The 288,358-nt window shown below is 35.7% G+C and overlaps 4 protein-coding genes, 1 long non-coding RNA gene and 1 pseudogene across 7 annotated transcripts; 2 read left to right on the forward strand and 4 right to left on the reverse strand.

Annotated features, from left to right (window-relative positions):
• Positions 1 to 54,712: 54,712 nt before the first annotated feature.
• On the forward strand, positions 54,713 to 81,586 carry LOC149773063 (uncharacterized protein C22orf15-like). The gene is made up of 6 exons (XM_089946861.1): positions 54,713 to 54,800; positions 55,463 to 55,549; positions 62,780 to 62,899; positions 69,118 to 69,192; positions 77,875 to 77,937; positions 81,141 to 81,586. Exons 1-6 carry the CDS (start codon positions 54,767 to 54,769, stop codon positions 81,320 to 81,322), a joined length of 561 nt encoding a protein of 186 aa, XP_089802987.1. The 5' UTR covers positions 54,713 to 54,766; the 3' UTR covers positions 81,323 to 81,586.
• Positions 81,587 to 91,098: 9,512 nt separating this feature from the next.
• LOC149773064 (nucleolar pre-ribosomal-associated protein 1-like) lies at positions 91,099 to 194,594 on the reverse strand. Its single transcript, XM_089946857.1, has 34 exons — positions 194,373 to 194,594; positions 191,993 to 192,132; positions 190,336 to 190,623; positions 188,818 to 188,914; positions 182,495 to 182,577; positions 179,825 to 179,977; positions 178,852 to 178,982; positions 175,509 to 175,704; positions 172,485 to 172,622; positions 164,589 to 164,768; positions 160,308 to 160,404; positions 159,702 to 159,952; positions 158,844 to 158,948; positions 154,170 to 154,431; positions 152,441 to 152,531; positions 147,732 to 147,799; positions 140,020 to 140,168; positions 133,164 to 133,367; positions 131,600 to 132,539; positions 127,008 to 127,145; positions 123,323 to 123,636; positions 121,705 to 121,784; positions 119,602 to 119,771; positions 116,941 to 117,051; positions 111,288 to 111,351; positions 108,386 to 108,548; positions 106,235 to 106,331; positions 103,700 to 103,972; positions 99,649 to 99,755; positions 97,942 to 98,085; positions 97,280 to 97,389; positions 96,329 to 96,508; positions 94,441 to 95,348; positions 91,099 to 92,300 (listed from the first exon to the last, which is right to left on the reverse strand). The coding sequence occupies exons 1-34, from the start codon at positions 194,572 to 194,574 to the stop codon at positions 92,107 to 92,109; spliced, it is 6,828 nt and encodes a 2,275-aa protein (XP_089802983.1). The 5' UTR covers positions 194,575 to 194,594; the 3' UTR covers positions 91,099 to 92,106.
• Positions 194,595 to 194,605: 11 nt separating this feature from the next.
• On the forward strand, positions 194,606 to 208,541 carry LOC149773065 (charged multivesicular body protein 1b-like). Its single transcript, XM_089946858.1, has 7 exons — positions 194,606 to 194,785; positions 196,258 to 196,355; positions 197,138 to 197,284; positions 198,078 to 198,146; positions 200,816 to 200,967; positions 203,268 to 203,346; positions 206,090 to 208,541. Exons 1-7 carry the CDS (start codon positions 194,779 to 194,781, stop codon positions 206,129 to 206,131), a joined length of 594 nt encoding a protein of 197 aa, XP_089802984.1. The 5' UTR covers positions 194,606 to 194,778; the 3' UTR covers positions 206,132 to 208,541.
• Positions 208,542 to 219,965: 11,424 nt separating this feature from the next.
• Positions 219,966 to 235,231, reverse strand: LOC149773066 (heat shock 70 kDa protein 12B-like). 3 transcript variants are annotated; one of them, XM_089946928.1, is made up of 6 exons: positions 235,079 to 235,231; positions 231,619 to 231,737; positions 227,710 to 227,884; positions 226,759 to 226,977; positions 225,329 to 225,446; positions 219,966 to 223,475 (listed from the first exon to the last, which is right to left on the reverse strand). In XM_089946928.1, exons 2-6 carry the CDS (start codon positions 231,720 to 231,722, stop codon positions 222,463 to 222,465), a joined length of 1,629 nt encoding a protein of 542 aa, XP_089803054.1. In that variant the 5' UTR covers positions 231,723 to 231,737; positions 235,079 to 235,231; the 3' UTR covers positions 219,966 to 222,462. The 3 variants fall into 3 exon arrangements, with proteins under 3 accessions (XP_089803054.1, XP_089803053.1, XP_089803055.1); XM_089946927.1 differs by lacking the exon at positions 235,079 to 235,231 and adding an exon at positions 232,045 to 234,994; XM_089946929.1 differs by lacking the exon at positions 231,619 to 231,737.
• Positions 235,232 to 250,130: 14,899 nt separating this feature from the next.
• Positions 250,131 to 285,118, reverse strand: LOC149773067 (uncharacterized). Its single transcript, XR_016417486.1, has 2 exons — positions 284,574 to 285,118; positions 250,131 to 250,349 (listed from the first exon to the last, which is right to left on the reverse strand). It is a non-coding gene; the product is annotated as an uncharacterized LOC149773067 (long non-coding RNA).
• On the reverse strand, positions 251,828 to 274,308 carry LOC149773068 (uncharacterized; annotated as a pseudogene).
• Positions 285,119 to 288,358: the final 3,240 nt, after the last annotated feature.

A 288,358-nucleotide genomic window follows, 5' to 3' on the forward strand; every position in this document is an offset into this window, starting at 1 on the left:
CGTTTGGTATGATATTTTATCCACAGTGATCATTGTGCAAAACTGCAATTTACATTGGAGAAAAAAGTCAGCAATTCTTTACTTGCTATAGTGGAATAAAAGGCTGGCGATATTATAATGTATCACGCAGCTGACGTTACAATATGTCGACGACGCCACAGTGAAATTACTCTGAGCCGCCAAACACAGACTGGATATTTTCCCCTTAGCTTTTTAATTATTTTTATATATTTTAATCTGTGATATTAAATAACAGTTTTAATGGTCCTGGGGTCAACCAGACCTCTAGCGGCGATATAGTATAAAGTAGACAAGCTGTGTGCATGCCTTTATATGACCTCTCAAGATAATATTATATTAACACAATTAATAATCGACTAATGATTGATATTCGAAAAAGAAACGGACGACCTAGTCGAATATCAAAGAGCGAATTAATTAAATAATTGGCGATCAATTTACAGTTTAACGGTAATTAGAAAAATTAGTAGATAATTTATACTCAAGCAATTTCATAATCAAGAGTGATGAGTTTTAAAATATTAAAAGGGGTGGAACGGAAACGCAAATATTTAGACATTTGTAATTCAAGATACAAAATCAATTTATTGTTATAAACATAAAATCAAATTAAGACCATGTGTTACGCCTAGTTTAACGACGAATACATATCGATTTTAAAATCAATTCTGAATGTGAGAGACAATTATATATTTAACATAAACATCAATATACGCTTTATATTGAAAATTTCTAAACCTTTAGTACATTTATAATTCCATCATGAATGTAGATTGCTTTTATAATGCCATAAAATGTCAACTGTATACGCGTTTCTATGATTTAAGCTTGAATTTTAAATAAGTTAGATGTTTTACAAGAAATCTATTCATGTTTGTGTATTTTTAAAATTTAAAATTATAGAAGTGATTAAATAAAATAATGATATGAAAATGTAATACATAAAATGTTACACACACACACACACACACACACACACGCACACACATATAACTTTGCTGACTTATTAGTTATTATTCCCAAACGTAATGGAAGGTTAAAGACATATGCACTCAACATTGAAATTTGGTACTAGGTCAGACTTACGGATAAAGAAAGCGATTGAAATCGAGAAAAATCCCAGTTACAGTCTAATAGTTCTTTGATGCCGAGATTCATCTCACCACTCGTGGTCTTAAAAAGAGAGAAGTGGACAGTACTTAAGTATTAATATACAACAGGAAACATTTTTATTTTGAAAAATGTAGTTGACATATATCCATTCCTGACTAAAATATGTACAAGCAAATAAAAAAGAATAAATAATTGAAATTATTATTTTCAAAGTAACAGTGCATAGTTTTGGATAAGAATATCATTTTTTATTTATACCTGAAATCTTCTGCGTCTTCTTTATTGGACAGGAATTTAGTATCTTTAGCAAGAAGGGGGATTTAATGTATTAAGCGGACAGAGTGATTTAGTATCTTCTGTAATGCAATCTATTCTCGTGGACGTGACATTCGACCACATACAATGAAAATAAGCAAGATATTTACGGTGAGTTACATATTCCTTGATCAATCATCCTCTTGTCATGCCACGTATCAGATGTAAAATCAGCATCTTTGCATTGACTCAAATCGAGTAACAGCCTTTATTATACCGTGAATTAATTTTACCAGACAATACATTTAAGCGATTTTTTTACTACCAAGCAAAACATCAGTAAGGAAATAAAGCCGTATAGTGTCATCATAGTTCAGTGCTACGTAAGCATATTGAGACCAGTTTCTGTTAGGTTGCAATATCAAGTTGCTCATGCAAATCCTTAGTGACACATTCAAGTTCTCAACGTATGTAGTAGCCTAATTATAAAATATGTGGGAAGGTGATAAAGAAACCTTTATTACGCGCATTTTTTAAAACAACGAATCAACCATCCTACTTAAGTATAAGCAATTTGAGTCTGGGCTGAAGTTTATAAACATTTTCATACTTTGAATCAGACTCAGTTTAACATGCTGATATCTGATTGGCTAATGTTTAAGAACTGACCAATCTGATCTCAGAATTTTTGATGTATTCGGACTTTTAACAAGACACTGTTTTTATAGCCTCCATGTCTTGGGCGTGTTGTTTTTTTGCTGTTATGACAGGAATACATGCCACTGAGATCATTGGTTGGCCCTATTGGTGACATTTATTTTAGTGCAGTGATATAATTGTTCCAATCAAATTCTTCACTTGCAACGAAAGGGTACATTTGATTCGAATGACGCAAGATCATAATTAGTTGGGTTTCCGTATTAAGTTCCACATCATGAATGAAAACAATATGGCAGACAGAAGGTCGCCATTTTTCTTCTTACTTTGTCTAATTTGGTTTAATAACACCGTATGTTTGGATGACTAACTCTTGGTTTTAACAAACACATTGAGTTTCAACTTCAGAAACATATCCTCTTCACTTGGGAAAACACGTCGAGTTACAGGTACAGAAACGCATCCTCTTTACTTGGGGAAAAACACATTGGAGCTCCAGAAACACCTCTGGGAAAACAGTTGAAAACAGTTTGGGATATAACTCCAGAAAAAACATCTTTACTCGGGAATCTTGAGTTTCAACTCGGGAAAACAGTATAACTTCTTGATAGCATAATGGACTTTACCATTATATTACGAGTCCAAAAGGCAAGGGTGATTGCTTGGTACATCATCGCGACATTTTAAGGCTGTCTGCTATTCAAATCCACATGGAAATACTTGCTAAGGAGAGCTCCGTAATGACCGTGATACAATTTACAACATACACTTCGGCACAAAACTGTAGACATACCTGCTTTCCTAGAGTCATGCGAGCTGCAGTTGTTTTGAACCAGTTCATTTACGAAACTTTTCTTGATTATTTGTCGCTTGATCTTATTGGTAATATAGTCCAAGTGTCTTTGAATTGGTACAATGTCTCTGTCAATTATAAATATAGGTTCATAGATGATCTTGCAATGCAAGGCCTTGTGGTATGCAGAAATTGCAATCTCCCAGAAGATTTGGTCACATAATATACAAGTAGAATTCTCTCGATATAATTGAAGAATGTTGGGTGTCGTAAATGGAAGGACCAATATGCAACCAGCTTTGTTGATATGTGTGTATGAGTGTGTGTGTGTCTGTCTGTATGCACCAATTGACACGCTAGTTACCAGTTTATTCTAACACATCCGTCTTGGAAACAAACCACAATCAGAGTAGACTAATTTGTGTTCAGACTTTTGAACATTTGAAAAAATTCTTTATATAAAATTCTTGTTTTTAGTGTGCTATATTTTGTAACTTAATTTAAAAACCTTCGTCATTTTCTTGCCTTTAATCCTGGTTCGGCCTTCGTTAAAATTTTCAACTCGAGCACCTGCTTAAATCGAATATTTCTCCTGAAAAATTCTTCATTGTCAATATTTTATGTAAATTTCTTGACAAAATCTTAAAAATAATGCAAAAAACATAGTTTCCAAATAATCTGCACGTAAAGTGAGGCGATTAAGCAGTCAAAAGTTGAGACATTGTTTTAAAAAAATCGACTCTTGGCTACATTATAATAATTTCAGATTATAATGCTAACCTCAGATTACCTAACATCAAATGAATTACTAATAAAACCTCAGAATACTGCATTGAGAATTTTTGTAGATACTGTGTACATCATAGGGCAATGCTACGGTAAGTAGCAGCAAGAATCACGGAATCGCCTACGCTGTGCAGACCTGAATGAATCGTACTTTGTCGGATTCCCTATTAAGCTCTGTGGGACAAGTGGAGTATTAAAGATTCTTCTCTTCCAAGGAAAACATCAATACTACTATGCATATAGATAGGATCACATGATGACTTTTGAAATAGCATATTTTGCCTTGCAACTATTCTGTATATCAACTACAGTTTCAGCCTGTTCAAGATCTAGATGTGGGAAAGATGTCTTTCCGACTTCCATGTTTGGATTTGGTGCCATTTTGAGCTTTGACGTATTCCTTTCCTTGGTTAGCTCTTCAAACGCAGATCCATAATCCTACAATAACGTCACTCGCTATTTAAATTCAGCGGGGCATTTGATTAGGCTATTTAAAAGTGTGTATCCTTTATTGTCTTTCAGTTAAACGACTAATACAATTAGTTTCTCATATTTTCTTGTACACGTAAACAAAATGAAATATCGTTAACAGCATATAAACATTTATTTAAGCTTTTTTTTAAAAAAAAAACTTGTTAATTTTTGTGCTAAAAGTAGACGAAACTTGCCATTATAAAGAAAGACATGAAATAAATTGCTCCAAGGTTTTCACTCAGACAACAAAAATTCTAGCACAAATTTAAAACCACAAATATGGCATATATGGCATATATACTATTAGCATTTTCATTGCAACACTGGACTTGCGCGAAACGGGATGTCTTAACTCACAAAGTAACTTTTGGGAAAGGAGAACAAAACCATTGTTACAAAAGGTTGCAAAAAATAAATTTTGTGATGCGTCTGTCAAAGACAGATCTCTGATTTTGAAAACCTATTAAATGGATTTATTGTTTTAATGCAGAATGTTTAATGCCATTTTCCTGTCTTTTTGAAGGTAAACTATTAAAAAATAACTTTCTTGGCCATGGTCCCTTGTAAACAAACCATATAAAGTAATGACTTTTTTTTGAAATCGACAACCTTTTTCAAAAATATCATCAAAAGTAGAGAATGTTTTTTATTTTACCTAGGTGTGGTTGGAAATTTATAAAATTCAAGTACAACTCTAAAAGAAAAGTTGGAATTAGAGATAAGACAGGTTCAGTTTCAGATAGAAAAATGCAAATGGAAAGAGTGATGGAAGTAAGACGAATGGAGTTACAAAAAGAGTGAGGAAAGAGAAAGACAAATGCAGGTACAAAAGTAAGAGAAAGAGAGAAAGACAAATGCAATTACAAAAGGAAAAAATATAGTTACAGAAAGAGATGGAAGTAATGCAAATGCAAAGAGAGAAGAATGAAAGGGAATTTCAAATTCGGTTAAAGGAATTAGAGTTAGCAAGGGGAAAAACACTCCCCCACTACTAATGTGTTAAGAAATATAAAGTTAGTACCGCCTTTTCTGAAAGAAGAAGTGGACAAATATTTTTTTTTCGTTTTGAAAGAGTTGTTGAGAGTTTTACGTGGCCAAGAGACTACTTGACTCTGTTATTGCAATGTGACCTCAGTGGTGGTGCTCATGATATATACATTTAACTGTCACTAGAACAGAGTGCTGACTATGATGTAGTTAAGGACTATATCTTGATGGGTTATGAGTTAGTCCCTGAGGCTTATCGGCAAAAATTCCGACAATTTGGATGGGAATAAGAACGAAAATTTGATAGGTGGTGCTTTTCTAGAAAGGTAAATAAAGATTACGAAACTGTCAGACAACTCATATTGGTTGAAGAGCTTAAGAACTGTGTCCATAGTGACATTTGGGTTTACCTTGACGAGCATAAGATCGAAACCTTGCAAAATGCTACTCGTGCCGCTGACAATACTGACAATTATGCTTTAGCTCATAAAGTTTCTTTTGTACATACGACTTCTACTCAACAGTCTTCTGGCAGAAAAAGTATTTCAGCCTATTCAAGCCCTTCTAAAACTCAGACTGGCACAACTCCTAAAGATCAAACTTCAGAGAAGCTTGATTCAATATCCTATTGCAAGAAGAAAATGGCAAGTTATTTCTTATTGCTACAAATTGAAAAATATGCATCAGAATCAATACAGACATATTCTAAATGCTCTTATTTCTAAGAGATCAAGGTCACGGTCATGTATTGAAAGCAATACATTTTTTTGGTCTAATAAACCCAAGCCTGATTTATTATGGAGAATTGTGAACCAGTCATATCAAAAGGTTCTATATCACTCTTGTGTGATTCGGCCAATCTTATCCCTATTAATATTTTAAGAGACACAGGAGCTTCTCAGAATCTTTTATTGTCAGGTATTTTGCTTTTTATGAAAAGTCTTCTTCTAATGAGAGTATTCTTATTCAGAGAGTAGAGTGCAGCTTTGTTAATGTTTCTCTCCATTGTTTAATTTTGTCATCAGAGTTAGTCTTAGGACTCGTTACAGTCGTAACAGTCTCGGTTTTACCCATTGAGGGCATTCATTTATTACTAGGCAACTACCTAGATGGAGACAAGGTTGTGGTTAATCCACTTGTAACTGACAAGCCTTGCTTGGATGAGAAAGTCGATCCTATTGAAAAGGAATTCCCTGATTTATTCCCAGCTTGTGCAGTTACCATATGGCAAAGAAAGCTCTTGAGAATGATGTTGATAAGGAAGGTATTCCTTTAGCTGACACAGCTGTATTGGTCAAGATTTTCTTGAGGTCAATTTCACTCCTTGTTTGGATCAATCAGAATATATTGATCACATTGATCCTCTTTTAACTACATATTCTCTTTATTCTAAACAGGGTGATAAACGACAATCACTTGTCGTCGAACAGGGACAAAATATTGAGATCTGCTGTTTGTTTCAAAGGGCCGTTAGTGAAACTAAGTACTGAAGTTCATGTTGGTTATTTCATCAAAAATGAAATTCGTATGGGAAAATGGAGACCTCGCGAGGTACCTGCTGCTGATCAATGGTTAGTGAACTATCAAATTGTAGTTCCGAAAGCTTACAGACAGGAAATACTTAGTCTGGCCCATGAAACTCCACTGGCTAGTCATATAGGGATTAATACAACTTATTACAAGATCTTGACTCACTTCTACTGGCCGAAAATCAAAAGTGATGTTGTTAAACCGTAGATCTTGTCATACCTGTCAAATGGTAGGAAAACAATACTTAAGGCTCATCTACAACATATCCCTGCCTTTGACAAACCATTTAGTATCATTATGGTAGACTGTGTTGGTCCATAAACTAAGACCAAGTCAGTTAACCAATACCCGTCGATCATTATGTGTGCGTCAACAAGGTTTCCAGAGGCAATTCCTTTGAGGAAAGAAGCTTTGAGAGTCTTTTACTCAATTTGGCCTTCCCAAATCTGTCCAATTGGGTCAAGGTCAGCTTTTATGTCTGGAACTTGTCAGCCTATTATGCTTTAATTTGGTATTCAGCAATTCAAGTCAAAAGTGAAATTATGGTTTGACAGAACTATAATGGAAAGAACTTTTGAGTCTGGTAATAATGGGGTTCTGTCTATCTTGCTCATTCATCACATTTTTCTTCAGATTAGATATTACGACCCTTACAAAGTTAAGAAGATAATGAATGAGTTAAATTATAATATTAGTGCTTCTTTGATATAAATAATTATAGGAATGCCAGTATATTGAAAGACATATCCAGGTTAAACATGCAATTAATTTCGTTTTAACTGTTCCACTCTGTGAAGATTTAAGTGAAAGAATATCATCGGATTCTACTGATATTGGAGTGACAATCTTCGGAATTCAGACATTATGAAAGATCTGGACCAGAAACTTTCACATTTGCGAGAGAGCAAGAGAGAAATGAACTTATACAGATTTTTTTGTGTGAATATGAGCACTTATTTCCAGACGTTCCTACAAGGACCAAAAAACCAAATTGTCCAAGACGTTCAAATTGTAAATTCAAAACCCATGAAACAGCTCCCGTACAGGATGAACCCTCTCAGACAGGAATATATAAAAAAAATTCAATATTTGCTAGAGAATGATTTTATAGAGCACAGTAAAGGTGACTGGAGTTCACCATGCATACTTGTTCCAAAACCAGATAAAACTTTCCGTATGTGTACTGATTATATGAAGGTGAATAGTGTGACAAAAACAGATGAATTCCCATTACCAAGAATCAATATCTGTATTGACAAGAGCAGGAATGCCAAGTATGTACCCACATCTGACCTTCTGAAAGGATTTTGGAAAATTCCACTAACGGAGAGAGCAAAGGAAATATCGGCATTCGTGATTCCAGATGGACTTTACCAATATAAAGTAATGCCGTTTGGCATGAAAGGGTCTCCAAGTACATTTCAGCGTCTCGTGAGTATGATTACCTCTGGTCTACACAGTTGTGATGCTTACATCGATGATCTCATCATCACAAAGACATCTGGAAAGAACCTCTAGCAACAATTCGGAAATTTTTAGAGACTGACTCACAGATCTATGTTTGACACTTAATTTTTCTAAAAGTGAGTTCTGCCGCGCTAGTGTAACGTTTCTAGGACATATCGTGAGACATGGACAAGTTAAAGAAGTTAAGCCAATAGATGCTAAGGTCAATTTCCTGTGCCTGTTAATAAAAAGCAACTGATGCGATTTTTAGGTATGGCCGGATACTATAAAAAATTTTGTTCCAATTTTTCTATAATTGCTGAACCCTTGACAAATTTATTGAGTAAGAAAAACAAGTTCCTTCGGACTGAAGACTGTCAGGAGGCTTTTGACAAGTTAAAACTTAAAAGTGCGTCAGTTCTTACAGCTCCAAATTTCAGCGAGTCGTTTAAATTGTCTGTTGATGCAAGTGATGTTGGGGTTGGTGCAGTTTTTATTCAAGAAGATAAAAATGGTATTGGTCATCCAGTGAGCTATTTTTCTAAGACATTAAATACGTCCGAAAGAAATTAGTCATTAATTGAGAAGAAATATTTAGCTTTGATATTGGCAAATCAACCTGTAACAAGATAACCGGGTGGGATATTTCGGATTAACAACAGAACACGTTTTGACGACACAGATATATGGTTTAATGTGGCGATTTATATGAGTAGTGGATTATGAAGATGTGTGCGTATTTATAATCCAAATATTGGATCTATTTAACAAAAAAACGCAGTTTCAAAGATGGAAAAAATATACAAATAAATTTAGTTCAGTAACCCTAAAATACAGGATAAATGATTTCACAAATGATTCAATAATGGAAAGATGAATATAGTTCACTCAAATAGTAAAGGATGTAAGTCTTTACACATAGTAAAAAATGTTTTCCCTCAGGTAGCGAAATTATATCACTAAACAAGGACCGATATACAATCTATCCTTCCAGTCCTGAATAATACACTGGGTCTTACTAACCCAAAATTAGCATACAGCTAAAAATACATGTGTGGAGATGCACTCCGTCACCCGTGCACCATATCCGCTCCACAGCTCCTCCGAATCAATTTCACAACCAATATAGACTCCGGACCCTCGGAATACTATGATCACTTGAAACATTAGACCCTCCGGACACTTGAAATATTAGACCCTCCGGACCCCTTGGTCCTTTGACGGCTCTACAGCTGGGTCACCTTAGTCACTCTTGACATTCCGGACGCTAGACATTAGACGCTCCGGCACCTTAAACGCTCCGGACACACGGACGTTTCTACCCTCTGACAACACCGGACACCCCGGATATTCCTACCATCAAAAACTCGGCTGAAAATATACCCGATACAGTGTACAAAACTTGTTACAGACATAACGTAAGGACGTTATACATGGTAAGTTATAAAAATTATATTATTATGGCAATTACAAAACAGAGGTTCAATAGTAAACCTAACCCTGCTCGATAAGACAATAGTAAACAACTTTTTTAAAAAAAATGTAACTTTACATTACCAATACAAATCCTGCACTACGTCGCAACAAGAATAAAAAATGCACGCATTATGGTATGTAAAGAAAACTATAACAAACATGCAAAGGTAAATATGGTACTACACTAGTTATCACTTAAAACCCAAAAATTACCTACCCCTACAGCTGGAGTTGTGCGAATCCTTTAAGCAGGCCGCTTGCTGACAAAACCATTAGTATTGTAACGGTCCTTTACATGTAGTAACGTATTTATACCTTTAGAATTTTCGTTATTCTTTATCAAAGGCACCTTGCACGTGTGGCACAGGACGAATCGTACTCACGATTTCGAAATACATAGACCATATTATAATCACCCTCGGGTATCGTTGTACAGAGAAAAAGAAACGAAACCCGAGTACATGTATTTAATTAACAACATTTACAACATTCCGTGACACAACCTTAGTTAGCTCCTTCTTCGATTATTGTGTTTAGTGACCACAACCCCCTTACTTTCATTGGCAAGATGAAAAATGAAAATCAAAGACTATTTAGGTTGAGTTTGTTGTTACAGGAATATAAACTTGACATCAGGAACATCAAGGGAAAATATAATTTAATAGCAGACGCACTTTCCCGTGTATAACAATGTATTATTTCATGTACACTGTGTAATTTATATGAGTTCTTTTTAACCCTATGTAAAATTAGTCTGTGATAAAAAGAAAGTTTTATCATATAAATTTTTCTTTTCTTTGGGGAAGTGTTATATATATTTGATTTAATTATATCTGATTTAATATTATTTTAATTTAATCGATTCTTTGTCAGTTTTAATTTTTTCTTTTTCAAAACATGTTATTGTAATGTAAATTGATTCACTGGAGATGATATTTTTCCAGAAAATCAGTTGACCTGAATCATTCTTTCATAAACACCAAATGTTGACCTAGATCCTGACCCTGATTCAAAATTAGTAGCAGCCACGTAAAAAAGTTCTATTTTTATTTTAGAATGATTGATTGTTGTCGAGGTCATGATGGGACGACGGGATTTAAGATGCAATTTTTTTTTTTGTTTTAATTTCCTTCGGTAAAATGAATGGTGTTCGTCAGGGTAATGTTAGGCGTACGTGATCTAAACAATGATTAATTCTTTTTCCTGGAGATATACGTTTGCTCATACGAAATTCTTGAACAAAGACAGCTCTTATAAACATTTATTCAGATTTCCAAAAGCGGAGTGATATTACTTTTCTTTTTTTCTACAAGGAACTTCAGACTTCAACACACTTCAGGTTAAAGAATACGTAATCGTTTTCCATCTTGGATTCTTCGTCGGGACTCGTACTTGAGATCCTTTGAACATTTTATTATTAGGACTTCTAAAATTTTATTCGCCGTAAATTTATATTTTTTTCTTCATTTTTACAGACTTTTTCCATGGAAATAAATTATTATATTTTTCAAAGCTTGTTGTTTTCACTCTTTCTTGTGTTACTGTTTATTCGAGCCTAATCACATGACATAAGTTATGATAGCGATATTCATCCGCTAGTTCTGGAGACAGCCTCATTTATCATTTCTTATTATTAATCTGATCGTAATTTAGAATATAATTATTCTATCGAGAAATTCAAACAAATGATTGTTCTTATTTTTCATTCTGCAACATATTTATCAATATGGGTTCTGTTATAAAGTAATTGGATTTTCATCCTGTCTATTTGCGAAGCTTGCTTGGATTGATATGAATTATTTGTAATGGCAGTCTACAGAGAAAGGAAGATCATGAATTGAATATGAGTGATATTTCTAGATGACATATGACTCGTGAAAGTTTCCAAGTGCGTGGGGTTATATTTATTAATTAATATCGAAAATTTGATATTTTGAAAATAGGGTAGACTTCTCTAGGTGAAACGGTGGAGGACAGAAGTATTTATCAAATATACTGCCCTAATTTGTATGTATGTGTGTGTGTGTTTGTGTGTGTGTGTGTGTGTGTGTGTTTGTGTAAGTGTGTGTAGAGAGAGAGAGAGAGAGAGAGAGAGAGAGAGAGAGAGAGAGTATAATGTCTGAGGTATTTTAAGCCAATTAACTTTCTAAGTGTTTTCTCGGTCAGATCGGGACGGCACAATGAAATGTTCAGAACGGGTGATGACTTATATATCAATTTATCTCAAAACTCGGTATGGATAAAATTTTAACAATAACACTGACAGGCAGGACATTATATATATATATATATATATATATATATATATATATATATATATATATATATATATATATATATATATATATATATATATATATATATATATATATATATATATATATATATATATATATATATACATATTACATTTGTATTGATACCCTGATTTCCTTCCTGGTAACTTTATTGTTTATTACAGTAATATTACAATATTAAGTAGTGATGGGTTGTCATTTTGTAAAACATGTTTTTAAAGCTAAATTACTTTGAAAATTTGGGAGATAGTCATATAAATGTATTTGAACGAGAGGAATTGTTTTAAAAAATAAAATCCCAATGTACATAATTCAGTGCCCTTTGAATACATTTTCTTACATAATTCATGGCGTTTGTTAAAAAGAAAAGATTGTCACCTATATATGATTTTATTTTGAAATTAAAAGAAATTACAAAATAATGCACATACATTTGACAATCTTTAATTCCTCTCAGACATGAACCTTACATGAAACCAAGGGACATTATTAAAACAAATCCCTTACACAATAGTAATATGACAAGGTCAATGTAGTCGTCTCAAACTGAGTAGGCTGCTTCAGGTTCTATCATCACCACGTTGTCAAATGGATGATACCGTTCAGCTAGTCTAAACACTTCTTCCATGTTAGGCTTACATCTGACAACTATTTATCTGAAAGCCATTGACTGATCTGTATAATTTTAAATCTGTCAAATTTTCCTTGTTCACAGCTAACTCAGCATACAGATTTAATTGCGAGTGAGAGAAAGAAAGAAACAAAGAAAGAATGAAGAAATTTGACTGTACCGATACATTCATGTGGCATAAATGACTACAAATTCAACCAGAAAACAGGTATATAAACCGGGTTGACTAACACATTAATGTATTCATCTTTTACTCTAGAAAGGGTATATATATGTCGTAAACATGTGTGCAATGAGACCTTGACATAGTTCGTGATATTTCACTTACAAACCTACAAAATGTCCAATAACCACATGTTCCCTCACATATAATAATCGATCTTTTGTTCCGAGTTCCGAGTAGGTCAGTGTTGATTCAGAAATGTATTTGCATTTGCATGTGAAAATAATTCAAACTTACTCGAGAGCGCAATGAAAATGATAAATTACTGTATTTGTCCAAATATTCTAACAAAAGTATTTTTGATACCTTTCAACTTTTTTTTCTCAAGAGAACAATTAAGTTGCATTGTTAATTTGAACACATAATATGGACTACAGAACAAATGCGAATACTTTAAAAGAACGAGGGCACAAATAGAGACTGAACAAAGCATTCAATCAGTTTAGATCTCGTTTTTATATTATGTAATATAGACAAAGCTAAACAGATCTTTCATATCTTTATCCAGGTATCGTTTGCTATGTGTCCTTGGATGCGGGAAGTTGCGGTTTCGAAACCCGACCGAGTCATACCAAACACTTTATAAATGGTACTAGCAGCGGCCTCGCTTGGCGTTCCGCATGAACAGGTTAGTGTTACGACTGGTCGACTTGATGTCAGCATAATGTGACTGGATTCGTGTCTACGGGATGATGCCCCAGTGCTAGACATCATTATAAACTGCAACACTGCAGACATGACTAAAATTGTTAAAGCTACCTTACAAATCAAAATCACACACACACACACACACACACACAAACACACATTCTAAAATGCCACTAAAGTTTATTCAGAACTTTAATCTTGAGACTTGTTTGAAGTTCTTTGGGATTGATTTGGCAATGCCGTAAGTTCTTTTTATAATTTTCACTGTGTATTCTAGGGAAATAAATTATTTGCCGAAACGTGTTGGTTCTCACTCTTTTCTATAACATTTTTATAGAGTCATAATTTTCTATTACTTATTATTATATATAGTCGTAAACCATTATAGATGGTAAAATCTGGAAATTTGAAAGAGATTTTTGTCGCACCAATGAGCATCACTTTAATTAGATAGAGTCTATATGGTGTTGCAATACCGAAATTTATTTTGCCCTTTCCGTGAGTGTTGTTTGCCAATCCCCTGTCAAAATGTCAAACTTGGTGACATATTTTGCTTTTTCAATTTTGTCAATATAATCATCTATCATTGGTATTAGAAATAAATCAGTTTTGGTGACACTATTCAATTTTCTATAAAACACTTTTCATACGAAAAGCATTCTTTGGTTTCGGCACACGAATACATGGTGAAAAACAGTTACTTTCATTTGGTTCAATAAAATCATTCTCCAGCAAATACTGAATTTCTGTTTTCAACGTTATGGTAGATTTTATTTGTTCGTGTTGGAACATTTGGAAATACGTGCTCACATTCACACAATAGTGTTTTTAGTTCACTATTTGCTTGTGGTTGCAAATGCCATAGTTTTGGCTTCAGTTTGTTCAATTTGTCTGAATTTCGAAGATTGGTTAAACCAAATTCGCTACAGTGTGATTGCATGTCATCGTTCAAATCCTCAACACATGGGACAGGTACAAATAATTTGACTGGATGATTGACAGGGCTATCTCTATCAACATATTCCTTTAACATATGTATTGTTTCTGTTTCAGCTTTCCTGGCTGTTAATAATGTAATTTACGTCTAACTTCTTTTCAATTGTATAAGGACCACACTATTTAGTCTGAAGAGGATTTTGAGCTATGGGCAATAGATCCAGGACACTATCACCTGGCTGAAAACTTCTCTCTTTTGTTTTTCTTTGATACTTTGAGTTAATACCTAACTAGAGTGAGCATTAGTTCCTGTTACTTCACGAGTCCTTGATAATGTATATTAGAGAAATACTCATTAAGTTTATTTTCTGAATCTTCCATAAAAGAGTTCGAAAGAACTAAAGCATAATGATTCTTTAACTGACTCCCTAACATCACACATCAGCAAATGAACACCATCAAAGCAATATGTTCGGGTCACATTCTTCAATATCTGATGAAATCTTCCTAAGGCCCCTTGACGTTCAGGGTGATACAAAGAAGATTTCAACCGATGAACGCCTAATTGCCTAATTCATGCATAACTTGCTGTAAAATACCAGAAATAATATTTAATCCTTGATCGGACTGGACTGATTTGGGAACTCCAAATAATGTAAAAATAAATCTTTATCAAAACGTTTACTACAGTTTTAGTTTTAATATTCCTCTAAGGAATTGCCTTTGGAAATCTCGTGGACGCACACATTATGGTCAACAAGTATTGGTTGCCTGATTTGGTCTTAGATAAGGGGCCGATATAGTCTACCATTTTCCTGCTAAATGATTCGTCAAATGCAGGAATCATTCAGATGAGCCTTATGAATCTTCCGATTGGGATTTCCTTCCATTTGATAAGTGTGACAGGATCTATAGCATTTACAAACATCGGTTTTAATTTTTGACCAATAAAAATTTCTCAAGATCTTGTGATAAGTCTAATTGATCCCTATATATCCAGCCAAAGGAGCTTCATGGGCTGGGCTAAGAATTCCCTGTCTAAACGACTTTGGAACTACAATTTAATAGCTAACGGACCACTCTCACAAGCAAGTACCTCAGGTAGTCTAATGTTTCTCATTATGACCCCATTTGAACGAAATAACAAACAGGTACTTCATTAATAGCTCTCTGAAACAAACAGGAAATCTCAGGATCTTGTTCGAGTTCTACGACAAATGATTGATTAGAATAAAGGTAATGAGTGGTAAAAGGACGATCACTGTCATCAATACCGTTTTTGTTGATCCATACCAGGAGCAAACGTGACCTAATCAAAGCATGACCAATAAATATATCAATTAAAGGTATAATTTCTGATCAACATCATTCTCAAGAGCGTTCATTGACACAGCCGTAGTAACTGCACAAGCTGGGTATCAGTCAAGGATTACGTTTCAAATAGGACCGACTTTCTGATCCAAACATGGCTCGTCTGTTACAGGTAGATTAATCACAAGATTATCAACAGCTAGGTTATTTTCTAGTAATAAATGAATACCCTAAATGGGTAAAGACCACACTGTTCCGATTGTCACGGGTCCTGAGACCAAGTCTGATGAAATTACCAAAACCGCACTCTACTCCAAGAATAAGAACACGTTCATTAGAAGAAGACATCCGAAAAGGCAATGTACATGACAATAAAAGACTCTTAGAAGCTCATGTGTCCCTTACAACTTTAATAGGGATATGATTGGCAAAATCTCCCATGAGTGTTATCGAAACTTTCGCCATGAATGGTTCATAATTCTCAACAATAAAATCAGACTGGGGTTTATTGGACCTAACAAATATATTGCTTTTAAAAAATGACCGTGACTTTGACCTCTTAAAATAAGAGCATTTGGAATAGGTCTGTGTTGATTTTGTTGCTTATTTTTCAATTTGAAGCAATCGGCAATAACGCGCCTTTTCTTCTTGCAATGAGGAAGATATGAGGTTTTCTGATAAATCTTATCATAAACTTGATTTCTGAAATATGTCCGAGATTGAGTTTTCGAAGTGCTTGCATTAGACTCAAACAGTTTGATTTTTTCCCCTGAAGACGGTTGAGTGGAAGACTCACTGCCAAAATAAGCTTTATGATCAAAAATGTACCTAGAAACATAATCGTTTCATTTTCGGTGAATAATAATGATTGAAGATCTAAATATGTCTTATTTGCTCCTAAATGACCAGCCGATGGAATTTCCTGTCGATATTATTAGTAATAACTATTTGACAGCGCACCAACCACTCGTCATCTGCGGGTAGCATTTCTCCTAAGGACCCCATTTTTCTCTCAAAATAACAGACTACCATTTATGTGGCTTCATTTTCGCTAATAGCCCTCTGAAATAAGTAGGAGATTTCAGGATCTTCGTTCTTTTTCGACAACAGGTGATTGCCTTTTGTCATCCTGATTAGAATAGAGAGAATGAATAGCAAAATAAAGATCACTGTGATCAATATATATTGATTGAGCAACAGTGACTTCATCAAAAGACTGACCAATAAATGTGTCGGCTGAAGTAATGATTTTTCTTTATCAACATTACTTTGAGGAACTCTTTTTTGTGGCCATATCTCTAATAACTGGACAAGAACGTTATAAATCTGGGAATTGATTATCAACAGGACCACCTTTATGATCCAAAGAAGGCTAAGATCTTGTCTAGTAATAAATGAATACCATCAATGGGTAAAGAATACACTGCTCCAACAGTCCTGAGCCCTGAGACTAAGTCTGATGCTAAATTGACAGAATGGGGTGGAACATTAACAAAGCCGCATTCTACACCTGAATAAGAACACTTTCACTTTAAGAAGTCTTCTTAATTAATAGCAAAATAACTGATAATAAAGGACTCTGAGATACTTCGACATGAGTTTGTCTTCTTTCTGTACAGTTCCCAAACCTTTGACCATATGCCGCAGGTACCAACTCATAACCCTTGGAGATTCTTTCCTTAACTCCAAAATCAGCATGTTGTTGTACCGACAATGAGTCCAATGCTAACTTTACCAAATTTTCAGCATTTTTTTCAAAACGAGGAAAATATTGATATACTTCTTTTTCTTTTAAACGGAAATCCTAATATTTCTGGTAACATCTAAACTGATGTGTAAAAGAGAGGAGTGCTTTCCGCCTGCTAGTTCTAATTCTTTTTATTTTAATTGCGTTTCACTTTCTTCTCTCTGCATTTGCACTTCTGCTTCTTCTTTCTGCATTTCCATTTGAATTTGTATCCCCCCGCTTTCTTCGCTATGATTTTGAATTACCATCATTTCTGTTTAAATTTGCAGATTTCCTAGCTTTACTTCCATCTGGCTTTTAAACTGCAATTCTTTTAATTCTTATTAGAGCCAGATGTGAGCTTACTAATTAAACCCAGAGCACTTTCATAACAAAATTAATTTCCAGCAAATACTAGAAGAAAATACTTTTTATTTCTTGTTTAATCAGAGATGATTTTACTCCCCAAATAGAATAATGTCTGGCCACCTTAATGCAGCTTGTCTTTGTTCAAGGACTCTAACTCTTCCTGTATAGGATTTAAAAACAAGTTCTCCATTTTAGATGACATTGTAAGTGCACGCTGGTTTCACGAAAGATTTCTCAAATATGTCAAATTAAAATAGCATTCAGTATGCAAATTCTGAAACCAAGTGAAGTTGAATTATTGAAAACACAAATTTAATTCCTCTGAAATATAATAAAGAAATTCGTATCCCGCATGAATCTCCAATTTCATGTTACGACTCTATTGTCCTAAACTAAATAACAGAAGAAAAAAAATCCAGTAAGTTTTGAAAACTTAACGAATAACTTAATTCTTTAAGTTATCCAATGAAAATTTAGGTGAACTTACAGTATTGTGAATTATATCGAAAATAATCCTAAAGGTTTTATCACAAGTCCAAATAATAGGGTGTTCTGAATGAATTCCAGGTCTTGAATGTGTCAATGTACCAATAGCTTTGAATGTGCTGACATACTAACAGTTTTGGTGTGTCACAATGACATTTTACGAAATACCTTTGAATGAATTCCCAATAATCCCAAAATAGTTTATTTCAAACAGTCATATGAGCACGTTGTAATTTAAATAAATGATTCGTTTCAAATTAATCCTAAACACATCAACAGAAAAGTCTGCAGACTGAGAATAAAATAAGAACAGTCACATTAACAGGAATATGAATAATTGTTTACTTCTATCAATTTATATGCATCTCCATGACTCTGTTACGACTATATGTCGTAATACATTACCACGTGTCATATGTCGCAACACATCCAAACATTACATTCGTCGCAATACATCCCACCTGACCTAAGTTCATAATCGAGGTTTTATCTAGAACAGAACCAAATTAAGCAAACTATTTATAAGATCAGTATCTTAGAATGTAAACTACGAACATGGCGAAAAACCAAAAAATGATCAATGTAATATGTTGTATACAAAATAAACATCACACACAGACACACAGATATATATATATATATATATATATATATATATATATATATATATATATATATATATATATATATATATATATATATATATATATATAAAGAACGCATGCATATTTGTCTTGATCGATTGAAAGTAACAACTATATTTTAAAATAAACACTATTTCCTTTTCTATTCAATTTTCTCTCTTCTTTTTGCTACTTTTCTTTCATTTTACAGTGACGCAAAATAATTGTTTTGATAGGTTATAACTGTACAAATTTCTGTTACGAATAGATTTTTTTAAAATTTTGATTTATGGAAGAACACATGACCATCAATGGAGTCATATAAAGGTACGGTCTCTTGATATAAAGGTATTCTTTTAATAAAAGTGGAATCCTTTATAGGTTCTGTCGTCTTATATTTAATTATTCTATTAATAAAGTGGACTCCTTTTATAGATGATGTCGCCTTATATGAAGGTAGTCTATTGATAAAAGTGGACTCCTTTAAAACTTCTGCTACCTTATATTGAGGTATTCTGCTAATAAAAGTGGATTCTTTCATAAGTGACGTAGCCTTATATGAAGGTATTCTATCAATAAAAGTGGATTCCTTCATAAGTGCTGTCGCCTTATATGAAGGTATTCTATTAATAAAAGTGGACTCCTTTATAGGTACTGTCACCTCACATTGAGGTATTCTATTAATAAAAGTGGACTCCTTTATAGGTGATGTCACCTCACATTGAGGTATTCTATTAATAAAAGTGGGCTCCATTATAAGTGCGGTCTCCTTATATGGAAGTATTCTATTTATTTTATAAGTTTTAAATGTTTGATTTATGGAAGAATACATGACCATTTCCGCCTCTAGTATTCATGGCACCCCGTCAAGTTCAAGGTCTTGGCAGGTATTTAATTAATAATATAAACCCACGAATTAAAAACGAAATGGCACTGTTGACCTGTTTTGGGATATGCATCCATCCCAAGTCCACTTATTAACTTATAACTGTGGCCGGCTGATTTGTGCTGATGCAACGGATTCCTGACGGCTGCGGTTTTGAATGATCCGTCGGCAAATAAATTGATATTGGATTGGCGGACTGGCGTTAATTTCGGTCGTGTTGTACTGCTGCCAAGACAGGTTAAATTGCTGTTATGTACAATCGTATTAAGTTTAAATAACTCCACAGACTTCACAAAAATTGAACCTACATTGTGCAATGGTGTAATTTTGACAGTTTTGACTTTATACAGAGCTTTAATACTATAGCATAAGTCAAGCAAAACTAGGAACATCAATTCACAACAAGATATCACAGGAATTGTTCGTGTACGAACAAGTTGCTTTACCTAACTGCCTATAGTTTGTGATATGACAATACAATGTGTGTGTGTGTGTGTGTGTGTGTATGTGTGTGTGTGTGTGTGTGTGCATGCGCGCCAATAGATTCACACGTGTATCTTGAAAGCCCTTTCCGTTTCGATTACGTGATTGTTTATGATTCTTCCAATTTAAGTCCACAACTGATGTGCATGCAAGATAGAGGCTGTACGATAACTCACTGTTTAATCGATTGATTGGTACTCTGCATATTTGTGTATCTTTTGCATTACAGGAACACATCATGTGATATCCTGTAATATCTTGCAGGCATCTTGTATCTTGTAGTAAATTTAAAGCATACACAGACACAGCTTGTGGTCATCCTTTGGTATCACGTGGTCTCTTGTAGTAATAAAAGCATACACAATCGCATCTTGTGTTCTCTTGTCATATCTTGTAATCATCCAGTGGTATCCTGTAGTCATCGGTTATTAAATAAAAGGATGTACAAACACACACTGTGTTCTCATTTTATCTTGTAGTCATCTTGTAGTTTCATGTAGTCATAATTTATTAAATAACATCTTGTGGTATCTTGCCATATCTTGTAGTCAACTTGTTGTATTTTGTGGTCATCTTTTATTTAATAAAATCATACACAGACACATCTTCTGCACATCTTGCGGTATGGTCGTATCTTGTGATGAATTGATGATCCCAGCAAAGTTTGTAGTTTTATTTCAAAATGGGGACAGTGTCAAACAGACACGAAGTATTATGAAATTGGAAATTTAATGTAATTATTTCTTTGGTTTTTGGTGGCATTGTGAGTAACAATATATGAGAGAAGAATGCAAGTCTTCAACAGTTATTGTCTCCGAAAGTTATTGACATGAAAGTTTGCGCATTATATCGAGCGTGTGTAGTTAGGCTGGATTTGACGTTGAAGAGTTCAGATCATTAGTAGAGCTAACGTGTTCATGAAAATGCTTTGCACACACACACACACACACACACACACACACACTGATCATTTAGCCTATAACATTTTCTCAGGTCGATATCCTCCATTCCCAAGTCAAATCAATCCAATTTTCCTTACTAACTTATATAAAAACATATAATCCCATTCATGTCAAATTTCGCTTAGCATATTTCATCCAGAAATATAAACCCTATTCAAAAATCAGCATATGGACTTTTCTACCGCCTGTCATTACAATTATTTCATATCAATCCAGCCAGTGTTCGGAAATTGACGGCATGCTAATGAAGTTATTTTACTATGGTGATGAAAGAATCCGTATTGATAAATCTGTTGCAAAATGAGAATGATTACATCTATTTTGTTTGAATTTCTTTGTAGAACAATTCAAAATTTACGATGGAATTGACAAAATATTATGATTAAAAAAACACGTTCCCTGGTATTTAACAAATGTTTCTGAGATTCAAGTGTATATTTGGGATTGAATAACCACATCACCCCCCAAAAACGCCGAAAATGAATTCTGGATTTTTGTTAAATATAGAACTTGATATTGGTATTTATATTTAATTTGTATTATTTGTTGGCTTTTTTGAATGATTATATGTTAGATACATTTGTATTTTGAACTTGACCTTGTCCAAAATCAAGTTCACTGTAAACCTGACTAGGGAAATTTATTTTGCGAACAACATAATACATAGCTAAAAATTTTCTGTGAATATTGATTAAATATTTGGATCATTATTGGAATTCCCCAAGTGAAAACCTGGTGCACCTGATTTTTGCCATGTTCTCTTTTATAATTTTAGTAAAAGACATTATCTTGTTGACAACTTAGAATGTTTATAGCTTTTTATATAATGTTGTTTGCTTGAGAAATTACTTGCTCTCGCCTTAACAGCAGAGTCAATCTTATTGTTGTGTTCAATTTTTCATTTGGGTGGAATTATTTTTCACTGGACATGCAAAGTGCTCATTAATATTATTCTCAGAGGAACATTAATTTGGGATAATAGTGAATTCAGACAAGGACATTTATTATTGTGATACATCGTAAGACTCTTAACACGTTACCACAATCCAGACCACTGTCACATTAGCATATTCGAGACTACAGTCACATCATTATTGGAACTTATTTGGAAAAACACTATAATTCAGATGAAATTTTTATACATTTTGACTTGTGATAAAACTTTTAGGACTATTTATGATTTAATTCACAATATTGTAATTTTTAATTAAAAAAATTCACTTTCAAAGGAAATAAAATATTTGTTGATTTAAAAAAAAACGTGTTGGTTTTCGTTCCTTTTTGGTACTTAGCTTAGGACCATATTTTATTACAGGTTGATAGAAATGTACATATGCCAAGTTTGCTCTGTCTAGGAATCGTTTTTCTGAATTTTAATTTGGCTTTTTTTGCTCCATTTCCAAGATAGGGGATGATGTACATAACTCGTGTGCGAAAAAAATAAAATTTTCCTTTGTTTTTATAGCTGGTGCTTTCAAGTACTTGCCTTCAATTAAGAAAGCCTAATCATTATCTTCACTTTCAGACAGATATCGTTCCAATACAGCATGCATTTTCTTTTAATAATTTGCCTTGTTTTAGTCAACTATCTTATCGGTCTTCCGAGTTCCGCACATTTTTAACTCTCGTGCACTCCCTTTCAACTGCAAAAGTTAAGTCGTATTTGGTAACTTTTCTCGCTGCTCTGAGTACACATAAGGTACTCCCATAACCATTCGTTTGAACTGAGCTGGTTTCGAAATTATGCCGCTTAAGTGCTTGAAATTAATATATTCCGTCATTTTGATTTAAGTAAACAGCCTTATAAAATTGATTCGTTATCCAAGCATTGTTCCAGAATTTAATACAAGTTTCACTCCTTGCAACATTTCGCTTCTTGCATATCATTATAGACTACTTGTGTATTTCCTTCACGTTGACAGGTATTACACCTCTAGTTCACCCTGAAACAGTACCATTTGTTTTATAAATAAAAGGAAAGCAAACTCATTTTCGCTATAATGTTTCTTTATTTGTTTCTGGTTCTTAGCAAATGGAAAGTATTCTTAGCAAATGGAAAGTATTAGTTTGAATTATTCCACGCAGCCAAGGTAGCTCAGTTGGTAAAGTGCCAGATTCGTAATCTTTGGTTCGCAAGTAGCGTACATAGCCCAGGTCAGCCATTGTCGCCTGTCTGTGTATATTTAAAGGACACAAGGCTCCCATATCTTTAGAGTGATATAACCAATGAAATGCTCAAGACACTGTTGAAAAGCATTCAGAACACCTAAGTCAAGAGCATCCAGACAGACATTTAACTAATCATACCAGAGATTATTATGGACGATGGTTAAATTTATAATAAAATTTGGTTTTTACCAAAGACATAATGGAAATAACTGCATTGAATCGGAATAATTTGATAACACACGTGTCAGTGATTAGATTGTTGTATAATTATTTGCTACCGTATGATTAATCAACACCTAGTGTACCCATAAGAACGGGCACCCAAAACAAACCAACACAAATGCTGAATGTCTTTCAAGCTAAGCGATGTTTTTTCAATGTGAATTCAATTCAATTTAACAGTTTATTATCATAAACATTTACATGCTTATATAATACATATAAAAATATTAAAATAATGTATAGTTATCAAGCAATATATGTGCAGCTTTAAACATAAACTCAACACGGTAAATTGTCAAAATCTGAAAAGGAGAGGATGGACAAATATGCACAAATTTTGTAATAAATTACTTTAGAAATAATGATCTATTTCTTAATTTAAACGCTTCGTAAACACTCTTCGATTGTGAGCATATTGCTTTCTTATTTTTAGAACTTGGAGCAATTTAAAGATTCAGTAAACACCTGAATGGGCCGATCCTCTGGAATCTCGTACCATATTTACAGGTCTGAAGCGCACGAATGTGTTTATTGTGTTAATTGGGTCGAGATATCAATCAGTGTACCGGTTTATTAAGGAATATATTCCATTACCTGATATACACAGGGCCGGCCCAATCACAATGGGTGCCAAATTAGAAAAGAAGTGAATTTATTTTCTTCGTGTGTGTGTGTGTGTATGTGTGTGTGTGTGGCAAAGTCATTGTTCTCCTCGGGCGCCAAAAATCTCTTGGGACAGAACTGGATATATAGAATACGAAAATGGGAAATCCTAACAGTGAGAGTAGTGTGTTGCACGTGTTTTTCGTTCTGATTACAAATTCAACACCAAATTAATCTAGTGATTTATACAGTTTATGGGTTTATCCAAGTACCGGGTCTAGACATGTTTCCTGGTTTAAAAAAGTACAATAATTTTGAAAGTTTAAAAGAATTGACATAGTTATATAGATATATCATATTTTCAGATTTGATTTATGCACCATCCACTGAAAGTATTTTTATTATATACCTATACATTTTGTTCCCAATAGCCACAATTTACAGTCATTTACCAGAAGTAGGGAAATAATACTTTCGTTTTTGATTGAGGATTACCATACTCTTAAATGAGGATAGAACTATTCTTTCCTCGAATATTTCAGGCTACAATTGAACAAGCGTCACCAACAATGCATTGCCCTTCATACAAAAATTCGGACTCAATAGCATTCTCTGTAACAAACTGTATCTTCAAGAAGCACCAATTTGTTCAGTCCTGCTGTACAGGTAACTATTATAAAAGTGTCATTTCCATGCAACGTCCCCATCGGAACCTCTCACAAGTCTCGCCAGAATGAGTTCAAACGCTATCAAACTGGCATCTGGTGGAAACTTTCTTAGTTATTCAGCAGGTGAGATCTTCCGTGATGCAAAATTCGAAAAATGCACAGTTACTGTAGATAACATATATGGGCCTGCATCCCCCATGTGTCGTCGAACTCGTGTTATTGACAATAATGGTAGTGAAAATTACTTACTTTTGTTGCTTTCAGATCACACAAAAATTTGAAATGAATATATTTGTATACAAATTCAGACAAATATATTCAATAATGTTACATGTACTGGCTTATAACGCGAGTCCAACTGCACACTGCACAGACCCAGATCTGATGTCACATAATTCGCCGGCAGATCTGGTTCAATACTATTACTTAGGAGTACTTAGCAGAACAAACAACGTAGACACTGAGGAGGGGGGTAAACCTGAAGCATGGAATCCATCCTATATATATAAGCGTGGTTTAAATGTTAACATACAAAAGAAATATACTCACCTCTGTTCACGGAAGAACGTGGAGATAAACCGGTCTCCAAACTGACAGAAGTTTATCCAACCACTGGATATTTACGCGGTAAATATGTGAGATGCCATTCCGACTTAAAATGAAATTTGTTTACATATTCTGTAGTCTGCTGTTCCAAGTCAAATACTGCAAATATCTGTTCACAAATACATTACAGTAAATATGGCAATTTCTGCATCCAGGAAACCTTCTTTCAAATTAATATTACAACAATGTAATGTTTAGTTGTGAAAATGACATGTTAGGTTACGTAAACATGACCGTTTACTGCATCCTAACCGGTACTGCATCAAACAATGTGCAATCACGAGCATTGGACATTCTGTTGAAAAGGATTTTGTCTGTGTAAAATGTTCTGTTTATTCGGAAGGACGCTTGTTCTTTGACTTACAGATTGTAAGAAAAGTGTAATCTACTTTTAAACGTTCAAAGTAGTTCAACTTTGTTTGGGGCTATTTTTTACGCACAACAAATGAAAGATGCAACGTCTGTCATTTTAAATAATTAAAATAATTTCCACTGAAATAAAAACTGTGATAAAAAGAATCTCGAATGGGTAATGATTTAATATTAAATTTACGAAACTCGTTGAATAACGTCCAGCATGATATGGTACACTTCATATTGTATTAAGCCATGCCTTGCCATGCTATGCTATGATATGCTATGCTACGATACGATACGATACGATACGATACGATACGATACGATATGATATGATATGATATGACATGACATCGCATAGCAATTTGATAACTTTCTTGTTGTATTTTATATTGTTTCTTCCACAGAGTCATAGTCAGTGAAGTAATTTGGTAAATTTATCCTTCAAAAAGTAGACATGAAAATGACATAGAAACAGACTGTAGTAAGAAAGTAATCCCCTTATTACCTTGGTAAACTGAGTACACCTTCCTTGGTGGCGGCGTCACAAAAAGTCTATTTTTGCAAAATTTTATAACAGATGTTTTGTAGTTCTATCTCATACTATGCTTTCTCAAAATAAGAAATCCCGTTTTGGGGTAACTCATTTATTACAAGAAGAATGCCAAAAATCTATAACCCATATTCATGGCATAACTATTGGGCTAGAAACTTTCTTTGGGTACATAAAAGCGACTGGGTAACTTGGTTCTTGTCATTCATTTTAATGGGCATTTTAATAATGCTTAAAACATAATAATCACTTACTTACTCTTTAAAAATAGTGTAAATAAACGTTTAGATGCTGTTCAAGATAACTAATTTTGTTTATTTACACCAAAGCTATTGTAAAATGTATATCATTAATGACACACCTTTAAAAACATCGTGGATAAACACTGATTAAATCGCCTCATCAAATGCACCACTGTATTCAAATATCTTGTACTCAGTGGACTGAATGCAAATGACGTTATTGTTGAATTATGGATTTGCAGTAATAACGCATTTAGTATTTGAAGACCAAACCACAAGAGGAGAATGATAAATTGTAGTGGCTCAGAAAGCACCGATGCCATGTATGAAGTTTCCAAGAAAGAAAATAATTTTTCCCCACATCTAGATCTTGGACAGGCAGAAACTGTAATTGATATACAGAATAGTTGCAAGGCAAAATATGCTATTTCAAAAGTCATCATGTGATCCTATCTATATGCATAGTAGTATTGATGTTTTCCTTGGAAGAGAAGAATCTTTAATCCCCCACTTGTCCCACAGAGCTTTAGAGGGATTCCAGCAATGTATGATCCATTCACGTCTGCAAGGCGTAGGCGGTTCCATGATTCTTGTTCCTTCTTACCGTAGCATTGCACCTACTACCTAGACATTAAATGTATATATAACATTTACCATTACGGTCTCTGATGTTTGACTGGTAAATGATATGTTTTTGACGTTAGTCAATCAGACGATATCATTTTGAGTTCACTTCCTCGGCTCACGTTTTATGATTTGAATATATTGGAAATTGTGATAGGGGATCGTTGCTGAAACTTATTTCAAAACTCGTTGGTTAGTTTTAGCGTTTATCTTCAAATTGACTTTGTAAAGTTTGTTACCCGGTGAAAAGTTTGAATTGAGCACGTGCACAAGTTGAAACGTTTTATGAAAGTCGAAATTGAGCACACAGCTTAAAGTCAAGCTCAAACCATCCCGACTCTGATAAAGCACTTTAATTCAATCCATGTCATGTGGATACCGCATGCAGTAGACGCGTCAAACGCTTATACAATACTAACGGTTTTTTGAATCCATCATTGTTTCTGAATTAGTTATAAATATTTTAAAAATTTCATCATATGTAGACATATTTCTAATTTTGTAATAAAATCCAGAATTCAAAATAATTTTTTTTTCAAGACTCATGCATTTGCTGTGCGACAGAAACTAAAACATACGAGTGTTAGTGGGACATTGACCCCAAGGTGGTGATGGAAAAAATCACACAGACGCACACAACAACCATAGCTGGATACATATTGACCTTTCCAATGACGATAGCTGACATGTTTGTTAAAAATCATCTATGCATGACTTTAGTCTTTGTACAATGTAGGTATTCAAACCTTACTGGTTTGTAAAACATCTGGTTTACTCGGCACTATATATTGATCATATACTAAAGTTTAAAATGATATATACAGCAAATTAATTTTAATGAACAAATAAGAATTTCGAATTTACTTCTTTATTTCGATAATTCATTATATCCATATTATTGTGATGACAAAACCCTTCATTCGGAATGCGAGTTAACTTCGTACTAACCGTCAACTCGCAATAGACAGTGTCGAACTAAACTTCGTACTAACCGTAAACTCGCAATAGACAGTGTCGAACTAAACTTCGTACTAACCGTCAACTCGCTATAGACAGTTTCGAACTAAACTTCGTACTAACCGTCAACTCGCAATAGACAGTGTCGAACTAAACTTCGTATTAACCGTCAGCTCGCTATAGACAGTGTCGAACTAAACTTCATACTAACCGTCAACTCGCTATAGACAGTGTCGAACTAAACTTCGTACTAACCGTCAACTCGCTATAGACAGTGTCGAACTAAACTTCGTACTAACCGTCAACTCGCTATAGACAGTGTCGAACTAAACGAGGTTTACTGTATCACCATATAAAATCTCAAAATTTATTTGTGAAACTATTTGAGATGAATATTTAAAAGCACGTAAAATGACAATATCACTGTTGTTAGATTGCATTCGTCGTGTTAGAGTCGAAGTATCTAAATATACAATCACATTTTCTGAAATACTAATAATTTTATCTAGCAGTTGGAAACATCAGAAATACGATATTATTCTGAAAGAAAAACAATGTTACCGCATCAATTGTGACATTATTTAATTGTTCAAGTTTTTCTTCATACAAATTGTAATATCTAACCTCTATCTCGAATATTTACTAACTCCAGGTTAGAAATAGATTACCTAGCTTTACTTTTGCAAAGCGATTGACAATAATAAGGAGTTCGGAATATTGCAGATGTCTCTGTAAGATTTCATTGTCCGTTCTGTTAAATATCAAATTGTTTGGAATTATTTATATTTCTATGTTAAGTGATCAAATATTATGTGAGATTACAGTATCTGCACAAAGTCTACTATTTTTTTTTACGACTTTGTGGCCTTAAACTATATAACAGAAAGAAACACCCCCACCCCAATGTCCCTCAATGTGAGGAATTCAGCAAGCCTTTATTTCCCTTGAATACAAAGTTACAATTTAAAAAGAACTTACACTATTCTGAATTAAATCTCAAATAACCCCATATGTTCTAAAATATTCAGAATAAATTCTAATAGTCTTGAATGTGCTGATGTAACAACAGTGTTGAATGAATTGATGTACCAGAATGCATTTTAACGAGTCCTCAATAATCGCAAAGTAGTATTTTAGTCCAAATCATCAATGGGTAATTTGTAATTTTAATGAATTACTTTAAAACAACAATTCCTCTGAAATTATATCTGAACACAATTAAAAATGATTCCACAGACTGAACCTAAAATAGGTATTAATAACTGTTAATATGGTCTTCATTATCTACAGTGTGTCACCTGACCCATGACACAACAAAATGCCATATGTGTGAGTCATTTTCAATGGAAAATTCCATCACATGTTGTTAACAAGTTCTCACACAGAATATAAGGTCGTAATCAAGGCTAGGTCCTGAACTAGAAGTCAGATAAACAACTTTAAAAAATGACCATGGTAATGTAGACCAGAACCCGTCCCTCAATAACTGATGAAGTTCAAGCACAACATGTATATAAAAAATAAGGCCTTGTGGTTAGAGCGTCCGCCTCGGATGCGGAAGGTCGCGGATTCGATCCCTGATAGAGTCATGCCAAAGACTTATAAAAATGGAACTTAACAGTTGCCCGGCTAGGCGTTCGGCTTTAAGAGGCCAGTGTTAGGACTGGTCGGCCTGGTGTCAGAATAATGTGACTGGGTTGGACATAATGCTACATGTCTGCGGCATGATGTCACAATCCTCGACATCACCACAAACTGCCACACTGCAGACATCGTAGCGATATGACCGAAAAAGTGTAACAGCTACGTTAAAAATCCAAATCACACACACACACACACACACACACAATTAGGCATAACTCATTGCGAAAAATCTTCATTCAATGTACATATATAACCGTTTGAAGAGGTTGTCCCAGTTTGAAGACATATGGACTATATTAGTTTTTTGAGGAAATAACGCCATCAGAGAAAAAAAGTAATATAGTAAAGGTTCAGTGAATTATCTGGTTCAAACCAGCTGCACTTCCAACGGTTTCAGCAGAGTAAATGGCTCCGTTCTACAGTTTCGTAATTTGCATAGGGTTTGATTTTTAAGGAAACAATGTCTCAGATTCCTCCCTATTAAAAACAAAACAACATATAAACAAACAAAAAACAAAAGAAACAAAAAGAAAACACAGACAAAACAAAAACTATCTTACTAAAAAAAACTGTTTTTTATTGTATGATTATTGGATGTGATTTGGTTTAGAGAGTACCTCTATACGGCCTGACATTACTTATAAAAATAAACTGCTAGCTCTGTTTGGTCACTTCAATTTCATGGACTTCAAAGGTAAATGGGATGTACCCCACCCCCAATCACAAACGACCCGTTAACTCTTTTAGTTCGGATATATTTATGATTCATTTCTTGAGCATATGGGAGCAGCCATTTTGATCAGCTGTCTGATTTCGATAGTTAGGGTCGGCCATAGGCCGATTAGACCGATTTGACCCCCAGCGTTAGTAATATATATATATATATATATATATATATATATATATATATATATATATATATATATATATATATATATATATATATATATATAGAGAGAGAGAGAGAGAGAGAGAGAGAGAGAGAGAGAGAGTTTAAAAGTTTAATTCCAAATGCCGTGCTCAGAGGGAGCCCCGTCAGATTGATCCAAATCGGTCTCCGCGTTTGCTAGAGCCGTTTCTGTAGATGGTATATGATTTCCATAATTACCACATATAAAGAAAATGTCAGCCACAGCACATAAAGCTAGCATATATGTATGCCATCATTCTTTCAACTGTGCAATCAACTTCACCTTATACGTGTCCCTTTTTCAGAAGTACGTAAGAAGCTGTAGAGCGGAACCTATATATATATATATCACCAGACAGATCGGAAAGTGTATGATTTCCGTTCTGTCTGGTGTATATTTATAATTCTTTATAATTAATTCCATATTCCTTGATTTATTTCATAGGAATCAGGAATGACTGTGTAGATACATTAATTATTAGGTCGTCATGCGAGTGTGTCTGCTACACACGAGTGCCTATAACACCGATTGAGTAACATCATTTTTTAGTGATGTGTGCTTAGTCGTGAGGGAATATGGGGCTCGTGTGTTATATAGTTTGTACTACTAACCGAAGGTTGTTTGTTCTGAGTAAAAGCGGGTTGGACTTGTAATCCAAAGTGTTTTATATCGAATAAGAGGTGTGTGTGTGTGCGTGTGTGTGTGTGTGTGTGTGTGTGTGTGGTAACTGGAGGGATTCGTCCCAACCAAGATTGAGTCAACTACTAATATAGTCTAGAAATAGTCAACCATGAATAAGTCAGGAATTACTCAACCATGAATACAGCCTAGTTCAAAAGATAATGTCAGTGCAAGAAGATATATGGTGACCTTCTGCGCTCCATCTTACTTCAATTATTATACTGTGCTTAAAATGACATGTTCATCATCATGCATTTTTGGAATCGAAGGTGTCCTTTTGTTGAGACTGGAGCATGGCAGTTAGAAAAAATTGTCATATTTACACTCTGATTAAATTAAAAGTTCGGAGATCTGATTGGTCAGTGCTTGGACATTAACCAATCAGACATCAGCATGCTTAGTTGGGCCTGAGTCTGAGTCGGAAAATATGTGTACAACCTCCATGACAGACTCAGCAAGCAATACTAAAATGCCTATCATGGATAATGTATATTTGAACCATGGATGCTACCTCACTGCATATTATTTTGTAATGGAAATGTATCAGATTGTCTTTTATAACGGAGATGGATCGCTTGCAAGACCCGCCAACCACATCAGATTGTGAAAACCATCAAGGCTGAGGAACAATTGACGCACAGCTGCACATGTATCATTATAATAAGCAAATAAATCAGACTACCATTGGAAGCATACTTTATTAAAAACAAGAAGACAAAAAGAAGGAAAAAAGAAGAAAACAATTTTTTTTTAAATGAATATCCGAAGAACATGTTGATTAGTTAGCGCAGTGTTATTCAGAAGAAAATAAGTTAACTTTCGAAGCTCAGATTATCTCATTATGACCATAATTTTTTATTATAGATGCCATAGCTGATGTTAGCCATGATATTCACTTCCAGTCTCTCCCTTCATACCGGATGCGTTCAGTAATGAACGCAAACCCTTAGAAAGAAGTTTTATTCAATGTCAAAGAAATGTGTTAAATAAAAGCACGTCACTTTATCCCTTAATCACATTTCGTCCAATTCAACTGCTAATTACATTGAGAAATGTCATGTGTAAATAAGGATTACGCTGGACTAAACTGTCCTTCCGACCAACCAGAAACTGGGCTCAAACCTGTATCCCAAACTTATGGACATAGGAATATGCCATACATAGTACTGAACTATGACGAAACTCAAACGTTTTATGACATTACGATCCATACATACGGTAATAGCTTATGGGTGTAAAAGCGATGGCATTACCCGTCATCGCTGACAGGAGAGCTCAAGATCGTGATCAACCAATGAATGTGAAGCCGTCCTTAGACCTCTCCTACAAACAATTGGTGTAGTTCTATTACGCGTCGTCAAATGTCACGTCCGCCAGAATATATCGCGATAATGAAGACACTAAATCCTTCTGTCTCCTAAAGTAGACGCAAGAGATTTCAGACGTAGATGGATATTTATATTTATTTCTTAAGGAGTGATCTGGGTTATTTTGTAACATTATTATTGTCTCCGCGCAATGCTATAATAACCGGGAACGGATTTGAATCAATTATTTCTTTCAAAGCAAATATATGAATCAATTACTTATTTCAAAGCAAAAAATTATTTTCGTATGTAATTAAGTACCGTATATCATTTTTATTTTAAGATCACAAACCGTCCTCTCAATTGAAAATAAGTCGAGTTCAATCTAAACGTGAAACATTTTGACAGTTTGTTTCTGTGCAGAAAATATAGTAACAACCGTAATACTATAGTGCTGTGTTCAACTTCATTTGTTTCCCTTGTTCATGTAACACTTGATAATACAAAATTTCAGCGTTGGAATAACTGTTTTAAGTTTGAAAAATACTGAATTTTAATGTTAAAATGTTTTAATTTTGTAAACGTGTACTAAACGTTTTGAAATGAATAATTCACGTGTCAGGACGATCCTCCCGTAATATATTAAGTTTCTATATTTCTTATTTAACCTAAACTGTAACATTCACAATTTATAAATAAAATTAAAAATTAAAATTAAAATTTCTTATAAATAATTTGGCTATTTTCATTTTCCAGTGTGAAACATCAAAATCAGTAGATAAATAGCATTCAAAGCAAGCTAATTCTTGAATAATCTAGATTTTTATTGGAATTATAAATGTACGGTCTTTGTAGTGGAAATTTTAAACACAACTGTAAATTTATCCTTTATTCGGCATCACTGAATGCAATTGAAGCTCATATTAAAACATCAAACTATTTTAATTTTCTTTTAGAAAATGCCATAGATCGGCATGAAATGAGTTTTGATAATTGAAATATAAATGTCTAGTGCAATTGTTTGACTATAAAATGTCTAGTATAATTGTTTGACTGTAAATATTTAGTGTAATTGTTTGACTATAAAATGTCTAGTGTACTTGTCTGCCTATAACTGTATGTTGTAGTTGTCTAACTATAGATGATCTACTCCTTTTTTTAATTACCATTAATTTATCAAGTCGTATGACGTATACTATTTACATAAATCAATCGTTACCATTCTAATATGAAAGACTTTTTCGTCTTCTGCCTGGTTTTGAAAAGCACTTATATGGCGAGTATACATTCTATTATTTCATGTCTATGATTCCGACTTTTGACTGGAAGCCAGAATGTCACGTGACATATGATCTTTATTATATGCCATCTTGACGTATCAGTCACTAACCCTCCACCTTTATCTGCTACTAAGAGAAACCTCCGTATGATAAATAGAACCAAACTAATGCACGACATCCAAGCAAACCTAACAACTTGCTTACCTCCTACAGCAGAACAACCCGATAACTGCCTGCGTTCATTGCTCGACAAACATGTCCCAGCTACCAAGTGCAGAATATCAATTCAAAAGTGTTCTCCGTGGTATAGCAGTGTTAAGGACCAGCTTCGCACTGCTAAAAGAGACCGCCATAAAGCTGAGACGCTTTGGCTTTCCACCAGACTCACTATTCATAAGCAAATATATGAAGCCGCCAAGGAGAATATCACAAATATAGTCCATGCCGCGAAATCAGCCCACTACACTACTAAGATCATGGAAAGTTCCAGCTGCAAAGAGCTCTTCGAGATTACTAACAAGCTAATATCAAGGAACAAATCTATACCACTTGTCTCTAGTCGACCTTCTGGACATGTTTGCAAATTTCTTCCGTGACAAAGTACAAACCATTAGAGATAAGCTTAACACCACATTTTCAATTGACCCGTCGTCACCATACAGTTGGGATACAGAATTTGAGCGGCAGCCATTAGCAGCATTTTAACCTGTCTCTGGATTTCGTACGTACAATCCTGATGAAGAGTGCACCAAAGTCATGTGAACGTGATCCAATTCCAACATCACTGCTGCTTGAGTGATTAGATCCAGTATTGCCTTCACTAACTGATGTTATTAATACCTCTCTCTCATCGGGGGAATTCCCATCATTTTTCAAAACTGCCATTGTAAAGCCTCTGCTGAAGAAACCAACACTAGACCATAACGATTTAAAGAACTACCGCCCAGTTTCTAATCTCACATTCATTTCAAAAATCTTAGAAAAGGCTGTTCTATCCCAGCTTGTATCTCATCTGAATTCAAACAGTCTTATTAGCAATGTAAAATCTACATATCGCTCTTGCCACAGTACTGAAACTACTCTTCTAAAAGTAGTTAATGACATTCTCTCTGCGTTGGATAGCGGAAAGAGTACAGTCCTCACCCTCCTTGATTTGTCTGCAGCATTTGAAACAATAGACCATGATATATTACTTCACCGTCTCCAGCATGTATTTGACATTCATGATACAGCCTTACCGTGGTTCAAGTCCTACTTGGTCAACAGGACACAAATTGTATCTGCAAATGGAATACACTCCAGCCCAGTTGATCTATGTTGTGGTGTTCCACAGGGGTCTGTTCTTGGACATGTTCTCTTCATTCTATACACTCAGTCGCTCTCAAGTGTCATATATCATCATCCAGTGTCTCACCAATTGTACGCTGATGACACCCAAATATACATATCTAGCCACCCAACTGAAGTTGATGCTACCATCCAAGGTGTAGAGAGGTGCATTTCTGATGTGAAATCATGAATGACATGTAACAAGCTGCAGATGAATGATGATAAAACTGAGGCCATTCTGATCACAACACAAAGACTTTCTCATTCACATCCTTTACCTCAAACAATAAATATCAGCAACACCAACATTAAATTCACACAATCAGTACGAAACCTAGGTGTTACTCTGGACAGTACTCTCACATTGCACCAACATGTCATGAACATAGAGTGGCGTCACTCGGGTTGGTGTCACCCAGTGCGGTAGCTCATGGTGTCACCCCCATGGTCCTCCTTCCGTAACAGACCATATAGAATCCTTAGTAATGTCATTTTGGTGTCACCCCCTCTGATGGTGTCACCCGGTGCAGTCCGCACCCCCCGCATCCCCCTAGCGACGCCACTGCTGTGCCTGCTAGTCATGTATTTAACTATGATCGGTTATCCGCTTATGAAATCCGACTAGACCGAGCAGTGTGTGCTCTGTAAAATTTGCAATTTTTCATTTTGGTGTCATTCCTCTGAGATGGTGTCACCCGGTGCGGTCCGCACCCCCCGCACCCCCCTAGCGACGCCACTGTGAACATATGCAAGGCTGCATATCTTTAGCTGAGACGCATCAGCTCAATTCGCAAATATCTTTCAGTTGGTGCCACTAAAACACTTGTGTGTTCATTAGTACTTTCAAGACTGGACTATTGTAACTCAATTCTGTCTGGTTCATCTCAATATCTACTCCAGAAACTTCAAAAAGTTCAAAACACAGCTGCTCGGTTCATACTTAGAGTACCACGATCAGAGCACACCTCCCCGCTGCTCTGCACCCTACACTGGCTATCCATTCGATCCAGAATCAAACACAAAATTTGTTCTCTGTGCTACGTTTCACTGTCGGACTCTAGTCCAACATACCTATCCGACCTCACCCATATGTACATACCAGCAAGATACTTACGCTCCTCTTCTGACAATCGTATACTCATTATTCCCACTATGAAAACAAAGTCATATAGACAGCGTTCTTTTGCATACCAGGGCCCAGCAACGTGGAATGAATTGCCCACTGAACTTAGACACAAAGACACAGTGATCCCATTCAAGAGTGCTCTCAAAACTCACTTATTTCAACTGCAAGAACAAACTTAAAAACCTAATAATGTTTCCTACTTTAAATATTCTCAGCATATATTTTTTATGTTTTCTAATTTCATGTGTTTGTTTTTGTAATAATATCATTATATGTTTTTTTTATCTTTTAGGTGTTCTCTAATGTTGTAAAGCGCTTAGAGCTTCTAAAGATTAGGCGCTATACAAAGTCCTCATTATTATTATTATTATTATTATTCACATCACACGATCATAATGTCATTTACATGACGTCATAACATTAGGTCCCTGAACAGTTAGAATTTCATTGCATTTTCAAGACGCTAAGAGATAAATTTAACTCTGAAAGAAACTCGGAGGTAATCGCAGCGATACTTTCCTGATGTTTTATTTCAACCGACTACATGTGTAAAGAACCTATCATCGTATAAAGATAGATGTTGAAGATAACACTCGACAAAGTTTCAAACATCAGTCAAATATCTTGACTTTGAACTTTTATTGCCATTTCTGTTGGTTCTTAATGAAAGAAAAATATACAGAGGATCTCAAATGGGTAACGATTTAATATTGAATTTATTCAACGAGTTGAATAATGTCCAGCTTTTGCGAGCCTGGACATTATTCAACGAGTTTCATAAATTTAATATTAAATCATTACCCATCGAGATTCTTATTATCAGATAGATTTTATTTCAGTGGAAATTATTTAGATAGAAAGAAGAACGAATATTTTCGTTCATTCTGGCAGACGGTGAACCTTTCATTTGTTGTGCATAAAATATAGCCCCAAACAAAGTTGAACTAGTAAAAGTAGATTGTACATTTTTGCAAATTATAAATCAAAGAAAAAGCTTCCATCCGAATAAACAGAACATTTTATAACGATAAAATCATTTTTCAAAACAGAATGATTAATGCGATGTGATGCCACATTGATACGGTAAACAATATGACTAGAGTACGTTTACCCTAAAATGTCACATGCAGAACTAAACGTTACATTGTTGAGATTTTTATTTTTTACACTATATGACTGGAACAATAGACTGTACAGAAGACGTAAACAAATTTCATTTTGAGTCGGATTTGCATCTCATATATACTGCGTAAAGATGATGTGGCTGGATAAAGTTCTGTCAGTTAGGAGACCCATTTATGTCCAAATTCTTCTGTGAACAGAGTTTATTTACTTCTGTAAGTTAACATTTAAACCCCGCTTGTATATACGGTGGATTCTATATCTATGTTACAGATGTACCGTTCCCTCTCTCCACCCCGCCATCAAATAAGCAATACCCTTGGTTTTACTTCTTGTTGTTTTTGTCTTGTAGTTTTAGGCCATGTTTCTCATTATGATAGTGTTATACATGACATAACAAACCCCTGTGGGGGTAACATATCCATATTCAGACAGCGGAGGTAATTTTTCCTCAATTTCCTTTCGCGAGTCGAGTTCATAAATGACCGCCAAAAATGTTTATTTAAAACCAAACATTCAAGAAGGCGGGGTTAAAAACGTTTTCCCACGATCCCAGCCAATCAGTAAAGAGGATACAGCGCAATAATTTATGGCCTTATTTGGACCAATCAGAATCACAGAATGTGATATTTTAACATATGGTAATATCAAAAATATGTAACTGCACATACTATAGGAAAACTATACCTACTAAGTAATAAAATTGTATAAGTAATCACAAAGTTTTAATTACGTTACTATTAGTGATGAAGCGCCGCTGTAACGTCATGAAGGTATTATGACGCAATAACAACCACGGGCTAAATAGCCAATATTTATATCCGAGGTATTTTTATACCATGCCGTGAAAACAGCAGAGGTACTTCCGAACCGATTAACATATCGTATTGATCTCCGCTACCCGTCTACACCTTATTTGAATGAATGGGTGTGTGAAGTTATAGACAAGTAGTATTGACAACAAAATACATAAAAGTGTTTTATTTCTCTAGAATACAAATAAAGAGCAGACATGCAAAGTAATATATTTTATTGCAACTGAGTACAGTTAAACAATATAAGTGCAAAATCGCGTAAATCAAAAGCATTAGTATAGATAATTCGACGAAAAAACCAGTTTTCTCCAGGATGGGATCCTCGTTAAAAATGTATTATGAAAATATGAAGATATTATGAATCATAAAGAATACATGACATACAGTCCTGAAAGTTTATAACTGTGCTTACATATAGTAATTGTAACCATCTTATACTCGCATGACATTCTAAGGCTTTGTTACAAACTTGTTAGCTGAAGATATTCCGAATATTGCTTGTAAAAAAACGCTCTGACTATTAGGTTGTGCTAAATTAGAAAAAATATTGACGACACTTCGATTCTTTTTAGTTTAAATTACACAGCATGCAAGCATATCGTTTTTATTGAAACAGCTAACCTTTCGGTAACATTTTCATATGTAAGATTTGAGAAAAATGTATGACGCTAAAATATTGTATAGTATACCATCCCCTGTTTTAATTTTGATGGGTACAAATTTTCTTTTATATTATTTTCATGTAAAATTTAAGCTTCGTTGAAGCCTATATTCTTTTACATCTAGCAATATACAAAGAACAGAAGAAAGAACGGTATTAAAACATACGTACAACGTCAATTAATATGTATGCCAGTTATTGGTGATATCTGTTCTTTTCAAGTCTCCATTGACAACAGTACCCACAGTGTGCTGCACAAAATAGAAATGCCGCCTGATTTCATTGAGAGGGATAATTATTCCATCTTTTCCGTAGTAATGCTACATTGACGACGTACAGCTGATTTCATTATCATCTCATTAAGCAGAGAGTATAAATACATCCTACGATTGGTCCATTTTCTTATTATCTTAACTTCTGGTGTCAGTTCAATTAGCAAGCATGGGAACACTCGAACAGGTACTTCACTTTTGCACGATATTTGGAAATATTAGACCAATCAAACCCCACAAAAACAATCAGAAATATACACCGGTGTCTCCACTTGAATAAATTATAAAATGGTACTCAAAGACAAATAAATTGCTAAACTTACATGTGCTTAAGGGAAAGGAAGTTTTAGGAAAAAAACCTATTAAGATAAAAAGTTATTTTCTCGAAATACCGTTCAAATCAATCCGAGTTGGAAAAAAGCCGAGAAACAAGTTTAGAAATCGTTTCTTCGAAGAAAAAGAAAATATTAAATTTATTTTATTTTTGTTATAACATTTACAGACTTGACAAAGCATTCAGCAGTGGTGGTGGGAACTGCGTGGAATCTTATAAGCACCTCTTACACGACCATTCTCACTCAAGGGTCACAATGAACAGCACTCAAAACCGGGGTGCGCACAAAGTCAGTGACGGTAAAAAAAAAAGGGAATACAGCAGCAGGGAATGGTTTCGGATGAAGACACGATGTAATAGCATCAAATTAGTTTCACAAGATGACGTGGACTAATTAGAGGTAATATTAAATTTCCGGTCATTTTTTAAATTTAAATTGGCCTGCAATTCCCAAATGATGTTAATGACCTGTATTTTTCAAATGATGTTAGTGAATCATTGTACACGATGGATTAAAACCTCTGATAATATTTGTAGACATAGCATTTCTGATTTTGCTTGAAAAGTGCAAAATGTAAGCTCCTTTTTTATTCTCGATAATCTATCAAACTATATACTGTCTAAAGAATGCATAATACGACCTGGTACGAATTAAGTTAACAAAATTTCGAATAATATATGCATTTTCTTTTCTTTTGAGTAACTGATTAGATACGTTTACTTCATTTGCATTAAAAGATTAACAATTATTATTTCAGATTTATCTCTAACTTGAATAATTGCTTCAAGGAAAGTAATGGTCAGATTTCACCTGTATTTTATATAAGTAGTATTGAGAGTTCCCATGGGCACAAATGGGCTTTCATGGAGACAAGGTGCATTGCCATCTACATATCGAAGGTATGACCTCGGAGTTCCAATCGAACTGTGCTAACAAGGGTAACTACGATTACGGCCGCCATCTTGAAAATATGTACGTATGCTGGCAAGGAGAATGTAACATTGATTCATAGCTTTAACATTACAATGACTTTAAGCGGACAAAGGGAACTGAACATTAGTCATTAGTCTGAACAGGGAGGAATGGCCTGGCAGAGAAAGTGAAAGACAATGCGAGAAATACTGACACCGACTAACTAAAGCAATGTCTTACTAACTTTCAATTCTACTGATTAACAAACTGTCATTCTGATCAAAACCCCACACGTAATAACCAACACACCGTCATATTAATCGACACTCCACACCTAATGACCAGCACATTCTTACAGACTAGCATTTCTTCTCATAAAGTCGGTGGTATCATCTTTCTTAGGAGGTAATCTCAAAATATGCCACGCTATGGTCGTTGGAAAAGTTGACTTCCACTCAGTTGACACATGGTGGAACACACTTGTCTGTGAGGATGACATAAGATGGAACGTTTTTAGGTTTACGATGAACTTTAATTTTAGCACAAACCACTGGAGTCCAGGGTTGTGTACGGACTGTGTCCAAGGAGGTAATGAAGTTCCCAGGCAATCGTTTAATTTCTCACAGTTACTGTTTTGATTTCACGCATATCTTTTTATAAGAAGTCTATCATGTGAGTACAGAAAGTGAAACATCTGTACTCTGCTTCGAGAGTGCTTAAATGCGTTTCCTCTCCAAAGGATTAATGGAGATTTCAAATGGCCTATTATATCTTTATACCCCTGTTGATAATTTTATATTCTGGGAGGAGTGTCCATGTTTCTTCCACATAATCTTCTAACTTATCTTCTTGGCTCATCATTAAAATATTTTGTCGTGTTGTACTTGACTAGGTTTTCTGATGTGACAACCTAACAATATTTTCTGGTCAGCAGAGTGATCCGTTCAGCCAGTTAGTGGGAAAAAATGAATATATAAGTGCTGTTTTTGTTCCAGCTGTCATGACACTAATGTTTCTTCGTTATCTCTGCTACCATCCTTTGGATGATGTGTCTTTGACTTCTGTTGTTCGTGTGTTTGATCATCTTAGCCTATGCTTTTTAATAACCTAAGACCAAATATTTGCAGTTGTTGATTCCAAGGGTATTATCGAATTTTTCATACGTTCACTGTGCTCTCGACTGATGTTCCACACGGAGTGGGCATGATTTAAGAGGGTGGAGATGTCCCTCGCCACTGTATTGGTCTTGAGTAAAGTCAAATCACCACAGACAATATCCTGCTCTATATGAATGAAGGACCATGAGAACTGTGGTCCCTAACTGTCATGTCAAAAATAGTCAAGTGAAATATTTAGCAATTCTTTGAGAAATTTATATTCGAAAGGTCACATACACAACTTCTGGCTGTCTCTGAGATTTCTATCATGAAAATTTGAGGTGCTGGACCTGGAAATGGTTTCGGTCACTAATTCCATTGCAGGCTGCATGGTTCCGATGTCGACGAAGACACTGAGCGGCTGACCTTGGAAGATATGAGCTTCGATCTGGGATCGGGAAAAAGGAAATGGTGAAGGTTTTGACTCCCATTTATCGCACTGGGTACGTAGCCGTGCTTCTCTTCGTAACCTGCCAGATGTCGTTCAAATTTTAGGCAATACGTCCGCAAGGAGTACGCAGAGTATGGCTTGTACTAGTGAATATTAGGCATCAAATGAAACAGTGTGCTACTTGTCAAACGTAGATCCACACCATTCAACAAATACTTGTCTTGCAACCACAGGTCTAAGTGCAAAATGTCATTTCCAAATTACGTCTTTATTTGAATTTCTTATATCGCTCTTTAATTCATACATTATTAAGTTTGCCAACATATGTCAAATCTGTTTCATTGAACGCATCCAATCTGTCGGGATTTCACAACATACAGGCATAGCGGTGTGTGTTCTTGCCTTCTTTTAAGTGAACATGGTGTTGCTGAAGAGTTTTGTTGTTCATGTAAAAATCCCGTTCGCTGAACAAAGGATGCATGAAATTGTTAATAAGAGTCTGTCTAGCATCGGCGGCTTGATTGGTGTTGTCGGTTTTGATGACCTTCACTTTCAGGTATAAGTAAGTGTTTTTGAGATCAGTATAATCTTCGGTTTGCCGTTTGGCCTCAAACTCGACGGGAAGGAATTCTACCCACTGGTATTCTTGCATCTTCATCATCGTAGGATGGTATCATGGCAAACATATATAATTCTGTCTTGGAACATTTCGCGCGAATCTCTGTGCATGATTTTTAATAATAAAAAACGTCCACAGTCTGACCATTCGTAGCTTTGCATTCTTTTTCTTGTCGTATCTATGAGGCCTTAATGGTTTTCAGCGTCTCTTTCTGCCTTGTCCTTGCTGTTCCGTGTAGTATGAATAAATTATCTTAGACAGGAAGTGAATCTATGGTTGTTTCTTGGGTTTCAAGAGGTCTTTCCTATCCGGATCAGCACATTTCTCCCTGCATTGAATATAACATGTTTAGAACTTTATGTCGATACGTTTCGAAGAAATTTTATTTCTTATGCCATTGGTTTCAAAACGGGTGCCACCGTACGAAAGAGCAATAAGAACACGTTCCACAAATCATGTTCTCATTGCCAGCTTCTTCTCAGTAAACGAGACACGTACGTTTGAATCTCAGTGGAGAATCGTTCTCGACAATGTAGTTTCACGGTGACTTTATCCTTTGGAGAAAATAATGTTTTATCCCTGATACCAATTTTCAGAATGTCAAGATCCGATTTACTGACAGAAAGATGATGGTATACACATTCTCGATGAAGGTGATACGTGTTTTCTCTTTCTTGACCAATGCCACTGGTAGTAGCAGAATCAACTCTAAAGGAAAGACTCTCAACAACAGAGCAACAGTGCTTCCCATCACGTTATGCTCGACTACATCAACGTATACAATCATCAAATTATGTCCTTCGGTCAGTTTTTGGGGTGTCGAAACTAATTGAAAAATATATTGTTTCTGTTGTTGTTGTCAATGGGGGAAACGAGGTCTTAGTTTCCACTCAGAATAGCAAACAAACCGGGAGAAAATGTGATAGGGATAGTTTTGCTGTCGAGAAAATGTAAAATGTTTGACGATGAGAATGGAGATGGTATTCGACCTGTACACGTTCGTTGGTTTTGTCGAGTGCTTTACTGAACTGCTCGTTGGAAATAGTTTAAATCGTATCGACGAGATGTCGAGCAATAAAATAAGGATTCTGCAAGAATCCTCATACCACACATTGAATGGGGCATTTGATGGCGCTGATAATTTTGTTTTTGTTTCTTTCTTTGTTCAAATGACACAATACAACACGACGATCTTAAAGAAAATGACGGTTTTATTTTGATATGCACATTCTCAACACTATCCCGACTGTTATTGCTGCTGTAAGTTTGATGTGTGTGTGTGTGTGTGTGTGTGTGTGTGTGTGTGTGTGATATTTGTAGTGTGGCAGTTTATTGTGATGTACAAACAAATGTTGGATCATCGCACTTTTTTAGACAATCACAGGTACTTGGCAGTTAGTTGGTTTGAATAAAGTGCTCAATATATATGATATATGAAATACAGAAAATGTAGCATAGAAAAAATAATGTCACTTTTTCATATTGAAAAATACCGTGTCGGTCGAGTGTGTGTGTGACTTGGACTTTTAACATAGCTTTAATATTTTTCAGCTATATCGCTACGATGTCTAGTAGGCCTATTGGGGCATCGTGCCGCAGACATGCAGCATGATGTTCCACCTAGTCGCATTATCCTGACTGACCTGTCCTAACATTAACCTCTTAATGCTGGGAGCCAAGCGAATAAGCTGCTAGTATCGCTTTTTAATTCTTTGATATGACTCGGTCGGAGTTCAAACACGCGACCTCCAGCATCCGAGGCGTTCGCTCTAACCACTGAGATCACTGGAGCGATAGTTTGCTTTTTGCAGTTCTTGTAATGATGATGTATGAGAAAGGGACGCAGTACTCAGTGGCATGTTCCTGACTTCTTATTCTTTTTATAGTAAATAACTTGCCACAATGCACTCCAAGAAAGGAAAATGGGTGGATATCCTCTCCAATGGACTCTGACTTTATGGATGCCACATTTTCCCTCCTGATGATTCTTTGTTGGAGAATGCTTTTAACTTGGATTGTACGAAACCAGGTGAGACACATCTACTGAATCGGCTCCCAGTTACGTCCCTGCCGTTATGAATCTTTCCTTTCTGAAAAAAAAAAACAAAACTGTTCTATCCATCACACTACTGCAGCTCTTGTTGTAAAGTGTGTCATCTCAATGAGATTAGAATTGGAAGGTAAGTAATGTATCCTTTGTTCGTACCATCAGTATAAAAGTACAGCAAAACCTCACGCCGAACACTTGTGAGAGCGTTTTAACACAGTGTTACCCTTTGTTCTATAAGCTGGGCACTACAGCAGTTCACGGGGCTTAAACACGAAATGTGAATATAATGTATCATACATTGTTTCCACCTTGATGTTGTTTTGAATCTAACTACACTTCAAGTTAACCTAAATCCATGATTATTAATTCATTCATTGTTAGATTGAACACTATACCTAAATTCGAACTTGCTGAATCGGACAGCGTAAGTATGAGTGTCTATTGTCGTTCGAAGAATTCTTGATGTTAACTTGCTGGCAGGTTAATTATGAAAATAATCCTCGGGTTCTTCAGCGCGTTTTTCATTACTGCCTCTCTCTCTTATTTCATTACTGCCTCTCTCTCTCTCTCTCTCTCTCTCTCTTGTACGACTTTAAGTGTTTTAATGACATAAGAAATTTATTTGCTCGGACATTCTATTCTTTAAAGATAGAAACTCTCCAGTACATTTGTGATAAAAAGAAGATTCCAAATGTCTTGCTCTGTCGATAAATCGTAGCAAAACAAAGCATTTTGTGTTTTCTGTTTTCTAAAACAAAATCTGAAAATGGAACAATGTGTGTTGTAACAACCTTAAAGTAAGCGAAAACGTTATCTTACGCCAAATTTTGACCTTGTTTGATAGTGTGGAAATATCTTACTTTCTTTGCAAGGACAGCATTATGTAACATTTCACTGAGTGTATGAAATCTAGGGCGACAAAAGCAAAAACCGTACATATGTAACAAGGTAAAGAATCAAATATTCTCCATGCAGCATTGACATTGGATATTTTGAAACATTTTCTATCAGTGTTTGTGGAAGCGACAATAAGTAGCAGGTCATTGAGTATTAAATATAGGATGAAAAAACGAAAAGAGTATGTTTGTATACGGGTGAAGAACCAAACTTGCCCGATAAAGCATTGGCATTGGACAGTGTACAACAAACCTGAAAATAAAAACTGCATTCTTCAGGGTTCACAAATCTAACAACATGAGCTGGATTGTAAAAGTATGCCAATAAATGTCATTAGCATTGTTTTCATTCTTCTCTCCATCTGTTCAGTGTATACAGAAGGCTTTAGTAACCTACCACGTTTTATTCCGATAAGTATGATCGCCAGTATATGTAGGTACTGATAAGTAAGACTGCCGGTAAATAGATGGAGGTACTTGTCAGTAGTACTATCTGTTAGTTAGTGAAGATGTGTTCTGCTCAGTATGTGTGGGTGCCAGTAAGTGCTGGTCATTTGGTAAGGGTATTTGTTCGTCTGGATATAAAATGATCAAACCTGATTTGCTCAATAGCCATTTCCATACAGACCCACGTTGTTAATCATATGGACGGTTTTAACATTCCACTTCCTGTTTCCACCAGTAGATATGGGTGTCTCTCACTAAGACTGTGCTGGTCAGTAGGTATGGGCATTTGTCATTAGGTGTATGGTGCTGGTCATCATGTGTGGTTTTTCGTCAGCAAGACGATGTATTGGTCATTAGACGTGTGTGCTTGCCAATGAGATGGTGTACTGGTCAATCAATGTAAAGTCAGTGTTAGATTCCCCTTGTTAATAAAACTGTCAAACATACTTCCTCAAATTCACACTTTCAATCATGTTTCACACAGGAATTTCGACAATAGTGAAAATTCTACGGCGGTATCTTTTGTTCTTACAGGACGTTATTAAGATTCTTTCAACTTAAATAAATTATTACAAGTTTCTCAGGAATGAAATACGTAAAGACTTGAACTTTGCTGTCAATAATTCGTTTTAACTTTAATGCAAACGTCATTTCCAGAGCCATACAAACCAGACAGGTATAGAAGAAGTTCAATATGTATAAGGTATGTTGATGCCTGCAGAGGGCTGTGTCGATATTACCCTTTGCGACCAAACTCTTTGTACTATTTATTAGTAACCAGTCTGGTATTTTTCCAAAGTTTAAGTTTCACGCCATGATCAAGAAACGTGGTAATGGGAGGCTTCACAGTGAGGACTTTTAGTTTGGTTGGGTCCTTTACAGCACAGCTGCACAAGTTGGTTGTAAAGTACCTTGCCCACTGCCACACCACGTTGGCTGACCCAGCTGGGTAGGATTCGATCCCACACCGTCTCGGTTGTGAATCCGTCGGTTGTAACCACTGAGCCACCGCGGCTCCCTCACAGTGAGGTTAGTACCCCTTTCCTCTTGTTAGGTTACTGTGATACATATTTTATGCATGAATTGTAGCCATAATGATACATATTGATCAATCTGTTCTTAGTATGTCAGCGGAGATTGTATCAATGGTTACATTTCGCAGTTTTGATCATGAGCTTGATTGGTGGATTTTATTTCACAATAATTTGATCAACCCGCAAAAATTCAAAAGCATATAGTATGAATAATGGAAACTTATTGCTCAAATTATAAATAACCCAAATACAAACTGAGGCAAGATTTTTCTCAATTAATGTATAAACGATTCTTCATAGAAAGAAAGAATAACTCTCTCCGCAATTTCTAAAAAGCAAGGAAATTTTGTACTGAGTCTTTGCTGAAGGGATCAATAGAAAGTTTAGATACATCGTTCTGTGTCCTATTTACATGCAAATAGTGAGACTAGACGGGGATTGGCTTGTAACACTCCCTCTTCACGCACAAACCATGGAGGACGAAATTAGTAATGGCGATCTATTGTAGTCAAAGAATCAAAGATTTATGTATCAATGAAACTGATAACTCATTAAGAAACGTGTGAATCAAAACGTCTAGCGGGATTATTAAAATGTGGCATTTATAAAACACAGGGAAGAAGAATAGTTCTGTGGGTGGGTGTGCGCACACGTGTCTGTTTTAAATAGAGAATGATTGGCGGAAAATACAAACAAACAAAAAATTCGCCAATAGCTATGTGTTCGGGAACGTTCATTTGCTACCTCGTGGACGTAGGAATTAAGGACAGAATTATGTGTTTTTAAAATAAAAATGGAAATAGCAAAAGATTGCGAACCGATATTAGTTTTACCGAAATTTTCGGTAAAACCGATTACAGTAAGCTTTCTAACTTTACCCTGCTGTAGGACTTATTTTGATCTATATGGAATAGATGAAATTGTAGTTTGTGCACTACTGCTCGAATTATTAATTACAATTTCAGCAATCTATCGCAATAATACGGTGATCGACGAATTCATTCTTAGATGGCGCTGTTCCTTTGTTCATAGCAAGACTGTCCTTATAAACATTTTTATGGAATAATTTTGCAGATATAATGACTACTTTTTTGTATTGTTCAATGCATGTGTGGGGTGGGTGGGTGAGAAGCGGGGTACTTAGGACAGGGTGGCCGAATAGATTTACCAATACACCCTGAAAACAGTCGTTATATGTGTATATTTATTATATTAGTATATCTATATTATTTTTATACCTGTGTATAGTTTATTTAAACACATGCAAGTTTATCCATGGCAATCAGGCCTCACCCCATGACGGGGTGGGGGGTGGGGGTGTGGGCGAGGTAAGTGCAGGGAGGTCACTTCAGCTTTTTTTTGGTGGGGGGGCAAAATGTGATGGGCGGGGGGGGGAAACCTGACGGGCTTGTTAATTTTCGTATATTAGCTACAGCAATTTTACAGCACATGCAAATTCGGGGGTGGGTGGGTGGTAGTGGGTATGGGTAGATACCTCCTGTGTCCATCCCACTCATAATCCGGTCATGTTTACATGTATCAGACCCTGGTCACAGAAGAATATTGCTTTGGTTTGTAAACAAATTATAATATGTAATCATATATAACGAAAACCTGTTTGTTGGACGCTCTTTGCATTGATACTATATAAGCAAAACTTGAGTCATTATGGACATGGAGTTATTTCCATATAGAAGAGATATATTTACGAATAGCTTGTAATAAATATGAAAACAAATGACCTTACTTGCGTATATTTGCTCGTAACTTTCTTTTGAATCATCTAGCCTTAGACATGCTGCGCATACTTTGCATTAAAGGTACAATGGTTCAGTGATATTTGCATAATCTCAGTTTTGACTAATAGTAGTAGAAGTAGTAGTAACTCGAGTATGGTGTGCAGGGGTCGTATATTGCTTTATAAAACCAGTAACCTAGCTGATCTGACATTACCATTATTTGCTACACCATTAACAATACAAAGAATACCGGTACATGGCATTTCTCTGAATCATCATCATTGGCGGATCAGTCTCGAGAGACCATGCGAATAGCGCCCTTGGAGTGTCGTCTGTCTCTGGGGTGTTGGCATCGTCTGCTGTGACTGTGCAGGCGTATGCGCGAGTGACAGTTCCTGTTGCAGTTGGTGCAGACAAAACTGAGAAGTCTGAATTACTGGGGTTGCTGCAGCGCTCTTCTTTCTCTCACGTTTCTCTGCCGCTAACTGGCCTCTCCTCGCATCACCGACTGCTATGCCCTTGCTTAACGTCAGTCTCCAGGTGCCTCGGTCCACGCCCAGCACTTCCCAGCCGTTGGGTGAAATGTCGCATGCCTTCACGTCCCTCTTGCACACATCCTTGAAACGGAGTGAGGGAAAGCCGACTCTTCTGGTGCCAGTTGCCAGCTGTTCATATAGGATTTGGCAGCCTCCCATCCTCCATGCGTTAGACGTGTCACAGCCATCGAAGGCGGCGTCTGCTCAGCAGGGAGTACATGCTGAGGGTACTTGCACGCTGCAGGATCTCGCTGTGTGGGACGCAGTCTTGCCAGCGGATTTTCAAGATGCGTTTTTGGCACGTATAAGGGTTCTAAGAACTTAGGCCTGGTAGACTTGGATCTTGGTGTGCTCCGTCAGCGCGTTGTTTTTCCACACCCTCTTTGATAGTTGTGCCATGATGGTGTTTGCCTTTCCAAGCCTTATGTCCATTTCCACATCAAGTGAGAGAGTATTGCTGATGGTTTATCCCAGGTAAGTAAAGTTGTTGACTGTTTCCTGTGTGACGCTGTCAATTTTGCTGGAAGGAGCAATGGTAGTATCTTGCACGCTGACTTTCGTATTTTCCAGGCTGACGGTGAGTCCAGACTCATGCAGGCATCAGCGAAACGGTCTACAAGTCTCTGGAGTGCGTCCACGGTGTGGGTCAAAAAGATACAATTCAAGACATTTTAGTTTTTTGACTAGAACAAATGAAAAATATATATATATATATATTGGGGCTAGGCTCTAAATTCTTTCTCTATCAGATAAATTGTGTAGCTAATTTGCATGGCATAAATAGCAATATCAAACAGCATGTACACTTTACATATAGTATGTGCAGTTTCTTATTTTTGATATGACTGGATGTTAAAACATCACGTTATACAATTCATAATGGGTCCAAATAAGCTCATGAAATTCTTGCTCAGTATCCTCTTTACCTATTGGCTGAGACCGTGTGAACACTTTCATTACACCGCCTTCTGCAACGTTTTATTTTTACTATTACTATCAAACTTTTTGGCGGCCATTTTTCAAACAGACTGACCATAATTTAATAGGGGAAAAAGGCCATTTCTGTCTGAATATGGTCACTTTATCGCAGAAGAATGTCTTCAAGCCATGAACATCCTATCCAAAAAATGGAATTCACCCTATTTACAAAAATAGTTTAAATGTTAACTTACAGGGGTAAATAAACGCACTTCTGTCAAACATATCCGTAACCAAAATAAAACAATGTGACATCATACTGAACTTGCAATGTCATTCTACTTGAAATATTATGTTGAGTCAAATATTATATTTATTCGGAAGGACAGTTGCTTTTTTAATTATAAAGGTAAAATAATAACTAATACATTTTTACTCGTAATAGAACTGCACAAAAATTTCAAGGACTTTTTTTTTACGCGCAACAAATGAAAAGACTATCATCTGAATCAGAATGACCGAAATTATTCCTTCTTCTTTCCCAACTAAAGAATTTCTAATAAAATAAAACTACGTGATAAGCAGAATCGCAGGTAGGTAATTATTTAATATTAAATTTATGAAACTCTTTGAATAATATTAAGATTTTGCTCGCAAAGGCTTGCAAACGCTGGACATTATTCAACTCATTTCATAAATTCAACATTAAATCGTAACCCATTTGAGATCCTCTGTATACTACTAACAATATTATTTGCATTACACAATATTTTCAAATGTTCAATTGATGTATATTCTTCTTAATTCATTTTCAGTTTTGGATACTAATCAACTGGTTTAAATATATAAATCAATGGAACATATTTTGAATTTATTTCGAAACCTGCATACAAAAATATGTCCAAAAGACGTTTGCGTGTTTCTCCGCTTCTTCTCCATGAACCACGTTGAAGTTATATAGCGTTGTGTCTAAGCGATATCAAGGCTCTCAAAATGGTCTGCTTGATGATTACTGATAAAGCGGATGGGCATTACCAAATGTTTAGCTGATTTATTCGTAAGCGTATCCAGCTGCTATTAAAGGGCAATGTAGCTGAATAAGGGCATCCCAAATGAAGGAGCTCACGCGATTGTTAGTGTATCCTTTTATTTTCTATTCGCCAAACCGTTAGATTGATTTAAAGAATTACTTTATGTTCGGATACCATAAGAACATAGAATGTTTCTATGACTACGATTATACCGTACAGACTTCTTGTTAGTCTGAAACTGTATTTGATCTTTCCTGCTATTTCCATAACGTTTTAGCATTAGGCGGTTCACATCGCTTTCGGTGCTGATCATTAATCGGTATTTCCGTAACAAAAATCTAAAAGTGAAATATTTTAGGTGTCTTTACACTTGTTTTCGCATCTAATTTCTTAAATGTACCAAATCGAACTTTTATAAAACCCAGCTTGTCTGGGATTTCTTATATATTCTACAAGAACATATGTTGCGATAGAAATGGGATAAAATCCCAGCCTTGTATAATATGTGCGCTTTGTAAATTTCATCAGGATTTGCCGAATCAGGATTGCACATCAAGTTCATCTGGATAAAGGAAAACCGATGTTGTTGTCTTCTATTTGCGGAACCAGGTTGGACGTCTGTCAGATGTCTTGAAAATATTCGATATAAGCTCCGTCTCTAAAGATATTTGGAAAAAATCAATCAATTCATCAAATATTGGCTGTAAGAAGGAGAACCAATCATGTGATATGTACATTTAAGAATAAAGGTGAATGTCAAAGCAAGCCTTTCTTTTCTCGCTATATTATCTGTTTCGAACTTAAAGACCTAATAATGTTTCCTACCTTAAATATTCTCAGCATGTTTTTTTAATGTTTTCTAATTTCATGGTGTTTGTTTTTGTAATCATGTCCTTATATGTTTTTTTTAATATCTTATAGGTGTTGTCTAATGTTGTAAAGCGCTTAGAGCTAATAAAGATTAGGTGCTATACAAAGTCATTATTATTATTATTATTATTATCAATGGAAGGGTGATATATGCGGACTGTACATTGCAATAAAGACTATTTTGAATTCAGATAAGATACAAGATGGAATAGAAAAACTTTTTCTAAGATTTTTGACATGAATGGACTGTTAAAAACAGGACGGAAGTTTTTTAAATCGTTATGGTCAATCGTCAGTTTCTTCAAGAGATGCAATACTATGGCAGTATGATGGGAATTCACCGGATGAGACAGAAGTATTGATACCATTGGTTAGTGAAGGCAGTATTGAATCTAAGCACTCCAGTAGCGGTGATGTCGGAATATGATCGAGTTCACGTGACTTTGTAGCGCGCTTCAACACAATTGGGTGCACCAAATCCAGAGAGACAGGTTCAAATGCTGTTAAAGTTTGCCGTTGATATTCTGTATCACAACTGTATCGTGAATATCAGTCAACTGAAACTGTGTTGACAAGCTTATGTCTCATGCATATTACAATGTCACGGAAGAAATTTACAAACAGGTCCAAAGGTTGACGGGAGAGATAGTTGTTGGATGTGGTGTGCATGTATTCTTTGACATCAACTTGTTCATACTCTCGAAGAACTCTTTGCAGCTGGAACTTTCAGTGATCATGGTACTGTAGTTGGCTGATTTTACTGCATAATCATACTGTAATTAGTACAAGAAAAACTAAAAAACGACATCATAACAGCATTATGATGTCTACCAAAAATCGGCCGCTCGAATCTGTCTATTGAGGTTGAGTGAGTGATACAAACATTCGTTGTAAATTTGTACAGTATATGTTATGAAAACTCTAGCATAATATCAAGCACGGGAAATGTATTTGACAGAGATGAATATTTCTAGTGTCCCAAGAACTATGTTTAGATTTACATCATCACCTACACACGGCAAGTGTACAGCATCAAGGTGTAAAAAAGGATAGATCCGAATGGCTTTTGTCAATATGATGAATAAAAGACCCAGCGACATTCCATGGTGGGCGTATGGTACCAGATACTCGTGCATCACCAAAACCAGTAATTGCTATATTTATAATCCAACAAGCTGAAAATTTTGGAAAATATTGATCCTTGCTCTATCCCATAACCAAAGAGGATGGGAATGGCAAATGGTATTTCAGCCTATGTGGGTATGTGAGAAAGTTAGCCAGTAGCTTCTCGTGGGTCGGTGGTTCTTTCCGGTGTTTTCCCGGGTTCTTCCTCCACCATTAATACTGGCCGCCATGTATAGCCTATCGTGTGTTGAAAAATGGCGTTAAACCCCACAACAATAACAACAAGCAAATGGTATTTGCATTGATGTAGATAAAATCGATTTTTTTAACTGCGTCAGGCATCTTGCAAGTTTATACGGAGTTGTCTCCCTTACTTCAGTTCGCAATTTTTTTTTAAAAACTAAAATAATTCAGTAAGATAAATTAAATTGTTGTTATTAGGCTCAATTAAAAAAGTAGCAGCAAGCAAAGGAAGAAAAAAAAGGATAGCTTACTTTAGCTAAAAACAAAATTGTAACTATGGAAGTAAGTTTTTGAACTTTAATGACTTTTTGATATAGATAACAAATGAAGGAGGTTGGTAGATACAATAACTGTCATGCATTAGATTTCTACTCTATCTCTTTTTATTTTGAATTTGTTTGTTTTCTCATTCTCATTAATATGACAGATTTAGAGATATAAGTTTTGATGTTAAGAAATGATTGTGAGCATTCTTTCTAATATGTGATGTTTAACCGGGCACCTGAGGACGGGACAGTCAATCCATTTTAACTTAATTGTAGGAGTTGTTTCCCTTGCCGTATTCATCGTGCTCGGATAATGTCCTAAGTAAAATGTATCAATGTCTAATCCTACGGTATTGACCTCTAAAAAGGCACCAGCATCGAAAGGCACGTCTAAAAGTTCCACATAAAATGCTGATAATTGTACAGAAGCATAAGATAGGAAAGAAACCGCAAGTTACCAGAAGCTTTCCTTTCAGTGGCGATTTTCCCCGGATCAGGACATAGAAGAGAAAGAAGCAGAAAAGAAATTTCAACATGAAGCGTTGTATCAAACGAATGAAGTTGTTATTGTTGCTGTGGGGTTTAACGCCATTTTTCAGCACATGGCAGCCAGTATTAATGGTGGAGGAAGAACCCGGGAAAACCCCGGGAAGAACCACCGACCTACGAGAAGCTACTGGCAAGCTTTCTCACATACATACACTGGCCGAATCCTAGACTCGAACCTACGTAGAAAGAGGTGAGATGGCAGTGATCCGTAACGGAGAGCGCTTTAGACCACTCGGCCACTCGGGGCCCCGCAAACGAATGAAGTAATTCGACAGTGGACATCAAACTAAAAGTACAGTATACGTCATAAACGTCTGACGTTACTTCTCCGATATGCATAGTTACGCGTTTTCTCCAGAGATCCATGTCCAAATTGTTTGATGATGGCACATTTCACTGTAATCGTCTACGGTGGTAAGATTTTAAAAAATATAATTATTCTTCATCGTTGCAGTAAATGTTTATTTTTCAGCATACGCAAGTCATTAGTTACCCTCATCTAGTTTTGTGAGATGGGTTTTATATACATGCAATCATCCAGATATAAAATAGCTTTTTCAGAGCTTAACAAAACATTAATCATTAAAGGTTATAGTACCGAAGCAATTGGAGAGTATTTAAGACCTTTCCTCAGAGCCACACTACGATAGACACTATCCACTTTTACGTGAGACTATCGGCTTTGAAACCTTTCAGTATTAAAGAAAGAAAGTTTTAACCGTGATTCTATCATCAGGCGCATTGTTTACTTGATATGTCAAGTAACTGAAAACATTTGAACTATTTTTTGGCAACCCAAACGCTTAATTATGGTAAATACTATTACATCACATTTTGTTTTCTTCTTTTGACATAATAAATAAATAAATAAATAAATAAATAAATAAATAAATAAATAATTCGTTTGGTTAATTTAGCCTTTTCCCCTTCAAAATCGATACCAATCATGTATATATATATATATATATATATATATATATATATATATATATATATATATATATATATATATATATATATATATATATATATATATATATATTTACTTTGATGCTTCGACGATAATTAATTTACAGAATCTGAGAGCTTTCTTATCAACCCGAACTGCATGTGTGTCCTATTCATGCAGTACCTACGAAAGAAGTGCCAGTATGACAAGCAAGGTAAGTACTGTATTATTTCTTCATTATTTATTCGTCCTTGTCGTCGTCATCATTATTGACATCACCGTCATCACCATCATATTTTTATCATCATCCTAACAGTTGATTATGCATTCTGATTTATGCCAATTTGAAAAACACCCCTCTCTCTCTCTCTCTCTTTCTGTCATTAATTTTTATTTACTACAAAATGTAGGTATAATGATCTTAATTACCTATTAGTCTGAGATCATAAAAGTACCCATTATGATCAGACTTTATTCAATGAAAGGTGTTTTCCTTGCCTCAATAATTCGTATAGTTTATCTTTTTCATGTAAATGCCCCCAACTTTGTTTAGATATGTCTTTCACTTTGGCAAGCAAACGCTGATGATGTGGCTATTTAGTACATGACAACTGCCAAGATTCAAATCGCTAATATTGTATGCCACATTATTAAGTGGTGACTGTTTGAAATTAGAATTATTTAGTTAATAAATATGCACACACACACACACACACACACACACACACACACATGCTCACTCACTTTCAATACAAACAACCGGTATGGTTTAATGCATGACGGCTTACACTGGCTGTCCCAGGCAATCAGTTGAATTGAATCATATGCAAATTTGACATATTTATCTTCTCTAGCACAACATTTATTACATTTATTACACAAAGATTAGCAACATTCCGGCAGCTTTTGTACTTTCGTGTCGCAGACTTTTCCTATGCAAATGATGGTGCCAACAAGACGTGTTACCCTGTTAATACTTTTGCATCGTCGCAGGCCTCATACGACAGTCTTATACGTTTATTTAAAATCCGTGACTGTTTGTTCTGAGATTGTTCTGTTTTTTTTTTTTCCAGAGTACCAATGAACAAAAGATATAATTAACCATACAATGTAACATTATCCTACACATCCATGAAAGCGATGGGAACATCGCTCAGCCATTTCCGTAATTTCATCAAAAAGCCTCGAAACTAGATGTAGGAATACACATCAGTTTGATGTGTTTGGTGATTCGCCTCTGGCAGAGTACACTTATATGTTACGAAGGCAAAGTCTGAGTTTAGGTCTCACTGGACAGTTTATCTGGTGAATTTTCATCCGACAATGACCTATTGCAGAAAAATGAGAATAATTGTACACTGAAGATACAAATAAAAACAAACTAATGATTTTTGTAGAAAGCATACATGTGAGATTTTTACTGCGGCAATCAGGTTAATTCCTAATGCAACTGGTGGCTTTTATACTGAACCAACACTGACACCAACACCTCTTTCTACATTTATTTTTGACAGGAAAGAGCTATTTTTAATATTTTCCTTTGACAAGGCAGCTAAAAGAATCAGTATGTGCCTTATGCATGAATAAAGTTCACTAGTACTATAACAAATTAGCATACTTTTCATCACTCCTCAACCATCCAGATTTCTTACAAATTTACCTCTGTAGCAGACACATGTAAATACGCAAGCCAAGTCGGCTGCTCATTTGCAGCCCAAGTTACGCATTTGATCTCCAATATTCGTCTAACTGTGACAGGCAGTCACCAACAAGCCAACTCATTTCCAAGCCTAACTCAAAGTAAATCTCAACCACATTACAGATTTAGCTTCTGTGAAAATGTATAAATGCTAGGCTTGTGATTATTAAGTTCATACATTCTACCTTAAAAATTTTGTGTCAAAATACGAAACTATCCATTGAGACCTTATACGAGTGTGACTCTGTCTCCTTCCGCTGACATATTGTTCCAGTTGAACAAAAGTAGTTGAAAATAAGTAACAGAGTCTAGTCGTCAGTTGTTTATGGTGTTATTAAAGAAAGTCATCGAAGCTACGCACTAACACATGGTATACCAAAATTAAAGTCATTGCTCCTGGTGACGAATGGTGATAATCGCTACTTTTAACAAATATGTGGTTCACGAAAGATAAACAGTCCTCATTTAAAAAATTAGAAAGTTGGTTATGAGCATGTTCTAGTCTTAATTGTTTCGCTATATCCTCCACTTTTAGCATTCCCACACTTTCATGTTAATACTGTCTAATGCTTGTTACGTACAAATATGACAGCTTTACATTGTGCTACTTTGAGTTTATTTTTTAAAACCGATTCCAGCATACTGCAAAGAACATAAGTAGTAAAATTAGATTGTAGTATGCAGAGAATAATGCCCTTCATAGTTTTCAGTGCTAAATATTCACCGTTTCTTAAGAGAAACTTTAACTTGACATTTACTTTTGTTTTAGTACATTATTGGCTACTCATTCATTTGAGAGTAATTTATGTATATGGAGACGGAAGTATTTAATCCACTTCTGAGAACCGATTGGCAGGGCGTTACAGATTAGTTTGCATTCTCTACATTCTTTTTACTTGTCTTTTCGAGGCAATTAACATGCATTCTTCCTTACCGAAAACGATAGTACGTGGTTAGTGAACCAATAACTGCGGGTTCTAGTTTAGAATCATGTGAAAATATGATAGCACTTTCATCTGCATATAATAAAAGCTTATAATCATAGTCTATGCTACTTACTATATCATTTATAAAACACAAAAAGAAGCAGTCCTACAAAAACTACCCTGAGGTACGCAACATGATATTTTCAGAAGGTTCGGATTTTATATTGTTATAGCTGACAATGTATTGTCTATTTCTTAGGTACGACACAAAAATTGAATGCACGTAACTCCTAATCCTAACAATTTCTTTACACAATATGAAACGTGTAATTGAGCCATACGTTTTTAGTAAGACGAGCATGACTATTCCAGTGTAGGAACTCTTTTACTGCTAAACCTAAATTTAAAAACAGGTATCAATCTTATATCAGTGTAGTACATTCTCCTAAAACCTGACTGATGTTCATAAAGTAAATTATTCTTAGTCAAACATTTTTAAAGTTGACCACAGATTGATCATTCTATGTATTTTATCTTATAGATGTTGTCTAATTTTGTAAAGCGCTTAGAGCTTCTAAAGATTAGGCGCTATACAAAGTCCTCATTATAATTATTATTATTATTATTATTCTTGGACACTGTACTGAGTATAGTACAAACCTGTAATTGTCTTCATCAGCCCTACAGTCCATTTGTAAATAGGTACGAATTATCAATTCCTGATATACAATATAACTTGACGTAGACCAGTTAACGAAACAATCAATTGGAATTATCAAATACATTTATGTACAAACTTTTACAAACCTTGCTGTGATATTGTTATGGCCTGCACCTTTACATGGATTAAGGTTAGTCAGTTTAAAACAAAATCATCACTTACAGGTTGAAGTTGTAGTGTGTTATCGTCAGCATCCTAACCCTGAAGCATTTTAGAAAACATTGCTCCTCTTGCATTTATTTTCGAAGATTGCTGTATTTTTTTAATTTAAGTAGACGCTACATTAATGAAAATGTTAGGAAAATGATTTTCAATATCCCACAGACTAAGACGGTTGATATAATCTGTAGCCAATATGATAGTAACCGTTTCTTTTGGTTTAGACCTGCAACCATGCGACTTCAGCTCTTGTCGCATTTTCTTTTGGTGTTTTATTCTCTTCAACTTTGTTATAAAAATAATTGGACTATGCCTTTCTTACGTATCTCGGCTCATGAATTCTAAATTTAGCAAAAACTATATACACGGCAGTTTTACTTTTATTGTTCCTACATATGCTCAATAACTGATCGATATATTTATTTCTAAATCTGAAGTGCTCATTCGTAATTCTGTTCTTTGTCTTAATCTAATTTTTTTAATTGGAGCTGTCTTATCGGGAATTGTTCAAAGACTTATCTAAAAATCTGAATCATGCAGATTAACATCCCCACAGCTAAAGATATACTGCCAATGAATCTGGACCAATTTTGCAATAAATCCTTCATTGTTTTATTTTTTACTGTGTCGTGTTTCCATATTTGCCCTTTAACAACTTTCCTAGTACAGAAGGTAACAAAATAATCACTAATGGAAATAAGGATTTCCAAGATTGATAAAGAATGTCTGGGTTATTACAATAATTATGATCTAACATTGACGACGTCAGTATGGTAACTCTGTAAAGTTCGTAAAAATTCGACTTAATCCAAATACATTTAATAAGTTGACATATTTTGCATATTGCTGATATTTCATTAATGTACATATATTGAAGACACTAAAAAGAATTCACACTCTGATTTTATTTGTACTAAAGTTCCTTCAAACGTGTCATGAAAATTATTTTGTTTTGGTGGTCTATAACCATTACAGTAACCAGGTTTATACTTGGGCAATAACAAGTCTAACCAAACAGCTTCTAAATTAGCCAAATGTAAATCTGGTCTGGTAGAAAACAAACGTGGCATTTTGTTATGCTTGCATAAATACTGCCATCACATCTGTTCCTATCTTTTCTAATAACACAATAGTTTTCAGTTCTAATTTCATTATCGGCGACAGTCACCAATCCATTTTTTAGTTATGTTTAGAACAGCGGTGTTAGATTTTACAGCAAGAGTTCTTCATATCGATAGCCTAGGCAGACGTTATTTAGCACTGATACTAAAGCTCTATATTTGAAACAATGAATATTTTCTGAAACTACCAAACGATGCTTTATTTGATTACTATTGTAGATCATTGTAAACCAATAACCTGAGAACAGCTATCAGTTACTCTTTGTGTGTGTGTGTGTGTGTGTGTGAGAGAGAGAGAGAGAGAGAGAGAGAGAGAGAGAGAGATTTCGAACTGTAATGAAGTGCACCCCATCTTATAGTTTTTCTGTAACAGTCAAATAATGCTTTATTTATTTTATCTAATAGTAATTAAACATATGAAGTGTGTGTGTGTGTGTGTGTGTGTGTGTGTGTGTGTGATTTGGATTTTTAACGTAGCTTTGACAATTTCATATGATTTATAAAAATCTAGAAGCTCACGTGAATTTGAAAATAAATCAACTTGGGTTTTAAAACGTGTTTTCAGATTATGACTTTAAATTTTGTGCCTCATTTTGTCATTAAAACTGTGTCAAAATGGATGAAACTAGAAAATGGTGCAATGTGCAGAAAATACATTAATCCTTACCCCCACCCCCAATTAAACTCGACTAATCAGTGATTAGGATTCCAGTATAATGAATTAGAACAATACAAAATATTTAATTAGTGATAGTTACATAGTACATGCTATTTCAAAAGTGGCTTTTCACGGTTCAATTTTCCTTTGGTTAATAAATCTTATTATTTTTAAATAGTCACGCAGTTCAAATACAATTTATTCGGCTTTTAAATGGTGCCAAATAAGATTTTAATTTAAACAAGCACAAGTTAACTGCATAAATCAGAGCAATGTGTACTTATTTGACAGCTGCAACAGAAAATAAGTTTAAGTTATTCCAAAGATGGAATCATATGCTCACGTTTACAACCTAAAAGGGGGGCGGGGGAGCCGAGGGGCCTAGTGGTCTAAAGTGCTCACCATTACCGATCACTGCCATCTCATTTCTGTCTCCGTGGCTTCGAGTTTTGAGATCAGCCAATGTGGGAATGTAAGAAGGTTTGCCAGTAGCTTCTCGTGCGTCGGTGGTTCTTTCCGGGGTTTTACCGGGTTCTTCCTCCACCATTTATACTGGCTGCCATGCATAGCATATCTTGTGCTGAAAAATGGCGTTAAACCCTACAATAAAAACAACCTAAATGCGGCCCTTAAAATTACAATTAACCTTCTAAATGTGTGTGCGGTGGAAATAAAATTTAGCTAGCTATTACATGTAAGTTGCTTTAAAAGAGTCTGATTTGGTAAGAATTTTACTGTTGTGCTTCTGTTATTTAAAAGATATAATTGAACGCTTATGTTAAGATCGTAAATATTTCCAGGCGATTTAAGTGTTTCCAAAAGTTGTGGATCCCATAGAAACGGTATTTAGCTTTAACATTTTATTCTATATAACTCGATTTAATAGAACACGAAAAAGAAGCATGCACCCCCCCCCCCCAAGCAATTGTTACATAATTTAAATTACAACAGAAAGGCGGTTCACGTTATTTTAAACACAAAGACAGAATGGTATGCTTTTGTTTAGACCCACGTTACGGCCTTTTACAACTTATATTTATCTTTCAAAACTGGCGTGCAGTCTAACTTTAATAGACGGATGGATTTATACTTCTATAGACTTGTGAGAGTATTTCTACATCTACTCACAATGCAAACATTCTTAACCTTTACACTGTTTAAAACATCTCAGTTATATATATATATATATATATATATATATATATATATATATATATATATATATATATATATATATATATATATATATATATATATGATGATAATGAACATAAATCAAAGGAGAACCGGCCAGAAGCATCCAAACTATATTTCATAGTCACTTTTTATACATTTTATGACGTTTTATATAGTACAGTTAACATATTTCGTCTTTTGATAATACAATCTTACACATGGGCTGATTTCAAGTAAACTTTATGCAACTTGTTTAACGATTTAAAATTGGAAGTCATATAGTACAATATTGCAAGCTCGAGATATCAACATTAAATAATACAGATTTGAAAAAGATGTGAAATATTAAACATTTTCGTGTTCATCATTAAATAATATATACAAGGAGTTACTGTTTGTACGACATGATTTCATAAATTGTTCACTCATCTGATGTTGATGCAGATTGCTCAGTTGATTATCGTTGGTTTGAGTTATTATTATTCGAAACCTTGCCATCACTTTGATCTAATCGGAAATATATGACAAGCGAATAAGCTCGCAGATAAGAGAGGTCTTTGGTTTTCTGTATCTAACAGTTTTATTTAATATTTTGTTTTAAAGAAGAAGAAAAAAAGCTGGAGGGCAACACAGACGACTCTATAAAAACAAAATAGGTAGATTTAGCAGTACAGTTCTATAATTCCATGGAAAATGAGATTTAAAGCGGTATTTCTTTTCGTGATTCTTGATAAAAGTCAATCTTTGGTGACAACAGCGTTTCGAACGTCATCCGGAATCAGTTTGTTAATTCTGATTTTGTCAAAACACATCAGACAACAAGTCTGTATACCTTGTTAGCATGTCCCGAGTGCTGTAGGTGATTTACAATCTGTGGTAATGGAATAGTGTATAGAAAAAGACGAGTCCCAAGGGAATATCCATCAAGACAAAACAGTATTTTTCTATCGCTAAAACATATTGTATCTCATTTATATTCTGCAGCTTTGATCGACCTTCTGGATGAAAATGGCAACCTGACATATATCCACACCAAAGAACCGATTGAAAATGTTCGTGACTTATTTCAAGATCGCTGTGTGTATATTCCAGTGCAGCTTGAAAGTAAGTTCCAACATTTGAATGAGAAATGTATAGAAACTTACATAGTAAAGTATACATGATATAATCATTTATCCCTACATACATTGATGATCCGGGTATAGACACTTTCTTCTCGATTTGGTCCTCAGGTTAGTAATTAGTTAATTAACATTTAATTATTATAATTTCAAGTACATACACTGTATTCACATATATAATCAAAATGAACAATTATGAGACCAGCAAGACAACAATGATGAGTCATGGTCGAAGATGGACAACAAAAGAATGGTATCACGTTGAAAAGATAAGTAAAGTGGACATGAGGGTGTTTTGAAAGTTATTTTAATAAAAATGAACCAGTCAGACTATGAAGACACCTGAAGACAATTAGCGAAAACTAATATTCCCCCATTTCGGTGGTATTATATATACTGTCATAACACTACAGTGTACTAAACTCAACATTTTTCAGAAAGGTGATATATTTCACGAATATAACATGAAAGCCATAATGTCGGTTTCAAGAGATAATGTACATTTTGTTTACAAGTTTGTATAGAACAAAACTGGTAAATACTTGTGTTGTGTTACACAACAACATGGAAGAGAATATATTTGTTGATTTCAAATACCAAATAAGATATCCCTCAGTGTTTTAGAAAATATGCCGTTTTTCATAATATATTTAAGCATCATCAGCCATGATAATGGGATGGTTAAAACTTCATTATGAGGAATGAATCAATTATGTATGTGATGTGAGTAAATGCACAAGTCTGTAAATCACGTAAACTTTACAATGTCTATCTACAACAATTCAGACAAAACAGAGCTAGAATTTATAACGAACAAAGATACAAATAACCGAGGTTGATTCTTTATATGAAGTGTGTGAGTGAGCGAGTGAGTAATGTGTGATATGATCCCCCACCCACCTGTTATGATGCTTTGGTTATCGTTATCCAGTGTCAACTCGAGCGAACAATACAATAAAATATAAAACTAATTGATGGAATAACATATCTGAGCAAAGATATATAATAGAACAACACGAGCCCCCCCCCCCCCCGTATGTAAAATATAACAATTTAATCAATCACATAAACAAAATTAAATTGAAATATAATAAAAATTAATGCGAAATGCGATCAGCCGTTCTGTTATACCGATAAGACGAATTTCATCTTATAATCGAGTGAATGATCAAACTCAAATTGCCGGCATGTCAACGTAACCTGGTTGCTTCGGGTCCTTTTCAAATCAATGCTGGTGACATGTCACCGTTGCCGTATTTCTTTTTCTTCTTTCTCTCTATAATTTCCTCTACGGGTCATGAACTGTAAATTGGCTATCTGCTGTGTTTTTACACTACGTGGTGCACATATGGAGGATTTTTTCCCCTTCAAATAAATAAAACGCAACCTAAATATTTGTCAGGTTTTTCTTTTCTGGTGTCCAACAATATTCACACTCTTGTTATGTCAGATATCGTCTTATCGTAATTCAACCGATTAAAGCGCTGGTCAGTTCATAATCTTATACACACATACCATCGTATTAACGTGAAATTAATGTCTTGTTCGTAACTGCTACTCGCATTCCTAACTGGAACCATGAGATAACTAGACCTCTTAGATACAGGATTACACCCCATCGTGGGCTGTACATTACTAGTTCAACGATGTTGGTCAATACACGCCAATTTTCCTCGGTTACGATAATTCACAACTTAATTAAATAAATGAATTAATGGGTTTCACGTCTTATCTACATTACTTGCTAACAAGCGATTCAATGAAAAAGACACAGTAAAATCAATTCTTAGCATACATGATACATATCATTTAAGACAGATAAAATAATTCTCATAATTTGTATCAGAGTAATGCATTACATTCAAACAATACATGATTTCTATTATCTACAAACCACTAAATCAAAACAAATTCATATGAACAAAAATATTTTATGACATTCTTACAATACTCGAATCGTATAAAATTCAAGACAATGAATGCACGATTAACTTCTGAAACTCAATGAAAAATGGAAGTATGGATTTAAAATGAAGAAATTTAACACATAATTTCAAACTTGCGTCAATGAACATGTTATATGATTTAGGAATGGCAAAATCTCACATTAAATCATAAGTCATTCGTACGTTTGAAAGGACTAATTAATACGTTGCAAATTGATGAGAACAGAAGTGCATGATGTTGACTGGTGTCTTGTAATTACCCCGTAAAAACACCACATCGAGCACAAAGTATTCTATGGATGTTTTTATTTCGTTTGAAATATCTGACACTGGAGAATGTTCGGAGCAAGTCAAATAATAGGAATAAAGACAACCATGCTGCCATCCTGACAGTCCTGATGTATGTACAAATATAAATCAATTGTGCAAACAAACTATTTCTTGCTGGCATTTAATAGACAAAACGTACCAGATGTAGTTTATTTGTTTACAAATTTCATGTCTATTTCCAGGCAAAAACATGTTTGTGAATAAAAAATAATTTTATGTAATCGTGATACATTCAAATAAATTAATAACAACATGAACATTAAACAAAATAGCTAGATCTGCAGCAATGTCACCACATCACTCACTTTGGTGCACATTATCTCAGGCACGTTAGCTCATGGTGGATTCAAAATATCAAGCCATACATTTTTATCATGAACAAACCCCAACCCAATCATATATATTTTGTTCTAATGCTAAATGATATCTGAATTCCGATTTCCTTGAAATGTGAATTGTCTTACCATACAGGCTTATAACATCATAGTGTTACACTTGTCTTATTTTTTCCTGTCAAAAATAGTTTCTCCAAACTGTATGGTATTCATAATTCATGTCAAGGCCTTTCTGTTTGCCCTTTTTTAACAAGTTGAGAACATGGCGTGAATATGTTGAATTGCCAGTTGATGCGAAATCATAAAAATGTCTGATAGTTCGCTCTGTAAAAGCCATTAGCAAGATTTGCAGTAAATTCTATTTGAAATTGTGTACCTATATCATCGGCTTCATTTAACAATCATCACCACCCTCATTCGTTGTTCAAATAGGAAATCAACAACCGGGAAAAAAACTTTGAAACTTATTTAATTGTGTAGATCTATCTTTGACGTCTTAAGTCAATAACGCTACAAAAATTACTCGATGACTTACTGCGTTTACCAGAGTCAATATCTATTAAAGATGTTAAAGACTTTTTCACTGTGACTTTGTTTCAAGGAATGTTAATGATAATTGACAACAATTAAAACGAGGCATCATATATTTAATAACAAGTTCAAAGACTAATATGGAAATGTGATAGACGTTTACGGCATGACAGTTACATATGCTTTCCATGTTGGATAAAGTAATGTAGTGATGACACACATTACGGTATTATAAGAGGCCTTCAAACATTGATACAAACTCAGAGAAAGACGTCAGACGGGGTCAAGCTGTTAACACTGATTTAAACAACTCCAAACACCGTTTGACAAATGTACTAGTTTTGCAAGCTTACCTAACGCATAATGTAATACCGGACTATAATTTGTTCCTCTTTTAAAGTTATTGGTTTTTATCTCTTGTGTGTTGATTTGATATACAAACAAAGCCCTGATGGAATATGCTTAGATGACTTTTATTTGTCTTGTACATTTTGCATCCGCCTGACTGTACCAGATGCTCAATATCCATCTTTGTTGTTGCACCCTTGGGACAATTCAGCCCAGTAACATTGTGCTATCAAAACCATACAAATAGCCTATACAACTTTTGTAAACGGTGTTCGTGGCAACAATTAAAAACAACTTTATGATGCAATATATCTCTTGAATAATATAACTTTAGACAGTTTTCTCTGTTCAGTTAACTGAAAATATTTTATTCACAAACAAGCTATATATATATATATATATATATATATATATATATATATATATATATATATATATATATATATATATATATATATATATATATATATATATGATTACAAATATACATCAGTCAGAGTGGACTTTGCTATCGATGGCTTGTCATGGAGAATGCATGATATTACTTACAGAACTGATTGATGATAACAATTTTGATATATTTTCTATTCCATCATAAAGGTATTTGAACTCTTTGCAGTTATTTGGTTTACCAATTAAAACGCTATCTAAATTGCATATTGATGATCTTTGTACACAATCATTTACTTTATTCAACACAGATTTCAAGCATTAAGTCATATCGTCTATAATTTTCGCGTTTATACAAGCTGTTGTGTTCTCAAGACATTCAGGCTAATGATCCATGTAAGAACTTCCGCTGACTGGGTCAGATATATATGCGTTATTAATATCCAATGTTGCAGGACACCATTTTGTATTTTTGCTTGTGTCCAAGTTTGGTATGAAAAATGTCCACAAAAAAAAAAACACATTGACTCTATCACCTCTGTTGAATATATTTGGAGGCTTTGTTTCGTAGTAAAGAAAAGTACATACTCGACTTGTGATTGTTTCCCAAGTCTGCTAGTTAAATCTAATGGATCACTCACAAAGTTTATTTGCCGAATATTGTACTAATCATCTTATGACTTTGAATATTTCATATTTCCTTTAATTGTATACTTTAATACATACTGAATAATTTCGCATGCATAATTAGCTAAATAACATTTTATCATTATCGAAATGCCCATGTCACTGTCGGAAAACTCTGTCTCAGAGGGTGATTTTATTGGAACCGTATCATTTACCTCTTTCTGGAGGAGGGAGTAAATTTTTTATAGCACAACAAATTAAGAAGTTCTCAAATTTTATTTTTGTTGTTATTGTATCCTTTTGCTCTTAATGTCTAAGCCAAATACAAGACCATCTACCACTTCGAGACGTTCTGGCTTTCAATGCATTCTAATACTTCCACAAGCTAAGCTTGGTTTAGTTGCTTCATTATATTATTTTATTTTTTCATTGATTATACTCTTGTGTGTAAATTGCGGCTAACATGGAAGACCAACTCTGCTTAAGAGTCTCTCTGATTACCTCGGCTGCTTCACGTGTTCACATGGCAATTTGTTTTTCTAATAGAAGAGCTTGTATTTACTTTTGATCCTGGGGTGTATTTGATCTGCTTTTATTGTCAGTAAATTACTTTAGGTATTGAGGTGGTTTTCAATCATAGATAAATAATTTCATCATTAGCAAGAACCGAAACGTTGAACTCTCGTTTTGAAATCCAACCCTACACGCCTATACCAACGGGTTTCATTTACCAACACTGAAACTGCATACTAACATACACTATCGCACTAGCGGGGATCCAGAGCACTGTCTGTTAAATGAAAACAACTTTATTATGCTTATTTTAGCCAGTTTTGAAATCGCACAGAACAAATTTCTGACGCAGTATATCCTGAACAAGTGGAAATAAAGATAAACATGAAATACCAAGGTATATTTTGTGTATTCAATCACCAAAAATACACCGCTAAAATTTTGTTGCAGAACTCCAATGAATAAAATAAAATGCAGACTCGAAGATCAAATATTAATGTTGTTACATTTCGAATCAATAATATGTTGCTTGTTAAGTTATACGAAGAAAATGATCTCGCTGGACGCGAGACCAGATAGTCTGGAGAGGAGTCACAACCTACATGAAATATAAAATATCTTTTCTGTAAAACTCATAGAAGACAAGGTTACATTATTTAACTTCAGCATGACTTCACTAGTAATTTGTGATTATTTTCAACACATTCCCATGTCTGCTTTCTGTTTTCCCCTTCAGGTACCACGTAGTGCCTTCGGCACGTGTAGTTCATCACGATTCTGGTTATTGGGCCCTGATGTCTTGTGCTCTAGTAATTTTTAAGTTTGATTTTGAACGTTCTTTTATCTCTGTGCGAGATGTAAAAGAAAACAATGGGGAAAATAGTGGTCTAGCAAACGCCCATCTACATTACCTATGATAAAATTAAAATAAAATGTAAGCATTCAAATTGGAAAGCATATGCGATCTTTGTAACCGTATGTATATTTTCTTTTCGTACATGCGCGTATGCTATGGTGCTTGTGCGTATGTGCGTGCATGTTTGGTTAAGATTAGTATACTTTTTTATAGAGCCTAACTTCCAGTAAAAATTCTGATGCAGCGTGTGTGACAGTCTACTTCTGCAAGTAGACTTTTATAACCCTGACTCTTTCTACTACAAAAATATATTTACAAATTACAGAAGATGAAATAGGCGGCTTGAAGAAGGTGAAACCACTTCTGACGGACTGGGAAAAGAGATTCCCAAACCTGGAGAGTATGTATTTAGTTTTGAATAATAATAATAATAATAATAATAATATAAACTCGTATTTAAGCACACACAAAAGAAAAAAAATATTTAAAAAAAAGAAGAAAGAAAAAAAGAAAAAAAGAAGGAAAAAAAAAAAACTGTGTGGTGGATTGTATCCAGCAGAGACATAAGGGGTTCTGTGCTTCATGTAGCTGTATGCAGAGAACATGATGAATAGACCGATGCATTCCGATTTTGATGTGACAACTGATGTGAAGCTGTTCCAAAACTTTGGATGTCAAGTGTAACTATATTTTAGACAAAATATTCTATAGCCGTGTACAGAGATTTACATGCTCCACGCATTACCAAAATCAAACCATTTTTTTAAAGAAAAGAAACCGTAAATGGTTTGCCACATCATATGCTTGGTAGATCACGCGACGAGGACTTGAAGTCTCTTCGACTTATTCCTTAAATTCCAAAATTTCTTTCTCATTCTGAGAAACGTTTAAACTTGGCAAAACCATGCATGTTTCTTATATTCTGATGCATTAAAACCAGTTTTCGTGATTAGACGCATGTAATTTTATGCTTTAGTGAGTTTTCGTGATTAGACGCATGTAATTTTATGCTTAAGTGAGTTTTTGTGATTAGACGCATGTCATTTTACGCTTTACTGAGTTTTTGTGATTAGACGCATGTAATTTTATGCTTTAGTGAGTTTTCGTGATTAGACGCATGTAATTTTATTTTTAAGTGAGTTTTTGTGATTAGACGCATGTAATTTTATACTTTAGTGAGTTTTTGTGATTAGACGCATGTAATTTTGTTTTAGTGAGTTTTTGTGATTAGACGCAAGTAATTTTATGCTTAAGTGAGTTTTTGTGATTAGACGCATGTAATTTTACGCTTTAGTGAGTTTTTGTGATTAGACGCATATAATTTTATGCTTTAGTGAGTTTTTGTAATTGGACGCATGTAATTTTATGTTTTAGTGAGTTTTTGTGATTAGACGCATGTAATTTTATGCTTTAGTGAGTTTTCGTGATTAGACGCATGTAATTTTATGCTTTAGTGAGTTTTTGTGATTAGACGCATGTAACTTTATGCTTTAGTGAGTTTTTAAACGTTTAACTTGCACGTGCCAACTGAGTAAGACGATAGTACAGGGATCACAAAGTTAAAACTTCTGTCACAACACTTGGAAAAGAAGATAAATGTCTAGACTTTGCCTTGCTGGCTATTTTTTTATTTTTTTTTTTAAAAAAACCTTTGCCTCTAACAACCCTTGTGTTCTTCCGTCCGTCCTTCATGCACAAATTGTCGTGAAAGCAATTACCTATTAGTCCCTTGAATTGTGATATAATGCCACGAAACTTGGAAAATGGTACTGTCACCAGTTTAAGAAGCACACAGCAGCAAATTCTGTAAATTTTGTAAAAACTATTGCCCTTTTTGTTGTGTAGCTTTATGCAGTACATAATATACATTTCGTTAGCTCAACTAGTCCTATCATTTTTGTTTTAGATAGACAGGAAACTTCATGCAATAGTGTACTCATTAAGAGAGGATGTGCATATCGACAAATTATACGTAACCCTGCAATTTTTAAAAGAGTTAACGCCCTTTTTTGATTTGCAGCTAATTCAGTACAGGTGAAACTCGTGTGAACTAAAGTTATCTCGCATTTATGTTAATAGTTATGATCATCATTTTTCAGGTTCCACTCTAGTGGATATTAAAATTTCGCACAGTTGTCAATTTTTAAACAAAAAGTGAATCCTCACATTTGAACAGCAGGTTGACAAGCAGCCCATAAATGCTTACACAGGCGTTGGGTCAATGTCCGATTTTTCTTAAATCTGCTCCAGGGAAAGGCAGATTTAGGTACTTAATTACCAATGTTTTTTTGAAAAGTACTTGGTCAGAACAGAGACAGCGGGAAAATACCGAATGTAAGTAATTTTGAAGCAATTTTGCTATTTCAAAAGCTGGATTTAAACGGTGAGGTGCAATTTTAATTTTAAAAAAGATACAATCATAAGCGAAACAAACATTAATTTGAATCCTAAGAGATGGAAAAAAGGACCCCAATACTGATCAGTTTTCCAATCTAAGACTGAACCTGGAGATACGTGCGAGTAAGTGAAATGTTCATGAAAATGTGTATCGGAACCTTAACATACATATATCGACACATCATTTTGCTTACGCAAATTTTGTTTGATTTATTTCCCTTCGTATCATGTAGCTTAATGCAGTGTTTAAAAATAATCTCGTTTGCGCAAATGTTACATTTTCGCAGTTTTCAATGACTGCAATGAAGCGATGAAACTTGTTACATGTTAAGGCCAACACCTGACCATGCGCATACCTACAGACTTACTGAGCCCCAAACATTTTGATAAGTGTGATTGCCCTTTCTGACTCGAGGCTCGCAGTGGATGATGGCCTGTGTGAACGCAAGTTCCGTAGTTTTGATTACTGTTTAACTTAACATATATTTTGGACATAATTTGAAGACGCGGATATCGACAAATCACTCTGCTCCATTTTTGCGTCCTTCTACAGTTTCGTATTTTACATAGGGTTAGATTTTTTAAGGAAAATAATTTGCCTGGTTTTTCTCATTGGTTATGCTATTTAAAAAAGACCTCGTGTATCTTAGGTATCATTAAAAGAACTTTTAATTCTCTTTATTTTGGTGTATGATTGATTGGAGTAGTATGGATTACAGAGTATACAGCTTGGCCTTACTTCAGATGTACACTTATCAAAGAGCTGCTAGCTTCGCTAGGTCATTTTCGCTTGAAGGACTTCGGCAGTTAATTGTAAAAGAAAAGTGCCAATACATTTTACATTTGGTAATTCATTCAATGCATTTTCAGAAGCTAGAATTTTTGCAACAGTCTCTGTCTCCTGGTCTAGCATAGCGAAAGCTTTGATCGATTGCATCAAATAGTCCCCTATCATAACGACGTGTTTATTTCCATAACTTGACACAGGAAAAGGTCCCAAAATGTCTAAGGCAATTCGTTCCATCGGCGCGCCAACATTGCAGAGTTTCATGGGAGCTCTGTTAACTTGATATGGCCTCTTCCGCGCGGAACACTGATCACGACTAAGACACAAGTCCTTCACATTTCCTCCGACACCAGGCCATTAGAATCACTCGCGCATTATCGATAGAGTTCTATTGCCTCCAAGGTAACCAGCCGTTACGATATCATGCAAATTCGCAAGAGCATCCTCTCGGAAAACCGCTGAGACCACTAGCTGCCAGGAAATACGTTTGCCAGTCTCATTTTCCCAGTTACAGTACAAAATCCAAATCGGAGTTAAAACCTGTCCCACTGACTCAATAATGCCTTAACTGCCGTTTTCTCCATTGAGATTTCATGCCATTATCATGCTCTTCAGATTTTTTCATGCAGCTAATTGTATATCTTATGCCCTTATCCTTCTCTGAATCTTCCTCAGTTATGCTGTTAAAATTCCTATAATCCACGAGGACTCTTCCTTGCGTCCATCCATCTTCGGTACCATCTCTCAGAACCTCAGAGTGAGGGGTTTTGCATTATTTACTGGAGTTTTGGAACACACTCCGAACTTTAATTTCAACATTTTGACAATGTCAACAGCTCAAACAAGGCCTACGTGACAGGCTGTGCGCGATTTGGGTGTTTCGTACCGCCGCGGTAAACAATTTAATAATCATATGTTCCCAAAGTGTCTACCAGCCTGCGAGTTGGCCTTCGAAGTCTTTGAATTTAGCAACCATCTTAATGAACTCATGGTCGGTACGAATGATGAATTTCCTCCCTAACAAAAAACAGTAAAAGTACTTGATAGCACAAGGAGTTCCTTACGCGTGATGCAATACCCCCTCTCTGCTTTGCCCAGTGCCTGGCTGTAGTACGTTATAACTTTCTCTGGTCCATCTTGATTCTGGTGAAGTATTGCACCAATTGAAAGGTTACTTGCATCAGTATCCAAAATGAAGTTAGAACCAGATAGGTCGGAGTTGCCCATAATAGGGCTTGAAGACAACATGGATTTCAGAGTTCGGAATTCCCCCTCACATGCATCAATCCATTCAAACTGAAAAGTTTCTGTCAATACCGTCAAAGGTCTTGCAACCTCAGCAAACACTCGTATAAAGTTTATGTAGTGCGAACACAGATCAGTGAAGCTCCTCGCCTCCTTGATGTTAATGGTAGTAGGCCATTTCAGTACGGCTTTGATGTTATCAGTATCTGTTTAGACGCCATGTTGAGACTAATGTACCCCAGATATGAAACACTGCTCTGTAGATCTATTTTGGGGGTTGACTGCCTCCTGCCAATGTCCACTTTGTGAATCTAGACTCTAAAACCATTTCGACTCTTCAAGAGCATCCAGTTTGTCGCCAATCCTGGACACGGGGATTACCATAATCAACACAAAGCCTCGTTGAACCATCTTTCTGTCGAACAAGACGAATAAGTGGTACCCACGGACCATCGGATTTCTCAATCACCTCCTGTTTCAACATTTTCTGAACATGGTCTTCTACTTTTACAAGTTATGCAATACGTAAGCATTGAGGGCGTTGGCGAATGGGTGTTACGTTCTTGGTGATGATTAAGTGTTTTATGTATGTATGTTCTCGCCAAGTCGATCTTATCTTGGGAAAACACATGGTTAAATTGGAAAAGAACATTAGCCAACTCATTTCTCTGGGAGTAATTCAGATACTTCGATGACCTTTCAAGTAAGTCTGCAAGATGCTGATACGCCATGTTAGTCTGAGAATATGGGAACCTTGTGGTTTCGTTCTTAACCACCATAGCCTCGCAAGTCGTTGAACCGATTTCTCATACATCTTAATTTATTTTCTGGGGGACTGAACACACGATTTGGAACACAGTCGTTTTCTCCGCTAACCAATGACTTCGCCATCTATAAATACTACTTCTGGGTGAATTTCTCGGTGGGTAATATCATTACAAAAGAGGGCGCAGTTCTTATGTCTAGTACTTTCCCTGAAATGATTCTTTCCACTCAAGGAGGTGTGATACTTTTTTTTTGTCCACTACCATGCGGCAACACCCGGCGCTCTTCAGTTTCACAGTGGCACATTTCACTGGACGACCTTTCAACTTAAATGTATTATCACAGCATCTGTGACACATTGGCGTGTTTGGAGAAGGTTAAACCAATTATTCCATCAATATCTTTGTCTATTTCCGCCACACATCCACACTGCGTGCTTAACTTTCGAATCACTTATCATAATATCCACACCCCCACACACCTCTTGCATGAATACACTTTCGATCAACCATTTTCATTTGTTGACCGACCGGTTTCAAATCATGGTTTCTGCAGACCAGACATTTGTTCATAGATTTGATCGTTAATTGTGGTAACAGCTGCACCTGTATCGATGAGGAACTTCGTTTTCATTCCTTGCACTTTGTATTGTATATAGATTCATGAAACATCGTTGGAAAGTCGAGTGGTACAGGGTTGAGTTCTGCTTTGATGACAGTGTTTGTTCTAATTGCTTTTACTTTTGGACAGTCTTTCTTTAAAAGTTCCGTACTGTTACGCATATATGATATAATTTATATTTGATTTAATTTAATTGTTTGTAAGTTTTAAAATCTTGTATTTTTAATTTCATTACATGTCAAAATTATGTAGTTTTGTTTACTAGGAACTCGATATTTTTCAGAAAATAGTTTGACCTCGACTCTTTAGTCTTAAACACCTAAAGCTGACCTAGTTCCAGAATTTTTTCTAGAAATCAGTGAGAGAAGTAAACAACTTTTCATTTTCATCCTATTCTTAGAGTAAAATGATTGGTTTTTGTCAAGGTCATACTGGGACTATGTGCTTTTATACGTAAATACTTCTCGAAGGTTCTGGAAAGTTGACCCCCATATGGGAATTTGTTTTGCGTTGCGAGTTACTGTATAATCATTGTTTACAGACATTTTTCTCAGTCGGTCTTAAAAACACTGGGACGTAAAGGTGTTCTTTTGTTGTGTCAGGTTGGAGTTATTTTTAATGTTTATTCGAATTATTTGGATTCAAAACACTAATTCTTTTTCTTGGAAATATTTGAGTGTTCATACAGAATTCTGGGACAAATACATCATTAAATTATATTAGGAAATTTAAACATCGGATTATTGTTTGTGAATAACACAGAACTGTAGACACAACATCACAATAATGGCTGCATTATACATCATCGCCTTCCATCTTGGATTCTTCGTCGGGACTCGAATTTGAATTCATTAGAACATTTCATTTTTAGGAAATCTAAAATTTAATTCGTAGAATATTCTTGGATTATTTTTGGATTTGATTCTTAAAACAGTACGTTCTTATTTATTTCATTTTTACAGAGTTTTTCCAGGGAAATAAATTATTTGTTCAATTTTTCAAACCTCATTGTTTTCACTCTTTCTTGTGTTACTGTTTAGTCGAGCCTAAACAAGTAACATAAGACTTACTGCCACAAATCAAGCACTTCTTTGAATTCTGCCGATTGAAGGATCATTCAGTGTAGTTTTTCTTTAACGAATCGAGTCCAACCATAATGCCTCTTATTTCACTGGATATTTTATTATGCAGGCCTGGATGTCATCTAGGCCGGATGCTGCACATTCTATATCATCAACACTGTTTTTAAAGTTGCACCCTGAACAGCATTGTTTTCTTTTTTGATTTTCTGAGCCAAAGATCCTGCTTCAGAACGTTGGACAATTCCCGCTACATTCTCTTTTCCGAAGATTCTAAATCAGTCAATACCGCCTGTACACTTCCTCGTATATTTGATTCAAGAAACAATGCTTTTTTGATCCACAGTCCAGTTGTTAATTTCAGTAACAAGTTCAAAATGAACCCTGTCTTCTGACGGTTCCGAACCATCGTATGTTGCTGACCTCACTAATGGCTTTTAAAAGTTTCTATTCCCACTGGTGTTCGTGACATTCCCTAAACTTATAAAGTATTCCTGAATTTGGCTTCCCATCGCCTCACGTTCCCGTTCTAACATCTCTATTTCTACCAGCTGCAACCTACTTGTACATTAAAGGTAGGGGTTGAGGTTTGCAACATTGTACCCAAACTAGTGTCTGGATTGCTCCTGATTCCCAAAGTAACTGTTCGGGTATCTAGCGCTTCTTCCGCCATTTGTCCATGATGAATAAGAATTGTCTGAATCTGACTAAATCCAAGACGTTGTCCTCACTATCATATCGATTTTAAATTCAGGAAACAAATTTAAGAGAGTCACTCCCCATAAATACTGTAAAAGCCGAAATAAATTATGTTGCTACCAAAATATACCTTCCCCCCAAAAATCAGAAAAAAACCCTCACCCCCAAATTACAAAGCATATATCTAATCAGCAATCCCAACTGCAAGAGAACACCACTAACAGAATAATCCACTATGAGTGAGTATCCCACCGCTGCCACCAAAATTTGTAACATGAAAGGTTCAGCAAGGCCATAAAACATATCTCCTATTTATATGGTTTTTTTTTTACAAGTAACACTATATACACTCCAATAACCTTGTGTCGCATTACACAAGACAAATTCCTCATTTTCCCCAAGAATTACAACCTAATCATCCACTGGAATAGAGGGAGAAAATTCAATTAATCCTTTCGCAAAAAAGCTAAAATCTTCTCTTCCCATTCAAGTCTATGTCTAATTAAAAACCTCTTTCCCAGCCCATAATTCAGTCCATTGACACCTGATGCATGACATAAAAACAGACAAGTCTTTTCACTCGCTATGATCACTACCCTCAGCCAGATGCAACCATAATCATTGACAAATCTAATTATTCAAATCATCTGCTATAGCAAAAACACAACTGCCCCTATCATTAAGCATCACACTCCCTAGTTATCTAATTTCATTAAAATATGCTGTATCTTTTGGAGGGTGAATAAATATAGCAGGAAAATACTGCTTCGGAAATTAGACGAACATCATCTTCACTAGTCATGAGGTGTCGATCCTCTTCATTCCATGCCTACCCTTGGATTATAAGCTAGCTGCAATTATTTCTAATGGGTGCTTGCCAGTGGACAAGAGTGCCTGCCTTACCAAGAGAAATTAATTATCTAATGAGACCTTGTTACATGACCTGTCTGATACTCAATAGGGTGATTTCCACGATGTCCATACATACTGACTCAGCATTAAGAAATGCTTAAAATGTTTAAAGTGAAGAAACGTACATGCAACACGTGCCGTTATGTACTTAAGCCACTATGACTATTCCTAACGATCTCTAAATTTAAATGTAATAAAGGATCTGATTGGATTGGTTTATTTCAGTTGCATCTAATCAGATTGCAAAACAGTATTTGTTGTTTTAGCGAGCTAGACATGCCGAAGGTTGGTGTGTAACAAAGTGAATTGACAACCCCTGGCTAGCGAAGATGGATGAACAATGACAAATCCACCAAGACAACTTGATTTGAAACTGACTGACAGGTGGAAACATCGCAAACTAGCTATGAAAGAAGCAGATTAGCAGGATATTGCATATAATTGAGTTGGTGATTAAAATGTGTAATCTTATTGAGAATGAAATTATGTATATACACAGCAGTCATCGTAAGGCTCTGCTATTCGGAATTTACTTATAATATTTTTACAGTGATATTATTCTTCTGATTTTTTACAGAGAGAATAAAAGTCTTGACAGGAGAAATTAAACGCAAGAAAAGTACACATCTAGGATTCAAATGTAAGTATACAACTTACGGACTGCTGAAAACATCAGTTAATTCTCAGTTAGAGGAACTCCAAATGATACAAAGTTATAATGTTAAGCACTAGAAGTTAATCTTGAAGCCCCCACATGATTAAATATCACAATGCGAAGCAATGAAACTCACACAAACACAGTAACACACTTATGGTATTTACGTTTCTTTTTAAAGTGTTGATATATTTTAGTGATTACTAGTTCTGTTATTCTAACATTTTTCAACCTTAGTAACTGTCCAATTACTAGGTACATACTACTCCGACATGACAAATTGCAAATCTCTAACATCGCAAAACAACTCACATGATCTAACCCACCCAATAAGAAATAACTTAATTCTTCTAAGAACCCACCTTACCAATGGGAAACAGCATGACACTTGTCAACATATTTACTACTAATATTATTATTAGTAACTGTCAACACATAAGTAAGCATCTATTGATAGATTCTATGCAATTTTACATTCCTAATATCTATTGATAATCGCTACAATGTATTCATGAATACAAATTTAAATAAAACAAATAATACTAACATACAGATTAGTCAATTTTTAATTCATACAGATATATGTGCAGTCAAACCTGTCTACAGCAGCCACCAAAAGGAAAAGACTAAAGTTGCATTTGTAGATAGGTGGCCTTCAAAGGCAGGTCTAGCTCTCGAACTTGGTACATGACATATTTATGTAAAATGACCAAACAACATTGTGGGGCCCTGAGTGGCTGAGTGGTTTAAAGCACTCACCATTATGGATCACTGCCATCTAACCTCTGTCTATGTGGGTTCAAGTCTTGGGCTCAGCCAATGTGGGTATGTGAGAAAGCTTGCCAGTAGTTTCTTGATGGTTGGTGGTTCTTTCCAGGGTTTTCCCAGGTTCTTCCTTCAACATTTATACTGGCTGCCATGTATAGCCTTTCTTGTGCTGAAAAGTGGCATTAAACCCTACAACATCAACCACCAAACAACATTAGCATTATTACTAGTGTTATCATTATTATTATTTCACATTATTATTAGCAGTAGTAAGATGTTACAAAGATATATGCATTTAGTTTCACTATTTAGCATAAAGAAAAATACAAAAAATTATTAGAATACGTTCCAGTAAAGGATTTTGTATCCTCACTTGGATTTTTTAAACTTGTTACATTGAGTCATAGCTGCATGAAATCAATAGGACAATGATTTATTTTCTGAGAAATGGTGAGTATTATAATTGCTATGTATTTAATCTGCTGACATTTCTGATGAAACTTGAACTGGTACTCACCATCTGTATTTCTAGTCTCATGACTACATAAATCTCACAACCAACACATCAATGACATATGAAGTCTAATAGTCACATGATATGAATGATGAAACCCCATTCCAATGTCGTCATACAAAAATATTAAATTAAAGTCACATATTGTTTGTAAGAGAATGAAACAACACACAAATTACCAACATATTATTTGGAGAACAATGACCAGAAACCTGGAGTCAGATTCATCAGGAACAGAACATAATCAACGATGGTTTTATTGTATAACATGACTACCATGTTGACATGTGCTTTCTGCTTGATGTACTTAGCTTTGACAGAAACCTCCGAGTTGCACTGGACTAGGTAAGTACAATCAAAATATGAAATGTTTAAACATCGATTCAGGTAATATACCTTTATATATATATATATATATATATATATATATATATATATATATATATATATATATATATATATATATATATATATATATACCATGCATTGCTCGTCAAGCAAAATAAGTTTATTTTGCATATTTGGAATGGTCACTGCTTACCTGCTCTACTGACCACAGAAAGCAGGGTGAAACCATTGCTTGGTTAAGAAATACCTTACTGATGGTTGTGGAAGACAGGTGACCACTGATGACATGGCATTTATGTAGGATATTTGTTGGGGGGAAATTAGAATGGCCATTGTGATCAGGTAACAGATGAACTCAGGTGAAATGTGGGACTGGTATGACTGTGTATATATATCTGTATATATATATTTTTTAATGAATCTTTTCAAGTACAAGTGTCTAGGAACTGGAGATAGAAACAATTGTCTGTTTGGTATTTGTTGGTACATGGTAAAAAAAACCCAGACCAATGGTTCATGCATACATACTACTAACAATGCGAAAAGAAAATGGTGCTGATTTAAAGTCCTTACTTTCATTAGAGGAAATTTATTTTTAATGTAAGTGCCATTTATGGAACCCATCAGAGACAAAGACCAATGTCTTCTAGTCCACGGAAATATAACAACCTCAAGATTAACTCATGCAGTGTTGACATTCATCTTTTTTGTAGCTCACAATATTTGCTCCATTTAGATGTGACTTGTACACAAGCTGCTTTTAGCCGATGTTTCCTATTTACAATACAATAGGATAGTTTCTGCATATAGGTATTCTGAGATAATCCTTCATTTTATTGAGGTGATAATTTGTTAATGTTGCACTCATGTTAAAACTAAAATCATAGAACCCATAACCACAATGCATCATTTAGTAGCCTGTCTCAATGTATTGACAAAACATCTCATTTAGTAACCTGTCTCAATGTATTGACAAAACATCTCATTTAGTAACCTGTCTCAATGTATTGACAACACATCTTATTTGTTGACATTATGCTTGAAATATGTTACATGTCACACTGGTTTTAAACATGTCAACAAAGTGAACAGTTTAAAAAGTAAAGTATCTTCTTTCTTGAAAACTGGTAAAGGAAAAGATTGAGCCTTTAATCCACTGAACATTGTGGCAAAAACTGAATTTTGTCACAAGAAACATCCACATTGTTGTACCTATCATTAGAATGAATTTTCAATATAATGCATTCAAAGTGCCATTTCATAGTGAGGCAGTTACATATAATAGTTATACTGTTACAAATCAACCCTCTTAGCTCGCAACTTTATGTAGACTGTGTTCCTTTATATGCACTCATACACAAATGATAATTGTATGCTATACAGTAATAGAAAATGAGCAATATTTATAGAGAAAACAAAAATGAATTATGCCTCAAGTTAGAAGAATGACAACAAAAAGAATTAGAGAATAACATGCATGTATCACGTAGCTTCACAAACAGTAAAAAAGGTTTTTAGGTGGTTAATTAATATATCTAAACAAATTTCTCTTTCTCAGCATTGGAGTTGCCTGGCCGAGGTAAGCCAACTGAGGGAAAGCGTTCCAAGGAAAATTCGGCTGACAAGACAATGTCAATGAGCCGCCAATCCACAAGTGGATTGAACAGGGTCCCTTTGCCTACCACTCTCAGCAAAACTCACTCACCAAGCAGGATTAAAACCCATAAAATGAAACTTTAAATTGCTCGACACCAACATTCTTTTCAATTCTCATTGTACACTAATTTATGACCAATAAATACATCAGTAAAATATCTATTAATTTCCTCAATCCATATTTTTCTATTTGAGGACTGCATAAACTAAGTCATCTTGTCAAAATGTTTATATTTATTGAGTTATATATATATATATATATATATATATATATATATATATATATATATACACACACACACACTCACATACATAAATTGCAAATTGAATGGTAAGCATGCATAATGTTACTGTGACACAAGTGTGCTTTGCAACAGGCCAATTAAACACTGAATGCAGGTAATGTAATCATCTGTGCATATTTCCTTTAAAATGAGAACACTCCCTATAAATGTGTACAGCTAAATATGAAATGAAAGCAGGGATTGGAGTTTGACGTTTGTTGTTTTTGATGGCCAGAGGTTCAACGTATGAAATCAGACTGATAATAATGTACAAGTTTTGCAATAAAAAAATCTAAATCTGAAAAAGATCTCAAGATTTGTCGCATGTAAACTGACATCTGCATGTGTTTCACTTATTCAATAGTCATCAAGTCTTGTTTTGTGGAATAAATGATCTTTGGACACTTTAAAAGTATTTTAGTGAGAATAACAATGTTTGTTTGCAAACCAGAAACCATTTTTTCTGTATTCTTATGTATGCTTACACTCTGAATATTATACAAGGAGACCTAGGGTTTCAGTGAACCATTAAAGGGCTCTGCTAATTCATGACAAATTTGTTTTTTAAATGGCCCCTATACAACACATGCACTTTTTTATGTAAGTCAACAGAGACATTATGAATAATCAAAATGGGTTGCTGTGAAGCATATTTAAAAATAACTCACGAAAGTGGAGCACCATTCTTGCACCCAGAAGGCAAAGCTAATTTTGGCCTGCCTGATCCCCCCCCCCCAAAAAAAACAACTAATCATGGGCATATTACAGCCAGTGGCCCAATCTCCAAGTATTAAGCACTGGTCCAATACCCTTCCCGACCAGTTCCTTTTCTAGACAGGTACTCTGCTAATTGTTAAGAATTAGCCTGATCCCCAGCCCGTGTACAGCAATCACACTTTCTTCATCCAAAAATAAGAAAGGGTACCAGTCTAATTAATAATTAGTTGTCCAAGTTTTGAACTGATATATTCATTGACTTGCAAAATACTTCAACATGAAGTCTTTATGCTGATGTCACCATTGCTGACAGAAAAGTACCTATGTTTCACCACCATGATGTAGCATGTGTGGTAATGATTAACTGGTTTTCTGTACAATGGTCAAATCTATAATTCACATCTAAAATATTTACCGATTATGTACAAAAATGCAAGCAATGACTACTCACTGTATCTACAGGTCAGTTAGGTCTGGTTTTCAAAACTCCCTCATAAAAGTGCACATATATTGGTGGTTAAACAGTCAAAAGTTTCATTCTAAACCAATAAAATACTGAGAAACAGTGTAGTGACAACTCCATGTCAATGTCACCATTCATGCAAGAGTAGTGGTAACATGATTTCAAAGATGTCAACTATTGTGTTTTGCAGGAGATCAGATGTGCATCCTTTTCATTCAGTACCGGTGTTTTAATGAAAATCATGTGTCAAAAAAGAAGTAGTCATCTAAAGATGATAACAATGGTCAAAAAGGTACACGAGGATAAGTTAGCACCATTTTAACATGGAATTACGCTGCAAGGAGGAATATTTTAAAAACAATCTGATATGGTCGTCCAATTAAGACAGGTATATGTTACAATATTGTTTAAATTTTGACAGGTTAAATTAACACAAATTTCATCTAAAACCAACATACATAAATTGAGAAATGTTTTAATCAAAAGCTCATGTTGATTTGACCACCCCTTCAAAATAAAACTGATAATAAAGTTTTCAAGATGACAACCAATGATTGCCATCCATTTAATTTAGGCTCAACAAGATATCATACATTTTTATTCTCAGTTAAAATCCCATATCTATCAGATGATCTATTTGGCAGAAGTAGCCATAGCAAAGTTTTTAATATGGTTACCATGGCAGCCATATTATAGGTGCGATCAGCATTTTTAATTTAGAACTAGCTAAATATCATAAGAAGTCTTTTATTAAAAACTGTTTTTTGCTACAACAATAAAAGATGGTCAACATGGCCACAAAACTCGAAGTCTGATTAGCACCATTTTCATTTAGGACCAACTTGTCACTACAAAAAGTCATACTGGATGTGAAAGGGGTAACATTTACACTAGGACTAACTTGTCATTACAAAAAGTCATATTGGATGTGAAAGGGGTAACATTTTCATTAGGACCAACAAGTCATTACAAAAAGTCATACTGGATGTGAAAGGGGTAACATTTTCATTTAGGACCAATGAGTCATCACACAAAGTCATACTGGATGTGAAAGGGGTAACATTTTCATTTAGGACCAACAAGTCATTACAAAAGGTCATACTGGATGTGAAAAAGGTAACATTTTCAATCAGGACCAACTAGTCATTACAAAAAGTCATACTGTATGTGAAAGGGGTAACATTTTCATTTAGGACCAACTAGTCATTACAAAAAGTCATACTGTATGTGAAAGGGGTAACATTTACACTAGGACCAACTAGTCATTACAAAAAGTCATACTGGATGTGAAAGGGGTAACACTTTCATTTAGGACCAACTAGTCATTACAAAAGGTCACACTGGATGTGAAAGGGGTAACATTTTCATAAGGACCAACTAGTCACTAAAAAAGTCATACTGGATGTGAAAGGGGTAACATTTTCACTAGGACCAACTAGTCATTACAAAAAGTCATACTGGATGTGAAAGGGGTAACACTTTCATTTAGGACCAACTAGTCATTACAAATGGTCATACTGGATGTGAAAGGGGTAACATTTTCATTTAGAACCAACTAGTCATTACAAAAGATCATACTGGATGTGAAAGGGGTAACACTTTCATTTAGGACCAACTAGTCATTACAAAAGGTCATACTGGAAGTGAAAGGGGTAACACTTTCATTTAGGACCAACTAGTCATTCCAAAAAGTCATACTGGATGTGAAAGGGGTAACATCTTCAATCAGGACCTACTAGTCATTACAAAAAGTCATACTGTATGTGAAAGGGGTAACATTTTCATTTAGGACCAACTAGTCATTACAAAAAGTCATACTGGATGAGAAAGGGGTAACATTTACACTAGGACCAACTAGTCATTACAAAAAGTCATACTGGATGTGAAAGGGGTAACATTTTCGTTAGGACCAACTAGTCACTACAAAAAGTCATACTGGATGTGAAAGGGGTAACATTTTCATTAGGACCAACTAGTCACTACAAAAAGTCATACTGGATGTGAAAGGGGTAACATTTACACTAGGACCAACTAGTCATTACAAAAAGTCATACTGGATGTGAAAGGGGTAACATTTTCATTTAGGACCAACTAGTCATTACAAAAAGTCATACTGGATGAGAAAGGAGTAACATTTACACTAGGACCAACTAGTTGTTACAAAGTCATACTGGATGTGAAAGGGGTAACATTTTCATTTAGGACCAACTAGTCATTACAAAAAGTCATACTGGATGAGAAAGGGGTAACATTTACACTAGGACCAACTAGTCATTACAAAAAGTCATACTGGATGTGAAAGGGGTAACATTTTCGTTAGGACCAACTAGTCACTACAAAAAGTCATACTGGATGTGAAAGGGGTAACATTTTCATTAGGACCAACTAGTCACTACAAAAAGTCATACTGGATGTGAAAGGGGTAACATTTACACTAGGACCAACTAGTCATTACAAAAAGTCATACTGGATGTGAAAGGGGTAACATTTTCATTTAGGACCAACTAGTCATTACAAAAAGTCATACTGGATGAGAAAGGAGTAACATTTACACTAGGACCAACTAGTTGTTACAAAGTCATACTGGATGTGAAAGGGGTAACATTTTCATTTAGGACCAACTAGTCATTACAAAAAGTCATACTGGATGTGAAAGGGGTAACATTTTCATTAGGACCAACTAGTCACTACAAAAAGTCATACTGGATGTGAAAGGGGTAACATTTTCAATAGGGCCAACTAGTCATTACAAAAAGTCATACTGGATGTGAAAGGGGTAACACTTTCATTTAGGACCAACTAGTCATTACAAAAGGTCATACTGGATGTGAAAGGGGTAATATTTTCATTTAGAACCAACTAGTCATTACAAAAGGTCATACTGGATGTGAAAGGGGTAACACTTTCATTTAAGACCAACTAGTCATTACAAAAGGTCATACTGGATGTGAAAGGGGTAGCACTTTCATTTAGGACCAACAAGTCATTACAAAAGGTCGTACTGGATGTGAAAGGGGTAACATTTTCATTCAGAACCAACTAGTCATTACAAAGTCATACTGGACGTGAAAGGGGTAACATTTTCATTTAGAACCAACTAGTCATTATAAAAAGTAATACTGGATGTGAAAGGGGTAACATTTTCATTTAGGACCAACTAGTCATTACAAAAAAGTCATGATGTGAAAGGGGTAACACTTTCATTTAGAACCAACTAGTCACTACAAAAAGTCATACTGGATGTGAAAGGGGTAACATTTACACTAGGACCAACTAGTCATTACAAAATTATACTGGATGTGAAAAGGGGTAACATTTTTATTAGGACCAACTAGTCATTATAAAGTCATACTGTATGTGAAAAGGGTAACATTTTCATTTAGGACTAACTAGTCATTACAAAGTCATACTGGATGTGAAAAGGGGTAACATTTTCATTAGGACCAACTAGTCATTACAAAAAGTCATACTGGATGTGAAAGGGGTAACATTTACACTAGGACCAACTAGTCATTACAAAGTCATAATGGATGTGTAAGGGGTAACACTTTCATTAGGACCAACTAGTCATTACAAAAGGTCATACTGGATGTGAAAGGGGTAACATTTTCATTTAGGACCAACTAGTCATTACAAAAGGTCATACTGGATGTGAAAGGGGTAACACTTTCATTAGGACCAACTAGTCATTACAAAAGGTCATACTGGATGTGAAAGGGGTAACATTTTCATTTAGGACCAACTAGTCATTACAAAAGGTCATACTGGATGTGAAAGGGGTAACACTTTCATTAGGACCAACTAGTCATTACAAAAAGCCATACTGGATGTGAAAGGGGTAACATTTTCATTTAGGACCAACGAGTCATTACAAAAGGTCATACTGGATGTGTAAGGGGTAACACTTTCATTAGGACCAACTAGTCATTACAAAAAGTCATACTGGATGTGAAAAGGGTAACATTTTCATTAGGACCAACTAGTCATTACAAAAAGTCATACTGGATGTGAAAGGGGTAACATTTTCATTTAGACCAGCTATTTATCATATTGTCTTTTCATTAACACATCATGTAGATAGGATATCCATTAAGAGGTAGTGATAACATTTTCATGATGGCTGCCACCAATCACTAGAAGTCTAAAGCTACTGTATGGAAATTAAACGTCAGTTTTTATCGGTACACATTTTAAGCCGTAAGGAGGCTATAACACTCCCCCAGTATATTTTCTAACACTCTGGAGGCTATAACATTCCCTCAATATTTCTTCTATCACTCTCTGTTCAGAATCCAATCATGTTTCATTCATTTTTTTTATCAAGTTACCAAGTTGAAAAGGAAAATGAGATCATGTATATATAACCAGAAGGAACCTATGTATACGGTGTGTATGGCCAGATGGACAGACAGACATATGTACACTGTGTGTATGACCAGATGGACAGACAGACATATGTACACTGTGTGTATGACCAGATGGACAGACAGACATATGTACACTGTGTGTATGATCAGATGGACAGACAGGCATATGTACACTGTGTGTATGACCAGATGGACAGACAGGCATATGTACACTGTGTGTATGACCAGATGGACAGACAGGCATATGTACACTGTGTGTGTATGACCAGATGGACAGACATACGTACAATGTGTGTGTGTATGACCAGATGGACAGACATATATACACTGTGTATGACCAGATGGACAGACATATGTACACTGTGTGTGTATGACCAGATGGACAGACATATGAACACTGTGTGTATGACCAGATGGACAGACAGGCATATGTACACTGTGTGTGTATGACCAGATGGACAGACATGTACACTGTGTGTGTATGACCAGATGGACAGACATATGTACACTGTATGTGTATGACCGGATGGACAGACAGGCATATGTACACTGTGTGTATGACCAGATGGACAGACAGGCATATGTACACTGTGTGTATGACCAGATGGACAGACATGTACACTGTGTGTGTATGACCAGATGGACAAACATATGTACACTGTGTGTGTATGACCAGATGGACAGACATGTACACTGTGTGTATATGACCAGATGAACAAACATATGTACACTGTATGTGTATGACCAGATGGACAGACAGACATATGTACACTGTGTGTATGACCAGATGGACAGACAGGCATATGTACACTGTGTGTGTATGACCAGATGGACAGACAGGCATATGTATACTGTGTGTATGGCCAGACAGACATATGTACACTGTGTGTGTATGGCCAGAAGGACAGACAGAGATATGTATACTGTGTGTATAGCCAGATGGACAGACAGAGATATGTACACTGTGTGTGTATGGCTAGATGGACAGACATATGTACACCATTCCCTTGATGACTTGCGATCCTGCTTATAATGCGGGGTTAGGCATGGATCCAATTTTATAAACCAGAAAATACCAAATATTTGATCTCTAGTTGTTGAACTTGAAGAAAATCGTGATAAAAATTGGTAATGGAAATTTCAATATATTGCTCGTTTTATTGTCGAAAATGGTAGATAGGACCTGGAAATTGTAATCAACATTAGGAAATATCATCTTTAAAGTTTTTCTACATTTTCTTTCCAAGGGACATTCTTAGTACACCATAATTAACAATATTCAAGGAAATTTTGATCAAAGAAAATGTCATTTACGCCTAGTGGAGGCAGTACTTTAATAAATAAATACCAATTAAATAAAAAAATTTATCAAGTGATATTTTTGTTCTATTTGTTTTTTTAGTTCCTGTTAAGTGTAATCATCATAAATGCAATGCGTCCTCTTGTAATTAAATGTAAAATGTGTCAATCTACCATATCAGCTATGTCTGCAAGTGTTTCTCCGAAAACCTAATAAAGTGTCGACCGTGTTTTTATATTGGACTAGCGGAAGCATTTGTTGTATAGTTGCACTAAATAAAAAGCAGGCCTCCTTTTCTATTATCATGTAAATTACATCTTTTGAATCAAATAAAAGAGGTGGAATAAATAAAAAATTTAAAAGGCATACAAATCCTACATGCTCAAGAACCAGCATCCCTGGTTGTATGTCAGGTAAGTCATTATAAATGTTACTGTGATGTAATCTAATTAAACTAACTTAAATTAACCTTCTCAATCATAACTAATTAAACATTGCAAGTCAACCAAGCGAAATGAGTAATTCGTAAAATAAAGAGCTTTGTTTCACAGATATGAACCATTGTGGGGAAAACGAGTATCAGAGAATTCCTGAATTCACACGTAGAGATATCCTCAAGGATGATAAGATGTTTCAAAGTTTCTTGGAATGAAATCATAGCTTCACTATTTTACTAATTGAACAAATGAAAAATTGAGTTTTAACGTAATGATTGTCAAATGAATTGTAGCGGGAGATTTTGTTGATAAAAAGGAATCTTGTTTGGTAGTGTATCAACAGCTAGTCTGGTTCCGTGCTTTGTCGACTCCTTGTTTCACAAAATACTCTAAGCACCAATCTGGGAACCAGATTAGTCAACAACACAAAAAGCCATGATGTAATGCGCAAATGTTTTCACATACCCATGTTGGTTGTTGAAATCAGTTTTGGAATAATGTTATCGCTCATTCAGATGTTGGACATTTTGAAAATAAATGTAATTTATACAGAACAACGAATAACTTTATCAGAAAAAGCGCTTTACTGACAATTATTTTCGATGCGATTATAAAACAAAGATCCAGTTATTAAACAGCCCAGTCCCCTGGATTCTCTGGATGTTTAGCATATTATTTGGAGGTCCCTCAGTAACTCGTGCCCTTGCTTATAGTATGGTCTATGTTTTTGGACCTCGATGTCTGCGAGTTATCGAGGGAGAGGTGAACACTGTGTGCATGACCAGATGGACAGACAAACAAGTGTACACTGTGTGTATGACCAGATGGACAGACAGACATGTACACTGTGTGTATGACCATATGGACAGACAGACATATGTACACTGTGTATGGCCAGATGGACAGACAGACATATGTACACTGTGTGTATAGCTAGATGGACAGACATACATATGTACATTGTGTGTATGGCTAGATGGACAGACAGACATATGTACACTGTGTGTATGGCCAGATGGACAGACAGGCATATGTACACTGTGTGTATGACCAGATGGACAGACAGATATGTACACTGTGTGTATGACCAGATGGACAGACAGACATATGTACACTGTGTATGGCCAGATGGACAGACAGACATATGTACACTGTGTGTATGGCTAGATGGACAGACAGACATATGTACATTGTGTGTATGGCTAGATGGACAGACAGACATATGTACACTGTGTGTATGGCCAGATGGACAGACAGGCATATGTACACTGTGTGTATGACCAGATGGACAGACAGACATGTACACTGTGTGCATGACCAGATGGACAGACAGACATATGTACACTGTGTATGGCCAGATGGACAGACAGACATATGTACACTGTGTGTATGGCTAGATGGACAGACAGACATATGTACACTGTGTGTATGGCTAGATGGACAGACAGGCATATGTACACGGTGTGTATGACCTGATGGACAGACAGGCATATGTACACGGTGTGTATGGCTAGATGGACAGACAGACATATGTACACTGTGTGTATGGCTAGATGGACAGACAGACACATGTACACTGTGTGTATGACCAGATAGACAGACAGGCATATGTACACGGTGTGTATGACCAGATGGACAGACAGGCATATGTACACTGTGTGTATGATCAGATGGACAGACAGACATTAGTACACTGTGTGTATGACCAGACAGACAGAGAAACATATTTACACTGTATGACCAGACAGACATATGTACACTGTATGACCAGATGGACAGACAGGCATATGTACACTGTGTATGGCCAGATGGACAGACAGACATATATACACTGTGTGTATGGCTAGATGGACAGACAGACATATGTACACTGTGTGTATGGCCAGATGGACAGACATATATACACTGTGTGTATGGCCAGATGGACAGACATATGTACACTGTGTGTATGGCCAGATGGACAGACAGGCATATGTACACTGTGTGTATGACCAGAGAGACAAAGAGACATATGTACACTGTATGACCAGACAGACAGACATATGTACACTGTGTGTATGACCAGACAGACATACAGACAGACATATGTACACTGTGTGTATGGCCAGATGGACAGAAAGGCATATGTACACTGTATGACCAGATGGACAGATGGCATATGTACACTGTATGTATGACCAGATGGACAGACAGACATATAGACATGGGTAATGCTTTATGCATTCTCCAAACAATAGAGTTGGGGTTATATTAAGTCCAAAGGCATGCATTAATTTAATAAATGAAAACATATATACTTCTTTTTGTAATTCATCAAATGTCGTTCATTTCACAAAGAAAATCTGCCAGAAGTAATTCATATTGTAATAGCACCATATCAAGTGAAAACATTTGTATAGAAAGAATTCAAACAGAAGAATTATGAATACATTGTCATTCCTATATTACTGATTCTAATTCATTTGCATCAGCTATCACGACCCCCAATAACTTTTATGTATAAAGGTGTCCTATTATGAAGTATGCTACAGCATGGTTATTATCTGGTAGTCTCAATCGTTGTAATTATCAGGTACACTAAATCATTTATGGTCTTATCATTCAGACACCCTTTGTTTTGTTTTTTTAAATTTCAAATTCTATCAAACTAACAAGATTTTTCCATAAATTGTAATGAATGACAACATACATACATGATAATTTTCAAACACAAAAATGTTTCTGTATGAAGATTTTCATAAAAAAAGGAGCTCAAAGGACCTAAGTGAGTTAAAAATCATTAGATAACCCCTTCCATTGTGTAACTATAACGCTGATTTCCTTTTGGTTGATTACAAGCAAGGACATGATGATTGTCACTACTCCGAGTTCGTCATAGAACAGTAATGTTGATTTTCATTGCGTTGATTACAAGCAAGGACACGATGATAGTCAGTATCCTGACTTATAGTGAAATGAAGTTTTACCTATTTAATAAAAGCACTCGGAGTTTAAATGTCTTTTCGGTTTCAGACTGACCTAAAGTTCTGGCTTGTATTGCAGGATTTCCCACCTGTTAATGAAAGTACACAGCTACATCTTCACCATTCTGTATGACCTTTCTACTTCTAAATTCACTTTGTGTGGCTTAACAGACTTTGTGTACATATTTGATTTCTATAAATGGTCTTCTCACTCCTTCTTCATAGGTTTGGCAATGTCTTCTTGTCTCTGAGGTTTTCCCCTTGGGCTGGAGATGTCATCTTTTACTTTTGATTTATCTAGCTGATTTCCTTGCTGTATGTTCAAACTCTCAGTACTTTATTTCTGTCTTGGAGATTTATTCTTTGGGCTAGATTTAGCTTTATTTCTTTTGATATTCTCTGATAGAGTAGGGTTTTTTCTCTCTTTTCTCTCACCAGAAGATTTTATTCCAGTTTTCAGGAAATCTGATGGTTGTGAGTGACCCAGATGTAGCTGGCATAGAAGTAATGCCTTTTTCTCTGAAGACGCTACTGTAAAAGAGTAAATGAAGTATATAAAAAGTCTTTGTGCAGCCCGGGTATACACAATAACAGTAGATAAGTTTCACCTAATTAATGAATTACTATAACTGCTATAAGTGGCTGAGTATGTTGATGAGATCAAATGATCATGGAACTGGCAGGATTGGGATGTGTTGGCATATTTCAAACCATGTGAGTTTGCCACTTGGTGTTTGTTAGTTATTATGTAGAAGACATGTAGGTGTTGTCCATAGTTTCTTTTTTGTAATGACATAATTAAATGCATGATCCTGTTATGTCTATCTCAGATGAATTCTCAGTGAGAAGATTAAAGTAATTTGTATAGCATAAGTATCATTTTGTATTGATATGGAAAAAAGTATAAATTCATCAATGTATCAGCCAATCATTTCACCCGTAGGTTTCTCTACATGAAAGATGCATAAATTACTGAAAAGCATCACTGTAAATGCAAACACTATTAAAAAATCAAGGACTAAGCGCGAAACAGCCATATAACATGTTTATCATATTTACCTATTTTAATATCAGGTACCTGCATTAAAAAAATGAAGTAGTTTTCTTTGCAACATGTTCTAGAGTGATTAGGCATAAATTATTTCTACCTGAAATCCACCAAATATTAAGTAATGTTGAACTTACGCGTTTGGTAAGGGTAGAAGATACACTCATATTTATTTCAAGGTGCAATTCTGCATTTACTCAGGCCGGGGATGTAAATAGTAATGTTGTATATGACCCAGTCAATTTTTACCTAGTCAGGGCAAGTGGATGAGTGCTTTTCCTGAGTTATGAGCTATTATTGTTTCTACAGAATAATTCTGAAAGGGATCAAATAGCTTCCACAGAATAATTTTGAAAGGGGTCATATTGTTTCCACACAATAATGGTGAAAAGGGTCATATTGTGCCCACAGAATAATGGGGAAGGAGTCATCGTTTCATGGAATAATGGGGAAGGGGGTGATTTTTTTTCACATGATAATAGTGAACGGGCCATACTGTTCTCACAAAATAATTGGGTAGGGGTCATATTGTTTCCATAGAATAATAGGGAAGGGGTCCAATTTTTTCCAGTGAATAATGGGGAAATGGTCATATTGTTGCACAGAATAATGGGAATTGGGTCATATTGTTCCCACAGTAATAGTTTGGGAAGGGGTCATATTCTTTCCATGGTATAATGGGAAAGGGTTCATATTGTTTCCACAGAATAATGGGGAAGGGAAGGGGCCATATTGTTCCCAAACAATGATGGGGTAATAATGTTCCAAGAGAATAATAATGAAGGGTTATATTGTTCCCACAGATTAATGGGGAAAAGTTGGTTGAAGGGTTATATTGTTCCCACAGATTAATGGGGAAAAGTTGGTTCCATGGAATAATGATTATTTGTCTGGCATTTTAATTAATGGTTTGTAGCAACCAAAACATTTACTAAAAAACTGGTACCCCATGAAAAAACAGAATTTACAGCAGTTTTCAAGATAGGATCTAAGGCTTCAGTCCCTATGGGGTAAGGATATATTCAGGGACCAATACCAGTTGCATATCTGGACATCTGGTTTTGTCTTTTCATGCCCAGTAAGTTGATGGTCAAGTTATCTTTGAAGTACTGATAGACTCAGGGACAGATGTCACCTGCATATATGAATCTGCCTTTCATGACAGACAAACAATGTCCATGGTTGTCAATTCCTAATACACAAAATTCACTGAAGCAGAAGAAAAAAAATTGGAATTCTAAACTTTTCACCTTATGTCCCCTCCTTTGGGGCAAAGCAAGTCAGAGTTAGAAACAAACTACATGCTGGGCCATTTTACATCATGAAGAAACTACTCAACCAGGTTTCTTGAAATCTGATCTAAAACTTTCAGAGGTAGTGTGACAGGTTGTCAGATGGAAACAACCGAAAATTTCCCAACACTATTCAAAAGTGGAGCTTATACTATATATACCTGCTTGTAAGTCAAGTCCAACTGAAACTGCACAGACCCAGATCTGCTGTAGCATACTGCACCAGCAGATCACGACCTTGTTATTTGCAGTTTGACTTGACTTATAAACGAATATACAAGGTAACTAAAATTTTCCATATTTAGAAAAGACAACAAAGTATACCATTTACCTTTTGTCTCATCCTCAAGAACTGACTGTATGTCTGACCATGGATACTGAAAATTGATATTCCCAGATCTTGTCTCAGCAATCTTGCCTAGTATTGCACTTATGTGATTTAAACTCTCAGAGCAATAAGGTTCTACAACCATTACATCTACTGCATATCTCATTTTCAACACCTTTGCACAAAGAGTGATAAGATAGTCTATAATCAGTTCTGAACTTGCTCTGTCCTCTGAAATAAATTGCAGAAGCAGTGGCTGATAGGCAGTTTTTATGGTAACAGTCTGAAAAACCCACTGTAGGGAGCGGGACAAGATTTCAAAATCTGTGTTACATGGAGACAACAAACACTCCAGGATCCATAAGGTCAAGACCATGACCCCAGAAGTCTTGACCTCTACACCTCTGATATCTAATCCAGAGAAATAGGCATGATCTGGTTCCAAATATGCAAGTATTTTCAGCAACAACTTCACAAGGTCAAAATCCTTATTCAAATCTTTTGAATTTTCCTCCTCGCTTCCATCTTTTGTAGCTTCTTCTTTCAAGGATGGAATGGAAACCTCTTCCATATCTATAGATTTATCAACCATTTCAGAAGTTTCGTTTCTGTCTTTATTTTCTATAAGTACATGCATGAGCTGTTTCTGCTTGGTAGATTTGAGCTTTGGTTCTGAGAGTTTCTCACTTTTAAATCCCATGGCATCCAGCACATATCTGAACTTATCAGCATGGGAAGATGGTATGAACATGGATGACTGATGAAGCAGAATGAAAGCATCTTTAAGAGTCAGAGCAGGAAGTGACATCATCTGACCTCTGGCCTCTAAGACAGAAACTGTATATTTCAGATGGCCCAGGATAGAGTGCAGAGTTGTGAGATAGAGTTGAAAAGTTGTCCTTGTAGCCATCCTACAATGTGAGTAAGAATGATGAATGAGATTTGTATTACTAAAATGTATCTTTCAAAATAAAAATAAGGCACTGAACAATCATCTGAGTCATTAGATTTTCACAATATTCAGAATCTGTCAATCATAGCAAAACATTAAAGGAACAAGTAATCTGAAAGGCATTATATATTTTATATTAATAAGTGCCTCAGAGCAAAATCTTTATAAAGGTTAAAGAATATAAAACTTAACTGGATGGACAGGCATACAAACATGCATATTTTATGTATACATGGAGAGAGAATAATCATATTCTAGTCCCCTACCAAAATTCACGGTTGGGTATTAAATAACACCCAACAATATCTTTAACATGTTTACTTTTAAAGTACAAAATCTGAATTGCAAAAACTAAAGTGGAGATTAATTATAGTAAATTGCAAAATGTTCTCAAGTGACTCAGGCTAACACTATCCCAAAGTCAATGAGACAATATAATTTTGTGCTAATTTTCACACAGATATTGTTCCACAACATGCATAGTGCCCCTGAGTAGATCACACAAATCTGACACTGCAATTATTCAGAATTGACAAAATTCACATGCCAGAATATAATGGTTTATAGAAACTATATAAATACAAGGGTTCCATAAAAACTCAAGTCTTTCCTGAAAACCATGGTTTGGTTTTGGTGTTACATTTTATAACACAAGAAATATAAATACATTATTTTGTGCTGAGGCAACTGGAATTGAGTACCTTGCCCAAGGACACACTACAATGGCTGAAATGGCTGATGATAGCGTTCAAACCAATACCTTTTGGTTGAGAATTAAGCATGCTAACTCCTGAACCACATTGGCCATATTATTATGATTCATCTTTTATAATTAACAAAAAAAAAGAATTATACTCAAAATCTTGAAACTGATGTTTATACAATAATTACTTTATTTACTCAATATGAATTATATATGTGAATGTCAAGCAATAATACCCCAGTTTGCATGACAGCCTCTGTAGAATAAAGAGCACCTGGCTGCTGGTGATGGGGCTGACATAGTGACTTGATTCCAGTTCTGTATCTTGACTGGTTCCTTTATCTCCGAGCAAGGTGAACCATAGACTGTGTAACATTTCTATCAGGATGCTCAGTGGCTCCACCTGGGTAGGGGAACTGTGTAATGGAAATAATCAAATTTAAGATATATTTTCTCAGAGGTTAGACCAGTCCATTTGGCTTACATATTTATTTATTTCATAACAAGAGAAAAAGTAAGTATCTATGTAAACTTTCTAATACCAAACTAAAACTATAAATGAAATTGGCCAGATTTATTTATTCAAAGAAAGTACTATTATAATGAATACAATTCATAAAGTGTGACAAACAGACAATGTTTATTTTAGGAATCTTAAGTATATATACATATTGCAGTGAATTACATTTATGAAGCAGCTGTTACAACTTCTTTTGAATTTATCCGTTTTGTGAAAAAAATCACCATAAATCATCAACCAAATTATATATGTATGGGACTGAATAAAAACTAATCAACAAAAACACAAAAGATAAGATTTAATTTCATATAAAAATTCCTAATTTGTAGGCTTAGGAATGTGTGGATATAAACGGTTTTCAGATTAATGATTAGGATTTTATTTACTATCAAGATCTGAATTAAAATTTAAATAAGGGAGCTAATTACATGTGTAATTTGCTTTTGTACATGCTGTTTTACATGTCAACTAATGCATAAATGATGTCTGAGGATACATGAATGCACACAATAAACACATCAATTTAACTGCAAATTTTGCCATTAATTTGTTTCCAGACATATGATCTACAGTCACTTCAAATAAAACAAACAAGCTTTGAAAAAAAAAAGTTAAACAATCAAATATACAAACTAAACCAAATTAATAGTGTTAAGGATATACATACATATTGTGAATGACACCGGCTACCCATGTAAGGAATCCATGCTTGTGACAAAAATCACTTGCCACAGTTCTCTGCCCACAGGCTGAACGTATAATGTGGAGTACCTTCAGCTTGCAAAAAAAAGTGCCACATAGGATAATGATGAATTGCAACAAAAAATTCAAATGAATGAATATTACAACCATCACAGGTCTCAAATAAATTGCATTTTTACTATGCACTTTTCTTCTTTGAAAAGTCAATAATTATATAAATCATCCCAAGATCTGATGGTTCACTTATGGTACAACATACATTTCTATAGTTACCATAATATTCTTCTGGAAAATTCATATAATACCTAGACTTTAAAACAAGTTAAATCATTAATTTTTGTTATGCTTTTATACCATGTAATATCAGTATAATGTACTTAACCTTGAACAGAAGTATAAAATATGAAATCTGTAATAAAAGTATGCATAAATAAGGAAATGGTGACATGTTCTATATCAATCAGTAAGACAGCTTCTAATATTGTCCTCACCAGTCAGTTTTACCTAAGTATGTACCTAGCAATAATATGTCTGTTATCTGTTATGTTGACCAACAAAATATTTATCAAACTGACTTCTATATGCTGGAGTGGTACTATAAGCTTAATTTACAGTAAAATCCAATACCTTAGTTTGCAAATCACTAACTGCTGAGTCATGGAAACTTTGAAGCAACTTGAAAATATAGCGCTTCTCAAATATCCTGTAGTCAGAAGTTTCTCTCATTCCATCTACCAGAAGGGAGAGCATCCAGTTTCTTTCCAATTTGTACTGAAATTTTAAGGATAGTAATTTGAAAGAATACAAGGACATTAATATTTCATGAGAAAATCAGATAAAAAAGCTTCTTATGTCTGAAATGGACAAAAAAATTATATAAATTTAACAGACACGGGTTCTTCACTATGCTGCTCAGTATAATACTCTTCCTCTTATAACACCGGTATGGCCATGGTTCCCACTGTAAAGCTGCTCAATATAACACTGTCCCTCTTATAACACTGGTATGGCCATGGTCCCCACTGTAAAGCTGCTCAGTATAACACTGCCCCTCTTGTAACACTGGTATGGCCATGGTCCCCACTGTAAAGCTGCTCAGTATAACACTGTCCCTCTTATAACACTGGTATGGCCATGGTTCCCACTGTAAAGCTGCTCAGTATAACACTGTCCCTCTTATAGCACTGGTATGACCATGGTTCCCACTGTAAAGCTGCTCAGTATAACAGTGTCCCTCTTATAGCACTAGTATGGCCATGGATCCCACTGTAAAGCTGCTCAGTATAACACTGTCCCTCTTATAGCACCGGTATGGCCATGGTTCCCACTGTAAAGCTGCTCAGTATAACACTGTCCCTCTTATAGCACCGGTATAGCCATGGTTCCCACTGTAAAGCTGCTCAGTATAACACTGTCCCTCTTATAGCACTGGTATGGCCATGGTTCCCACTGTAAAGCTGCTCAGTATAACAGTGTCCCTCTTATAGCACTGGTATGGCCATGGATCCCACTGTAAAGCTGCTCAGTATAACACTGTCCCTCTTATAGCACCGGTATGGCCATGGTTCCCACTGTAAAGCTGCTCAGTATAACAGTGTCCCTCTTATAGCACTGGTATAGCCATGGTTCCCACTGTAAAGCTGCTCAGTATAACACTGTCCCTCTTATAGCACTGGTATGGCCATGGTTCCCACTGTCAAGCTGCTCAGTATAACAGTGTCCCTTTTATAACACTGGTATGGCTATGGTTCCCACTGTAAAGCTGCTCAGTATAACAATGTCCCTCTTATAGCACTAGTATGGCCATGGTTCCCACTGTAAAGCTGCTCAGTATAACAGTCCCTCTTATAACACTGGTATGGCCATGGTTCCCATTGTAAAGCTGCTCAGTATAACAGTGTCCTTCTTATAGCACTGGTATGGCCATGGATCCCACTGTAAAGTTGCTCAGTATAACTCTCCCTTTTATAACACTGGTATGTACATGGTTCCCACTGTAAAGCTGCTCAGTATAACACTGTCCCTCTTATAGCACTGGTATGGCCATGGACCTCACCATAAAACTGTTCAGTCCCTTTTAAAACACTGCTATGGCCATGAATCTCACCATAAAGTTGCTCAGTATAACGCTGCCCCTCTTATAACACTGGTATGGCATTGAATCTCACCATAAAACTGCTCAGTATAACGCTGTCCCTCTTATAACACTGGTATGACCATGGATCCCACTGTAAACTTTAACCGTCTCTTTATTTGTGCAGAAATGTTAATTCTGAGAATTCTTAATGAGTCCTTCTTTACATGTGAAGGCTCTACAAAAATTACTAAAATTACCTCCAAGTTGAAGCTGTTGAAGAGCTTGTAAAATTCTGGAACATTTAGGACATCAAGACTTGGCTTTAGCAGGAGGAAAGAACTGATAAGACTGTACATGTGATCTTCTGAAATGTAAAGCAAAGTGTTTGACACATACAATTTTAGGATATATTTCAGATATCCTCTAAATCAAGAACTTTACATGTACACCCAAAAGTTATAAAATGTCAAGTATGTGACTACACTGTTCAGAAAAGTAATGCCCATTATAATATTACCACCCTGACAGAAAGTAGAAAATGTGCAAATTTGGTCAATGAGAATTTACAAGCAAACAGTTGTAGACATGTTGTTAACTTTCTCCTTTAAGATTCATCAACAATTTGGATGCAAGTAAGTTAGCATTAGTGTACAGTGGAGCCTCGTTAATCCGGACACATTTGTTCCCAGCGAATATGTCCGGATTAACGAGTTTTCCGGATAATTGAATCATGCACATTTTTTATTTTACGATATCATCACACCGTATATATGTACATGCATATGCTAGCTTTAAATGTAATGTACTGTATATTCAATAATGGTTGAAATAAATTAATGAATACATCTATTAATCTGTGTTTATTTCACATTATTATAACATGTGCTTGTACGTACATATACAGTAAACAGAAGTTTAGACAATTAACACATCGAACACATCACACTATGTTCATGTACATGTATGTACTGTACATACATTTATTATGTCAATTTCCTGAAGAAGTCTGTAACCTTTGTTTGCCTGGATTCTTTGGCGGATCTATCTGCAATGATTACTGATAGTGGCCATAGATTGTCAAGGGCTTCGCTATTGTGTTTTATGTCATCACTGGTGAAATTTGCTGACGTCTGCTCAAAATATGAAATTAATGTTGCTATACTATACTTGGCTTGGTTGATGGTAATGTCTTTTCCCTCGGGGTCGGTAGTGTCATTATCGTCTTCTTCATTATCATTGTCTGGAACCTCATCTTTAGATACCAGAGTCAAAATGTCGTCATCGCTGAGTTGTTGCCCTGTCTCTACCTTTTCGTCTATCTGTACGAATTCCTCAGCAGACATCTCAGTCTGGGTGGGAAGGCTTCTTATTAGATCTCTGAGCTCACTTAATGGCATGTCATCTCCGTCATCCATATCTTCGACATTAGTGGTTACTGTCGGTATGATCTGTACATGTCTATAGCAGTTTGAGATTGTTGTTGGTGTTACTGAACCCCATTACCATGTGTATTGCCTGCCTAATGTCCACAGTTTGAACCTTGTCTTGCTCAGCACAGTCAATGTAATGTCTAACCAGTTGTTTCCTGTAGTGGGCCTTGAATGCACATATTATGCCAGCATCTATTGGCTGAATGTATGCCATTGTATTTGCCGGAAGGAAGTGTAGTTGTGTAGTTTTACGTTGCTTAATCGAACGTCCCCCTTGTGTGTGGCTTGCAGCATTGTCTACAAGTAAGATGACGTTGTGTTTGGCTACCCTCATCTATCGAATTCATTCAACCAGTGAATGAAAAGCTTTGCGGTTGTGTCTGTATCTCACATATGCGTCTGGATTATATGTTTTGCCAAAACACCTAGGTCTGTTGACTTTAGTTATGACAAACGGTTTCAATTTGATGGTCCCTGTTGCATTCGCAGTGAGTGTCACGGTGATCCTATCCTTTGACTTTTTTTGGCCTTTAATGTTGTGGGTTGCTAAACTGTAGTTTGGCCCCAGTCGGAAAAACAATCCAGTTTCGTCCAGGTTCTCTATGTCTTGTGGGTCATAGTCTTGCAGTAGTCGCTTTAGTTCTTCTCTGCCGGCCTGCACTTTGTTCATGTCGGCACTCTCTGCTTCTCCCTCATACAATTTGCATTTGACGCCCCGCTGATTCTTGAAGCGTTGTAGCCATCCACGAGAATAGGCAAAGTCAGTGGTGCTGAGTTGGTCTCCGAGTATCTTTGCCTTGGCAATGATTATTTCATTGTTGACGGCGACATGGTGGACCAACATGTCTGAGAACCACATGAATATGGCATCATCGACTTGTTGATATTTGGCATGGCGAGCGCGGGTTAGGTCTGCTGAGTCGGCAGGTACGGACAACCATTTGTCCTTGTTTTTTATAATGTCTGCAACTGTCGACTTGCCAATGTCTAATGAATAGTAAGCTATAATATGCTGGCGTATATCTTGAATTGTAGCTTTTGGGTGATCTTTGTGCTGGCAAATCTTTTTTATGCTGGCCGGTATCTCTACTTGTCTGCGCTTGCTTGATGGTGTCGCCATAATATATGTAAAAAGTACAATGAATACAAACTGTTATCTCCCAGTTAAATGCGTAATGGTAAACTAATAAAATGCAGTCATTTTTATAAGTCGTATTTTACAGTTGCTAATGATTGACGTCCCCATTTTATTCGAAAATGAAGCCCTATACTGTCCACAGCTTAAAAATTCAACTGTATTTGCACAGCAAACAATAAACTGTGATTGTTACATACAATTGGTAAACAACAAAGAGGCTTAATGACACTTTTAATTTATTTACCATATGTTATGTCAAAAAGCGTGGACGATTTGATCCCAATGTGTTTATTTAATTATTAACACCCCTGTCGGCGACTAGCTAAAACAGACATTGTTTATACAATCGCTGGTTACAATATGGTAACGCTACTTAGCTATTGATAGTGGCCATAGATTCTCAAGGGCTTCACTACTGTGTTTTATGTATTATTCTTCTGACTGTATTTTCACATATGATTTTTCAAATTTTCTTATTTATGGACAGATTATTTCTGGATTATCGAGACAAGTTTTAATGTAATTTTACACTTTGGTCCCCGATTTTGATTTCTGGATCTGGAACACGGATTTCTTGATTAACGGAGCAAATTAACATTTAGGAATTCCGTTCCCGTTGAATTATGTCCAGATAGCGAGGTTTCTGGATAAACGGAGTCCGGATTAACGAGGCTCCACTGTATATGTAAAATTAATACATGAGGCATACATTTTTCCCCACACTATACTCATCTGCATAGCTCTTACAGTAATACAGTGAAGAGTTCTAAAACGTTACACGACAGTGGTATGATGGGTCACTGCAGACAGAACTATATTTTGAAATTGTTGTTTTCCTGGCACATTTTTGTTGTTGTTGGGTTTAACGCCATTTTTCAGCCCACAATAGGCTATACATGGCAGCCAGTATTAATGATGGAGGAAGAACCCGGGAAATCCCAGGAAAGAATCACTGACCCTCGAGAAGCTACTGGCAAGCTTTCTCACATACCCACATTGGCCGATTCCGAGACTTGAACCCACACAGACAGAGGTTCCTGGCACATTGTACTAGAGGTATAATTCATCACAAAACCTTTGAACTCTTTCATGTCAACTGTACTGAATGGTCAGATATCATGTGCACAAATGATGGCTAGAATATCAATACACTTTGGACAATAGAAATTAGACACCACAAGTGACATGAATGTTGGGTGAGTACACATGCTCACCTTTAATAGAATTACAGAGTTTTGTCTATGTTTCAAATAGATGGCTATTACAATGGTGCAAGTCCCGGTGTAGAAATCTTTCTCAAATATGTGTTACATTTAGCTCTGTTGGCATCTGGTATCAACAATTGTGAAATACTTCCAAACTGGAGATCATTCTGTCGTGCTCACTTTTAGCCATTCTGAATAAGACTGGGATTAAAAATATACATCCTTCTGTCTTGTGTTTATTTTTCTCTTAAAAGAAAGGGAGATTTTGTAAATGTTTACATGGCTAACATGAAATAATCACATGGCTAACATGAAATGATCACATGGCTAACATAAAATGATAATCACATTTACCTGTGTAAACATGACAGCCTTAAATCAAACTTTGTTGGTGAGGGGATAATAAGTCTTAAGCCTGTCAATGGTACAGCTGATGACCTACTTGGGGGCTGGACTGGTTAGTAAACCACCCTCATTAAGCTGGTTCACTTGCTGATATTAGCTTCCACAGATATACAAATAACACTGATGATACCTGGTGTGATCATGAGTTCCACTGCTCGAGCCAGAAACTGGGTGATGATGCAAGCTAGTTTTGTTCCTGGTTCCTCGACACTGTTCCTCACAAAGTTCATAAAATACAGAACCTGATGCTTCCCATGAAAGTGTGCACCCTCCAGGTGGTGCTGGTAACTTGCCAGGACATGGTATGCTGCATAGCGCATTGTTTTGTCATGACTGCTAATGGCAGCAAAACACAGGCTGAGACAATGCAATTCTATAAATTTTTGGCAATCCACAAGTGAATCTATAATAAAAAGGTAGAAATTCTATGCAATGAATGCCATAAAAAATATGATTCATCTCCTTAACTACCACTAAATGGAACACACATTTTCTAAATCTAAAGATGTTTCTCTTTCAAGACTCTCCAAAGCATCTAAGTCAGAAAAGATGATCGTGTACAAAACCACAAAATGTATCACATGAAACAAGTTTGATTATGTTCCGATAAATTGGCATGTAAAGTCATTTCAATGTATTCAATAAAATTTCTAACTTTATTTTACTGACCTGCATTATGTTACTATGTGGAAACAACATAATGAGCATAAATTGGTTTTGTTTCCTATCAAAACTTTAATTATAAAGAATTCTATAGCAATATATATATATATATATATATATATATATATATATATATATATATATATATATATATATATATGTATGTATGTATGTATGTATGTATGTATGTATATATATATATATATATATATATATATATGTATGTATGTATGTATGTATGTATGTATGTATGTATGTATATATATATATATATATATATATATATATATATATATATATATATATATATATATATATATATACACATCTTATAGAAAGTAAACATTTCCTATTACAGTATATTAAAAACAATTAACTCAAATAATTAAAATTTTGTCTTGTAATGAGAAGAGTTTAACCCTAAATTTATATGTGCCAATAAAATCCCAAACTAGATTTTTCAAACAATATAATCTCCTTAAGACGATCTGGTTAAAAATCCATCATTTAAAAAAAAAATTCAAATGGGTTGATTTAAATTTTGACAAAAGACCTTCAAAATTATATAGTGTTGTATAAACAAGGACTGAATATTCTGTAGAATCAACCTGTCTTCTTGTAATTCCATAAACCAGTCTCCAAGCCTGTATTGATACAGGGGCTCATATTGTTTTTTAATATATAATACAAGGAATGACAATTTCTCATTTCAGCTCTGAGAAGAATAGTAGTCCGTTTTCTAACCCGGGTTTCCTCTGTATATTCCCACCCCATTTTTCAAATTTGGACATTCAGGTTGGGGTGTGGGGTCATGGCAATTGCATATAAAATTTGGAATTTGCCACCACCCTGCATAGCGACATATGGTAGTTGCTTACCAGTGGACCTAGCAAATTTAAACTTATGTTATATCGACTCATACCTACATCAAACTGTTAGAAAATGATTTATTTTCTCAGAAATGGCAAGCATAATAAACATTATGTCTTTAATCCGCTGACTTCACAAATCTCAAATGATGACATCGGAAGTCCAATAGTCACGTGATATCAACAACAAACTCCTTTTTAATGTTGTTGTACAGAAATTCAATTATATTCAGTTAATGTCAGATACTTTTATAAAACACAGCAATCTGGCTGGTCTGATTTATCAAGCAGAGAGCACAGTTCAACGTGGTAGTCATGTGATACAACAAAACTCCAGAAGTTGTTCTTGGAACATATAAATATGGAGAGTTTTGTGTTATTTCGTTTTTGTATTTTTATTACAACCAGCATACAACTTTCATTTAATATTTTTTGCTTTTTTCCTCTATAACATTTGAAAACGTGGGTTGTTAGATTTGTGTACTCATGCGACTAGCAATGCAAATCGTGAGTACCAGGTAACATTTCATCAATCCTGTACTTTTATCTTGTCTTTCAGCAGATTAAAGACTTAACAATTCTAATACTCACAATTTCTGAGAAAATAAGTAATTTTCATATTGATTTCATGCATGTATTACTCGATCTAACAATTTTCTAGTTTGCTCAGCCATACAGTAAGCAGCTATGCTTTGCCATGACCATTCTTGTGATGCTAGGCTGGTTTATATACCTTCTATGTAACGAAAGATATGGATATTGAGCCAAATTTTGAAAATAAAAGTCAATTAGACGAATCTAATCCACTAAGCATTTGGACTGACTCAGCATACATGTTTATTGCAAGCATCCAAATGATCTATACTGTACCCTCTGAATATTCTGGTTAGAACTTGGTAAATTTAATTCACAATCAATTTAGTTACGACCCAATTATGTCATCATTTCGGGCATCAAGTGGTGGCGGAAAATTTCTGAGTTTTTTAAGACTTTCATCCATATTTGTGAAATTCAACTACTTTTCACGATTGTGAAGAAATGATCACTTCTCCCGACTTTTTCCCAATTTCCCAGTAGTGTGGGAACCTTGAATATTACATTTAGAATAAATGTACCATTGTAAGAAAGCAAACCTGGCGAAAGAAGCTGGCTAAACAGAGGCATCAGAAAGCTTGGATCATAGCACTCCATCTCCGATTGAAAGCTCTTGGCATCTTCCACTGCCAGCACCTAAAAGTTAAAAAGCAAAATAAAGCAAAATAAAAATCACTGAGAGAAAGTATATTGCTATGTAATCAGGATGCTTATAGCTAAATAGGTATAACATGCTTTTGTGATGTAAGATGTACTCAAACATCAAAACTTCATGATCTTATTGAGTGCATGGTAATTCATTTAAACAATCTCCTTGTTATAGGTATTTGTGATGTAATTTATGTATCTAGTTAAATTGTAATGCAAGAAACATGAGAACATATAATTTGCTTTGCACAAACATGAGCTGATGGTATTCAGAAAAGACTTCTGATTACTGAACTAAAACTCTTTCCTTGTGCTCCAGTAAATATATGCACCCAGTGAATCATTTTTTATCTATATACTGAATATGTTTCATGAATTATATGGCAGGCGTGTAAAAGTACACATGTATTTCATGGCTATGCTGGGAATATATAAAACCATAAGATGCTATGGAGAACCAAGTGCTCAAAGAGAATCGAACAAATGGTTGTCCACAGTAACAAGGGGCAACTGGCCTGTTTCTGACACAACCTTAAAGTAAATGTTATATTACCTAATTTAAGTAAGGCTTACAGAAAACCAAGAACAGCTCTATGTTTGTTAAAAATACTTGAATTCCATGAGGGTTTATGATAAGTCGAAATCAGTTTGCAAATCCAGTAATGTGCATATGACCCAAATAGGCAATAGTCTGCAGGTCATATTACCAAAATAGGCAATAGTCTGCACGTCATATTACCCAAATAGGCAATAGTCTGCACGTCATATTACCCAACAGGCAATAGTCTACAGGTCATATTACCCAAATAGGCAACAGTCAGCAGGTCATATTACCCAAATGGACAATAGTCTACTAGTCATATTACCTAATAGGCAATAGTCTACGAGTCATATTACCCGAATAGGCAACAGCCAGCAGGTCATATTACCCAAATAGGCAATAGTGTACAGGTTATATTACCCAAATAGGCAATAGTGTACAGGTCATATTACCTAATAGGCAATAGTCTACGGGTCATATTACCTGAATAGGCAATATTGTACAGGTCATATTACCCAAATAGGCAATAGTGTACAGGTCATATTACCCAAATAGGCAGTATTGTACAGGTCATATTACCCAAATAGGCAATATTGTACAGGTCATATTACCCAAAATGGCAACAATTTGCAGGTTATAATGCCCAAATAGGCAATGTCTACAGGTCATATTAACCAATAGGCAACAGTCTATGGGTTATATTACATGAATAGGCAACAGTCTGCATGTCATATAACCCAAATAGGCAATAGTCTACAGGTCATATTACCCAAATAGACTATAGTTTGCAGGTCATATTATTCAAATAGGCAATAGTTTGCAGGTCATAATACCCATATAGGCAATAGTCTGCAGGTCATATCATATTACCCAAATAGGCAATAGTCTACAAGTCATATTACCCAAACAGGCAATAATCTACAGGTCATATTACCCAATAGGCAACAGTCTATGGGTTATATTACATGAATAGGCAACAGTCTGCAGGTCATATTACCCAAATAGGAAATAGTCTGCAGGTCATATTACCCAAATAGGCAATAGTCTGCAGGTCATATTACCCAAATAGGCAATAGTCAACAGGTCATATTACCCAATAGGCAATAGTTTGCAGGTCATATTATCCAAACAGGCAATAGTTTGCAGATCATTTTACCCAAATAGGCAATAGTCTGCCAGCAATGTGCATATTACCCAAACACCCAAAAGTCTGTAGATAATTTTCCTCTCATACAACTATTGCCAATATTATATTGATTAGGAAATAGATTGGAAGTTTCTGGAAATAATGACACTGGAAACAGCATCCAGGTAATAATATGAAATATACAGTACCTTTATTGGAATGAAGTATCTTTTCAGGTCTTCCATTAAGTTAACATTATCTTACAAGTCTTTGAAAAAGTACCTGTATCGCATTCTTCAAGTGCCTTCATTTCATTTACATGCTGTCTTTTAAAACTCTCTTTCAAATTATGTTGTATGTCATTAATATAAGTACCTGTAATTTCCTCCTTAGAGGAAACTTCAAAATTGTCTTCTGCATGATATCTGGCTGCAGGGTTTCCAAAACCTGCTCCATGGTGGGCTGTTTCCATAGTGATGGTCCCAGTGTTCTCTTTACCATATGATGCTCAATTGCTTTCTCTCCCCATAAAAAAGGCCTAAAATGTGTAAAGAAACAGAGATATTTTGTAGAACCAGTGTATTACCTTTATCCATCCACCCACTACTCACATCTGACTTGCAAAAAGGTTGCCACAAAAAACCTTAACCCACAGTTGCTGTAGAACCAGTGTATTACCTTTATCCATCCACCCACTACTCACATCTGACTTGCAAAAAGGTTGCCACAAAAAACATTAACCCACAGTTGCTGACATCTATGCAAATTAGCTTTCTGCAAAAATTGTGGTTTTGTAGACACTTGTAGTACCAATGAAAAAGTGACACCCAAGTCTCACCATGCTAGTACAGGTGAGGCAAACAGATTCTCTGGAAAAGTATGACATGTTTGTGAATAGCTCTATGTGGTATGTTATATGCCAGGGCTGTGGATAGCTCTGTGTGGTATGTTATGTGAAAGACATGTGGATATTTACATGTGGTATGTTATATGCCAGGCCTGTCGATAGCTCCATGTGACAGGCCTGTGCATTGCTTCATGTGGTATGTTGTGTGATTGATCTGTGTATAGCTCCATGTGGTATATTATGTGAAAGACCCATGGATAGCTCCATGTGGTATATTATGTGAAAGACCCATGGATAGCTCCATGTGGTATATTATGTGAAAGACCCATGGATAGCTCCATGTGGTATATTATGTGAAAGACCCATGGATAGCTCCATGTGGTATGTTATGTACAGACCTGTGGATATGATAGCTCAGGTGGTATGTTCCGTCAAAAACCTTTAGATAGCTCCATGTGGTATGTTTTGTGATAGACCTGTGAATAGCGCCATGAAGTATATTATGTGACAGACCTGTGGATGGTTCCATGCGGTATGCTATATAAACAGGCCCATGGATAGTTCTATGTGATACGCTACAGAAGAGGCCTGTGGATGACTCCATGTTATGTGTTATAAGACAGGCCTGATGATAGCTCATGTGATATGTTATATGACAGACCTCTCGATGGCTCATGTGATATGTTATGACAGACTTCTCAATGGCTCATATGATATGTTATATAACAGACTTCTCGATGGCTCATGTGATATGTTATATGTTAGACTTCTTGATGGCTCATGTGTTATGTTATATGATAAACGACTCAATGGCTCATGTGAAATGTTATATGACAGACCTCTTGATGGCTCATGTGATATGTTATATGACAGACCTCTCGATGGCTCATATGATATGTTATATGACAGACTTCTCAATGGCTCATATGATATGTTATATAACAGACCTCTCAATGGCTCATATGATATGTTATATGACAGACCTCTCGATGGCTCATATATGTTATATGACAGACTTCTTGATGGCTCATATGATATGTTATATGACAGACTTCTTGATGGCTCATATGATATGTTATATGACAGACTTCTTGATGGCTCATATGATATGTTATATGACAGACTTCTTGATGGCTCATATGATATGTTATATGACAGACTTCTTGATGGCTCATATGATATGTTATATGACAGACTTCTTGATGGCTCATTTGATATGTTATATGACAGACTTCTCGATGGCTCATGTGATATGTTATATCACAGGCTTATGGAAAAGCTTCATATGGCATGTTGTATGACTGTCAAAATTATCTGAACACAAAATTTGAATTTTTTCATGCTGTTGCTGCTGTCACCATGAATAATGATAATACCTCACTACATGCAAATGCATTAAAGACAATAAACAAAGATTTGGCAATCAAGTGTTTGATATATATTCAGTGGAACTCATCTCTAAAATGTGTTGTAATAACCTAGCCTTCTACTTACAAGGGCAACATAGGAATCCAAGCATATCATGGGTATGACAACCTAGATTTCTGCTCAAATAGGTAAAATAGGAATCCATCAGGGGTATGAAAACCAAGTTGTCTGATTACACGAGCAAGATAGGAATCCATCTGTGGTATGACAACCTTGGTTTCTGCTTACAGGGACAAGATAGGAATCTATCTGTGGTATGACAACCTAGGTTTCTGCTTACAGGGACAAGATAGGAATCCATCTGTGGTACGACAACCTAGGTTTCTGCTTACAGGGGCAAGATAGGAATCCATCTGTGGTATGACAACCTAGATTTCTGCTTTCTGGGACAAGATAGGAATCCATCTGTGGTATGACAACCTAGGTTTCTGCTTACAGGTACAAGATAGAAATCCATCTGTGGTATGACAATATAGCTTTCAGCTTACATAGGTAAGATAGTAATCCATCTGTGGCATGACAACCTAGGTTTCTGCTTACAGGTACAATATAGGAATCCATCTGTGGTATGACAACCCAGGTTTCTGCTTACAGGGACAATATAGGAATCCATCTGGGGTAAGACAACCTAGGTTTCTGCTTACAGGGACAAGATAGGAATCCATCAGTTGTACGACAACCTAGGTTTCTGCTTACAGGGACAAGATAGGAATCCATCTGTTGTATGACAACCTAGGTTTCTGCTTACAGGGACAAGATAGGAATCCAAGCATAGCAGAGGTATACACTTCAGGATCATAGCTAAAGTTTCAGCATGGAAGATATAGTATTTTTAAAAACAGAAAACTATACAGTATTGAAGGTACTGCCACCGCTGTTGCAGGAAAAATGCTATCTATGTCCTGCTGTCCATTATCCTGACTAAAATAATTCATATTGTGTAAAATCATGAATGTCATTCTGAAAACCCCAATTTTTGGTATACCCCCATCTTTTACATACTTATATTCCGTCATGTTCACATGATATGATTCATAGATAAACAGCAGCTTCAACAGCTTCTGATCTGAAAATATATAAAAAAATGTGCATTAAATGCAAGCATTTTTACTGTTTATTTCCTTTCATTTATATACTTTCCTTGTCAGAATACTCTCTCATTTTAAGACTGTACAAGTATGACACACAGTAAACTGCCTCATAATGAAGTAAACAATACAGTACTCCCTTATTATAATGTCATTGTAAGCCACATTATACTACTTAATGGTGAGATCACCTTATAATGAAGTACATGATACAGCATTACCTATTACACTGGACAACAAATTTTTACAAAAGTCATGTTACTGAAATAAAAGTAGTCAATTCTTATCAATTTTTATGTGCTGAACACGAATATGACAGTCAAATTGCAAAATTGGCTCTAGTTTTTTTGTAATCTGCAAGAAATTAATGTTTACATAACGAAATGCATTCCAATAGTAAAAGGTCAACTGTAATAGCCTACCTATAAAAAATCAAGTAATTGACTACATCTTAGATTTCTTCGCCTGTCTCTTGTACAGCTGTTCGGGAGCATCTCTGAGGAGTGTCCAGCAGTAGTCAGCCAGCATTGTAGTGGACCATTTTCCCTGGTATCTTTGTTCCATTGTTGCGATATCTTGATGAAAACGTTCGCCGTGTTCATCACTAACAATGCCACAGTTGCTAGGAAAGAAATCCAAATGGGAATGAAGGAAGTGAATCTTTAGAGACATATTGCAGCCAAGTTTCTTATACTTCATCAACATGTCTTCTACTAGTTCCTTATAGTTTTCTGCCCTAACATTTCCGAGGAAGTTTGTAGAAACTAGGCGAAAAGCATTCCATGCTTGTTTCGCGTCACCTTCCAGCAAGTTGTTGAACCGGTCATCTTTGAAAAGCTCTCGAATCTGAGGACCCACAAAAACTCCCTCTTTAATCTTTGCTTCGCTGAGTCGAGGGAATTTTTCATGCAGGTATCGGAATGCTGGCAAAGTCCGGTCAATGGCTTTCACGAAGTTCTTCATCAAACCTAGTTTGATGTGAAGGGGTGGTAGCAAGATTTTCTGAGCCTCAACCAGAGCTGGGTGTTGGATATTCTTCTCTCCAATGGCTACATTCTGCCTGTGAGTCCATTCCTTCCTCATGTAGTGCATTTCCCTTGCTCGGCTATCCCACTCGCATAAGAAACACATGTATTTTGTATATCCTTGTTGCAGTCCCATTAAAAGGGCAACTACCTTCAAATCACCACAGAGGTGCCAGCTGTACTTGTTATACTCAATGGAATTCAGTAGCTGCCTTAAGTTATCGTATGTCTCTTTCATGTGGACAGCATACGCTACTGGAATAGATGGAAGAATGTTTCCATTGTGCAAAAGCACAGCCTTGAGACTCAGTTTCGAAGAGTCCACAAATAGTCTCCATTCTTGTGGGTCATGAGTGATTTTTAAAGCATTCATGAGGCCCTCAATATCGGAACAGAATATCAGATTACTTTCCTTTCTGAAGAAAGGCTCCAATTGCTGGTGGCGCTTTCGATATGCAGTAATTGTGACATCTTCTTCTAGAAGATTCCATTGTTGGAGTCTTGATCCTAGCAATTCTGCCTTGTTCTTTGATAAGTCCAAATCACGAATCAGGTCATTTAGTTCTTCCTGTGTTATTCTGTGTGGGGTTGATGATGCACCACAGTGAAAATCTGGATCACTGCATGCTGATGGGCCAGGAGAAGAACAGGTCGACTCACCTTTGTCTTCGTCAGATGAATCAAGAGAATATTCTGCTGGAGGTTCTGGAATAGGAAGTCCCTCACCATGTGGAACTGGTCTCAATGCAGACGGAATGTTTGGGTAGACTATTCTCGACTTCTTTCGCTTCGTTATTCCGCCGGAAAGAGGAGGAACCAAGCAGAAGTAACAGTCATTTAGGTGGTTGCTTGGCTCTCTCCACACCATTGGGACTGCAAACGGCATTGATGACCTTTTGCAATTCAACCACTGTGAAAGCTGTGTTGTACATGTAGCACAGCATATATGCGGAGCCCAAGGCTTGTCTTGGTCACCAACCTTGCATCCGAAGTAAAGATGATATGCCTTCTTCACTTGAGAATTGATACTTTTCTTCTGGTTGGCAAATGTCACTTCCCCACAAATATAGCAAAAATTGTCCGCGGTATTAACACACTTTCGAGGCATTACTGTTCTTTATTGTACGTAAATGGATAAAATAATAAGTTTTATGTAACAGTAGCTTGAACTGTCTCGCACAACGTCTAAAATATTTTAAATGCTGAACCTATCTGATTGGGCTTTATATAGTACACTGCTTACGTCAGCTTCAGCAGCCGCCTGGCATTAGTATAATAAGCCTACACATGTATAGTACACTGCTGACGTCAACTTACTTCAGCAGCCGCATGGCATTAGTATTGCATTGCATCAGAAAATGATGCAATCAACTGTGGATGATGTGAGCATGATGGTATTATGCAATGTTACATCATTATTCCGGATGTTGCTGCAGTCCTACTGGAGAAATTTACACAGTGAAACATAGAAAATGAGGTATATGAATATCTTCAAAACGAGAGCCAATACAAATTTTTCACGGTTATATTCGTGTTCGGCACACCAAAATACTACAGATTAGGGCCTTTTCAAGTCAGTAATGATTTCACTGTTGACCAGTGTTATAATGCTTTCCACTGCAGCCATAGAATGTTACAGTGAAACTGTCGTATAATGAAGTACATGACACATATAATATTACTACCACTTAATGAAAGAGGATCCATTACATACAATGCTCTCTGCGTTATAACAGGAACCATGCTATAATGAAGGGCCTTACAGTGAGGGAGTGATGTACTAGTATAGAAAATGATGAATCAGAATACATTCCAAATTTTTCTTCTTGACTCTATACTGATGCAACCATATACAATATTCATTTTAATGCTGCACATGAGTGCGATAGACGTATGGCACATTATAGTGGGACCACCTCATAATGAAGTACACAATTAGTACTCACTCATTATAATGCTGTTTATAGGAGCCATGGAGTATAGTCTTAATGTGAGATTGTCTCGAGGAAGTACATGATACAAATAATTTGACTAATACTTAATGAAATGGCATTCATTACAATACTTGCCTTAAAAAAGGAACTGTGTTATAAAGAGGTTTAAAGTGTGGGAGTAAAGTATTCATCAATTTTACGCTTAATGACGCTTTAGTTTCAAAAGAACTGACATAACTTTAATAAATTACAAGTATTACATCACAGAAATATTGTTTCCAGACACATAGCATGACAATAACATAACAAGTGTTAATTCATATGTGGCCGTCTATCTTCCCACTAAATCAGTGTTCAGGCAAGTTAGCATATTCAATTTTGGGTTGATTTTTTATTTCCAACTGAACTAAAATAAAATATTAAAAAAATCTTCAAAAACTTCAGTTTTTCTAAAGCCAAGGTAATTTTCAATACCGACAAAAGGCATGCAATTTTCTTGCTGCAAAGTCACAAACTTTCCTGAAAATATAAAATGCATTAATATTGTAGGCACCAAAAATACTTGTAACAATGCCATACCAATCAAATTAACATGTGGAGAGCCATATTTTATGTGCAAAAAATCTGCCCTTCAACAATTAAATAAAGTTCATGGTCAGAGCTTCTTTCCCGATTCTAATTATTATTTAGTTGATGTCAATTCTGGGGCTAAAAACTCCCTCAGCTTGGGACACACAATTTTTACCTTGGGACTCAACTGTTACTCCAAAATGAAAAGTCCAGGAAATGTCTTGATCACATTGTAACAGTTATGAAGAACCATTTAGATCTTGATGTAGACAGAGATGAGCAAAGAATAAGTGAGATATAACATACAAATGCATTGACAAAGTAAAGCACATAATATATACACTGATTTACATGCTGTTGTGACTTCACTTAGAAAACCGGGACCCATGTGTCCAAGGTTTCTAAAGTCCAAATTGCAATAAAAATTCAAAGACCCAGGAATCAAGAAATAAATTCAGCCCAAACAACTGACACAATGACAACTGTCAATCAACTATGGCTTCTCAGTGATCCACACATTCCAATGACCAATTAAATTGTCAGACACCTGTACAGCCCTGTTGTATCGCCTGTAAACTTGTTTGTTCAATCATGAGAAATGTCAACAGAAAAATCTGACACCTGTACAAATTTTATACATAACCTGTACAACTCATAGAGTTAGAACTATGTGCTTTTCTCACAAAATGAATAAAATTTTATTATGAAATACCCAGCGGTGTTATTTATGATTTATGCTTACATTTTGAAAAGAAAATCTTGAATCATATATCAATGAGCAGGTGAAACACAGTCAACCAGTCAGTTGTACAACAGTTACCAGTAACAATGTGTCAGTTGTACAACAGTTACCAGTAACAATGTATCAGTTGTACAACAATTATCAATAACAATGTGTCAGTTGTTATCAATAACAATGTGTCAGTTGTACAACAGTTACCAGTAACAATGTGTCAGTTGTATAACAGTTACTAGTAACAATGGGTCAGTTATGTAACAGTTATCAGTAACAATGGGTCAGTTATATAACAGTTATCAATAACAATGTGTCAGTTGTACAACAGTTACCAGTAACAATGTGTCAGTTGTATAACAGTTACCAGTAACAATGGGTCAGTTATATAACAGTTATCAATAACAATGTGTCAGTTGTACAACAGTTATCAATAACAATGTGTCAGTTGTACAACAGTTATCAATAACAATGTGTCAGTTATATAACAGTTATCAATAATAACAGGTGAGTAATACAACAGTTACCAATAAAAATAGGTCAGTTGTACAACAGTTACCAGTAACAGTGTGTCAGTTATACAACAGTTATCAATAACAATGGGTCAGTTATACAACAGTTACCAATAACAATGGGTGAGTTATGCAAGTTACCAACAACAATTGGTCAGTTATATAACTGTTATCATTAATATACACCATACTCTTGACACCTTAGATGATGGCATAGTGTTGCTAAGGTACACATGTCAGTCTCAGCCTAAAATGTACCTGAAGTGACAAGTCTACATAAAAGCAATGTTAAATATTGTGCCATCCCTCTGATTTTTTTAATATAATGTTATCTTATGCCAAAAATTAAAGTACTGACATTACTGTGTATTGAAAAATTTAACATGTCAGTGTATACAATACTGACATGGACATTTACTAAATTTAAAAGTAAATTCCTCTAACATTTTCTTTGAAAAATTGACTTCTATTTACATTCAACTGCCAGGTAAGAATTAATTTATTTTATTGATGCAACTGAAAACTTACTCCCAGTGACACACAGAAGACTCTGGCTAGAAAAAAAACAAGGATCCAAAAGAAAACTAACAAATTTAAATGGTCAACCACTTACATTTACTTGCAATGGCACCATTAAATTAGCCCTGTACTTTATACAAGCTATGCAAAGAGGAAACAAGCCCAGTACTGTATAAATGTGCTGATACCAGGAAACAAGGTTAGTATCATAAGTGCACAGCAAGCACTTAACTCCACTGTTATAGTTATAATCTGTTTTAGTTACTGTACTTACCTACTGCAGACAATGTGGCCCCATAAGCTCCAAGAAATATTCCAGTATGACTAGACACACACTTTTCTGGCACTTTCTCTGCCAGAAACAGCAAGAAATCTATCAAGGATTCTGCAAAGATAATATTTACTTGGGTTTTGCTTGACTGTGCTATGAGGGTTTTCATAAAACAATATCAAAGTCCCCCTCCCCCAATTATTAAAAATGTGTGACCTGAAAGTCTAATTAAGTCATCCACTAATAACCATGATAAAATGTTTAAAAGTTGTGGTGATAATTTTTTTAAGACGGGTGATAAAATGGATATGGTATGACATATAGACATTACAATGGATATGGTAAGACATACAGACATTAAAATGGATATGGTATGACATACAGACATTAAAATGGATATGGTATGACATAAAGACATTAAAGTGGATATGGTATGACATGCAGACATTAAGATGGATATGGTATGGCATGCAGACATTAAGATGGATATGGTATGACATACAGACATTAAGATGGATATGGTATGACATACAGACATTAAGATGGATATGGCATGACATACTGACATTAAAATGGATATGGCATGACATACAGACATTAAAATGGATATGGTATGACATAAAGACATCACAATGGATATGGTATGACATAAAGACATTAAAATGGATATGGCATGACATACAGACATTAAAATGGATATGGCATGACATATAGACATTAAAATGGATATGGTATGACATACAGACATTAAGATGGATATGGTATGACATACAGACATTAAGATGGATATGGTATGACATACAGACATTAAGATGGATATGGTATGACATACAAACATTAAGATGGATATGGTATGACATACAGACATTAAAATGGATATGGTATGACATACAGGCATTAAAAAGGATATGGTATAACATACAAACATTAAAATGGATATAGTATGACATAGAGACATTAAGATGGATATGGCATGACATACAGACATTAAAATGGATATGGTATGACAAAGAAATTAAAAAGGATATGGCATGACATACAGACATTAAGATGGATATGGTATGACATACAGACATTAAGATGGATATGGTATGACATACAGACATTAAGATGGATATGGTATGACATACAAACATTAAGATGGATATGGTATGACATACAGACATTAAAATGGATATGGTATGACATACAGGCATTAAAAAGGATATGGTATAACATACAAACATTAAAATGGATATGGCATGACATACAGACATTAAGATGGATATGGCATGACATACAGACATTAAAATAGATATGGTATGACATACAAACATTAAGATGGATATGGTATGACATACAGACATTAAGATGGATATGGTATGACATACAGACATTAAGATGGATATGGTATGACATACAGACATTAAGATGGATATGATATGACATACAGACATTAAGATGGATATGGTATGACATACAAATATTAAGATGGATATGGTATGACATAAGAAATTAAAAAGGATATGGCATGACATACAGACATTAAGATGGATATGGTATGACATACAAATATTAAGATGGATATGGTATGACATAAGAAATTAAAAAGGATATGGCATGACATACAGACATTAAGATGGATATGGTATGACATACAGACATTAAGATTGATATGGTATGACATACAGACATTAAGATGGATATGGTATGACATACAGACATTAAGATTGACATGGTATGACATACAGACATTAAGATTGACATGGTATGACATACAGATATTAATATGGATATGGTATGACATACAGACATTAAGATGTATAAAAGAAGAACAGCAAAACAATATGCCTCCTTTTTAACATCATAATCTTTGGATCACAAACTCAACCCTATTATAAAATTGTACAACAATATTTTAGCCATGCAATAAATTAAAAAAATCACAAAATATGCAGCTATATATAATTGTGTAAACATTTTCTACATAACTCTGCATAATATATTTATTTTCAAACAAAGTATGGAAAGATGACCATTTTCGGAAAATTGACATATTTTGTGGCCTGAAATGACATGAATTTTTTGATATGTTATGGATGTGTATCAGAGCTTTATGAACTCAGAAACTGAATGCAAAATGATTAAGCTGCAAACTTTCTTCTCTTATTAAATAACCAAAAGGATAAATGTCAATATGATTTGAATAATCACAATAACAGTTCTATGACTGACAATTATAACTCAATAAAAGTACAGATTCTGATAATGGCAACTGCAATTTATGATCTGCTGTAAAATGAGATGTGCAGGCATTCTATTACATAAGACTGATCGGATCTCAATAAATGTGTTCTACTGAAAAAATGTACCTACCAAAGTACACTTTTCTTTGAGTATTTGATGAAAGGAGTCGATGGTCTTCAACCTGTGCTATAATTCTATGAACAATTTTGACAGAGTACTTCTTCCGATAAATTTATACGTGACGACTCTTACCATGACATCTAGAGGTAAATATTCAACAAAGACCAGCAAAAGAAAAAATCCAACATTTCATATGCGATCATCCTCAAGAAAGAGTATACACCCGAGCTTAGAAGTGTTATAACCTCAAGGTCTGAGGAGCTTGGTGTGAAAAAAGACACCACCCACTTATAATGCAGAACTTTACAAAGCATGTACCTTTTGCCTCTGAGTGTTGCTCACTGAACATGACTGGCAGGAACAGTGAGTGGCTGAAAATCATATCAAACACAGTTGTCATGGTGATGGAAAACTCAGCCTGGTTACTGTAAATTATCCCAGAAACCTGTCTCAGAAATGTCAGCATCCTTGGCTCCCCATACATATTTCTACAAGTATGTACACAAATAATTTATTATTGAATACTTGCAAATTCAAGTCAATTAATACATCTAGCTTTTTCACTCTAATGTCATGCACAATATTAAACAATAACTTCAAAAAAATTCAATTAACAAATCTTGTTACAATCTCCAATGCTTCAATTTAACACTGTGCAATTAGGTTTCATTAGATCTTAAGCATAAAAACAAGACTGCAACAAGCAAAATTCCTGAAATTGATGCCCCACTCCCACCATGATTTGTAAAAGCAGGAGAATGTTGTTTTGTAGAGGCAAGTGCAAGATGACAATGGTTACCAATTAAATATATTTTTCCATGTGATAAACAAAATCTTAATATTTGTGAAACTTGCTGAATAACTTTATGGTTTGGCTTAACATAGTCTTGCAATAGGAAGAATTATTCAACTTGTTATACTGCTAATCAGTGAGCACTGAAGTTATATATACTTTAAAATAATAATGGTAAATATATTGGATTCTTCTATCTCAACTGCTAACAATATATATATATATATATATATATATATATATATATATATATATATATATATATATATATGTGTGTGTGTGTGTGTGTGTGTGTGTGTGTGTGTGCGTGTACATCCACACCCACACACCCTATATATATATTACATATCTGATACACATTTCACTAATTATTCATAGCCAAAATTTAAATTTCCTGGAGTCTTTGGGCACTGAAGCATTTACTTTCTCCCTGTCAGAAGTATTGGTCTTTAATATGAACATTAGTAATTCTAGAAAAGAATGCATATAAAACAACAATGATATATCCCCATATACTCTACATGGCATGCTTTCATCCAGACAACATTTTGTCAAAAAGTCTGTATCTTATGCCAAATATTTTGACACACTTCACACAAATCTTCCTGTGATCTCATCATACATATGTGCCAGTCAAATAATTTTTTATAATGCAGAACATAATCAACTCAAGCTTTATAGGAAAAACAAACATACTGAATCATAGATTAGCAAACCTAAAACTTTTCAGTATCTTGCAGAAATGGATTATTTCAGGACTGTCAATAAATAAATATTCTTTGTAAATAAGATGTTCTCCAACATTTTGAAACTACTGAGCATCTACTCTGGAATCTTTATACGACTGTTTTTTAAAACTGGGTATCCATTATAATGCTATATATATATATATATATATATATATATATATATATATATATATATATATATATTGCTCCTGAATTTGTCTAAGTTATCTGGAAGAAAAATGGTTCTTTCCAAAGATTTTTCCCAATATGACATGTTAATGAGTTGTAATGAAGCAAATGCCACCAATATTCATTAATCAAATGCAGTCACAAAGATACACTAAAGGAGCTTCAACTTAAAAAAAAACAAGGTCACAATTAACTCTAGTTTCATTGATGATCACTATAGTAACATAGGCAGGGTCATGTGATGCAAGTGTGTGCAGATGAATCAATGCACCCTGGATTCACTTTAAAGTACATTTAGTGCTGCTTTCAGTTTCAGCTATATAAAATTAGTTCATTCCAAAATGATAGACTGGAATGCACAATTTGTTTTACTAAATTTTTAAAAATTATCATGCATTTCTATGAAAATGGATTTGACTTATTCATTCAATATTTAAACCATCACCACAATGTCATAATCAATCTTCATGGTATGTATATGGGTCAATTATGACCTTATCTGAGTAAATGGGCAGTGGAACAAAGCAAATCAGATGTACAAAGTTGTCAGATTTATTTTTTGAATAAAGCAGTGTCAGTGTCTTGGATAGCTTGCAGATGTTACTTGGCTTCCAACAACAGTGTAATAATGTGTCCTAAGTGAATGTCCTGAATATTAAAGTAAATATTTCAAAATGCATCTTAATTCTGCATTTTACTTCTTATACTAACTTTAAACTGCATGTGACGAGCTTTGGCCAACGGGAACTCCAAAAATCCATATCGGCTGTGATAAAATCTTTAAATTCCTCCTGAAAAGAAAAAGATAACTGAATTATTACCTGCAAAATGTGCGAACAATGATCAGTGAAAGAATGAATCAATCAGTTGTTAACACCACAGATTTAATTTTGTTTGCTCCAATATTATCATATTTCTCAATACAGTGACCCCTACGTAATCTGGCCCTGAAAGAGAACAGAACATTTTGATGAACTGAACAGTGCCACGTGTGTGTGTGTGTGCACATGTGTCTGTGTGTGTTGGTGATTTGGATTTGTAACATATCTTTAAAACATTTTCAGTCATATCACTATGATATCTGCAGTGTGACAATTTATAGCGATGTCTGGCAGTGGGGCATCATGCTGCAGACATGAAGCATGATGTCCCAACAAGTTACATTATCCTGACCAGGCCCACCAGTCTTAACACTAACCTCTTAATTATGAGCGCCAAGCTGTTAGTACCATTTTTATAAGTGTTTGGTAGGACTCAGCCAGGGTTTGAAACAATGACCTCCAGCATCCAAGGTGGACGCTCTAACCACTAGGCCACTGAAGCATTCTCAATTGAACAGTGGGCACAGGTACTTCAATATATGTACTAATAAATCACCACAGTCCGACTTGTTGTAGTTATACCAACACAAAAGTCCCTTGCAATAACTGACTTTATAATGTACTCCTGATTCTACAGATTTTTGCGTAGCTATGCCATGACAACTTGCAATAAGTGACTTTATAATGTACTACTAATTCTACCGATTTTTGCGTAGCTATGCCATGACAACTTGCAATAAGTGACTTTATAATGTACTACTAATTCTACCGATTTTTGCGTAGCTATGCCATGAGAACTTGCAATAAGTGACTTTATAATGTACTACTAATTCTACCGATTTTTGCGTAGCTATGCCATGACAACTTGCAATAACTTACTCTATTTACATACTACTAATCCTCTGTTCAGACTTTTATGTAGCTAATCCAACACAACAGTCTCTGTGCTAGCAATAACTTACTTGATATATACAGTACTAAATCACCATAGTCAGACTTCTGTGTAGCTACTCCAACACAACAGCACCTAGTCTGAGACTCAACTGACCTCTCAAGGAGACCACTGTAGCCTGATGAGTCTTCATTGACTCAGGAAGAAGACTTAATCATTTAGTTAGAATCATATGTTAAGTAAAATTACAAACATTGCAACACTGAACTATGTCCGTCTTGGTAAGTGACATCTTTTTTAAGTTCTTCTTATACTTTCTTTATTAACTTGGATAATTAAATAGTTTTTTAAGTTTTATAAAACTTGTTAGTTTTGATTCTTTATCTTACTTAGCTTATGACCATAGAGTCGTAATAAAAGCATCCAGTATCATCTTACAATATATGTTCTTCATAAATGCCATTTTAACACAATATGCTGTTCATAAATGCCATTTCAACACAGTATGCTATTCATAAATGCCATTTCAACACAGTATGCTATTCATAAATGCCATTTCAACATAGTATGCTATTCATAAATGCCATTTCAACACTGTATGCTATTCATCAATTACCTCTGTAAACTGATGCAGGATGTCCATTATTTTGTCTTCAACTGCTAGTTGTCTTGAAGATTTACTGGTCAGTGTATGGAGCAAACACTCAATACAGGCTGTGAGCAGCTGTCTCCTAAGTGAAAGGTCATGTGACTTTTTGTTGTCGCTGAGACTCCCAGGTGATGTGTCAGCTGACTTAATGAGCTCAGACAGAGGCTCCTGAAGGGGCTGCAGGATCTGGCTCAATAATTGGATATGATGTGGTAGGACTCCTGTCCCTGCTGATACAGTTTTTATCAGACGGTTCTGTAATTTCGATATAAATTTTGGATCTGCAAGGTTGAAAGGGTAAAAAAATAATATAAATAATAAATAATATACTTCACCATTTTCTAATACAAAGGTGAAAACAAGCAGGAAAATGCATCAAAATCATACAATCTGATTCTTTTCGCAGATATGAAAATAGACACTGATAACGGTTCCGTTGGAAAATGTCTATCAACTGCAGTATGTTGTAAGCTATATGACTTTCAATACCTTGATCATATATTCCTATTATTTGTGATGCTGAAGCCATTTTCACAATTTAAGTGGTACCTTTGTTGGTCTATTTGCTAAGATTGGTGAGATAAAAAAACAGGCCCAGGATATGACTCAACTAGGTAGCAGACATATGTAAGATTGTGAATGCAAAATTCACATCTATTTCAAAGTTGATGGGATAGAAATGCTAGGAACACAAAGTTGCTACATAGTCTATTAATGTTAAAGTCATTTATCTTCTTTCCAAGACCATATTTATCAGGCAAATTTCTCCACATACAAAGGACAAGTCTTTATACCACAGCATTGTCCCCTAATCTCTTCCAAACCCTGATGATTTGACCCCAATTCATAATTCAGAAACTGTTCACAGTCCATCCTCAAAGAAGATACACATACTTGGCTTTATAAAGGGGCTTTATAAGGGGAGTTGATCTGTGCAGTCAGCATGGATTTCTGGGTCTGTTCATAACCATTTGGAGCCCTGCCTGTCCAGGCCACCAAGATTTTTTCTGTCAAATTTGGTCTGATTGGCCAGCAGGATCCTTTCTGTTAAATTTGGGTAAATTCTGTTCCAGAGATTTTGAGAAGAAGTCGTTCATAGGTTTTTCAAATTTTTAGTAATGATGGCCATATGTGATGGTGCACTGGCATAATTTGAAGAAAGCAAATTTTTAGTAAATTATGTTTCTCCGAGAATACTTACCCAATCACATTAACGTTAGGAATATAAGCCTGCTACCTCTCGAATCCAGCCCTACTAAAAGATGAAAATTCGTCTTTTCGGTCTATCTTATATAGACCAAAGGGCAATAACTCTTGCCCCTTACCGCCCCTTGACACCGCCAGGTGTCGCTAGTTTTAAGCTGAGCGATATATATTATACGAGGATGCTCGCATAGCGGGGTGGTTGGGAGGGTTTTTAAGTAATGTGATCGGTTAAGTATTCTCGGAGAAACATAATTTACTAAAAATTTGCTTTCTCCTTCAAATATGTTCCCCGATCACATTAACGTTAGGAGAATAAGTAATAGGAGGAGGGAATGCTGAACATCCTACCTCCACCCCGGGTACCTTCTAGGGAATGATGGCTGGATTCCCCATTTGAACGATAACCCGTTCTCCTAATTTCATCAGCAACACAGCCTAGGGTCACGTGATATGTGACCCCTATATATGGTTAAGAAGATAGTTATTGAAATCTTCTTACCTACAAAATTTCACTGGCGAATCCAGCGAAGCTGATAGGCTGTGTTGATTGTTTTAAATAGGTCTGGTGGTCATCTGGGCTGCCGACACCGGACCTACCAGATTCAAGGTTTGCCTCTGCGAAGCCAGATCTCTGAGATAAAAACTGGAGAAGGTTGACTCTGCGTGCCAGCCAACAGCTTCTATTATATCTCGGATCGAAATATTGTGTTCGAATGCCAGGCTTGCCGAGATTGCTCTAATCTCATGAGCCGTAATCTTCATGAGGCGACTCTGATCTTGTGAGACCTCAGAGTACGCTGAGCGTATAACCCACTTCAGCCATGAAGCAAGGGCTTGAGGGGTGATATCCCATTTACCAGCTTTGACCGGAAGAAAGAGGCGCTTATGTGTGTCCCGACATGCCTCTGTGCGTTTTAAATAATGCTTGAGTGCACGAACAGGATCTTGCATGATTGCTGCTCTTGACTTATCTATGGAAGAGAGCGAGCGAATGACGATTCTTTGATTGCCAATGGATGGTAACCTATTTTTGGCTACAAAGCCTGGTTGCGTCAGAAGGACCACTGAACCATCTGATCTGAACTGAAGAAAGTTCGGGTCACTGGAAAGGGCATGTAACTCACTCACTCTGCATGCTGAAGCTAAGGCTATCAAGAAACATGTTTTGTATGATAGTAGCTTTAATGAAGTGTGGGCTAAAGGTTCAAATTTGTCTGAATTGAGCCATGTTAAAACCCAGGACAGATTCCATTTTGGAAACAGGGTGAGGGATTTTGGTCAATTGAAATCAAAATTGGCTAAAAGATCTGATAGATCTTTGTTATGCCCAATATCACCTCTACCATGATGGCGGAATGTGTCTGATATCATGGAGCGGTAGCCTTTGATAGTAATTGGGGCCAACTGTTTCTCCTTGAAAAGCCAGAGAAAAAAAAGTCGGCCAGTTGAGGGATTGAGACACTCAAAGGGACGATGTTATTGATATGGCACCAGTCCCTGAAAACATGCCACGTTATCTCCGCTTTGGGCATCTCCAGAGGAATCCCCGTGGACAGCCAACCGGGGTTGTGCCACTGACGCAGGAATGATCGTATCTCGGGCGGGATCATTAAAGCTTAAAGCTGTCCTTCCGGCTCCTTCCCCAGTCGGAAAAAATTAAGGAGATCAATTGTTAAAATAATGTATACAACCTGTAGAAGAATGATTGTCCAACGCAACAAATCCAAATTTAACTTCGGATGGTCCAATTTAACGCTAAGATGGCTTGGATTGTTTGGAGGTGTAACGTACGTGTTATCCGTACAAGCGAAGCTTAAAAACTAGCGACACCTGGCGGTGTCAAGGGGAGGTAAGGGGCAAGAGTTATTGCCCTTTGGTCTATATAAGATAGACAGAAAAGACGAATTTTCGTCTTTTAGTAGGGCTGGATTCGAGCGGTAGCAGGCTTATATTCCTAACATTAATGTGATTGGGGAACGTATTTGAAGGAGAAATCTGAAAGAGTTTCAAATCAGATTACTTGTTGTAATGACAGATGATGCACAATGTATGAAAGACCATACCATAAACTCCCATTGTTTTATTACCAGGTGTGACAGGAGATGTACACTATATGAAAGACCATACCATAAACTCCCTTTGTTTTATTACCAGGTGTAACAGATGATGCACAATGTATGAAAGACCATACCATAACCTCCCTTTGCATTACTGCTAGGTGTGCTAAAAAAATGTTGACAGTTCGAGTTGATATAAGCAATTGTTTAAATCTCTTTCTGCAATACAATCAAAGCTATCAGCACATTAAATGTCAAATAATGTTTAGTTTTTCTTCTGGTTGTTAATACTGCAATCACCAAGTCCCAAAGAAAGATGTAATGATATATTGTATGTGTTAAAGATATTTAATCTTTAAAAAAATTCAAATGGAACATGTAACACTTACCCATAATTCCCAATCTGATCACATGACCAAGGAGGTGGATTAGATCTGGATTGAATTCTCTTTCTGTTGTGTTACATATCACAATAAAATCATCTTGAAAAATATTTCCAATCTTTTCCAGATGTGGCCTGCATGATCCTAAATTGAGAAAAGATTTTTGTAACAAAAAGTAAATAAATATTTGCAAGGTGCCAAGGGCCATATATCTATTCATGTGGATGGGTCAATCACTGTACATGTGACAACCATGAAGGTTCAAATCATAAGATTTAGAAAATTTTTGTCAGTTATTATTTTAAAATTAGGATTGATAACTTTATGCATGGAACAGGAAGAAAAAGAAACCCACTATAAATCTGTTCAATTATTAACTACACCCCATCAAAGTGCCATAAAAAACTAACTATAATCCTTAACCAAGGTGTGTCATACAGAAATATGGACAGACAGAAAGGAGTAACACTATATACTCCACCTAAATCATGGTAGGGCATAAAATAAAATTATTTAATTAAACGTATTTCACATTTAAATATCAGATAACAACCAACCAACCAACCAACCAAAGCAGCACAGTACATTATTTATGAGTGTAATAAAATGATCACAACTGCCCAACAGTAAAAGAACATAAGATAACTTTCTATAAAATTTCAAGATCAACCAAAGCACATGATCCTGTCTCCATTATATTCAATAGAAAGTACAGCTGTATCTATTACTTCTACTTTGGTCCTGACAGGGCATCATTTATATCATTCAAAGGTTAATAGTGTCACCTATTCCTAACTCCCATCTTTAATACTGGGCCAGAACATACTTTTGATATTTTTGTAGAAATAGAGTTTTGTAATGGGTAATAAAGTGCAGTTCTTAAAACTGAAGATTTTAAATCAGCAAGAAATGACATTATGTATGGAAAAAATGTCTTTGTCTAAATCACATCCAACAATAAAGTTAAGTGACTGTTTGGAAAAATGTGTATCTAAATCAGATGAAATAATAATGAAATACAATAGTAAACAGATTTATCATCTTGTGTTTTTTCCAAAAAAAAGGCACATAAAATAGGCGCATGATAACTGGTGCCATCAGAGTGCCATTTTCTGAATTGTCAAACATCTTCCCCAATATGCAGTTTTCATAATTAATGTCATAATTCTGCTGACTTCAACATTTGCTAATGTCTAAATATTCATTCAACACAACATCTTGTTCACATAGTGTCATGTACCTGTCATGTATTCAAATTGCCTTCACCACTATGGTACTACAAATTAATTTCTGCTTTAGGCCAAACATTCAGAATGCAGGCATTGGGCTGATCATATTGAACTAATAACCAAATAGCATAGCAATTTGAATGACTAACCAAACAGCATAGCAATCTGAATGACTACCCAAATAACATAGCAATTGGAATGAATAACTAAATAGCATAGCAATTTGAATGACTACCCAAACAGCATATTAATTTGAATGACTAACCAAAGAGTTTAGCAATTTGAATGACTACCCAAATAGCATAGCAATTTGAATGACTACCCAAATAGCATAGCAATTTGAATGAATAATCAAATAGCATAACAATTTGAATAACCAAATACCATAGCAATTTGAATGAATAACAAATAGCATAGCAATTGGAATGAATAACCAAATAGCATAGCAATTTGAATGAATAACCAAATAGCATAGCAATTTGAATGAATAACCAAATAGCATAGCAATTTGAATGAATAGTGTGGACATGGATACTGCATACCATCATGGAAATTTTGCATCTTAAATTTTTGTTTCAAATGGAAGTTTTAAAATATTGTTGACAGGGAAAAGTGGCAATGTGATATGGATAAATTACCCTAAAATGTACATGAGTAGAAGCAAACCTGTGGTCATTATTCTTTGTTTTTAAAGGTGACAGATCATCTACAAAATGTCATGAGGCCAATCAGCACCATGAATATATATCATAACAAATCAAAGGTTTGCAATCAACATTATTCAGGTTGAAGAACTAAGCTGGAAAAGACTACTGTCTACAGGCAGTGCATGATACTTGTACAGCAATGGACTGGGCAGTTCATCCATACACTATCATACTACAACATCCATATAGTATTATAACATCCATATCATATCATATTACAAGATCCATATAGTATTATATTATAACATCCATATAGTATTATAACATCCATATAGTATCATATTACAAAATCCATATTGTATTATATTATAACATCCATACAGTATTATAACATCCATATAGTACAATATTATAATATCCATATAGTATTAGAGCAGCCATATAGTATCAGATTACAACATCCATACAGTATTATATTAGATGGACTGGTCAAACTACAAGGTATAAGGAAAGAACTAAAAATGTATTAGGTATAATATGTGAACCTATAAATGAAGGGCAAAGCTTGTCAAAGGTATAAAGATAACAGAACTGTCTTTCAGTTCATCATTTTAAAGAACCACACAATGCCATCCATTGAATCTCTCAGCAGATATGCATATATGAAAAGGTTGATTGATAAAAATGTTAATAACTGACAACATCTACCTTGTACATATAAATTTCATCTCTAAGTAACAATGTAGTTTTTTAGATGGATTATTTGTTTCTATGCTAGTGAAGCATTATAAGGAGGAAGCAGAAAGTGCCATCCATAACAATGCATGGATACAAATGTGAGATACTTAAATATGTCTCTTGTGTAAAACAGAGCATAAAAGCCTACTGAATAACATGCCATCTTTAGGTCATTATCATCACATCTAAAGCAGAATCTGAGTACAGAGGTTGTCTGAGGACTTTTTACAAAGGTTTCTAGAAAACATCTAAGGGATTTCTATAAAAACCATCTATGGGGACTTTCTATAAAGGCCATTAAAAGGGCCTTCTAAAAGGGCCAGCTAAGTTACTTTCTATAAACGCTGTCTGAGGAACTTTCCTTTTAAAGTCCATCCAAGGAACTTTCCATAAAGGTCATCCAAGGAACTTTCCTTTAAAAGATCATCCAAGGAACTTTCCTTTTAAAGGCCATCCAAGGAACTTTCCATAAAGGCCATCCAAGGAACTTTCCATAAAGACCATCCAAGGAACTTTCCTTTTAAAGGCCATCCAAGGCACTTTCCTTTTAAAGGCCATCCAAGGAACTTTCCATAAAGGTTATCCAAGGAACTTTCCATAAAAGCCATCCAAGGAACTTTCCATAAAGGCCATCCAAGGCACTTTCCATAATGGCCATCCAAGGCACTTTCCTTTTAAAGGCCATCCAAGGAACTTTCCATAAAGGCCATTCAAGGCACTTTCCTTTTAAAGGCCATCCAAGGAACTTTCCTTTCAAAGCCATCCAATGGACTTTCTCTACAGACCATCCAAGGAACTTTCCTTTTAAAGTCCATCCAAGGAACATTCCTTTGAAGATCATCCAAGGGACTTTCTATAAAGACCATCCAAGGGACTTTCCATAAGGCCATCCAAGGAACTTTCCATAAAGACCACCCAAGGGACTTTCCATAAAGGCCATCCAAGGAACTTTCCTTTTAAAGGCCATCCAAGGCACTTTCCTTTTAAAGGCCATCCAAGGAACTTTCCATAAAAGTTATCCAAGGAACTTTCCATAAAAGCCATCCAAGGAACTTTCCATATAGGCCATCCAAGGCACTTTCCATAATGGCCATCCAAGGCACTTTCCTTTTAAAGGCCATCCAAGGAACTTTCCATAAAGGCCATCCAAGGCACTTTCCTTTTAAAGGCCATCCAAGGAACTTTCCTTTCAAAGCCATCCAATGGACTTTCTCTACAGACCATCCAAGGAACTTTCCTTTTAAAGTCCATCCAAGGAACATTCCTTGAAGATCATCCAAGGGACTTTCTATAAAGACCAATTAAGGGACTTTCCATAAGGCCATCCAAGGAACTTTCCATAAAGGCCACCCAAGGGACATTCCATAAAGGCCATCCAAGGAACATTCCATAATGGCCATCCAAGGCACTTTCCTTTTAAAGGCCATCCAAGGAACTTTCCTTTTAAAGCCATCCAATGGATTTTCTATACAGACCATCCAAGGAACTTTCCTTTTAAAGTCCATCCAAGGAACATTCCTTTGAAGATCATCCAAGGGACTTTCTATAAAGACCATCCAAGGGACTTTCCATAAGGCCATCCAAGGAACTTTCCATAAAGACCACCCAAGGGACTTTCCATAAAGGCCATCCAAGGAACTTTCCATAATGGCCATCCAAGGAACTTTCTATAAAGGCCATCCAAGGAACTTTCAATTTAAAAGCCATCCAAGGGACTTTATATAAAGGCCATCAAATGAGCATTATAAAAGGGGCATCTAAGCGACTTTCTAAAAAGGCATCTAAGGAACCTTTTGTATAATGATAGTTTCTGTACAGAGGCTACCACAATTGTAGGTTTTTGATTTTATCAAGCTTCAGCCTAATCAAAGAAAAGCTGTATGTGCAGTTGTTCAAACAAGATTTTATAATAGATAAAAATCAATGAATGAATGCCTGAAGGACATGAAAAGGGTAGAAGGAAAAAAATAGCCCTTACACTTACCTTCACTTTTGATTTGGCTTGCAGTGACCTTACAGTAGGTACTGAACAAGGGCAAATAACTCTCCTTGAATTGCAACGCTTTTGTTGTAGATAGAAACTCTTCAAAAGTGTGCCTCAATACACAAGAATGAGAAATCAAGATCTCTGCAATATGAATTACCTCCTTCGATGGTTGCTTGATCAAGTCCTGTAAAATTTTGCTGCTACAGCCAAAAGCAAGGTGTGCCTGATGTGATAGAAAATCTGTGATTGATTTTAACAATGTTTCCTCCTTGGAATTTAATGCAATTCTTATTAGTTTATCAACCTTCTCTGGAGTAATTCTGATAACACTCTGGACTGCACTGGTGGCAAGATTAGAAAGTAGCTGACACAGCAATTTCACGCCAACCTGGTTCTCAGATGATGAGAAATGTCTCAAAGGCAGAGAAAGACACTCCATCAGAACATGAACTGTTTGGTCAACTTCAATATTTTTTGATAAATGTAAAAGGCAACCAAAGAGGACAGTTACTGTTTCTCCCAATATTGTTCCCACATCATCCTTGAATCTTTTAAAACAGGAAAACACCTTGTTTCTGTAAAACTGCAGCACAGGTTTCAGTTCTTCAGTAGACAGAGTGCAGGACAAGCACAAATATTCACTGATGTATGAGCTAGTAATTTCAGCTATTCTAGATTTATGTTTCATGTTTTCATCTGAGATGTGAGAGAGAAACCACTTTTTGATAGAAGGATGGTCAAGTATAATTTGAAGAAGGCTTTCCAATATGTTTCCTTGTGACTCCACAAGCAGTGCAAGGAGGGAAAATTCATTATCTTCTTCATCCTCCTGATGATTTCTGGTAGTCTGGTTCACATTCTTATTCACACCATCTATTATTTCCTTCAGTAGAGTAAACAAGAGTGACAGTCTCTCTTCTCTGCTCTTTGATGTGACCTACAAGAAAATGTCTATAACTATGACTTGATTATTGTTTGTGGTACCATGGTGAATTTTTTAACTTTTCATAATTATATTTTTTGTCATGTCTTAAATTTCTCAGTGTGCCTCAGATGGGAGAGGATTCCTGTTTTTTTAACAGACAGATCACTTGTCATTATGTCTTCCTAGTCAGAAAAGTACTTTTAACCCAAAACCCAACATATACACAACAGGCAAGGAGCAATGGTAAAATAATGGAATTTTAGAATCAAACAAATGTGTAACCGAGCTTCCTTCTCATCCTGCAAAAAGGTGAAAACAAAAAGATAATGAAATATGCAAATATTGAAATGCACTACTTCTATTAAGATTTGATTTTGCTTTTTTTTAATAGTAATTCTCTTCACCAATAATTGTTTAATGGCACCTGAAAATAATAGTTTCCGTATCAATGTGACACATTTCTTCATCAATTTAAATTGACACCTACACACAGCTTGAAGCAAGCTATTTTCAGAGTAGACCAGTAATTTTTTATTTTGTTAATTTTTTTATAAAAATTGCTATTTGTTTCAACAGTTCTGAAGTTTCTTAAAGTTAATTCTGAGCACTGTTGAAATCATTTATAGTCACGTTTACCCGTTGATGATCTAGTATTGTCCACATGTACAGCAGAACAGACTTTGCTGCAGTGGATGAATTTTCTGGATTACAGGCTGAATACTCTTCTTTCAATGCTTTAATCAGTGTCTGGTCCGTAGACTTTTTTTTACCAGCATGTAGAGCCATTAGCTGGTACTGGAACTTGCTGACAAAACCTTCCAGCTTCTTTATCTTGACTGCCTGTTGTACAAAAATGTAAATGAATCTAGTTACAGAATACGAATACAATGTTATGTCATATTACCATCACAAGACAATGTTATGTCATATTACCATCACACGACAATGTTATGTCATATTACTGTCAAATGCTGATGTTATGTCATATTACCATCAAATGCCAATGTTATGTCATACTATCATCAAATGCCAATGTTATGTCATACTACAATCACATGCAGATGTTATGTCATATTACCATCATATGCTGATGTTATATCATATTACAATCACATGCTGATGTTTTGCCATATAACCATCACATGCCAATGTTGTTAAATTACCATCACTTGTTAAATTACCATCACATACCAATGTTATGTCATGTTACCAACATATGTTGATGTTATATCATATTATATTCATATGCTGATGTTATGTCATATTATCATTACATGCCAGTGTTATATCATATTACCATCCATGCCTATATTATTTTGAATTACCATCACATGCTGATGTTATCTCATATTAGAATAACATGCTGATGTTATATCATACTACAATCACATGCCAATGTTGTCATATTACCATCACATGTTTATGTTATGTTAAATTACCATCACATACTGATGTTACATCATATCAACATGACATGTTGATCTTATGTTAAATTACCACCATATGCCGATGTTATGTCATATTAACATCACATGCCGATGTAATGTCATATTACTGTATCAAGCCGATGTTAGGTCATGTTACCGTCACATGCCGATGTTAGGTCATATAATCATCACACGCTAATCTTAGGTCATAGTATCGTCACATGCTGATGTCGAGTTATACTACAATCACATGCCTAATATTGCACCATATTACCCTCACATGCATGATACTACAGATTCCCTAATTTTCATGGGGTAGCAATTTTCTTGCTGTTGCTCCAAACCATGAATTTAAAGACACAGTGAAATATTAGCCACACATGATAAAGTAGCACCACCATCCCCACACAACATTTTCTTACCATATTTCATTTCTGGAGATCACAAAGCTACTCAATAAATCCACATCATTTCTGGTAATAAAAATTACCTTTTACATGCATTTGTTTTATTTTAACCTCTTCTTAGAAAAAAGAATTATAATTCATTTTATAGTGCTTCAATGCACATGTATGTATACAGTATCTGGTATAGTATTTGCACACCCTCGTGCATGTTTGAACACCCTTAGTAATTTTAAAATAAAAGGCATCTGGGATATAAAAAATGAGCACAACTTAGTTATTGCCTTCTAGGTGAGTATGTTTTCAAGCAACAGACGTGAATGTAGTTCACCGTCTTTAATAATCTCAATAATGTCATAAATTTTGGAGTTACTTCTCTTTGACCAGTGGTATCCAGGGGTACCTCCTTTTTATTTGTTAAATTTGTTTTAGAAATATTAAAACTAGACACTGCAAATATTGGATGCAGACAACACTGTTTTTACTGAAATGGACTGTTCTAGAAACAAAAAGCACAGTGAGCAGTCTAATTACTGCAGAGTATTGAAGCTCACACGTCACTGATTTGTGGACAAAGACAGTGAATCAAATCGTGTCGATCAAATTTGCTGGTACATACAAACATTTGTCAGGTCAATATTCCTTTAATTGTTTAATTAAACAAGGCCAGCATTCTCAAAGCTATGGATAATTAGGTGAAATCTTTCAATTTTTTTCGCAGAGCCACAATTATTATTTTCATCATGAAACATCTTGACATAAATTTTAAAGTAAAGTCTACTGGCTGAAGTTCATTTTGTACACGAGGCAGACTAAAAAAATGATACTGTTCCATTGTTTTACAATTTAGTTAGTATCTTGGCATACTGATGGTCTCAAAACACATCAAATGTTGACAATGCATACTAACTGCATTAAGCATGAGGCAGCCCATTGACATCTTGTGTTTGGTTCACATGTGGAATGATAACAGTATCTGAACCGATGGGATCTAAGTTGAATTTGACCATCCTCATCTTGTGTTTGGTTCACATGTGAAATTATAACAGTATCTGAACCGATGGGATCTAAGTTGAATTTGACCATCCTCATCTTGTGTTTGGTTCACATGTAGAATGATAACAGTATCTGAACCGATGGGATCTAAGTTGAATTTGACCATCCTTATGCCGTGTTTAATGGCATGATTGTCAGAAATTCATGGTGCAACTTTATGGAGTGTTTTAAGACAAGATGATACACATGAACTGTTCTAACCAATTACCATGGCCATGTAGGCTATCTGATGTTGAGTATAAGTTATTGATCTTGACATGTGTTGGATTTGTACTCTTACTGATATTAGTACTATTTTATACATTGAAAAGACTGCCATATGTTGTCAGCACAGTTCTATTCTTTATTTGTTGTACTTCCAGAGGTTAATCCACAAAATCAAAATACCAAAGTGGGTCATGTGAGAAAGACTGCCATAAGTTTACTGTGGATCAGTGGTTTTTCTGGGTTCTTCCTTCACCAGCTGTACCAGTTGCCATATATAGCCTTACCCCCTGCCCCCACCAAACATGTTTTTTAATGCAATAATCAGTTTCTTCAGCTAGCTGATGTGTTTGGTTATAGCATGGCTCAGAAAAAAATAAGTCATGTTTTATGGACCTGAAGCATTGTGTTATAGAGGTGTCACACTGCATACCCAAGTACAAGGCAACCTTTTCTTTGTCACTGTACATTAATATATATGAGTATAAGGTGACCTTGCCTCTATCGCTGTACACTAGTACATACCAGTGTAAAGCGACCTTTCCTAAATCATGGTACATTAATATACCCCAGTATAAGGCAACCTTTCCAGTAACACTCTATATTAATATACCACAGTATGAAGTAACCTTTCTGGTAACACTGTACTTTAATACACCTCTGTACAAGGTGACCATTCTGGTAATGTTGTACATTAACACAACCCAGTATAAGGCAACCTTTCCAGTAGCACTCTACATTAATATACCTCAGTACAAGGTGACCATTCTGATAAAACTGCACATTAATATACCTTTCTGTACAAGGTGACCATTCTGGTAACACTGTACATTAATATACCCCAGTATAAGGAAACCTTTTCAGTAGCACTCTACATTAATATACATCAGTACAAGGTGAACTTTCTGGTAACATTGTACATTAATATACCGTATTTTCCCGCATATATCCCGCAGACGCAGATAATCCGCACCCTCATATAGCCCGCGGGTTTTGGGGTTTTGTGTAAAAAATCGTTGGCATAACCCGCACCTTTGTATAACCCGCAACCATAGATTGATGAACTTTTTTGTGTATGTTCACATTGTCTACCATTACTGTTTTTAGAAGGACCGAATTCGTCAATGCTCACACGTGGATGACGAATGATACTACAACTACTACATTTTCACTCACCCGCCCAACATGCAAATTTGTATTTACGCTATCAAGTCAGTCGGCCCTGGTCCATATTCATCCCTCTGCATCAGTTCAAGTTAGTCACCCTGCCTCCACTATATTCCGGCCGGCAGCCGGCAGATTTGAATTTTGAAGCCAGGTACTTGTGAGCTGGATATGCAATGGTGTGAGGTCCTGAGGCTGAATGCCACAATTGTCAATTTCGAATGTAGCTCGCATGACGTCAATTAACTACCAGTATTCAGGCTCGGTACACAATGCTTGTGCGCGTAGGATGTCTATAGGGGCTGTGCCTCAACTACAGGCTACATAAACGCGGACATTTCTAAATAATCTTGTATTCTTTTTAATTGTAGATTCGAGTTTAAATAATTTCTTTCTGTTTAATTTAAAAAATGCCGAAACGAAAGTCTTACACAGCTGACTTCAAGCTAACTGCCATTGCGTATGCTGAAGTGCATGGCAATAGAGCCACAGGCAGAAAATTTGATATTGATGAGAGTGTAATCCGAGGTTGGAGAAAAGAAAAAGGAACGTTGGAGAAGATGAATCCACGAAAACGTGCTCGTCGCGGACCTAAAGCAAAATGGCCTCACCTTGAAGCTGACCTGAAGCAGTGGATCGTGGCCCAGCGGGAAAACAACCGATCAGTCTCGACAGTTGCCATCAAACTGAAGGCCAAACTCATGGCGGCAGAGAAGCACATTGATGATTTTAAAGGAGGAGTGCACTGGGTATATAAATTTATGAAGAGGAACCAATTGTCAGTCAGAACACAAACGACCGTCGGCCAATGTCTACCCGAGAATTGGAAGAAGAAGATGGATGATTTTCGTGAATTCGTCGCCAGGGAAATTCAGAAGCTTGACCTTCCCCATTCTGCCATTATTAATATGGATGAAGTACATCTAAAAAATTTGTGATATAGCCCGCACCCTTATATAACCCGCACCCCCCCTGCGGGGTTTGTAAAATCTGGTATAAGCCGCGGGATATATGCAGGAAAATACGGTACCCCAGTATAAGGAAACCTTTTCAGTAGCACTGTACATTAATATACCTCAGTACAAGGTGACCATTCTGATAAAACTGCACATTAATATACCTCTCTGTACAAGGTGACCATTCTGGTAATACTGTATATTAATATACCCCAGTATAAGGCAACCTTTCCAAAGCACTCTATGAATATATACTTCAGTACAAGGTGACCTTTCTAGTAACACTGTAGATTAATATACCTCAGTACAAAGTGACATTTCTTGTAACACTGTACATGAATTTACTTTCGTTCAAAGTGACCATTCTGGTAACACTGTACATTAATATACCTCAGTACAAGGTGACCATTCTGGCAACACTACATTAATATACCTCTCTGTACAAGGTGACCATTCTGGTAACACTGTACATTATTACACCTCAGTTTAAAGTGGCCTTTCTGGTAACACTGTACATTATTATACCTCAGTACAAAGTGACCTTTCTGGTAACACTACATCAATATACCTCAATACAAGGTGACCATTCTGGTAATACTGTACATCAGTATACCTTAATGCAAGGTGACCATTCTGGTAACACTGTACATTAATATACCTCAGTACAAGGTGACCATTCTGGTAACACTGTACATTAATATACCTTAGTACAAGGTGACCGTTCCGGTAACACTGAACAATTAATATACCTCAGTTCAAGGTGACAATTCTGGTAACACTGTACATTAATATACCTCAGTACAAGGTGACCATTCTGGTAACATTACATTAATATACCTCAGTACAAGGTGACCATTCTGGTAACACTACATTAATATACCTCAGTACAAGGTGACCATTCTGGTAACACTACATTAATATACCTCAGTACAAGGTCACCATTCTTGTAACACTGTACATTAATATACCTCAGTATGAGGTGACCTTTCCTTAACATGGTACATTTATTGGGGACCCAAGTATAAGAATATCTTGTCAATAACACAGAACATTAATATAAACAGTGTCAAGTGACCTTTTATATAATACCGGACATATTTAGGATTTTGGTTTTGGCGCACTGCAACACAAGTTATCTACTGCCAAGGCAATTAAAGTAAGGTGCTTTGCCCAAGGACACACCACAGCAGCTGACCCAGGCTGGACCAACAGTAGGAAGGACAAATTTGCAACCTTTTGTAATTGAGTCCATTATGCTAGTAACCAAGTCAACACAGCTACCACATGTATAAGGCAATCTTTCCTATTATGGTGTACACAGATATACTTGGTGCATTAATATATTCCAGTATAAAGTGAACTTTCCTATATAATTCTGTATTATAATACCTTGGTATAATGTGACCTTTCCAATAACAAGGTACATTATTGTACTTAATTATAAGATGGCCATTCCTATAACATGGTACATTATTATACCCCAGTAAAAGACAATCTTTCCTATAATATGGTACATTATTATACCCCAGTATAAGACAATCTTTCCTATAATATGGTACATTATTATACCCCAGTATAAGACAATCTTTCCTATAACATGGTGCATTAATATTCCCAGTACAAGACAATCTGTCCTATAACATACTAAATTTTTGCTTCCTCCCCTGATCAGTGTTATACTGAGGGATCATAATATGCCGAGGGGACAACTATTGATATTTCATTCTGGGAAGAAAGCAAAGTTTCAAGTAAATTATGTTTCTCACAGAACACTTACCCAATCACATTATGTTTCTCACAGAACACTTACCCAATCACATTATGTTTCTCACAGAACACTTACCCAATCACATTATGTTTCTCACAGAACACTTACCCAATCACATTATGTTTCTCACAGAACACTTACCCAATCACATTATGTCAGGGAATATTAGTCAAAGTTAGCCCAACATAATGTGATTAGGGAACTTATTCAAAGGAGAAAAAAAGTGATAAGATTTAGTACAATGACACAATTACAGCAAAATCTGTTTCTTTAAAAAGCTTTCAACTGAAGACAACAACATTCAACAGCAATATAACACATGTGGATGATTCTAATAGGAACATGTGAATTAATAAATGCAGCCTACTTTCACTGGCTTTAACTAAAGACTTGAGACAAAATTTATTTCATCTGCTACAACAAAATGAGAATTAAACTTAAAGCATAAGCAATGCTTGAATAATATTTTTAACTTATGTTTGTTAATAAAACACTGATTTTAGGAATACTTACTTTATCTTCTGAAATGAAGGATGAAATATATGAGCAGACATGTTGAGGAAGTTCACTCTGACAGCTTTTGACAAGATGACACAGTGGTAGTGGGTTCGTCTGCTGATGAAACAAGGCCAAGGTCACTTCTGACATGTAATTCAGGATATCTTAAATGGAAAAATATCAATGTTTAAAAAAACTCTCCAGCATTGAAAACATCTTGAAATATGAACTAAAAACAGTTCCTAGTCATACAAAATGGTGAGCTATTTCATTTACCTGTTTCTAAATCACCATGAATAATCAGTCATATAAATAAAGACTTTACAAAATGTGCTAAACAGTAACAAAGAAAAAGTAAACTATGGTTATTTAGTAGTTTATATCTCAAGCTTGCTCAATTAGTTTGCTTTAGATTAAAATTGCCTGAGCACTTGTTTTTTAAATTTGATATGAAATGAATCCTATCTGATGAGCTTTTATTTATATTTGCACCAAACCAATGAAATACATACAATCTATACTAAAATTACATGTAAGCAGTCTGTATTAATGTGAAGTGGACATGCCTTTTGCTGTTAGGTATACATGTAAAACAAAAAAAGCCTTTATACTACTTTTAGATGACTAAAATGAAAATGATGGCAATAAATGAGAAGGTATTTGACTTTGAGTCAAGATGTTATTTGTAGGCAATATTAACAAACTGGAAAGTAGATCACAGTAACTTAATTTTTATGTGCAAAACCTGCCCTGGATTTTATGAAATAAAATATGGAATTTCTGTTCAGTTTTATTTAATATTTTTGGAGAAAAGGATACAACTTTTGAATTCATCAAAGGCCAAAATATAATGGAACGATTGAAATAAAAAGTGTAACAATCAAAGTCATCTTAACAAATCTGAATATTCCTCACAATTGTTTTTCCAAACACTCTTACCGTGAGAAGGGAAACCTAATAAGCTCAAGATTTTTATAAGTCCAACAATTATCATGAGATAATGTGGAGTCAAAGAAGGCAGTTCCAATGATTCTCATCAGATGATGAATAGTCAAATCAAAGGCAGTTCCAATGACTGACATGAGACAATGAACAGACAAATCAAAGGCAGTTCCAATGACTGACATGAGACAATGAACAGTCAAATCAAAGGCAGTTCCAATGACTGACATGAGACAATGAACAGTCAAATCAAAGGCAGTTCCAATGACTGACATGAGACAATGAACAGTCAAATCAAAGGCAGTTCCAATGACTGACATGAGACAATGAATAGTCAAATCAAAGGCAGTTCCAATGACTGACATGAGACAATAAATAGTCAAATCAAAGGCAGTTCCAATGACTGACATGAGACAATGAATAGTCAAATCAAAGGCAGTTCCAACCTTCACAAGGGACTAAGAAAAGACAGAGTCTATAAGTACGGTTAACATCAGACCTGCATTCACACCATGAAATATGATTTGACCTTTAATAAAGTGTTGAGGATGATCAAAAAATCTGAAATTATTGTCTGAATTGAAGAATGTGTGAAAAATGTGCATGTGTGTAAAATTATGAAACACTCATCACACTAGAGTCTGTTTTTTGGACAATGGATTTGATAAAATTTTAAAACTCAATATTCCATAAAAATTTAAATCCTAATATTGACTCACAAAAATGTAATTTCCTTCTAACTATAGTTTACAGAAAAAAAACTGCTGACTTGCTCTTTTCTCCATTCTTGCCAATGCAAATAAAGGCTGCATTACTATAATGATAAAAAGAAGTTCTGCGATTTACAATAACTTCAGGTCAGCGACCTTTTAAAAATGTATCTTGTACAAATATTGCTTCTAATTGAGTAATATGGCAAATTAATGCCTGTTTTAAAATGTAAATGAAATCTTTTTTATTTCTTTTGACATTTTTCTTACAAGGATTAACACAGCAAACATTTTTTGGGAAGGGGTACTATACAAATATCTCGGAACAGTCGCATCTGACATATTTCAGTGCATAACATCTTAAAACAAAAGATTTTAATGATCAAGAGTTTACCTGCACATATTTTGGTTCTTTATTTTGATTTTTTTGGCAGTCTAGCATGAATTTTTGGCCTTGGCAGCCTTGTTTGGCAACAGACACTAAATTGTCATTCAATTTTAACACTCATCAATACCCAATGTTTCCAACGTTATCAGACATGATTATAATTGTGTTGAGAGTTACAATTACCACTGAAATTTTTTATTACAAAGTTTTTAGAAGAGTTTTTCCTAAGCATGTGTCCATTTGTCATAGAGTATAAAAGACAAACTGTAAGGGTGACAGAATATCTGACAGCAAAAGTTCATGCAAGTTCAGTCATTAACAATCTGCAGTATTCAAGTAGAAAGCTATCTGAAAAAGATAATACTTGAAGCCTACTTTTTGTTCCTTGGAATTCATTTTTAGGCACACCTTGTATGATGCCTCTTTACTGATTCAATGTAAGCTAGCACATCTAGTCTTTTAAGATCTATTCATCCTAAAAGAGAGAAGAAGAAGAAGAAAAAGAAGTAGTAGAAGAAATGAAATTTGTCTAAAGGTGGGAATACTCATTTGAATAACAGACATAATGACATATATATTTCCAAAGTGGGAAAAGAAACTAGTTCCAAAAGTGATATCACGACTATGGTGATATAAATTTCCTCCCAATGACATATTTCAATATCTCATTATGAAATATAAATTAAAATCCAGTATATGATTTTTCTTATCTGACATGTCCCGAGGTCAGACAGTATCTATTATGAATGTGCATGTGTGCATGTAATATACCTTGACCGAGGTCAGACAGTATCTATTATGAATGTGCATGTAATATACCTTGACCGAGGTCAGACAGTATCTATTATGAATGTGCATGTAATATACCTTGACCGAGGTCAGACAGTATCTATTATGAATGTGCATGTAATATACCTTGACTGAGGTCAGATAGTATCTATCATGAATGTGCATGTAATATACCTTGACCGAGGTCAGACAGTATCTATCATGAATGTGCATGTAATATACCTTGACCGAGGTCAGACAGTATCTATCATGAATGTGCATGTAATATACCTTGACCGAGGTCAGACAGTATCTATCATGAATGTGCATGTAATATACCTTGACCGAGGTCAGACAGTATCTATCATGAATGTGCATGTAATATACCTTGACTGAGGTCAGACAGTATCTATTATGAATGTGCATGTAATATACCTTGACCGAGGTCAGATAGTATCTATCATGAATGTGCATGTAATATACCTTGACTGAGGTCAGACAGTGTCTATCATGAATGTGCATGTAATATACCTTGACCGAGGTCAGACAGTATCTATTATGAATGTGCATGTAATATACCTTGACCGAGGTCAGACAGTATCTATTATGAATGTGCATGTAATATACCTTGACCGAGGTCAGATAGTATCTATCATGAATGTGCATGTAATATACCTTGACTGAGCTCAGACAGTATCTATTATGAATGTGCATGTAATATTCCTTGACCGAGCTCAGATAGTATCTATCATGAATGTGCATGTAATATACCTTGACCGAGCTCAGATAATATCTATCATGAATGTGCATGTAATATACCTTGACCGAGGTCAGACAGTATCTATCATGAATGTGCATGTAATATACCTTGACCGAGGTCAGACAGTATCTATCATGAATGTGCATGTAATATACCTTGACTGAGGTCAGACAGTATCTATTATGAATGTGCATGTAATATACCTTGACCGAGGTCAGACAGTATCTATTACGAATGTGCATGTAATATACCTTGACCAAGGTCAGACAGTATCTATCATGAATGTGCATGTAATATACCTTGACTGAGGTCAGACAGTATCTATTATGAATGTGCATGTAATATACCTTGACCGAGGTCAGACAGTATCTATTATGAATGTGCATGTAATATACCTTGACCGAGGTCAGACAGTATCTATCATGAATGTGCATGTAATATACCTTGACCGAGGTCAGACAGTATCTATCATGAATGTGCATGTAATATACCTTGACCGAGGTCAGACAGCATCTATCATGAATGTGCATGTAATATACCTTGACCGAGGTCAGATAGTATCTATCATGAATGTGCATGTAATATACCTTGACCGAGGTCAGACAGTATCTATCTACCTTGACCGAGGTCAGATAGTATCTATTATGAATGTGCATGTAATATACCTTGACCGAGGTCAGACAGTATCTATCATGAATGTGCATGTAATATACCTTGACCGAGGTCAGACAGTATCTATCATGAATGTGCATGTAATATACCTTGACCAACGTCAGACAGTATCTATTATGAATGTGCATGTAATATACCTTGACCGAGGTCAGACAGTATCTATTATGAATGTGCATGTAATATACCTTGACCGAGATCAGACAGTATCTATTATGAATGTGCATGTAATATACCTTGACCGAGATCAGACAGTATCTATTATGAATGTGCATGTAATATACCTTGACCGAGGTCAGACAGTATCTATCATGAATGTGCATGTAATATACCTTGACCGAGGTCAGACAGTATCTATCATGAATGTGCATGTAATATACCTTGACCGAGGTCAGATAGTATCTATCATGAATGTGCATGTAATATACCTTGACCGAGGTCAGACAGTATCTATCATGAATGTGCATGTAATATACCTTGACCGAGGTCAGACAGTATCTATCATGAATGTGCATGTAATATACCTTGACTGAGGTCAGGCAGTATCTATTATGAATGTGCATGTAATATACCTTGACTGAGGTCAGACAGTATCTATTATGAATGTGCATGTAATATACCTTGACTGAGGTCAGACAGTATCTATTATGAATGTGCATGTAATATACCTTGACCGAGGTCAGACAGTATCTATTATGAATGTGCATGTAATATACCTTGACCGAGGTCAGACAGTATCTATCATGAATGTGCATGTAATATACCTTGACCGAGGTCAGATAGTATCTATCATGAATGTGCATGTAATATACCTTGACCGAGGTCAGACAGTATCTATCATGAATGTGCATGTAATATACCTTGACCGAGGTCAGACAGTATCTATCATGAATGTGCATGTAATATACCTTGACCGAGGTCAGATAGTATCTATCATGAATGTGCATGTAATATACCTTGACCGAGGTCAGACAGTATCTATCTACCTTGACCGAGGTCAGATAGTATCTATCATGAATGTGCATGTAATATACCTTGACCGAGGTCAGACAGTATCTATCATGAATGTGCATGTAATATACCTTGACCGAGGTCAGACAGTATCTATCATGAATGTGCATGTAATATACCTTGACCAACGTCAGACAGTATCTATTATGAATGTGCATGTAATATACCTTGACCGAGGTCAGACAGTATCTATTATGAATGTGCATGTAATATACCTTGACCGAGATCAGACAGTATCTATTATGAATGTGCATGTAATATACCTTGACCGAGGTCAGACAGTATCTATCATGAATGTGCATGTAATATACCTTGACCAATGTCAGACAGTATCTATTATGAATGTGCATGTAATATACCTTGACCGAGGTCAGACAGTATCTATTATGAATGTGCATGTAATATACCTTGACCGAGGTCAGACAGTATCATGAATGTGCATGTAATATACCTTGACCGAGGTCAGACAGTATCTATCATGAATGTGCATGTAATATACCTTGACCGAGGTCAGACAGTATCTATTATGAATGTGCATGTAATATACCTTGACCGAGGTCAGACAGTATCTATTATGAATGTGCATGTAATATACCTTGACCGAGGTCAGACAGTATCTATTATGAATGTGCATGTAATATACCTTGACTGAGGTCAGACAGTATCTATTATGAATGTGCATGTGTGCATGTAATATACCTTGACTGAGGTCAGACAGTATCTATTATGAATGTGCATGTAATATACCTTGACCGAGGTCAGACAGTATCTATTATGAATGTGCATGTAATATACCTTGACCAAGGTCAGACAGTATCTATTATGAATGTGCATGTAATATACCTTGACCGAGGTCAGACAGTATCTATTATGAATGTGCATGTAATATACCTTGACCGAGGTCAGACAGTATCTATTATGAATGTGCATGTAATATACCTTGACCAACGTCAGACAGTATCTATTATGAATGTGCATGTAATATACCTTGACCGAGGTCAGACAGTATCTATTATGAATGTGCATGTAATATACCTTGACCGAGGTCAGACAGTATCTATTATGAATGTGCATGTAATATACCTTGACCGAGGTCAGACAGTATCTATCATGAATGTGCATGTAATATACCTTGACCAACGTCAGACAGTATCTATTATGAATGTGCATGTAATATACCTTGACCGAGGTCAGACAGTATCTATTATGAATGTGCATGTAATATACCTTGACCGAGATCAGACAGTATCTATTATGAATGTGCATGTAATATACCTTGACCGAGGTCAGACAGTATCTATCATGAATGTGCATGTAATATACCTTGACCAATGTCAGACAGTATCTATTATGAATGTGCATGTAATATACCTTGACCGAGGTCAGACAGTATCTATTATGAATGTGCATGTAATATACCTTGACCGAGGTCAGACAGTATCATGAATGTGCATGTAATATACCTTGACCGAGGTCAGACAGTATCTATCATGAATGTGCATGTAATATACCTTGACCGAGGTCAGACAGTATCTATTATGAATGTGCATGTAATATACCTTGACCGAGGTCAGACAGTATCTATTATGAATGTGCATGTAATATACCTTGACCGAGGTCAGACAGTATCTATTATGAATGTGCATGTAATATACCTTGACTGAGGTCAGACAGTATCTATTATGAATGTGCATGTGTGCATGTAATATACCTTGACTGAGGTCAGACAGTATCTATTATGAATGTGCATGTAATATACCTTGACCGAGGTCAGACAGTATCTATTATGAATGTGCATGTAATATACCTTGACCAAGGTCAGACAGTATCTATTATGAATGTGCATGTAATATACCTTGACCGAGGTCAGACAGTATCTATTATGAATGTGCATGTAATATACCTTGACCGAGGTCAGACAGTATCTATTATGAATGTGCATGTAATATACCTTGACCAACGTCAGACAGTATCTATTATGAATGTGCATGTAATATACCTTGACCGAGGTCAGACAGTATCTATTATGAATGTGCATGTAATATACCTTGACCGAGGTCAGACAGTATCTATTATGAATGTGCATGTAATATACCTTGACCGAGGTCAGACAGTATCTATCATGAATGTGCATGTAATATACCTTAACCAAGGTCAGACAGTATCTATTATGAATGTGCATGTAATATACCTTGACCGAGGTCAGACAGTATCTATTATGAATGTGCATGTAATATACCTTGACCGAGGTCAGACAGTATCTATTATGAATGTGCATGTAATATAGCTTGACCGAGGTCAGACAGTATCTATCATGAATGTGCATGTAATATACCTTGACCAAGGTCAGACAGTATCTATCATGAATGTGCATGTAATATACCTTGACCAAGGTCAGACAGTATCTATCATGAATGTGCATGTAATATACCTTGACCGAGGTCAGACAGTATCTATCATGAATGTGCATGTAATATACCTTGACTCTTGGCATCATCTTTCTTAAGAGCATCCAGTGCAACAATAAATATGGGAGAAAAGGGCAATCTGTAATACAAAAATTAAGTTAAGATATACTTGCAAAAATCAATGTATACACATTAATACAAAGAAATCTTATTTTTGAAGCAACCATTCCAGTAAAACTGGTAATAACAGCCCCTTCCCCTCCTACAAACAACAGTTGGTCACTCAGGACAGGTGTTCCTTTATTTCAGGTGTGTGCAAGAGGGCCAGTTTTTCAAAGTAAAACTTCCACTGGGTTTAAGAAGACAAAATATATTCTTTATTCATTGTTCTTGTTAAAGAATTAACAGCAGTCATAAAAAATGATACAGTACTAGAAATACATCAATTATAAACTTTATGGTTGTTGTTGAAGTTCACACATAGTCTATTGGTATTATAGCATATGAAATACAAACTTAACAATAGCAAATTTAATAATGAGGTAACACTTATATATCCTGTCCGTAAAGTTAGCTTTGATAACATTTACTATATAAATATATTTACAGCCAGAAGTCCAAACCTAAGTCACCCATGATATATACATAAATTATGAATCATCTCTTTAAACCAAAGGATGTAATAAATGTGCCAATAAAAATAGGTGATGAAATCTTTGATTGTGGCATGTTCTGCACCATGTGTGTGGTTTAGCAACAATAATAACTAGAAATAACTCATCCAGAAAAGGCAAATAACTTATTTAGAGAAAAAACAAACACAAAATTCACCCCCATCATGTAATTGTAACTCAACATATGAATGATTTATGGTAATGAATGTCATGTTAGAGAAAATGTATGGCAAGATGATTTCTCATAATGACAAAAACAGCAATGCATATGTTTTCACAGCAGATAAACACAATTTTTTAAAGCTATTTATTTATCCATGATTGCCAATTCTTTTAATATGGCATGATTAACAGTAACAGTGATCATATAATGACACAATAATGGCAGTCTGTGACATGTCAGGTTTATGTACTTATCACACAACAATATCTCATAAATCTAATGAAACCAGGAACCAGGCTCAACCTTTCCCTGTTATTTTTGTGCATCTCAGTTCAGAATAATCTGCACTTTGCCTGTAGATTCTTCTAAGCAATCAGGTTTGCAATAAATTAAATAAAGCTCTGCAATGTAAAGATCCAATCTTATGATGCAGTCATTCATAGGAGTGATGAAACACATACTGTGCACACAAAAACTCATGGTTGCTGGCCAGGTTTAGCATGTGGATGCTAAATCCAATATATTTATATAGTAAAATCAATATATGGTCATTCAAATCAAGTTTTACTGCTGTACAAATGCTAAACAGTGTCTATAATTGGCATGAGCAGAAAAGTATTCTGCGGAATATAGTATTTTGCCTATAAATGGTGTTTTGATGATTCTGATGAGACACCTGGAACAACGGCACATTTGGTTGCAAAATTAAGGTACAGAGTAACATTATACCAATGAATACTGTAACTTGAGGAAGAAAATATGTCTTTCAAAAACTTATGCACAAGACCTTAAAATAGTTAATGATTATGACACCAACACTGTTGGAAATGTGAAACAAATCTTCCTTCCTCATTCCTGTCAGTTGAGCTTTTCAAATTAACGAAATAACTTTAAAAAAAGTAATCTCTCTGCCTGTCTTAGGAATACAATGTAGACCTCTCTGCCTGTCTTATGAATACAATACAGACCTCTGATTCTCAAGGAATACAATGTAGACCTCTTTGCCTGTCTTAGGAATGCAATATAGACCTCTCATTCTCAAGGAATACAATGTAGACCTCTCATTCTCAAGGGAATACAATGTAGACCTCTCATTCTCAAGGAATACAATATAGACCTCTCATTCTCAAGGAATACAATGTAGGTCTCTCATTCTCAAGGAATACAATATAGACCTCTCATTCTCCAGGAATACAATGTAGACCTCTCATTCTCAAGGGAATACAATGTAGACCTCTCATTCTCAAGGAATACAATATAGACCTCTCATTCTCAAGGAATACAATGTAGACCTATCATTCTCAAGGGAATACAATGTAGACCTCTCATTCTCAAGGAATACAATGTAGACCTCTCATTCTCAAGGGAATACAATGTAGACCTCTCATTCTCAAGGAATACAATATAGACCTCTCATTCTCAAGGAATACAATGTAGACCTATCATTCTCAAGGGAATACAATGTAGACCTCTCATTCTCAAGGAATACAATGTAGACCTCTCATTCTCAAGGGAATACAATGTAGACCTCTCATTCTCAAGGAATACAATGTAGGTCTCTCATTCTCAAGGAAAAAAAATACAATGTAGACCTATCATTCTCAAGGGAATACAATGTAGACCTATCATTCTCAAGGGAATACAATGTAGACCTCTCATTCTCAAGGAATGCAATGTAGGTCTCTCATTCTCAAGGAAAAAAAATACAATATAGACCTATCATTCTCAAGGGAATACAATGTAGACCTATCATTCTCAAGGGAATACAATGTAGACCTCTCATTCTCAAGGGAATACAATGTAGACCTCTCATTCTCAAGGGAATACAATGTAGACCTATCATTCTCAAGGGAATACAATGTAGACCTCTCACTCTCAAGGGAATACAATGTAGACCTCTCATTCTCATGGAATACAATGTAGGTCTCTCATTCTCAAGGAAAAAAAATACAATGTAGACCTATCATTCTCAAGGGAATACAATGTAGACCTATCATTCTCAAGGGAATACAATGTAGACCTCTCATTCTCAAGGGAATACAATGTAGACCTATCATTCTCAAGGGAATACAATGTAGACCTCTCATTCTCAAGGGAATACAATGTAGACCTATCATTCTCAAGGGAATACAATGTAGACCTCTCATTCTCAAGGGAATACAATATAGACCTCTCATTCTCAAGGGAATACAATACAGACCTCTCATTCTCAAGGGAATACAATGTAGACCTCTCATTCTCAAGGGAATACAATACAGACCTCTCATTCTCAAGGGAATACAATGTAGACCTCTCATTCTCAAGGGAATACAATATAGACCTCTCATTCTCAAAGGAATACAATATAGACCTCTCATTCTCAAGGGAATACAATGTAGACCTCTCATTCTCAAGGAATACAATATAGACCTCTCATTCTCAAGGAATACAATGTAGACCTATCATTCTCAAGGGAATACAATGTAGACCTATCATTCTCAAGGGAATACAATGTAGACCTCTCATTCTCAAGGGAATACAATGTAGACCTATCATTCTCAAGGGAATACAATGTAGACCTCTCATTCTCAAGGGAATACAATATAGACCTCTCATTCTCAAGGGAATACAATACAGACCTCTCATTCTCAAGGGAATACAATGTAGACCTCTCATTCTCAAGGGAATACAATACAGACCTCTCATTCTCAAGGGAATACAATGTAGACCTCTCATTCTCAAGGGAATACAATATAGACCTCTCATTCTCAAAGGAATACAATATAGACCTCTCATTCTCAAGGGAATACAATGTAGACCTCTCATTCTCAAGGAATACAATATAGACCTCTCATTCTCAAGGAATACAATGTAGACCTATCATTCTCAAGGGAATACAATGTAGACCTCTCATTCACAAGGAATACAATGTAGACCTCTCATTCTCAAGGGAATACAATGTAGACCTCTCATTCTCAAGGAATACAATATAGACCTCTCATTCTCAAGGAATACAATGTAGACCTATCATTCTCAAGGGAATACAATGTAGACCTCTCATTCTCAAGGACTACAATGTAGACCTCTCATTCTCAAGGGAATACAATGTAGACCTCTCATTCTCAAGGAATACAATGTAGGTCTCTCATTCTCAAGGAAAAAAAATACAATGTAGACCTATCATTCTCAAGGGAATACAATGTAGACCTATCATTCTCAAGGGAATACAATGTAGACCTATCATTCTCAAGGGAATACAATGTAGACCTCTCATTCTCAAGGGAATACAATGTAGACCTCTCATTCTCAAGGAATACAATGTAGACCTATCATTCTCAAGGGAATACAATGTAGACCTCTCATTCTCAAGGGAATACAATGTAGACCTCTCATTCTCATGGAATACAATGTAGGTCTCTCATTCTCAAGGAAAAAAAATACAATGTAGACCTATCATTCTCAAGGGAATACAATGTAGACCTATCATTCTCAAGGGAATACAATGTAGACCTATCATTCTCAAGGGAATACAATGTAGACCTCTCATTCTCAAGGGAATACAATGTAGACCTCTCATTCTCAAGGGAATACAATGTAGACCTCTCATTCTCAAGGGAATACAATGTAGACCTCTCATTCTCAAGGGAATACAATATAGACCTCTCATTCTCAAGGGAATACAATGTAGACCTCTCATTCTCAAGGGAATACAATACAGACCTCTCATTCTCAAGGGAATACAATGTAGACCTCTCATTCTCAAGGGAATACAATATAGACCTCTCATTCTCAAAGGAATACAATATAGACCTCTCATTCTCAAGGGAATACAATGTAGACCTCTCATTCTCAAGGGAATACAATATAGACCTCTCATTCTCAAGGGAATACAATGTAGACCTCTCATTCTCAAGGGAAAAATGAATAATTTTATTTACCAAACATGTCCAAATCGATTTCCTACCTGTTAACAATGTTTGATTCTGTCACCTCTGAATGTACATTTTTGCTGAAGTTCTCATCTTCCAATTCCTCCATGTCCATTTCTAAAATTGCTGAGGATGAAAAAGAAATCCTTCATGACTGTTGTACCACGGGGTAAAGAGGGGCTGAATGGGTGGGAGGGGCTGAATTGGTGGGAAATAAACTGTATAGTTAAACCTGTCTTAAGAGCCAACCTATGGAAGCCCCAAAAATTGGTCCTGGAAAATAGCTAGTCTGGTAATAATTTCTTTTCTAAAACATAAAAAAGATAAAACAAAATTTGCATTTCTTGAGAGCAATGGTTTCATAGACCAGGTTTAACTGTATCTCAACCTAAGCCTATTTTAAGTTTAGAGCATTCTCTTTAAAAAATTCCCCAAAAAGAAAAATTAAGATTAGTTGCATGATCCAACTGGTAACTAAGTATGATGACAATAGTATATATGGTATGGGAGCTAAGACTGAAGAATATAATAGAAACACCATTAATGGTACATTATGTGCCTGTGCATATGCTCTATGAGGGCACATGTAGGGCATGGTTGACTGGAGATTAATGGCCAATGTGATCATAATCTAAACCTACTGTGCAGAAAAGTATAATTTACTTATTACGCTTGCCATGTCTATGACCTCTGACCTTTCAACCCCAGAATCTAGAGGCTTCTTTATTACATTAAATGCAAGCCAGCCAATAGGTTTAGTCAAGGAACTTACTTTAGAACAAAAGTTATCCTATGAAACCCATTTTTATTTTTTGAGCCACAATGACCTCAGCTTCTGACCTTTTTACCCTAAAATCAATATGCCTTTTCCATACCATTAGTATAAGCCCTCCAAAAACTTTGGTCCAAATACAAAGTCCACAACTACAGTAATAATGCAAAAAGTAATTTTCTTCTTCTGGCCAGTGACCTTGACCTCTGAATCAGTAGGCTTCTTTCTTACTCAACATTTAAGTCATCCATAAACTTTGGTGACAATGCATGCTTTAGAACTGAAATTGCTTTTTCCATACCCTAAGTGCAAGCCATCCACAATGTTTGGTCCAGGTGTGTGATGGAGAACTAATATTACTATCAGGAAACCGTTTGTTTTCTTTCGGTCATGGAGACTTTGACCTCTGACCATATGACCACTTTTGAACACAAAATCAATGGCTTTTTCCTTATCTCAATTGCAAGTCACCATCAAAGTGTGGTCCAAGTCTGTGATGGAGAACTAATATGTATTGTGAGGAAATCATTCTTCTTTCCATCACAGTGACTTTGACCTCAAATGTATAGGCTTCTTTCTTTCATTAGGAACTTATATGTAAAGTATGGTGAATATAGATACTGTAGAACAAAAAAGTTGTTGTGTGGAAAAAGAACAAATAATGGACATACAGGGTCATAGCATAACATGTTTAGATAAAAGGTGGGTGCATTATATGTTTATACTGAAAAAAAAGATGAACTAACCGACTTATTGCAAAGTGACCAATATTAGCACAATGTGTGCATTGCCCTATGTCTATGTGAACCAAGATAAATCAAGTTTTATTTCATGTTTAATTCAATATTTCAATTTTCTTGAATAAATGTGCTGACATTAATGTGCACTATATACATTGTAGGTGTGAGATTGTTAAAGTTTCCACATGCTACATTTAATCCCTTCTTGTAAGGCAAAGCGTTCTGCAATTTTTAATTACTTCATTCCTTTACCATTAATAGCATCCTCTGATGTTCCCACACTGGTTGTCTCCATATCATCTTCATTTGTTTCCATGGCAACTGCCTCTGAAGCGAGCTCACTGACCTTATCAAAGTAGGGGAGTGGATTGGACAGAAAGGTCATAAAGACCTTAGATACAAAGGTCACTAGCAGTGTCCTTGACTCTGAACAGTCAGCATGCTTGTGTAGAAGGTTGAGCCAGATCTTAAGTTCATCTGTAGCTGACTCAAAAAAACCCGTTGTCTTCAGCATCTGCCATGAAATTAAAGGCAATATTAACAGATTAAATTTGACTATCCAAAAACATCTTGGATCATTACAATTGTTTAGACAATCACAGATACTTGGCAGTTAGTTGAATACTACTTTAGTTCCCTTTAGCTAAAAGTAGTATCTGGAAGGGTTGTATTTGCAAGGTAGTAGTAGTAGTAGTCCTAAGGTATTATGATTGGGTAACGTATTTGAAGAAGAGATACAAATCACAGATTGTATTACTGACCTAGGAACTGTACACCCCTTCCCCTACACCTTTCCCACTGGTTTGGTTTTGTGTGGATTTATGCCATTTTTAGCATATGATAGGCTATACATGGCATGTAGTATAATAACTGGTGGAGGAAGAACCTGGGGAGAACCATCAGCCCACAGGAAGCTATTTGTAAGCCTTGGCATTGTTGGCTGAACCAAGACTTGAACGCACTCAAAGGTAGAATGTGTAAATCATTTGTATAGGCCTTAAACCACCCAGAGCCCCATATGTTATGGAACCAGACTTCTCAATTAAACATATGATTACATGAGATTAAATAAATCTATATGGAGGAGAAACCATATGAAGATCATTGTTGTCTCATTTGATTTATAACATAAAACTTATCAATTACAGTACAAACCTAATAAAAGGAAATTGTAATTCAGGAAAGAAATGTAAACTTTATCAGAGTATTTAGCAGAGCTTGTATTAACCCCCCACCCCAGATGGAATCAGGCCACGATTAGTACTTCCACTTCAGTACCCACGAATGTAGTTCTAGTCTATTTTTAGAACATTTTTTCCTCTCTCATTGTGGTGGTGACAGAAGATATTTACTTATGCATTTTTGGTAGGGATTTACAGGTAATTGTTTATTCTTGAGAATATGAGTTAAGGGTGTGGCTGTCCATGTGTATTTTGGCGACAGTGCACAGCAAGTAATAAGGCCTTGGTGATGATCTGGAAGTGAAATCTGTGTTCTGTTTTCATTCTGCTCTGTTGACAGTCCAGCATCTCAAAAAAGATCAGGTCAACCTTTGACAAGAACTTCACCGTGAAGTCATCTTTGAAGGTATTTTAGATTAACATAAGATTTGTATTGATTGTCACACAGTGGAAAGGTCAGTACTGAGAAACAAATGTAGAGAACATATAGTAAAATTAATTGCGTTCTATGGTCAGATGGACAAGAGATGGATCAGTAGTGTTCTTATGGTTTCTGTAGAATTTGTACCCTCAAGGGAGATAACTCAAATACAAATTAATGACATCACAACATCTTTTCCTAAGAAGGCTATTCCATTTAGAATATCTGTAGCACTAGTATTTTTGTCCAGATATTATCCTCATTAGGATCAACAGCTTTAGATCTCTTCTAGCAAAAGGAGGCAAGAGCTGACACTCTGTGAAAAAAGACCTGAGTTATGTATGTTTTCATGAATGAACTACAATGAGGTATTATAATCTAGATATCCCGTTGATCAAATTGCATTTTGCATGCATAAAATTACATTTGACATGGGAACTGAAATCTGACAAAAGTGACTGTAATAGTGTAAGCTGAGGTGAAAATTAGAATGATTCTGCCAAAATATGAAACAGTTGCCACTTTTTAATAATGTGTTCATTGGACCACAGACTATCAAATGCAGCTGAAAATATGAAGGTCTGTTCAAGCCATGTTCCTCAAATGGCAATGGTAAATACGAATCAGCCAATCAAACTCACAAAAGAGAGAGTAGGGAGCATTCTTGTTTCTAATTCCAGACCAAAACTCTGATTAACTGTACATATCTGTACTATTATTTATTTTTTAACTAAATAGGTTGACATGTCAATTAAATGTCAAGAGTAGTTCAGCATGTGATAACAAGAATACCATGAAAGGCACCTTATATACCCCGTGTAATAGCCTGTTTAGATTATCTTTGTGCAGAAACCATCTTCTTTCAGCCAGTCACCTTGACCTTTGCCCTTTTGATCCCTAAATTAATAGGCCCCATCCTTACCATAAGTGAAAGCCATTCACAAACTGTTTACCTAGTCTATGATGTAGAACTAATGTTATTGTGAGGACACAATTTTTCTTTTTTCAGTCAGTTATTTAGTTATTGTGTAGATAGCCACATCTTTCTTTCAGTGATAGTTATCTTGACATTTGATCTTTAGATCTTAAGACTGAGAGGGTCTTCCTTATCCAAACTGTAAATTATCCACAAAGTTTTGTAACTGAGGATGGTAGAAAACTGGAGTTATTATGCAGGAAATGTTTTCCTTGTTTTGGATCTTTTGAGCCTGAGACTGAGAGAGTTCTTCTTTACCTCAGGCACAAGCCATTTGCAAAGTTTTGTTAACTGTAGATATTGGACAACTGAAGTTATTGTTTGAAAACCAAATTATTAACATACATAGGGATAGGTGGACATCACAACATAATATGCTTTGCATTATGGTGGGTATAAACAATGTCAAATTTTGTTAAGACCAGAAAAGTATTTCTTGGTGTCATTACTAAAAATACCTCACTCTATCTGCAATCACTAAAATGTAAACCAAAAAAAATGTTAAACCCCTCTCCTTGGACCAAAAATGTGGTCTGGGCTAAGACAATGTCAGAACACTACATGAAAAGTTTTCAAATGCACATCAGATGGATAAAATGTAACTGAATAACACTTTAGTCATGCTAATGAATTATAAATTATTTGGTTCTGAATATGACATTTGTAACCTTAGATTAATGTTCTACTGCCAGAAAAGAATTTCTAGGAATTAAAGATAAGACCATTTTTTCTTTTTAACTGCCAAGTGATAAAACAATCGCTAACATGCTTGTTTAATAATATTTTCAAATTAACCTATGTGGTAGCCATATTGAATGCAAGATTGGCACCATCTTCATTTATGACAAACAAGACTTGAAGATTTTTAATGAAAACCCAGTATCAGTATGACTATTCATTTTGATGGAGTAGTAAAAACAAACTTTTCAAGATGGGCATCATGGCTGCCATATTTGATATAAAATTAGCATCATTTGTATTTAGATACCATGATATGTCTTTGATGACTTTCTACCTAGAAAGAGCAGTGATAAGAATTTCAATACGGCAACCATGGCAGTCATACTGGCTGATATATCTGACAGTTTTCATTCAAGACCAACAAAACATCATAAAGTCTTTCAGTAAAAGGTCCATGTTGATACTTTCCATTCAGGAGGAGCAGTGATGAGTTCAAAGATGGCTACTGTGGTGGCCTTAATGGATGTCAGATCAGCAATATTTTTCATTTAGTATCATCCAGATGACATAATTAGACTTTTATAGAAAACCCAATGCTGATATGATGCTCTATTCAAGAGGCTTTTCAGTAAGATTTTCAAGATGGCCACTATTGTGGCCATGCTGGATGTACAAGCAGCACAAATTTCATTTAGGACCATACAAACATCAAAACAATTCTACTGAAAACCCATGTTAATGTCTTTCCATCATGGCCATAATGACCGTCAGATCTGCTACACAGTGTCCACTGAGGATGTAGCAGACATCAAAAAAGGTTTTGTGAAAACCCCATGCTGATGTGACCATCCACTCTGAAAGCAAGAATTTCAAGATGGCCACTGGCAGCCATAACATACATCCATGCAGTACCACTTTCATTTAGGAGCAACTAGACAATAGAATGATTGTGTGTGTACAGTTTCATGGCAATTCTCCAAGTTGTTTCGGAGTATTGATAATTTGTTCAAACAGATGGATGGATGGTAAAGATAATGAATGACAGACAGGCTTGCACACAAGCTCTTCTGGTATGTTTCTAGTAGAAATAATGAAATCTGCTAACCTGATTTACTCAATTACTGACCTAATATTTGAGGGGCCCAGAGTGGTCGAGTGGTCTAAAGTGCTCTCCATTACGGATCACTGCCATCTCACCTGTCTGCGCGGGTTTGAGTCTAGGATTTGGCCAATGTGGGTATGTGAGAAAGCTTGCAAGTAGCTTCTCGTGGGTCGGTGGTTCTTCCCGGGTTCTTCCTCCACCATTAATACTGGCCGCCATGCATAGCCTATTGTGTGCTGAAAAATGGTGTTAAACCCTAAAACAACAGCAACCTAATATTTGAACTGGATAAGTATACAGATAATGCTTTACCTCTCTAACAGATTAATATCGTCAGGATACCTAATTAATAACTACTTTAATCTTCACACGATTTTTGTTGGGACATTGTCAGACATGTAATCCATTGTTTGTGGGCATGATACCAGCCTATGCCAGCAACCTCACTGTGTCTTGGGAAAGACAAAACTATAGCCAAAAGCCCAACAAACCAACTGACCCTTTTGAAATGGCAAGCAATTTTATCACCATATCCTACCTCTATGTCAAAAGAAAAGGAACAAACCTTGCATGTTAGATGAGTTGTAATTTGCTTCACTCTCTCATTCTTCCTCAACTTAACTCCCATATCCAGCAACAGGAACATCAATGAATTGCCCCCCTTGTGTCCCTGAAAATGAAGGAAGACATGTTTCAAACTGGTAAAAAAAGGAACAATTATAAAATTCACTTTAAGCAAACTGTACATGGGAAAAGTTGAAATAAAAAGACAATGGTATTTTACAACACAAGAAAGCTAATATATCATGTCTTTCTGAAACTTTTAAAGAATTGCACATACTTACAAATATAAAGAAATACACATACTTACAAATATAAAGAATTACACATACTTACAAATATAAAGAATTACACATACTTACAAATATAAAGAATTACACATACTTACAAATATAAAGAATTACACATACTTACAAATATAAAGAATTGCACATACTTACAAATATAAAGAATTACACATACTTACAAATATAAAGAATTGCACATACTTACAAATACAAAGAATTACACATACTTACAAATATAAAGAATTACACATACTTACAAATATAAAGAATTACACATACTTACAAATATAAAGAATTACACATACTTACAAATATAAAGAATTACACATACTTACAAATATAAAGAATTACACATACTTACAAATATAAAGAATTGCACATACTTACAAATATAAAGAATTACACATACTTACAAATATAAAGAATTGCACATACTTACAAATACAAAGAATTACACATACTTACAAATATAAAGAATTACACATACTTACAAATATAAAGAATTGCACATACTTACAAATACAAAGAATTACACATACTTACAAATATAAAGAGTGTCACAAATAACAACTTACCTCTTTCCCCCATGGAAGCCTTCTAGCATCTGTGCCTGCCAGGAGCTTCAAGAGGTACAACTGGGGGAGCATATAATCATCACTGGAATTCTCATTTGGTATGTTCTCATCAGATACAGTTCCTATCCCTTCAAGAAGCCTTCCCACCCAATCAGGGTTGTTGACCATAAGGAAGGGGACAATCTCCTGGTATAAACACAGGACCTGCTCAATCAGAACCATGTGCTGCCTTGGATCAACTGGTTCTAATTCTAAAACAAGAATTCATATATATTTGTAAACTGTTATTACTACTGAGAAAATGAGCACACTTTCCAAAATGTTTTCCAAATATAACATGATGGCTAATATTGCAAATCAATGTTTTCAGGAGAAAGAAGAAATGATGCACTAATGATGCAATTGTTGAATAGAAAAATTAAGATCTGAACAGCCTACATCATTAAAAATGTATGCAAGCCACTTGATCATTATTACCTCATGAATAATAAAAAGGATAACTGAAAGTCATTCAAACTTTCATCAGAGCTAACCTCTGTTCATTATTGAAGTCATATATGATGCTTACATTTTATAACTACAAAAGAATTTTAATTTATGCACAACCTTGTTGTCCATCTGCCTTTGAAGGGGTAGGAATATTTTGTGAAGCTGCAAGTCTCTTGTCCCAGCACTGCATGATCTCTTGCCCATCTGGTAGAAGCTATCAATATAACAAAAACTGACTTACAGTTACAAACCATTAAAAAAACAAAAACAGGCAATAATGTGACACATACACACACACAAAATTAAAGACCACAGAACCCTTTAAATTTTAGATACAAAACTTACAGTTTTCTAACATGAAATAATTGGAATAGATTCTATTTGGCATTTACTGAATATACATTATGTAAAAAAATTATATAAACTATTTTTATGCTTTCTGGCAGCCTTTAATTTTGTAGTTACTGTAACTGATGTGTCTGCCATTACAGCTATAATTAAACCATCATCAAACACATAGGCTACAAAGTCCGTATGAAACCAATTTTTTAAAGTAAAATGTTTCTTTAATCATGCTTACCTAATCATATTGTTATAAGAACATTTCAATTTCAAAATCCAACCCTTCAAAGCTAAAAGAGACATCTACTATTTCTTTGGGTTTGAGTAATAAAAATCCTAAAAAGTCATCTGGAAGCTGAGATTCAAGTCAGATGGAGAGAGGGATTAGTACCAAATCCCATAAATCATCAGCTACCATTGGAATAGAAGTGCCTGCTCTTACAGGAGGTCTGGTGAGGGTGTGCCGAAATTATGATTGGGTAGGCACGACATAAAGAAACACACTTTACTCCACACATTTTTTTCAAAATACATCACCTAATGAAAACACATTGGGAGAATAGATATGAGGTTGGGAAGTTATAAACCATTATCCTGGATCCAGTCTGCTAATGTATGCGAAGAAGTTTTTAGTCTTGTATGGGACTGGTTTAGTAGGGTCCATAAATGGACATGGTCTTGAGAGAAAGCTAATTTTGTTGTTGTTGCAAATTCTGTCTCTCCTACACACTTAATCCCAGAATGGTGGGTGTCTAAATGGAGGGGTACATGCTATGCTGAGCATGCTCAAGTATAGTCATCAAGACCAGACTGAGCTTGGAGCTATAATATTATGAACCAGTTATTGCATTCCAGAAAGGTCTTCCAGTCCATGTGTATAATGGAAGGTTTTGATATCTGCAGGCATGCATTATGTCAATGGTTTAGACTTCACTGTAGAAAGCTGGTATATGTATTTTGCATTGGCCAGGCTAATGTTAAACTGAAGTTGTCATTGAAAAGAAAGGGCCTGTTGATGCTTGGGTCTTGATGTTGCCTTTCAAAGCAGAGTAAAATATAAATAACTCAACCAGTGTACAGTAATTATTTCAAAGAAGACTGGTCTTTCTTGGCTCAAAGGTATCCAGATGTGAGAATTCTATAAGACAATAGTGGTGGAAGAGTAGGTAAACAGAACTATGTAGGCATTAGTTGGAAAACTTCTTCAATGGATGCGTGGAAGGTAGCATCTTCCCTGGACATCATCAGATCAACTAGGGAAGATGGAGCCTGCATGCAAATACCTTTTGAATATGAGTTGTTGGGTAATGAACAAGCATTCTGTGATGGAAGAAATGAAGAGGCTAGGAAAGTAGGTATATGGGGATGATGAACAAAGCTGGAAGTCCATAAATGTTGGAACATGGTGATCTGAAGGCATTCACTTTAACATAGTGATCTGAAGGCATTCATTTCGAATGTCATCAAATCTTGAGACAGGTATCATGTGTCAGGAGTGGAAAATCACTATAGCCAGTACTGGGTTATGAGGGAGCCCAGATCAGTGATGAATTTGTCCAATGCAAGTCTGCCATACCTTTATAGATGTACTAATAAATATTGTGGGAAACTTGTTCATCTAATCCAGGGGTGCACAACCCCAGGCCCATGGGACTGATCCAGTCCGCAAATGTGTTTTGTCTGGACCTCAGGGCAAATTAAAACAGCACAGAAATCTGGCCCATGAACAGTAATTATATTAAAGAAATTAGTGTTTGCGGCCCTCGAGTAGTCTTAGAAAATGCAATCTGGCCCATGGCCAAAAAAAAAGTTTGTGCACCCCTGATTGCATTTGGCAGACCTGCCAACCCTGATGAGACTGTCTCAGTAAGACAGTTGATTTTTTTTCCATAAGTTTGACCAGTTTTCAGTCAGGTATTATAAAACTGCTATTGTAAAACTGGAAAAATGTATTTAAAAGTTCAGTATTTGAAACATGAAACAATGATAAAAATTATGTTCAGCTGAAAAGTTTGTAAAGTACACACAGACCTTATTTACCACATGTACAGCTGCATAAACTTCAGTTCCAAACACTATGCAGCTCAATGGCTTGTTGCTATTTCTCAACTTGATCTAAATCTTGGGAGTTTTTTCCATTCCACATGATGGCAGCAAACATATCTCTCGCCATGAGAAGTACTCAAATTGACATATTACGTCCAATAAATGTAAATATGTCCCTTCCTGCTTTTATTCATAAAAATCTGAATATTCCTTTTTATATTTTTGTGCTCATTATTAACACTTTTTAAGAGGCTTAATTTCCATTTCGTTTTCAACATGCATCACTTGCTGGACACCATTTAAAAAAATTATATAATCAACAGTTTGATCATGCAGTGCTTTGCATGAAAAAATATGTGCAGTTTAAGGTGTCTGAGGTCTTGGTGTAACGTCAGTCTGGTTCCCCGACTAATTCCACTAATTCTAACATGAAACTCAGATCCAAATCAAACACGGATGAACCGATTATCCAGATTTTTCTACAACAATTATATTTCTGTAGTTTTGTTTTTATTCCGTATTTTATGGGTCATTTTCATAAGATGGCAAAATCATAACGGGCTGGCAGGTCTGCATTGGGTATCTGTGAAAGAACTGAGATTGTAACTGACTTGACTAGGTGAAAGGTGCTGTGTGCATCTTGAGTCCGGGATTGGGAAGATCAATCCACGTACAAAGTCCTGGTGGTAAAGGGCATAGGTTGAGACTGTGCCAGAGCTGGAGTGGAAGAGGTCATGGGCAGTGTGGGAGCATTTCATACTGTAAAAGATTTGTACACCCTCATAATGTTTGATGATCTATCTGTCTCAAGTGATTAAAACATGAGCAAGTTGGTGACTGTGTAGGTGGCAATATTTACAGTGTTCAAACCCTCATGGGAGAATTTCCTGGCCCTCTTGCTAGCCCGGGACAGTTGTTAACCATAACTGCCACACATCTCTCTTACTACCACTGTGAACATATGTCACAAGTATAGCTGAACTGACACCCCCTTCAACAAATATAGGTGAGGTGAATATCCACAGCCAGTTTGAATATCTAACAGACCCAGACTTAATCCTGATCATTCTTACCAGTAATTAGTCAAAGTAAACAAGTATATACAGGTGAAACCAGTCAAGTACTGTGCCAAGCCTGCACTGAAGTGAATGTACTGAATAAAGATAAATTCAAAAGAAAATTACAGAAATTTATCATACAACTGAAGTAGAAAATGTACATCAATGATGATGATGATGATGATGATGACTGAAAACAATGAAGCATACTTCCAGTGATCAGAAAACTTGCAAACTGAAACTTGTGAAAAGGCACAAAATGGAAGGTATCTCTAAGGCCTCTGATGACTGCATACTGAAAAGGCAAAAGCAAAAGTACTGACTGATGACTGATGGGATCTGGCACCAGATTCTTTATGAGGACCTGGGTGGATCAGTTGTCAAAGACACTACCATTTGCAGATCACTTACACATATCACCTCTGTCCATATGAGTTTAAGTACACATGGGTATGTGAGAAAGTTTGCCATTAGCTTCCCATGGGTCACTGTTTTGTCCTAGGTTCTTCCTTCACCAGCCAACTGAAGGGCTTACAGACTACTGGGCAAAAAGAATTTTCAGAAAACTCGTTCCATTTAACTAACGAATGTTGAAACCATCCCTGATATTCTTCAGTGGTAATAAGATTTTCAAATTAGCTTCTTTGGTACACATATTGATTGTCAGCACAGCTCCATTTTCCATCAGGGCAAACAACAGAAGTAATCTGGTGAATACCCCATGTCATCCATTTAGGGCTATTCAGTGACTACAATATTTTTAAGACAGTCTCAATGGCAGCCACACTGGATGTATGAACTATACCCTAGTTATCAGGTACCAAAAAATAAATATTTTCTTTTACATGCAGTAACCATGTGATGAAGAAGTAATTCCAATCAAAACCATCTAAACACTGAAGCCCACCACAAAAGACTAAATTTTCAATGTAAGTAATAGTTAGTGCAATACCTTAATAACAGACTCCATGTATGTTTCTTTGATTTCCTTCATGTCATCCACGGTATAAACTTTGTAAAATGGCTCATCTGATGCGTGAAACTGTCCAATCAGATTCAGAACCTTTATCGCTCTCAGAAGCAGCAGCTTCAGGAATGTCAAGACTTCATGGCGGACACGCATGTTATTGTTCTGAAAATACGTATGAGAATACAGTGAATTCACTTTTATCCAGATAGTATGAAGTTTGTGGATTTTGTTGATAAAATGAAAACATAACATCCAACATAAAAGAAAGCCGGGGTCATGTATGTTAAGTCCACAAACAAAGCACTGTTGTAAAATGTGTGATCTGACCCCAGGACAAAGGATGAGAAAGAATAATATAGAACGAATTGTTTTTCGCTTCATATCATTTATACACTGCATTAAGAAGATAAAAAAATTTAGGTTTAGGAAGTATAAGCAAATGAAGAGACTATCCAGAACCTTAATATATTGCAAATTTTCTATGTGAGTGAACTGATCCAAAAGTCCAAAATTTTTGGTTGTGCTTATTCTCTTTTCTTATGATAAAATGTTATGATGATAAAATAAAACATGACAGGATGTTGTGACATCTAAAGGTATGAAGAAAGAAAGGACGGAAGAAAGAGCATGTCTTAGTAATGAAACAAACAAAAAAATAGATGAGAAGAGAATGCATGATAAAGTAATTTTGAATGTTAAACCATACACTGACCCATGCAACACACCTATATTGTATTTGAAGCGCTGAATTAAAGATGTCAAAATTTTAAAAAGTCACCTGGGTACCTGATCAAAGGGAAATTTATTAAATGTGTACCTGAACTGCTTTGTTGTAAGTTCATATAAGTCAACCTCCCCTAGAAGTTTAAGTGTAATTAATACTAATATGAGTGGCAAAAAAGTGCAGTCTGAGCAAATAAAGAGCAAGATATAAATTAAATACCATAATTAAAGAAAACCATATGAAAAACATTTATTTATTTTTGCTACTAACCTAGATCTGCAGTTAGTTAAAATTTTTATCACAAATTGGCTAAATCCACATGGATTAGTATGAGAATACAGACAAAAAGCAAAAATGATAAATTATTATACATTACATTCATTTTAACTAGTCTACATCACAAGTTTAAACTTTTGCTGAAAGGCTGTAAACTCATGTCCACAAATTCTGAATGCTGTATTACATCACGGGTGAATTCCTCATTTAAAATTTGTAAAGCACTATTGATTTTTCCTTTTCCTGATGCAATATGTTCTTCAATTTAACAAAATCCCTCCCCTCTAATATTTTTTAGACATGAGTCATATCGATAAAAGCCTAATGTTTTGTGCCATTTTTTCAATATTGACTGGTCTGCTTTCTCAAGTGTGTATTAAACTATAACAAATCTGTGGCATATAGTACATATAGCCAAATGGTTGCACACTTTCAAAAATACAAGAGGAGTAGACGGAGGTCCCTGATGAATCAATATCACATAACATGAACCTCGAACTGTACTCATTATTCTGTGTCTCACTCACTCCTGGCATGTGAATTTGGAAACTTTTTTCTTTCACATGGACTAAATGGGTACCCTAAGGCTAATTTTATTACCTGGGTAATTATGAACAGGTGGGTACCGAGTACTCAGGTACCCATTGGCACCTTTACATTGAATTACAATTAATTCAATATTGGTGATGATTATCAGTCATTATAAGATAATGCAAACGAATGGAATTTTAAAAATATATATATATTAAGTAAGAGAACAATGAAGTTTAATGCAAGTATTTAGAAACTCTTTGTGTTAGTTCAAACCTAACACGAAAGAACATGTAAATTCAAAGTCATTTTCCAGCAATTTACATGACCAGCTCAGTTCAAAAGACTAAAGTATTATTCAAATACCATACATACTCACTTACAAGTCGAGTCAAACTGCAAAGAGCCTGATCTGTCTTAGCATAACGTGCCTGCAGATCAGGGTCAATGTTGTTCTACTGATTACTCCTAACAAACCATATAGGCCCAGATCTGCTGGCTGGGTCTGTACATTTTGCAGCTGGACTCGTCTTATAAGGGAGAATATATGTTAGTCTGTCAAGAATCAGTCATAATGATGCAACTTAAGTGTACTTTTCACAACATATATACATAGCAATTTATGTTTTCCAAAAGAAATTATAATTTATCATACACTGATCAGAATCAAATAATCTGTAATTTAAAATGAAGTTAAATCAAATATGTTGTAAATGAAAATACAAAAAAATATCCCTTTAGTAAATAACTATGATAGAGAATGGATTTGATTTAAGTAATGTAACTCCTTGCTTTGAAATACATCATGTACATTATAACAACACTAAACTCCTTAGGATTCATTTTTCATTGTCAAAGTTTGTATCACAGCATTATAACAACACTAAACTCATTAGGATTCATTTTCCATTGTCAAAGTTTGTATCACAGCATTATAACAACACTAAACTCATTAGGATTCATTTTCCATTGTCAAAGTTTGTATCACAGCATTATAACAACACTAAACTCATCAGGATTCATTTTCCATTGTCAAAGTTTGTATCACAGCATTATAACAACACTAAACTCATTAGGATTCATTTTCTACTGTCAAAGTTTGTATCACAGCATTATAACAACACTAAACTCATTAGGATTCATTTTCCATTGTCAAAGTTTGTATCACAGCATTATAACAACACTAAACTCATTAGGATTCATTTTCCATTGTCAAAGTTTGTATCACAGCATTATAACAACACTAAACTCATTAGGATTCATTTTCTACTGTCAAACTTTGTATCACAGCATTATAACAACACTAAACTCATTAGGATTCATTTTCTACTGTTAAAGTGTGTATCACAGCATTATAACAACACTAAACTCATTAGGATTCATTTTCCATTGTCAAAGTTTGTATCACAGCATTATACCAACACTAAACTCATTAGGATTCATTTTCCATTGTCAAAGTTTGTATCACAGCATTATACCAACACTAAACTCATTAGGATTCATTTTCTACTGTCAAAGTTTGTATCACAGCATTATACCAACACTAAACTCATTAGGATTCATTTTCTACTGTCAAACTTTGCATCACAGCATTATAACAACACTAAACTCATTAGGATTCATTTTCCATTGTCAAAGTTTGTATCACAGCATTATACCAACACTAAACTCATTAGGATTCATTTTCCATTGTCAAAGTTTGTATCACAGCATTATACCAACACTAAACTCATTAGGATTCATTTTCTACTGTCAAACTTTGTATCACAGCATTATAACAACACTAAACTCATTAGGATTCATTTTCTACTGTCAAACTTTGTATCACAGCATTATAACAACACTAAACTCATTAGGATTCATTTTCTACTGTCAAACTTTGTATCACAGCATTATAACAACACTAAACTCATTAGGATTCATTTTCCATTGTCAAAGTTTGTATCACAGCATTATAACAACACTAAACTCATTAGGATTCATTTTCCATTGTCAAAGTTTGTATCACAGCATTATAACAACACTAAACTCATTAGGATTCATTTTCTACTGTCAAAGTTTGTATCACAGCATTATAACAACATTAAACTCATTAGGATTCATTTTCTACTGTCAAAGTTTGTATCACAGCATTATAACAACACTAAACTCATTAGGATTCATTTTCCATTGTCAAAGTTTGTATCACAGCATTATAACAACACTAAGCTCATTAGAATTCATTTTCCATTGTCAAAGTTTGTATCACAGCATTATAACAACACTAAACTCATTAGGATTCATTTTCTACTGTCAAACTTTGTATCACAGCATTATAACAACACTAAACTCATTAGGATTCATTTTCTACTGTCAAACTTTGTATCACAGCATTATACCAACACTAAACTCATTAGGATTCATTTTCCATTGTCAAAGTTTGTACGACAGCATTATAACAACACTAAACTCATTAGGATTCATTTTCCATTGTCAAACTTTCTATCACAGCATTATAACAACACTAAACTCATTAGGATTCATTTTCCATTGTCAAACTTTCTATCACAGCATTATAACAACACTAAACTCATTAGGATTCATTTTCCATTGTCAAAGTTTGTATCACAGCATTATAACAACACTAAACTCATTAGGATTCATTTTCTACTGTCAAACTTTGTATCATAGCATTATAACAACACTAAACTCATTAGGATTCATTTTCCATTGTCAAAGTTTGTATCACAGCATTATAACAACACTAAACTCATTAGGATTCATTTTCTACTGTCAAACTTTGTATCACAGCATTATAACAACACTAAACTCATTAGGATTCATTTTCCATTGTCAAAGTTTGTATCACAGCATTATAACAACACTAAACTCATTAGGATTCATTTTCCATTGTCAAAGTTTGTATTACAGCATTATAACAACACTAATTTCATTAGGATTCATTTTCCATTGTCAAAGTTTGTATTACAAGTTCAAACGTTCCATTAAACTTTACTGACTCAGTAATTTAGAAAAGATGGTGTTTATTTACAAAATGGATCACTCTTCACACAAAGCTTGAATCCCACAAAAATAAATGATACTACAGTATATGCTATCCTGTATTTCACCTACTTTACAACTGATAAGTACTATGATGCACTTCACCTGCGATACAATTGATAAGTGCTATGCAGCATTTCACCTACCATAAAATTACTCAGTGCTATGATGCATTTCACCTACTATACAACTGATAAGTGATATGCAGAATTTTTGCTTAGCCTACATTTATCTCAGAAATTTGTCTTCACTATGCAATGAATCACCAAAATATAATGAAATATTTGCAATAGTGTTTGGAAAATTTGAATTTGTCATGAACCATTCAAGTGACTGTTTTGGAATAAAAAAGTGATGCAAAAAAGTCTAAGCATGATTTTTCAAAAACCCAAGAGTATAGTTCATTCACAGTAATCAAAACTACCAATTAAAGACTGAAAAGTTTCTTATGTGGCAATAAATATATTCCTTAAAGATATGATAAAAGAAATATAGATCTTTTTGCTTGCTTGAGTAAAATGAAATTAAAACTAGTATTATTATGCAGTGTAGACTGCAGGAACTATTTAGCAGTGAAAATATTTAAAAGGCTAGTATTCAGTGGTTTAGTCAGCAATTTACATTTCTGAACAGTATCTAGTTACAAAGAGGAATAAGTCATTTTGAAATCAGTAATTTAATGAAATATCTGGTGAACAAAAAATCTGCTAATTTCTAATTAAATTTTAACATGAAAAACAAGAATAATACTGAAAAGAATAAATTGAAAACGTGGGTAGGAGTGGCCTGAATTTTAAATAATTCACTGATAGAGCCTAAATTCATTCTGGAGGTTAACATTTTGTTTAACACTACATAATTTTCACACACCCAAATTATTTGATCAAATAGTTTCCATCTAAATTGAGGAAGAATTCATCCCTCAACTACCTCTACCATTTCATATGGCTACAGGCAGCCATTTCAGAACCTCCAAAAGGGAAATCTCAGTTTGAGACCCCTGCTGACATCTTACCTTTACAAACTGAAGGTAACAACTGGGTGACATTCAGCAGCTTATATAAAACAAATATCTACCCACTCTGTACTGACTAGAGTTCTGTCTTCCAACATATGCAAAAGTGTATTTTTCTAGGAAGTGAGGTTTCTCTGAGAATACTCACCTATCACATTAGCATCTGGGGATGTAAGCTTTTTACCTCCTGAATCTAGCCCTATTTAAAGGCCAAAATTCGTCTTTTCTGTCTATATCATACAGTGTGCAATAACTCTTGACCATTATCTCCCCTTGTCACAACTAGACATCACCAATTTTTAAGCTGAGTGAACTATCAACAACGATTCTGGCATAGCAGAGTGGATGAAGGGTCTTTAAGAAATGTGACTGGGTAAAAATTCTTCAGATAACACAACCTAGCTTTCTTGTGTGTCATAACACAGTAGCACTTGTTTCACCGTGACAAAGGACCTATATTTCTGGTGCATTATAAAATAATATCCAATTTTTTAGGGATAAAGAACTTAGCTTTCTGATGTATGATAACACAGTAGCCCCTGTTTTACTGGGATAGTGAACCAACCTATCTAGTGTAATATAGCACAGTTGCCTGTTTTACTGGGACAATGAACCAAGTTTTCTGGTGTCTGATAACACCTTTTTTACTGGGATAAAGAACATAGCTTTCTTGTGTTGTTGTTGTTGTTGTAGTAGTAGGGTTTAACGCCATTTTTCAGCACACGATAGGCTATACATGGCAGCCAGTATTAATGGTGGAGGAAGAACCTGGGAAAACCCTAGAAAGAACCACCGATCCATGAGAAGCTACTTGCAAGCTTTCTTGTGTTTGATAATGCAGTAACCTGTTTTACTTGAACAGAGAACCTAGCTTTCTGCTGTGTGATTACACAGTAGCCTATATTACTAGAACAAAGAACCTAGCTTTCTGGTGTTTGATAATACAGTATTCTGTTTTACTGGAACAAAGAACCTAGCTTTCTGGTGTTTGATAATACAGTATTCTGTTTTACTGGAACAAAGAACCTAGCTTTCTGGTGTTCGATAATACAGTAGTCTGTTTTACTGGAACAAAGAACCTAGCTTTCTGGTGTTTGATAATACAGTAGTCTGTTTTACTGGAACAAAGAACCTGTTTTACTGGAACAAAGAACCTAGCTTTCTGGTGTTTGATAATACAGTAGTCTGTTTTACTGGAACAAAGAACCTAGCTTTCTGGTGTTTGATAATACAGTAGACCCTCATCTGTTATCACATAATGCAGGTCTATGTTGTTTGTTTCACTCCTTATTCCTAACAAACTGCACTGATTTGGATCTGTTTGGACAGTCTGCAATTGGACTCATCTTATATGCAAGTATATGCGGCAGTTAGGTGCCATAACTGCTAACTGCATCATGTACTGTTGTCGTTGTTGTTGTTGTTGTGGGGTTTAATGCCATTTTGCAGCACATGATAGGCTATACATGGCGGCCAGTATTAATGGTGGAGGAAGAACCAGAGAAAACCCCGGAAAGAACCACCGACCCACGAGAAGCTACTGGCAAGCTTTCTCACATACCCACATTGGCTGAATCTTAGACTCGAACAGCCGCAGACAGAGGTGAGATGGCAGTGATCTGTAACAAAGAGCGCTTTAGACCACTCGGCCACTCGGGGCCCCGCATCATGTACTGAACTGTGGTATAGCAAGAAATTTGCATGTATGTGTGTAGGCTGAGGGAACTAAAACAATAGTGTCTCATATGTGAACAATATTATACTGAGATCCTTTTGCCCCAACTGGCAAGACAGAAATTTTAGCATTTAAATATTTAGCATATTGGGATGAAAAACTTATGGCAAAAAGTAGGGATAAATTTCAGCTGAAAAAAAGTAAAAGACATATAACTTTCCAAAACCAATGCACAGAATCTTAATGTTAATGTCGTTGATGCCACATTGCCGGTATGACACGGAGTCCCAGCATGTCAGAGTGCCAAGTCTAAATACACTGTAATATTGTACCAAACCTCCAGTTCAGTACAGCAACTGTGGTAGAAGATACTTTCATATACATTATTACACCAGTGATAATGCCATTGCATTTAATTTCTGCTGCTGCCAATACCACCAAAAACATGATACCTACTGTTTTGCTTAACGATTCACTAACAAGACAATTACAAAGATATAAATGCAAAATTCTACCCACCCCATAATAATAATAATAATAATCATAATAATCATAATAATAATAATAATAATAATAATAATAATAATTAATAATAATAACAGAATAAAAGCTAACCTTGATCCCAGGCATTACGGTATTCAGAACCTGACTGCTTGGCATGGTAAACCTCAGCAGAATGGTCACCACTTTGTTCAGAGGGAAGTGCTCCTTGGATTTAAGTAAAGGAGGAGTCAGTAGCTGGGTGGTGTAAATCTGAAATATTAAATGCAGCTGTCAGAAGAAATCTACATTTAAATGTATACAAGCTTTTTAAGGAAAAGGGTATTTCCTTTATCAGCAGACTGTACAAAGTAGGTCATCATATATGCCCTTAGGTACATAACCATATTATCTCCCAATGCAAATGAATATAATTAAGTCTAACAACAAAGCAGATGGCCCGTATAACTAAAACATTTTGAACAGGAAATGCAAACTTCGTAAGCAATACTCTAGCTGAAAACCCAAAATCAGGCCAATATTACTGAACTTAATGAGCAAATGCAAAGCTCAAAACACCAAAAACAGGCCATTATATATTACTGAAACTAATGGAGCAAATGCAAGCTAAAAAAATGTAAATAAGATACAGTACATAAAGCACATCTTGGGTCAGCAAAAGTTAGTAGCTTAGGAGGAGGAAAATTCAAACATTCATATAATTTGAACTTAATTCCAATTAAAAGGAAAGATTGTCAAAACTCTGGGATTTGAACTAGTGTCTGATTTTATGCCAAACAAGTTTTGATAATACAGGATGAATACAATTCTTGGAATGTTTGTATGACATTATATTCAACAATCTGGTAAAAAAAACAAACATATTTACAACAAGCCAAAGAGATCTTAATGAAACAATTCTTATTTAATTATAATGAAGGGGTACAGAGATTCACAAATTTTGACTTTGCACTTGAGTGTCAAAACTAATTCTCAAAGTTGTTGTCAACTGATAAATTTCATGTTGGCAAGACATTTACTGGATTTTAAAGACTCCAATTTTCATAAAAAGGATCTGGAAAAACCCAGGCTGTGTTTGATTTGACAACATTAGGTACACTTTGTGCTTAAGCAATGGACAAAATCTAAACAAGAAAGTAAAATTCCAAGAAAACAGCACTGGTGTAAAATTATGCCAATATTTGCTCTAGTGTCATGATTTTGATTTCTGTTAGAGCACAAAACATTAACTGTCCTACATTAACTGTCTATACATTTATATAAAGTGGACGCTTGAAAATGCAAACAACTTTGGGTCCATACGAATATACGGTGAGATATTTGTTATAACCAGGTTTTTATTATTATTTGTGGGGTCTTTAGTGAGTATTTATTATGTTGGGAAATTCATTATGGCAAGGGTTTGTATTAATGATCATCCTAGTGAATTGCTTGACTTCTTCTCCAGGACATCCAGAAATCTAAAACTGGATGGCCTAGGACTTCCATTTCTTACCAATATATTCATATAATAAGCCCCTTTTTACTAATTAAGTCACACTATAGCTTCTCTCTGCCTCTAACTGTGACTGAAGTGATAATACAAAATAAAGAAAACAACGAGGACTTGCATGTTATTTCTTGCCAAGTCAACATTATTGTGCCATTGTGTCTGGACACTAATAACTGAGTCTAAGGTGTTAGTCACTGATTTTAGAATATCTTAACAAACCGTCTAGAAAAATTACGTTCATTTTTAGTCAGTGTCTACTGTCATTAGCATTCAACAGAACCAATGCAGCACTGTGCTAAAAGTACATGCATACTGAATCTCAAAGCTTAGAGACAATAAGAGCTGACAACAATAATGTATGTTTCACAACCTTACTGGCTAAATGCAAGGAAACCCATATACATTTTTCTGGGCTGGGGTACCCATGGATACATGTAGGCACCAATGAGTACATGCAAAACTCACCCAGCTCTGCTGTAACTCGTATTGCTTGGACTACTGAATGTGGCATACATGTGAGACAACCGTCAACACTTTTAAGCCATAAGTAGAATTGTACAATGCTGTGTTGTTAATGGTAATGATTTGACAATTACAAAGATTTAAAATCAACGGATTAAATAAATCCTGGAAAGTTGTCATGAAAATAGCATAATTATATTGATATCAATTAATGCTGTACATGTGAACATTTCAGAGGTTCGGATGAATAAGGGACTTCACTAGGTATCTTGTTTATGGTCTTGAATTAGTTAATTTGTCAAATGTACGACTGAGAGCCTTTATTAAATCCAACATCTCCATTTATATTTGATCAGCAGTTTCCACTAAAGTGCTATTCTACATGGACCCTAAAACCACGGCAAAATGGGTGCAGTTTTGTAAATGCAATACAATAAAACCTGCTTTGGTGTTTTGTTAAGTTTAAGATATTTTAAAAGCTCTCAGAATACTGTATGGAATTGATATACAAAATTAAATGACAAGACAAAACATGAAAATCATTTCAGTTCAGTCAGATCCATGTTTCAGTCACTCAAAATGCTGCCCACTTAGTTAAATCAGACATGAACTGATAATGAACGTGGCCATAAGAAGAACTACTGGATATTGCAAATGTGATCATTTGGCTTAAACAAAGAATCATGCCCAAACCTTATTCGTCTTTTTCTTTTCTTGTACTTCTCCTTTTTTGTGTAATTTTCTGTATTACCTTTTCTAAAAGTTTATCCTTTAATCCCAACCATATGGACACTGCTGTGCTGATATTCCACTAAAAGGGTCTATCTTCCAAACTTTATTTCAAGTTATTTTCCTCTAGTTCAGACCTTTTCATTTTGGAAAATGTACATATTATTTGTTCTACAAGTGACACTTTCCTTGTGTTTTTCTCTATTACATGTATTTCATTGTTTACTTAGAAAGACCTTGCTTTAGAGGGGAACTTTTATTTTCTCTGAGCATCTTGAAGCTTTATTCGTTATATTTATTATTTGAGATTTTGTGTATTTCTAAAAGACCAATCTTTCCTGGATATAATGCACAGCATCAGTTTTCTATGATGACACAATACTGTCTGTTCCTTCACACTAGAATTTTAACATGCAACTTATAAAAAGACCTCAACATTACTCTAATCAATTCACCTTTTGGAGAAACTCCAAGGAATGGTACCAATTTCTGGTTGCCCTCGGTGACAATGAATTCAGCATACTTGGCAGGAAGTGATGTATCTGTTCAGGACAGGATTTTAAAATGGATATCACCAATTCTTGGACCCGAGGGTGTTTAGACAGACTGCTTAGGTAGGCCAGGAAACTGGTGATAATATGGTTTTGATTCCTTAAAAACAATAAAAAAGATAATGAAAGCAAAGAATATATTTTTATGTATCAGCACCATATTTTCATTGCAAAATGAAACAACTATTTCATTAAAATACAAAACAAATAATTATTCTACTGAAATGAAAAACAAAACATGAATTATATCAGATATTATGTTTTTCTTTCTCTCCATTGTATAATTGTGAGCAAAAGATGTTCAAGCAGATAAATACTGGTCTTGCCATAATGGTAAATTTCAAATTGTTTATCTTGAGAATTTTTTTTAAAAAAGCTTATGTGTAAACACATCAGTATCAAAACTCTGTTAAGCATAAGTTTAAGACTATGCGAGTGAATTATAAACCATTCATTTAGTTAATGGTGAGATTACTCAAAACTTTAAAGGTCAAGTTTTGGCAAATTTAGGGAAGTAAAGTTTGAAATCAAATACCTTTAAAAGTATTGTATCAAATGCATCAAATCTGTCATTTAGATTATTAAACAAATCCAACTGGTCATTTAGATTATTAAACACATCCAACTGGTCATTTAGATTATTAAACACATCCAACTGGTAATTTAGATTATTAAACACATCCAACTGGTCATTTAGATTATTAAACACATCCAAATGGTCATTTGGATTATTAAACACATCCAACTGGTCATTTATATCATTAAACACATCCAACTGGTCATTTGGATTATTAAACAAATCCAACTGGTCATTTAGATTATTAAACACATCCAACTGGTCATTTAGAATATTAAACACATCCAACTGGTCATTTAGATTATTAAACACATCCAACTGGTCATTTAGATTATTAAACACATCCAACTGGTCATTTAGATTATTAAACACATCCAACTGGTCATTTAGATTATTAAACACATCCAACTGGTCATTTAGATTATTAAACACATCCAACTGGTCATTTAGATTATTAAACACATCCAACTGGTCATTTAGATTATAAAACACATCCAACTGGTCATTTAGATTATTAAACACATCCAGCTGGTCATTTGGATTATTAAACACATCCAACTGGTCATTTAGATTATTAAACACATCCAACTGGTCATTTAGATTATTAAACACATCCAACTGGTCATTTAGAATATTAAACATATCCAACTGGTCATTTAGATTATTAAACATATCCAATTGGTCATTTAGATTATTAAACACATCCAGCTGGTCATTTGGATTATTAAACACATCCAACTGGTCATTTAGATTATTAAACACATCCAGCTGGTCATTTAGATTATTAAACACATCCAACTGGTCATTTAGATTATTAAACACATCCAGCTGGTCATTTGGATTATTAAACACATCCAACTGGTCATTTAGATTATTAAACACATCCAACTGGTCATTTAGATTATTAAACACATCCAACTGGTCATTTAGATTATTAATATAAAGTAGTAGTTTCAATATGATTCTAACAACAAGTACCTACCACAAAGTGGAAATTCAGCTGAGTTTCAGTAAAGATGTGTTATATTTTCATCTTTACCACTATTAATTCCGCAAATATCAGCAGTAATAATGTCTTTTAAAGTCAATTTTGATTAAGGACATCATTTGTAAACAGAAGACTATAAATTGTACATATATTAAAATCTGACACTCATTTTGTTCTTACTTTTCACTCCTTTTATATATAATGTGTTCACTAAGTTAATTATAAAACACGATTTTGCATCTAACTGAGGCTTATCCTTAATGATTTTCTAGCAATGGGTGGAAAACAGAGAGTAACAGTTGTAAGGAAAAAGCTGTCTAAATTGCATCATTCTTGGTAGCTTTTATTCTTGTCAGTTTACTATCATTAACCAATTCTATTTGGTTAACACTACACTTATTAAATCCTTTTAGTAATTTAGACTGTAATGCTTACAAAAGACATAAGGATAAAAATAAAAAAAACACAAGTGACAGATTAAATAAATACAGCTCATTAAATAATGACTAAAAGTGACAGATGAAATACAATGCAAGATGTTCTTGATTAAATAAAATGAAATTTTTTTTTATTGTTTCAAGACCTCTATATTGGGGAAATTAATGACCTGTGAAGACCTCTAATTAGGACCTCTATATTGGGGAGAATAATGGCTTGTCAGCAATGAGTGACGCAAGCTAAGAAGATAACTGATCTTTTGCTTTATGTAATAAATAAAAACACTAAATCCTTATACAAATGTAACATGTCATTATTGCAATTTATACCTTTGAACTATATTTAAATTTCTGTTTTCACTGTAGTTAAATATCCTGATGTGAAACAAGGTGTTACTTTGTGATCTTCGTTAATTTTTGAAGTGTTGTTCTAATTTGTTTGTGCATTTATATATTTCATAATACCCTTTATGTCTCTTTTCTTTTACATTCATTTACTAATTCAATGATCTGTCATAATTTTTATCTCACAGTGATATTCAAACTTCTTAACCTTTTAATACAATTTGTGGGATTATTTTCTTTGTTTACATCATATTTGATACATGCAAAGAATTGAATTTTCATCAAATGATTTGTTTAAAGTTCACACAAATGTTACAATTACTACATAAACTAATGTAAAAGTTATACTGTATGTCACAGGAAAACTAAAAAACAGTGAAACCTGTATAGAAAAACCTTTAATGGGAGACCACCTGCTTTGAAAGACCACATGTTTCCTGCACACATCAAACTGTTTTATAGAATATGGTGACCGGTAATGACAGACCACTGTCATAAGAAACCACTGATTGATGGTACAATTTCTCATGACAAGTTTCACTGTAATGCAGCATACTGATACGAAACTGTCTCTGCCACAGGAAATTCTTTTCTAGCCATCCACTAAATAAAGGCAATAGTATAATCTTTTTACTTGTTTATAATGAAACATTGCTTTTACAGAAAACATGTGTTCCTCAGAATATTATGTCTTGCTTTTTTTCAAAATGAATGACTTTTACAAAAATGTTTGGTTGTGTTAACACTGCAGTCATCACAAATACCAAGGCATCAGCATTTTTCTTTGGCAAAGGCAAGATAAAAATGATCTATTCTTTTGGAATTGTTATAAATAAGTTCCGTATTATCTAAGATCTAAATATGTATCTCAAGAGATTTTCTTCATTTTCACTGACATACCTTCCTGAAGTTCCAAAGCTTCTGTCTTGAAAGATGATGCCATGCTTGAAAGAACAGCAGAGTTCCTTGAAGAAGTTGTGCACAGCTAAAGCTACTTCCACTCTCTCAGGATTTTCCATCATTTCTTCCTCCTGACATATAAACATATGAACAGCTCTCATGTTTACATACAAAAACAGCTTATATTGCAGGCTGGGTTTAGGGAAAGATTAAATATCATTTCCTACTTTAAAACTCACAAAACAGAATCAAGGTCTTAGTCTAATGTCTTCAAGAACTAAAACAAAAATGCAAAGCCCAATGACATAATTTCCTTAGTGTGTGTGATTTAGATTTATAATGAAGCTTTGACAAATTTTCAGTCACATTGATATGATGTCTGCAGTTTAGCAGTATATAGGGACATCATGCCAGACATTTAGCATCATGTCACACCCAGTCACATTATCCTGACACCAGGCCAACCAGTCCTAACACTAACCTCTTAATGCTGACTGCCAAGTGAGGTAGCTGCTAGTACTATTTAATATCCTTAGAAAACATTTGTAAATGTAAATCTGGTACCATATAATGACATAATATAACATGCAAAAATCAGCCAGTTTTTATTCGCAAAACTAAATTGTAGCAAAACTATCAGATCAACCTAAATATTGTGTTGATTTAAACTTTATTTGCCCATTGATTTTACACAACCATTTAACCATGCACTCTAAATGGCTCAGACATCAAAATTTGTTGCATTTGAAACAAACACGGAGGAAAATGTCAACCATGGCTGGAAAACCACAGAAATATATATATCTAATTTATAAGACAATACAGTCATAATATTTAATTTCCTTACAAATCCATTTTTTTTTCTCAAAATGATAAATAGTTTCCATTTCAGGTTCTGAGAACTACGAATAGCAGTCATTTATTATGTGTAAAAAAAAAAGCACAAAAGATTTGTTGTCCTTAAAAATTATACCTGAAAAAGATCCTGGACCTTGCTGACATCCTTGGTATTTTCCTTCCACCTGGTTGGGCCACTCCAAACATATAGCTGACCCAGCTGTTTTAGTGCTGTCTCACTAAATAGCTTCACTTTGGCTGTCTTGCTGATTCTGGGATTTCTGACAATCTTAGAGAGAGAGAGAGCACTCGATGTACAATTTTAAAAAGAAGTTACGCTGTAAGTTTATTTTTTTGTTTATATGTGTGTGATTTTGGATTTTTAATGTCGCCTTAAAAAAAATTCAGTCATATCACTTCAATGTCTGCTGTGTGGCAGTTTATAGTGATGTCTAGCCCTGGAACATCATGCCGAAAACATGTAGCATGATAACCCACCCAGTTACATTACCCTGACACCAGGCCAACCAGACCAAATGCTGAATGTCAAGTGAGGCAGCTGTTAGTACCATTTTTATAAGTCTTTGGTATGACTTAGCCAGGGATTAAACCCACAAACTCCTGCATCCAAGGTGGCCGTCTTTTTTTTGCTTATAAAGAAATGTGATGAAAGAAATGTAATCATAACTTATTCAATATATTCTGTGTTCATGCTTAACATAAAGGGCTATATAGTAAGACAGTTCAACAACACATCTTTTGTTCTATTTATGCCTAATGGAACTTGGAATTTCCAAAAATGAAATACAGCTACTATTAAAAATTGCAATTTAAGAAAGAAAAATAGAAAAACAGATGCCGCTTAAAATTTCCTGCATCCTATGCCAAGGCATAAAAATGGAAATTAGTGTACAATACTGTCTCTATCTAAAACAACCATGAAACAAGTATTGTCTCTTTAAAAAAAAAACAACAAACATGAGACTAGTTGAGTACTGTTGCCATTAAACATAAAAAAAACCATGAGATCAGTTCAGAGCTGCCAACCCTCCAGATTCACAACTAGTGAAAAGTGGGATAAAAATTAGTGAATTTTGAACACAATTAGTGAAAAATTATACCATGACACTAACTCCATCTACTCTGATGGTCAGTACATACTGCCTTATATAAAAACCCCAAAATAAAAATAAAACATTATTTACACTGATTACATGTACTACTTTATTTGCAGCCAAATTTACTGATATACACAAACTTCACACTATTTGTCCTTAAATAATGCTGTGGCAGTCTTTAAATTCCTCAATCAGGCTAAGGTAAATTTGTTTTCAAAACAGTTCAGGATTCTTGCATGCTGGTTAATCTAGGTGACTAAAATTGTTGCAAATTTTTAGCACCAAAGTAGGCACTAAAGTTTGTCTTATTTTTCCTCACAATAGGAAATAATCTTTCACTGTCAATGTTGCTGATCTCCAACTGAGAAAGACAAGTTATACTCAACAAGAAAGCCCCCAAACAATGCTTCAGCATTGGTAGCTTGCAGAACTTAAATAGGTGGCTTAAAGTACTCCAAAACTGAAATCTGCTTGGGGGTGATATAGTAGTGTGCTTTTTCACATTGTTCTGCCACATGCCCACAGGGGTTCGTATTGTTGCTTACAATTTATCTGTCATACATGTACTATATAATAATATTACTAAATGGTACATGTATGACAGGTAAATTGTAAGCAACAATACCAGCCCTTGTACTCATTCCCAAGTGTAAAAATTGCGGCACACTACTGTGCGAAAAGCATAATGTACATCGATGTTTGACGGCTGAATGCTTGGCAAAATTTTGGTGTACTCAATCTATACTTCACTTTTTGTGGAATACAAATCTTTTTCCTTGGAGGTGAAAACATTTTAACTGCAGTGTAGCGTAATTATGAAATGGTATTAATCCAGAAGATGAAACATCAAATGGCGAACAATTAGTGGTGTCGGCGCATGCGCGGAAAACTTTGAACTCAAGCAAATCATGATATATGCTAATCTTTCAATCTAAAAAATTGCAACACTCGAAAATACTGTCTTCATGTAGTTTTGGTATTTTCCAAACAAAAATTCACTTTTTGTGCAATACATTTATTTTTCCTTGATGCTGAAGACGTTTTCAACATGCGATGCTGAACGGTAATTCAAACCAATGTTGGCCCTTTATATGCAGAGAAAAATTCTAGTTGGGCCTCAGTTTCTTTCAAAAGCATTTGCAAAACTACTCTTATACATATAGATTAAAATACACTAAAATGCTTGCTACTGGCCAACTGTACCAATTGGCTATAGTTCTACTAATATCGTGACATGGGGAATTGGGGAATTCATGATTATTTTGCATGTGGCATGAATCCGTGAATCGCTGTATAAAGTCATGAAATTCACGCCAAAATCGTGAGGGTTGGCAGCTATGTTAGTTGCACCCATTATAAGCTGAAAAAGGATAATGATTCTTTTCAAATTGCAAGAATAAAGTGACTGGTCAAAGTGAGCATCTTTAGATCCTGGCAATAATATGTACATAGTTCAGAGCAATCCTTCAAGACTAGTTGCAGCAACAATATTCTGACATACACTGCAGACACAATGGTCAGTAACTCTAAAAGCATCATGGGAGCAAAATCATTGGTCAATATGCTTATTTTAAGATGATGACCATGTAGCAAGTTTCACATTAATAAAAAAAATAAAGACATTATTGGATGGACAGATGGATTATATACCCATGCCTCTTACAGGAAGGAATAAAAAAGATATTTACCTTCTCTAACATGGATGACAGCATCAACTGAATGATGGGCACTCTGTCAAAGGTTATGCCTTTAAATAAGCTGGACAGGAACTCTACAACACAAAATGTCAAATTAATGTAAACAATAGACTATATCGTTCTCCAACTTTTCTGATTTCCTCTTCTATTCTGGTTCTAAAATTTCACAAGTAGTAGAAACATTCTGCATATTTTGGTTCTATAATTTCCCATGTGGTTGCCAAATGGTCTTTTTAAACGTAAATGTTGATTTATTGCCAAATCATGCACTTCTTCAAACTATCTTAACAAATTTTGTGTCAAGAATACAGACTTGAAATATATTCTACCAGCAATCACCAGTGACCAAGCCCAGAAAATTTCAATTTGTCCTAATTAGTTAGAATTAAAAATTCAGGTCACCTTAGGTGATTTTGAAGAGCTCTAGTACCAAGACAGCCTTACCTCAACCCCTTGGCTCAAAACCACTATTTGATCCAGCTGTGGCCCTAAGGATTAGACTCAACCCCTTGGCTCAAAACCACTATTTGATCCAGCTGTGGCCCTAAGGATTAGACTCAACCCCTTGGCTCACAACCACTATTTGATCCAGCTGTGGCCCTAAGGATTAGACTCAACCCCTTGGCTCACAACCACTATTTGATCCAGCTGTGGCCCTAAGGATTAGACTCAACCCCTTGGCTCACAACCACTATTTGATCCAGCTGTGGCCCTAAGGATTAGACTCAACCCCTTGGCTCACAACCACTATTTGATCCAGCTGTGGCCCTAAGGATTAGACTCAACCCCTTGGCTCACAACCACTATTTGATCCAGCTGTGGCCCTAAGGATTAGACTCAACCCCTTGGCTCAAAACCACTATTTGATCCAGCTGTGGCCCTAAGGATTAGACTCAACCCCTTGGCTCACAATCACTATTTGATCCAGCTGTGGCCCTAAGGATCTGACCAAGTGTAAAATATTTTGTATACATCTACATGTACCCAACATCGTTAATTATATTCCATTAAGTTTACATGCTGTGGGACTTGCGGGAAACCAAAAATGTATTCATGCACACATACAGATGTAACCATACATCTACACATATACGCACGAGTAGGAATGTATCCAGTTCCCAAGATTTCTACAAAAAAAAGGAAATGTGAAAAAAATCTGACAAAAGATGGATGACAAACAAATTACTGCAGAGTTATGTATCTTATTTGAGTGACAATATCTGAAAGGAAAGTTTAATTCATGACATGTAATGTTACTGACAAGACTGATCTTGTCTATAGTTTTGAAGGATTGTCTTCATAATTCTTAGAATGGTTTGTCTATATAGTTCTTAGCAGATTTCCTTTTGGAATCTCTTTGGATATTACACTTCTGACAGAGTTTATCTCTTGTATAATCTGTTTCTGGATTTGTAATGGAACAATTTAATTTTCCCATAAACTTGAATAAATTGGAAAATCACATGCATAAGGAGAAAATCCATGTGGTTTGGGATGTAAGTGAAGAATTGGTGCATTCCAATTATTAAATACATTGAAGCAAGTCTCATTCATTTTGCATTGTGTACAACACTTGAATATGTTTTTCAAGCTTGACATAAATAAGGTCATACTGTAGCCAAGCTTCTGTACTTAAAACTGCTAACAACGTGATGTAGAAGTATTTCTGTTTACTGAAGACAAATGTAGAATAACCAAATGTTATTATAATTAGATAAAATTTGAATGAGAAACATGATGGAAGATTGCATCATTGTCCACTGTACTTGCATCTGTACATATTATTATCTTCTGAGGCTGTACCTGCAATAATAGAACACCACATGTAGGCAAATAAGGTCCCCCCATTGTCGGAGGTGGGACCTCATATGAATGTAGACTGGTATTGTTGATCCAGTTGGTAAGATTTAAGTCTCCACTGGACAAAAGTATCACCTGTAATGGTCTCAGAAATAGGTGATCTGAGACAATGAGGTTTGCTGACACATTCAATGCATATTCCTGTGGGAGACATTTTCTTTGTTTATGAGGAATTATTGGACTGAAAAGCAGCTCTTTCAAGAACTGAAGCCAGCTTCAAAATGAATGGCACTTAGATATTGTGTCACTACACTGACAAAGCGGGTCCAGTACTGGGCAGAAACCATGTAACTGATGCTGAAGTCCATGTTATAGTATGAGATGGGATATGAGATAGGATACTGGTCCCCTTAGGCCAACGGAAAGGCTGTATGAGAATTTGTGGTGGCCATACACAATCAACATCTGATGGCTAATATTCAGGCTTGATAAAAGATAACAACTGTTCCTTCTTTTGGAGTCAGATTCATATCATCTAGGCACTGTGGCACCAAACTGGCCATAGAGTGAGCTTAGTGTAGTGTAGCACTGAAATGGGTAGACTGATTCATGTGAGTACCACAGCTTTGATATCTCATATTGGGATGACATACAAGATACTGAATAGTGTATGTGGGCCTATCATTCAACATTATAGGCAAGACTCACCAAATGCAATCTGATTCAGATGGTAGAGACTGATTATAATGGAACAGGGTTGTTTTAATCCTCCATAACATTATTATCTGTGGCACATTTATGTGTAGACTGCTTCTTTTGAGTGTCAGTGCCGTGATGTCAGGCAGGCATACAGAGTTGCATTGTGTTGTAACAGGGCCATCTTATCCTCCATAACCATTCCAAGTTCCTTATGCTGTAGAGGGTTATGTGATATGTAATCCAGAAAACTGGTCCATACTGGCAAGACAGTATCTGAGTTGCTTAATGATGAGAGCTTCCACATTTCTCTATCTGCTACGGTTCTCTCAACAACTTATTTTATAGAATGCTCTATAAGCCAGCACTTAACCAGACCTTGGTAACAGTTGTACGCTGGTTGGTTGTTCTTGATTAGCAAGTCAACAGATGTTGGAACTCTGAACCAAGCCACTGATAAAGAAGAATAACAAAACCCTGCACATTCCCTTCTGTATAGTTTGTGCTTCCAGTACTGACTCGCACTGACTGTAACAAATGATTCCAAGACATTCACATATCCCTTACTGTAGCAAATGATTCCATGTCATTCACTTGTCACTTACTGTAACAAATGATTCCAAGACATTCACATATCCCTTACTGTAACAAATGTTTCCATGCCATTCACTTGTCACTTACTGTAACAAATGATTCCAAGACATTCACTTGACCCTTACTGTAACAAATGATGTCATGATATTCACTTGTCCCTTACTGTAACAAACGATTCCAAGACATTCACATGTCCCCTACTGTAACAAATGATTCCATGCCATTCACCTGTCACTTACTGTAACAAATGATTCCATGCCATTCACCTGTCACTTACTGTAACAAATGATTCCGAGACATTCTCATGTCCCTTACTGTAGCAAATGATTCCAAGACATTCAATTGTCCCTTACAGTAACAAATGATGTCATGATATTCACTTGTCACTTACTGTAACAAATGATTCCAAGACATTCAATTGTCCCTTACTGTTGCAAATGATTCCAAGACATTCACATGTGCCTTACTGTAACAAATAATTCCAAGACATCTACTTGTCCCTTACTGTAACAAATGATGTCATGATATTTGCTTGTCCCTTACTGTAACAAATGATTCCAAGACATTCACATGTCCCTTACTGTAGCAAATTCCATGCCATTCACCTGTCACTTACTGTAGCAAATGATTCCAAGACATTCAATTGTCCCTTACTGTAACAAATGATGCCATGATATTCACTTGTCCCTTACTGTAACAAATGATTCCAAGACATTCACATGTCCCTTACTGTAGCAAATGATTCCATGCCATTCACCTGTCACTTACTGTAGCAAATGATTCCAAGACATTCAATTGTCCCTTACAGTAACAAATGATTCCAAGACATTCAATTGTCAATTACAGTAACAAATGATTCCAAGACATTCAATTGTCAATTACAGTAACAAATGATTCCAAGACATTCAATTGTCAATTACAGTAACAAATGATTCCAAGACATTCAATTGTCAATTACAGTAACAAATGATTCCAAGACATTCAATTGTCAATTACAGTAACAAATGATTCCAAGACATTCAATTGTCAATTACAGTAACAAATGATTCCAAGACATTCAATTGTCCCTTACAGTAACAAATGATTCCAAGACATTCAATTGTCAATTACAGTAACAAATGATTCCAAGACATTCACATATCCCTTACTGTAACAAATGATTCCAAGACATTCACATGTCCCTTACAGTAACAAATGATTCCAAGACATTCACATATCCCTTACTGTAGCAAATGATTCCAAGACATTCAATTGTCAATTACAGTAACAAATGATTCCAAGACATTCACATATCCCTTACTGTAACAAATGATGTCATGATATTCACTTGTCCCTTACTGTAGCAAACGATTCCAAGACATTCAATTGTCCCTTACAGTAACAAATGATTCCAAGACATTCAATTGTCCCTTACAGTAACAAATGATTCCAAGACATTCACATATCCCTTACTGTAACAAATGATTCCAAGACATTCACATGTCCCTTACAGTAACAAATGATTCCAAGACATTCACATATCCCTTACTGTAGCAAATGATTCCAAGACATTCACATATCCCTTACTGTAGCAAATGATTCCAAGACATTCACATATCCCTTACTGTAGCAAATGATTCCAAGACATTCAATTGTCAATTACAGTAACAAATGATTCCAAGACATTCAATTGTCAATTACAGTAACAAATGATTCCAAGACATTCACATATCCCTTACTGTAGCAAATGATTCCAAGACATTCACATATCCCTTACTGTAGCAAATGATTCCAAGACATTCACATATCCCTTACTGTAGCAAATGATTCCAAGACATTCACATATCCCTTACTGTAGCAAATGATTCCAAGACATTCACATATCCCTTACTGTAGCAAATGATTCCAAGACATTCACATATCCCTTACTGTAGCAAATGATTCCAAGACATTCAATTGTCCCTTACTGTAGCAAATGATTCCATGCCATTCACCTGTCACTTACTGTAACAAATGATTCCAAGACATTCAATTGTCAATTACAGTAACAAATGATTCCAAGACATTCACATGTCCCTTACAGTAACAAATGATTCCAAGACATTCACATATCCCTTACTGTAGCAAATGATTCCAAGACATTCAATTGTCAATTACAGTAACAAATGATTCCAAGACATTCAATTGTCAATTACTGTAGCAAATGATTCCAAGACATTCAATTGTCAATTACAGTAACAAATGATTCCAAGACATTCACATGTCCCTTACTATAACAAATGATTCCAAGACATCTACTTGTCCCTTACTGTAACAAATGATGTCATGATATTCGCTTGTCTCTTACTGTAACAAATGATTCCAAGACATTTACATGTCCCTTACTGTAGCAAATGATTCCATGTCATTCACTTGTCACTTACTGTAACAAATGATTCCAAGACATTCAAATGTCCCTTACAGTAACAAATGATTTAAAGACATTCACATATCCCTTATTGTAACAAATAATTCCAAGGCATTCAATTGTCTCTGACTGTAATAAATGATTCCATTCACTTTTCACTTACAGTAACAAATGATTCCAAGACATTCAATTGTCCCTTACTGTAACAAATGATTCCAAGACATTCAATTGTCCCTTACTGTAGCAAATGATTCCAAGACATTCACATGTGCCTTACTGTAGCAAATGATTCCAGGACAGTCACCTGTCCCTTACTGTAACAAATGATTCCAAGACATTCAATTGTCTCTGACTGTAACAAATGATTCCAAGACATTCACATGTCCCTTACTGTAGCAAATGATTCCATGCCATTCACATGTCCCTTACTGCAACCAATGATTCCAAGACATTCACATGTCCCTTACTGTAACCAATGATTCCAGGGCAGTCACTTGTCCCTTACTATAACAAATGATTCCAAGACATTCACATGTCCCTTACTGTAACCAATGATTCCATGATATTCACATGTGCTTTACTGTAACAAATGATTCCAAGACATTCACATGTATCTTACTGTAACAAATGATTCCAGGTCCTGATGAACAGATTGTTATAATCAGCTGCATAATATAATAAAATCTTAATTTGTAACAGGTGCCTTTTGTTGACAAATGTGGACATTTGCTACATCCTACAGTTCACAACAAAACTGTTTATTCCTTGAAGTGGTCATGTGCAACATCCCGAAATACTGATACGTTTATTCTGCAAATCATGATAGCTAATTACAAACCTTTCTGATCCACAAGATGACGGATGACATCATTGTCTCCTACCAGTAGAAATGCCACAATGAAATGGATCAAGCATGATCTAACATCTTGGCTGTCCTAAAAAACAGAAAAGCAATTATTCTTTTAGCTGCAATTTTGTCTTCTTTCTGGTCACCTTTCTGTAGTAAACACAAAATCACCTAATTAGCCCAACAAAAGGTCAGATAAACCCATGAGTTCAAAGTAACTGTGTGGTTGGCTGAAAAGGAATGCAGACAACAAAATATGTATATCTGACAACAATACTGGGTGGCAAACAAAATGGCACACATATAGCCAAATGGTGCATATATGGTCAATGGTGTATACATTGTCAAATGGTACATACACAGCCAAATAGTACATACATAATCAAATGGTAAATACAGTCAAATGTTAAATACTTAGTCAAATGTTAAATACTTAGTCATATGGTACATACATAGTCAAATGGTACATAGTCAAATGGTAAATACATAGTCAAATGGTAAATACTTAGTCAAATGGTACAGTCAAATGGTACATACATGATAAGACTACTGAATACCATACATACCATCTAAGAAAACCTTTACAATTTTAAGCATGAAGTAGAACTCAGCTGTACATGACTTGTCGTTAGTAGTGACAATTTGACAAAATTACAACTGATGAACAGATTAATAGATCTTGGAAAGTGGTCATGAAAATGCCATATATACTGATAATAATTAATGATATTTATAGCAACTTAACAGAAGTCCAGATGAATACAAGTCCAAGTGCAAACAACACAGACCCTGAACTAACATTGCATGATGTGCTGTAAAACTTATGTTGCTTGTTCTACTGGTTACTCCCATCAAATGGCATATACACCACATTTTGGGACAGCAGATCCAGATGTGTACATTTTTAAGTTCAACTCAACTTATAAGCAAGTATATATGGTACATATGCATGACTTTGCAAATATTTTGTGAAAACCTTTGATAGTCATACACTTCAAACTAAATCTAAGGAATTTAGTGCTTTACTTCCCACTCTACAGAGACCCAATTTTCAAGAGTGGCAATGCCTTTCAAAAATCACCGTATTTTACACTTAATTAGTTGACTTTTATAATCATATGTATGCATAAGATGACAACACTTGAACAAGACCACCTTTCCTCCTACCTGAAGCCATCATACATGACAGAAACCATTTTGTTACAGACATGATGTAAACCACCTTTTAAATCAGTGGTTCCCAACCCCCAAATCTGGGTCATGATGACTTTCTGGAGGATCATGAGGATTTTTTTGAGGGTGGAAAAACTTATCAAAATGTGGAAATGGGGTTGTGAGGCTATTTTTTAGGGTCATGGCCAAAAAGGGTTGGGAACCAGCTTTAAAGACTGTAAATGTATATAAAAATTTGTGAAGATTCTCTAAATTAGAAAAATATTATGGATCAGAGTGAGCAACTTCAGAAATATTTTGGAGCATACTCTTTGAAACTGAAATTCTGAAACCTACCTTCATGTCCCTGCGATTGAAGAGAGGTCCTAACTTTGAGCTCTTGAAGTCAAACTGTAATGCTACAGTTCTTGCTGAGCTTGGCCCTAACATGATCATTGCTGTCAGCAGCTCTAGCGCTGCCTTTATCTGTGCTGACTTGTTACTCATGGACAGACAAAAGTAGACATTATTCATATGAGAGGCCAGAATTCTCTTCACAATGTTCTGTCCAACCAATTTGTATGCTGATAGGTCCTCTGTGATTCGGACAAGAATGTGCTCCAGGCAGCTGAAAATTATCTGCAGCTGAAATAGATTTAGTAAACAAAACTTACCATATAGATTTAGAAAAAGTATTTTCTTATACTGAAAGTCCTGATTCAAAATTCTGGTTTCTAACATCTGAATTAAATCAAGTTTCAGAGCACATGACTTTAAGAACCATGGGCACGTATGTACATTTGCTTTTATGACCACTAATAGTCAGCTGTTGACAAATGGGATAATGTTAAAAACAATGTTTAGATACAGTATATACTTGTTTATAAGCCAAATAAATTAGGAAAATATAAAAGTGTTAAGGGGGGGGGGGGGTTGAATACCTGCAGGCATAGGTATAAACTTCAAGAATGTGCATATTTTCTGATTACTTGAACATGAAATTAAATAATGGTAAATAAAGACTTTGTAATTAACTGGTAGATTTGAGTTTACCTGTAACCAGGATACCAGGCTGTACTACAATGTACAGTATTTACACAGTGCAAATCATGCTTAGCATCACATATTCCCAAAAATATAAGATAAGGATTTTGCATTGTTTCTTCCAAATCACATTTTAGCTAGAAATACATAGCTGTTTCATTTACATTGATCCAAGCACTCACGAGTTACTCTTTTTCAATCATATCAGCGATCCTACAAAATTAAGGTAATCTTTATGAAATGTAACACGTTTAATTGTACAAGGCAGATAACCAGTTGTTGTTGTTTTTGTGGGGTTTAACACCGTTTGTCAGCACATGATAGGCTATACATGGCGGCCAGTATTAATGGTGGAGGAAGAACCCGGAAAATCCCTGGAAAGAACCACCAACCCACGAGAAGCTACTGGCAAGCTTTCTCACATACCTACATTGGCCGAATCTGAGACTTGAACCCATGCAGAGGTGAGATGGCAGTGATTTGTATTGGAGAGCGCTTTAGACCACTCGGCCACTAAGGGCCCCCGCAAATAACCAGTACATATTCACTTAATCAAGCATTTCCTAGACCTCTGCAAACCCGATATTTTCATTTACCAAATTATGTTGCTTTTATATCATTTGAAAGTTCTGATCACCTTGACTGATTATAGTGAACACTAGTACCAACACAACAATGTTTGTGAAATATTCCTTATAAAGAAAATAGCTATCTTTTATTCAAGGATTTGAACCAAAAAAAATCATAATGGTGGTTTAAAAGGTACAAATATATCTATTCTCAGCACTATAATTTGTTACTGCTGGTAACATTCCTGTATTTGCACAAAATAAAAGCTGCTTTAATATTCCAAAGTTATTAAAATAAGATTAATTATATTTTAAAGTTGGAAGAATCTATTAATCTACATTCTGAAGAGCCTGGATAACAGAGCCTAGACAATTCACTCTTAGATATCAAGGAGCATTACCTCTGATTGCTTTCTGTGTCCTGCTTCCAAAAGGTGAAAAATCTCGGCACATTCTCCAGATGATCTGCAATACCCTGCTACCAAATCATACTTCACCTCATCTGGATATTTTTCTGCTTCTGTGACAAATTTTTCCAAAGCTTCAAAGGGAAACAAAAGACATAAGTAGTGAGAAATTACCATAATGAAATGGACTGCAGTACAAGAGATAAAATGACAACACTACAAAGACATGACATTTAGTCTAGGGTAAAATTTTACATTAATTTAATGTAAATCGAACATTAGCAACTGAACTAATCATGATGCACACTGATGAAATTAAGAACCATCATTCACATGCTGCAGAGGGACTGTGAATTAACATGATTTCAAACAATTTACTTGTTTTAAAAAATTCCTGCATGTTCAATTGTGGAATTCTTGTAGCATACACCTCTACTGTTGAGACCTCTGACTGCTTGACCTTCATGTATACATACCAAGTGTATTTCATCATGTGTAGGATATGTTTTTGAGAAGTTTAGTTTCCTGAACCCTGCACAAATCACCTACTGATGTTCAAAGTTGAAAACAGATTAGAAGTCAGATAGTTGTGTTATAGATCAGTAACAACAGTAACTTCAAATTTTGTAATTAGTTTATTTCTAGTATTGTGGACATGTGGATGTGTAATACAGAAAACACTCACTACATGTTTTATTTTATAGAATCAGTAGCCATATAATCTTCTAACCATGGATCAAAATACAATGTAATAATTTCTATTCCTTTTCAGTAAAAGACACTATTGGAAACTTTGATAAGTTAATAATTCCCTAGCTTAGCTTGAGTATAAAAAAAATCACATAATCTATCACACGGCTTAAGTGTCAAGCCATCACATCATCTATCACACAGCTCGAGTATCAAACCATCACATAATCTACCACACATCTTAAGTATCAAACCATCACATCATCTATCACACAACTTAAGTATCAAACCATCACATAATCTACCACACATCTTAAGTATCAATGCATCACATCATTTATCACACAGCTTAAGTATCAAACCATCACATAATCTACCACACATCTTAGGCATCAAACCATCACACCATCTACCACACAGCTTAAGTATCAAACCATCACATCATTTATCACACAGCTTAAGTATCAAACCATCACATAATCTATCACACAGCTTAAGTATCAAACCATCACATCATTTATCACAGCTTAAGTATCAAACCATCACATAATCTATCACACAGCTTAAGTATCAAACCATCACATAATCTATCACACCTGTCTGACTAAAAGATTATGACTTTAATTTGTAGAAAGGTGTCGATATGAGCTGCCAAGTGTGAGATTTCTACAAATTTGTCTCATTTCTAATAATGTGTCTCATTGTTCCGATGTTAGTCGACATCGGAACATGTTACACAGAGCTATTATTTTGGCCAAATCAAGTCCTACAGCATAAGACACCTCACCCGATATTTTTGTTCTGGGCGGTGATGGGTCTTACTGCCCAACAAATGACACTGCGTAGCATGTTTTGATGTCAACTAACAGTGTAACAAAAGTAAAATTTTCAAGAATATTAAACACAATCGAAAACCAATAACGACGCTTTTCTACAAAGTAAATTTATTATTTTTTGTCAAATTTTACTTAACCTAATATCTTTTCTCTAATAAATTCAAATTATCACAAAAGAAATGGACCTGTTTTCAAGTTTTGCTGGCCTACATTTCAGTTGGCTGGAAAGCAATGAAAGCCAGGAATGCTGAAATCAGGTTATGCCTACTGGAACTGTAAGCATTGTTTCATTTCGTTAAAGAAAGACATCCCCCACATGAACCTACTTAAACATACTTCGGCATACCTCGAGTACCGTCACATTGCAACAAATTCAAATATATGTAAACGGAACATGAAAATACATCCATTTGCTAGTGTCATATTTTCAGGAAAAACACAGCACTGTAAGGACATTAATTACACATAAATTAGTGGATGAGTGTCGATGTAGGCTGCCAAGTGTGTGAGATGTTCTTGAAACTTTTGACTACTCATTCCGATGTCAGTTGACATCGGAACACGCTATACAAGGCCGTTATTTGAATAGTAAGACATAGTACAAAAACAAAAACAACATGTGCTATGTCTTACATTGTAGGACTAGGCCAAATCATAAATATTAGGGTCGATGTCTCACATTGTAGAACACTCAATACCGATTAAAACACCCAATAGTTTACAAATGGTCTTATACTTTGTGGAATTCTAAAATCCACACTATCAGTTACACACTTTGCTTTTTCCACAAATATTGTAGTACAAAATTAAGTTACATTACGATACTAAATATCAGACTAACACAGCACCTGCAAAAGTTGTGTTTGGGTCCTTCAACATAACTTTAAATTCAATTTCTGTAAAAGCATTCTCTAATTTTGTTTTCTTTGGACTTGATTTTGTATCGTCGTCTTGCGATTTGGGCTCTGATGTGCGTCTTTTTTTAGATTTCACTTTGTCAGGGCGACCCACGTTGTCCGTGCGAGTCGCCATTTTAAAATCACGTGACATGAAAGTTTACTCAAAGATCGATGACGCTTTGCACACATGACATCATTAATGTAAAACAACAACAGTCACTTGAGGAAGAGTCATACCGTAAGGTGTATACATTTATTGCTATAGATTGTCCTTTAGTCAGTCACATACCAAGAGTGAGAGGAAGAGGAATCAAAGGTCCAAGTTTGGAAAGTCGTCTGAGTGAAACCAAGAAGAATGGACAGTATCCTTTATCGAGATATGTTACAGCATCTTATATTTCTGGACACAAGTGGGGGTGGGGTGGGGTGGGGTGCTGAACTGTACCGAGTCTTACGTGAATAAGAATGTCAGATTATATTGTTATTACCCTCGGAGTTTTGACTAAGGAGCAGTAAACTCAAGGTTAGAACTGAATAAGTGCTTCAGAGGTTCCTTCTTTTCAAATTTTCTTGGTAGCAACAAATATCTTCCTGATACCACAGGCAATACATTAAAAGATGTTGAACTCAGCTATTGTTTTAGCCTGCACCCCGACAGCTTGTAGCCCCTTTCCGATTTTAGAAACGAAAGACACCAAGGATATATAAAATGCATATAACTTACACATTTCATTCATTGATTTATAATTTCAAACCCTACTTCATTTAACTGTTTTAACATGACACCATGAAAATTTTATTGCACTGCTTTCTCTCAGAAATAATTGATTCCAGGTTGTAAGACCGGTTGAAATTTAAGTTTTGAAAGTTAACAGTCTCAACATCAGAGTCATTTCATACAGTTATGGTCCCATATCCTTGTTTTCTTTGATCAGTGATTTACAGCAGAAGAGTGAGCTGATCTCTTTGATGGATTCTAGTGGTGTAATGGTATCTGTATATAATTCAGCTTCCAGTCTATTAAGGTAGACAACTTACACTTAGGTTTTTTTATATACAAGATTATTAAATTTTTGAAAGATAGTACTGGATTGCTGCTGCAGCTTAACAAGCAAGGGAACATAGAGGCCAGTTTCTTCATGTCTAGTTGATGTAAAAATAAAGCCTCAGCCTGTTAGAGAGATAAACAGACTCTCAATCTGGTTCTGTTATGCATGACTAATTGCTGAGGCAGAACTATTATTTCCTGTCATTGAATATAAATTAATAACATGTTTGCTGAGAGACCTGCTTGGTTTAGGTTTTTTTTGCTTGATAGTTATTGGTGACCATAAATCATGAGATCTTGTTGAGGGCTTTCACTTGAAACAAGCCACTAAAATTTAACATTTTGTGTGATGAAGGCCTTAACTATTTTCATTATAAGTGAAGTTTGAAGTAAAGTATTTATTAGTATGTGTATTGAGTTGGTGACTAACAGCGATGATAATGTTATGGGATAACATTACTCATTGTGTTGATTGGTGACGTAATTCATTATCAGTGTATTTTCTGTAAAGGTTAGAAACTCATTTCATTTTCTTTCTCCAAAGTATTTTCCCTACTTTATGCAAGTGATTGACCATGTATTGATGAGACTTACTAATTTGTATTTTCCAGTAAAAATTGCCTTTTTACAAAAAATTTCCATCCTTGCTAGTAGTACGAAGTACTGACAGTTGCACAACCTTAGCATAATCTCTGGCACATGAAAAAATGAATTATTTAAAACAGGTTGTTAGGATTATTTCACATCATCTTTTTATATATTCTATATCCCTTAACTTATATACAGAACATTTGTTTAATCTAAAGTTTGCAGCAAAGGACCTTGAGAGAAATGCCAAGAAGTGTGAGAAATCTGAGAAAGAGGAGAAAGTAAAGTTGAAGAAGGTACATTAGACGCTTGAATTCTACTGCAACATTAATGTTGTCCTTGCATGTATGTTTGCCCATCCATCCATCTGTCCGTGATGATTTTCATTTAGGTCAGTTTTAGGCACTGCAGTGGGACATCTGTGTTCTATAAACACAACTTTAGTTTTTCTAGTTCCTGTAAAAACAAATTCCTTTTTTTTTGGTTTTAGAAGTTTTGAAAGTTGATCATAGTACAGCAGGCTACGGATGGAAGCCTAAAGAGTCAGTTTTGTCTCACATTTGACAGTAGGTATGTATATCCAGAGCCTTTCGCAAGTGGCAGTAGCAGTGACAGTGGCATAATACACATTCTTGCAATTGAAACATTTATAAAATGTAAAACTTATTTAAGTAGCGGCACCTGTTAACAGCTGTTGGACAAGAGAGTTGTATAGCACTGACGTGTTGATTGAATTTATTCAGTGGATGTATTGTTTGGTGTTCATGAGTTTCTTCAAAATTTCTGTTCTGATCATTGCAAATTATGATTTGTGCAAAGTTAATTAAAAAAATTACTCAAGATTATTATTTAGTTTTTCCCCAAATGATACAATTATATAAGACTTTATATTCTTTGTGGGACATTTATAGTGATAATATTGAGGATGGTTGGTAATACGTTATTTTCATACCATGTAATATTTATCATGACTCCATAAAAGATATAATATTTCAAGGACATGTTGATAGGTATGATATGATTTATAACACCAGGGATTAAATATTATCTTTTAAAACATTTTTTTTATACTCTGTAGGCCATTCAGAAGGGCAACATGGAGGGTGCTAAGATCCATGCAGAGAATTCCATTCGTCAGAAGAACCAGGCTCTGAATTACAGAAGAATGAGTGCTAGAATAGATGCCGTGGCGGCCAGAGTCCAAACAGCAGTGACAACAAAACAGGTAACAAATGAAAAAGTCCATGGTTTGTCTCCTAGCATTAGTAATGGTGATACATATGTACATATATCCATTTTCTTTTTGCAACAGTATTGTCATTGTTGTCAGCATGAATGTTCAGTGTTAAATTTTTATGTTACAGGGGTAAGATGGACTTAAAATTTTCAGTCAAAGTGGCTTCTCAAACCTGCATAAATAGGGCAGAGTACTTGGAAGATAATGAGAAGGGAGTTAACAGTAAAATTTTTAATTGAAAAACTAGTTCTTCAACACCTGATATTCAGATAAACAAAATACCATACTTTATAAAATATTATTGGGCTTACTTTCTTTGTTGATTGTTTTGAAAGTCTTTGACTTCTATGGTTGGAAATTGGTAGATAAAGCTTTGACGTTCTGTCATTACTTTTTCCAGAAAACTTTTATAAATCTAATTAAATTAGATTAATTACTGTTGATTCTTCTCAAGCATTGTTCATAACAAATTGACTCTGCACCATTGGTTGACATTCACTATAGACTACTGCTTACACCTTATCAGCCATTAATATTGCACCTGTTCAGAATCAGTATGGACTGGCACATCCGAATCATGTTATAAAGAGGGAGAGTTATATGTTAAGTATATCAAGTCTGTGACAAGTCTCAAGTAAACGTAAAGACTTTAAAAAAACGAATTTGCTAGGATCATCTCCCATGTTTTGATTAGTAAACATGTAATAAAGATTTAACTTAAGTAATTACAAGTTAAGTTTGAAGCACTGCCAGTATGAAAAGCTCCTTTTCTGTTTTGAAGGTTACTAGCTCTATGGCAGGGGTTGTGAAGTCAATGGAGAGTGCAATGAAATCCATGAACATGGAAAAGGTAAGGATCCTGTCATCATTTACTTGACCATTTCCAAATGTTGATATAATTTTTCACAATGCTTAGCTTATTGTTTCTAGGATATTATAATATTGACCTGTTTATGATGACACTGTATGTATTTTGATGTAAACTTTGTTATAAAATTAAGTTATAGTTTTATCAGATGACTAATGTGTCGCTTGGATTATTATACTTATATCCTACTTTTCAATATTTAACACACATAATAACACCTGATTTTGTCAGAGGTGTGGGGGCTGATTATTTTAAATATATTTTAACATTATTTCACTACATCTGTAGACTATCCAACTTAGTTCAAACATGGTTCAGTATTTGTAATCGTGATGAATAGAATGTTATATTAGTGATAATTTCAAATTATATTTATGAAATATTTTCCTTTGTTATAGTTATCGTCATGTGAATATTAATGCAAAGGTCTAAAATGTATGCACTAAAATGCTAGAATATAAAATAAACATACATTTTCATACACATGCATTTTTATATAAATATTTAATTATCTATCTGTTATCAGCCTAAACTGGGCCCAGAGTGGCCGAGTTGTCTAAAGTGCTCTCCGTTATGGATCACTGCCATCTCACCTCTGTCTGCATGGGTTCGAGTCTTGGATTCAGCCAGTGTGGGTATGTGAGAAAGCTTGCCAGTAGCTTCTTGTGGTTCTTTCCGGGGTTTTCCCGGATTCTTCCTCCACCATTTATACTGGCCGCCATGTATAGCCTATCGTGTGCTGAAAACTGGCATTAAACCCCACAATGACAACAACAACAACAATCAGCCTAGACATTGAGATAGCCAGTAAAACTGTCTCATTGTTAGCACCTTTGAAATGAGATCACTCCTGAGCAGAAATTTGTTGTTATTCCTGTTTCCTTGAAGAAAGAATAATGTTGTCCTCTTTAATCAAATTGTGAAATCTATTGTGCAAATTCAGCATTACAAAGTTGGTGTTGAATATTGCTCATCAAATTGCTTTAAAAGTGCCCCAAAGGGTAGTAAAATGCAAAAGTAAATTTAAGAATCTACTTTTTTTATGAGAACCTTAACAAGAAATGGTTCCTAGTAAGCACTTTTTTGTCCTCCATTACATGGAGTTTGCTTCTGTTGCCTTGTCAACATTTTGATTCTTTAACAGTGCTATGTAACCATTTACCAGAGATCTCCGAAATGCTTAATTATGCATATTTGGACGTCAATTTTTGATCTGGGACGCATAAAATCACTGAGGCAGGAGTCCTCCATATGCAAAATTGTGCGGCAAAATTCGAAGACTTGCCAGTCCTGCTTCAGCCACCTGCTTTATGGGAAACTGTGTTGATCATTTAGCTGTGACCCCTTGATGTACATACATGTTGCCATTTTATAAGAGTACATAAAAAAGAACACGATGCAAAAGTTGGGCGGCGTGTTCAAATGGCTTTGACTGGTGGCTGAGTAGGAAAATGTACTGATATTTACAGTGATTGAATTCAGAGGCAGAAAGACCCAGAGATGTACATGTGGTCATTTATAAAAGTACATCAAATAAACAACTTTAGCTTTTGCTATTGTGTTCATTTCCGAATGTAGCGGAATAAGCAGTGCACATGACCTCTGAATCAAGACATGTTGAGACTTAGACAAAATGCCATTCGTAAGTGGGTGACAAGTCGCCTAAAAATGTAAACGTCGCCTTCTTCTGTAAGGAAAGTGAAAACGAGTTTGCCCTTTGATTATTTAAGAGGTACATTGACTGACCATACCATATTTTTCTCAATGCCACTCGCCTTAGTCTGGTTAGTTTTAGTGTTGTAGCGAAATGTATTCATCAAGGCATCAGTAGCTAGGCCTAATTTTTGTATCAATTACATTGAAAAACAAACTCTTGCCCATTCACAAGCATTATGTTTTGATAGCTGATTGACCTTTAACCCTTTTCCAAGTAAAGTAGGAACTATCAATTTCCTGCATGCTATCCTTTGATGATAAAACATACAAACTTGTATTTAAGATCAGAATCGGTTATCTGAATATATATTAACTGCCTCTTATACACTATTTTGTCATAAAATTAGTTTGAAACTGTGAGTGAACCAGTAGGCCTAACGTGAAATAATGGCAGACTTCGCTAAGTCTGGGATGTACTGTATGGGACATTGCTATGTTGTGGAATTCGCGAAATGTGCTTTAAGGTCTAAGCTGTTTTTTGTAATGAAGCTGTATTATAGTGAGTAATTACATTATGAAAACCTCTGCATCTAAAACTAGATGCACTCACGTCTGTGTTGATTCTGTAGGAAAGAAGGGACTGCAACTTTTGATGGTGGGACTCCTATTTTTACCAAAATGGGAGTCCTGGACTCCTAGTTTTAAAATCCTAGCAAGATCTCTGATTAACCACATCCCTAATCACCTCAGAAATGAGAACATTCTGCAATAGCAAACATCTGTTCCATTCCTATTCCCTATATGAATGAGCAAATTTGTCCTCTAATTAAACCACTTCATACTACAATCATGTTTCACTTAGCCATTCAGTGGTCTTAACAAAGGGTTCTACAGTTTAGCTTCTCCTGTAATGATTGACATTTGGTCCTTCAGTAATGCTCATTATTTGCTGAGTGCTTATTAATCAAGTGTTCTGTGTTTCCATTCTTTTGTAGGTGTCCCAGTTAATGGACAGGTTTGAGCAGCAGTTTGAGAACTTGGATGTTCAGTCACAGGTGATGGAGGACACAATGGGTAAGACCTCTACATTAACCACCCCACAGCATGAAGTTGAGGGCCTGATGCAGCAGGTGGCTGATGAAGCAGGGTTAGTATTAAACATTCCGCTTTGCACATCTGGTTGAGTACATGTATGTTATATTTCATCTGGTTGAGTACATGTATGTTATATTTCATCTGGTTGAGTACATGTATGTTATATTTCATCTGAAGCTAGGTTAAAGCAGCATCTACAGTTGAGCCTGCATTAATGTGGTGAGACACAGGCATCATTTGTTTTGCAGATATGGAAATGTCAACAATTTTAAAGTTTTCTGCTATAGTTTTTGCAACACAAACACAGTGGTCATATATAAATGCATAAATGCAGGTGAAACACCTGTTTCCGCAGAACACTTGTTGAAGACCAGCTGTCTTAAAAGACCACATTCATGCATTGATTAACACTATTATTTTTAAGTCATCCCAAGCATTATTGTTGAATCAAGAACTTTTTGATGATGTAAAACATGACATTTGCAGCTTCAGTGTTATTATCCTTCAGTGATTAATGGGCTTCTGCTGGAGCTAATTATTTAGAAAATAATTTTTTTTCTTTTAGAAACTATACAATTAGGTATCAAAAAGTTTAAAAATTCATGCTTGTTCCTGGGCAGCCAGCTTTCAAAATCTGGTTGTCCAGCAGATTTTTCTGGTTACAGGGTAAATTACTGCAGTTGCCCCCATAATCAAAATTATTCAACAACATACGTGTTGACTAGGCTTGTTTGGGTAATTAATGTTTTCCCCAATTGTTTAAAGAATGTTTTCCCACAAAACAGAAGACAAAAGAGATTGGAAAGCTTATCTCCTGGACTTATCAGAAACCCTATAATTGAATGTTTGCGCCAGGTTACTACATACATTGTGCCAATCCTTGACATCATGTGGTTTGTATTGCATTGTGTCAGCAAAATTGGGAAAAACTTAATTACCAAACAAGTTTAGTCAGCAAACAGCTCTGTTGTCTGTCTGACAAAGAAACAAAACTTGATATAATGATATGTGAGAACTCATACAACTGATATGCTAGTCAAAACCTTTTGATGTACCAGACACATCTGGCACATACTGGTATTTTGGGATATATGATATTATGCATTAACTTGTATAGTAACATGTATAAGAAATGTTTTGCTTGGTATGTTTCTTATATAAAGTGCCTACTTCAAATAAGGGACTGTCAGTCTTGAGAGAACACATTTTGTTTGTAGAATGGGTTTCACAAAGGTTTTGTTAGAATTCAAACCCAAAGAATCAAGTGGGGACAAATTTGTATGAAGATTTTGAGGTAAAGGTAAAAACAGAAAAAACATAACATCTAAATATATTTCTTTGGAATGAATTACACTATTTTAAGAAGATTTTGTGATTAATCATTCACATTTATGTTTTCCTGTGGGTGCTTTTGTTCTCTTTGTCTTGTTACTTTTTATCAAAGCTAATTGATAATTAATACAAAATTACCATGTTGTATGATATAATGTCTGAGCTATAAGCTTTTAAGACATGTCAAGTTATATAAACATATTTTTTCCTATCCCTTGGATAAAGGCAAATCATACTTTTCAGTCCAACTGTAATTTTGAAGATGCAGAACGCACTTATGATCCTTCTGTTACCATATATACTCACTTGCATGTCCAATCCAGTTGCAGACTGCACAAACCCAGATCTGCCACTGCATAAGTGCCAGTGAATGGGTGCTGTATTTGTTCTATAAATTAGTTCTAATAACTGCATACATGTATATCTAGATCGAACTGTGCATTATGTGATTGCAAATCTGGATCTGCAGTTTGCAGTTGGACTTAAACATTATGAGGACCCTTCACACCCAAACACTTTGAGGACCTTTTTATACCAAGACATTGAGGATCCTTTATGCTCAAACGTTGTGAGGACCCTTCACACCGGAAGTCTTTAAGGACCCTTCATACCCAAACACTTTGAGGATCTTTTATACCCATATTTTGAGGACCCTTCATACTCAAACATTGTGAGGACCCTTCACACCTGAAGACTTTGAGGACCCTTCATAATACCCAAACATTGAGGACCTTTCATACCCAAACATAAACAAGTTGTGCATTGTGAGGACCTTTCATACCCAAAGATTGTGAAGACCCATCATACCCAAACACTTTGAAGACTCTTCATACCCAGACACTTTGAAGACCCTTCATACCTAAACACAATGAGGACTATTATTTCCAGATTTATGCAGAAGTGAACCCATATTAAATAACTACTCTTGTAGGAGAATATTGTTTTCTTTTACCTGTAGTGGCTATATGAACCTCACTCATTTATCCATCTTTTCATTCTTTATCTTTCTTTCACATTTAGGTTGGAGTTGAACATGGATCTACCCTCAGCCCAGACTTCTACAGTTGGAACTACTACATCACAAGCCTCACAGGAACAGGTAAGATAACTGAATATAATCTGTACAGAAAACCTAGATTCATTTGCATGTTATTTAATTATACATACTGCAAAAACTTTTAAGACAAATGACAAATACACATTTCAGCAAAACCATATAAACTTGCATGCATATTAGATTAAATTAATCAGAATACTTTTATATTTTCTTCTGGATACAGTCAGTGGATCACCAGCTGGTTCCATTGCTAATTAGCTTTTGTCAAGCCTGCATAGGCAGTAACTTGACATAGCAATCACTTTGACATCTGCATGTATTCCATCCATCTGTATGTGCATCTGTCCATACTTAGATTAGGCTCAACGTTATATTATTTTATGTTCATGTTCAAACCATAAATTAGACTCATTGTTAGAGTATTTTTCTTTCATGTCCACACCCTAGATTAGACTCATTGTTAGAGTATTTTTCTTTCATGTCCACACCCTAGATTAGACTCATTGTTAGAGTATTTTTCTTTCATGTCTACACCCTAGATTAGACTCATTGTTAGAGTATTTTTCTTTCATGTCCACACCCTAGATTAGACTCATTGTTAGAGTATTTTTCTTTCATGTCCACACCCTAGATTAGACTCATTGTTAGAGTATTTTTCTTTCATGTCCACACCCTAGATTAGACTCATTGTTAGAGTATTTTTCTTTCATGTCTACACACAAGATTAGGCTCAATTTAAAGTATTTTACTTTCATATTATTTCAGTACTGTTTTATCCCATCCACTTTGGATTTGGAATATAGCTTCAGTAAGCTCTTATCTTTATCTGGTTAAATAAATGCTCTTTATAAAAGCTTAGGGGTGTGCTTGACTTGCTGTCTATGGCCAGCTAATTGTTAGCACATATCAACTGAATATGGTCTCAGACACACAACTGCTACCACTGACTAGGTGTGACTGTCATGTAATTTCAACCAGGCTCACCTAGCTTCTTCAGCACTCTTGAATTTTTGTAAGTCCTAAATTTACAATTTACAATCCAGTTTGTATGTAATTTTTAATATTTACTGGAATTTATTTTAGTTTCCATATAAATTCTTACCATTATTAATAAGTTGATTTTCATTGCATAACTTATTATGTTACTGGTTGGTGGCGCTATGTCAACTCTGGTTATCATCAGTTGAACTGAATTTCACAGAATTTGAGTGAACGTTATATCGAACACATTTCGTTCCTGATTCCATGTTCTAATTTGTAAAGCTATAGTCTTCATTCAGTGCAGCGAAAGGAGTGGGAACAGAAGTATTCAAATTAAATGGGTTTCTTATTATGCATTGTATGGCTACAAAAAATGATGCCAGTCACCATCTTCGGTGGTCACATTTAAAGTCATGTAAGAAACCCTTTTAATGTTTTAAACCCCAAACAGCCACCACCAGGTCTATCAACCATGTCAAAACTGAAAATGCTTCTAATAGATAGATGGGAAATCAGATTAATAGATACAATAAATTGAAACATATTTAATTGCTGTAAATGTTTGTAGTTTTGTAAGATACAGCATTTTCATTTGTGCTTAAACTTTTATATGAGAAAGGGGGTTCTAATGTATTCACAGATGGATCATTGCTTGTTATTTCTTTATGTTGTGCTTTTTATATCAAACAGAAATGTATTAAATCTGGTATGAAATAAATAAAACTGAATTCAGAGAAGATAGATAGATAAGATTGCTCCATCAATAGCAGTAGCCTTAAAAATAAATCCCGTTTTGCTTTGAGTTCTGTTTTGCTTAATATTGTCATGTTCCTCTGTGCAAGCATCATTTTTATATCTCTATTCATTTTTAAATTACTCTCTGTTTTATATGCCCCACTTTAACATTGGTAGGGACATATAGTATTACCCTTGTTCATCACTACATTAGTTCTGTCCAGTCACAAAAGAAAACTCTTGATTGTTTACTTAATAGTTCAGAGGTCACAGTGACTATAAAATGAAAACAGGTGGATTTCTCACAATAACTTTGTTTCTGCAATAGTTACCTTGACCAAACATTTTAGAAGGCTTGACCTGGAGAAATGAAAGAGATCTTTTGCCATTTGGATCAAAATGTTTAAGATTAATGAAACTCGGGATGGATGGTTCCATACAAACATAATCTTGCTTTGTCAGAAATGGAAGCAACTTCTACACCACTCAAATAAGGAAATTTCCTAAACAGTATCGTATGTTTGATGGGCATGCAATGTACTGTTCAAAAAATTCTTTTTGGCATGTTTTAGAAAAAATATTCAGAATAATCTACATCAAGACCCACCCAGAAGAAATAAGACTAATGTTAAAATTTTTCTCCATCCTGTTTTATGAACGGAAAGTATGGTGAACATTTTATGCATTGAGTCGATGAAGTTTTCAGTCACTTTAATTAACTTGTTTTTTCTTTAAATGTTTAACTAAAATGTATACTAATAATTATTGTCAACAATTTATTATTTTATTCATAGATTAGGTCATTTCCTGATTGCATTATCAATCCATGAACATTCTCATTTTTATTTACTTGATGTTGTTTAGAGTCACATGCATCATTTTCCCAAATTTCATCTCTCATGGTCATCTTAAAATTATGGCATTTATTGTTGCCTGTTGTAAAAGAATATCTTCAACAATTTCCATCTGGATGTCTTGGATTATTGTACATTATTCCAGATAAAACCTAATACAATGATGACAGGTTTAGATGTATCTTTTAGTAACCCTTATCATTCTTTTTTTGCAGGATGAATTGTCACAGAGGTTAGCAAAATTAAGGAATATGTAGACAAGTGTGTTTTGTGATGCAATTTCAGAAATCCCTAGGGGATCAAACATCATCATTGGAGTTCTAATTTAATGTTCAGTACATAGGATGGATAAACTATGACCATTTTGTACACTGATACAGATTCTGAGGACTTTGAGGTTCCAGTGTACCATGTATATCAATTAGTAATAATACGTATAAACCCACCTGTGAAATATACATGTCAGCTCCATCATTTATTTGTACCTCACAGGCTTTAAAAAAATTCAGACATTAACACTATTTCTCATGACAAATGATGTGAAATTTGACCTACACAAGGTATATGTTTCCCACTAATTGAATAACCTGTGAAAGATGAGACATGTCATTTTTACAGCTGTGACTTTGATGATGATATTATCATCATTGTTGGATTTTTTTAAACAGTTGTTGAAAGTCTTGTTCAAAGTTCCTGCATTGAATTGAAACATGAGAATTCTATTATTATACACCTCAAGTTTTTATATGTGTATGTTCTTATCTCACCAGCTTAAGCTGAATGCTGCATTATCATTTACAGGCAAGACACTTTTTCTGAAAAATGTTCAATTTATAAATCATCATCAGAATTGCTTTTATGAAATTTAATGAGTATTTGGAAGAATGAACTCGTGCTTTCCAACCCTTCACTCAAACTAGTGAACTAGTGAAATCTTTAAGCCCTGCCTTGTCCATGTCTTTACTTTTCATAAAATTGTCATATTTAGAGTAACTTTTATTATTAAAAAGTGTTTCTTTACTTGATTTGCCTGGGGTTATTCTCTCAGTATTGAAATGTACAAATTTGCATAATGAATTGAGATAATGCAGATTCATTATATGCAGCAAAATACACACTGGAAAATTGGAAGGTCAGGAAAATAAGATGGGTTCACTGAAATATTTTCAAAATTAAAAATGGAGTCAGTGTATCTCATCTCATTAGCATCAGTTTTTATTTTGCATTTCGCCAGATATTTGTAATTTTGACCCACAATCATAACAGTTGGGTGTTATTAGGTCACTGTCTGGTTTGCTTTTTTTATAACTAAATTGGATCAATATATACTTTGAAATTAGAAATTGTTGATTGATTGAATCTAATGGCTCCTTGATTCTGGGCTACCACCTGTATGTGCTTGAGCTCCAGTCTCACTGGTCAGGTGGTCTAAAGTGCTCTCCGTTACGGATCACTGTCATCTCTGCTCTGTCTGTGTGGGTTAGATTCTTGGATTCAGCCAATGTGGGTATGTGAGAAAGCTTGCCAGTAGCTTCTTGTGGGTCGGTGGTTCTTTCGGGGGTTTTCCCGGGTTCTTCCTCCACCATTAATACTGGCTGCCATGTATAGCCTATTGTGTGCTGAAAAATGGCGTTAAATTCCACAACAACCAGTCTCTGCGACTAATGTGGACATTTTGAGAAAGCTTTCAAGTAGTTTCCTGTGGTTTGGTCATTCTTCCTAGTGTTTTTCCAGGCATTAAAACCTTCAAAACTGCAAAATTCTGGCTGCCACTGTAGTCCGTCTGAATTTTCACTTCACTTGACATCAAAAACTGCTATCAGTGGTAGTCATTAACCTGTTCTGTATGTACCTGACAAATTCTGTTAACACCTAGTTTTGTACTTATTCACAATGGCTTAAGCAGTAATTTAGAAGAATCTCATTTCAGATTTACAGTTTGGTATCTCATTCAAACCCAATACATTCAAAATATGTTAACAGAGTATAAGTGAATAGGCAATCTAATTTCTGATTCTTTTTCACAAATAAAGTAGAAGGAAAGCCAAACCACCATTTCTAAAATGTTCCATGAAAGTAAAGCAAACTTCATTTTTTGCCACACTCAGAATTAAAACAAAACTAGAAGTATTAAGTGATAACATTAGTGTATCCAGTTAAATGTTAATTATCACATACTTCACAATTTAATTTGTACATACTATTTTGCTTTGATGTATCATAATCCCCAAAATGTACACCAAGAAAGTTAAAGTTAGTGTAATATATAAATCCAGGAGAATGACCCAACATGTTCATACAGTTAACTCTAGTATTTTAATTTTGATCAGGTCCAGTTCCATCTAACATTCATATTACCTAACCATACTGATGGCATTTTGCCATATGTTAAAAACTCTATCCAGTAGTAATGTATCTTAGTTTCATTCTGGACACTTGTATTTGTCTTAGAAACATTTGACAGAGCAAATAAATGCTCCTTACTGATTCAGAGAGAGAGAGAGAGAATAATGTTTGCATTTTATCTGTAATGTATGTATTGGAGATTGTACCATGTGTCTAAGGATATGATTGTGTGTGAAATCAAACTTGTAAATTAAAATGTATTTGAAAAATTTGTATTTAAGGTAGTAATCAGTACTTGTTCAAATAAAAATGTCTTGATTATTCAGTCTTGTTGCTTAGTTAGATATATGTAGCCAGTTTGTTTTTTTTTTGCCAAAGATCAGTCGTGGAATGAATTGCCCACTGAACTTAGACACAAAGACACAGTGATCCAATTCAAGAGTGCTCTCAAAACTCATTTATTTCGACTGCAAGAACAAATTTAAAGACCTAATAATGTTTCCTACCTTAAATATTCTCAGCATGTTTTTTAATATGTTTTCTAATTTCATGGTGTTTGTTTTTGTAATCATATCATTATATGTTTTTTTATCTTATAGGTGTTGTCTAATGTTGTAAAGCGCTTAGAGCTTCTAAAGATTAGGCGCTATACAAAGTCCTCATTATTATTATTATTATTATGTGCTCACTGTGGAGTGCATGCTTTGATAAAAGCATGCTGTTCATAACTTGTACATATTGTTTCTTTGGCAAATATATGTATTGTGAAAAAGATTATAATATAGCAGAATTTAGCTAACTCTTAAAAAATACAGGGTATTACAATTATGGTGCAATGGATACAATTCATGCTTTCATTAGGTGAATATAAATTATTCTTTTCTCAAATTCTTTGTTGTACAGCACACATGATACAGGACTATTTTTATACATTCTCTTACTGCCCCATGTTTGGTTAGATCATTGTCTTCGTATCAGTATAAACTGAATTTAACCATTCCCACAATTCTGTTGTATACATTATGGATCCTTGTCAGACACAGTCATGTCTTCTTAAACAGACTGTCATTTATTGTTTTGCTGTAATATAATGACACAATATTAATTTATTGATGATGTAGAAAATCATATCAACATGACCATGAAGTAGAGGCCTTATTAATTGAGACATCTTAAAAATGCAGTTGCTAAATTGTTTTATTTGCTTTCTTTTCTCCTATCTCTCTATTGTTGAACTATTTTAACTTGAAAATCATGCTCATGCTATATCAGATACAATAACATTTAGTACATTTACTTCTATATCACAGTTATTTAAGCTACAAGTGATGTAAAAATGAATATTGTGAAAAGATTTTGATTTTTGCTTAATCTAATGTTACTAGATGATAAAATTTTCAGACTTTGTGCAGAAATTTGATTTTCTTCATTAAAATTTTCAAGAACAAGGGCCAGATGTAGCCAGTTGAATGGTGGTCCTCTATGGAAATCCTAAGGTTATCTCCCTTTGTCTTTTTTACTGCATACTAATTTATGTCAGCAGCATTAAACAAAATCACTTTATGCAGTTTAGTCAAGTAACGGTTTTATCCATTATTTTTTTATTTCCTTTTTCCCTGCTTCCTTAAATTCAGTAGGTCAGATTTTATTATTTCAAATATGAAATGCAATATGGAAACTTGTTTTCTATAAGACCATGTTGGTAATAGGAGTTGAACTATTTTTTATACAGTGTTTCTTTGCATTGTCAATAATCAAACAATGCTTTCTCTCATTTGTACACACTTAACATAATAAAACATGTATAGACTCATAGGAAAACCTTAATTTATTCAGAAACTATGTGAATTTAGAAGCAAGTAAGAGTGAAAAATTATACCAATGATTAAAATTTCTTTTCTTTTTGTATTTTCACAATATATTTTTGCCTCTGGATACAGTTGTTAACGAAAACTTCGTGTATATTTCTTAAACATTCACATGTTTTTGTGTTGCTTATTGTGCTTGTGTTTTCTCGTTTTTTACGTTTGATAAAGGGACCTGTGTGTTTTGACAGGCACTTTCACTAGTTTTACAATGGATATATACAGTACTTTCTCGATTTGATCTGTAAATTCCATCGCGAGACCTACACTGATTATATACATTATTTTCTCAATTTCATACATAGATGCTGAAGGCACCGTGGCTAGTTTATCAACTTATTTACTCGGGTATACAGGGCTCGAATTTAACACAAATTTCTATGTAGCCAGAATGATTAGTATATTGAGAAATTTACTAGTCCTGCCAAACATTAACTAGTTCTGTTCACAAAACAATGTCACACAGCTTTCATGTACATTTACCGATTCAGTTTTAAAGTTTTGAACAACCTGCAACAAAACTGGATGTTTTCTGTTTGTTTGTTTTTGTGAATTGCGTACACCAGTTACACCACATAACGTTCCTTTCCTTGTCATAATTCAGCCATTCCCTCTCTTTTGTCCATTTCTTCTGAAATTTTCCATTACGCTTTTCCCTATCATAAGAATTATTCCTCATCATTCTCATTCAACTTTTGCTTATAAGGAGGGAATTGTGCCTTGTTTTGAAATACGAGATGTTGTAGTATAGCTGATGCAAATTACTTAAGGAATGGCACAGTGTCCTTTATATAAGAAAGTCAGAGCAAGAAAAACATGTCTTTGCCCCCTCCCATAATTAAATGGCCTCTCCCTAACAAAGACTTAACTTCAGCAGATGTTCTGCATGATCAAAGCAGTGGCTATTGTAAACACTGTTATAAAATATTAGCATCAGAAGATAGTGTTAGTTTCAGCTTGGAAAAGGTGTGTTCCCATGAAACGAATCCATCTGACACTCGGTGCGTTTTATTTAACAGCTCCAATTACGGTATCATAAGTCGTAAGTTTGTAATTGTTCCTAATTAATCGAACCTCATGTATTGCTGAAATTAATAATAAGGCAGAAAGTTTTCAAATCTTAGATGCCCATGCTCAGAGATTTTAATTCCCAACAAATGTACAGCATTCTGCTTGGATATCTCCACATCAATTATTTGTTCATTCTTGTAAGGGAAAAATATAAAAACTATTCTTACCATCATAGAAAAAGTGGTTGTATGAAAAGGATGTGTCAGTAACATAATCGTAATAAAATGATCTATTTCTTATAATTATTTCGATGGAAATGTGAAATATGTAGTTTCCTGTTTGTGACTGTTGGAGCGTTTGGGTAGCAAGCATAAAAAAAACCCCTTAAACAAAAAAACGTGCAAACTAATTTCTTTGAATAGTTTTTGCTGTGTTTTTTTGTGTGGTATACCGCTTTGAAGTTTGTTACTGTGGTCAAGTGAATAAAGTGTGATACTGCATCATTTTTTCATTTAATTCGTTATCAGATTAATTAGGATCAATTACCAAACTTTCGTTGTTAATGACGGGACTATAATTTGTGCTGTTAAGTGAAATGCACAAAATCGGATGGATTCTTGTTATAGAAATGCACCTTTCTGAGGCAGAAATTGACTTCATCTTCTGATGCTAATATTTTATGACTGTGTTTACAATTTACAGATCATCTGCTAAGTCAAGTCTTTATTAGGGAATGGTGTAAACAAACGCTGACTATTGATAACCGAAACTTACTAGCCCATTGGACTATTAACATTATGAAAGTTACCAGACCGACAGGAAATCAGCTAGCCCCAGGCTAGCAGACTAACGCTAATTTCGAGCCCTGGTATATATAGAAAGAGAGAAAACTACATCTTTTATATTTTTGTCTGAGGGATCCTTGCACTCTTTGAACAATGATTTAAGTAAAAATTAACAGATGATAAAAATGCACTTCATTCATAAATATTGATTATAGAAAGACATTCATTTCTCTCTATGACTTTACCACTTTGGTGGCCTAGTGGTTAGAGCATCTGCCTCGGATGCGGGAGGCCGTGGGTTCTATCCCCAGCCAAGTTATACCAAAGACTTACAAAAATGGTACTAACAGCTGCCTCGCTTGATGCTCAGCATTAAGAAGTTAGTGTTAGGACTAGTCAGCCTGGTGTCAGGATAATGTGACTAAGTGAGACATCATGCTACATGTCTGCGGCATGATGCCCCAGTGCTAGACATCACTATAAACTGCCAAACTGCAGACGTCATAGCGATATGACTGAAAAATTGTTAAAGCTACGTTAAAAATCCAAAATCACACACGCACACACACACTATGACTTTAAAATATGCTGCTTGAACATGATGATTTCAGGTAATGATATACAGGTTACATGAAGTATACAATCCAGTCATAAATAATTCAAACATTTTATTGACAAAATAAACTTTAAATACTATGTGCCCATTTGCTTTATACTGCTGCTTCATGTGATATATACAGTTGTTCAAAAGTATGTACGTGGATGTACAGTACTACTGTATGTCCGAATTATCTCAGTATGAATTTACATCACATATCAAGCCATTCTATCCAAGACAATATCAAGCCATTCTATCCAAGACAATATCAAGCCATTCTATACAAAACAATTATTTTTTATGCCAGTTCTTTATGGTGCAGCTTCTGTCTATGATTGAGGGGCCCCGAGTGACCGAGTTGTCTAAACCGCTCTCCGTTATGGATCACAGCCATCTCACCTCTGTCTCCGTGGGTTCAAGTCTCGGATTCGGCTAATGTGGGTATGTGAGAAAGCTTGCCAGTAGCTTCTTGTGGGTCGGTGGTTCTTTCCTGGGTTCTTCCTCCACCATTAATACTGACCGCCATGTATAGCCTATCGTGTGCCGAAAAATGGCGTTAAACCCTACAACAACAACAACAACAACAACAACAAAGAACAATTATGTAACAACACATTTCCTTTTCTTCAGAAACATACACACAGCAGTGATAACAATTTAATTTGCTATGGGTTTTGCAAAGACAAATTTAAAAATACAACCTTTTAATATATATACATATATATATATATATATATATATATATATATATATATATATATATATATATATATATATATATATATATATATATATATATAATTGTTCATCAGAATAGAATAAAGGTGATATATTCTGAAGCTGCATCCTTCGGCTGCTAAAACATCAGTTAGATTAACTTCCATTATTGTCAGCAATAAAATTAAACATAATTTAAAAGAATTGTTTGCAGAAAAATCAAGCCTCCATAGCACACTGGAAATAATTTTAGTGTTGGTATTTGTATAAAATTTAAAGATCAACCAATATCTGCTAACCTATCAGTAATCAACTAAAAAAATCGATTATTTTGTCAACATGATGTCCAGTAGTGTCTTACATTAATATTCAGTGTACTATGTCTTTTTTTACATTTAGAATACTCCTTTACAGCCTCTATGCAAATCCCATGCTTTTGAAATTCCAGTGTTACCCTGACCTTTATTGGTTGATTTGTGGACATCAACTGAAACACATGCAATTTTGTAAGTTTTTGATGAATTTACAGTTTCTTTCAATGCTTCTATAGAAAGTAATTTCAACTAATGTCTGGCTTTGGATAGGATGCTCATTGCCCAATTTCAATTCATTCACCTCTTTCCATGAAAATTTCAAAATTGGCTGAGTGTTTTTCTGGATCAAACTCCTTTGATTCGACACCAAATGTGAATAAACACTCAGAATAGTATACCCTTAAAAATCTGCAGTTTTCTTATCTGGAATGACCTGTCTCTTGTTTATCAAGTGAAATCTGTACACCAACAAAAACTCCTCAGTCTAATCAGACTACCTTTTGTTACTTCTGTTGACTGGAATTGATGCTTGTGTATGTGTCATCGACTGGGTTGTGCACTTTTCTATCATTCCATCTTTTGAAAACATGTTGCCACTTGCCACACAAGTCACAAACCATCTGCAATACTCTTAACTTTCGACCCTTGTCTTCTGGTTAAAATGGTGGTTTTTAGAACTGGGTAACTATGAAGAAAGTGGAACGTGACATTTTTTGCACATTAATCTGTACATATGACCCTGTGGGTGTAGAATGTCTTTGGTTCATAATATGTCAGACTTATTTTTACATGTTTCTTGTACATATATGTTTTCAGTTGTTTTTTTACAGGATAAATGGATTAATATGCACAATCATAAGATAGTTAGGATTCCTAATCAAGTCTCAAATAATAATAATAATACATAGATTGATAGATTTCAATAAATTGTTTCTCCAATGACATTTTAAAAATTTAACTTAAAATCAGCACCATAGAGCTAGGATAGTGTTCATGTGCCTCAAAACTATCACAATGAATTTAATGTGCAATATATTGTGTTTGGTTGCTAAGTTGAATTTAATGTGCAATATATTGTGTTTGGTTGCTAGGTTGATTTAATGTGCAATATATTGTGTTTGATTGCTAGGTTGAATTTAATGTGCAATATGATGTGTTTGGTTGCTAGGTTGAATTTACTGCGCAATATATTGTGTTTGGTTGCTAGGTTGAATTTAATGTGCAATATATTGTGTTTGGTTGCTAGGTTGAATTTAATGTGCAATATATTGTGTTTGGTTGCTAGGTTGAATTTAATGTGCAATATATTATGTTTGGTTGCTAGGTTGAATTTACTGTGCAATATATTGTGTTTGGTTGCTAGGTTGAATCTACTGTGCAGTATATTGTGTTTGGTTGCTAGGTTGAATTTAATGTGCAATATATTGTGTTTGGTTGCTAGGTTCATGCTCAGTAGTTTCCAAGATACGATCCAGGGGTCAAGACCCTTGAGTAGAGATGAACAACAGTTTCATGCCAGTTTGATGCATGCATTCAGCCTTTCATGCTCTAGCCTTTTGTACTGGTGTGAAACCAGCTCATTGCTTTTGAAATCTACTGATTCGTTTTTCAAATGCCCTTGAGAAAAGGAATCTGTAGAATTTGAAAGTGCTTGGGCTTGTTTTGCACCTGATTTGCACTGTTGTTTGTCAGTTTTTCTCTCGTATATATTATACCTCTGACTAACACGATCATTTAAGATTCTGGCTTTTGGAAATACTGTTATTTGCCATTTGATTTGTAACTTTTGTGTGCACACATACACACACTCATATGTATACACACACACACAATATCTAAATTGTGTTGAAAATGACGTGAAACCCCATTCAACCAACCAAAGGCCATAGAAAGTTTTAAGTGGAGACCGTAAAACATTTTCTTGACTTTGTGTCACCGAGAATGCATTAAATGTTTTAAATTTCGTGTGCCACATTAAAAACAAAAACAACATATAAACTTATTACCAGATGATAGGACATTGCAGAAGAAAATAAATAATAGTATTCATCTACACAACGTATCGGCCGGGGGCATTTTTCTACATACATATAAATCTAAACGGTATAATAAAGTGACCCCCTCTGAGAGTCAAAATTTTATGGATGAGGTCAATATTTTATGCATTGAAGGTCCTTATTATATATAGATTATTTACTGGGGTTCATTTTTCGATATAAAATTTTGATCCGGCGGTCATTATTCTATGGGGGTCGATTTACATTATTACACCGAATTAGGGGTGGATTACCAAAGACATTAGTAGCAATTTCGTGAATGAGATGTTTATTTATAACGTAATTTAACGATGGATTAATCTAATACCATATTTGTCCAACAATTGATTTAATAGAATGATTGTGCACCTAGTTCAACAACTGATGTAAAGAAATGATGACGTTCCATATTGGAACTAGTCAGAACACGTAATTGAAACGTGTAATCAGTTATGAATCAAAGATTGGAACTTGTAAACAAATATGATTGATATATGGATCCATCACCATGGATTATCAGTGTGATGAATGTGTAGAATTTATACACAAATATAAACAAATTGAAGATCTATCACCAACGGCATCAAAGTGGAATTATACACAACCGTGAAAAATATTTGATTCTTCACCAAGGTCGATCAGTGTATAGAATTTGTGGAGAATTGTGAATAATGTATTATTCATCTTAACTCATACAGCGATTCTGAATTGTTGATCTCATTTTGTTAGTGATATTGAATATTAATGATTCAATAATGGAACAAAGTTTCTCGTGGCTTCCAGTTGATAACCACGACGTATTTCTGGTTCCACAGGTCTCGTCGAATGGTCCTGGAGCCACCAAGCATACCCCCTCCCCGCTCCGTCTGCCGGAGGATCCAACAAGAGCCTATCTATTCTCTGTAGACCCTTTGGTCCCCGAAGCTTTGGTCGTTCACTGCGAGTAAACCAATATCGTCCTTCGAGACAGCGTCGTCTTCGACACCTGCATACGGGTTGCACAAAATCCCAGAAGTTTTACGACTCCCCATTCCTCCAAAACAGCTCCACCGCTGAAGATTGCTCCCATAAAGGGGACGGTTTCCTAAAAAGATATCTTTGTATTGTGTTAAAGCAACGACATTTTACTCTGTAAGTACCCAGACTGTTGTAGAAAATCCACAGCGAGAGAACTTGAGGTAATCTTTCTCACTGCAAGCTCATTGCTCTTGCAGCATTGGGTGGACAGAACTCATTATTTTGAAATACCTAAGAACGAAAATATATCACCCTCGATTTGTACTACATGGTAACGAAACCGAGTATGTTTTCGTTCCGATATAATGCATTGATATTAAGTACTCTCAATTCCATGAGAATCACATGATGCCAACTTCATCATTAAATCATACATACATACATACATACATACGTACCTACGTACGTACGTACATACATACATACATACATACATACATACATACATACATATAGGCGTATGTAACTATTATCAATCTATGTCTCCATGTGTTCCATTGAACATCTATCAATACATCCATACGATTAGACATTCAATACAAACATACATAAACACATCCTGATGAAGTAAACTGATGTGTACAAAGCTATTGACCTGGATACACATTGGCTAATATAATGTGTGATGATGTGTTTGGACCTTTGTCAGCTTGTTGATATTTTTTTTAAAGAATATTAATTGTAACTCGTGTGTCCTCTCCGCATACATTCAACCCTGCCACGTACCATCGATGGTATGCACATCAGTAAATGATACTGAATTGAAATCTGACTCTGCTATCTATAATAATTTTACTCTAATACAAGACCTCACAACTTAAAAATTGTCTATCAAACGCACGCACACACACACAAATCTGCAGGGTTTCTCTTCATTAACTTCCCGTAACGTACCGTCAGCATTTCAAGCCATAAAACTATACTACTCTACCAACTAACACAGGGAATTATTTGTACTACGCCACATTTCGCCTATAACTTTGCATCACATTTGCACCATGACACCATAAACGGTACCTGCCGACGACGAAACAGTCCCATCTCGTTTATTCCATTGTGTAATTTACCAGTCTCCAATCACGAATGCCGCACCTAGAGTCACACAATCAACTTACACAACTAGATTTTAATAGGGGTTATTGAACTTATGGACATTCATGCGGTTCTGACCTGAATTCACCAAAAGTAAACCGTGGCATCAAGGAAACTCATTAACACTTCACTCTGTGACGTATGATCCTAGTAATTGGCTAACTATTTCGGACTGAGGAATATTTCCACAGGACCTAGTTCCCATAATCAAACAAGTAATCACAGAAATCTAAGAATTTCTTAAAACGGAGCGCTATAACCAAATGCGCATACTCCAAATTTATTAAAATATTTTCTCCCGTATCCGAATATTAATATTTCCTTTAGTGATTCGTTTGATGTGTTAGTTAATAATCTCTACAGAGATGATATTGCACTGAATCGATCGTGCATTATCGTTTCGACATTGAATATTCACATTGTCATCATGAGACTTTGTCGGTCGATGAATTCACGAAAGTAAAAACGAATTTTAGTTATGTTAAGAACTACTTGTCAAACGTGTCATTCCTTAAGTTTGACACTATGTATATTAGGTTTGCGCTAATTTTACTCTATCTGCAAATGAGCCAACATATCAGTCATTTTTCCCGTTTATTAATATGCCTTTTGATTTTTAGGTAGTGCATACCTTTTGTGTGTGTTCTTAATAGAACCATTGTACATTAATTTGCATTCTTATCTATTTTGCAAAGTTAATATAATTCGTATCCTTCGTTAATATGCAATTCTAGCATTTTATCTTATATCAAGTGCATACACAAACGAATAGAAGGAAAAATTAAAAGATTATGCCTTCAGTACCATTACTAACGTATTTCAGATATTTAGCTAATTTTACACTGATATTTTGCTTACTATTTGATTACTCTAAAATCTGTTCCAATTTCTAGAATGACTGTCTTTTCTTGTGTAAATAATTTAAAATACTTCAAAAATATTATCAGTCCGTGTCTGAGGATCGTTATATTCTAATTAAATTATACAATCAAGTCTGACAAGCGAACTCAGTTAGGGTCCCTCCAATGTCTAGCGGTATACCAAATTTGGTTAAATCCAATAATTCTGGCCATTATTGTCCACAAAATATGGGATGGAAATAGAGATACATAAACTATGCTATTAACAGATCATACAAGTGTAACCTTGACCGTTGATATCATGACTACAAAAGCCATTAGTAATCTTCTCTTATCTTCGTCTATCACTTAAGATGGCAATTCACTGCCTAGCATTAAAATAAGCCACATAAACCAATTCCAAAAAGATAATGCTATCTGCTAACTTCGACTTTGATCTTGTGCCCTCCACTAACAAAAATTGAACAACCTTCCATTTCCCCAAGAAAATGTACTGAGTCAAGAGATGACACTGACCATTATTGATAAAGTTACGCTACGGAAAACCAAAAACATGAATTGACAGATGGTGCAATAGATGGACAATACGATTGCAATAAGGCTCCAGCTGTCAATATATGTCCTTTTTAGGTGAGAAGTTTTACCTTTAAGATAAACACTAATTACAAAGTAGAAGATACCTGGATTTAAAAAAATGCAAACTGGTTAACTTGAACCGCAAAGTTAACTGGAATAGGTGTCTTATTCTTTATACAATATACAAAATGAGAAATAATACCTTGATTTTGAACTTACCTACGTGAAGTCAGACAACCATTGCTTATGATTACCTTTCCACAATGTGCATCAGGTATGTCGATGGAACCAAAACATGTTGATGTGCATGAAGTCTCGAATGTGATAATATATCATTGGCATGGAATGTGGCGATGTTCTGTCTTTTCATGTATCGCAATATTATTATCCAGAATGTCATTGACTGAATTTACTATATTTCCAAATAAATAAATCCACCAAAACTAAAAAGTGAACACAACAATAAGGCTGATTCCACATCTAACGTTAAGACAAACATTAATATTTTTTAAGTAAACACCATTGATATTAAAAGCTAAGATACAATAATAGAGCCAGGATGTAGGTCAGTCTCTTCTCAAAATCAGTCACTGTCAACAAGTTAGGAATTTCCCAGTCAAATGCTTACTGTCCTAGACTCTGATTCGAGTAAACATATTTGCCTATATTAATAATGATCAAAATATTTAATCTATAATCATACAGCAATATAACTATGTATTATGTTGTTTATAAAATAATGTCACAAGTGAGGTAGACCTTTTACTTGATTTTTGATTTGGAAAAGGGTAAATTAAAAATATTGATATTCATGACATATAATTTTTTAAAAACCAACCAATAATACAAATCAAATGTACCTAACAAAAATATATAAAGCATTAAAAAAAGCAGTTTTATTTCCAGTTAAATATGCATAATATACTAAATATTGTGAATGTATAAGTCAAAGATAATAAATAATCTTATACTCAGAACTTATTAGATATGTCTGCCAGAATTCAAATGGTGAATCCAGTATATATTTTCTTTAAACTAAATTCATTTTCAGAATTGATGTTGCATTATATTCATCCATTCGATTATTACAATTTTAAAAAAAATATTTTGATGACTGTAAACAATTTAATTAAAAATCATATGAAATAATACTGAAATAGTCTGTAATAATATGATCCAATAAAACTTAATATACATTATTAAATTGCACAGTACTTTTGTATTTTTATCATTGTCAGTTTGATGCACAAAATTAATAAATGTTTATGAAGGTACAATTCCCTGTTAATGGATCAGGCAGTTTTCATTATACGTAAATCACTATGAAAATAGAAAAGACCATTTTCTTATGAGCTTAATAATTCGATAATAATCTTCGAATTTAGTTGCTATTGGTAGAAAGAAACCAGACGGTGAATCTAATATGTTTCTTTTAAAAGACGTACAATTTCCAAATTAATGAGTTCGCTTTAAATATAAATCTTGAAAATCATGGAAGCCATCATCAAAGTGCACGGTGACATGAGATAAACAGTTATGTTTAAAGTTATTTATGCAAAATCTTTGTTTGTTCATGCCTTTAGATACATTGTATTTTACTTAACGGGTTGTCCAACATATTGGAATGCAACATTTTGTATAGGTCATAAAATAAAATAAAAAATAGATGTTGCACAGTGAGTATCATAACGCATAATACACGTGTCTTTGGTAATGCTGCTACTAAAATAAATATTTAATGAAAGAACAGTGCGAACACATGGGTCTGTTACATACAGTTGAGAAATCCACCATAAACAACTTCTTTGTTAATTTGGAATTAAAAAGGAAAACGTTGACATTCATAGTTCTTATATAAGCACCGGTAGGCTTGATTTTATGAAGAGATTTTATACATTGCGATGTAATTTAAAAAAGATGACATTATTTGGTGATGATCCTATCTATATTCAGTAAATATGGATTTAACTCAGTAACGACAGGAATGATATTATTATCTTTGTCCTTGTTTTTACCTTTTAGCGAATCAAGCCGTGTTAGGAAAGATACCGTTTCGAAAGCAGCATTAATAATATAAGTTGGATTAATTCTGTTTAAAATATCTTGACACAATTCTGTCAAAGATGTTTTAAAGACATTATCATTCAAATAATTCCGTTTTGTTTTTGATTTTAAGGTATTCCATCTTTGCATGATTTTGGATGACCTGATGAATATTCAACATAGTGATGATGACCAATCGTGTTTTTACACCGTATCGTAGTAGTTATCTAATTACTGTCATTTTAGAGATATCAAGGTTCACAAATGATACATTATATTTAGACAAATTGAACAAACATGTTATTGTAACGGGAAATTTACTTAAACAGTCTTTGAAATAGCTGAGGTCTTCTAATGAGTGACTGCAGATCATAAAAAATGTCATCTAATATTCTTAGCCATACATCTAGTTTCAAAAAGCATTTATTCAAGAAGAACTTTTCTAATATTTCCATGCATATCGACACATAAGAAAGAACTAGTGGACTACCTATTGCTCTGCCAACCTTTGAAAATATAGTTCTTATCAACAATTTGAAAACGAATTGTTTTCAAGCACAAATTGTATTAAATCACAAATGTTTCTTTTTTATTGGATAGTCTATTTGCATTTTTATGTTTACTGAGGTAATAGTAACACGCTTCAGTATCATTATATTTGTGTATACTGAAGTAACATCAAGTGCACCTCGGAAAGATTTGTTGTCCTAGTTGTTTCTGACGTGTTTTTGACATAGGAAGGAAGAGATTGAGATTTTATTAAAGGTTCATAAGTCTGACAAAGCAATAAAGTCAAACCGGTGACATATTATACTGGTGCTGCTTATTTTTTGAAAAATAACTTCCAGTCATGAAAAATTTATTGAAAGGCATACAAACATTATGTTTATTCTTAGTTGTCTTCATCCCGTGCTCTAAGCAAAAAACTAAACACTGATTAGTTCTTTGTGCATCTGTAGATTTTTAAAACAACCAAAACATTAAACTATTTGAACATAGAAAGATAAATAACAAAAACACGTTGAATGAACTCATATAAAAAAGATCTTCATTTCCTACATTACGAGAGAGAGCAATCTATTTAAACTGAGAAATAAAAAAGAAATGTAGTGTTATGATAACTATTACAAACGAAACTGATTCAAGTAGTAAACTAAGACATGTCATTCTAACTAGGATATAACGATGGACTTATCCAATTCAAAGGTCATATACAAAAAACATGTACCTCAACAAGATTTATGATTTTTGTCCAATTTTGGGACTATGCCAGTATGCTTAACGTCTCAGAAAGTCTGCTGTTTGTGTTTTCAGTTAACTAACATAACTCAATATCCAAGAAACTCAAATGAAGCAGTGTATTTTCTGCCCGTTGTCTTGTCCACCGCTTCAGCACGAAGCTCTGTTTCTCCAAAACAGGTGGTTACTGCCACTTGTCTATTTTTTTCCCCAGTTAGATCAGGCATATCAACAACAAGCTGGCCTATTAGCTCACAACCTGGATCTGTGACGTAGCGCGGATTAACATTTTTTGACCTATATATCGCAAGGCTACACGATTTTTGTCCAAAGTACGTTGGGCCATAAATTTTCTCTACCTTGGTCTCGTTGATCTTTATGGTTTCATTGATGCCCATAACTTTGTCAAATACATCTTTACATTTGGTTTCTCCATCGATTACCGTCAACTTTGATTTATCATGGTACTTATCTTCGAAACCTGCCATAACGTTTATGCCATACGTGTAAGCTGATCGCTTACTCTCAATGACTTTCGGGTTATGTCCAAGAACAACTGCTCCTTTAAGGACAGCGGAGCTTGGGTCTTCCACGACACGAACATCGATGCTTGGGAAGTTGTTTTGGATTTCTGACTGAAGAATCTTTGATTCCGAGAATCCTCCAACCATGATAATGTACTTCAATCCAGACACTTCAGGCTCGATCACGATTTGTTGCACATGTGAAACAATGCTGCTGACAGGCTTTTGAAAAAATGGTACTACCTGACCAACACTGAGAGCTAGCTTGTCACCAACAATACTTCGTCTTATTGGTAATTGATCGATGTCTTTTCTAATTGTTAATGGTAGCCATATTCCAACTTTCACTGCAGTTGGTTCTTGGGCTTTCTTCTTGGCGGTTTCGAATGATCTTTGAACCCGAAGAATTTCACCCTGTTTCATGCTAAGAAAGCGATCCATTCCGAAATGGGTAAGAAGGAACTCCTGAAAAGCATCATCAACTTTGGTCCCTCCCCAGACACCACCTGTGGGTCTATAGATACAGTCTACACTCCCACTACTGTTTTTCTTTATGACGGACACATCAATGGTTCCACCTGAAAAGATTTGCGAAATCTCTCAAAAGAAGCGTTGCAGGAAGAAAAACTTTATTATTATTTTACCATATTTTCTGAACGATTTAATACACAGGTATGTTAATAACATTAATTTTCCTGTGGATTTGCAGAGTATAGTTTGTTAAAAATAATTTGCACGTCCCTCGTAAGGAACAGTTTGGACACAAATTGATCAAAATGTATTAAAATGACATTCAAATGCTTGTATCGTTTTGTTTATAAAAACAGCAACAAAAAATAAATAAATAAAAAAATAAATAAAAAATAGGTCATCAAAAATAAAAAAATAAACAGTCTTCCACGTCATTTCATACTAATGTCAGGAACTTTCTTAAAGACTTCAAAGACATGTTTTAAAGTTTTAAGTCTTTTAACTTACAATCAACATTTATGGTCCATGGTAATGGTAACACTACAGTTCTGAAGCCAGGGATACTATCTTCTGGATTTATTGCATTTAAGAGCAAGAAATGTACAACATATTTAGTATCACTGCATGAGAGATAGTGGTTTTTACCCTCCCTAACCCACCAAAATTCAACGAGAATACTTTTCAAACATGCTGGCTCGCCGACCATTTGCTTGACAATTTGACACAGTAATGGGGTTCATAATTAGAATGTTCTATAGCTTTTGGTTCGGAGCTAAATAATTTTTCAAATTTCCATGACTTTGTACTGTTTGTATGGCCGAACGGAAATATTTACCTATGGCTTTAAAGTACTGAAGAAAAATACCTTACATTAAGCCCTTGTAGAAAAAAAGTCGATTTGATCTTTGAACGAAGCATTAAATGATTGAAAAGGAGAACATTAAGATAACTATCTAACCTATACTTTTACGAGAGAATGGGTTGATTTTAATATTTTCTAAAAGAAGAGGAAACGAATGAAATGTTGTATTATAAAAAAACTAATATATTTTTTCATCTAAGTCTAAATTAAAGTATGTATGGTGTCTCCTCAAGAATATTTTTTTTAACGTTTTATCACCTCAGTTGTATCAGTTTCATCTGCTAGTCTGTGATTATCATTCTTCGTTATTATTTTTATTTAGAACTTATCTAATACTTAGCTCCATATTCACACTGCAAAGTAAACTTTTAGCTGGACGGGAACAAAATTGAAGATTTAAGTTCACATTATTAAAATTAAAATTTCAGTCTTTAGGAATAGTTTGCCTTGCCAAGAATTGTATTTACGAAATAACTAGTAGAGAATATCTTATGGTACAAAGTAAATTTTATGCATGTAAATCGTTGGTGAAATCAAACATGGTAAATAATCTCTTCTACGCATCGTACGAGGTTCTGTCGTAAAATCTGTGAAAGAAGGACCTTTCAAGTTATACAGGATTAACAATGCATAAAAACAAAACATTTTATTGTCAAAATAAAATGGGCATCATTGTTTGTTTTATCAAGTTTCTTTTGCAATCTCTAACACAACTATCTAATTAGTAAGATGGGACACTGCTGCTCCTTGTCGAAAAAGCAGATTATTATATAGAATACATGGAGAGTGACAGATATTGACATACAATTTTAGTTCTAGTGCTTATTCTATAAATTGTTACTTTACATCACAAAACTAGTCGCTTTAAAAGTTTGGAATATATAAGTTTTGAACAGGTCTAATCGCAATCTTAGCTTTTAAGACCTCATACGCATTTGTGACCACTCTTGATTATATAATAAAAAGTTGCTGTAACTAATTGTTGACATAGCCTTGCTCAGTGCATAAGAAGGAGAGATGAAATACAGTTTCTCGTGATAGTTTTGAAAACATTCAGCATTAACTCGCATGAACAAATGTTAAAATTCAACCCGATACCTCCGCAGTCCAATATCATACACTTCTCTCCTTCTGCTAACATGCTGGAACAGGATGCTGACATGGCGGCTGCATCAGGTTCCAGCACCAACATGAGGCTTTCATTTGGAATTCCGGCCTACGAAGGATGAAAGGGACACAAAATATAAGTATCAAGTGCCATAGCATGACAATATAGTTTATTTAACAATCATATATCATATCCGGACAGCTGGTCAATGTGATTATATATATATATATATATATATATATATATATATATATATATATATATATATATATATATATATATATATATATATATATATCCAAGTAATTATATTTGTTTACAAATGACATTATCTTGAAGTATAATCTGCAGTCAAGGACAAACGCTAGTTCTGCAAAATGTTGTATACAAATGACCCTTACAATCAACAATCCCATTCTACAAGAACAAACATTATATATACATCAAGAATATAAATTAATCTAGTCATTTCATTCATTAATTTCTAATTTGATTGTCGCCAGGGGATATCTAATACTGTAAACTTGTTCGCGTTTCAAACCAAAAGAGGGTTTTCAGTGTAAAAAACAAACTGGTTCCAGGAAAAGTCTATTTTCAGTGAAACGGTGAGGTTTCTCGGACTACGCATTCATGAATGGCAAAAAAGTCTGCATTCAGTATTTTAAATGTCTGTTGTAATATTTCTCAAAACAATTGAACAAATCAAGAAGGGCAATCGGCGGAACTCTTATATCAATGAACTCTTATATCAATTGGGTAATATGAGGCAACTCCCAAAGTCAAGAAGATTTAAGTAATTATTCGAAGTGTATGGATGTCGATGAACTATAGCGCAATTCTTGTCTGAAAATAAAGATTCAGGCACTCAAATATGGCGGCCCTGTTAGTAACGAAACTCCCGTTTGGGATTTTAAATAAGTCGAAAACAAGAAGAAAGTGTTAGACATTCCGTTCCCCAATGAAGTTAAAATTTATAAATTGATGAATGAACTTTTGTGTAATTGTTATATTTATGATGTATTTTGTTTGTAAAATGCTCTATCTCGAAGTAAATCATTGTTTATTTTAAAAGAAGAACGATTAATTATCTTTCAAATGTATCTGAAACGTCATACTGTAAATATAATTGCTGTTTATATTTGACATTCAATAACTAAATAAAACAATCTGAAATATTCCATGAAAAAAAAATTAATTCCAAGGTGTCTTCAAAAGTTTAAAAACAGCGTAATATGAAGGGGTACATCACATTCAAATGTATTTACACTTGGTGGTGTTTTTTCTGTGTAAAATAAAAGATGATTTTATACAGAATAATATGTAATCGACAATTCAAATTAAGATAATAATGATTGGCATCGAAGTACGCATTGAAAAACTTAATTATTTCATGCGTATCAAAACTTATTTCTCGACATACTTTATTTGCCGCCAAGCGCATAAACTGTTTGGCAGCATCATCCCAAATGGCAGGAACTGTCACAACCCATTGGATGTCTGTATCGAGAATGGTTGTTGACTGACTACGTAGATTTTCCATCATGTTATCTTTCAGAAATTTAATCCCCGCTGAAAATACATCCATGGCTAGCATTTTCTTTCCACTGACATCATTTATAACTGTGCTTCTCTCAAGTTTCTGAAAGCATGATAAATACAACAACATATAATCAGGATGGAGTACTATACACTGTAAAGTCACTTTTTCGGTACTTTAGTATCGGTGCAAAGACTAGCTTTACTGGTGAAATCAGACACCCATACAATCCAGGTAGAAAAGAAAGAAAGAAAGAAAGAAAGAAAGAAATAAAGAAAGAAGGAAGGAAGGAAGAAAGAAGGAAGAAAGGAAGAAAGAGATAGAATAAAGAACAAATATGGACAGGAGTAATATAATAGAATCGCAAAAAGAGGCAAAATAAATACCGTATTTCCTTGTTCAAGACAATTAGTGTGTGTATGTGTGATTTGGATATTCAACGTAGCTTTAAAATGTTTTCAGTGATATTGCTACGATATCTGCAGTGTGGCAGTTTACAGTGATGTCTAGCACTGAGGCATCATGCAGTAGACATGTATTATAATGTCCCACCCAGCCACATTATCCTGACACCAGTCCGACCAATCCTATCACTAACCTCTTAATGCTGAAAGCCTAGCGAGGAAGCTGTAAGTACCAATTTTATAAGTCTTTGGTATGACTCGGCCAATGCTTGAACCCGCGACCTCCAACATCCGAGGCGGACGCTCTAAAAACTAGGTCGTTGGAGCGGTCTCAAGAGAATAAGAAAAGAATAATAAAAGAACAAGAGGAAAGACAGAAAGACAGAAACAAAACTGTGAACAAAAAAAAGTAAAAAGTATATAAACATACATTTTCCTTAATGAGCACCAGTTTGAACTGTTTAAAGAGGTACCAGTCATTAAGAGTTCCATTCTTGGATAGTTCGGCCCATTTATTTTCCGCTTCAAAGCCAAAAGAGTCAAATTCCTTCTGAGGATTAAAAAGTATGCTCGTGGGTGCCTTGATGTAGTCACTGTCTGCCCATCTAGGTAATATTTTACAAAATAAGAATTAGATATGTTGTTATTCATGATGTTTTGTCTCTTTTTATCTTGATTCAGTCATAGAATAACACGGAGAACACACACACACAAACATGTATGTATGTATGTATGTATGTATGTATGTATGTATCTATCTATATATATATATATATATATATATATATATATATATATATATATATATATATATATATATATATATATATATATATATCAGATACATTAATTAAAAATAACATGGCCTTTAAAGTGTTGGTATAAAGCAACTTGATATATTAATACTCTTGGTATAGCAAACTGTGATTCGCCCATGGATAAATAATACGAATATATAAACAATCTTGGAACTGTGTGCTGTCGGTTCTATTCCTATAGAAAGTCACTGATGAATTTCCAATCATTAATTATTAGTGACGTATAAAATAACGATAAAAAGAAATAATAATAATCCCATTTTTCTAAATGAATTGAACAGGGTACACAATTTCATCGCACTATTCTCCTTTTCCGTTTCCCCCTCCCCTCTCGAGCATAAGGAACAAAATACGCAGAAATCTTGAGTGAGAGAGAAAAAGAATTTGGGATGGATGAAAACCTTGAAACTGAGCTTGCACCAAGTAACCTACAAGAAATACATTTTGTCGTAACGGTATGTGTACACTTCTCTTGGGATCTATCTAGAATGTTCATATAATCAATGATACAAAGTTCTAATAGCCTATCTTGGTTACAGGGTACACATAATGTAATGTATTTAATGCTTTGTTGTTGCTGTTGTTGTTGCTTTTTAAACTTTTAATACGGTTCTAAAATCGATTATTATTAATTAAATATGAAAATGTCCAAGGGCCGCCCCTCCTCTCTCTCTCTCTCTGTTGAACTTTGTAGCAAGACGGGCGAAAATCAACGAAAAAGACGAGCATATATGATTTTCGCTTGTGGCATACTACGATGTCTCTGGATCTATGAAGAATGATGGGAAATGTTAAGTCAAACCCACCAAGAGAGAGAGAGAGAGAGAGAGAGAGAGAGAGAGAGAGAGAGTTTTATGGTCGGTAGTAATGTTAATTAAAGCAGAATAATGACTTAGGTCAACTGTAAATATATTAAAATATTTTAATTACCTCTTGTTGTTTCGTCATTTTACTTAGTTTCTATTCCACACTAAATTCCATACGCGGGTACGTCAATAACGTAACGATGTATTTGTAGTGCTCTTCTTTCTTCATTAAAACCGTATTTCATGTATAAGTCTTACATTGATTTAATAATCAATGTGAATAAATAATGAAACTAAAAAAAGATAGCAATCGACTTGTCCATATGCAAAGGTGATTGTGAAAAGCCGTAAAAGGCACGGAACTAACATTTTGTAGCGGACACACTGTGCAGGGATGTGAGTTTATTCACTTTGTCAATTCACAGTCAGTCTTAAATCATTTCGCAAGGCAAATATGACTATTTGTATGTGATATAAATAAAATATATGCATAGCATGTATGCTGTAGCAATGATATACCACTCATTTCCTTTTAATGAAAAATGTATACATCTCGTAATATATCATTGATACAGCGTACATTATATATATATATATATATATATATATATATATATATATATATATATATATATATATATATATATATATATATATATATATATATATGAGGCATGCCTAGTTTCCTTTTAATGAAACATTTGTAGAACAAGTGGTATATCAAAGATACAGCGTACATACTATAAATCTATTGTATTTATATCACACACAGAATACACATATACTTGAAAGATTGACTACAAGCAACTTTGTATTGACGGAATGACTGAATCCTGTCCAGTGTGTCCGCTACAAAAAGCAGTTCCTAACCTTTTGCGAATAATCGCAGTCTACTTGCCAAATTGATAAGTTGCTTCTATTAGTTTTTAAACTTTTTCTAGACACACTTATTATATAAACAAGGAAGCTGGCTTAAATTAAGAAAGTAGAGCACTACAAGCACTACAAACAGCATGGTTAACTTCTTGATCAGTGAACACTCTTGCTTTTATATATCGACTAGCATATTGAATCGAGTTGGACATATAAACTAAGCGAAATGAGAACCATCAAAAGGTAATTCAAAATTTTAATTTTGTATTCACAGTTCATCTAAGACATTATTATGCTACCTACCATACAATTGTTTCTATCCTCCATTTTTTACGTTCAACTTTCCGTTGCATCGCGTGAATTTTTGTTTCATCGTTCATTTGTCCAGAGACATCGTCGCTTGACAATATAAATTTCGCTTCTCTCATTTTAATGACGGATTTTCCCTGGTATCTTTCTACGAAGGTACAGAGAGAGAGAGAGACAGAGAGAGAGAGGGAGGGAGAGGGAAGTGTGGTGATGGAGTTGGGAGACTTACCATAGAGGCATTTATTATTTATTTATTGCCCAATTCTATATTTCTGTATTGGTCGATTAGTCTGCTGTGTTACGAATCCACACAGTGAGAGCGGCCTTTTGACATTTTAATATAAAATGATATATTTGAGACCTATATTAATAAACTTAATAAAACATGAAGAAAAAATAAAAACAATCAAAGCAATAAATAGGTTACAATATGTGTATTCATACTTACGCATTAGTGTACCGTAGATGGCATGGTATGATATTGCAACTTTGTATCACTGATATTGTGAACATTGTTTTTAAAATCCCATGGATCGTGTAAACCTAAGTTACGAAGTCACAGGTTTTACAGGTTACTTGCTGCAAGTTCCGTTTTTTTCTTTCCTCTTAAGTAATTCTCGTTTTATCCCCGTATTCTCTTATTTGTGCATGAGAGAGAGAGAGAGAGAGAGAGAGAGAGAGAGAGAGAGAGAGAGAAGGAAGCAGAAAGGATTTAGATGAAATTTTGCACCATATTTTAATTAACTTAGAAGACGAGGATTATTAAATTTTTATTATCGCGTTTCATTACAACGCTAATGATTTAATCAGTCGAAATTCATCACATATATTTTAGACAAGGTAGAAGCGAAAGCATACAGTTGGTTTATAGCCTAATGGTGAAACAATATTTATATACGTGTATTAATGCGCCATAGGCGGATCACAATTTGATGGACCTACAGTACTGGTCTATCAAATTGCTTTATACCAACACTTTCAAAGCCATGTTATTTTTGTCGGTGCACTTGATCCAGCAAGGATTGCGTGTGTGATGGAGTAATTAAAACAAACGCAAGAAACTGACAGCGAGCAGTGCAAAAGTATCTTTTAACTAGTCTAACTGCTTTCGACCCTGATTGTGTCTTTGTCAAAGACAGACAATGGCAACCAGTGCAACATCACAACTAATTATAACCCCACCTGGAGTTCCGAAACAATGAAACAAAGGTAATGTTACTGGATACGCCGCCTTGAAACACTGAAACCAAGCGGCTTCAACCAAGAAGACTCCAAAAGCACAACCACACGGAAATAAAATCATCATCTGTTCACAGTCATCTCTAGCTCAATTAAATAATTCATTCATTTTGGTCATTACTCACTCACTATAATTATTCCTGGTGTTATTAAATATATATTATTGTTTCTATCTTTTTATTTTTTTTTTATTCATTTGTCTGTTTCTCTGTGTGCGCCTTAAAATGCTACTCCATATAATTACCATAATTAGTAACAATGAGAGAGAGAGAGAGAGAGAGAGAGAGACCTCACCTTGAAGTACTGATAGTTTCTTTGTCGTGTTGAAACGAGAAAGCGTATCCAGAGCAAGATGTCCCAAAATCCAATGCGACTGACAGCATTTTCTTTGAGGCCATTGCAGGATGATTTGGCTAATACATGCATATATATATATATATATATATATATATATATATATATATATATATATATATATATATATATATATATATATATATATATATATATATATATATATATAATTTCTTCAGAATGATATAGCCGAGTCTGAATGTACTGTTAAACCATCCAATAAACCAATATAATCTAAATGCCATATGTGTATTTTCATATCTATTCATCTTTACATCACGTATTATTATTATTATTATTATTATTAATGGGCTTATAGAATTTGTTCCCATTAATAGTAGGGTAGTTTCAAAAGGGTACACTGACCTGGAGCCGATCAGTCGTAACTTTACTTTTCAATAGCATAAAAAATGACCGCGCCTGCCATCTAGGAACTGTTTTATAGAACAATTGATAGCCTGCCTGCCTGCCACCTAGTGAATGATGAACATACAGTTAGCGGTAATAATTTCAATTCACAACATATTCAATATATAGCATGAAATTGGGACTATCGAAAACTGATTTGGAGTCGAACGACAACTATTTTATTAGTTGGACAGGGGCATCTGAGCCACCACAGAACTGTCAAGATGGCTACTACAAGGAAAACATTCTGTCAGCTGGTGATTACAGTGCAATTGTTTTATTTATATCGTCGATTAATATTTTCCATGCTTGAAAGAACAACAAAAAAATAGTGACAAATTTAGTGACAGGATAAAATGATTTTTAGTCGGACACAATTTACATTGAATCTGATATTGCGTCGGACATGTCTATATTGTGTATCAAATTGTGAGGGACAGTAACTCTTTCACATATAAATATTTTTTTCTGTTCACAATTGTGGTTCCTGAATTCAGTTATCATGCACACATCAAATATTGCAGCTGGCATAAAAGGCGTCTGACTTAGGGTTAGTTTGCGATACTTTGGAAAAATAATGGAGTTCACAGTCCTAAACAGCTATATCTTTAGAGTGTAAGACAGCTCATTACACATTCCTCATCATTAACAAACAAGCGCTTAATTTTCCTGCCTTTTTGTGTTTTTTGTGACAATTTATTTTAAGATCTTGAAGGTAAAATATACTCATTACAATTAAAATGAATGTCCAAGTAACTTTCACGAAGTAGAAACATCCTAAAAAATTTCCTTTAACATATGAAGGCGTACCCAAGATATACACGACTCCTTCCTATGATATATCTTGCTCTTATTTAACTTTCACTTTCATATTCCCATTTTTATGTAAAGACGCAAACCACAAGGAGTAATATGCTTTCTGTAAATGCGACATAGTTTTGGCAGTGTATCACAAGAGATAAGTACAAATGAGTCATTGAACTAAGTCAAGAAAATATAAACAACTTTTCATGTAAATAGGTCATTAAGTGTAACGAATTTTGATCTTGAGTCTCAACTTCTACGGTCTGTATTATTTTCTGTGTAAATTAATCTGACAACTTTTTGCTGGAGAACAACCTTCAAAGACAGAATAAATGCTGCAGGGTCTGATTGGTACAAAATCTAGTCTTAGGGCCGCTTGCTACTAATACATACAATTTAGTATATTATCTAATCATGTGGTGGATGTGGTGGTGGTTTGTGTGTGTGTGTGAGTGTGTGTGTGTGTGTGTTGGGTGCTGATCTAGGGATCCGATCTGCCGTGTTTCGTCAGCACCGTAGAATTGACGAATAATAAGACACGATAAATGCACCTTTCTGGCGATAATTGAGCTATCGTCTTTTGTTAATCACGCTGTTCCATTAACCAAGCGTAAGTTAGACACACCTCCATGCATCGTTTACTACCGCAATTTCCTCCGACAAGCTGTTTGACGCTATAATGAATTGGTTATCGTAAATATATGCTAAACAAATTAACATATTTTGGAGTGAATTTCCTTTAACAAGAATATGCTCTCAGGCCGCTTTAAATTGATTTTTATGACTTACAGAAAGAAAAACTTTAGATTATTACTATACGGACTTGAAATACGAATGTAAATATTGTATAATGCAGTATAATTCATGCACCTTGGTAATTATACATTTTTAAGAATAATCAAAAGCATTTTAATGAACATATAACTGCAACTGAGTCATATTTATTTGCCAAATGCTGAATGTTTGTCGGAGGTTAACAGTTCGTGATATCACGTCTTTCGGTAGGCAGTGGTGTATTATCTCGCGTAAACTCAATACCATCACAGACATATAAACGATAGTTCACCTTCTCTACTCCTTAGTAGTGTTCCAGCATAGCTGGGCCACAGTTTTTTGGTTGTAAAGTCCATGTTTAAAATTGACAATACAATCGCAAATTAATTGTCGGGGAAATTTAAAATAAAGTAGACTTTTGTCAAAATTCAACACCTACCAACAATCCAGTCGAGAATTCGAAATGCCTGTGTTGAATAGTAAATATGGGCATTGGTCGCTCGAAACGGAGTGTTGGACTGTACGTGTAGTTTCAATATTACATTTATGAGTGTGTCTCCAGAGAATCCCATATTGTTAAACCTATGGACATTTTTAACCTTAACTTTCCAATTCACGCAAAATATTTACAACGTCAAATGGAAATTTCATGTTTAAAAGACTAATGCAAAATTCCCCTTGACGCCATACAGCTTCATTATTGTTATACCAATGGACCTTTTAACACGACATTACCATTGACGTAGTAGTAGCATAATTTCAAGATGGCGCTGGTAACACTAATTACCATTGTTACTAAGATATATAGAGAAAAAGAAATTTGACAGATCATGGGTCATTTCAAACTGCTACAACTGACTTTACAGTCTTCTACTTTCACATATTTTTCTCAAATCTTGATTTAAACTTGAACTGAAACCACTTCAATGATTTGCCAAAGCAAATCCCCGCTCTTTTCAATGCATATTCCACCCCTCCTACCTCCTCGGTATTCACCTTCAACCCCAGTTAAGTATTCAGGGTTAATAATGCAACATTCTTCATATATGATGCGGATTCCTACTCTAATTGTATGTATCAAAGCATAGATAGTTATTAAAAAGGTTATTCTATTCAGTTACGTCAAGCAGGGCTGAAATATTAAAGAATTATTGATGATTATCTCCGCCAATGTCTGATTCTAAAGAAGAAATTGTCAACGTTTTTGCATCACCTTTTCATCTTTTCTTCTATCATGAGATGTGTTGCTACTACGAGATCTGATTGCATACCTACAACTACAGCCATCGTTGAGACTTTTTAAAATGTGTTCTTAAAATGAATCCAGGAAGTCAATGCAATGAGCGAATTATATATTTTCAAGGAAGATAATGTAAAAGATTATTTATAATAACTTAAAAATGTGCATACTTACCTAAGTTATTATTGCCTCGTCGTATTGTTTTCAACTTTCACCTTGTAATTTTGTAGAAACTAAATTTTGGTAAAATGTGTTGTGCTCAGTTGACTGGGTATTACAACATAAGGGTTAAAATCCCCTCTCATATTATCATAGTCTACATTCTACTTTCACTTTCCTTTCTATCTAATTATGCAAGACATTTGTAGAAACGGAAACTTGATTTTAGTAAAACGTGTTGTACTCAATTAACTGGGTATTGTGACGTAAGCATTAAAACCCACTCATGTCGTCATAATTTATTTTTTTACTTTGACTTTCTCCATTCTATCTAATTAAGCAATCCACTTGTAGAAACCTGTTTGGGTCAAATAAATGTTACTCAGTTGAAACAGAAAAGATTAAAACCCGCTCATGTCGTAATATTCTACTTTCACTTTCTCTTTTCTAGTTGAATAAGCAATCAATTTCTAGAAACTTGTTTTTCGTAAACTCGATGTGCTGAATTCATTGATTATTGCAAGGAAAACTAATTGCGCTGTCAGCTGTGTAATAATAATAATGGTGAAGAAGGGAGTGATGAACACGGTCGCAGAGAGAGAGAGAGAGAGAGAGACAGAGGGCTTAAATACGGAACATGCTGTAACTAAACTGGAGACAAAGTTACTGGATGCATTTTGTGAGGAGTTATGAACTGATCTTGTGATATAGTGTCAGTTGCTCGATGACACATCAGGCATTTTGGAACTTCAACGAATAAATATGTTATTATTACAACTACTACTGCTACTGAATATAACAATAATGCGGGAAAACGTGATACCACACCCCAGAACAATATTTTCAGGCAATAGTAGAATGAGATAGGCAAATACGTATTTGAATAGAGAGATGGATACCCATGGCATTAGACTGGCAAACTTGCCGACAGCTGACATAAATCTTTAGGGCGTTTTGTATGAAGTCGGCATTTAGTACCCAGTAGTGGCAGTTTCTGGTCGCCAACGGTATTGAGAATAATGATAAAAGTTGCACATGGCTGTATTAAGAATTAAAAAACTATACAATATTTACTAGTGCACATCCACAAACACCAAACGTTTCGGGAAACGCAGCTGAGCAATTATATTAGTAATGTAGAGCGTCAGTTTGATGTCATTGGAATTTCCACTCTTCAGCCAGTTTGGAAAGTATTACTTTGGAAGCAATGGACATAAAATGCTCGAAAGTCAGTAGGATTAACATTGTCAACCTTTATGGAGCCTTTTATAACGATACAATGAACGCAAACACCACACACACTGACATACACACAGTACAACAGAACAATATCGTTTGATTGGTTGGAATAACCCTATGACAAAAACTTCACGATGAATTCATCTTTTAAGATACTGTATATTAACATAAGATTTATTAGGATCTGGACACACTGGAATGTCCAGTACTTACAATTAAATGTAGGGATTATATAGCGAAAATAATTGTGATCTAAGTCCATATGTGGTCACACCTCCCTTAGTGATGGCACCTCAAAAGCCGGGTTTCCCTTGCAGCACGTCTATCGATTTAGACTTCACAGATCCCAGGACAGAGATAAGCTAGACTGCATCTCATTAACCACACTTTCCTCTTTTTAAAAATGAGGGGTTCTTCTTCTGGTGGCTGATACTGTTGTTACTGAAGTTTTAAAACAGCTTCCATCGCTGCGCTCTGAATTGTTGCAGAACATCGTGTGATGAGACATAACTCCAGCTATTCCATCCGGTTGATCTAAATGTTCCAAGATTATGCCATTCATGGATTAAATTAATTATGCACTAGACAAACTACTTAATTAATTTAATTGCACGCAAGACTACTTAATTACTCGCCGAATACCTTTAGGTATTTGTAGTAATTCTTTTAGCCGAAAAAGGCTGAGGGGTAACCTCTTTTAGCTGGATCAAGCAAAGTTTCAGGTAGTCCGGTGGCTAAAACTTGCGTCTAATCCGTCCCTCGGAGCTGTCTGGATCACATAGGTCTGGAATCGATAAGTTGCGTCGATAATGGAATTGGTCACTCATTATATTTCTTCTCCAGGGTAATGATGTGCTCCGCTGACTTTCTAGAGCTTGTATTCAAGTTTCTTCTTAGGGGGCTCTCTACAGATGTTATGTACTTCTGAGAGAGTGACAGGTGTAAGATGAGGTTGTTTGCATTGGCAATATGCACAATGGCGAGAATGCTGGCATATATCTATTTTACTTCAATGTAATGTGGCTGAAATGTTTTTCGAGATTGTGCTTTTGGAAACTGAAAATGATACAAGCACACATTTAAGTAAGATGACTGATTCCATGTGCTCAAAAAGTCAGCCTGAATTAGACTAAACTATACTTTCAGTAGAAGTTACTAAAATAGGTAGAAAGAATTTTCCCAGACTAGATAATACCAGCTTCTTTGGGGTATACTTCTATTATTTTTGGAATTCTCCTACCAAATCAGCAGAAGTGTTGTTCTTTTAGCTTGGGCTCTTAGGTTCCATCTGATGCAATGCTAAGGCCCAAGCCTTTGATAGCATACAAAACCTGGGTAGGTATCATTACGTCTATCGCTCTTTTAACTTCCACTCGTCCGATAGGATACTTGGCCGCTTCTCAGGTAAGACACTGACTGGTGTCGATTTCTGATCGAGGTAAGAATTTTGCAGTCGCGCTTCCAATATCGTTTCTTCAATGATGGTTTTGTAATCTTTTCATTTTGAGTAGCGATAGGGGCCTGTTTAGCGTCGATGGAAATCCCAGTCAAAAAGGTCGTGGGGCTGTATAGCGTCAAGACTTTTACTGACCCTCTGGGCTGAATGCGTCAAGGGAAATTTGACCTGGGGAATATTGGGCCTGTATAGCGACAAGGGAAAGCTGGGTTGTTGTATAGGGATAATAGGAATGGAACAGGTGAGGTGATGTCACGGTACTGGACATTGGTAACAATGTTGCAAGGGGGTGACCTCAATCGGACCAAACAGCGGGGAAAAAACATAGAACATTTGGCGGGACGGGACTGGGGGGACATAAACATATATAACACATACAACACACATACATGGATTGATGAACATCAATCTATCATACCTAAACTATAAAATCGACTAAAAATGTTTAGGCAAAGAGAATAAATATCTTTTCGAGGCTATGGAGTGGCCCTGAAAAGGGCATTTGAGTTTCTTCTATTTTCTAATTCCTTCTTTTTCTTCAGGAACATCTCAATTTTTGCATCACTTTTTTTCTTTTCTTCTTCTCATTCTTTTCCTCCTCATGTTTCTCATCCTCCTCTGTCTTCCTCTTCTCATTCTCCTCTTCTTTTTCTAGTTTCTGTTCCAGGTTCTCATTCTTATTCTATCTTCTTCGTCCGCCTTCTCCGCCTTTTCTTGTTTCATCAGCTCCCTTAGTCTTTCCTTAGACTTTCTCAAATTGTTTATTTCCATTTTGATTCGATGTGGACTATAACAATAGTAATCCCCATCCAGTTTGACCAGCATCTCTTCTATCATCCCCAAATTGTCAACGACTTCCTACAACGTCTTTATTTTGTTCATTGTATTAGAAGATATCTTTTTAGATTATTCAAAGTTGAATGGCGCGAATGACGAACGCTTGAATTTATATTTGTCAAGCACAAACGTGAATGAAAACATCCCTTACAATACCTTCATATATTATCTACTATCCACACAGAAGGGAAGGGTAAAAAAAACCAATATCTACTATCGAAAAATCCCAATATTTACTATCAAAAACCATCTGTTGTACAACTGGTGCCAAGACGGAGGGCATGTCATGTACACGTCCCCGTTGTCGACTTAACAACAACAAAAAATTCTATAAAAACGTCGGACACTTTGGGTCTGTCGCATTCAGCGTCAACATGACGTCCCTTCAGTCTCATCTTCCCGTTAAATTGATTCGTGCCTTGTACGGCACCAGTCGCTAAACAATTCACAAATACGTGCCCATGTCTTAGAAGCCAGTCTCAAAGAAGTCTTACGATGATTTACGGTGCCAGTACATCAATTACTTCAAGGCATTATTCACATTCCTCATCAAACAAATGCTTTTTTGTGAGAAACAAAGTAGCCTTGACCCAACTGGAAGATGCCCACATCGACACTCAAACCTAAAAGCAAATCATTTTTAAACATGGAGGTAGCGGTTCTCTAGGAGGTGTCATCATTCGTTCCCTCTTAAAATTGGGATCCCAGTGCTTTCAAAGTCCTCCCCAAGAAAAAAGCCACTCCCAAAATAGCCAAACGGACGCAGAAGAAAAAGAGCAGTGGTGTCAAGACCAGGTCTCAACCCCCGAAAACGAAAAAGAAAAACCCCTAGAAAAAGAAAAAGAAAAGCCCCAAGAAAGCAGCTTCTTCCCGTACTAGGCCACGATACTCAGCGACGGTGACAGCGTCTCCATTAGCCGCAGGTTCTTCCACTTGTCCGTTGCTGGTGATGCCTACCAAGTCCAATTTGACACCCGTTCTTCTTCATTTGATGAAACAGCGGAAACCCACGTCTCCAAAAACTTCTCCTCCAGCGGTGACACTCTCCGCCTCTTCAGCGGTGGCAGGAACTGCTTCCAAAGTACCTGCCCACAAAATCAAAGTCGAAGAGAGATCGGGCATGTTACAGAGTTTAGTGGATTTGTCCAAGCAAGAAATGTCCCGATTTAGTCTGTTGCGAACCCTTCCACGACGCGTGATACTTGTCATCAAGTTGATACGACGTAAAGACAATCAGTTGCGATGCATTCCAGTATAAAAAAGACTTGCGATAAAGAATGAGAATCAGTGTTTTTGTGCTCCGGAACAAAGAAGCCCCCCCACCCCCAGCCATGCCTCTTCTAACCCCAAAGGAAAGAAAAGGAAAGGACTTTCTCCTCGTTTAGCTAAAGAATGGGACGTGTTGTCCGTCCTGTCCAAAACCCCTCCACCCATGCCAAAACAGCTCATTCAAACTTCCTCGAAAGACGTCGTCGATACCGTGTCAGTGTTGCCTGAATGTCTTGAAAGGCATGATAACTTTGTCTCAACATCAGAAAGAATGCTTAGCCAAGCATCGACACGTTCTTCGCCAAATGGTCAAGAAGAAAATACACAGCCGTCAAAAGAAGACGATGTTGTTACAAAGTGGAGGAAATTTGCCCATGTAGTTAGGACCCTTTCTGAAATGAGTATTGGGAACAATGCTGAGAGGACTCATGGGAGCAAGATAAAAAAGGACCAAGAAGATAAAACGGATCTCTGCAGCCAAAAGATCTCAGACGTGACCTTTGGAATCTGATAGAAGGACGAGAACTGACTTTAGTGCCTTACAAACGATGAATGAAATTCCATCGTTGGCAAGAGCAACGGACCCCGCATTTACCCCCCAATCCTCATTTCCCGATATGTTCCAGTTACAAGATGAATTGCAATCGGTGATGGATCGCAGCGATTTGTACGAAACGGAAAAAAATTGCAAAGGTATGTTCAGCTGTTGCAGTGACTGCATTTCTTTTACCAGAAAGCTTTAGACGAAACAGCTCATCCAACTCTGAAAGATTTTAAGACCCTGATGAAAAGTCCATCATTACCACCCCCACCCCCAGCTATCAAGACAGACGTAGCCCCACGGATGCCAGAGGAAGAAGAAGCACGAGAAGTTGTTCAAACACCGCCAGCATCTCCCATCCCTACTAAGATTGCAGCGTCCTTGTTGACCCCTTCCCCACTCCTCAACGAGAAGAACTCAAAGTTTGGGTTAAAAAGATGATGCACACTCCTCCTTCGACAGAAGTCAAAAAGAAAGAAGGGAAACCAGAAGTGAAAAAATAAACGACGACCAAAGCCATCCCATTACCACCCCCACAGCCACTACCACTATCCTCCACTTAGAACCGTGGCACGCCGGAGACGTAAAGTCGTTTCTAAACCACCATTTCTCCCTTTCTAAAGTATCATCAGCGAAGAGTTGGTGAGCTAGCCAGCATTTACTACGATCCAGCCCAACCTGCGTGATACGGAGGAGTTCAGATATTGTATCCTGCTAGCAAAACTAGACACAAAAGTGTCTGTTTACCTCAAGTGCAACGATGGCTACAAGAACAAGCCACGTACACCTTATACAAGCCCATTCGACGAAAAGTTTCCAGAAGCTGCACCCGAGTGGAGTTCCTCGATCATCAATGGCAAGCCGATTAAGCCGATATCTCTCATTTGCCCACCTACAATCGTGGCTACAAATATTTGATTTGTGTCATCGACGTCTTTTCCAAATTTGTCTCGGTCGGGCCATTGACTTCCAAATCAAGCAGTGAGTTAGTGCGAGCCCACAAACTGGTGTTGAAACAAAGTGGTCGTTACCGTCTTCGATGCAAACCGACAAAGACGCCGAATTTCTGAACCAAGCTTTCCAAAAGGAATTAAAGAAACGTGTCATTCATTTTTTCACTACCGAGAATCCCGAAACCAAAGCCAGCATCGTGGAACGTTTTCAACGCACCTTGAGAGAACGCATGTGGAAATAGTTTACGCATCAACACACTCTCAAGTACACCGACGTCTTGCCGCACCTGGTGCAAGCATACAACCAATCTTACCATAGGAGCATCGGATGTGTCACACACACCCCAAGAAGTGACACCCGACAACAAAGTGACTGTTTTTGAGCGCCTGTTTGGTACGTCCATGACGGTGACAGTCCCCAAGAAAAGTGGAGTGTTGGTAGCAGGAGATTGGGTGCGTATTGGCAAAACCAAATGCACTTTCGACAAAGGTTACTTACCCAACTGGACCACTGAATTGTTTCTGTCACTGTACGAGTGCGTGGCGGTCATCCTGCCGTCTATAAATTGGAAGACATGAACTGGAGAGTTTTTAAAGGAATGTTTTACTTGCCGGAGTTACAACGATTGACCAAAAAAGAAGACGAAGTGTACGACATCGAAAGCATCCTCGAACGAAGAACCCGTAAAGTGGGAAAACACCGTGTCAAAGAAGTCAAAGTACGTTGGAAAGGATATCCTTCCAGTTTTTATTCTTGGATCGACGCATCGCAAGTCATCAACCATAAAAAGAAGTAACCATCATGTCCTTAAAGACAGCCTCAGCTGCCACTGCAATGACGGCCACTCCTTCACCCAGTTCTTATCTGCAAGATCTACAAATGCAGCCCTTGTGGGTGTCGTGTGGAGAACGTGTGCCTAAAACGCAAATCGTCTTTTTCTGCCAGATCTTTGTGGTATATTGTGTCATCGGTGCAGCCATTGCCAGTTTGAGTTTGCAACGAGGAGACAAACAATTGTGGACCATTTTATTGAGCAGTTGCATCGGTTACCTGCTTCCCAATCCCTCCCTGAAATTCTCCTCGAACGGGAACAACGGGGACCTTGTGTCTAGTGCCAGTGTCAGTCACCACTCCAACAACAACAACCCCATTTTGGGCGGAGACACTCCTCTGACTTCCGGTAATCCCTCGGACAATCCCAAAACTCTGGAATTATTATGAGTCACTCTAACCAATTTTACTTAACCTTACCCAGTGACAGTTCCATGGAGGTGTTTCCCAATAACACTTTGTGCTGTTACACGGCCAAATAACCTCAGGCCATTCAATTAGATCACGAAGCCCATTGGGAAGTGGCTTTGGTGGAAATCATTCATCCGACCCAAGTCCTCAATGTTCTTCCCAATCAAAATTTTATTTCAGTGGAAGTTCATGACGAGCAAATGCAACAGTACTTGAATACCCATGGCAAATATGATAACAAAATATATAACTCAGAACCTCAAAAGACGACCTATCGCTTGATCATTCCCCCAGGCTATTATTTTAGTGGTCAACATTTGGTGAGCACCATTGCCTCCAGGTTTAATGTCGTGTTTCTTAAAGCTTTAGAGAGTGTCAAAAAAGTGTCACCCTGGAGTATCATAAAGTAGCTCGTCGCCTCCTGATGAAATTTCCTGAGGGGAACAAAATGTTGTCTCTCTTATTTTGTCCTGAATTGTTTGACATGTTGGGCGGGGACATGGAGATGAGGATGGCCATGATCAAGAGAAACGAATTACCAGTCATTTCCGCCATCGATTCTTTTAGCAAGTTATTTCGTTCCCCGGTAGAACTGAACCAAGGACTGAATTTGATCCTTGTGTACTCCGATGTGGTGGAGTACAACGTGGTGGGACACACCTCCGTACCGTTACTGCATATGATTCCTTTCAAAGTGGATTCTGCCACGCTCGCTGACGAGTAAGGTGGAAACACTTATCACGTTCACCGCGAATTTGTACATCCTCACTATTTGCCCGTAAGCAAGTCTTATTTGGACACGGTCAACATTGCTATAAAAGGAGATCTGGGACAAAATATTTCATTCACCAAAGGGAAAGTCACGGTGAAACTCTATTTTCGAAAACGGTTCTCTAACGACTCGTAAGTCATGTATCCAATGTACCGAAGCGTTGCTCGACAGCGAGGACACGGTTTAGGAGATATGTTAAAATCAGCCATTCGTTCGGTGGCTCCCGTGTTGAATCCGATGGTGACACGAGGATTGCACGCCTTGAAAGATGCGGCATTGACACTCGGCAAAGAATTTCTCCAAAATGTCATCATCGACAAACAAAACCTTAAAGAAGCCTTCTTGATGGGAGGCTAAAATGTCTTGGTGCAAACAGGCAAATACCTTTTAGGCTGACGAGAAATGCCTATAAATGCCCTGAGCACTAGCGAGTCAGGCATTCCAACGTCCCTGACGACACAGCAAGGACAAGGCAGAAAGAGACGAAGAAGAAAACACCCTTTTACCAGACTTCACACTTCTCAAGCTAGAAAGACAAAGAAAAGAAGAACTGCTCGAGACTTAGAGGTTTTTGATTATTAAAGTATTGAGAAACAGAAAAATGATGCACCGAGAGTCTTGCGCTTGTTCCAAGTCGGAACTGGATCTGTTTGCCATGCCACCCACCATGATGACCATGCAAGAATCCCAATGGGTGGAATTTCATCCTGTTTCCTCTTTGATGGATTCAGCTTCCATCGAGTTTGAAATCAAAGGACAACCTGAAGATTACATCGATCTGAACAGCAGTTACTTGTACCTGAAAGTCAAAGTTCTAGATAAGACAGGAGGTGCAATAGATGACGAGCAAGTAGCTCTCGTCAACAATTGCGTGCATTCCTTGTTTAGCGGAGTAGACTTGTACTTGAAAAACAAACTAGTTAGTAGCAGCATGGATACTTACCCTTATCGTGTCTATCTGGAAAATCTCTTGACGTATGGAATAGACTCCAGGAACACTCATCTCAATGCCTGTGTGGTATGGGAACCTGACGATGCAGGCCAGTTTGACGAAACCGAAATTGATACAACCAAAGCACATAATGAGGGGTTTGTAGAACGAGGAAACAAAATAAAACATGGACAGAGTTTAGAACTGATGGATCATTTGCATTTGGACATGTGGTTGCAAGAGAAGTATTTGCTGAACGGGGTAAATGTCCGCCTGAAACTGAATCGTAGCAGTACCGCTTTCCATTTAGTGACTGATAGTGCCGATTACAAAGCCATCATCCAAGGATCGAGACTCTACATACGACGTGTGCAAGTAAAACCTGAAGTGGGAAACGACATCAGTCACACGTTGAGCAGAACGACCGCCAAGTATCCAATACGACGCGTGGAAGTGAAAACCTTCACCATTACCACTGGACAGGGATCCATGATCGAAGATCATCTGTTCCAAGGACAGTTACCCAAACGTATAATCCTTGGTATGGTCAAGAATAGAGCCTTCAACGGAGTCCACAATCTAAATCCTTTCCACTTTCAACACTTTGACATGTCCAAGATTGAAGTCAGTCGCGATGGCAAGACCTTGTGTACCCGACCTTTCGAACCTGACTTTGACAAGAAGAATTACTTGAGGTCGTACTTGTCCCTGTACGAAGCCACGGGACAGTTAGGAACTAACACCAGTCATGGCATTACGTACGAGGATTATGCAGGAGGCTATGCTTTGTGGGCTTTTGAGTTCACTCCCGACTAAGGCAGCGACGAGAGACATTTCCACCCTATACAATCCGGTCAGATTCGTGTGGAACTTCAGTTTGCAGATCCTCTACCCCAGACGGTTAACGTCATCCTGTATGCAGAATTTGACAATACGATAGAAATCAACAGTTTGAGAGAAGTCATTCTAGACTATTAGAAGCCATGGAAGACACGTATCCCTCTTTACGTAGTGGAGAAACTTTGGACATGGAATGTGAGGAGATCATGAAAGAAGAACCCCAAGACAAAGACGAAGAAGTCATCATGATGAAGTCTCGATGGCCAGAACAAGAAGCCCATTTAGTTTCCTGTTTTGCTGCAGTACTGGGAGATAAAATGAAGGAATTGATCAAGGAAGATTGCTATGGATGTTATAACGATCATCCCAGCCAAATTCAACACGATAAATGTGTGATGCTGAGACAAGAAGAACAGTTGGACGAGTATCTGAACGAAGCTTGGGGTCTCATCTCGAAAGCATTCGTGTTGCATGAGTGGTATAAAGGCTTGCATAAACATTCCTCTTCTCCATTAACGCCTCTGCAGATCCGACGCATAGAAACCCTCTTGGACCAGGGTAAGAAGTCGGAGCTAAACGCCTTTTACTTGTCAGACATTTTCCAAGAGAAAGTCAGGATCGAAATGATCACTTATTATCACCTGTGAAGAAGAAGAAAGAAAGAAAGAAAACAACACAAAACATGGATACCTGGGAACTTTATTACCTTTTGAACCACAGTTCGTGCACTGCTTCTTGGAATCCTGTCGTATGTGCTAAAGATGAACTCTCTCATCGCAAACCTCAAGACCATCAAGCTTATGTGATCAACACGGACGACAGTCATCTCCCAGGAACCCACTGGGTAGCCGTCTATTTTCGTCAAGAAGGATGTGTGGAATATTTTGATTCGTATGGATTGCCTCCTTTGGAAGACGATATCAATGACTTTATGAGAAGAAATGCTCAGATCACACGATTCAATAGTGTGAAATTACAAGGCACAGATTCCTTGGTGTGTGGACAATATTGTGTGTATTTTCTGCATCATCGCAGTCTGGGCTATTCTTTAGAACATTTAGTGACTCATTTTGATCGTCATTCTTCTTCTAGAAACGATGTGAAGGTAGACAATTGGTTTTGTGACCATTATACTTATCTTTTGTCTCAAGCTAGGAAACGTAGTGTCCATCAATTGCCTAATGACTTCCAACAGTGGAAACCACAATTTCATTCACAACATCGTCAACCCTGTTTAAAATAGAGTGTGAGTTGAAAAAAAATGTTTGTTATTTAAATTGGATAGTTATTGTTAAAAAAATTGTTTTTTTACTTGTTAGTGTTAAGTGATTTTGAATAAAAAAATGTGTGTTTTGAAAAAAATGCCTTTGTGGTTTGTTTTGGTTATAGGTATCATGATTCACGCTTTTTGACTTCTTTCTATCCCTCCCATAACACTATTTGAACGTTCCGACTCGAAAACCGTGTAGGGATGTTTTCCTTCACGTCCGCGCTCTGACCATAAACCGGGGTAATCTCCAGTCTAACCATTCATCATCATTATCATTCAGGCAGTGGACGGCGACGAAGTAGGACCGGCAAACCAGCAGCGGTGAACAAGCGGGAAAAGCAATAAACACGTACATCAGGTGTACAGAACCCACAGCACTGGAATTAGTAGAGTAAAATACTATAATGCTTTATTACTGCCCTTTACTAAACCAACGTTGCTGATTTGAAGTACCTACATGACCGGCAAAGAGGGAAGGAAGGTAGCAGCTCTTAACTGGCGGTCATCTGACAGAGTGCGGGGAGGAAATAGCTCTAGGAAGCATTCCACCTGAACCCTGTATACCAACGGAGGGCAAGCTGTGAGAAGCGCACCGCTGGAACCTTGTCTGTGTTATGGGGAATTATACAACCAGCTGAGCAATGAAAGATTGAAATCGCAGGATTTGAATGGGAAGTCTACCGGCCGTCCACCGGGAATACCAAATAATGCAACCTTCCTCGGATCATCTGAAGGGAGCTTGTGATCTAACATCGGTTTGCGTACTAGTGTGAGAACCTCTGATCTAGTGTAACATTTTAAATAGTTTCTCATTCTTTGTTCATAACCAGAATTTTCATTTGTGAAAGAAATTCCAACAATGTATTAAGAGGTGGGGTAAGAAATTATACCAACGGTAAAGACACGTCACTACTAAGATATTAAACAATCTACATATTATTTTCATGTGGATTACCAGCATTTTTGTTCTTTAATAATTGCTGTCCAATGTGGGTTTTTTCTTCTTTCTTGCTGTTGGTTTTGTTGGATATTTCTGATGTCAAATGTTTCTCTACACACATTCAACATTTTAAGCATTAAAATAGATTTCAATTGCAGCATTCTTTTTATTTTTCTGTTAAATATCTAAATCCTACCTTTGTATAACATACATCTCATCAAGATGCCAGGATCGTGCTTCACTATCAATAAGGTATTGATGTATTTATTCACATTGGTTTATAAAAGCAGATGCTGCAAAAATTATGATTGAGAGACCGCTGTTGTTGATATGATAATTTATCATTTATTATTCTACAAATAATGAATGGTCAGCATCGTATAAATACATCAACCATGACACAATGTTTAATTTTACCTCTATGTAGCTATAACAGAACAGTTTATTATTCATCTGAAGATCATATTTCTTGTCTGATGAATTCATTGTATGTAGTCTTGAGGCAATGAAATAATATGAAGAAAAATATATATTTTAAAGATAAAATGTGCAAAAAGCATTGATTTCAGAATGACCTTTTTAATAAGAATTTGCTATTTTCTTAAATTTCATTTTTGATTTCCTTGGCAACCATAAGAAATCCGCTAATTTTAATGCAAAATGTATGCCAAGAAAATGGATGCATTTAAGCATTATGTGATGACATTGTGTGTGTATGTGTGTGTGTGTGATTTGGATTTTTAACGTAGCTTTAACAATTTTGCAGTCATATTGCTAGGATGTCTGCAGTCTGACACTTTATAGTGATGTCTAGCACTAGGGGCATCATGCCGCAGACATGTAGCATGATATCCCACTCAGCCTCATTATCCTGACACCAGGTTGACCAGTCTTAGCACTAACCTCTTAATGCTGAGCGCCAATCGAAGCAGATGCTAGTACCATTTTTTTTAGTCTTTGGTATGACTCAGTCGGGGTTTGAACCCACGACCTCCCAAGGTGGTTGCTGAAACCACTAGGCCACTGGAGCGGTTGATAACACTTTTTACAATTCTGTTTAATATTACTAGTTCAAAGCAGTAATACTGATCTTGGTTAAAACTTTGTTTATCAGTTCCAAAAACAATTCAGCATATAGTTAGATCAGGTGGTTAGAAACAACTCAGCAAGTGGACACATGTCATGTGAAGACAACGCAACATGTGATACACATGTGAAGACAACTCAGCATGTGGTACACCCCATGTGAAGACAATTCAGCATGTGATACACGTCATGTGAAGACAACTCAGCATGTGATACATGTCATGTGAAGACAGCTCAACATGTGATACATGTCATGTAAACGTCATGTGAAAACTCGGCATGTGATACACAACATGTGAAAAGAAACAACTCAGCATGTGATACACATCATGTGAAGACAACTCAGCATGTGATACATGTCATGTGAACGTCATGTGAAAACAATTCAGCATGTGATAGATGTCATGTGAAGACAACTCAGCATGTGATACATGTCATGTGAACTTCATGTGAAAACAACTCAGCATGCGATACACAACATGTGAAAACAACTCAGAATGTTATACATATCATGTAAAGACAACATGTGATATACATCATGTGAAAACAACTCATCACTACCAGTTTTATTACCGACGTGTGGCTGTTATTATTAGTTTGTTAGTATAGGACCTATGTTGATACTCTGGCTATATTCATTCAGATTCAAGACCAAACAAGATGCTATGTGAAACAAACAAGATGCTATGTGAAACAAACAAGATGCAATGTGAAAATTCAAGTTCAGTAATTATACTCATGGGGGGGGGGGGGCTCCGATTGGCCGAGTGGTCTAAAGCGCTCTCCGTTACGGATCACTGCCATCTCACCTTTGTCTGCGTGGTTTCGAGTCTAGGATTCGGCCAATGTGGGTATGTGAGAAAGCTTGTCGGGTTCTTCCTCCACCATTAATACTGGCCGCCATGCATAGCCTATCGTGTGCTGAAAAATGGCATTAAACCCCACAACAACAACAACAACAATACTTATTTGGGTAACACAACACCTAAAATACATGTATTAGTCCTATCAAAAATTTACACAGATAAGTCTGCATACTTATACTGGACACATCAAAGCTTAAGCCAGTGCATATTACTTTTGAAACATCACATACATTCAATGAAGTACTGATCATTGTATGGTCACAAAGAAGTACGTGATAATGTGATTTAAGGTGAGAAAGTAAACAAAGAACGAAGTTTATTTTACAAAGACAAATATGATACAATAACTTGTTTAGTATCACGCTATGTATCATTGTTACCATGAATGGGTATGTTGGATAGTTTGAAAATTTTCATGATAGAAGATATGAATAACTAATCCGTCTCTTCTGTGTACATCTTGTTGAGCCACAGAACAAAAACTACACAGTGATATGAAATGAAATCAGTGTAGGCTACAGAACAAAAACTACACAGTGATATGAAATGAAATCAGTGTAGGCCAAAGAACAAACACTACACAGTGATATGAAGTGAAATCAGTGTAGGCCACAGAACAAAAACTACACAGTGATATGAAATGAAATCAGTGTAGGCCACAGAACAAAAACTACACAGTGATATGAAATGAAATCAGTGTAGGCCACAGAACAAAAACTACACAGTGATATGAAATGAAATCAGTGTAGGCCAAAGAACAAACACTACACAGTGATATGAAATGAAATCAGTGTAGGCCAAAGAACAAACACTACACAACAATGTGAAGTGAAATCAATTTATTAACATAGACAATCAATGAACAGGACTATCTTGTTTTAAAGTATTAGTTATTCCTTAAATAAGTCTTGTAACGATAGTTACTATGCAATGAATTCATTATCTGAGACGGACATGCTGTGTGTAGGCAATTTTAATGCCTTGATCCTCTCTTCAGATTGGTCTAGAAATGTTTCCTTCTACTGAATGGTGTGTACCCCCTTCTGAAAATAGAAACAATGATGTACAAATGCACACTATACATACCAAAATAAATTATTTTTCATGTTTCTATTGTGACCTGCAAATGGGTGTGTATAAATGAATATTTACAGGATTGGTTGTGAACTTTCACTGATAAAAGTTGGCAATGAAGTTTGCCATAGACATGGCAAGTGTTCTGGTTATTGATTAGCCAGAAAGCTTACCACAGATCATTATAGAACGTTTTCTGGTCAGTGATTAGTGTAAATGTTTGAACAAACTAATTGTTATAAACATTCAGGCAGTCTTAACCAGTATCCCAATGAAGATATAATTTTGATCCACTAATACATCAATACAATAAAACACAAGCTGCGTGATGCTTAAGTTTAAATATCAGTTTAATATTTTCCTCAATTTAGCTAGTTGCAACAATTTAAGGTAGCAGTCTTCTGGTTAATGGCAATAGTGAAAGCTGAGGCTTTCACTTGCAGTGTTTTGATAGATAACAGAAGATAAAAGGAACAAAAATCATACCATTGGAGGAAAAAAAACATATGGGTTTAAATACCATGCATGGATCAATTCCACAATGTACCAGTAGCTTCAAACCAATAATACGGCCTAAAAACTGATTCAAATTATTAGAAGCAGACATACAGCAAATGTATATAAATGCATATATACAAATCAACAATATCTACTTTTTTGTTTTCCTGAATTTTTTAAACTGCTCAAGTTCCATCAAATTAATTAGAGATAATACTTGTAGGTACAACTCTTTTTTCATATCATGCATTTAATTTTAACTTACAACAAAGTAAACTGGAACAACTTGGTAATACTTCATCTCAAGTCTTCTGTATTTTTCAGGTATTGTTACTTATTTTGAAGACCCCTGGCCGAGCCATACCAAAGACTTACAAAAATGGTACTAACAGCTGCCTTGCTTGATGCTCAGCATTAAGAGGTTAGTGTTAGGACTGGTCGGCCTGGTGTCAGGATAATGTGACTGGGTAGGACATCATGCTACATGTCTGTGGCATGATGCCCCAGTGCTAGACATCACTATAAACTGTCACACTGCAGACATCGTGAGATGTGTGATGTGATTTTGATTTTTAACGTAGCTTTAACAATTTTTCAGTCATATCGCTACGATGTCTGCAATGTGGCAGTTTATAGTGATGTCTAGCACTGGGGCATCATGCCACAGACATGTAGCATGATGTCCCACCCAGTCACATTATCCTGACACCGGGCCGACCAGTCCTAACACTAACCTCTTAATGCTGAACGCCAAGCGAGGCAGCTGTTAGTACTGTTTTTGTAAGTCTTTGGTATGACTCGGCCGGGGATCGAACCCACGATGCAGTCATCGTAGCGATATGACTGAAATTTTTTAAAACGCTACGTTAAAAAGCTAAATCACACACACACACACACACACTTATTTTGAACTCAGCTGAGTCCACATAGTCTTCATGACCCACTCAACCTTGCCCTAGGGCTAATTAATAAACATTTATCACATATTGTATATTTTTCTCCCATCAGTGCTATATAATATACCTTCATTTTTGAGAAATTATTTATTGGAAAATATTTACATAATGTACAATTTAGAACATTTGACATTTTTTATTCATCCCAGCAGCACATGATATATAGTGAAAACAGTCTGCACATGGTTATTCAACAATATTGACAACTAAACAGTATATGACATCAAATTATGAACAGACGCACTGACATAATGGACAACCGAAATAAAATACAAATTAGAGAGACATTGGGATTTAATATATTTAAATATGTGAACAAGTAATCTACTTCTGTCAGTAAAAAGAGTGGTTGCAATTAGGTTCTGCTCACATATGAACACACCAATTATCCATCCTATATAGCTCCCATTTGTTTGTACCCCACTACCGATTTAAAAAATGAAAAGCACAAATGAGATACAAGAGTACGGAATGTAGTCAGTTCATTTATTGATTTATAATATCAAACCTGATTATGCCCAGTGTGCTGTAACATTGTTTTCATCTGGGCATTCCATTCCAAATGGAAGTTTTCAGTGTAAAAGATGACTCTGCTCATCAGTCTTTTTCAGGTCCTGGATATGTTCATTTTCAGTTAAGTGGTGTATGCATGATTACACATGTATGTACATAGAAGGAAACTACTACATCGTCTGCTTCCGATATTTACAATGTCGAATCAAGGAAAGGTAAGAATGACAAGTACAAATTGGCCTTTCATGTGGATTTAACAAGCGGTGTAATTTCTATGTTCGTATGTGCAAATAGGTATAACTCTAAACTGACAACATTCTGGTAAATTACGGCAGTTACCAAATAGGACGAACTACGTCACTCTCTTTGAGGAAAATAGACTTGCCCATAGTGTATGCAATATGTCACTGTTTTAATATGGAAAATCCGTCTAGCATGAAAGGCGCAGACCTGGATGTCAGTGTTATGGCCACTCTGTCACAGTCAGGTTAGAAATTAAAAATCAGTGAATTAAATGACTAAGTTCTGTGCACTTTTTATCAAATTAATGATTTCTGTTATTGACATTGGTGTTGGTGGTGGCGGTGGCGTTACAAATAAACGGGGAGGTATATTCAGACTAATTGTCTGGAACATATAATGTTTTCAGGGTTCCAGCGAGACTTAAAGTTTAGGGTGAAGTGACTTTTCCTTTTGGGACAAAAAAGAATAGGGAGAAGTGCGAGTAGAATGGGTTAAAGTTGGAGCAAGGCAAGGAATGCAACATACATGTATGTGTGCTTTGGGTTTTAACGAAGTCTTCGATTTCTCATTATTCGCATATAGCATTTGACATTGTGTGTAAGCTGTAGTTTATCTTGAAGTAGAAAATTTTGTAGTTGTCTGAATGCATTCTATTCATGTGCAGTGTGTTCATACCAGAAAATGTGTACAGTTGGATGGAGAGATAGACGCATTAATGGCAAGATGGAAGATAGATGCACACACTCTGAATGGATTATTAAACATCAATAAACAAATCTTTCTTCAGTTACATTCGTCATCATCATTACATCTTTACACTACACTTTTATCAGTAAGTAATTCAAGAAAGGTTTAGAACTTAGAACTTAAATGTGCTATAACACATGTTAGCTATGACAGCATATGTGTAACTTTACATTTTATATATCTTTATCACTATTTTTCCTTTCCACTTTCCCACGGCAGTAAAGTCAAGGCCGTTATGTTCAGCCCCTCCTGAGATATTCATATTAGTATACTGAACTTCTTTTCACTCAGTTATATGCAATACTTATTTTGATTCTGTTCACAATAAACAGCTGACATGTATCACACAGCACTTTAATATTTGGAAGTGTCTCCATGCATTTCCTGTTGATTATGAGCACTGCTGGTATTATTTTAAAAGTATTTTGTACAGGCTGTACTCAGATGTGTGTATTTCCTCATCAATTTGTTTTTTGCTAGGAAAAGTGTGTACAGATCTATGCAGGTTCTATCTTGCCATAGGCGGTCACTTTACAGTTTTTTTTCTGCATTTAAATTGTTCTCTTATATCAACACTTACATATATTCCACAATATTTCCATGCTGAAATCATAAAATTGTCAACTTTCTGTTGAATATAGCTGGGCATTTGCTTTGGAATAATGAGCTTATGATTCTGATGGAATTTCAGTTCAGTCTTTGTCACATTGTCATTATCAGTCTCATCTTCAACTTGTTCACTAAATCCCTTGAATCCATCAACATTGTCTGATACATTCTCATTTATAATGCTTTCTTACTGTCGGTAACAGCCTCTTTTACACAACTCTTTCCCCATCACACAACATTTATTCACTTACAGGCCTCTTCTACACAAAGGTTTCCCCATCACACACCACATATTCACTCAAAGGTCTCTTCTACACATATTTTCCCCCATCACACACCACATGTTCACTCAAAGGTCTCTTCTATACAAATCATTTCCCATCACACACCACGTATTCACTCAAAGGTCTCTTCTACACAAATCTTTCTCCATCACACACCACATATTCACTCAAAGGTCTCTTGTCTACAACTCTTTCCCATCATGGACTATTTACTCACTCAAAGGTCTCTTCTACACAAATCTTTCCCCATTACACACCACATAGTCACTGACAGTCTCTTCTACACAAATCTTTCCCCCTCACACACAACATATTCACTCAAAGGTCTCTTCTACACAAATTTTACCTCATCACACACCATATGTTCACTCAAAGGTCTCTTCTATACAAATCATTTCCCATCACACACCACATATTCACTCAAGGTATCTTTTACACAACCCTTTCCCCATCACACACCACATATTCACTAAAAGGTCTCTTCTACACAAATTTTTCTCCATCACACACCACATATTCGCTCAAAGGTCTCTTGTTCACAACTCTTTCCCCATCATGGACTATTTATTCACTCAAAGGTCTCTTCTACACAAAGCTTTCCCCATCACACACCACATAGTCACTGACAGGTCTCCTGCACATCTTCTCCATCAGGCATCACATATTCTCTGAGAGGTCTCGTGTACACAAGCCTTTCCCCATCACACACCACACATTCACTGACAGGTCTCTTCTACACAATTCCTCCATTACACACCACATATCCACTTGTAAACAATTCTTTCCCCATCAAACAGTATATATCCAATAACTGGTCTCTTGAACACAACTCTTTCCTAATCACACACTACATATTCACTAAGATTGCCCACAAATATTTCCCTGCATTCAATCGGGTCCTTTAAAGAGCCATTGTACCCTCCAGCATGGGTATGATCATGCTCAACTCAACTGTTTTTGCTGAAAATATCTTGGATAGTCTGCAGAAAATATCTTGGACAGTCTGCAGAGAAAAGGTATTATGTCCATGAGCATACGTGTGATAAATATGAAATGACAGACTTCATTTGACAGCCTGCTTGCGTTGGGATTTCTGGTAACTTATGATTTAGGGCAGAGGTCTCAAACACATGGCCTGCAAAGCCGTATCCTGTGGCCTGCAAAATGACTGGCCTCACAAAATGTCATGAAAGATAACAAAGGTGGTTTGGCCCTTAGGCCATCTAAAATGCCCTCAAGCGGCCTTCAGGGTGGTTTGAGTTTGAAACCCCTGACTTACGTAACTGCAGAAGGCCAGATCTGTCCAATAAATTACTTCCACTGCATTTTCCAAACTTAGCCAACACACTGAATCGATGACATTTTATTTCTATTGAGGTAAAAGCAGTAGTTTCTATATATCTTTAAGTCTGTTGTGACTTAGAGTGAAATTGATGAAATAGCAAATTATGCTGGATGTATCTAAAACTTACGCAACAATGGAAAGGCATTAAAGGCGTATGAAGATGTCAAGGCACACCAATGTTCGACACAGTGCAGGCCCACAAGGGAGGGACAGAAACGGTTCTTTTACTGTTCCTCTGACCAGTCATGAGACTGGCACCATCAGTCCATATCCCAATCATACTTATAGTGTCTAATCCTTTCTCCTTCAGTTTCTCACTTAAACTGTAAAGTGTGGCTTCAGCATATCCAGTCTTTCAGTGTATTGCACAATTACTCAATAAAAGTGAGTTCAGACATAAATCATGGATGTACCGAAGGTATATAAGAAGTCTGGTTGAGTTTCCTATATATGTATTGCTCACCCACTGTACATTAATGCATCTAAGCATTGCAAGTGTCTAGCTGTTTATGAACCAATTACAAGGCTTATGTTTTTAAAGGTTAATTAGCTATTAAAACACACACATGTTAATGTGTAATAATTTCTTTTGACAGTACGATTATTATTGTAGTGGAAACTGCCTCGGCTACACTTCCCTGAGTGTCTCTGTATCGGGTTCTTTAGGATAGGTCTTTGTATTTGGAGTGATACCCACCTGAATCTGAGGACTGGCGCTCTAGAGTGTGGCAGATTTCTAACCGAGCGGGATACTGTCTTATTTCTGGCTTCTTTTCGCTGAGTCGCTAAGTCGTTGACTGGGTGCCCTGTGGTCGCTGACTGAGTCGCTTGGTCATCGATTGGATCGTCACTTGGGTCTCCGATTGTGACGCTGACTGGGTTGCCTAAGCCGTCGACTGTGTCGCTGACTTGGTCACAGAGTCGCTGACTGGTTCTCGGAGTCGCTGGGCTGCAGAGTTGTCAGCTGGGTCGCTATGTCGCAGAGTCACCGACTGGGTCGCCGAGTGTGTTGCAAAGTTGTTGACTGGGTCACAGAGTCGTCGAACGTGTTGCTGACTGTATCGTCGACAAGGTCATGGTTGTACATTGTTACAATCAATCAATCGAGAAAGGGAGAGACTAACAATGTGAAATGGTGAGAGAAGAGATATCTTCAATTAAAATGTGTATTGTTGCAAGATTTCTGCGTTTCTTGGATGATCCTCGTCCACGAAAGACCTTGTCCCTACACTTTTAAATTCCCCGGCCTGGCCCTTTCCTGTTCTGCGACTACGACCAAATGCACTTGCCCTGACGAGTGGTTAAACTGATTCACCTGCAAGGGGACGTCTTAACACAATACCGTTTCATAACACACCACCATTGCAGCCATAGTTGGAATGTATATATGCCCGGGATGAATCATGTGACCTAAAAACTTAGACACTAATCGGTGCTACAAAGCCTACTAACATTCAAAATCAAACATAAACTTTAACGAAACAAAAATTAGCTTATATGAAACGAAAATTACTGTCCCTGAGTTTTTCTTATTACAATATCAACATTTGCAACGGCTGCAATACGTATTGCATTGGACTGCAACACTGACTATTAAGCTGAGTCTAGCTAGCATCTTAAAAATCATAAACCACTGTCAGTGAACATATAACAAATGACAAACCATTTTCGCTATCCTAATATAAGAAAGTAAAGTATACATATTGCCTGATAGCAGGACCTGTCATTTTTATTTAAAACTTTGAGTACAATGTTGTAGGTTCATTTCTGACCATTGGTTACATTCCTAATTTTTCCCAATTTCATCCAAACTTTAGATTGGGTGCTCATATCTGGTATAATGTTTCACAAGGAGTATAGATGGGAAAAATGGTTTCGGATAATGGATGCAGACATGGGCAGTAGAGTTCTGTGTGGGTGGGGTGGGGCAGGAAGGATTGGTCAAAGGTTGCATTTTCAAACGTATCAACTCCTCTCGTAACATGTAAAATAACTAAATGAGAACTAAAGTTTTACATCCTGAATGCTGTTCATGGGATGGGTTAGGGGGATGTGTGCTTGACAATAGAAAGTGGATATTTATGATGGCTTCTATTTCAATTTAACATTTTGTTATTTATTTCCAGTTATATTAATACATTTCCAGAGATATACAAAACGTGTCCTCAATTAATGCATTAGATTTATTTTCTTATAATAGTCTTCTGTTTTCCAACTTAAAAACATTTTTCATCATTTCTCAGTAAATTTAAAAGAGGAAAATTTAAATAACGAGTATTACAATGAACAAAATATATGGTGTGAAGGTTTATGAATAGAAAAACGTTCAATTACTTTTCGGAGCTTTCATGATAACCTACTATGCGGTTCTACAATCTGCATGGAGACTGCAGACTTCTGCACCTCTTATGGCTTACTGAAGCCATCATTATGTTGTTAGCTTTACCGGTCATAGACCAGAAGAACTTATGGGATAGCCTGTTGTCAGTCATTCAGTAGCACAAGTTTGTCATAGGAACACTTCTTATGATGTCAAGTTAGTCATGAATGAAAATGGTTTTGCTGCACATCCAATATGGCTGCCATATCTTAACTATAGTATTGGTATTCCTCCTGGTCATGTCGATATGGGGCTTTTATTAAAAGACTTTTTGTGATGTCTCGTTGTTACTGAATGACAACAGTGCAAAAATGATGCCCAATATGGCCACCATTGCAACCATCTTGTAAAGCTTGTTATCACTACTCCTAATAAGAAAGTCATATTAACATCGGATTTTCACCTGAATATGTATGATGTCTCATGGTCTTAAATAAAAAAGGTGCCAATTTTATATCCAATAGGGCCACCACTATTGGTCCTAAATGAAATGTTATAGATCTGATGTCCATTATTGCTACCATGGTGGCCATCTTGAAAATGTTGCCGCTGCTTGTTATTCAATGGAACGCTGTATCAGCACTGAGTTTTCACTAGAATACTTCTTATGTTGTCTAGTTAGTCTCGATTGAAAATGTTGCAGATCTCACAATTCAGTATACTCATCATGGAAGCCAGCTTCTAAATCTTACTGCTACATCCACTGAATTGAGAGTTATATTGACAAAGTGTTTTCATTAGAAGTCTTATTTGTCTTATTTTATTATCTGGTTCGTCGCAGGGTCCAAACACTAACCTCTTAATGCTGAGCGCCAAGCGAGGCAGCTGCTAGAACCATTTCTGTAAGTCTCTGACATGATTTTGCCGGAGTTCGAACCTTCGACCTCCCACATCCGAGGCGGACACTTTACCACTTAGACCACCAGGGCGGACTAGTACAGCGTAATAAGCTAAAGTCTAGGAACAGACGTCATAAGATACAGTATCCAAGTTTCGCAAAAAGTAAACTCCTTAATGTCTTAAGATTAGGAATTATCAGGCTATTTACATGTACTCGTGTTGAGTTATTTGAGACAGGAATAATTCATTGTGTCAGGTGTTTGGATCAGATATCATGGTAATTAATGGGAAGCACTAACATTATTTTCAGAAAGGCCTTCTCATGAGTTATACAAATGTAAAACATGATAAACAGTCGAAGTATGAAACTAAGGCCTCGTGATTTGTAGTTATTTGGTTATTAAACGAAATCATTTTTGGCATTTGCGCGTTAAAGAACACTTCAGTTAACGAAATTCGACATTTGATTCTGGGAAGAAGTACTGACGAAGTTCGTATAGAAGAAATTGCAGAAAATATAGGGTGTTTATGGATACCGGCAATAGTAAACCAGTATTTTCCATGTGTGAATCCCTTCTTCAAGAATTTTGATTTCAGCACCTTTTTGACAGTTCCTTGTTTAGAATCTGGTCCTACAGGAGGAAAAGTTAACAAAAACTACGTCCAGCTGATTTGAGAAATTGGGGGTTATATATATGGAAAGTCACATGCTGGTCGGCATCAAAACTTGGAAAGAAAACTATTCGACGGTCCGATTATTTGACCTCTGTTCTATTCTAGGCCTTGCACGGAAACACCATGACATATCGATTAGTCCTACTTAGCCTCGTGGTGCTTGTCTCATGACAGTGTACATTCTACGAGCATAAGACTTATACAATTACACATATCAATTTTCGGTCAGACCACAAGTGTGACTTCAAGGCGCAAGACACAGATGTTGCTATGCAGACAACAAAGATGACGGAATTATGGTTGCAGTAGTTCACGCAAATCTGGAAGTACAATGCACGTCAATTGTCCAAGTGGCAAATTTTATTTTTACTTTGGTAGCCCTGTTACAACGTTACTAAAATAAAACGATATGTGTGATTTTCAAGGCGCTAGATAGACAGCAAAGATAACCGGAATTATGTTTACAGTAGTCCGTGCAAATCTGGAATTACAAGCACGTGAATTCTCTAAGCGGCAACTTTTATTTTCCCTGTGTTAGTCCTGGTATACCGTCCCTAATATCCGACGATAAGTGTGATTTTCAAGGCGCAAGATACAATTGGTGCTATACAGACAACAAAGGTAACTGGAATTATGGTTGCAGAAGTCCATACAAATCTGGAAGTACAAGGGACGTGAATTGTCCAAGTGGCAAATTTTATTTTCACTGTGGTAGTCCTGGTAAACCGTCACTAATATCCGACGATAAGTGTGATTCTCAAGGTGCAAGATACAAATGATGCTTCAAAAACAACAATTATAACTGGGATTATGGTTGCAGTAGTCCATGTAAATCTGAAAGTACAAGGGACTTGAAATGTCCAAGTGGCTAATTTTATTTTCACTAAAACCACCTGGTACTCCGCTGCTAATATCCAAAGACAAGTGTGATTTTCAAGGCGCAAGCTACAGATGATACTATACAGGCAATAAATATATCTGGATGTATGGTTGCAGTCGTTCAGTCAAATCTAGACGTTCAAGATCATGAATCGCCCATGTGACAAATTTTATTTTCGCTGTTGTAAGTCCTGGTATACGGTTACTAATATCCGACGACAAGTGTGATTTTCAAGGCACAAGACACAAATTGTGTTCTACAGACAACGAAGATAAATGGAATAATGGTTGCAGTGGGACATGAATTGTCAAAATGGGAAATTTTATTTTCACTGTGGTATTCCTGATTTACCGCCACTAACATCCGACTGCAAGTGTGATTTTCAAGACGCCTTATGCAGATGATGCTATACAGACAACAAAGATAACGGAATTATGGTTACAGTAGTTCCTGCAAATCTGGAAGTACAAGATCATGAATTGTCCAAGTGGCAATTTTTATTTTCACTGTGGTTGTCCTGGTATACGGTTACTAAAATCCGACGACAAGTGCGATATCATTCGAAACGCAAGATACAGTTGGTGCTACATAGACAACAAATATAATGAAATCATGGTTGCAGTAGTCGTTACAAATCTGGAAGTACAAAGGACGTGAATTGTCCAAGTGGCAAATGTTATTGTCACTTTGGTCGCCCTGGTATACGGTTACTAATACCCGAAGACAAGTGTGATTTTCAGGACGCAAGATACAGTTGGTGCTACACAGACAACAAATATAATGGAATTATGACTGTAGTAGTTCATGCAAATCTGGAAGTACAATGGACGTGAATTGTCGAAGTGGCAAATTTTATTGTCACTTTGGTCGCCCTGGTATACGGTTACTAATACCCGAAGACAAGTGTGATTTTCAGGACACAAGATACTGTGATACTGTTGGTGCTACACAGACAACACATATAATGGAATCATGATTGCAGTAGTTCATGCAAATCTGGAAGCACAAAGGATGTGAACTGTCCAAGTGGCAAATTTTATTGTCACTTTGGTAGCCCTGGTATACGGTTACTAATACCCGAAGACAAGTGTGATTTTCAGGACGCAAGATACAATTGGTGCTACACAGACAACAAATATAATGGAATTATGGTTGCAGTAGTTCATGCAAATCTGGAAGTTCAATAGACGTTAATTGTCCAAGTGGCAAATTTTAATGTCACTTTGGTCGCCCTGCTATACGGTTACTAATACCCGAAGACAAGTGTGATTTTCAGGACGCAAGATACAGTTGGTGCTACACAGACAACACATATATTGGAATTATGATTGCAGTAGTTCATGCAAATCTGCAAGTTCAATGGACGTGAATTGTCCAAGTGGCAAATTTTATTGTCACTTTGGTCGCCCTGGTATAAGGTTACTAAAACCCGAAGACAAGTGATTTTCAGGACGCAACATACTGCTGGTGCTATACAGACAAAAAAGATAATGGAATTTTGGTTGCAGTAGTCCATGCAAATCTGGAAGTACAAGATCATGAATTGTCCAAGTGGAAAATTTTATTTTCATGTGGAAATCCTGGTATACCGTTACTAATATCCGACGAGAACTGTGATTTTCAAGGTGCCATATACAGATGGCGCTATACAGGCAACACATATATATGGGTTTATGGTTGCAGTCCTGTATGCGAATCTGACGTTCAAAATCATGAATTGTCCAAGTAACAAATTTTATTTTCACTGCGGTGGCCCTGGTATGCGGTTATTAATATCCGACGACAAGAGTGATTTTCAAAACGCAAGATACAAAATGTGCTATACAGACAACAAAGATAACTGGAATTATGGCTGCAGTGGGATATGAATTGTCGAAGTGTTAAATTTTATTTTCACTGTGGTACTCCTGATATACCGTTGCTAATTTCCGATGAAAAGTGTGATTTTCAAGGCGCCAGATACAGATGGTGCTACAAAGACTTCTACTATAATGGAATTATGGTTGCAGTAGTTCATGCAAATCGTGAAGTACAAAGGACATGAATTGTCCATTTGGCAAATTTTATTCTCACTGTGGTAGTCCTGGTATACCGTTACTAATAACCAACCAGACGTGTGATTGTCAAGGCGAAAGATACAGCTGGTGATTTACAGACAAAAGAGATAACTGGAATTATGGTTGAAGTACTCCATGCCAAACTGAAAGTACAAAGGAAGTGAATTGTCCAGGTGGGAAATTTTATTTTCTCTCTGGTAGTCCTTGTATACCGTTACTAATATACGTCCACAAGTGTGATTTTAAAGGTGCAAGATACAAATGGTACTATACGGACAACCAAGATTAATCGAATTAGGGTTGCAGTAGTTCGTGTAAATTTGGAAGTAAAAGGGACATAATAACGACAAGATAGATAAACACGACAACTGGGATTATTGTTGTCAGTAAAACATGTGCCAATTAAAAGTAAAGTTCTAAACTTTCATTCGAAACCAATATACTTACATGCGTAAAATAATTGTTCCATATAATTCAAACTGCAACATTTTTCACAAAATAGTTAAAGTACATATCACGGTGTATGCTTGACGTGAATGCCAAGTAAACCGTTGGTAACACCAAATATCTGCACAACTATTAGTGTGGAAATCGTCAGGGCACAATCTACAGCAAGTGCTAGACAGACAACATAAACATTTGGGATTCTTGTTGCGTTCGCCAATGCCAATACACAGAAGACTATGTCAGAAGCTGTCCGATTAGCATCTAGATAATTTGTGCGGTAATCCTAGTATACGAGCTGTCATAGAAAATCCTTGTCTATCTTCACATCCACGTGGCTTTCATGAGAATGGCATTGCATAATACTAGTGATGATGTGTGGATAATAACTGCAACTGGGATTACTGTTGTCAGCCTGAGGGCGAATGCTCTAATGGAGGCTATAGCTACAATTGGTGCTATACAGGTGTTGGGAAAATCCCGGAATCAAATGATTATTGAGAACATCGTACACCTACGGAATAGAAGATAAGAGTTCAGTAATTAATTGATACCTTCTGGATGTAAGTCTCGTGAAATCAAAGTATACACACCGAGAATGAACTTTCTTCCATTAATTACTCATATCCATAAACGCACATTCTGGTATTTTTCATTAAAAGGAAACGAGGCTTGTGTACGCATTGATACAGCGTACATATTGTGCATATATTTTATTTATATCACATACAAATACATATATTTGCCGTTTGAACGGAGTTAAGATGCACTACAGGCATCAGTGTACGGAACTAGTGAATGAACTCCAAACATCCACTACAAAATTTAGTTCTATGCCTTTTGTGGCTGTTCACAATCACCTTTGCATATTGATAAGTTGGTTTTCTTATTTTAGTTTCTATTTTTCTTCATATTGATTAAATCAATGGAATACATACTTATGATGTAAACATGAAAGATGGTTTTAATAATAAAAGCAGAGCACTACAAACAATTGGTTAGGTACGTTATTCACAGGAACGTTAACCATTCACCTACAAGCTCGTGGAAATTAATGCGAAATAGAAACTAAACGAAATTACGAACCAACAAGAGATAATTAAGATATTAAAATATATTTATAGTTGATCTGAGTCATTATTCTGCTTGTTTCAAGCGTCCAAGTGATCTTGATCATTACCAAATTATAACCCACCCACCCCACGTTGGATAATCGGGCGAAATTTAGCGATATTGCCCATAAAAGTACAAGATGGTCACACAGGTTATGTATCAAATATCAAACCAAATATTTAAACACGACCCTGATCAAGACGCTTGACATATCACCATTAATTTACATGCTACTATTTTTCAGTTCATGATGTGCATTTTGGACCATATTCCAAGAATATTTCAGTATGTTGGATAATTACAGGTCGAGCAGGACACAATGAAACAATTTTGCAAACAAGAGAAACAAAATCACGCAGGCAGCCTCTATATTGCATTTCCATCCTCCCCATATTTATCGAAACGTGAAGGGAGACAGTTCCTACTGTAGTAAACTGACTCATTTCCCTAGGACATTGACCTACGAGCTGTAGACAAAACACAGTGAGTGTTACGTACCCCTTTTGTGATTATAATCCGTACACAAATACATACACTCCCAGTTACTTTAATTCACCCATATGATCTCTACCTTAATCCATGTAATATACATGTCCCTAGAGAAACTGTAAGTCCCTGGCTCACCTGTGAGAAAAGTTTATAAAATGGAAAAGGAGAAGCGGGTAATTGCAAAACCTGTATCATAGTTGTAATCAATAATTTGTACTAATACGTTCCGGTTTTCATTAAAATTATCTTCCATCCTAGATATAACTTTGGATGGTATGCTTACCCTAAAAACATATTTACACTTAAAAGCAATCTTCAGTAGTTATCATTTGAGATGTATTGCCCTAGCTAGGTATTTGTATCAGGCAAGACAAAATGAATGACCGATGGAACAAAATTGCTTGAGGCAAAGAGAAACAATTCTACATAATTTCTTCCAATCGTGAGTCGTTTTAGAGAAGGCATGTCGATTTAATAATGTATGTCAGTATGACAGCACTATCAGCCGAAGACAGAACTAATTCACTGGGGACCATCAGAGAAATATGTACTCCAAATTGTGTCTAAGACGAAGCCATTGAAGTGTTAATACCTTCTCCTCCTTTGAAGGACATTTGGTAGAAGTTGAAGATCATAAATACAAGGACATGGTCATGTAATGAATGGCTATAAAGTGCTTTACGCTTTTATATCCATTCATTATGTATTAGACCTGGCTATGCTCTGTATCACTCTCTTTCTCTGGTTTAAGTTTTAACAAAATTATTTAATACCAAATATCCCTTAACAGTGTCATCATATACCATTCCGTCTCTGAGGCAGTCTTACGTATTAAATTGTATACGGTTGAAATAAAATGAGTTACCTTGCGATGTGTCTGTGTTAAGTTATTTCCTCTATAGTTCATCTTTGGGATTGTTTTACTCACCTTTTCTTAGCTTAGTAAATGAAATAAATTGGTGAGAAATTTACTCTGATACAGAATTGTACAAATGAATTATTTCACTTTCACTCACTATTGTACAAATGAATTATTTCACTGGCTATTGTACAAATGAATTATTTCGCGGACTATTGTAGCCTGAGGATAATAAAATGGGCTTTATGGAGTGCATTACGAGATGGATAACTATATTGCTGAATCAGCTTAATCTATTTATATGTTATAGATTTTTATTTAGGATATTAGCTCGAGTAATGGCAGGGAATAATATGCAGAAAATATTTCTGGTTCTAATGTTTAACTGACCTAGTGATCCTTTAGTTAGTTATGGAACAAGCGATCTTTCAATAATGTATCAAATGATCTATCAATAATGCATCAAGTGATCTATAATCAGAATCAAAGTTGAAATAGAAATGAAGTCGGAGAGGGGCTGATTTTTTTATCGTTTAGTAATAATAAAAGGTACAAATTCGTAATTGGGTCTTATGACAGTACTATGTTTTAGCCACCGTTACAGAAAACACACAATACCAATAGAATAAGTACCTACCAACTCTTTGAACTTAGGCGTTTTATCGGTCGCTATTCCCCAGCTTAGCCTTATTGTCAAGCAACTGCATATTTGCTGCTCAATATATTTCACGGGCAACACATCGCCATTCTGCATGGCATGAACAAGATAAAAATAATTATCGTTCATGTTATACAGATGAGTTCTAATTATAGATAACCGTTGCAATACGTAGGACAAAACCAGCATTGTTTCCCATTAGTATGTCTATTGCTTCGCTTTGTAAACGCAAAGTTCATATTTTTGGACACAATTAAGGAGCTGGTCTTCATACTGCTGGGATACTAAAGATGGAGCCCATTATTGAGACGAACAGCTTTTGATCCCCTTCAGATGGGCCCCAGCATTTGAATGAATATCTTTGGACCCTTTCAGATTGGCCCCAGTATTTAGATGACTATTAACACATTAACCCCTGGTGACGAGTTTACGTGGCAGGAGGTAGTAGCCTACTGCCGAGCTATGTACCGTCAAGGTCATGTATGATAGACTAAAGTGGGTGGTATTAAAGAAAGGTAGACAGATGTAGCTCTACAATGATGCCAAATAATCTGGAAGTTTCAGTTGCACTACAAAATACAGAGGGAATAGCCTCATTTTTTTGGACCCGATTTTTTTCCATCCAAAATTCGCCCGTGGTCGGAATCCGATTTTGTGTCCGGATTTTAGACTTGTTAGTCTCACATCTAAGGCAGACCGGTATGAACTGCAAACAGACAGACGAACCGTTGCAAAAAGTAGGATAAGAAGGGCATTTGGAATAAAGAATGGTCACGCTATGGCAAAATACATGGGTCAGTTATGCAAAATAAATTTGTTTTACCCTTCTGCTCATGCGCGAGCCAAATAGTCAATGAAAAACGATGTTTTAACACAACTTGGCATTATCTTATTGGAAAATCCATGGAAGTTGCTTTTTTATGATTATTTCAGAAATAGCTTTCAAAAGATGATTCCCACTCGAATTTCAGGCGTAAACGACAAAAACCTCCAGGGATTAATGTGTTGATGATTTACCAGCGACTTTCAAGAACATCGAAATAAAAACGTAACATCTTATCGGCGAGCTCAACGATTCTTTCTGAAAATTAGAAATTACTTTTTTGGGAGGTGGGGGGCTAGCCCGACTCTCACTTCACGTACAAGACGAGAGGGGCTTGATCGAGATTTGGATACGTTCTATTCCACTCTGTTCATTTATTGATTTATCAGCCCTTCCTTATACTAAAACATACACTCCGTTTACGCCCGGGCTACTGATTTGAATAGCTGTTTCGTGATCCGTGATAGATCTCCATCTCCAGACTTGTTTTCATTAGTTTTCATTCGTTGTCTTAATAATGCTGTTAAATAAAACCGTGATGTTAGTTTTCCGAGTTCTGGATTCAATACATGATCTACTGTATTGAAGAGCTATTTAGATCTGTGATAGATTTTTGTCCCTAAACGTGACTTCTATTTTCATTCGTTGTCTTAATAGTGTTGACCGCAATTATGTTGTCAGATTTCCGGGTTCAGAGTTTAGCCTTTAGACCACTGTAGGACTCTATAATGCAATGCTATTTGAAAGTGATCTTACTATTTGCGTTATCAAGGCTAAAAAACTCAGGCATTGAATTGTGAACAAATTATGTGGGTAAAAGTAGGGATGTTTATCTAGAAAGATGTGATGTGATTTCGATTTTTAACGTAGCTTTTATCTAGAAAGAAGTTGCGTACCAACACGAAGATAGCTGTACATACCAGACAAGTAACGTGAAAGGTTCTAACTAAAATAGCCACCCAGACAATTGCAACACGAACATTATTCAGAATAATTTATAGCATGTACAAGTTATGTTTGCTATAACGGCATGATTCAGCTTGCTCGCTTAGATATATAGAGTGTAGGAAATGATTTTGTCTCGATTGACATATGATCTGTAACCGTGGATAAGAAATTATATTGCTGTGGACACGACCATAGATTGTTGAATGTCTACATTTACTACTCTTGTAAATTTCTGAAGCAAACTGTTACAAATACTACTTTCGATTGCAAAACTGTCATTACTAACTAACACTGATACTGCAGCTAGGACCACTGTCCTTACTACTACTGGTATCAAAAGTTATGTTGCGTTTGCTGAAGATGATGACATTGATGTTTAATCTCATGTGGTACATTGCCAAGGTTGTCAAATTGCGTGGAGAGGTATGCGGATAGCATGCCAAGATAAACATGTTTTAACCAAAAGAAGTCATTTAACAAAATTCTAAGATTTTTTTGTATTCATGTCCACTATCAGGTATTTTTTAAATAATTTGAAATTTTTCGATGGACAATGTGGACACGTTATCAAGTTGTCATGACCATAAAATAACTTCCAAAGCAACGCTCGCGCTGAGATCACAATCATTATCTCAACTGATTTGAATAAAAATTATCTTCATTGACATTAGAAGAAGATAATTGTCATCAATGGCTGCATCGGTCTTCAACCTAGACGTTATTTATTGGTTATCATATTGTTCATCTTCAAAAAAATTAAATTGAAAGTATGAGATGAATCGTATTTAAAATGAATGTATCTTATATCCACCATTGCTCAGTGCCAATTAGTGTTACTTTGTGCATACTGAACATGTGATGACAAATGGTTGCCAAATCTTGAATTGTTGACTGTTTGAATTTGTATGTGATATACAGTGGCAGTCCGAGATTATGTCCGATATTAGACCTAAAATATCTCAAACTGTCAATGAGGCTGCAAATCAGGTGATGTCAAGGCCATTGCCAGCGATAATATTGGTTGTTTGTCCATAGGTTTTGACAGGTGCTCTGTTTTGAGAGAGATTTTATTTTAATATCGCCAGGTTTCTTGTAGGACAGTTTTTTTTTATTTTTATTTTTATTTCGTTTACTTAAGAATTAAAACGTGACATTTATTTACCTTATAGTCCATTTCGGCAACACACGTTTCACTCAGATTTCGCTTGTCATTTAATTTCGGTTTGCAAACAAAGTCATCAGTGCCCACTTTCTCAGTCGTTTTCAAATATGGTTATGAGTGTGATGATTATTAAAATCACATCCCAAAGAATTGCATTATCTCATAAGATGTACCTTTTGTGTTAGAGTACCTTTTATATTCAAGTGGTCATACTGTATGAGTGACCCAGAATAGCAAGTATCAACAGGATGTGTAAGTTCAGTCACTTATAGTTTGTGTGATTCACGTGAATAACTACTTATTAAAAGCTTAGTACTTGTTCAAAGACTACTTTTCTTGTTTGGAGAATGGTTTTAGGAATTTATTAATGGCGCTTTCCCATGGATGTTTTTTATCGCATGCACATGAACAAATATTACATGTAATTTATTTCACAAAAATCATAGAGTTTGGAAAGGGAACAGTTGCATACTAATCTTATAGAAAAACAAACTGAATTAGGTTCAAATTATACATTTGATATTTCTTATGTTCAGACCCCAATACTTACCAACTTCTACTCTCAAAGATTTTCATTAGACGCTCAAAAATATGTCTTTTTAAATATGTTATTTTTCCGGCTGGAGGAACATGAAGAGAAAAAAAAAGATCTTTCTGTACTGACGCCCTTTTATAAAACAAAGATTCGAAACAGAAAGAACAACAAATATTATTATATGGTACTAAAGCTCGGTGTATAAAACGAACGTGCCTATGTATTTTCCAGATTAAATCTAGGATTTTGTGAAAACTCTCCCAAAAGGCGTTACTGATGTCGGATCATACGATACAGGATATCGTCTGTCGCATGATACAGTTGACACGTCATACAATACACCTGCCAATGGACAATCTGTATAAAATGTCAACGACTAATCTCAGCTTAACCAAGTCGGTCAGAAATAGTGAAGAGAATTACAATGGACTTTCTAACATATTTAAGAGCGGACGAGACAAGTAGAGTTATTATCCAAACAGAGTTTTACATTTTAAGACCTAGTTTCAGAGGTAATTTGACGAAAAGTGTCAATTTTGTTTCGATATAAAATAGTGCCGACCAGAATAGAGAAGAGGAGATATGTTTGCTCCAGGCAAAAGATGCATTTTAGTACCAGATGAACGATTGATCTTTGGCGCAAAGAGATCGTAAGGCTAACGATCATATAAGAGAACAATTCAAAGAGGATTCAGAGCCAATGTTGGAGAATCAAAGAGGCGAACACTTAATTCAGGCATACATAAATTCAACCATTCGGTAAAAGTAGTAATAATATCAAACTAAAAATCAGAGAAAGCCTAAATCTGCATACTTCATAGAGGGATGACAAGAATACAAAGTTCTTGACAATTCAGTCAACGGTCTTTGAGAAACAATTTCCACTCGACAACATTCGTGTGGACCAATCAACTCTCATCTTTCCAAATGGGACTGATGCGACAATCCTGAACTTGAAGAAATCATAAAGTAAGTATACGATACGTCTTAATTTATGGTGTTTCGTAAATATGTCAGAGAAAATGACAAAATGAAGAAACTTGCATTTAGGATAATTCAAACAAAATCATTTGATGAAATTTTACCTGGCTTCCTGAGAGATGTTTAATAAATTTGGCAGGAAACAAAATCTCAATCATCACGTAAACGTCAAGTGCGTGATCATACTTACGCCCCTTCCTCGCCTCTCGCAGCTCATAAATCTGATACGGAACTTGTTATATGAAATTGAATATTTCCACTATAAATTTCACTCGAATATTTCTTCACACCTGCCGATTTTACTCTGCATGGTATATGTCTGAAAAAATACTTAAATCCAGAAATATCTACTTTGAGAGACATAAATGGACTAAGAGTTACGTTAAAATGCAACCGCTAGGTATTATTTTAAATTTATCATCCAAAGCAGCAAGAACCAATCGGTCTTCAGACGCTAATTTTCCGATTTTCCCTGGCTCCGGGCTGCCATTTTATCAATATCGGGAATTTCGTCTTCTTGAGGCTGTTTTTGTTTAAGAATTTCTGCATCACGTTGTGGAACTTATACCTCGGCTCAGGCTCCTCGTCATCTGGAGAATCTTTTGTTGTCATCTTCGTGATCATACAAATTCATCACCTTCTGCATTATTTCCACATCATTATTGTTCAGGCCAAGTTCTCTGTAGAATCTTCTTTAACAGACTCATTTCCGCATGTTTCTTTTATTTTATAATCTTTTGTGCTTGGTTTGATCGTCTTTGCAGTCGTGATCCTCACTGTGATCCTTATATTGTGTTGCGTTTAATTTCTGGGACAGTTATGCCATGGAAATTGAAGTTAGGGAGATAGCTGATAAAGGGCAATATCTCTTCCAAGCCATAACACAAAACGCTAATAATCACCTTGTACGAGTTCTCAACAGTAAAAGCTTGCATGCCACATTTGTTTAAATGCAATAATTCCTATAACGATTTACATGCAAACAAATAACAATTTTCATTCTCTGGTGGCAAACCCCTCCAAACAAAGATTTAGCTGTCTCTCAATTATTTTGCCTCAAGTGAGGTTTCATTTTGTTCACGTTTCTCTGCAATATATGTTCAGATTCCTTACTTCAACCATAATTTCGCTGCAGTGCCTGAGCCATTTGTCCAATACTGGGCTCACCAGAAACTTTTGAAAGGCACAGTAATAAATATACATTCCATTATATTCACAAGGGTCCCTTTAACAGAAAAATCGATACATACAGCGGCGTCACTAGGGTTGGTGTCACCCAGTGCGGTAATTTACAGTGTCACCCCCATGGACCAACTTCCGTAACAGACCATACATAATTCTTAGAAATGTGATTTTGGGCTCACCCCCTTTTGATGGTGCCACCCGGTGCGGTGCGCACCCCCTAGTGACACCACTGGATACAGAACTGTTCAATACTTTCAGAAATTTGGGACGATGGGCACAAACGTATAAACAGTCCCTTAACATGGCCACAAATCTGACCTTTGGGATATTGATGATACAAAAGTTTCTCTTTTCTGCATCAGTAATTTAATGAAGAACACGAGTCATCAAAATGAATTTGTGTTCTTTGCTAGAGGTATTGACCAAGACTGGTGGACCACACTACCTTGGCAACAATAGTGATGCACTTAACATTATTGAGACAGTCGCAGGGATAACTTTAGATTAAATTTGTCTGGCTCCTCTTGTTTTTTTTTTGTTTTTTTTTTTTTTGCAAACTGTTGTCTGACAATCACCCCACAAAAATATAAGTTTTGGTCCACATAATTGTATTTTCTATCAGAAAAATAGTATTTGAAGCAAGTCATAATCGAGTGTAAAATGTAAAAAATGTTGGGGTGGGGGTGTTGTGTAATCTTATACATAAGTATACAAAAACGAAATCAGAATTTGAAAACAATGTAATTTGATTTGTCGCACAAACGATTGCTCGATATTGTATAAATGCTAACACTATCTGACGCATACAGATTCTTTTACTTGCAAAATGAAAACTTTTTATGAATATGTGGTTCAATACTTCATCTGATAAAATTATCGAAAATGGCGGGAAAGGTCGAAATCTTCAAACGCTGACGATCAATTACTAACGTTGAAGTATATATATATATATATATATATATATATATATATATATATATATATATATATATATATATATATATTAAAAGTAACATGGCATTTAAAGTGTTGGTATAAAGCAATTTGATATACCAATACTATTGGCATGTAAAATTGTGATCCGCCCATGGCGCAATAATACGCATATATAAACATTCGAGCGAACGTCTGCAGTGACGTATGAAAATAACGATAAAAGTATTAATAATCCTTGTTTTCTAAATGAATTTAATAAAGTACACATTTTCATCACAATCCGTTCGGATTTCTGCTTGCCCCCCCCCCCCCCCCCCCGCATAAATGCATAACGGACAAACTACGCAGAAACGAAGAGTGAGAGACAAAAGGAATTTGGGCTGGATTTAAACCTTGAAATAGAAATTGCATAAAGTAACCTACAATAATATGGTTCGTCGTAACGATACGTGTGCACTCTCCTTAGGATTTATCTACAGTGTTTATCAAAGATACAAAGTTGCAAACAACGTCTACATTATACAGTAAATTCCTTGGTTACGCGGTACACAGACTATGATGTATTTAATGTTTTGTTTTTGTTGTTGTTTCTTAAACATACTATAATGTTCTAAAAATCGATTATTATTAATTAAATATGAAGATGTCCAAAAGGCATGCCCCCTGTCTGTCTGTCTGTTTGTCACTGTCTGTCTATCTCTCTCTCTCTCTCCCCCATCGTAGCAAGATACGGGCTAAAATCTTTGAAATGACGAACGTAGGGGATTTTAGTTTGTCATCCCAAGATATCTCTGGACTTATGAATGATGGTAAAAGTTAAGTCAAACCGACCAAAGGATGAGAGAGAGAGAGAGAGAGAGAGAGAGAGAGAGAGAGAGAGAGAGTATGGTCGGTGCTGTTACTAAAGCAAATTATAATGACTTAGAACAACTGTAAATATATTAAAATATTTTCATTACCTCTTGGTGGTTCGTCATTTCGCTTTGTTTATATTTCACATTAATATCCGTGAGCTTGTAGGTGAATGGTTAACGTTCATGTGAATGACGTAGCCAACCAAGTGTTTGTAGTGCACTACTTTTATTATTAAAACCATCTTTCATGTTTAAATCATAAGTGTGTATTGCATTGATTTAATCAACTTGAATCAATGTGAAGAAAATATTAACTAAAAAAGGAAAATCAACTTATCAATATACATGGGTGATTGTGAACAGCCTCAAAAGGCATAGAACTACATTTTGTAGCGGATGTGAGGAGTTCATTCATTAGGTCCATACACTGCTGCATTTAGTACATCTCATCACCGTTCAAAGAGAAAATCTATATATTTGTAAGTGATATAAATAAAATATATATATGGTATGTACCCTGTATCAATGTGTTCGCAATCCTAGTTTCCTTTTAATGAAAAATGTATACCTCTCGCTGTATATCATTGATACATCGTACATACTATACATATATATATATGTCAGTGTGCGTTTATGGACATGCGTAATTAATCGAAGAAAGTTTATCTCGGTGTGTATACTTTGATTTCACGAGACTTACATCCAGAAGGTATCAATTAATTACTGAACTCTTATCTTCTATTCTGTAGGTGTACGATGTTCTCAATAATCAGATGATTCCGGGATTTTCCCAACACCTGTATAGCACCAATTGTAGCTATAGCCTCTATTAGAGCATTCGCCCTCAGGCTGACAACAGTAATCCCAGTTGCAGTTATTATCAACACAGCATCAATAGCATTATGCAATGCCATTCTCATGAAAGCCACGTGGATGTGAAGATAGACAAGGTTTTTCTATGTCAGCTCGTATACTAGGATTACCACACAAGTTATCAAGATGCTAATTGGACAGCTTCTGACATAGTCTTCTGTGTATTGGCATTGGCGAACGCAACAAGAATCCCAAATGTTTATGTTGTATGTCTAGCACTTAATGTAGATTGTGCCCTGATGATTTCCACGCTAATAATTGTGCTGATATTTATAGGTTACTGCATTTGTATGGGAAAATATGAACGAGTTTGGGATGGAATGCTGCACGAACTTGTGAGTGCAGTATATCCTTCCGACAAAACGAGTTCATATTTTCCCATGCAAATGCAGTAACCTTTTTATTATATGCTCATTTTTTTAATTCTACCTAAGATTTAATTATATAAACAAATTACACTACAAGAAACAACGTAAATGAATGAATGCCGTATTCCAAACTAAATACACCAGCGCAGATTTCTCATTACCAATGACATCATTATTAATGCGCACATAACTCCGCCCAGATAAATTTGAACTTAGTCGCGTGCTCGACATAACTTTCGAAAGAAAATGGCGTGTCTAGTTAAAATTGAAAATTGCAGTCATATTGTGAATGAATGCGCATTGCAACAACTTTTCCATTTGATCAAGAATGAATATATTTTGGTATTTTGTTTCGATTCGACGAAATTTTGTGATTTTGGACTGGATTCATCTGTGCAAATTATACATGAAATACATCGGATTGAAGTGGCGCGGGAGAAGCGTGTTTACGTCTGCAAATGTATTTCTGTTCCTGTCACTGAATGTTTGAAATCATAACGTGCGAAAAATATGAAGTCTTTCAATTGCAATTATCAAAAAACGCCATGGAATTTAATGCTTATTTCGTTTTGAGTGCAGTAAGGAGGACGCAATTGCACTTATAATCGAAATTACAGCACACTTTCGAAATGTGTAATCCAGATTGAAAACCTAGACATGGCTCATGTCATTCGGATTTGCAGAATTAAGAAAAAAACATTTTGAGGAAATTCAGGATGTAAAACTGAAAGTATATTTTATTTTGCCATTCTTATCACCAGATAAAGAAGACAGTATATGCCTTGTCACTTGTATGATATTTGTAAGGACCTTATCTTCCGTCTTTTATATAATGTAGCTAGCCTAAATCCGTAACATTATATCAACGCGGAATGTGCCAAAACAGCTGGGGGGGGGGGTTTTTCAGTCCACGAAACTTGTTTTAGTTCATTCAGAAACAAATTTAAACAACCACAAAGTAAAGAGCCTCTTACGCGAGTGTATATGATTTGTTTACAAATCAAAAGTGCTGGCGTCTGCGTCATTGTCTGTTTACAATAGAAAGTAGTTCCTTTATTCACGTGAATGCTATATGTGTATTGTCGGGCGCGTTCAGTATCGGGGAATATTGAACGATTCTGACAATGTAAAGTTAACGGGGAAACAAATGAGCATATAATAATCGGTGTTACGAACGGTATAGTTGGCATTCACGTCAAACATACACCGTGATATGTATTTTAACTATTTTGTGAAAAATGTTGCAGTTTGAATTATGTGGAACAATTATTTTACGCATGTAAGTATATTGGTTTCGAATGAAAGTTTAGAACTTTACTTTTAATTGGCACATGTTTTACTGACAACAATAATCCCAGTTGTCGTGTTTATCTATCTTGTCGTTATTATCTCCCTTTTACTTCCAAATTCACACGAACTACTGCAACCCTAATTCGATTAATCTTGGTTGTCCGTATAGTACCATTTGTATCTTGCACCTTTAAAATCACACTTGTGGACGTATATTAGTAACGGTATACAAGGACTACCAGAGAGAAAATAAAATTTCCCACCTGGACAATTCACTTCCCTTGTACTTTCAGTTTGGCATGGAGTACTTCAACCATAATTCCAGTTATCTCTTTTGTCTGTAAATCACCAGCTGTATCATTCGCCTTGAAAATCACACGTCTGGTTGGTTATTAGTAACGGTATACCAGGACTACCACAGTGAGAATAAAATTTGCCAAATGGACAATTCATGTCCTTTGTACTTCCATATTTGCATGAACTACTGCAACCATAATTCCATTATAATAGAAGTCTTTGTAGCACCATCTGTACCTGGCGCCTTGAAAATCACACTTTTCATTGGAAATTAGTAACGGTATATCAGGAGTACCACAGTGAAAATAAAATTTAACACTTCGACAATTCATATCCCACTGCAGCCATAATTCCACTTATCTTTGTTGTCTGTATAGCACATTTTGCGTCTTGCGTTCTGAAAATCACGCTTGTCGTCGGATATTAATAACCGCATACCAGGGCCACCGAAGTGAAAATAAAATTTGTTATTTGGACAATTCATGATTTTGAACGTCAGATTCGCATACACGACTGCAACCATAAACCCATATATGTGTTGCCTGTATAGCGCCATCTGTATCTGGCACCTTGAAAATCACACTTCTCGTCGGATATTAGTAACGGTATACCAGGATTTCCACAGGAAAATAAATTTTCCACTTGGACAATTCATGATCTTGTACTTCCAGATTTGCATGGACTACTGTAACCACAATTCCGTTATCTTTGTTGTCTGTATAGCACCAGCAGTATGTTTCGTTCTAAAAATCACTTGTCTTCGGGTATTAGTAACCTTATACCAGGGCTACCAAAGTGATAATAAAATTTGCCACTTCGACAGTTCACATCCTTTGTGCTTCCAGATTTGCATGAACTGCTGCAATCATAATTCCATTATATGTGTTGTCTGTGTAGCACCAACAGTATCTTGTGTCCTGAAAATCACACTTGTCTTCGGGTATTATTAACAGTATAGCAGGGCGACCAAAGTGACAATAAAATTTGCCATTTGGACAATTCACGTCTATTGTACTTCCAGATTTACATGAACTACTGCAATCATAATTCCATTATATGTGTTGTCTGTGTAGCACCAACAGTATCTTATGTCCTGAAAATCACACTTGTCTTCGGATATTAGTAACCGTATACCAGGGCGACCAAAGTGACAATAAAATTTGCCACTTGGACAATTCACGTCCTTTGTACTTCCAGATTTGCATGAATTACTACAGTCATAATTCCATTATATCTGTTGTCTGTGTAGCACCAGCTGTATCTTGTGTCTTGAAAATCACACTTGTCTTCGGATATTAGTAACCGTATACCAGGGCGACCAAAGTGACAATAAAATTTGCCACTTGGACAATTCACGTCCCTTGTACTTCCAGATTTGCATGAACTACTGCAACCATAATTCCGTTATCTTTGTTGTCTGTGTAGCACCATCTATATCTGGTGTCTTGAAAATCACACTTTTCATCGGATATTAGGAACGGTATATAAGGAGTACCACAGTGAAAATAAAATTTAACACTTCGACAATTCATATCCCACTGCAGCCATAAGTCCAGTTATCTTTGTTGTCTGTATGGCACATTTTTTATCTTGCGTTCTGAAAATCACACTTGTCGGATATTAATAACCGCATACCAGGGCCACCGCAGTGAAAATAAAATTTGTTACTTAGACAATTCATGATTTTGAACGTCAGATTCGCATACACGACTGCAACCATAAACCCATATATATGTGTTGCCTGTATAGCGCCATCTGTATCTGGCACCTTGAAAATCACACTTCTCGTCGGATATTAGTAACGGTATACCAGGATTTCCACAGGAAAATAAAATTTTCCACTTGGACAATTCATGATCTTGTACTTCCAGATTTGCATGGACTACTGCAACCACAATTCCGTTATCTTTGTTGTCTGTATAGTACCAGCAGTATGTTGTGTCCTGAAAATCACTTGTCTTCGGGTATTAGTAACCTTATACCAGGGCTACCAAAGTGATAATAAAATTTGCCACTTGGACAATTCACGTCCATTGAACTTGCAGATTTGCATGAACTACTGCAATCATAATTCCAATATATGTGTTGTCTGTGTAGCACCAACTGTATCTCGCGTCCTGAAAATCACACTTGTCTTCGGATATTAGTAACCGTATAGCAGGGCGACCAAAGTGACAATAAAATTTGCCGCTTGGACAATTCACGTCCATTGTACTTCCAGATTTGCATGATTTACTACAGTCATAATTGCGTTATATTTGTTATCTGTGTAGGACCAACTGTATCTTGTGTCCTGAAAATCACACTTGTCTTCGGGTATTAGTAACCGTATACCAGGGCGACCAAAGTGACAATAAAATTTGCCACTTGAACAATTCACGTCCCTTGTACTTCCAGATTTGCATGAACTACTGCAACCATAATTCCGTTATCTTTGTTGTCTGTGTAGCACCATCTATATCTGGTGTCTTGAAAATCACACTTTTCATCGGATATTAGGAACGGTATATAAGGAGTACCACAGTGAAAATAAAATTTAACACTTCGACAATTCATATCCCACTGCAGCCATAAGTCCAGTTATCTTTGTTGTCTGTATAGCACATTTTGCATCTTGCGTTCTGAAAATCACGCTTGTCGTCGGATATTAATAACCGCATACCAGGGCCACCGCAGTGAAAATAAAGTTTGTTATTTGGACAATTCATGATTTTGAACGTCAGATTCGCATACACGACTGCAACCATAAACCCATATATATGTGTTGCCTGTATAGCGCCATCTGTATCTGGCACCTTGAACATCACACTTCTCGTCGGATATTAGTAACGGTATACCAGGATTTCCACAGGAAAATAAAATTTTCCACTTGGACAATTCATGATCTTGTACTTCCAGATTTGCATGGACTACTGTAACCACAATTCCGTTATCTTTGTTGTCTGTATAGCACCAACAGTATGTTGCATTCTAAAAATCACTTGTCTTCGGGTATTAGTAACCTTATACCAGGGCTACCAAAGTGACAATAAAATTTGCCACTTGGACAATTCACATCCTTTGTGCTTCCAGATTTGCATGAACTACTGCAACCACAATTCCGTTATCTTTGTTGTCTGTATTGCACCAACAGTATCTTGGTCCTGAAAATCACTTGTCTTCGGGTATTAGTAACCTTATACCAGGGCGACCAAAGTGACAATAAAATTTGCCACTTGGACAATTCACGTCCATTGAACTTCCAGATTTGCATGAACTACTGCAATCATAATTCCAATATATGTGTTGTCTGTATAGCACCAACTGTATCTTGCGTCTTGAAAATCACACTTGTCTTCGGGTATTATTAACCGTATACCAGGGCGACCAAAGTGACAATAAAATTTGCCACTTGGATAATTCACGTCTATTGTACTTCCAGATTTGTATGAACTACTGCACCCATAATTCCAATATATTTGTTGTCTGTGTAACACCAACTGTATCTTGCGTCCTGAAAATCACACTTGTCTTCGGGTATTAGTAACCGTATACCAGGGCTACCAAAGTGACAATAAAATTTGCCACGTGGACAATTCACATCCTTTGTACTTCCAGAATAAAATTTGCCTCTTGGACAATTGACGTCCCTTGTACTTCCAGATTCGCATGAATTAATGCAACCATAATTCCGTTATCTTTGTTGTCTGTGTAACACCATCTATATCTAGCGCCTTCAAAATCACACTTATCGTCGGATATTAGTAACGATATATCAGGACTACCCCAGGGAAAATAAAATGTCCCACTTGACAATTCAAATCCCACTGCAGTCATAATTCCAGTTATCTTTGTTGTCTGTATAGCACAATTTGTATCTTGCGTCCTGAAAATCACACTTGTCGTCGGATATTAGTAACCGTATACCAGGACTAACACAGCAAAAATCAAATGTGTCACTTGAACAATTAATGATTTTGTATTTCCAGATTTGCATGCACGACTGCAACCATACATCCATATATCTTTGTTGCCCGTGTAGCACCATCTCTATCTGGTGCCTTGAAAATCACACTTGTCGGATATTATTATTCATTTGAAAAATGAATTGTATTTAATTATTGTAAATTTCTATAACTGCTGTCAATAAGCCGTGATAGTATATGACCCAGATGTTTTAACGTAATTTGTCAAGGTGACTACATAGTCTTGTGGTACAAAAGAGTCATTTTGCAAACAGACGAACATAGTTCAAAGCCCGTAAAGTACTAATTGTTTTTTCGATTACCTTATATAACGTTTTCTGTATAAACGAATTTTCTAGTCCACATAATAGGACGTTTTTTCCCGGAAAAATGGTTTCTTTAGGGGATAATCCATTAAACAAATGGGGCTTGGTATTTTAGGGGTGAAGGTTCTGAAATATAAGAGTTTGAAAGGAAGTAATACGCGTATTGAACTAAGAGGGGTTAATCTGACGACTATAGGTAATCACTAAATATCCCCCCCCCCCCGGGAGAAAAGCATCGAAGTAATAATAACAGTGTACTATAAATCATTGATTTATTTAGTAACACTCAAGATAATTAGTACAGGAATAAAAAAAAAACTTTATTTATTTCATTTTTGTGCCTATAATGTCGCACTCTGCTGTCCACGTACTCATGTCGTCCAATGGAAACGTTATAGGCATACAGTGCAAAATGTCTGTGTGAATATAATCGGAAAGAGCTTGAAAATTACAATACGAAGAGGTGTCACCACCAAACGTAAGCAGCCGGGCCCAATCAATATTACGATACGAAGAGGTGTCACCATCAAACGTAAGCAGCCGGGCCCAATCAATATTACGATACGAAGAGGTGTCACCGCCAAATGTAAGCAGCCGGCCCGAAATTACTCTAGGGTTTAATCCATTCACATAAACAATGTACAAACTTAAGTTCGTTGGAAATAGTCAAATCCTTGGGTCTAAAATAAACTTCTTATATAAACTTACCACAAGGAAGCCATGCCAGTGAAGTCGAGAATGTCAGTCCATAAATATATATATTTCCCAATTTGTTTAGGCATTACCTTGTTGCACATGCTTATAAACTGTATTACCACCTTTTTTGCCCAGGGAAGAAGTAATGCACGAACATGTTTTACGCTTTGCACGAAATATTGAATTCTTTTGCGTAATATTATACAGCAGAAATTTTCTGTGCTCAGTATATTTATATAATTTAATGTAACAAATAAAATTCTTGTTCATCCACTAGTCTTAATCAGTTTTTTTATTATTAGATCAAATGAAGAGTAGTTTTATTGAATGGAAACTTTCAATGTTTAATTTCACATACTTATTTTGTAAGTCATTTAATGTCAAATAAAAATATTTATATAAATGGCAATTGTTGTTGTTGTTGTTGTTCTAGGGTTTAACGCCATTTTTAAGCACAAGATAGGCCATACATGGCGGCCAGTATAACTGGTGGAGGAAGAACCCTGGAATACCCAGGAAAGAACCACCGACCCACGAGAAGCTACTGGCAGGCTTTCCCACGTACCCACGCTAGCCGAGCCTTGGACTCAAACCCACGCAGACAGAGGTGAGATGGCAGTGATCCGTAACGGAGAGCGCTTTAGGCCACTCGGGGCCCCCTATAAATGGCAATACAAAATGGAATAAATATAAATTTATGAGTCATTTATTCTTTATATTTACCAAAGATTTTAGAAAATAGAAATACATTTATATTTGGACGGAATAAACCTCATTCACACTACTAATCATGCAATTTATTCCGTAGATAAGTTACAGATAAATAAAATATTGGGCTCGATGTATGAAATGGAAATTCCATCTTAGACGGAATTAACCTCAATAATATTCAGGAATGTGCATATAATAATGAGCTTAATTTTTAATAAGAACCTTTTATTAATCATAATAACTTCCATGGAATTTTGAAGAACATCTCATCATTATTCACGTATGTGATTATGTTATTGAGGTTTACCAAGAAAGGAATAATTTAGACTTTTATTTGATGTCAGAAAAGCAACTATGAATCATTGCCATCATTTCCACGTCCTTATTACTGGGTAAGAAAGGTAAGTAAAGAATAACGGTCTCACAAGGACGACGTTTGTTATGTTAAAGAAAAACTACTTTTATTCGCTGCATACATTGGGAGGTATATTTATTTGATTGCATTATACTTGCATACTATCAAACTTTTTCACCGCTACGGTTGCCTGGTGGTTAGTGTGTGTGTGATTTGGATTTTTAATGTAGCTTTAACACAATTTCAGTCATATCGCTACGATGTCTGCAGTGTGACAGTTTATAGTGACGTTTAGCACTGGGGCATCATGCCGCAGACATGTAGCATGAGGTCTCACCCAGGCACATTATCCTGACACCTGCCTGGTGGCTACAGCGTTCGCCATGGAAGCGGAAGGTCGTGGGTTCGATCCCCGGCCGAGTCATACCAAAGACTTACAAAAATGATACTAACAGCTGCCTCGCTTGGCGCTCGCAGAGCATTACAAAGTTAGTGCTAGGACTGGTTGGCGTGGTGTCAGGATAATGTGACTGGGTGGGACATCATGCTACATGTTTGCCGGTATTTGTAGGCAGTTACTATCAAATCTTGAAAGTTACCGAACTGCCTTTGCCTTAAATAAGTGACTTTTGCCGTAATAAAGTGGCTAAGTCGAAACGGCACACTTGTAAAAATTGCTTGCGCAAAATCAAATCAGTCAAACCTACAAGAGTACGCTCGATTTCCACAATTCAGTCCATAATTCCAAATAATGACTTATGCGCGCAGCGAAAGCCTGAAAGGTGTTATCAACTTCTGGACGCGACGAACGACAATTTTGACGGAAACCTTCGTCTGAGCAGCGAAAACTTTGCAGCAACCTTTCTTTTAAAGCATCATAAGTAATGTCGGTTTTAAGGGCCAAATTATGATAGAAGATCAGTACCATATCGGTCAGCAAGGTGACTAGTATGTAATTCAATTATCACGAGGTCATTTACCATATATGGCATGTTGGCATGTTGTTCAAAATGACACAAACATTCATCTATGTCAAATGATTCTTTTCTAAATATACTATTTGTGGTTTAATATCTTAAACCTTTTCTTGCCTGTAGAATCTTAAACGCTCCTAGGACTGAACTTGAGCTCAGTTTAATTGAAAACGTAATATTTTCCTAATCTTTCTCTATCCGCCTTATATGTGCCTCTTTCTCCGTTAGCTGTGTCTACTTTTCTTTTAATTCTATCCCTTTATCTCGCTCCGTCTTAATTATATTTGTATCCGGAATTATATTTCTCTCTCTTCCTTACGTAAAAATCTCTCCTCTGCTTCGTCTTGTGCTTCGAGCAACAATAATTTCTATTTCTCTGCTTCCTCTTTTGCCCTCAGTAACTTCGAAGTTCTGTCCCCACCAAACGTAAGTGACTTTCCTTCATCTATAATAGCGTTTCTAAATTAACACTTGTCATCTCACTTAACAAGAAACATAATATATGCAAATAAAAGGGCAATCCAAAAACAAATTAGTATACTGAGACAAACTCGACGCTATGAAATAGATAAACTTTAACGGTAAACTTGACGAAACAAGAAAGATTGTAGGGACAGACTTGACAAAACGAGACAAATTATTCCCACTCAGTGGGCTACCATCCACCTTAACAATTATAAGGCTGTGTACCCGTGGTATGGGCTTAATGCTGTGCTCATTGTAACGCTAAAAAGGACAACATTAATCAGTGACTAACCGACCTGTCCTGTTTTGCTGGTCCTGCCGGGCCCGCCGAATGTCACAAGCTCCCCTACACTTAACCAAATACTTAAGATAGGGGTTGGTGAATATTTGGAACAGGTGAACTACTCAAATGATGAAGACAAACAAATAAAATACGCCAATATTATTACATTTACTGACATATAACACTAATAATGCAGACACACTCACACATCCCAACTAACACTACATGTCGTGATGATAAATGAAATAAAATAAAGACCGATTTAAGTCCTGCTATTCTTAATGGTACAGTTATATCGTTACACTACATTGGTGGCCGAGTGGCCGAGTGATCTAAAGCGCTCACCGTTCCGGATCACTGCCATCTCACCTCTGTCTGCGTGGGTTCGAGTCCAAGGCTCGGCTAGCGTGGGTACGTGGTAAAGCCTGCCAGTAGCTTCTCGTGGGTCGGTGGTTCTTCCTTGGGTTTTCCAAGGTTCTTCCACCACCAGTTATACTGGGCGCCATGTATAGCCTATCTTGTGCTGAAAATTGGCGTTAAACCCTAGAACAACAACAACATCTCTACATTGGGAACTCATCCAAGTCAATTTTTTACCTTGGTATCCTGGTCCGAATGTCCTTCCTCATTTGGGCTCCAGTGAATATGCACAGTTTTTCCGTCCGTAAGTCACCAATACATTTAACAGTAAACGTGGCCACAATTGAACACTATTCGCTATTCCAATCCTTTGCTCACCTGCTGATATTTCCAATTTTTCCCTTGCATCGGCCGACAACGCTCAGTGCAGTCCTATGGAGTCGTGCACTCCCACCCTCCTATCTCTCTGACACACTGTTTTACAATCTCATAACACGTGTAATTGTTTGCTTTTCACGAAGTACAGGTATTTTGTCAGTATAGTTCATTGAGTGTAACCTACGTTCACTCTTCACAACATGTTTCGCTCACACTGTTAATTTCAAGGGTTAGTGTGATATATTGCATACCATGTTTAAAAAGTTTTGTCACACTTGAAAGTTTATGTTCATATTTTGCAGAGTCTTTCCTGTATGAGATCTGATATTTCCTGATCCTATAACGCATAGTTGTAGATACCTATATTTCTCACCCATGCGACAGAGATATGTACCTGTTTTGCTAACCTTACTTTCAATATCTCAGTCTAATTATCTCAGACCAGTCTCAGTCGTGGTGTTCACGCGCTAATGAATACTTTATCAAGGGACGCAACCATTGTTGTCTTCTGCTTGGCCTGATGGAGTTGTTTTCGATCAGACAAACACCGTCACAGGGAAATTTACCGAAATAGCTTTTGGAGGAGAGAAACAAAATAATGTGCGTCTTGGAATAGGGGGAGGAGGTGAAGAACACAAACATAAAGTGGGGAGACATATCATTAAAGTAGCAGCAGAGGGGGCGAATCCGACATTTTGTCCAATCGTCATTTGGCTTAATTAGTACTTTCTGCACTCAACGATCTAGTGTCGTCAGCGCCTGGTAAAAAAAAACGACGTCCTCGTCGTTGTCATCGTCGAGGGGCCAAATCGACAATTGTCCGGAACGTCATTTGGTTTAATTAATACCTTCTGCGCGCCGATCCCAGCGTCGTCAGCGTCCGGTAAGCACAGCGACGACCGCGTCGATGTCATCGCCCCCTCTGCTGCTAAGTGGTTATTTACAATGAAAATTATTTACAACTAACCGAATATTTGGTCAAGTCCGATACGATATCGTGTCCGAGGATCATGTAAATTTATCGTTACGAATCCATGTGGGGTCGACTGAGCATGACTAAAAAAGTTTCGAAAAACATTAAAGTCCATGTCACCGCCGCACCATGTCTGCCAAATATTTCGTAGCGTGTGTGTATCAACGCCGTTGAACACAGCAAGAATATTACAGTTGTCTCTAATTACTTTTGGAATCTGAGTGTATCGTTGAGTGACATATATCACGTCAGTGTTTTTATGCCTGCCTCTGGAAAATATCCTAGCTGGGTTTTTTTGATTGTCTAACATAACATCATCGTACACGACTAGATTGTTAACGTCGCCATCAATATCATCAATACCCGGTGCATCATTGATATCCGTAATAAACTCAATAACATTTTTTTTAGCGATCGCTGATGCATTCTCGTTGAAATCTTTCAACACCTCGTAGCATCGTTGATCATCTACGCTAGGGGCGATTAAATACAACTTATCCCACTTCATCCATCTCATTATTAAATTGAGTAACAATTGCGTCTTGCCGGGTCCAGATGGTCCGATGATAATCATCCGGATCGAGTTTGGTAACGCTGCAACATGCTTAACTGGTTCTCTTGTTTTAGTCGCCGAAAAATCAATTATATTCATATCTCTATACATAAATTATGGATCTATATTGTGTGAAGTGTAGAGTACGTACTGGCACAAATGATATGACAACCGCTACAACAAGAAATAACAGATCGGCCCTTACTGGCAAGTGTGTACAATGCGGTACAAAGAAATTTAGATTTATTTCTATTAGACCCGGAGATGTTTTAAAAAAAAGCGAGGAGGTGACATCGCAGCCAAATTGGCAAAACTCCCCGGAACACCGTGGGCAAAGTATCCAGGAGAAAAGCACCTCCCAGGATATAACTACTGTGGCCCCGGAACACGATTAGATATTAGACTCGATGATCAAAATCAGCCCAAACCCGGTGAGTATCCAATAAACGCTATCGATAAGGCGTGTCATGCTCATGATGTTGCTTACTACAAAAGTAGCGATCTGCAACAGCGTCATATCGCGGATGTAAAATTAATTCACGCGCTAAATGCTATTCCTGATAAATCCGTCAAAGAAAAATTGGCCTCATGGTTGGTAAAATCGGCTATGAAAGGTAAATTAATGATTGGAAGCGGAGCTTCTGGCGCTGGTAATTGAAAACGATAGCGTTTATAATAACAACATGGAATCCATCTATTATTCTCCGAGAGGATACTGGAAGGGGAAGGCCGCAATTGGTAAGCTTGCAAGCGCTGCAAAGGTAACAAAGACCACTGCGGCTAATTGGTTATCCAAACAGGCTATATGGCAAATCTATCTACCACCGCCTAAACAAATCAACTTCTCGCGCTTTGATGTCAGCGTACCTAATGAAGTTCATCAGGCTGATATACTATTTCTGCCGCATGACAACGGTTACAAATACGCGCTAACCGTAGTTGATGTTGCGAGTCGATACAAACAAGCGGAGCCGTTAAAAACAAAGTCGGCAACTGAAGTAGCCGCTGCGTTTGAAAGAATTTATCGAAGAGGCCCTCTGCGCTGGTCAAATCTATTACAAGTTGATCCCGGTAGTGAATTTCGCGGCGCTGTTTTATCAACGCTGAAACATCATAGCGTCGCGATACGACGAGGTCATACTGCGCTACATCGTGATCAGGCAATTGTTGAACGATTCAATCGGACTCTTGCTGAACGGTTATTTGGATATCAATACGCGAAGGAATTCATCCAAGAAAAACGATCTCGTGAATGGGTTAAAAGGTTGCCAGGTGTAATTGCCGCGTTAAATAATGAGATTACCCGAGCAATCAACATGAAGCCCAGCGACGCGATTAAAGAAAAGTATATACCCGGAAGATCAAAAATAGATAGCGTTTCCAAGCCGATTCTCGGCGATGTCACTGTTAGATATCTGTATGAACCAGGAGAGCTTGGAGGCGGTAAAAAAAGAGCTACTGATCCTATCTGGAGTGTTACCACACATAACATATCAACGATAACACGATCAACTGGTAGACCACCGATCTATAGACTGGATTCAACTGCTCCTCAGCGTGGATTTACACGCGAGCAACTACAAGTGATACCTGACGATACTCAATTGCCACCACGTGGTCTTAACTAGCGCCGTTGCGTCTATTGCACTCAAGACAGGTCAACCTCACATTGTTTTTGACATGACCGAGACTGTTATCGATCCTATCCACGGTAAATTGGCGAGTGTCTTTATCCGAATAACGCCAACTCATTATACAATTGCAACTCGCGCAGTGATTATTCTGTTGTTGTCGTAGCGAGATTATTAATTCGGCATCAATATCAAAACGCCGCTGTTTTTTTTTATCCTGTTGGCGGTAACCCGAGAGTTTTCTATCAATGACGCTTGCATCGATGGTGACTTTGTCGCCGGCTTCGTCAGTGACTCCGTCACCGGCTTCGTCAATAACAATTCTTCGAAGCTGATTTATCCTTCGTACTCTGGACACTGCAAGATAGACTAGATTCGACCATTCGATGCGATTATCAACCATCCAAACAATTGTGTCCGTGATGGTTAGTCCCTGCGAGGAATGTATTGTTGTTGCGTATCCTAGCGTCCACGGGGATTTATCAGC

This window comes from Sinohyriopsis cumingii, unplaced genomic scaffold (assembly GCF_028554795.1).
Source record: "Sinohyriopsis cumingii isolate HCF-2022 unplaced genomic scaffold, ASM2855479v2 utg000913l, whole genome shotgun sequence".
Taxonomy (NCBI): Eukaryota; Metazoa; Mollusca; class Bivalvia; order Unionida; family Unionidae; genus Sinohyriopsis; species Sinohyriopsis cumingii.

Coding starts and splice junctions, on each gene's coding strand:
- LOC149773063 (XM_089946861.1), top strand. CDS start 54,767: ATGATGGCACATTTCACTGTAATCGTCTACGGTG. Junction 62,900..69,117: donor TATTCCAGTGCAGCTTGAAA/GTAAGTTCCAAC, acceptor TACAAATTACAG/AAGATGAAATAGGCGGCTTG. Junction 69,193..77,874: donor GAGATTCCCAAACCTGGAGA/GTATGTATTTAG, acceptor GATTTTTTACAG/AGAGAATAAAAGTCTTGACA.
- LOC149773064 (XM_089946857.1), bottom strand. CDS start 194,574: ATGTCACGTGATTTTAAAATGGCGACTCGCACGGACAACGTGGGTCGC. Junction 132,540..133,163: donor CAATACTAGATCATCAACGG/GTAAACGTGACT, acceptor ATTTTCTTGTAG/GTCACATCAAAGAGCAGAGA. Junction 123,637..127,007: donor GATCAGATTGGGAATTATGG/GTAAGTGTTACA, acceptor TCAACCTTGCAG/ATCCAAAATTTATATCGAAA.
- LOC149773065 (XM_089946858.1), top strand. Junction 196,356..197,137: donor AGAAAGTAAAGTTGAAGAAG/GTACATTAGACG, acceptor TATACTCTGTAG/GCCATTCAGAAGGGCAACAT. Junction 198,147..200,815: donor AATCCATGAACATGGAAAAG/GTAAGGATCCTG, acceptor ATTCTTTTGTAG/GTGTCCCAGTTAATGGACAG.
- LOC149773066 (XM_089946927.1), bottom strand. CDS start 232,083: ATGCTATTGAAAAGTAAAGTTACGACTGATCGGCTCCAG. Junction 227,885..231,618: donor GAAACTATCAGTACTTCAAG/GTGAGGTCTCTC, acceptor AATATTACCTAG/ATGGGCAGACAGTGACTACA. Junction 226,978..227,709: donor TGGTGCTCATTAAGGAAAAT/GTATGTTTATAT, acceptor TCATGCTTTCAG/AAACTTGAGAGAAGCACAGT.